The sequence below is a fragment of the Pezoporus wallicus genome, unplaced genomic scaffold, assembly GCF_028554395.1.
Source record: "Pezoporus wallicus isolate ANWC-B61680 ecotype Strahan unplaced genomic scaffold, APGP_CSIRO_Pwel_v1 contig_13766, whole genome shotgun sequence".
In the NCBI taxonomy this organism is placed as follows: Eukaryota; Metazoa; Chordata; class Aves; order Psittaciformes; family Psittacidae; genus Pezoporus; species Pezoporus wallicus.
The window spans coordinates 338,114-603,836 of NW_026635291.1; the positions used below are offsets into that span (position 1 = coordinate 338,114).

The following is a 265,723-nucleotide window of genomic DNA, read 5'->3' on the forward strand; positions in this document are numbered from 1 at the left end:
GCACCTCAGTCCTTCCCATTTTAGTGCAAGCAGCACCCTTTATACCAAACAGATGGAGCAAACGGAAAACTGAACCCATAAAAACAATGGAGTAGAGGCTTGGTAGGGATTTTCAGTAGAAAAGGTGAAAGCCCTTGTTACTGCCGTGGTATCCAAACTGCTTTTTACATGCTCCCATGTTCATTTGTTGAAAAGATACTACAGAAATACACCTTGGCCAATGTGCAAGGAAGGTATAAAGCTTGCAGAAGATGATAGGAACCAGGGAAGCAGTAAAAAGCCAGGAATGTCAGAGCTGATGATGAGATGTGAGTAATGTGGCTCCAAAGGCGCTGTCAGTAGGAAGAGAGCACAAATACAATGAAACACAGCTGTGTGACATATACTCTGGGGGAATTTTTATTAGATGGCTTATGTGCACTTTAAGCACACCTGACTGCAATGCAGATTCCCACACACACTTACTTGGGAGGCGGAAGGTTTCCACAGATCTCTGCACTGGCCTGGTTTAGGTGAACTGTTCTGTCCGGTACCCACAAGTTGTCTGGCTCATCTGCTTCAACTTACTTTTGCATCTGCCGAGTCAGCTCCAATCCAGAACCTTGAGGATTTTATGCTTTTAGGTCCCCAGAGCCTCTTCTGCCTAAGTTGTCCTGGTCCTCCAGCCCCCAGCACTCTCCCCAGATGAGAACTCTCTCATTGCACATACGCGTCAACGGCGGGAGAAAAACCCTGCAACACAAGAGGGAACCTACATGGGCAAAAAGAAACCAAGGTTTTACTGCCTTGAAAGGAGGTCAGATTTGTTCCAAAATCTGCTCATTTCTGTAAATATTATAAAGACTTTATGTTTGAGTTATCACTATGCTTTTGTGAAGAAAATCATAAACCCATAATGTTGAGTTCACAAACCAAGAGCAGGCACATGGGCTGTCAACAGGACTCCATTCCAAACCCAGTAACAGTAGATGCTCTGGAGCTGCAGGAACTCCTTTGCTGGCTGTCAAAAAAATGGCATTAAACCCCTACTTCATGAGGCAAAGGTCTAAAACGAGGTACAATACCAAGCACTAACAAGCTGTTGGCCACACAGCCCACAGACAAAACTGGTTTGATCAGTACAAATAGATTCTGTTTTGTAGCATCCTAAGTGACAATCTCCCTGCTGTTGTCTAAATGGATCTACAGTCGTATTTGCTTATATACCATTCAGGAAGCACCTACTGAACAGCTCCATAAATATACTGGTGGCCTTTGAAATGTCAATTGCCAACCCAGGAAGGGAAAGTGTTGTTTTGCAGCTGGCAACTCTGTTAAACTCTCCTGAACCTCGCTCCTGGATTTCAACAGTGCTTGGCAAAATGAGTACGCAGTTAGACATACAGAACTGAAATTTATCCTTCCAACCCATAAGGCAAGTGCAATGAGAAGCAGATACACTCAGGGAAGCAAAACACCAAACCCCACAGCAATAAGCTGCATTTCCTTGCATATTAAAACCCCCACCCAAAACCTCCTGACCTCAAGAGCCATGAACTCTCAGTACAGCTCAGTACTGGGTCACATGCTTGCGCAGCACGGCTGCGCTGCCAACAGACTCAGCACGTGCACCACTTCTAAACACTAGTTTCGCTAGCACTGCCTCCAGGGAACCCATTAGTGTTATCTTTGCTGTTGCTTTCTCTACAGCCCTTGCCTGTATAAACTGGGATGTGCCGAGCAATGAGATACTCTTGGCTATACCCAGAAAAAAAGTAAAAGAACATGAAAAGATACATTAAGACCATGAGCAGACACAAGAGTCACAAGTGGTGCTACCAGGTTAAAGGCTCTGGGTGCTGCTAAGTTCTGAACTCCTTTTGCACACACAAGTTCCACTGACATTAGTAGGTGCCCAAGAAATTGCCAGTGAGGAGAACGAACCCTCAGCTCCTACCTGCCTTGCCCATGAACTGAGCTTAACTACAAACAGACTCTTCAAGCTCCAGCTCTTGCACTGTGTAAAGCAGGGATCCCATGCTGCTTAATTCAATTTGGCAGATAACATTGGTGAAAGGCATTGATTTCTTCCCTCACTCCCCTCTTCCATCAATTTTCCCAGATAAGAAGCCTGTGGCTCAGACCCTGCTGGTGACGGATGCCTTGTAATTGCTTTGAATGGATTATCACCAGACATCTAGCAGGCATTTACAGGGCTACAGCTGTAATCAGAAACAGTCTCACCCAGTAGAAGGGCTCTGAGGAAGAGACATTTGTCTCTGTTGCCTCTGCCTTGTCTCTCTGTTCTTGCACTAAGCCTAACTTTATGCTTTTAATACAGCAATATCTAGGACATCCAACTGACACCAGTGTCCAGAGAGGCTATGTGCTATTCAAACCCCAGTAACCCATCTCTGCTTCTGACCAGGCTATGAGAGGACTGTTCTTCTGCACTGCTGAAATCCTGCATTTGGCTAAAGAAGTATCCACCTGTTTCAAAGAGGAACATTACCAAAAAATTGGGAAATCAGAAAATACATAGTCTGTTCTGGCAATTACTGGCTAACAGACATTAGATAAGACACTTCTTACCTCAGCTCACTGCTGCTTTTCTCCCTCTGCCTAGGCTAAATTGTCAGTAGTTTGCTTACAGAGATGACAGTGACATTCTAATTTGCTATTTGGAATTCAATTTGTATGGCTGGGGGGGAGAAACAACATGAATAAGGAAGTGTAAGAGACTGACATAGGAACAAAATGAAGCACTTTGATCTACTGTATTTTGTATTAATTGTACAAGCATATGTAGCTGCCCAATATCAAGAGGTTGTAGATCCACATCCATGACTGAACTTAAACTGAAAATTTGATCAACATTAACCAAGTTATTGACCCTGCAAAGTTTCATTAGGGGTAAGATAAGGAATAAGCCTCAAGACATTTATCTGATTGTTCAAAGACTCAAGTCACTTGTGCAGCATCAGCTTGGTCAGCCTACGTAGGCACCTACATGTGCAGTGGTACTCTGATAAGAAAGGCTTTCGTGTTTAGTACAAACAGTACGAGCTTCATGCTTCCAATCTTTAATTCTAACTAAAAATCAATTTTACTTTGAAACAAGTCTCATCTAACACTGTGTTCCAGCAAAAAGCTCCCTCTGCTATCTTTGAAAACAACACAAAACCTTTCCCGGAGCAAACAAAGAGTTGCTGTCAGTGGTGCTTGGATCCTTCCCTGCATGCTCCATACCTACTTGTCTAACAAAACACTGAAGGGGCTCATTTTAAGTGATGCTAATTTCCCAGAGCTCCACTGAATGATAACTTGGAATGCTTCATACTGGCTTATTACATGTGCAGAAATTGACTGATATAAAAAGGGAGCTTTTTAAACATCACACAACACAACCAGTAACACAAGAATTCTTCACAGTCTCTGCACCTTGAAAAGCAGAATAAAGGTGGGAAAGAGGGGCTGGTGGATTTGCCACCACAACGTGTACAAACTGACTATGTAGGGCTTGTGCAGCTGGGAGATAATGTGCTTAGCAGGTCACTGGCTCTTAAGCACTGTGTTATCTCTCTGTAACATACACCTTGTTGTGTCTCACTGCTTAATTACAGCCGATATGCAGGCCATAATATTGCTTATCATTAGTCAGAGGATGACAATTACAATATAAGATTAAACTGTTTTCTTCTTTTCTTCAGCCAAGTCTCTGTATGACACTTCCTTAGCCCAAGAAAAGACTTGCACATGCAGAACAAATCCATATGCTAATTGGTTCTGTGCCCCTCAGAATGACGTATAATTTGGGAAGCTTGCGTTGCATGATGAACTCAACACTGCACAGAGCCTACCCCTGAACCTTCAGGGTCAGCTGGTCAGCTACAAGCCTGAAGAATTTCCGGACAGCAATAAAGACAACGGGATGTTGTGATCCTCTACATGGGACAGGTCTCAGCCTGGTGATTGTCAAGAGCAGTGCCTCGACTTGCAGTAAGCTCAGGCCTTCCCTTCAGTCATCACTTCCAACTCACCTTCTGCTCTGTCAGCTTCACCCGCTCTTCATTCCTCTCTTCCCCGCTTTCTAAAATGGCCTGCTAGTGTTTTAGATGCTTGTGTCAGAGGCAGAGGCGCAGCTGCATGCACCCATCCTCCCCCCACTATCGCATTACGATGCACTGCAGGATTTTGGGGTCGAGTTCAGAACACTGAAGTACATACTTGATTTGAGAACAGCGTCCCATGCATCCCAAAGCCTTTTTGCTTTAGCAGGGCTTTTGTTTCACAAATGGACCCAGTTAACAGAGATCCTGGAGTTGGGAAGTAGCTTGGAATACTAGACTATTAAAGGAGCAGCAAAAAGTGCTGAGTCTGCTCAAGCTGAACTGTCACTGAGTAGCGACACCCTTCTCAAGAAAACCAGATGTGTTATTCTGCACAAACAACCCAAAGACTTAATGATGACTTACAAATATTCTGCACTAAAATCCACAGTGGCCTGAGAGATTTAACTACTCATCACCAACAACAAAGCTTAAAGACTGAGTAACCACTGCATTTCTGTACCTCTGCTAAGCATTTACAAGACTCCCTCAGAGAAAAAGCCTTTAACTCCTGAACACAAATGTGATAACATACAGTTGTGATGACTCCTAATGTCAGAGGTCAATGGCTTAAACCTCGTGTCCTGTAGTTTGTCAACTCCCATTTATGGTGCCCAGCACAACACTGGCCCATAAATCTTGCAAAAATGTGTTCTGATCTTTCACCTGCAGTGGATTAAAAATAGCCCAGAGCAAGAGCTTTTAGCATTTTGTCATAGCAATCTCTCTGTCAAATGTGATAGATAGCCAGCTACACGGAAAAAGAATGAACCAACCCAGAGATCAGATAATGAGAAAGTCTGAATTACACCTCCAAAAAAGTAGGAGTTTTACTCCTGCTGGAAATCCCCACTGAGCTCCCCTACTGGGCTGGTGTGCTACAGCAGAGGACAGGCCATGAGACTCATCCAGTACGGCACTGCTTTCCTCCCTCTGATTCTTCATTCAGACCGCATCGCAGACTCACGAGTTCTGTTTGGGGTTTGCACCCTTCAGGCACGGTGTTGGGCAGAATGCCCATTTCAAGTTTTACTTTAAAAAAATAATCAGTCAAGGACAGGTGCTCATTTTGGCCATCCAGCACCTGGAGAGCTCTTCTGAACACCAGCTGCCTAAAGTGAGTCAAGTTAAAAGCCAGACAGTGAATACTCTAAACAAAACCCCTTCCTCTGCTGAGCTTGCTGAATTACTCTGTCGTTGAGCCTTGCAGCTCTTCCTTCTAGGTATTTTCTGGTGATCTTGCAGCAATGAGATGTCTATCACCAGTATTAAAGCATGCAGCACCTTTTCACTACCAGTACAAAGAGAATCCTGACAGTAAACCGTCCTGATCTATTACACCACTAGTGGGCCACTAGTGGTTTCCTTCCAAAAAGGAGAATAAGATTGCAATTTCTACGGATTCATTTTCACTAACCTAACTTCAGACAGTTTTGACAATGCATTAAATACCAATTTTACTGCAAGTTTCTGTGTTTTCGTACCACCAACACTTTAATGAAACCCTCCTAAGAGGACTTCTAGCCTTATTTCTTACAGGAGCTAAACTAGTATGAAAAAGCCACAAGATGCACTTAACTGTCAGAAGCCTACAACAGAGAAGATTCCTTCTGCATTATGTCCAGTCTTTGGCTAGGTGTAATAGTTGAAGTATTAATAAATAGAAGGAGGAGCTGCTTGAACGCAAATTGATTTTTCTGATGTTATCGGTTGGTTTAATAAAAGGTATTGTCTATTAGAGTAAACTATGCTTTAGCTGTATCTTTAGGTCACCACAGCCACGACTGCAAAAGTGGAATAGAGGTCCAAAGCATCCAGGAAACTAAAGCTTCCAAAGCCACAGCTGCTTCCATATTTATTGAGAATGATGCACACTTTCACAGCAGTTTGGGAAGGCTGGAACATCTGTTTACCAGACACATGTATCACATTCTACCTTTGATTAGTGTGCCAAGTTTTAAAGAGTTACCACGTTAAATCCTGCAGAGGTGCTAAATAAACTGCACTGCAAAAGCTGAACAGAACTGCTCATAACCCTTCTCTCCTTCTTAGGCTCCACTGCATTGTTAGATGAAAGAGAAAATAAAGGAAAACCTGTTTAGCATCATTATACTGAACTATATTTGTGATTTCTATTACTCATATTTTGGTATATTGCAGCTTATATACATGTGCGTAGTCCCTGAAGGATGGAGTATGAGGTTCAGACCCAGTCCCAAACCATTTGTGACATAGACAGATATATCAAACAAAGCAGCTGGAGAAGGAAAGGTGCTGAGAAAGGAAGGCACCAACTCTTCCAGCACCACCCAGCTCAGCACTGGGAATACAACACATCTCCTCCAAGAGCCATCCAGTGCCTTCTAGCACTGAAACTGGTAGTATTTTTTTTAGGCAGTACTGCCCACTTTCTTCCAGCAGCCAGTCATCACAATACCTTCTTATCTGTATCCTCAAGATAAATTCCATAGACATTAGAGACCAAAGGGCTCCGACAAATTCCAGCTAACATACACTGAACAGCACACATGCAAAAGGAGACAACTTCCTGCCTCTGCTCTCAGAGTTACACAGGGTCTCACATCCCTGCTGCATCATGAGAATCCAGTGGATCCCAGTAACAGAGGCCAAGATGTCCTGTCCTCTACTTCTGTCCCCATGCTTAGTCACACATTGTACTAAGTTTCCATTTATAAGCAGTTTATATGGAAGCAATAAACTATTCACAGACATTATAAACATATTACAGGTCAGGGACTACACACACTAGGGTTAACAATCATTTACTAAAGCAGCTATTAATCATTTACAAAAAGTATATGTATCGAAACTCAGCATTTACGATGTATAATGGCTGTTATCCTGGCTGCCACACTGGAGATGGGCCCAAGGATCTCTGCAGTTCAAAAATCAACCACACATCTGAGGGTAGAAAAAGCACAGATTCCCAACAGGAAGCTGTGACAGGCTCACACCTACCACAGAGTGGATTCACAGAACTAGTGAATGGAAAGTTAACAAAAACTTCGAGTAAACCAGAAAGCTGCTTCTTCAAGAACATATCAAATGTCTTGGTCCCAATTTTTCCTTATCTATAGTTCAGGTGACCAAAGCAATCAGATGCTAGCCACTCACTGGTAGAGACAGAACTGGCTGCACTGAAGGAAGGCAGGCAGGGATATTCACGTCCCTTAAATTTTCAGCATCTTGTTGTGATTGGTGCTTTTCTTGCATATCTGGAAGTATTTTCTGCCCACTTTAGAAGGATACAAGTATACAAACAGCTTTATTTTTTTTTGACACTTTCAGTAGGGCGAGTATGAAAGTCGTAAGTGGTACTGGTATTTCCATGCACCTCAAATGCATCTCTATGCCACAAGTGACACCTGTTGCCCCAGGAATTTTTTTCTGGGAAAAAAACCCAAACATATTCTCACCCCTCTTTCCCCAAAGTCCTGGTTTTCTCCCTTGCAAGCAGCTGGGTCTCTGGGGAAGCAAAGCCCTAAGCCATCTGGCAGAAATCACCAAGGCAAGTTTTTGACTCACTGTCACAGGTCATGACCTACAACCACTGCCAGTGTTCCAGGGCTTCTAGCTCTTCGACTCCTCTTCCCCAAAGCAAACACAAATACAAACTGGAAAACTCCTGAAGCAAAGCTCTTCCCTCCTGGGGCTGAACGTCTGTACCTCTGCAAGAACACACTTGGTAACAACTCCACAGTCATTGGTTAGCTGTCAATCCCAGTTACACCAGCAACTACAGCAATCCTGAGCAGTTGAGGCTGGAGGGCAGCAGGACAGGTGACCCAGTATTCCTTCCACTACATTTACTCCTTGATTACTAACTGTTAGCAGAGAGCACTGGTGTCATCGCTGGGTTTCTATTCTATGGATGATTGAAATATGCTATAAGTGCACGTGATTTGAACTCACACTAAGGAAAAAGAATCCACTGGGAAAATCATATTTCAATTATCTGTAAGTCATCTTCTCGCATGAAATCCAAGTTAGAGTTTACAATGCAGTGCATCTGCACAATAGCACTTTCTTCAGCACATTTTCCTCTGCCCATATTTTTCATGTTTCAAAACTTGGTGTACTACTGGGAAACTGGTGCTTCCTTTTCCAGTATTACCACCTGCAATAGGTGCATTGAGCTATGCAACATCAGAACCTATTTCCATCTTGACAACTACATTCTATGTATGCATCCTATAAGATATATACTTATAAGGTAAATCAGCCAACCTCAAGTTCTAATCTGAGGAAACATCTAAGCATATTCTTAACAAAGGAAAAGACTAATCGTATTACCACTGAACTGGACTATACACTTGCTTAAGCATGTGTTTAAACACTTTGCTGAATGGAGCCTGTGTTAGCATATGGGGCAGACTAGTCTTTAATGTAACCCTGGAGATACAAGTGTCCAGGTTGCATTTGTGCACTCTGATAAGTGCTAATCTGATAATGACTTAGCCACACAGGCTCTATGCGTCAGTGAAGACAGTGTGGCAAGTGGATATTACAAGGATACTGCTTATCTAGCTGAGAACAAATGAAAACTCTTTCAAAGAACTTGGTGCTTTAGAGATAAAAGCTGGGCTTGTAGGGGGCCAGGAGAAGATGAGGTTATCACAGCGACAGGCAGGCTTAAAAACCCACCTCTTTATTACAGTGGCAATTAAAGGATAAAATTGCAGACCTCCAAAAGATGTAGAGGTGTCTCATTTCAATTTAAATCATTGGCCAGTGAAAACATGGATTCTCGTGGCATTGACTGTAAAGCATGATCGAATTTATAATGCACTTTTCTAAGAAATTGTCTATTCCACCTTAGCTTTTCATGAGTTGTTAGAACAAATGAATCTGCAAACCTGTAGCTTATAAAGGAAAGAATCATAAGGGAAGCACGCTCCATATTTAATATAGTCCCACACACAGAGAAAACACCTAGAAAGCATATTGTAATCCTCAGTGGGACAGTGCCACTGACATATTTCAGGAGGTTGTCTACCTGTGCTCAGGAGGCCTGCAGGTGCACCAAAATACAAGCTACTCTGGTAAAAGGGTTGTCAGAAAAAAATACCCTGCACAATCTGAGGAAAGGGACACAGCACGGCTGGGCAGCTGCACCATCTCCCTGAATGCTGCTCACATGGACACCTCTACAGGGATGCAGGGAAAGAACACGCTGCCAAGTGGCCAAGGCTGGAGCACAAACCAGTGAAGCAGCTAATCTCACAAGCCTCCAGGCTCAAGAGCAAGTTGCAGATATGTAATTATGCACCATATCGGCATTTATCTGACTTGAACTCATTGTTCCAGGCAAAGTTAGCTTTGGTTACCCAGGAGCTTTAAAAGAAGGAAGAATTCAAAGTTATCTTTGACTTTTGCTAGAACGGGTCTGCGCGTGACTGGGGAAGCTGCAGTGCCGTTCAGAAGCTGCAGGCTCAGCTCTACAGCATTACTTTCCACAGAATGCTGTCCAGAAACATCTTACTTCGATTTCATAAGCCTCATCTCCAGTTTCACACCACCGTGTAACTTAGCGTAGCAGGGCAAAGACACAGAAAAGGCTGGTCCTCCTCTCATTTGTTAAAAATAAGTTGATTTATGAAGTGCCTGTAATGCCATAAAAACACTTTATAAACATTGTCTGGTCACCTAAATTTTGTTCTCCAGATCCTAGTTCAAGCTTTTTTTCTACCCCAAGAGCTCCCTGTTTTCACTGACAGATCTGAAAAGTGCTTTTGCTTCTGTGATGGAATACCAGTTCCAAGCAGGAGTCCAGCATCACAGAAGAACCCTTTGGTTTGGAGCAGGACCACAGTTAAGAAATCTTCATTAACCCATCATCTGATGAACGCTGATGTCTCTTCCCAGCTAACTCCGTGGCAGCTACAGGGACCCAACACCTTCAAAACTAACGCTCAATATCTTTCTAAATTAAGCCACTGGTGATTAGTTCTGAAATTTTAAACAAAATTATTTCCCTTCTCAGACATGTCAGGCCTAAAGGAAATGTAAAATAACCTTCCCTTCCTCCTAGATCTTGAAAACCTCTCTGTGACAAAGGCCAAGCCCTGCAGAAAGCCTGCTTTCTCACCTAGTGAAACAGCACTGCCCAGTTTCATTTCCCCAGCACTGAAATGCTTCAGTTCCCTGCTTTACAGAAGAACTGCAGCTCTGAGCTAGACCCAGGGGTTTAGGTTCTCAGGAGGTTTATTTCCCACAGCTGCTCTTCAGCCAAGCTGTGAAGGAACCTGAAAATTCATTTGAAAACCCTCTATGGTTTGTCATGCTTTCACAATTACATTACAGCTCTTTCCTCAACATTCAGCACCACCCCCTGCAGGGAATTCCCCCGCCACATGGGTAACATTTACCAGGAAGGCTTGTAAACCTTGATGGGCATTTCATCTCCAACAGTGCAAAAACTGGCTTTCAAATAAGTCTAGGAAATTTTCTTTTACAAGCTCTGTGATTTTGTTATGGAAACTTGGCCTGCTGAAGTTCTGCTCTGTGAGCTGGGTTTGGAGGCCACTGAAGCAAGTGGAAGGACTCGCATTCATGGTCATGGGCTCCAAACCTTCAAACTGCTCAGGTCTGTCTCTTTGCCAGTGACTCCACAAGGAAGTACCCTGTGAGCTAAGATTGAGGACAACTATCCTAGGAGGCTGAGTTAGTAGCTGGGGTTCTTGATGTAAAATGTCAGATGAGCCACTCTAAAGTTTCTTCCCTTCCACTAATTAAGACCAGGGTGTGCGGGTCTCAATGCAACAGTGTTGGACTTAACTCATCACCAAGTTTTGTTTACATCAGTCCTCAAGTGATCACTGAGGTCACATCATTTGCACATCAGAGTAACAGTCACCATGGAAACCAGTAAACTGACACCTGCTTGATGTCTTGGTTTAAAGGAGCTGTGAAGCTACTCAGGCAGGAAAGCCTCCTGCAAGCACGCAGCTCCTATCACTGGAGTGGTTATTTCCTTCATGTCTCACACATTCCACTTCCCAGCTTTGCCCTATAACTGGTTCATCATCTCCTCTAACCACACCAGATGCTCTCGTTCACCGGGATCACTCAGGCCCATTTACTACCAATTCTTTGTTATGGGGTTAAGATCCTGCCAGAGACTAACACGGAGTCAACCCTCAAATCCCTACCCCAGAACCCAAAGACAAACATACTCATTTTGAATTCATATTGACAAATCAAGCAGATGTCAAGTTATTCAGAACGCGCAAGCAAAACCTTGATCCTGGTCATCATATTACAATTATATACTGGATATAAAATATCTTATTGTATTAGATGCAAGTCTAGCTATTTATCATCAAGGTAATCAATTGAAAGAACTGTAAAACGCAGAGCCACAGGAACTGTTAGTTTTTGACCAACACATACAAAAAAAGATGCCCACAATCTATATATTGAGCCCACACCTATTTCACTTTTTTACAAGATACAAGTGCCTGAATGTTACATTAGCCACTACCCTGCATTTCATGGACCCTCAAATAAATACAAAGATGAACCTAGGACATTTCTTTCCTAGATTAGCTCTCAAAACTGGAGTCTTTTGAGTTTGGGAACTTCCAACTACATAAGAACATAGCTCTAGAAAAGCACATCTTTGATCTTTCTTTAAAGCCAGAACATCACAAAATAATTCCTACTGTTCAAAAGTTGATTATATATTCACACACACTGCTGCATAAAGTTCATGACTATGAACACCATTTTAAATGACCAGAAGTATTTCTGCCTGATCGAAGGCAATTACTGAACACAGAATTGGCTACCATGACACTTGGAGTGCAAGTTAAAACAAACACATGTAAACAGCCCCCTGAGTTGTGTTCAATGGTATTATCCCATTCTTTCTCCGAAACAGGGTGACTGCATATATACTCCTGACTGGGAATTGCCTCCAACTTCAAACCCTACCTGGGAACACTTCAGAAAAATACCAGCTGGCTGGCCAAAATTCTGCCAAAAAACATTCCAGCACTTCAGTAGCACAGTATCATATTCCACATTTGAGGAACACTCCTGGGAACATTCCCAGGCATCCTTGATTTTACTAGTATGGACTCAGCCTAGGATTTGCACATGCTTACTAGAATAAAGTTTTGCTACTTGGCCACTACCTTCTGAGCAGAGAACCCATCCAAACCAAAAGAATGGCAGAAATTAACATTACAGTTAAGAATCCTTCCTGAAAGGGACTCCAGGGCCAGTTTGGAACAAGCACCATTCAGCACTCGCCAGAAAGCCATGTGCTCATTAGACCTCCATTTTACACCCTCACTTTCCGATTGTCCTGGGATAAACACAACAGCACTTGTAGATTCCACATAGCCACCACTGGAACAAGATCTTAACTTCGGAGTTCAAAAAGGGATCTCAGAGAGCCAATCAATAGCAGCTGTAACAAGAAACACTGAGGAGTGTCACTGCTAGTGAAAGCACAAGCAAAACAATGCTTCCTGCCCACAAGTCTCCAAGGCTTCCCTTTTCCTGCTTTTCATCCTCAGTCCCTTTTGATCCATGCAACAAGGGTGTCATTTTAACAGAGAGAACCCTGTTGTAGCTGTCACACAGCTACATCTTCGGGTTGTAACCAAAAGTTCTATGGAAACAGTGTAACAGAGATGCTTGGGAAGGGAAAGGGATCAGGAGGAATCAGGAGAAAAGGAAAAGGACACAGAGCATCTTTTACCTGACACTGCGTATCTGTTCTAGTGCTGCTTTCATTTAGCCAGCATGGAGAGAAACACTGGGGGGCAGCTGGCACCACAGCCTTCCTCACAGCCTGAGTGGAGGGAGCATCCTGTGCATTGTCTCCTTCCAGTGGGTCTCTATGCAACTCCTGCTGCGCTCACCTCGACCTGCTAGATATCTATGCCCTAACACACAACATCTTAAGGTCACACAACATTTTACATAATTCCAATAGATTTTACCACAGCCTGGGAATGGATACATCACCATCACTCACTTCACAGCACAACATTAAGGTGGTTTTCTTTTGTGTTTTTCTTGTGTGTTTTTTAACATTCCTTAAATAATTTGGTTAACAAATCACACAGTTGAAGCTTGTACAAAAAAGCACTATCAGAGAAATGTATTCACAATAATTAATCAGAGTGTGAAACATTTTGTAGAGAGAAACAGTCTTGAAATGGCTTAAAAACCTTGAGAAGTCTTTGAAACAATAAAACAGAATTTTTGTTTGCTTCCTTTGATTTCTAATTCCTGGTGTACTTGGATAGCATTTTCAAGAGGTTTTTATTCCTCCAACTTCCAAAGCCACAGAAACTCAGCTTTTTAAACATGAAGCTAACAGTCCTGTGACATGACTCTAGAGGGGGGCTTGACAAAAGCTCCCAAGTATCACAATGTTAAAAACCAAAGAGTTGGCAAAATACCTCAGATTTGAGGAGGTGAAGAAATATGAGTGGCACGAGACGGACTTGAACAGCTGTACATACTTCAGCTCAAGATTTTAAATTTTCTGTCAAAATATTGCAGTGAAAAACCAACATTCTCCACAGAAAGCAGCTATTTTTGGTGAAAATGCTATTTTATCAAAACTCTATTTTCCATTAAACACAGTTTTGACAGAAATTTTTCAACTCTCCTTATTCAGTGTTATGCTCTGTAGTTGGAAATGTTAGCAGTTTTTTAGGCTGTCTCTACAACTGCAAAGATTTATAAGGACTTGGCAAAGATGAAGAATGGGAAAAAAAATCTGATGTAAGACTAAGATCTCTGTCCCTTCCTATTACACACAGCCCTAGAAATGATTTTTAGTGAAGTTTAATAGAATACATGACAGTGACAAAGCACAGCAATGCTGCTGCAAGAAACCTGTTAATATGTCTTTTCATGGCTTTTTTTTTTCCATTGGATAGTACTGGCAAAGCATCTTTCTTCTATTAGTAAAGCAATGGAGTCTTTCATTTTGCCTTACTGAACTAGGGGGTAATTTTTCACCTAGTCAAGCCCTGGTACCACTGGTCTGTGTGCTGAATTTGGGAGCCCTGTAGATGGAGTTGCACCTTCCTCAAATCCTAAAGAAAGGGATTCAGTACAGGACTATGCCTACTTGTCTGCTGGAATGACGCAGGACTCCCTTGGCTGTGCTCTGAAGGCAAGCTGCTGCTGCTGCCTGCTTGTATCATGTTACAGCTCAGTCTGAAGTGAAACTGCGGGGAGAAAAAGAATCAGTGTGTGCAAATCAGAGGTATTTTGAAAATCAGAAACCTGCTATTGGGAAAAGGAGAAAGAAGGCTAGAGAACTCCTGAGCACTGTTATTTTCTGTAGCGCTTTTGGTTTTTAGGCTTTCCAAAATGTATTTACAAGGTTTTGGGGCTCTGCAGCCTCCCCATTGTCTGCTGAACCTTGCCTAAACTAAGCAAGCACTTAGGCCAGGTTGGACAGGGCCTTGAGCAACCTGGTCTACTGGGAGGTGTCCCTGCCCATGGCAGGGGGGTTAGACCTGGATGAGCTTTAAGGTCCCTTCCAACCCAAACCATTCTGGGATTCTATGAACACAGCTTATCTCATTAGTAATGAGGCAAAAGAGAAGCTACGGTCATGACCTTCACCCAGCTTAGTCCTGGCCTTTGCCTGAGACTGAGAGAGCCACACAGTCATAGCTGCTATGAATTAGTGCAACATGAGGGTCAGTGGAGCCACACAGCGTCACAGCAACTGAAAATGTGCCCTGGATTTTGCTGCCAATATTAGAATACATATTTCGCATGCACCTCCTTTCTCTTCATCCCCATCTCGGATGAACTTATGCAGTCATGATTAGTAGCAAAAGTACCCAAGCTCCCATTCAGTGACTGTGGGACAAGAGGCAGTCTAAGAGATCTTTTTAACTGGACACACTTCCTCACACAACCAATTTGCAAGATAGGCATATGTCAGCAATAGTAACCCATATACAGAACACTCTGGACCTAAAGAAAACAGAAAACCAAGTCTGATGGCAGATGTGAGGAAAGGAAAGTTTCCATATAACATCTCTCTCTGACTGCACTAACTAAAAAATGATGCAGGGGAACAACAGCCTGCTTCCAAATCAGAGGGATGCATACACATGAGCACACACAGACGCATATAGGATTTTTGCTAGTTGTCTCTATGGAACCCCTAAGTATCCACCAACATTAATATAAATCCTTCCTTCCTGCAAGCCAGCATTCCCCAGCCCGTTCCATCTCTCACTTCCCCCACAAAAATGACAGACTGACTCTAATCTCCCACCTGCATAAATCTCCTACAGACAACCACAAATATTTTAGCTATGCTGATTTATGGAAGCACGAGCAAGACTAAACCAGGAGATCCATCCTCCATGCACAATGACTGATGGCTTGCTGCAAATCTTTCCATTTAAAGCGCTGTCACTTTTGCAGCTCCATAGAGAGAAAAAAAAAAGAGGAATAAAATAACATGCAGTAATGCAGCTTATGGCAGCTCCTGGGAAAAAAGCATTTGTGCAACCTGATTTCTACCAAGTCCTTCTGCACAAAATCTTCCTACTAACTGAAGAAACTTGATTTGAGAATGGATGTAAGAACAGCTGCAGGACCCCGCCAGCTCTCCTCCAGCCATCCCATTTTCTGACTTTAAATGACCATGGCAATCTAGATTTACAGCCAATAGAGAGTTGTCTTTTGTATCTGTGGATTGAAAGAATGAATGAAAATGGGGACTCCTTACTCAGATTCAACTACAGCAGAAAACAAAATCAAGACTGTAGCCCCTGGCTCCAGAATAATTAACAGCAAAAAACTCCCCAAATCCAGTGGACTAAGCTTTGAAGGCCACAAGGCACTGGGAACATCCATTGACCTCAGAGAATACCCATCAGAGACAGGATGATTCTGACAAGAACAAGACCAGGACCACCGAGTTTACTCATGGCAGATAAACAAAAAGGACACAAACTGTGCACAAGAGACCTGTCAACATCTGGTGCAGCCTCTCCACAGAGGCAAGAGCTTACAGAGGAGATTGAACTCATTTAGCTGCTCTGAGCCAAGCTGTTTTAAGGTTTGTGTTTTGCACCAGGACATCAACAGGGGCAGATAATGCTGTTGTGGCAACACATTATTACTATTCTGCCAGTTGCAGTTTCAAAGAGCTGGGCTGAGACCCGAAGTCACAGAGCAAATAAAGGGATTTCTGCATTCTCAGCTTCACCAACACCATTTTCCTGGCACTTCCTCTGCACCTTCTCTGCAGTGGGCTGTCTCTTCCACGCAAGCCTGTTGACAGTCACAGTTTCACCTGTTGTCACAAGCATGTCAGTAGTAATGTCTAACTGAACAGCTGCATGCTTTCTGTTCTACTGCATCTAATTGACTAGTAAGTAAAGCCTTACAGCAGGATTACTGACCATACTCCTTTTGTATGAAATTTAATTGACTTACCAAAAGTTTTGCTGGGTTACAAGTCATTTGTTTTCACATCCTGACTCCAAGATATCAGCTGGAAAAAAAGAAAGAAAGAGGGTTAGCTAGTTAAAAAGAAGAGCAATGGATATTTTATATCTTTGGAATGCATGTCTGAAATGCAATGGTTATTTTAGGGCATGTTACATTGTCTACATGGTCTATTACACGGAATTCTGGACTCAATTTCCTCTCCAGGCTCTGTGAATAATCACTTCCTTTTTCTAGACCTTAATTTCCTCAGTCAGTAAAATGGGGAAAGTTACACATACTGTCCTTGGAAATGCATTTAATGACAAACCTTTATGTAATGGCTAATTGTGCAATATCATGAATAAAGGAGGAGAAGACCAGCTGTCAAGTAGCTTGGGACAAATCCCACCCCTATCAGTGACAAATTTATACAGGTTTGCTTTAGGCTCCTCATTCAAGACTTGCAGGTGAAACTTGAGAATACCTGTTCTAACAGGAAACTTTGCTTTTCCTTGCTATGAATCAAATCCAAAATGACACACTGGTAACACTTTGTACTTGTTCTTACCAGCTTGTAAACCCAACTCAAAGAATATCCTTATTTGAGAAGGAAAACAGAAAATCCCCAGGACTCGGCGACAGACACTCCAATGAGGCCTAAGGCTTAATTACACATGGATCTGCTCTAAAAAGAACTTTATAGACTGCTTGCAGATTTCCTTGGGTCACATGCTTGAAGCAGGAAATAATGCTTTTATTAAGCAGGATCTTAATAAGAAACAGTATAAAAGGAGACTAGAAATAGATAAATGAGGATTTTGAAAAGTCTGGCAGTGGGACAGAACAATCATCAACATGAGGCAAAAGAATGCTCCCTGCTTCCCATCCCAACTATCTTTTTAGCATGGAGAACTTTTCAGTTCGTGTGTCAGGCTGAGAGCCACTGGCTTGGACAATCCTGGCAGCTGTTTGTATTTGCACACCTACAGTACAAAACAGTAATCTCTCAAATCTGTTCGATACGGCAGATGTTGGTGACCAGCACTATTGCAGACCAGGTGCCCACACAAGGGCACAGAAGCATTACAAGGCTTAAATCAACACTCCCAGAGTGGCACATTGCTCTTTATATCTCGGAATCCAAGCTGCCTGTCTCTATGGCTGAACTGTGATAGCTTGGTTGGGCTAACGAACAGATTCATTCTGCTATGGCAAAAAAAACCAGAAGGCAGAGTCTTGGACAAGCACAAATTAGAAATAATGTACTCTCTGTGAAGTAGCTACCACCAGGACAAAATGAACAGAACTTTGGCTTAAATAGCCCAGACATCAAGAACAGTTCCAAAGAGGCCTACATAAAAAACCTGCATGGTGGCAACTCAAAGAAGAAAATAGAAAGGTCTTGGTCAAACCACAGAACATCAAGGAAACAGAAAAGAAAATAAAAAAAAGTCCACTGCTTTTCTGTTTCTGCTAGTTTACTTTTGGACATGTGGGTATGATTTCAAATAGTTGTATGTAATACTACAAAAGCCTTGGGTTACGTGTGAACCCCTGCATGTCAGAACTGCAGAAAACAGTTGTACAAGAAGATGATCACTACGTGAGAAATAAGTGTACAAAGTACAAATAGGTGTTGGGGTCAGGGTTCAGGACTGAGCCTGCCAGATACAAGAGGCAGAGCACCACTGCTAACAGGAGCCTTAGCTCAAATTCTATTTATCATCTGGAAGGAGTCTGAGTAACTTTCAGCAAAAAAGTTCTTGTTTTTCTCCAAACAGAAAGATCAAGATCAGAACTTGGGTGCACACACACATGCACACACAAGGCAAAACAAAGGACCCAACATATATTAACTTAAAATAACAATTACTTCAATTGACAGTGTGATGTCAAGACATGTAGATGAAACATATTTCCATTACAAAATCTATTCTGTCTGCTACTAACATTGTCAAGTGCATTCAGCCTCTTGGTAGCTCAAGATGATTCCATCACCGATCCATCAAAGGCTAAATACAGCTATATGAAACACAGAATATAGGATGTGATCACTTAGCGTGCATGGAAGCGTGAAAGTAAGCAACGTGCTCATGGTAGTCAGGTTAAAGCATTATTTAGCTGGTTAGATCACATTCCCACATGGTTTGTAACTACACATTAACAAGTCAAGACAGACCTCCTAAGTTTGGCACTTTGCAGAAAGCGTTCAGGAGGGATTTTCAGCGACGGCAGGAGCAGCTGCTGGCAGCTCCCTGCAACTCTGACTGCAAGCTCACAGCTGCATGCGCTGGACAATGAGATGGTGACCCAGCCTAGCTGTGGTGCCGTGTTTGTATGAACATCCTGCAATAGTCCCCCTATCTCCAGAAAACCAAAGAAAAGGCACAGAACAGAGTTGAAAAGAATCATTTGTAAACAACTGAATGGAAACCCCTCTTTTACGAGCTTCCTTTTGCAGACTATCCTCATCAAGCCAAGGTTGATGCTTTCTGATTTAGGCCCAGCATGCACTACCTTCGTTTCCTGCACTCAAGCTGCTAGTGCTCACACAGAATGAAGTGGGTGATCTCGCTACTCCATGTTCTGGAAGGTAGAATAGAAAAATGAATGAGGGGTCTACAGTGTCCTCCGAGACTTGACCTACTTCAAAGAAAAACCAGGAAGAGCTGTGGCAGGTTCATGCTGTGAAGAAATTGTTGCTGCTTCCAACCCACCATGCCAGACTGTAGGATGCTGCTGCGAGGTCACCTGAACAGATTCACTACAGAATTCAAAGCCACAATGAAACAAGATGCTTTCAGAGAAGTACCTGGTTGCTGACTGAAGGAAAATCTCTGTGTAGTTAACACAGCCCTGCACAAGTTTGTGTTGAAAACTTCAATCACACAACCATACTCACTTTTAACACATTACTTGCTTACATGAGAGACTTACCCCATAAGAAGAGACAAACCACACAAGGATGAAACTTACCAGGGTCAGTTTCTAATCTCAGACTCCTGTAAATCAAAAGTGACTCCTTAATCAGAACATTTTAAACCAGAAGTTAAACCAGGCATGTATCTATACAATTCAGTAACTGGCGAGTGCCTGTCTGAGGAGTTCTGGAATTTTCAGAGGAGGTTAGGTTCTGAATTAAGAGCCAGAATTTTCAAACCTGAAGCAGCAATTTTTGTGACAATTCTATTCTTTCTGACTAGTAACCCCTCCACAAAGGCAGCACATTTTCATGGTTCACCACCAAAAAATTAAGACACGTTTTCCAAATGAGCTCAACTCCCAGTTTACGTACCTAAATGATGCTGAATTACCAAAACAGTGTGTGACAAGAGCTGGCCTGAACCTGTCTTCTGGTTTCATTTGGTCCATAGAAAAATGGTGTTTTGGCAAAATCAAGAAGTTTCACATCAACAGGAGAGCTCCTCTGCCACAAAACAAGAGACTGCTGCTTTCTGACTCTTTCTGTAACTCCAATTAATTGTTTGTCATTAGAATTTACCACTTGGAAAGCCGGTAGAACTTTAAACATAAACAGACTCTTTCAAATCAGGAGTTGTCAGTGAAGGTATTGTTTCACAATCTACTAAACCTGGAACCTGTTCTGCTGTGGACCTGTCATCTCCTACTCTTGCTCCTTTTGCTGAGCCACAGCAGTCAGCCAGATCATGGAGCTCACATGGCAAGGGAAAAAAAAACATTTGGATTTCAGCCTCCTCCTCTTGGTGACCAACAGCACATTCATGCTGCCTGAAAAAGGGAAGGGGCAAGAGGATATAATTTGGAGGCAAAGCCAACTTAGACCAGCTCGACTGACAAATGAAACTGCACTCTCAAAGAACAAGAAACGTGGCCCCAGGAGAAGAACTGCTTCTCCCTCTGCTCTGACACTCTGTACCAAAGTAAACACAAACTGTCAACTGCTCTGTTCTGACAGTGGAGATCTGAGGAACACAAAACACAGAGCCCACACACCACAGCAATCCCCATCTCACTTCTCTTTGTTTCCACCCAAAGCCTGCATGATCTCACTGCTGAAGCACTTACCTTGGTTCTGTCCACAAGATGGGTGGATACTGGCTGACTTGTTAATACATTTTCCTCATGCTGCTGGGTACACTTCCCTTAGCATCCAATATTTTTGGGTTTGCCTTTAAAAACAGCATGCATAATGGAAAGGCTGGGAATACCTTTTTGGAAAGGCTGGAAATGCTTTCTCGTGCAGCAGAGAGGAAAATGTATTTCAAACTGAGCAAAAAAGCTCCAAACACAAGGAGGAAAGGTCCCTGTAGGAAAACTGCGGACAGTAGTTTGCACATGTAGGAAAATTCTGATAAATGGAGAATCTGTAACTTTGCAACCTGGATTTTGTCCCCTGTATAGGGACCAAGGACACTGCTGGTATGCCCCAGGTGTGGATTCTGCATGACAAGAGAGCCAGATTTGTTAAGTATCAGCTGAGCATGCATCTGCCTGCTCCTCTCACTGCAGGTTGCAGAACTGATATTATAATAGGCAGACTTCAAACTGCAAAGAATGGTCCTTTAAACACAAGGGTCAGATGGTTCTGAGCAAGAGAAAATAAATCAGAAAAGCAAACAAATGCACTCAGTGGGCCAAGTTTCACCATGAAAGGCTAGAGGGTCTTTTTCCTCTGCCTGCTATTGCCATTATTATCCTTAAAGTAATGGTTCTGGGAAGGAGATTTCAACATATGCCATAAAAAAAGCTGTGGCAAACCTACAGAGCACATTAACCAGAAGGAAGGGCAAACTACTCTGGATGTTCTAATGAATGAAATCATTTAATAACACCAGCGAGTAGAGCTCACTTATAAACACTTTCAGAAGCCTTAGCACTCAATTCTACTCATTTGAGAATTCCTGACAGCTGTTAAGATCCTTTCCAGCTATCAAATTACGGCAGAGGAATGGTGCAATTCCAATAATTAATTTCAGAATTTGTCAGAAAGCTAGAGAATATCATCATGATATTTTTTCTTTTTAAAGATCTCTTATCTGACAGAAAATATTTCTCAGCGAGTGGCGCTGAGGAAACCCTTGCACGTGGTGACCAGGCTGCAATCTGGGTAAGAGCAAAACCACCACGGTTCACAGGGTGGTGGAAGTACTTCTCAAGACAGTCACAGACAACCAGGAAGGTCTGTTGCAGGTTTTCTTTTTGGCTTGGTTAAATGTGCTATATTAGATTATCAGATATACTGCAGGGAGATAAAGCACTATAGAACTGAGACAAAATCTGGGCCACTTAATGAAACACCTTCTGTTGAATATTCAGCTACACAAAAGGTCTGTATCCTGCAAACCTTCACAAGGCCAAGCAGAGGGTCTGGCCCGCAAACCGTTGTCTGTATTTATCGATGAGTTCAATTAAGTACAAACTTCTTTCCATCTACAGATAAAAGTGTAAGCAGAGGGACATACTTCACTGAGAGACGGGCAAAACAGCAGCCAGCTCTGTGTTTTACTCACAAAGGCAGTTTATGCCTCAGCTCAAGAAATACTTGACCTCCCGATCTACCAGCCACAGCTACTTGCCTTGCACCAGGCATGTGGCCTCAACCTATAACCCATCAAAAACAGACAGCTTGGGAAAGATGGGACATGCAGAGCCTTGTAGGTAAATTTGGAAGATCTTATGCCGTGCGATCTTCATTTCTACTATTTATTTGGCTTCAAGATATTTTTGCAGTATATAAAGAGCTAACATGGATGAGCAGTTTACACATGGAAAACTCCTGAGCTCAGTTTCTGTCTGTGAGACCACGTTTCTTGCAAAATTTGACAGGCCACCCTAATTTCTGCATATAAAGTAATTTAAATAACAGTTTCAGATGCATTGGAGGGCAAGATGAGCACACAGAGGTGAGCTGAGGTTTGTAAAGTGCTTCAGAATCCTTCAGCCACAGGCACTGAAGAAAATATTCAACATGTTAGAAAGATTCCAGTGCCCAGTAAGCTTTTTTCCATTATAACTGAGAAACTCACACATCTAAAGGATACACCACCTCTTTTCTGGAACCAAATTCATTTCTGTCACTACCGCAGTCACAAAGCCTGATGCAGTGCTTACATCCAAGCCCTTGGCCTGTCTATTGTGGTCACCAGAAAAACCTGCCATTTATTTTTCTACTGCATAATGTTGTAAATCCCAAGAACAGTGAAACAGGGAATATGCTACTTCAGTGTGCAGACAGCTAACACAGAGCTGCTTGCAGCAAGGCAGGGAATCATCAGAGATCACGCCATGATCTTGGTGCCTCCTACACTGATCCTCATCCTCCCTACCAATGCTCATGGAGCCCGAAGACAGCAACAGCTCCTGTGCTTGTCCAGTGGACAAGGAACAACAGGCCCAAACAAAATGGCCACGGATGGAAGTTGCTATGTGCTAAACTCCACCATCTCAGCTTAAGAACAGTCAGCTGTTCTCTTCATGGCCAAGATACTGAATCTCACTCACAGGCAGACAGAGGCATTCTGAAGAACAGTGAAGAGATCTGAAGTGAAGATACAGGTTTTAAAAGGTTGGGCCAAGTGGCATATGCCTGTCCAGCAATTCCTTCTGCCTTCATCTTCTGAACTGTGTAACAGCGTGTGACTAATATCAGTCCTCCCACTTCTCCAGCCTAGTCATTTCAGCTGATATTTTAAAGTGTACCACACTATGTGCTGACATGCCTCCACCCTCTGCTAGCTTTCCTGTTCTAGAGAGACAGAGAGGGAGAGTGACTCATGCATCTCTCCTACTATTCAAGCCTTTTAAGCAAATTCAAAGGAAAGTTTTAAAGGTGCTCTCTTGCTTTGGGGATGCTTGGGTGGGGTTTTCTGTTTTTGCATGTGCTTGTTTTGTCAGGTTCTACGTCATTTTCCAACCTCTGTGATGCTGAGACATTTTAATAATTCATGACTCTTTCTGACACTGTCAAACTGCAATTTGGAAATGTCAGGGGTACCCACTGGTAAAGGCATTTGTGGATGCCTATAGGAAATTAAATGGAAAAGGAGAAGGATGGTAGAATGAGCTTGCTAAATGCCATATCTGTCTTGTACTCCAGCCATAATTAAAAGCTGAGGCAGTAGAAAGAAGAAAGTAAAAACCCTGAAAGAGAATGCATTTTAGACTTGATAGCAACGGACTTCAGAATGTGCCGAAGAAGAACAAATACCACAGATTGTTATTTCAGTTCCAGCATATTTATGTCAGATTTAAACACAAAGTATTTTATCATCAGCTCCGGGCATCTTCCAGAGATAGCCATATGATGGCTACAAACCCCAAGGTAGAACAGCAACCAAAACGAGCAAAGAAACAACAAAACCATCAGGAAACGTGGACTTGAAAGTGCATCTCTGAGTTTCACAAAACTTGAGCTATTCTGAAGCCGTCAAAAGCAGATGAAAATCCTCATCGGGAAACAGATGAGCTGACACTTCACTTCTTTATCACGTAGAAGTGTAATACTAATAAAACCATAAATTATTTACTTTAACTCATGTAAAGAAACCTTGAAAGGAATAGAAAACAGCCCTTACAAGCAGCTACTTAGAATCAAGAAGCTAAAGAGCTCTTTGTAAGAGCCACGTCATTATGTTTTTAACCTAGATCCCCAGAGAACAGGGAGAGGAGAAAGCAAGCCATTAGGGAGATCACCAAGCAAAGAAGTCAGCTCACTGAAGTGTGTTTTCTCATAGACCTTTTTAATGCCAGGTTAAATCTTGACCTCAGACATGATCTAGAGAAAAGCACAGTCCACTGATACGGGCAGCTTGCTCAATGGCATCTAATGTCCCCAGGAAGACTTCCTGAGGAAACAGAGATGTTTTCCTCTTGCAGCAACAAGCTCCTCGGAATTAGATGTGTGCTTTTCTGGAACCCAGCCACTTAGGAAAGACCCATGAGGTTGACAGGACAGTGGCACTGGGGACCGATGTTGGACAGCTTGCTTAAAAAGTGAACCACCACACATTTAATGATGAACTGAAAAGTACGGAATGCTTTGGGAGGTATGTCTGATCTCCAAGTACAAGGGGTGATAGGTTCAAACTGAAACAAGGGAAGTTCAGGTTGGATATAAGGAAGAAGTTCATTACTGTGAGGGTGCTGAGGTGCTGGCGCAGTGTGCCGAGAGACGTGGTAAATGCTCCATCCCTGGCAGTGCTCAAGGCCAGGCTGGACAGAGCCTTGGGTGACTCGTCCATGCTGAGGTGGCCCTGCCCACTGCAGGCGGTTGGAACTGGATGATCTTAGGTCCTTTCCAACCCTAACTATTCCATGATTCTTTGATCTCTTGCTCTAAACCGAGCACAGGCGGACTCTCCCAGTACAGTGCACTTGCAGTCAGCCTCACCTCTTTCACCGTGCCCTGCCCCAGGAGGCAGAGCGGGTCAAGGCGCTGCCCTGCGCCGGGCTCCTCAGCGCGGGGCTGCTCGTGGGGAGCGCACGGGCCCTCAGCCCGGCCGCACACAGCGGGGTTCCTCACCCCTCAACCGACCGAACCTGCGATTCCCCCCTCGGGAACGGCCTCTTCAGGCTCCCATTTAATGTCTCTGCGCACGCGGTCGGTTTCCAAGCACCGCTGTCCCTTTCCTCCACCTTCACGCCCCTCGGCAGCGGCGAGACCAAGCCCTCCACAGGCGGGGCCCCGCAGGGAAGGGGCTGCCCCGCGGCAGCCGACAGCAGGCCCCGGCGAGCACCGGCCGGCGCGGCCCCGCTCCCGGCGCCATGGCGGCCACCCGCGCTCGCGCTGCCTCAGGCTGCGGGCGCCAGGAGCGCGCGGAGGGACGGCTCCTTTAAGAGCCGCGGCGGCGCCCCCTGGCGGGCCGTGTCCGCTCCGCTCCGCCCCCGGCCCGGCGCGGAGGAGCCGCGGCAGCGCCAGACCCCGGGTCGCGGGCGGCGCCGGGGCCGCAGACGGGCGGCGGGGCGGGGCGGGCCGGGCCGGAGTGCGGCTCAGCGCCTCCTGCCGCGCGGGGCCGACCTGCGGGCGGGGGCCGCCGCCTTCCGCCCGGGCCGCAAGAGCGGAGCCGCCGCCGCGCCCGCCTCGATCCCCGCCCGCAGCGGGGGGGGCCGGGTCCAGCCGGGGGCTCCCCTCGTTAAAACTCCGTGCTAAGCGCCTGCCCGCTCCGAGAGCGGATGGGCGCGGATAACGCTGCGCAGCCACAGCTCACCTGGGAGCGCTGAGCGGGAGTCGGGCTCTTCCCGAACAGCCTCCCGGACAACCGCAGCCACCCTCCCCAGAGCCTCTTTGCAGCCGCAGAAAGCGAAAAAGCGGGACGGCATTCCCAACTTTTGTCGCCACAAAGCCTTTTGGGGGAGAATTCATTTCCCTATGTCCTCGCGGCTTGCACTGAGCCACACCGACATATGTCAGTGACTCAGGCCAGAGCTTGCCAAGCCATCAGAGCATGAATACCTCTTTAAAACAAAAAGTAGCAGCTTCTAAAGAATAAAGGGACTCCAAACCCAGCCTTCCCTCCCCACAGGCCAAGCTATTTGACTGAATTGGGCAGCAGTGTTTTACCACTTTGAGATTGCAACTTGGATGGCAAAGTCTTGTCTGATGGCTGGCTGGCTGATTTGTCTCTCAGCTTGCAGAGAAATGATGCAAGTCAATTTGACAGCTGCGAGGCTCCCCAAGGATTCCAGACCCAAAGTGCAGAGAGCAGCGACAGACACAGCGATGCTCAGAATATCAATGAGGCGCTGCCTGAGAATAGTGCTGAGGCAATACAAATCACACGTGTTCAGCTGGAAGGTTATCACTATCATTATAGTTATTAATTATTATTATTATTATTACTTCTATTATTAAGATAGAAAATAAGCCCAAAAGCTCCTCCTGGTCTCATGGAAAACAGATGAGTTCCCAGCTCTGACCCACATGCTGCCCTCTGGTCCATGCAACCATAGCTCTGCCTTAGAAGATGCTGTACCATAAAAAGTTGCAAAGCTTTCCATTAGTTCAAAAAGGAATAGCACCTGCTATTTGTACCCAGCTTTCCTGGGTCCTGTATGGAGTGCTGCAAGTGGAAACGTGCCTGCCTTCTCTCTGGAGAGTGCTGGTAACAGCTCTGTAGGTCTGTAAATCACAGGATCACAGGCTGGTTTGGGCTGGAAGGGACCTTAAAGCTCATCCAGTCCTAACCAAGGGGCAGGGACACCTTTCACTAGACCAGGGTGCTCCAAGCCCCATCCAACCTGGCCTTGGATACGGAGCATCTCATGTGAAAACTGATTTAGAGGCTTTCTTGGAATGTCTGAGGCAGTTGGCTCAAATATCTCCAAAGCTGAGGTCAAATGCAGCATTTGGGGGAGGGCGAAGAGGGAGAAAAAGAGAAAAGGAAAAAAAAAAAACAACCCACAAAGCAAAATGGCTTTTGTGCTCCTATTCAAAACTAGGGGGGTTTGCCATTTGAGAGAAGAGAGGTCAATTAAAGCAATATACAAAACCTGCTTACATAGCAGATTTATTCCTGAAAAAGATTTACAAGGGAAACTAAGCTCAGTGGCAATTCCATCAATTCAGTCAGAAGCAGCCCAATTGTTTGACTAAAACTATGGCAACTGTACAGATACTAACATGCAATCCTGCTTTATTAAACCAAACCTCTAGTGAATCTGTTATCACCATAGTAACACTGTAGTTATTACATGGAAACATGTTGAACTACAGTTTGATATTCGCATCTGGTTAGCATCTGCACAGTTTCTTATTCACTTTAAAATTATAATCCAGGCAGAGAATAACTCCAGTAAAACTCTAGTTTTAAGGCCAAATCCTTGTCTCAGGTGCATTATATTTAACAGACAGGTCCATGATATGTACCCTCTATCTGGATTTATAATCAGGGGCTCAGTGTGGTATTTCGAGGTTAGCTTATGCATCTCCTAGGATGCAAACGCATACAGTGGTGTTCATAATTTCCATGAAAAAAAAAAATGGCAAAACCGTATGATAATTGCAACTGACCTTCCCACAAGTGCTCTCCAAAGCAACCCAGCTTTGCAGAGCCTGCTGCCAGCATGTCAAAGCTCCAAGCAGTTTCTAACAGAGCTTGTTTGATCCTTATTTATTTTAAGCCACCTGCCACAACATTTTTCCTGTCTTCATCTTCCTCCCACATAAAGTGTGGCACTTTGTATCCAGGCCAGTGCCATTTTGTGAATAAAGCGAGGGATTCTGTGATCCAAGTGATGGGTTTAAGGCCCAAAAGATTCACACACAGTCAGCATGAGAAGTGCCCGAGTTTTCTCACTGGAAAGAGATAAGCCTGGGTTTAAAAAAAAGGGGGGGGGAAGGAAAAAATCACAGCTTTTTTTGGCTAATACTACATTGTGATATACTTTCTCCTTTGTCACTGAAGCTCACCTACTTGTACTGCCAGTAATCAAGTTTCTTGGTTACACATAGAAGATGGAAACTACCAAATATTCCTCCAGTTATTAAACCGTAAGTATTTTTTTTCAGGATGTAGCACACTGAAAATACAAAATGGAGCACGATGCACACTATTCAAGTACACCTGTCCTTGCCTGAGCAAAGTTTGCTGTTGTCATGTCAAACACAAAGATGGAACAACTTCATGTACATGACCGTTCTAAGAAAGTAAAACGAAACACTTATTTTCTTAATATGCCTTTTACCAAGTAAAAAACTATCAGAAGTCAGTAGAAAAAAATCATACAAGTAAATTAACTGTACAAATAACAGGACTGAGCATTGTGTGATTTACACCCAAGAGTTAGATTGCCTGTCTGCATTTTCCACGTCTTCCTTCTTATAACTGGATATTGCACCACATGAGAAGGCAGCACAACACGGAAACGAGAGGGGCACAATACATTACAATTTCTAGTAACAATCTGCTGCCTCAAACCCCACTATATAAAGCTAGGCACCTCTTTCACTTGCAGGGTCTAATGAACTTACCCTCTACCCAGCTGATTCAGGTTTAGCTACACTTATTACTAACAACCTGTCTGCTGCTCCTGTTTGATCTCAGCTGTGTAATGTAGACTGTCTTTTAAAGAATACAAACTGTTTGAGGCAGAGTAAAAGAACAAATCAGTGATCACAAGACAGGTTGTATCATTTTCTTTTCTCCTCAATAAACTAAATCTCTTCAGCAAGAAAACATGATTGCATAGCAACTTGGTGATACAGCCAGGTAAAAGATACATCCAACACTTGCTCTCAGAAGAAACACTTTTCAGAGACCATAATCACTAACAACTGGGAGAGGCAGCATTTCACTCCTCTCCCATCACACAGTGAAGTTTTGCTACATGTTAACTTGCAAAGGCAACAACAAGTGTGATCCTTGTATCATGAAGTTATTTCCATATGATCACAAACCCATTTCTTTGGATGCACATAGGAAAGATGCATCAATTGAGCTAGACTAATGACACGGGCTAACATCCTACTGCACTTGAAGGCTTGCAATACAAATGCAGAATAAGTTACAGATAAATAGCTGGATTAAAATATGAGAACAATGCCCACACTATTTTGAGATGAGATTAATATTAGTAGTGTTTTACATACACTTTCTGCAAAATCCACAATGAAAAGCGCCACTTTGGTTCAAAGTACTGACCCAAACTGAAATTCAGTTTAGGCACATGTCAGGTTTATAGAGGCTTTCTCCTTCTTAAATGTATGTTCTGCAATTCCCTCCTACCTCCCCCATAAAGCAATAAGCTAAAGCCAATTAAAGACTCAATCTTTCTCTTCATTGGATGAGAAGCAGCTTTGACACACATAAGAGTTACAGAAAAAGGCAACATAAGAACAGGTCAGACCCAATCCAGGCTTTGCTTCAGAGTTCTTAGGGAACTTAAGCTCAGCACAGATTCTCTGCAAAAAACCCACACCACTTCCACCTTACTAAGAGGTGAAGAAGGTGGGGTCAGTCATCTACTAGGACTGGTCCTGCCTGGCTCACTTCATGGTAAACCTGAAGTGACGGGTGCTCCTCAGGCTTCCTTCAGCCCAGCTCTCATGCCTTGCTTACTCTAGAGCTAACTCTTACTTTCCCCCCTCCCTCTTTTATTTTAAACAGGAATTGCAGCTCAGCAAGGACCCACACCTCTAACAGTAAAGATACCCTTTACATACCTTGCCTCAACAAAAAGCAGCACCATCCCAGGTCCAAGCTGCCCCTGCTTCTTTTCTCTCATCTTCTGCACTCCCTTTCCACCCTATTCAGGAGAAACTGCTGCTTCCAAATGGCAATCTCAAAAGCACCTGTGTGAGAAGTTAATTGGCACTGCTCACACATTGGCTGTCTGGGTCCTGAGGAGCCACAGCTGTTACCTCAGTGGAGAAACAACTTAGGGAGAGCCTTTCTTCTTCCCGGAAGAATGAACTGAGCTGCTCCCTAAGGGAATGTTCTTACAGAGATGGAACCTGACAAATGCAAGTTAAATACAAGCCAGTGAAATCCCTGCAACCAATGGTTTATTGTTACCATCACTGATCACACCTCTAACATGGTCACCAAAACAAAGTGGTCTTGTGCTAGTTTTGATATGATTACAGATTGATTGTTATCAACATAGGTGAGGCAGACACTGCCATTAAGGTTTAAAGCCAAGGGAATAACAAGACAGAAAGCAGCTGTGGATAATTTTGGGTACGGATCTAATTGGGAGTTATTTATCTACATAGAGGAAAAAAAGGAAAGGCAGAGGTGAGAAGTTATAGAGGGAGGAAGGTTTGGTAGAAATGGAAGAAAGGTGTGAGCCCAAAGCAGAAAGAATTCAATGAATGCTGCAGCAAATCCTCTGGTGATGTATAGCTGTGCAGTTCTCATTCTGTGAAATAATGATAACTGAAATTAAATTCTCTTTCAACACTACAGGATATTTCTTTCCTGATGGAGATGAATCCCATAAGAACTGTGAGGAGGCGCATGGGCCATAGTGAAATAGAAATATTACTGTTTTAGCCGAGAGAGAGCAACATCAACTTTGCAGCCCATGTTTGCTTGTGTAGCACAGGTGTATTTTAACCAAGTCTCCCTGGAGATTTGCCTAAGGCCAGACTGTTGCTGTGTAAAAAAGTAGAGAAGAGAAATGCTTGAGTAAAGGCAAAGGTAAATGTGGCTGCTCTGCAGCCTGATGGGAGGAAGAAGGAGTAATACAAGTTTGTAAAAGCAGCTCCCTGAGGGCTGGCTCCTCTTACTTAGGACAACTCCAGAGCACGTGCTTGGGATGATGCAGGCCAGGTATTTGGTTTCAACGCTGCTGAAGTGCAGATAAAGAAGCCAGCCCTCCTGGAAGCACAAATAACCAGATCAGGACAAAACCAAACTGTTTACAGGCTGCACGGTTCCAGCAGCAGCCAAGGCAGAGGCTGTAAGTGGGTGATACCAAGACGCATTAATGCAATCTTTACACTTAGCAACTATGCTCTTAAATCAATTTAGCTCTGACTTCAGTGTCTGCAGGATCAAGCAGAAGATGACCAAAGGAGGAGATAATGATGGTATTCAGTGATGGAAGAAATTGCCACTCTAAGAGCAAAGAACAATGAGGAAGAGGAGAAGAGGCCGATATTAGCAGCTTTCCATAAAAGCCATGGTTTTCCTTTCTGCATAATTCACACAAAGACCTTGAAGATGATAAATTAGGGGAAAGGGATTCAAAGATTATTTGCATAAAATGGAACCAGAAAAATGGAACTATACAGAATACATTATATACTCCTCCAAGGAAATTCACATTCCTGTTTCTATAACCTTGGGAAAGAAGCCAAAGAGGACTGGAAATACACAGAAAGCTTTAGACAATTGATCTCACTGGGAGGTTACACTGGTACCTTTTATCTTCCTGGTATCCAGATGTTTCAGAAAATACCTGGAAGTGAAACACTTGCAGGCTTCTAGGAAAGAAAGTGGAGAACCACTCTCCTCTTCCTCTTCCAGCCTGCTGTCAAGCCATCTCTCTAGCCCCCAGTACACAATGTAAGCTCTCTAGTACTGCAGACAGCCTGCCTCAGCCTTTGTGATCTTCGGTCTTACAAAAGCCATGCAAAGGTGGATGGAGTTAGCATTTGAAAAGCAGCATCCTGAGGAAGAAACTGTGTGTTGCAGCAATTGCTGCAATGATGTTTGAAAGGAACAGTTGGTGTTGAGGTGTGTCGTGCTGCTGGACAGTGCTGTGCTTTTCAGAGAGGTACAGAGGGTATCTGACAATCTGCACTTTAATACCTTGAGTACAGAGAGCTTGGAAGTGGCTGTACTTTGGTCATGGCCGATGTAGTGTCTTTGCAGGTTTAGACCCAGTGCTTCAACAACATCTCTGCTCCAGCTTTGTCCTCAGAGATGCCAGGGCAGTGGCCCAAAGGCTGGATGCAGACCCCAATCTGTACAGCTTTACTAAACCACTGCTCAGAGGCTAGCATGGCTCTACCCTGTTAACTCCAGTCTGATATGCTTTCTTGAGACAGATTTCAATGAAACAAAAATCCTCTGACAACCCCCACCCACTTCCAGCATAAAAACTGGAGCATGCCTCTTTAAAACTAGCCTATTTAGGCCACAGATGCTAAATGAATTCAGCAGACAGACGGAGTAATGGAATGTCAGTGTTCCAGTCTGCTGCCTCGGAGCAATAGGGGTTTTTTATTATTAATTTCTCCTCTCATTGTGCAGCGCTGCCCTGGGCCCAGGCTCTGGATGCACTGCTCTCATCAGCCTCCCTAACCCAACTGGGAGAGAATCAGATTTAAAATATGAAAGGGATTATAAATACTTCCCACCCCTCTTCTTCCACCCCGTTCCCTTTCATGCTGCCCCTCTAAAACTGCTGAATTTTGCTTCAGGACCTAGAATGCGTTACTGCAGAATCTGATTTGTTACTGCAGTTTCCTTTGCAAGGCTGAAGGAGAAAAAGCCCAGAGTTAATTCCAGCAAAAGGTTGCCCAGGAGCTTTATGAGATAAAGAGCTTTTTGCCATCCTGACACCCTGGAACCTGATCTCACTCCCATGTAAATTGATGATAAGACTCTCACATTCTCAGAATGGAAAGATTTTTTAGTCACAGATGAGTCCTCACAATGATACAAGCAAGGATGTAGTTTATCACAGAACCATTGAGGGTGAGCTCATGTCCAACTGCCCTGCTCAAGCAGGGTCAGGTGGAGGAGTTTGCTCAGCACCATGTCCACTCAGATTTTAATACATCCAGGATGGGTAGATAGCAACTACACTGTTAGTCAGCATCCAAACCCCTGTTTTCTTTGTAACATCTGTGAGAAGCATCCAAAGTTCAAACCCAAGTATCTCCCCTTGAGAGCACCACGTAACATCCCCTTATAATTCCCTGTTTCTTGAGAGTAACACAATTTCCCTGTTCACCTTGTGCTAACGGATGAAGCCTGAAGCTTCTGTTTGCTGAATATCTGGACACTTACATAGGCTTATAGATTCTTAAGGCTGAGAAGGACAGTCTCTTCTGTGCCTCAGACACTAGCGTCAGGTATTTTCACCTTTGATATGTCCCACAAGTAGATGTAAAGGTATGTATTTACAAGTCCTGAATGGAAGCTGAATTATTCTGATCGTGTGCCTCCAGCTCTGCCTGTTGGGACCTTTTAACAGAGAGTTCTCCAGGTTTAGAAAGGCAGAGGCACAGTGTGAGTCTCACAATAGATGAAGGTTTCCTAACTCTCAGGCTTGCCCTTTTGTGGGTCCAACATCCTGCTATTATTTTAAAGCTACATCTGGAATAGAGGCTACAAAAGAAAATATGAGACCATGACCAACTCGTCTGTGCCATCTTTGTCCCACATTTCCATCTTGAAAGCATTCTGTTTAGCTTCAGATCTTTCTGGGTCACCAGTGGTTTGTTTCAACAACTGTACTCCAGACCTCACTGAGGCTCCACCAGTCATTTTTGTTTATGGCTTCTATTTCCTGTATATTCTTCTTGTTGATTGCACTTCCCAGTTCACACTGCATCTCAGATGGAAAATAAAATGTGGTGGAAACAAAGGGAATCCAGTGCATCACACACCTCACGTAACACATGAGCTGAGCTTAACCGGAGTGTGAGAATGGCTGCCTAGGAACTTGGACTTACATTTGCTTGGGAAGGAGTCAGGAGAACCCACTCTAACCCAGGGTTGTCTCATGGCAGGGGGTTGGAACTGGGTGATCTTAAGGTCCTTTCCAACCCTAACTATTCTATGATTCTGTGATCTAGATGCAAAACCCTGACACCATTGAGAAACAAACCCAGGACTAGCAAGGTCACTGGACTACCACAGAGACTCTGGGGACGTACGAACGAGGGCAGATTTGTGGGTTTTCACATCCAGAAAATGAAGTTATAAACATGGAAATAGGGAAATTGTAGGGAACACGGACAGGGCTTAGTGACCCAGGTGCTTCAGGTGAGATACCAGTCACTGGGATTTGATAGATATGAAGATGTGTCCATGGTAATTTCAAATGAACCTGAGTTACAGTGAATCACAGCTTGTGGTTTATACTGCAGCAAAACCTATCTGACTTTTCTCTCTCTGTTTTACAATATTGAGGGAAGCAGTTTGATTTGGACACCAGAACTCAGGAGAATACAAGGAAAATCACTTGGTACTATTGGGCAAGTGACATTATTCTGCACTTCTAGAAACACCGGAGAATGGCACGCACCCTCTAGCAACTGGAGATGCCCATCCAGCATTTCTGAAGATGACGCCTCTGTTTACCTTCCATAAAATCACTGTTGCTTGGTGAGAGGCTACGAAGATCCATTCTTTATCTTCTTTGAATTTCTCAGTTCTCATAGAATCAGTGACTGCATCTGAATCACCTGTTACACTGAGTATTTAGGTCAGAGAAAAGCACATAAACTGACAATGTGGTTTGTAAAATAAAAGGCATTCTATCAGTTTCTCTGTGTCACATTTTTCTTCCAGGTACTTCTCATTAGTAAATCTTCCTACAGCATTTATTGTTTATTGAGAATCAGCAGAGTTGGATGTTAAGGAAACAGGTTTTTTATCGGTGTAAATTCTCTGTGGTTTTCAGACTAATTTGGTGGCATGACTTTGGAGAGAAACAAGCCTCAGTTAAAGTGGAAGTGAAGAGAGCAGCAGTGGCAGCACCAAAAGGACAGGAAGACTACACTTGCATTACTGTAGGATTATGCAGTTGTAAAAGCATGAGCTAGTCTGTCTTGAAGTACAGGAACTCCTAGCTCAGAGTCCCTGGTTAGGCCTATGACAGATACCCATTTCTTCTGCACCAGGCAAAGAAGGGATCCATTACACAGTGAGCTACACTTGGGTTGAAGAAAAAAGCCTCTAAAAGATAGCAAGTGATGGCATACGTTTTCATTATGGAGCACGCTATGCAGAGATCTGGGTAGTCAGCTCCCACCAACCATCTGGAGAGAGGAGTCACTCAAATTGAAGTGCTGAACCTGCTGTGGTAGACAATCGGTGCCAGTGAACCACTCACTACTCTCCCCCCTGTCTGTTTTCCTGCCTTTTGCTGCAATAGAGCCTTAAAATAAAATAATCTGGCTACCACTTTCCAAACAGCCGCTTCCAAACAGCCCAGCTCCCATCTGCAGAGTGCACTCCATTCATGGGGCAGAGCGGGCCACTACTGCGGGAAAAGCTGCACCAGGAACATCTGGCCGAGAGGGGGATGCTGGAGAAAGGAAACATCATGTGAAAGAACTGCCTCTTCTTCACTGAGCTCCTCATGGCCCCGTGCTAAACCCTGATTTCTGGTTTGTGTCTCCTCGATTCTTCCCCAGTGCTTAACGTCTCTTTTGACTCCCGGTAAAAGCTTCCTGGGGCTGAGATTTTGGGAACCCAGCAAGCTCACTGGGTTTGCCTTATGAAAAGTGACTTTAAGTGCCAGGGCGGGTTTAGCAGCTTTGAAATAAAAGGAACTTTCAACCACGTTGCCATAAATTGCTTTGTTGCCTGTAGTCAGCAAGAATCAGTTTGAAGACTTCTGGAGCCTGAGGGTATCAATTGCTTTGTTTTTTCCCTCTATCAAATCTATCCTCGGGTGACTTGTGTTACACGGCAGGCTGCGCTGGGATGCTCAGCAGATGCTAAATGAAGCACAAGAGACATATCAAGCCCCTTGGCATGTATATATTTTTAAATTAAATAGGCAGACATGGGCAAAAGAATCCGTGATGGTGAATCAAATGTTCCTAGCTTGCCCTGTTGTATACAGTCATCCTGCCTCCCTGCAGGACTAGACAGTAACTGAGTGACTAAAGTCTAAATAGCTTGGGAGGAAGTGATATGAGCTTACTGATGTATGCACCAGTTCCAGTGGGCTCACTGGGACAGCTTTATTAGAGCAGGTCATTTCATGGATAAAGACCTGTGAAGAATATTTGTGGGTGGGAATAATCTAATGCGAACAGAATATACAGATTATACCAATTACAGAAACAATTTTGTGTACATCAGCTGTGAATGAAAAACCAAGTAGGATATGGAGTGCTGTTTTCACAACAGCAGCTCCTGAAGAGAAGAAGGGATGTTGGGTGATTTAGTACAATTGGGATGCCCCTGCTTTTTCTACTAATCAGTAAGAAAAAAAAAAACCCTTGCCAAATAAAGGGAGCTATTGATAGCGTTTTCTCCTTTGAACTTGTCTGCATGCATCAATTGCACAGAATTAGCCCGCATTAGATAGGGATACTGGTAATACTCTTACCTATCATAACTTTTTCTAAAAAGCAAATAGGAAAAAGGGCAAATGAAGGAAGATGCCTCATGTGAACACTCAGCTGGCTATCTGCATACCCACCTAAAGGCAGAAGAATAAAGCCTGTTGGAAAATAACCATCTGGTATAAATGAAGCTTCTTTGTAAAAAGAAGCTGACATAAACCCATAAATAATTAACAGTATGTACAGATGCCATATTTGCTGTAAATTATCATCTATGGAGAATATTGTATGGACAAACTGAAGCATTCAAATAGCACAACATTTTCAAACAGATTTTTAGGAATCTCTGTGCTGAAGTGAGAGCTGCTTAGCAAAGCACGGGGAAGCTGCTTAGCAAAGCACAGGGAAGGCCAGTGCTATGATAACACCACCAGTGCAGCAGCTGGGAGAGCTGTATTCACCCTTCTTTGTGAACACACATCTTCCATGTGAGCTCTGCCAACTGATTGATTCAGCTTTCCAGGGTGTCAGATTCCCATCTAAAATGCTGAAAGAATAATTCTCTCCTATTTAACAAGGATAAGGAGGAGGTAAATGCATGATAGATTGTGCTTGCTGTGAAAAGTCTGAGAAATCCAGCTTCACACATAAGAAGTTTTCCACAACTGGTTAATACTTTTGGTTCTGGAGCTCCAAAGTCAATAGAGATCACATGTATTTCACTGGTAGAAATAACAGCTGATTCAACTGCAACTGTGAATGAATTCGGGGACAAATCACCAGCTGAGAACTTCACTGAAGTCACAGAACCATGGAATTCCAGACTAGTTCATGTTGAAAGGGACCATAAAGCTCTTCCAGCTCCAAGCCCTGCCACGGGCAGTGACACTTTCCACTAACCCAGCTTGCTCCAAGCCCCGTCCAGCCTGGCCTTGAACACTGCCAGGGATGGGGCAGCCACAGCTTCTCTGGGCACCCTGTGCCAGCGCCTCAGCAGCCTCACAGGGAAGAGCTTCTGCCTAAGAGCTCATCTCAGTCTCCCCTCTGGCAGGTTAAAGCCATTCCCCTTGGCCTTTCCCTACAGGCCCTTGCAAAAAGTCCATCTCCAAAAGTCAGGACACCTTTAGGAAATATCTACCCTAAAAGACCATTTCTTGATAAATAAATTCCTGCTTGGCACAACTTCGTGACTGGTGCTCCTTTTTCACTTCCATCGCGTCGTCCTAGAAGGACATCAGCTTGCCTCAGGTGCTGGTGGTAGGTCACTGCACGCAGTGGTAAGCAGGCAGTGCTGTCTCACCACTGCTGCTGCTGTGACTGGCTGGCTCCAGGGCTCAGGAACATGTGCAGCTCCTATTAATAAAGCAGTGTGCGCTGATGGAACAATGCCAAATTGCTCTCATCTCTGCACTTCCTAATTTCTCTTGTAGCCCTCACCCTCCAAACAGGAACAAAGCTCTCCCCTCTCTGGCGATGCTCTCTGTGGAAAGGGGCACTTTGATGAAGGCAGCACCCTGGGAAGCAAACCAGCCTCTTGCATGACCACTAACCCAGCCCTTCCTTTTCCTCTTCCTCTTCCACCCCAGCAGACAGATGCTGAGCTCATGGGCCCAGGTGCATGCACACAGGAAATCACTGCAGTCAGTGTCTCAGACGGTGGCTGTTGGGAGTGCTCTGTGGGCAAACAAGAACGAGACAAGATGACAGACATAGGTGCTCATTTCCTGTAGCAGTGTCATGCAGTCGCTGTCCTTAGCCCTGAATGCAAGGGCCAGGCGTTTGCCCAGCAACAGGAACTGCAGCTAAATAGTGTTAGTTCTGACATTACTCTTTAGAAGATGGAAAGTTTAAGTGGCAAGGGAAACTCTGAAAAGATTACAGGAATGGGAGCACAGGGATGTTTGGACACCCTAAAACATCCCCAGAGCCCCCAAAACACCCCTGGGATCCCCCAAGCATCTCATGTCCTTGTCCCCTTCCTGCTGTGATGCCATGATCCAAATCAAACCCTAACCCCTAACCCTAAACCCTATCCCTGACCTAAACCAGCGGCAGTTTCAAACAGAGCCAAGACTGCTAGTTGCCTTGTCTTAGAACACCACATGGTTTCCTCCATGCTCATCATCTTCAAAGGGTTGTGCACACTGTCGTGAGAGAGGAGGAAGCGTAGTAGTTTGTGGTAAGCTGCTTATTAATCTTTTCTCACTTATAGAATTAGGGCTTAATGAGCTAAGTGGTCCTCAAGAGTTATGGACCTGAGAACTAGCACAGTAACCAAATCAGTCATGGCAGTTAATCATGTTGCCAACCATGCATGGCAGTTTGCCTCCCACAGGCAGTAGTCAGATGTGATGATTCAATCATAGTAGCCTTCAGAGCCTTGGGGTCCAGCCATGGCAGTTAATGGGGGCTCTGTGAGCAAAACCTGCACAGTACAGCCTGCGTTACAGTCTCATTTCCCCTGCTTGGTTGACAGAAGCATCAAGTGCACTTGTGCTCTGAGGTCTGTGCTGTATAAATATTCTCAGGAAATAAATAAATGCCAGTGCACTTGTGCATTTCCCTCAGATATCCTTCTCCCCAGCTGCTGTGCTGACAGTACTCACTAGGAAGCAGGCATTTCATTCTGCCTCACTGTTCTGCTGCAGGGAGATGGGAACAAGATGCTCCTGAGGCAGAAAAGGGGGGGGGGGGGCAGCAATTTAGTTACCATAATATCGATCTGTTTGTTTATGGATGCACACACAAAACCTGTGTAGAAAACTGGAAACTGATTTGCCCTTACCCTGCAACTGAAGGGGAGGGCTGAAGACTGAAATCTTACTCAGAGGAAGAGCTGTGAGAGAGGAGAGAGAAGAGTTTAGGACTTGATGGCATAGATGGGAACCACGGTTCCTGTTGCAAGCTGACAGCACTGGGTTTTGCTTGGCTTTGTGTCTGCAGGTGGCTCTGAGCCACAAAAAGCCCAGCCTGTGGGACTGTTCTGGCATCACCTGGTTACTGTTGGGCACAAACGACCTTGTAACACGCTTTGTTGCCTGGAACATGCTCACTCCTGCTCTGTCCCTGGAGACCGTCTCTGGGCAGACATAAAGTCACATCCCACCAAGTTCTCACATCAGTTCGGGTATTAAGTGCATGCAGGATGTGTACCCAGTGAGAACGCCTGGCTTTCAGGGATGGTTATCCAAAGGAGGACAGACCTCCTCGATTCATTATTGCCAGCTCATCTGATTAAATCGCTAATAACAACAGACACACACTGTTAATTTCTATGGCAATCTGGATTCTGCTGTTGACATTAAGTCCACTTGCCAGTGTCTATCACTCCCCATAGCCCACAGCCTGGGCTGAATTACCATTTTAGCTGGAACAGATCCAATCAATCACAATGATGGATTGGATATCAATGGATGGAGATCAGTGGACACTGCTCCATAGGATAGACACCCATTCTACTTCATAGCTGGGGTCTGTGGAGCTTTCTGCTCTCTCTTACACATCCTGCCTTGTTGCAAAACTTAGCTAACTGACAAGCCAGTATCAGTTTCACTGGAGAGTTATGCACAGCAAATGACTGCAGAGTTCGGTGAGTTTTCTCTGTTCTGCCCATGAGACACATCCAGTTTTGTCCTGAAATGGTGCACAGGCAGTAGGTTATCCACTGGTCCGAAGTCATTTCGTTTTGGAGGCACCCACGAATTCTGTGGCTTGGTCCTGGCAGTTACCTGTCATGTAATAATACTGTCCAGAACAGGAATCACCACACCTCAGTGTAACAGGTTTCAATAAGCAGAGGTCAAAACAGCAGGAAAGACTCCAAACTGGGATGAAGGCTGAAGATAGCTGGTCAACACATCTTAGGTCAATGGGAAGGCCAGGAAGGGATACAAGTACTGGAAGAGCAGATGATTAGATCTGTGATGTAGACACAGCAGCATCAGTGTACAAGTGTGGGAGTGCAGGTCTGCTGCAGGTCAAGATCTGTGTCTATTAATAAAGTTCCTTGAATTTCAACCAGATTTTAAATGACAATAAGGATATAATTGACCAGAGCTGAAGTGTTTCAGAACTGTAGCTCAAAATGGAGATGGGGGTTTCCACACAATAAGTTAGGACTTGATGGGACCAGACCACATAGCCTGCATCTACTTCTTGCTGTTCCTTCCACTCGTAATCACTCCCAACGCAATCAAATACAAAACTAGGGCCTCTTTTGGTCTCTTTTTGCATGTTGTCCTATATGAACGACAAGCATGGGTATAAAATGCCAGGGAACATCCTCTATGTTGTTACATACATCGATATGATTCCATTGACCTGACATGACCATTTTTGTCATAAGATCCCACTCCAGTGCCTGAACTGCAGCACAAGATTCTCCTTCCTTTTCTTCATTCTCCTTTCACTGTGAACTCAGCCATGTCCTCATTTCAGAACTGACCTTGGCTCAGGGACTGAGAATGAGAACTCCCCTTGGTAGCTGCCCTCTCCCTCCGGCGGAGCCTGTCTTCCCACAGGGCTCTGTGTGTTTTGTCTAGTGGGAAAGAGCCAGCCCGTGCTATCTCCGGTGTCCCTTTTAAACGACATTAACCCCAGGCTGGGGGGGGTGTTTGAGCTGCGCTGGGGAGGAGGCACACACACGGAACCCGCAAAGCTGCTCCGCCGGCTCTGGCTGCTCTGCTGACTGGCACCACCCCAGGGGAGAGTATGCCCATGCATCACAAATCTGCTTTCTGGTTCCCCTTCCACCCACCCCTGTGCGGAGCTCTCTGCCAACTCAGCTTCTGTATAAATCAAAGGGAAATATTCTCCCCCTCCTGCTTTTTTTCTTTTCCTGAACAGATTGGATGTCATTATGTGCAGCTGAGCTTGCTGAGGGGGTGGTGGGGAGGGGTGGAGGGAGGGAACGAAGAGACAGTTATAGAAAAACACTTGCAGTCCATCAGAGGGGGAAAACAGCCTCCAGCTACAAGTAACCAGCACTTCACACACACACTGATTTACTGGGGAAACCCACAGAGCCTTAATATGTAAAAATAAAATAGAGTCGGGAGAAAAGAACGGGAGGGGGAAGGATGATATCCCTGCTCCGGGAGCAAGGAGAGACACATCACGGGGCTCCATGGAGGAGCTGGCTGTCAGAACACCTTCTCCAGCTCTCTGACACATTGGGGGTGCTCAGGTGGGAATTTATAGAGCACATGCCGTCGTGCAGACATCAGTGCACATCCAGACTGCCATGAATAGTCCCAGTGGCTGTGCAGAAAGGCTTCTAGCTCATCTTTTATGAAGTGAAAAGCACCCTTTTACTCCTCCCAGCCAAGTTGTTCACCAGGCAGTGCAGCCTTCCATCGTTACTGAGGGGACCACTAGGCGGGAATGAGGGAAAAAGCATTGGAAAGGAAAAGGGGAGATGGGAAAGAGGGGGAGGGCAGGAGGAAAAACAAGGAAGGGAGAAGGGGGGAAAAGAGGAGTAAGAGGGGGAGAGAGGGAAGAGAGGGGAAAGGGAGGAAGAGATTGAGAGAGACAGACTGAGAGGAAAGCAGGGGCAGGAGCCAAATCCATGGCATTCAAAAGCAGCAGCTTTCAGAAGCTTTGGCTGGGGTGCAGGTTTGCAGAAGCTCTGGACCCAGAATTCCCTGGCACACAAAGCTTGCTTGAAGCATCAGAGTGCCCAACAGGGGCCTAGCGGAATAAACAGCAAATAAAATACCCAACACCCACAAAAAGCCTATGAATTACAAATGAAGGTGAGGGAACAGCTTCCTTGGAACAGTACTTCCAACTGCAGGTGATCTCGTGGTGGGAGCTGTTCTACGGAGAGGCACCAGCACGACCAGTGGCTCCAGAATAATCGGTATGGACAAGAATAAGTGGGAGGAAGAACACATTCCCTCTCTGTACTAAAGCACAGGTAACTGCCTATCTCTCCAGCCAGTCCTATTTTAATACAAAACTAAATTACTCCGAATATTCTTATAAACCTTTATGTTACAGCATCTCCTAAAGCCTCAGCTGACACTGCTATAAAGTACTGCTCTCACTTAAGTTAAGCCAGCCAGAAGGATGGTTATCCACCAGGATTTGCCTAAGATCACAGAGTCTGGGACACTATCACCAAGAGTCCAGATTTCCTCAATCTCAGCCTCATGCCTTAAGCAAACAACTATTTTCTCCCAGGTTTTAGGTGCCTATTGAAATGAGCAGAGACTGAATGCAAGAAACAAAAAAGACCCCAACCTGTAATTCTGTTCACAGTTCTCCAGTTAATTATCCTCAGTGTGATTCCTTGGTCCTGCACAGAGCAGCATCCTGCTATCAGATAATTAAAAACAAGGTGACAGGATTGAATAAATGCTGTTGGCTCCACATTATGGACGGGCAAACCAAGTCACAGGGTGGAGTAATTTTCTTCAGTGCATTTGACAGGCAGCTCTTCCTTCCAGGGTAATCTAGTTACAGATGATTCCTACTGCCCCAAGAGGGTCTAAGGGTGCTGTACCAGGCTCCACACTGCCTGTGCTTTGCCTTTTTACAAGTGGGAGAGTACAGCAGGAACACAACGGGAATGTTTTCCTAACAAGAATAGTACAACAGGAATGTGATAAGCTACAAAGACGACAAAGAGGTCTCAGGAGAGCAGAAAAGCTTGACAGCTAATGTACTTTAGGTGGACTTTCCATCTGCAAGGCTTAAAGGTCTAGACTTCTTCTTCCTGGTCCCTGCGAGAAGTATCATGCATTGAACTGGAGAAGCCAACCCAAAATGTCTGAACTTTCCAAACAAATGACTCTGTAACATTTTACAAACTGCTGACCCCAGCCTAGGAGACAGAATAGGAAATGATACAAGAACTAGCACATCTCTGTATCTGTAGGTAGCACACAGTAGTGAGATGTTCTAGTATTTCTAAGCTTCAATCTTTTTCTGTCATTTAGTGTGAAAGGAAATGATTCTGCAATGAACAACACGGATAAAGTACAGTGCCCCACAGCCTTGCCAGGGGCTGCACTGCCTGCAACTACCTGTGGAGATACTTATGGCAACCAGTGGTGTACAAGAAGCAGACCTATGGCAGTATATTTCCAACAGGTTTTGCCTCCTGGATGTAGGAATGCCTCAAAAAGCACAAACATCTGATAATCACCACCTTCCCAAACACATACTGCGTTATGTCCAACTTTGCAGTGAAATAAAGCAGGTTTTGGGAAAGCACATTCCCTTACTAAAGATGCAGAGCAATAGAGGATCAAAGTGTGTTCAATCTTCAGGGAAAAAAAATTACAACGCATAATAAACCCACATGGGAATATGAAACAAAAGGAGTCATTAAAAACTGCTTCTGAATTGGTCGGGTTTTGTGAGGGAGAGATCATTCCAGAGCTATTTGAAAAACCCAATTCCAACTGCAGTTGTGCAGAGAATGGAAATGGTCGCGCTATAAAAGGGGCTTTGGCTCCTTCACCAGATGACCGTACATGTACACTGGAAAGCAAGCTGCAGTCCTGCCACAGGGCATTAAAAATAGGCAGAGATCACGTACCACCAAGGAGCAGCGATTTGCTGCTACCAAAATAGTTTACAGTATTTAAAAAAATCTGAATCTACAGATAGCTCTCTTGGCAGCAAAAAGCTTCCTCATGCCAAGAGGAAAATAATTTGCATCCCTGGTGTCAATGGTAATACTACCATGCTGCCTTCACGCTCCAGGAGAGGCAGCCAGTTCAGCACTGCTTTCTGAAAGAAAACCTCTGAAAATAACACAGAGAAGAAAAGAAATTCACATTGAAATTGCACCAGAGCTGGATCTGACATCAGCAGGTGATGAATCATTCTTTAGTCAAAGCATTTCTCTAATGAAACACAACGCTGGTGTTTGGGATTGGGCTTTTTCTCTTTGTTTCAGTCTGTTAACAGCCCTCAATGAGTTAAGTTTTCAGGAATATGGTTGCCTTGGTGTTATGCTCTCAGCTGTGAGCAGCAACACGTACCAGAAAAACCCCAGCACTTAAGTGGATTTTTGTGAAGTATTCCCCACTGTACATGTGTAATTAATTAGCCTCCCCCTGCTCACACAGCCAGACCCTCGGGGACCTTCCCCTTTTCCTCCTTCCAGATTCAGCCAGTGACTCAGAACTGCACTATTCATCCAGCTGTAGGTGCAACACATCCCTGGGAATGATGCAAAGTTGCAGCATCCATTCGGGTAACTGGAGGTTGGAGCAGTGTCGCTGCTGTTCAGCACCGCAGAAAGTTCACAGGGAAGAGTGGAGCTGGGAGCGATCTGGGCAGTGGGTTTTGTCTGAGGCCACTCGGTGATTCCACACCCAGGGCACGTTCCTGTGAATCAAGCTGCAGGAATGAGGGAGGAGGGCTGTGGGAATGGCAATAAACACCAGCACCTGCCCCTCATTAAGAAAATACCGCGATTGCAAGCCTGGGTTGAAGCTTTTGTTCCAATGTGTCGCCTTGACTCTGTGCTGTGACAGTCAATTTCATGCGCGCTTGGCTGGAACTACACGGCAAGTGAGTTCCATATTGCCAAGCACAGAAAATCATATTGAGATACCTGTTCAGTGCTCATCATCATTGTACCAGAGACCCTCACGCTAAAAACCATGTACAGCCAAAGAACAAATTATCCATAATTAACAGCACTTTGCAGCACTTCTGATTACATCTCCAAGTGCTTCAGCAGCTTTCATTTTCTGCACATTGCTGTGATACCAGGCAGTGCTGTTACTTCTCTTTTAAAGCTGGTGCTGTGGAGTGTCCAAATCTGCTGAATTTAGGGCAGTTTGTGAAGGTTTCTTCATGCCCGCAGCAGGCAGAGCAGTGGGGAGGTGGCACACTCTGTCCATACCCCTGACCTTTCAAGAACCAAGACGTTCCTCCCTGTTTATGTGTTCTTCAGCTGAGGCTGAATGTTGATTTTCCTCAAGCTAACATCAAAAGTCCTGATCTAAACTGGAGCCTAGTGCCCACCAGGTCACAAACCAGGCGCTGGGTGCTGGATGTACTTGCACACGAAGGGATGTGTCAGTTCACAGCAGCTCAAGTAGTGAATACAAATTCTGAAGACTGATTACATGAAGTAGTGTGTTGCCAGCACTTACAATTTTATTAGCAGTACCATAATATGTGCTATTTCTCTTGAAGATGCAGCTGCTTGAATGTCATCTGAATACCTCAGCCTTTAGGAAAAAGTGATCTATTTTTAAAGTCATAATTATGCCACTCAGGATTCTGAAGTACAGGCTTATGCCTTTATTAGTGTAAGATTGGCAATACTGAACTTAAAAAAAGCCCAGATCCTGAAATACCTGAAGGTATTTTAAGCAAAGGGAAAGCTTGAGAGAAATGGGTGACAGGTTTCTGCCCCTAACTCCTGCACCGAGTCAGGAAGGAAGGCACAGACTCTCAAGTGAGGGCACATGGAAGGGGCACCGAGAAGCAGCAGAAGCCTGCAGCAGTTCTGTGTGATGCTTATTGCTTTGGGCTACTTTAAGTTAGCAATTATTCAAGGCCACCCAAAGAAGTCCTCTGGGTTGTAGAGCACAGGGTGGATCATTCTGGTAGAAAACAAAGTCCACTGAACAAGAATGGATTCCCATCACTGTTCAGAGAGCTGGAGATCTCACAGAGCTAAAACACACCAGCCAGGAGACAATAAAGAAGTGTAACTGATGGTCCATGTGGCGCAGCTGAGTCCCGATTCACATCATCACAGCTGCCTTCAGGATTCCACCCTGCAGTTGGTTCTACCCACACAAACCTCACTGTAGAATCAAGACTTTTATTTCTGTGACTCTTTTTTGATCTAGAGCTGAGCAGCATCATCTTCTTGATTAGAAGCCCCACTTGCTTGGAGCGGAGTTTTCCTGATAGTTTTCTTTCTATGAATTGCTCCATCAAAGGACTGTCATAACAGACTGTTTGCCAATTTGAAACCCAACAGTTTGTCTGCTCTAAGTGTTAAAAATGTTGTCTTGGCAGTTGGAGTTTTTGGGGGATTTTTTTTTTCTTGCATTAAGTGACTTGATTTTTCCTCTGCTCCTACAGCATGTCAAGGAAACAGGAGCACTTCAGTAATTGAACCTACTTTTTTCTTTCACTTCAAATAAAACTCAACACTTACCCTATGAATTCAGAAAGTAATTATATTTTAACTGTATAAACTCTGCAAAACTCAGCAGGTTTTTTGCTGAAACCTATAGCCATTGCTGGTCCAATACAATTAAATTGTTTTAAAGAGGGATTAAAAGCAGAAGCAAGATGGACATATGTTTTATTTACTGAGAAGGAAAGATTTGAGGCTAAGAGTTCCCCTAGACTTTAGGCTGTCAGATAAGGGTCTGTGATGACTCAAATCAGGCTCTTTCAAATGATCCTTCACCCACTTACCTTTTCACTCATTACAATCATTAAACGACTAAAGCTTTACAGTCTACTTAAGATGCAAGAAATACTCATTTTATGCTCCCAGCCTCTAAACCCTCTAAAAATCCACTGAATTTGCTTTACAAACACCTGCTCAGCACCCAGGAGAAGGTGCTTATGTGAGCAGAAAGCCAAAGGATACCTGCAGAGGCTACTGTACTATGAGCAGGAACTCCAGGAAATACTTCAGGGCAAAAAACAAAGTTAAAAAACCCAGACTATCAAGAACCTTAGATTCTTTCATTAAGGATAGATGAAAGAATTACCTTGTAATATCCCAAGGTTTCAAAAGGAGAGAGGCACAGAACCACTGACTTTAGCGATCCACTTTTATCAGGACTCACTGTTTCATCCAGCCCAGAGCATCATCTAAAGCCATTTCTTACAATGACAGTTGCAACTGTGTAAATCACAGAAGTCACAGCAGTGTGAAACTCATGAGAGTGAAGGGAGAACCAGGCTTCCAGAGAACATGCCAAGTAGACAGGAAACACTAACAGAGGAGAGTTCTCTCACCCCCCAGGAGCAGTGTGGGCAGCCCCAGCACTGGAGATGCAGTTTGTGTGCACACGTGTACCTGTGCAAGCTCAGCATCTGTGAAGGGTGTGGGCAGAAACAACCAGAACATGCTCCAGAAGCCCTCAATTCAAGCTGTGAGGATGGTTCTGAAGAAAGGTGCCTGTCTGAACCCCAGGAAGCAGGCGCCTTCCTGCTCCCCAGGAGCCGGGGTGGCTGCACTCGCGCTCGCTGGCAGCGCTCCGAAGGTGCCGCTGTCACTCTTGTACAGGGCTCTGTGTGTGCTGTTTCATTTTAAATGATTCATGACTCCCACTTCTCACTTCATCTGCCTTTGTTTTCCTCTGCAGTGCAATGTGTCTGATACATGGCAAAACGTGCTGCGCTAACGCCAGCACTGTTAATGGTTTCACCTTAATGTCAAGGTAACGACGTCTGCAGATACAGCGCGGTGATGTAAATGGGCTTGAGAGGGTTTGGATTCCACTTCTTTGGCCTTGTAAAATTGTAGAAAACAGGAATACGAACAGCTTCCCCACTGAATCATCGTTATCCAGTGCACACTATTTTATTTTTCTTTTACTAGCCTCCTTCTAAACTCATCTTCAGCAATAGCCCTTCCCAAAATTCACCAAATTCCTACTTCTCGTGACAGTAAACCCCAGATACCAACCAGTGTTTTTCTACACCAGCTTTCACACGTCTTTACAAAGAATCAGCAACCCTCTGAAAGGATGGAAAAACTGAAGCACAGAACCAGAAAATACCTTGGCTAAAACCACTCGGCAGGCTAGTGGAGGAGCTAAGAATAATATGATTTCTTGATGTTTAGTCTGATCCTCTGCGGATCGGGCTGCCTCATACCGAGAAGGTGCTCAGCGATTGACTTTATTTATATATTTACCACTCAAAAATGGCATGCTCACACATCTTTTTATTTTCATGTTAATCATGTTGTGGATCTTCTCCACCCACCCCCCATTTCCTCTGGTACATTTGTTCTATAGCTATTTGTGTAGAAACCAGGCAATTTCTGCTCCACCTGCTCATAAACACAATGAGAGAGAGAACACTATGTTACAGCACAGCCACTGCCTTAGCAACAGATTACAGCATCACTGGGAAAGGAACAGAGACCTTCTGGAGAGGAGGAGTGCCCTTTATCTCCCTGAAAAGCTACAGCAGGCAAGTTCTGCCTTTAATTATGTTTTCTGCAAGCCCCTCTTTGGCTTGAAGCAATCAGTAGTTATAAAGAAAGAAGGTAAAACCTGAACACAGAGTTTGCTCCTCGCACTCAGAAAAGACAAAGTGTGGTTAGTGGAAGGTTGTGAGCAGGCTGCCTTCCCAACAGAAAGTGCAGACATGGATCTGAGCACCCGGTTATGGTGGGGTGTAAATAATTTATTGTGTTTAAACACCGACCCACTGGTATCTCAATGTCTGGCAGGACAACTCTTGTATGGAAGTACGAGAGGGAAGGAAACCACAGCCCTCTGCTGCCACATCACTAGCAGCTCATGCATCTGGAGTCCAAGTCATGAACTCTCCACCCTATGAAGAAATGCATTTCAGTCAGTAGGCACAGTGGGACACACAAAGGCTGATATGGCAGAGCCTATCTGACATGCAGGTCATGGAGCTTGAGACCTCCTGTTTGGAAAATTAATCACATCTTGATGAACTGGTGAGCATAGGGTAAAATACAAAAAAGAAGGTTTTGTGCAATCTGGCCACAACCCTTTTTACGGATGCTAACCTGAAATGCAGCCACAAAGCAGTGGCAAAGCCCAAACCGTTACCTCCCTCACTTTCCAACCCCATCCACTGTGCCACACTGACTGCATGACACATGGGTGCAGCGTGAAGTGTCACTTACAAACCTGCTGTGTAAAATCTGGTCGTTACCAAGCACCTCCATTGTGTGTGTGTGTGCACTCCTGCGCTGCACATGGCGCTGTGCCGGCTCGCAGGGACACCAGGCCTGGCTCCCAAGGAGATGGGTGCCACGTGGGGAAGGATTTGCACGGGCAGCCTACGGAACTCAGCAAGTGCCATCTTTCTGGAGGAAGTCCCTCCTCTGACGCAGTGACACCACCTGTCTCTTTACACTTGATGGCATCTGCTGGCATTTTTTATGTGCCAAAGCATTAATGTGCACAGTGCAGGAAAGGGAGATACCAAGAATGATACCAAGTTCTTGGGTACTTAGAGATGCCAAACACCTTGGCTGTACCGCACCAGGGAACGGGGCTCTCCACTAGCATCACCTGTGGCAGCAAAACACAGGGGACAGCAAGTCATGCATTTGTCCCCACCATCTGAGGTGCCATTTTGAAAAATGCGAGTGACAGGGGATTAAAACCCTTTGCCACGAGAAGAGGGGGGAGGAAGGCAAATTATCTTAAAAATAATAAAGAACCCATGCCAGGATCAGGTACCAGATGGGTGGTAGAGAAATCCTTGACTTGTCCCCAAAAAAAGGTAAAGCAGACAAGCTTTCCTGACATTGCTCAGTCAGCCATGAGGATCCACCAAGAAGAGGCAGATGGTCTTTCATCTCTGAAACTATCTGGTCCTTGGCCTCTGCTGGGAATTTATGTTGAGGTGCCAATTACCAGCACTCTGACTGGTGACTTTCGAGAAGCAGACAGCCATCAATTTAATGCTGCACGAAGGTTCATAGACCTAATTTCACAAAGAATGGCAAAAATGGCAAGAAACCAGCAGGTTTTGGTAAACATTCAAAATAAGTAACTGTAAAACCAGGCAAATGCCTTTAAAAATGAAACCAGGAAAAAAAAGTTGGAACAAAGATAGAGACACACAACCCATAATATCTCATTGAAGCACTTACAGGCCAGCAAAGGACATTGTATTACCCTACATTGCCCTGTAGACATGTCCTTGTGAATGAGACAACTACATTCTCAGTCTCACCAAACATCACAGAGAAGAGCTGATGCCTTTCAGCCAGGGAAACAGGTAAGCTTGGAGTATCCCTTCCCATTTATATTTTATGGATAAATAGCAGAGTGCAGCCTCTAGTGCCATCAATATGGTTCCTTTCAAAAGCGCCTAAAGTTTGCAAAAAATTAATGAAAGAATCTGAAACAGACCTCACATTCTGGTGCCACCTGTCAAGCCTGTCCTTGTGTGAAACTGCTGAATAAGTCAACACTCCCTAGTCTTTACTTTGACAGCAAGGCATATTGCAGTGTGCTGTACTTAGGGCTGCACCTTAAATCTATCTGAGAACTGAAGCTGTCATAGAATGCAGCAGCCTGTTTATTAGCTGGTTCCCAACACACCAGGATCTAGGTTGACATCATATTGATTTCTGTGTGGGGTTTGACAATTTGGGTTTGACCAATAGTATGTAGAAAAACCTCATCTCTGTGTGTGGAAGAGATCCTGTCTTCATACACTGCGGCCACAGATATGGGTGCCCTGGGGGTGGCCACTTCCTGGAAGGATCCATCCTCTTCCAAGGTCCAAAGGGATAGGTATTAATGACCTATAGGTGTGCTGCAATCCGGAGTAGAGTAAGGCTTAACTTGTCATATGGTTAGTTATTAGAAGGTGCACGAAAGTGGGTGAGGAAGAAGTGCTGGTAAGCCCTCACTGATTTTCTATCACAGAATCCCACACCGGTTTGAGCTGAAGGGACCTTAAAGCTCCTCCAGCTCCAACCCCTTGCCACAGGCAGGGACACACACCTTCCACTAGAGCAGCTTGCTCCAAGCCCAGTCCAACCCGGCCTTGAACGCTGCCAGGGATGGGGCAGCCACAGATTCTCTTTGAGGGCTCAGCGGCTGGTGTACAGGAAAGGTGTACTAGCAGATACAACATGACTTAAACATGGGGTGTATTTCAAGTGGTGGACCCAGAGTGGTCATTAGCAGTGTAATGGGGAAATCAAGCTACTTACAGAACAGCATAAATTCATTATGAACAGGACTCTCTAACTTCTGCAAAGACACAGGGAATATATTAATTAATGGCTTTAGTCATAGCACTGCTGTTGGTAGAAGATGCTGAGACAAATGTGTAAACAGAGGAGCCTTGGGAATGTCACAGTAATTTAAAGTACATAAACCTTCAAAGCACTGCCTGTGATAGAGTGATACATTGTCTTATAATTGGGCAATTGCTTTCATTCCATGCTATAATTAGCACACAATTATGGTTATGTGAAAAATCGTTCTATCTCCCTCCCTTCCAGTTTGTGCCTGCTTAATCTAAGTAGAGAATATATCTTTTTTGCTACATTACCAGTAGGTCTATTTATCCTTCCCAATAACAAGGCCTCTTACCTGGCCAATGTAATGATCAAGACAGGAACTGAAATCATGCTATTCGTATAAAATATTTCCTATTATTATTTTTTACACCTCCCCAAAATATACAAACTGCTGCAACAACATGAAGTGAGGTGACTCACAGCACAAGCACCAGCAATCAGCGCAGCCGAACGGCAGCAGGGTTTCTATGCTGTGAGTGCAGTGCACGTGCTCTCTACTCAAGGCTGTGCTACAAAGGCTGGGTTTGGCTACAACACCTTTTTCTGAGAGCTGATGTTCAACCAGCAGTGACTTGCTGTGAAAAAAATTTGGAGCTCTGAATGGTAGAAATCTCACCCGATGCACTGATTTCACTGTTTCTGCTGTCTCAGTGCATGAGTCTTTCAATAACAACCCTTTTATTTCCATCATATCTTCCTTTGACTTTACAGAACAGCATAAATGACATACAAAAGACAGGCTGTATGGCTCCTGCAGACTGATCTGATACCGTTCTAGAGGCAGCCTGTGCCAGAACTGAGGTTGACACTAAGAGCTCCTATGTTCCAGCACAACACTCCACAACATTATCTTTCCTCCAAAATGCAAATGTTTTCATAAGCCTGTGCAAACTGTGTGCTTTTAAACCAAGAGCCTATGCCCAAGTTACAGCACATACGTTATATCTCTGCTTATTTGCACATGGCTAAAGGCATGTTCCATTGTTAATGTTAAGACAAGTTGCTCTGAAAACTCTCACTTGCTTCCCTACCCCAGAACTCGCTCTTGTGTGAGGTGTGTTTGTGTGTCACTGGTGGCAGCAGAGGGTCCGAGCTCTGCTGGCACACCCCACAGCACACAGCACAGATACCACCCTCAGCTTTAATGCAGTTACCATCTATTTCCTGCAGCTTGGAAGGAATCCTCAGAGTCCTTCCCTGGTGGAGCTCACCTCTCCTGCTGCCTCGGAAGGGTTTTATCTTTAGTAGAACTGCCTGGGTTCCCTTTAATCAAATCTTCAAGAAAAATTCCTAGTGTGCCTCTTCACACTATGGAAGAGATTAATGCTGAGACTTCTTGGACTTTGCTGTACAGGAGGGAGGGTCAGGTTATTACCTGATTATAGTGCTGCAGCTATGTGCCTCTATCATGGTACTATTTGATATCTGCTGTCTCCCACTCTGGCTGTGGTACCGTGGCCTAAATTCTAAACATGTAGAACTTGGAACACAATTTTAAAAGTACCGCAGAAATGCTGCAGGAGAAATGCTGCAATTCTGCTTTGGGAGGTTTCCAGTTCTGCACACTGAAAGGGGTAAAATTCTTCACATCACAGTCCAAATGTACAGATGCTGTATCAAACTGAACAAGGGCCTCTTGGAACACTTGTCCTCTCCTGATGGAAAGCACCTCCAACTTACTGGAGATCTAGAAGTACATCTCCACTGATACTTGAAGTCCCCCAGTGACATAAGAAACAAAGCATCATTGCACAGCACAATGTAAACTCACTGAAACCTGTAGGATTGCGTACAGGGTACGGATGTTAACTTCGGTAAGAATCAGACCAGAATCGGTGGGCACATGAATACTTTCACCCACTCCTATTGCTCAGATACAAAGAGAAATCTTTCTGCGCAATGTACTATCCACAGATATTCCCCAAACTATCCCTTCTCTGTGCAAACACATATGTATTGGTCACCAGACACTCCTTTATTTCCTATACCAGTTACTTCCCACACGTATCCATAAGGAGGGAGCAGGCACATACATAAATTTAAGGGGGGGAAATGCATTGCAGATGGAAAAGAACACCCACCACCATCTCTCAGGTTCTCTACAGTTAATCCTGGGGGAGATATTTGTCTGTGGGAAAAGCTTTACAAACTAAGTTAACAGAAAAAGAAATGTATTTTCATAACATTTGGGAGAAAATACTTCTTAATGGAAAATAGGGGAAAATAATAGCGGCTAGTGAGCTGAAGGAACTATATTCTCACTGACATGCAACAACAATAGAAGCTAATGCGAGTCATTTGCAGAAGGAAAAGTGAATAGCTGTGGCATATTTGCAAAGAATATATGGCAGTTTACCAAAGGCAAAGCTCCAAGGAATACCAGCTGGGACATAAAAAGGGAGCTATCAAAAGAGGAGGGAGGTATAACAGCATCATGGAATGGTTGGCACCATTTCTTTAAAGCATTTCATGAAATGAGATGTAGCTGCTCAGAGATGGTAAACCAAGGTGCTGCTGTCACTGCTACAGCTCATGGAGGGGGACAGGGAGTATGCAAAGGCACATACACACGTGTGTGTGTTCCTAGCATGTCACAAGATGGTACCAGTTATTAAACCAAAGCAGAGAATTCATTTTTATTAATAACTACTCTCCTATTTGGATCAGAAAGCACTTACTTCAAATAGTACTTAAGTATCGAATCTTTCTAATTAGAACACATTCCATTTGTGGAAAATTACATCCTACTGACTTTGTACTTTGACCTTATTATCTGGAGACGAGGATGGCCTATTGTTTTGTGCATCAGCTTTGCATCTTAGCAACACAGGGCTAAAGAGCTTAGTAAATAAGGAGGCATCCAAAATGCCATAGTAACATACCACTTATCCTGATGCTTGCAAAAAGTTGATTTCCATGTTTGGATTTGTCTAACCAAGGAAGCTGTCTCTGCAATGAAAAAGAAGTACATCTTAGATTTGGAAAAGAGATTGATAAACTCATTTCTAGCTGAATGCAGATTTTAAGCAACACAGAACAAATTGTGCAATATTTCATTCCCCAAACAGCTTTTAATTTCAGTTCCTCAGGATTTTGTTTTCTTTGTGAGGTAAATACTGCAGTTATTAATAATTTAGAATATGAAAAAGGAGTTGCTTGGATTTGCAAGAGAATCATTTCATTCCTTTATGTGCAAAGTAAAATTGTGAGAAAATACTGAATAACAGCATCCTGGTGATTTCATCTTTGAAATAAACAGTGTGTCCTAATAAAGAGGAGTCTTGAACTCCTGCCTGTATCCTTGGAGTCCAATTTATCCAGATTTCATACACAACCTGTGAAGTGAGAGGGTTTTGTGAGGACAAAGCTGAAGGGCTTGTGCCACCAACTGTTGAAGAGCCCTGTATTACATTTACAGGCAAGACAAACCTTGTGCTGTCTTACCACTTTTGGTCACTTCTTAAAGAATGTTTGGCTACAGCTCCAGGGCTCTCTCTTGTAAAGTGACACTAAGGGGCTCAAAAATTGCAACAAATAGCTTAGAAAAGATAAAAAAGAATCCTGTCACTACTTATTGTAGTTATGGTGAAGTTCAGTGTCCGTGATAATCAGTCTCCTGCAAATCATTCCTCAAGTTCATACTGTGATATAGCATGAAATAAATCTGAGCCAACCACACAGTTCTAATTCCAGCGTGCTGCCATCAACTGGTATGTTAATTCCATTAAAATGAGCTTGATGGTAAGAACAGGATTGCCACTGGTGGGGGGAAAAGGCGGGTGTGCAGTTCCTAAATACAAGGAGAATCCACTTCACATTCACAGCTTCAGCTCTCTAAATTACAGATACAAGATCTTTGTTCAGATTACTGACAAGGTTACCAGCTGGAATTTTACGCTCAATTCAATTATTTTATATTGTACCTTCAGGCTCCATTGCAAGTGACTCTTAAAAGAATAATCAGACTTATTCAATAGGCAATCAAAACAAAATGACTTTTTGTAAGTACAACAAGGTTACAGACTTGGTGCAGTCTCTAAGTTATATGCTAGTAATTTTCAGTGCTTTAAAATTTTTCCTCTGATTATCTGTGATGTTCAGGCATCAGCTACCAGGACAGAATTCCCTCACAATTTCATCTTACCCTCTTCACTGTCTCCACTGTAGCTTGGATAAACAGGTGGAAGCTAACAAAGAAATTACAGAGCAATTGAAAGTGATGCCTTATGTTGTAGCTACCCACGTAAGCAGTCCTGGGTGGACTGCCCTCCTTGTAATAGGCATTATAAAAATCTAACCCATACTTGTAATTCATATAAAAATCCTCAGAGTAATTGTTCTTTGACTTAAACTAAACTTAACTTATCTTTGGTATACTGAATGGCAAGTAGAAATCCCACAATTCTCTCTGCTGTGTGCTCCTTCTCATTTAAAATAGCATCTTTGATATCAAGGAACAAACACAACAACCCACGCTCTTTTCTAAGCTACAGCCCCATCAGACTTTTGAAACGCATACAGCTGATGCCATATATCTTCTCCTATATATAAAAAGTACAGCGCGTAAAATCCCATGATGACAGTCAGACATCGCCTCCATTAGCTGCTGTCTCAGGAATTGTCTTCCTGGTTCCGATGGCTCCGCTTCCAGAAGACACCCAGCTAACCTCAAAAGTGAGCCCCATAATATTGAGAAGTCTGGCACGTACCCCAGTGTTAGCGAAAAGGCATCACCTGGGGTGCTTGAACTGCGGGTACAAGCACCACCCTAGCAGCACAGGATGGGCAAGAGTTCAAACGTGGGAGCTATGTAGAGACTTACTCAGTGGTCCTGAGAGCTCTTGCTCAGCTTTCTTTACAGGAATGTAAACAGTTCTCCTTGCAATGTCTATGTTATGTCTCGGCCTTGTTAGAATTTCCTGAGCAGTGCTGCTGCCAAGAACACAAGGAGTGAGGCCATCAGGAGGAGCCATTCTCTCCCCAGTTCCTCGGGGTGGGGGGAGCCGGGATCACAGATCTTGCAGGACTTGGTGCTGGAGATACAAGCTGGGGTTAGGCCCTTGTTATTTCCTCTGCAATTTCTGTGAAAACTATGTCCTGGGATTCTTAAACACATTCAGGAACAGCTTCAGATGAGACACAGCATCAGTGTGCCTGCACCACTCGCCTTGCATTCCCATCACAGGGCACTCCACACCGTACCGATCTCTCCACAGCATTCCGCTATAGGCTAAAGCTGTGTGGAATGAGAAGATCTGCTTTGTTGGGCTGGCACAACTATGTGGTTGCACAGTATTTTGCCATACACTTTATTTCACTGCTTTCAATTGCACAAAAGGGATAGAAAAAAATGACACAAATGTGAATTCATATTAGAAGTGGTATTTTGCATATGTTTGAGTGAAAAATTGAAATGCCATAAAATAAGTTTTCCTTTTTGTATTAGAGGTCTGAATTTTTGTGAAACTCATAAGTTTAAACACACTGTAAAATTATAACATTTGATTAAATCCATGAAGCCTTACTAAAGCTCTCATGGCACTGACACACAACTAATTCCCTTTGAAGACTCCAGGAAATGTGAACCGAGAGCTTGCTATGCTTGTTATTTCTAACCAAACTACAGTGATGATGAAAAATTATTAAGTGTGTATCATTTTGATATAAAATCATTAATCTGACTTTGACAGGGGCCATAAATAGGCTGAACAGTTTTCAAAGCCATTGCCTGTCCTCCTACACAGTGCTTTCCTTCATGACAGCAGCTGAACAAAACAAACTCATTTTCCTAATACACTTAGTCTTTGGAAATGCATTTTCAATTAAGTAACTCATTCCTCCTGTTGGTCCACTGGTAACTGAGTTTACTGACAGTGAAAGGTCCACCTTTTCATCCAGCTGGGTGCCTGCAAACAGATGGATGACACTGTGTCAGTAAATCTGATTCTTTGCTGTAGGAAAAAAGGAGGATTTTCATGAGGGCTGGTGGGTGCTGATGCTGCCAACAACGTTTTGTTGAGAGAAGACTGTCACAGAGTCTTGCTGGTGAAAGGAAAAAGGCATGATGCAATGGGCAGGTCTCTCTGCCATGGTTCCAGAGGGCAGTTCACAATGCAACTGAGAATGAAAAGGGGAAAAACCACCTTCAACCACTCTAACAGCAACAACCCAGTGCTGTGCAGATTACAGAGCAGAAGAGTGATGGAGGGGAGGCAAAAAAAGGGTTTGAGGAAGCAATGTGTCCTCTGTAATCATGGAAGACAAAGAAAAGAGTTTGTTTTAATGGAAAGAAGAGATGAAAGTACGTCATAATGAATGGAACTGATTGGCTGAAATAAAGCATCCTAAGGTCTTCCTTCTCATCTCCATTTTGCTGTGTCTTCCTTGGCCTCAAAAGGTTTATTCCAGCTTTACATCATTGTTGCTCTGGATCTCCTTTATTCCATTTCATATAAATACCAAATCAGTTCTCTGTCCTCTTGTACCAACTCATTTGGCTGCTGCTTCTGACTGTAATACTTGGATCTATAAAAGAGTTCTCAAAGACCTTGCTTCCCTCTTCTATCAGCATCTCAGAATTCTATCTTTTGCCATTTAGCTACCTCTACAAAACAAGATGTTAATGGCAACAACTTTTAAAATTGTGGATTTTATGATTTTATGTATGCAAGCTGATTTAGCAGGAGAATAGCAACAAATGAGAAATGGCAATTAACACTCCCGGAGTAAAGCCTGTTATTTCTCATGTTCTTCAACCCTTCTCTCACAAAACGCTTTCAGAAAGAAGGCAGCTGATTCTAGCAAACAAGACTACACATTTCATAATTCCACTCCACTGCTTTTCCAAAAACAAAAATATGTAGGAAGAACATTTCAGTATAACTAATTAGCAGGCTCCATGTCCTCATCCTTGGTATTCAAGGGACATCTCTAAAAGATTCCTCTGGGACAGCTTCTGCTGTTAGAATTTTATGCCCCTGCTGGAGTCCATTCAGCCTCCTGGTATCCAAAGGGGGCCTACAAAGATGTGGAGAGGGACTTTTCATCAGGGACTGTGGCGAAAGGACAAGGGGTAATGGGTTTAAAATGAAACAGGGGAGATTCATCTTAGATGTAAGGAAGGAATTCTTCCCTGTGAGGGTGCTGAGGTGCTGGCACAGGGTGCCCAGAGAAGCTGTGGCTGCCCCATCCCTGGCAGTGTTCAAGGCCAGGTTGGACACAGGGGCTTGGAGCAAGCTGCTCTAGTGGAAGGTGTCCCTGCCCATGGCAGGGGGCTGGAACTGGATGAGCTTTAAGGTCCTTTCCAACCCAAACAACTCTGCGATTCTATGATCTACATTGATGTTCTGCAAGGAATAACACCCCTGAGCACAAAGAGTGAATACCCAGGTGTTATCTGAGAAATTGCCCTTGTCTTCATCATGGAATTTAGCATGTACTCTAAATCACAGGCCAAGGTATGGAGAGCTGCAAAGAATTGGAAAGAAATATTCCCATCAGTCCGTTTCCAGCCAACAGTGTCAGTGATGTGGCTTTGTTCTTATAAACCTCAGCTCTTGTGGAATGGCCACAGAGAGGAGCCACTCAGCACCATTATCCCTAATTCTCTCTGCACTTATCCTTGAGTCATCACAAACCAACTCATTGTGCTGAGTGTCATCAACTCAGCTGTGGTTCGTGGAACCCGAGGTATGTGCTCCCCAACCTGGCACAGAGCAGCGGAAGGAAGCACCCCCTCCTTCAGCTGGGATGAGTACCAGCACTGCCAAGGGCCTTCCGATGCTTTCGCAGAAAAGAGGGAAGTAATTTCCCACTTTTGGAGAGAAGGTCCCTTCTGAAAGGCTCCAAGAGCAGGTCTGTCAACGTGCTAGAAGAGAGGGAGGGCTGCCCAGATGCTGACACAGAAACAAACTGCAAAAGCATCTTCACTTTTGATGATGCAGAGCAGTTCCTGACTGAAAAATAAGTAAGAATCATGCACAGTTCACTTTACATACTCCTCACTGTATAAACTTCCCTTGCCATATGGTTTTATTACTTTCAAATGTGGTTTATTCCCTTATGGTAGGAAAGGCTCTTTGGCAGGTGTATTCTACACACTGACTTCAAAATGACTGGTTAAAAACCAACATTAGTTTCCCAAAGAAGGATTTTAAATTAAAAAGTATCAATATTTGCACTCAGTTTCCTTGTATCTTCTTGATAGAAAAGAAAGGTTTTCCCTGACTTCTTGGTAAGGTCACCCTCTGAAAAATCCAGGAGTCACCCAAGTCAACTTCAGGTAATAAAATGACAATGTTTAGAAGTTTGAGTTACAAGTTTTCAGTCACTAAACCAGAACCAACTTAACTCTGGAAAATGAGCACATGCTCCTGGGGAACAGAACTCATAGAAGTGATTTCCTTCTCTTTCCGTGCTTAACTAACCTGGATCCCTTCTGCTCTGACAGCGGGCAAGGGCTCCCTTTGCTGTTTCAGTCATCTTTGGCTGTTCATACAGATCCACACGTACAGAGTTTCAATAAGCTCCAACAAAGCTGCGCTGTTGTGGGATGCCTCCAAAACAATTATTTGCCTATTTCAAACCTTTGGAAACGTGTCCATCGTTAATCTCCACGATAACATGGCACAGGGCAACACCTGCTTCCCACGGCGCACACAAACAGGGGACACAGCTGTGACCGTGTGCCCAAGTAACGTGGTCAGTGCTGCTTTGAGCAGAGCGAGGAACATGTTTGGGGACGGAAAAAGAGCGTAGTTTAAAAACCCCAAGTCTTTGGTAATGCAGAGAAGTTCTGTAAGCTCCAAGTCACCAGAGAGCTCAGGGGCCATCACTGTCTGCTCTCAAGCAAGCCAAATCCTGATGTTTGCATGCAGTACTCCGTGCTATCGTAGGCAGGCCAGCCACCAGATGCTCAGAAATCCTCATTCCTCTGCAAATTAGTTCACCTCATTTCATAGCCAAATCACTCACTTGTCAATTCCCCCTTTGGCCTTTGCAGTTAATGGGATCTGCTCTCAGTCAGTCTGGGGGGATTCCTTACTCCCATTATGAAAACAAAACATTACTCAGAATTCAAACGGAATTCATTTTCCTAAATACAGGAGCACAAGTTGCCACTCTTTTGTCTTAGACTAGTAGATTTGGGAGTGTTTTGAGTTGATTACAAATTACTTCAAAACTCCAAATGAAAACTGCTGGTTTCATTCAAGTACATCTTGAAAAGAAGTTCTTTTTTTCCCCCTCAGTTTCTTTGCTTTTACCTTCCCTTTTTACATCCAGGGTAAAAAAGGGTATTGTGTAGTGTGACAGACAGCTAGCAAGTGAAGATGCAGTCCTACAGCCATTTGTAATAGTAGGCAAAGATCACACCTTGGCAGTGGTGCTGTACATCACACTCCAATTGCTATAGCTGGGTGCTGCAAGCCAAGAGATCTGATCCTAACTCTGGCCCTGGTCAAAAGAGCTTGAGGGAGTTACATCAAAGTACTGAAAGAAGCGCCAATACAGGTTCCTTCTGTTTTCTGTTGCTCAATATAGTGCACTGTCACTGCAGCCTGGCTTTCCAGCTGTGCAAGATGTGACATTTGCCTTGTAAATAGAAGCCTGAAGGGCTTCTCTTGGTCCCACAGCATCTCCTCTGAGAATCTGCTACAACTGATGGCCAAGAGACCCCCCATTTTACACTTTATAGATATGCTTTTGAACTGGTTTATGAATCAGGCCCCATGTTTCATGCCAGGCATCCTGCCATGTGCCTCATGTAGTTTGTATAAACCTCTAGGGCTGCCTTTAATCTGCTTTCCCAGAGTCCCTAGGTTTGAAAACGTGGATACCAGGAAGAAAGAGAGGAGCTGGAAAAAGAGAAAAGAAATCAAAGCACAAAGCGAGCTCACTTGTGTAAATCTTGGTCACCACTGTGAGGAAGGCCTATTCGGTTCTGCAGCCCTCACCCTTTCACCTCAGGTACCGGGATTAATGGGGGACCATTTTCCCCCTTCTGATTGTGTAAATGAGGAAGCTGTTGACTCGCCTGGTACTGGGAAGACATATGTGCTTCATTATCTGGATTCTTTGTATTGTTTCAGCTTGTTGCTGGCTGGGAACGTGCAGCCTTGAGCTGTTCCCATTTTTAAAACGCACTTTTTTCTGCCCCGGATTATTGCCAAGTGGAGATTTAAGTACACTATTACTTTTATGGAGAACTATTAAGAGTTATTAGATCCCATTAGAGCAAACTATGCTCTTTTAAAAAAGAATCCTTTCCTTTATTTTTGAACAATCATTTATATTCATTTAAACCTGACAGAATGTTTGTATCAAGGCAAACACAGTTAATTATATCCTAGATCAGTGAGAACATTTCTTGTTTAGTTTTAAAAAATGGTTTACTAGTCTCCCCTAGAGATGGTGGTTTAGGAATGTGGATTTAAAGCAAGTCTGAGCCATCATGGGTGCACTGGGCGTGCTGGCATGGATGGCATGAGAAGAGTTGAGTAAAGTGATAGGAAAGTGAATCCCAGCACAATGTGGACCTGTTTTGTTACTAGGTTTGGACAAAGTCCTCAACTCATGGGGATTAAAATATCAAGGGGGGCCTTTGTATCAGTAGAAGCAGGATCAGACCCCCCAGTGCAATAGGAATATGACCTAATACTACTGGCAGAAGTCACGACTAGTAAGAGCTGCACACAGCACCCGTGCCTGGGTGGTTGTGATTTTCGTAGAGAGGATGAATGCTTGGAGCTGCTCTGCTCCAAGTTTACTTCATGCCTACTCCTTTCTTTGCAGTTTACACCCAGTTCTCCAAATCTCTGTGCATTACTGCTTTGTCTCCAGTCGATTCCAGATAAAATGAAGGAAATGTGTCTCAGAGGAGTGAAGAGGTGTGTGCTGACACCATCTTTTCTGAGCAATGCCTCAGAGATTAGCTCAGACTTTATCCCTTCCCTAACAGCAGCACTGGTTGTAGGCAACATTCACAGTAGCCCAGACCTATGGGTTTGATCTGCTTAAACTGTAATTTGTACAACCCACTTTGGGAAGAACGGTATGTCTTCCTGGAAAACACTTCATTTCCCTTCCCTTCTCAAAGGCACACTGGTGAGGAGGTGACTAAATGCTGCCACAGGAGGGAGAAAAACAAACAGGAAAGAATTAAAAGGCCTTCGGATAGGGCTGGAAAGCAAAAGGCATAAATTATTCAGCTCTTCCCCTCCCTGAACCCTCTCGCAGCCAGCACATGCACACCACCTCCCTTCTGGACGAGCCTTTGGCATGAGCAGCGGATCGCACTAATGCTCCATCCCATTCCGCAGCGGAGCAGCGCTTGGCAGGAGGAGGCAGGAGACTCCCTCAGGAGAACTTTGTGAGAACATAGCTGCACAGCTGAACTAGGTAGTGGAGAGGAGGGAGGGAGTGGGAGGGGGGAGAAGCATCCTGATTATGTGGGGAACAGTGTTTGAAATGGCTTCTCAGAGCAGAAAGCACGTCTAGGAGTAGAAGTAATTGTTTAAAAATGTATATGCTCCTGGAAAGCTACCTGTGGCGATTTTGTGCAGGAAAGAATGCTGTTCCTATTTGTCCTTTCAAAGAGCAGCTTAACGAAACAGCCAGCCACATGAAAAGGCAAAGAGCAGAATTCTCACATATGTTGCTTGACTCTTTTTTCATTATTATTCTTCAGGCAGGCTCTAATGCAGGCACTTGGAAGCACAGTGGTTAGGTCTGACTCACAGCTGTCCTGCATAACTTGGTCCTGTCCTAACGTGGTCCCTTTGTGCTTGGTGTTCAAAGCCCTTTGGTTTAGTCTAGACTTGGAAAAGGGTGTTTTTCATCAAGAGTTATAGCTCAGTTGAACTTGTTTAGCTAAACAAATGCCAACACCTGAACAACATCAGGACCACGGTTTAGCAGCTCGGTCTCAGTTCAAGCAGCGGAGCAGAGCTACATTAGGTAACCTGAACTACCTTCAACATTTTCTTAATAGGCTTTAAAAGTTTGATGCAAGTGACAGACTGAAAACCTTAGGGAGTTTCTGAACATAGAGCAGGCTGAGCACTGGCAGGTTCCTTCTGGAAGAACAGGAGAAATGAAGCTTGACCTTAGCAGACCATTCAACCTCAATCTACCCAGCCTCCCATCTAGATATTTAGCTTTTAGTGTGCAGCATTTGGACATTGCCCTAATGAAAATCCATAGAGGAAGTGACAGTATTTTTCCAGGTGATTATAAAATATACTGGTAACAGGGCTGAGACCCACCTGACTTCTGGAGTACTGGCTTAGTGGAATTCTGGACTCCTGGGGTCCTGTTCTTCCCATGGGAGGGACAATGCAGTAGGAATAGCCTTTCCTCACTGCTCATTTTCATTTTGAAATCTCCTCTTGGAAATGTACAAAGGAGATAATAAATTCTTCTTATGCCAGGAACTCTCCATTTTGAGCTTTATCTGTTGCTGGCTTTTGGCACCATTAAACTGTTAAGGGTAAATTTAAAAACAATTGAGAAACTGGCTCCCTGGATTGTGGTTTGGGGCTTCCCTGCAGAACAGGAAAGCTTTTGACTCAGAACAGCTCTTTGATTTTTTATGAAGCTCACAAGCATCTGTTCTTGCACACAGATAGCTAACTCTACCTGGTTATGGGTTATTTTTCCTCTGAAGTGCCATCTCTGCATTGCTCAAGTTTTCCAGTAAGACTTGATGCAAGATGACCTGACTGCTTTAATGTGTTTGGTTTTACCCTTTTGCTACTTTAGATCTCTCTTTGGCAGTCACATCTACCTACACAGATAAACGCTCTTATTAAAGAGCTTAGTCATGGTCTGAAGTAAGTGCAACCCACTGTTATCAGTACTTACATGTGTGCTTTGAATTCCATCACAGAAAACTGGGGTGTCTGAGAGTTTTTTGCTGAGTGCCTTTTCATTTAGTACAGACCAGAAGACTTGTTTTCAGACTGGGGCAATCTCCAGTGTTGATAAAGTTCACAGTATCTGCATAACAGGAGTAGGGATGGAATCCCATCCAACACTCCCTGAATCAGAGCTTCTTTTTTGTTCAGTTTAATACTGTGTTAGGGGTTCTGTTCAACACAGTGCAGTGAAGAACATGTAGTCTCAGCTCCAGGCAGCCTGTTGTCTAAACTGGAGTGATTCCAGGGTAGCTCATCATGCACAAATGGAATCAGTGAAATATTTTCTATGGATTAATATGGTTCATTTTGTAAACCCAGATGATTTACATTGATTGTGACTGTTAGAGGAGTAAGGTTTAGGAGACTGTTTTAAGTAGTACGGTAGAGTACTTCCAGAAGGGTTTCTGAAAGGCAGAGAAGAATTAACACAACATGGAAAACAGCTTGAGGAGAAAGGAATGAGCAAGGAGCCTTTAGCATCCTGCTGAAAATCTTCAAACTGGTGTTAGGTAGCAAATGGGCTCTCAAAAGGAGACACTTTCAACCTAGTTGAAAAGCTGTAGGAAAAGAGAGGGAGCAAGGATTTAACACAGAGGTCAAGAATAAGATATGGGAGAGTCACAAGGTCTGGAAAGAATGTTGGGTGAAGTGGAAAGAGATTTAAAAAGTATTTATTTTGTATTCTACTGGATTCTGGGAGTGAACATATCACTGTGTGTGACGGTGTGCATGCATGTGACAAGGAATTTGGGTTTGCCTCAGGAAAGATTAAAAAGCTATCATCTAGGGTCAGACTACAGGAAGACAAAACAAGCTACAGCAGAAATCCAGCAGGAAAATAACATGGCTCTGAGACAGGGCCACCACTGCTTTCATCTGTCCCCAAATTGTACTATATGGATTTGTAAAGGGTTTAAGCTTCAGATTCTCTACCTTCCTCACTGGGATGTGTGAGCTAAAGGAACATCATCTGGACAGGTCAGTTCAGCAGGAGTGCTGGTTTAGAGAGACTGGAACAAATGTTGGAATTGCAGTCCTGCTTTTTTTCCAAGGGAAGCAAGGGAATGGAAAAATGTGAGTGAAAAAAACCCATACAAGGCACAAACTTCAGAGCCGAGGAAGTCTGCAATGGAGAGTGTAGTTGAGACAGCTGTGCTGAGGCTTACCTAACCTAGGGCTGGCCATGCAGCTTCCATGAGGTCATTACATTAGTTTGTTGCTCCAGTCCTTGCTCCTGACACCTATTAAATCTACAGCGTTTGAGTTTGGAGTTGTCAAGGTAGCACTGCATTGGACACTAAGAGAATCCATGCGGAATTCTGGGAATGAGACAGACCCTGCACAGAAGCTCTTTGCTCTCTTCTTGGTTGTCTTTTCAGGATATTTTCTTCTGGGCATATTCTAGGATTGGTTTACAGAACCAATTTACTATCCGCCCTCTGTCTGAAACTAGGAAAGCTCCTTTCTGGGCTTGGGCCCATCATTTTCCTCTGCAGTCTTGCAAGAAATATCCCTATTAATTTCAAAATAGTAGAGAAAAAATATTTATTTCTGTAACAATTATATTATTAAAAGGCCACCCAGAGGATTCATTCATATTCACAACACTCACAAGAACTTGCAAGTATTTAGTGCTTCTCATCCCAAAGGAAACCACAGTTACATGCTCTACATTTGCACTGTAGATAACAGATCTTACACAACATTCCGAATCCCAAGCTACTTGCAAGACATAGCACTTACTGGACACAGATCCCATCTGCTTTTCTTGCAGCGGACGATTGGAAGGTCTCCTTAAGGATCCCAGAATCTTTACAATGACAGATCCAACACTGTCCTGTCTACTTCCAAGACAATGTTCCCAAACAATACAATGATTCAAGAGTCAGTGATGCAACCACCCTTCCAAGTGAATCCAAAATGGCTGTTAAATGCACATTTGGGATTTTTATTTTGATTGTCCTCAGTAAAGTTTTCCCCAGGGGATTCTCTGAATACCTCCCTACCCATCACTCAGTTTCTCCATGTCTCTCATATCTAGTGCTCAGGAGAACAGCTACATGTTCCCTTCTGTTCCTTCCCACAAACCTAAACTAAATGTAGAGCACATATCCCATACAGCCCTTCATCTACCACCAAGCTTAAAGTCCTGGCATCTGCTTCCAGTGGCACATCTGGATAATGCAACCTGGTACTTCAGGTGGCTGGAGAAGTAGAGATGCAGTCTTGCACTATGCATTCTTCTCGACAAAGGTCAATTGCAACGAGTGAGTCTTTTAGTGTAATAAAAACTGACTGGCAACTAAGACTAAGACTGACTAACAAGTTGCTTCTCACTTCCACCAGGAACCTTGAAGTGCAGGACAGAATCCAGGGAAGATTTTCTGGAAAACGAAGAGAGAACCAGTAAGGACTCTAAGCCTGGGCAAGTCAATAAACTGTCGCAGTTGCCCAGAAGGACTTGGCTTGGCTTAGATAAACTTACAAAAGCCCTGAAAAAACAGAACTTTTTTAAATGGCAGAGATTAATTTTCTGACTTCAAAGCAGTATTAATGCAGAGCTTGGCTAAGGTTTCCTGTGCAAGCAGTTTCCCCCTGAGCAATGATTTCAGAATCTGCCTTGTTTCAAGGCTGGCATTTGCTGCAGCTGCAGACCTGGAGTATTTTCGATCCCCTCTGAGTGCTGGAACACTATCCAACAATTAAACCGCAACCCAAAAACAATCAAACATCTGTTTGGAGGCAGGCTGCTCAGTGACTGACATCCTCCTGCCAGCATAAACACTGGAGCTGCTGAGTGATTCCTGTCTTTTGTGTGTGTGTGTGTGTGTGTGCTGCTTGTGGGGGTTTTGTTCCATATTTTTTGCATATGCAAATATGCTGAAGAGCATTTTTATTGCAATGTATGAATGTGCCCATACAGTTTATTTGTGGAAGTCTTTTTGTTGACATGAACACACATGTTTGAGTGTTTGAGCTTGGTTATTTGTGTGCTGGAGGTCGCTCTGCAGAAAGAAGGTGAGAATGTGGAGTGTGCACCTGGATTCAGGTACGTGCTCATGCAGCGTGGTGTGTGTTGGTGTATGTTCATTTGCAGATATGGACTTGGCTTTATTTGGGCAAAATTAGCATTACTAGTTTTATGTAGAGACAAGTATTTTGAAGTGTGTGCATGTGTGTATAGATGCAGAACTGTTTCTGTTAAAGGGCTTGTGCTTTTTGATGGACACCTATTCAGGTTGGACAGGCTTTGAGCAACCTTGCCTAGAGAAAGGTGTCCTGCCCATGGCAGGGGAGTGGAACTAGATGATCTCTAAGGTCCCTTCCAACCCAAACCATTCCATGATTGTATGATACATCTGATCTTCAAGTTCTGCCATTGAACTAAGCAGCTACATAGGCCACAGGAGTTGACGTCCTTTGTTGCTGGCCCAGGTAGAGAGATAACAGACTTCTAGAAGCAGTTCAGAATTGGGTTCAAAAGAAGAGCCAGGTCTGACCTTGATGTGATCTCAGTCTTTCTAAATCTAAACCCACTGATGTCAAGACCTCTCTTGGGATGACAGTAGGGAATCTGAGGATGATTTGACTCAAGGGCTTTGGGAACATGGATGGGCCAAAGAATACTGGTTAGGTCTGCCTTCCTAGAGGTTCAATTACCCTCCTTCCTAAAAGCACTTACAGACTCCATGCAGGTATCTGCTTTTGTCCTGGTTTATTTATAGACTTCCAATAACCAGGGGCTGTTGATGGCCAGGGTAAAGTAGCATGAGAAAGGCATTCATTCCCAACAGGAATTCCCTCCCTGCAAGACTAAGACCAGCCTTCAGAAAATGCCATTGTTCCCACTCCCAGCCAAATGACAGCTTGTGCTGCTCCTGCCAGTTCCGCTGAACCCCCACTGTCTGTCTAGAGACGGCTGCTTGCTGTCTGCAGTGTCTTTATGTACCTGGCCATACATGAGTCAGTGAAGCCTCTTGCTTGAACACATCAGTATCACAAGTGACAGAACCTGGGCCACCCACTGGATGCATTTCTGGAACATTCCTGTCTAGGAGAGAGCAGCTGGAGCCTTTTGCTTTAGCCCAATTCTTAAATATCTCATTGCTGAAGTGAACATGCCATTACAGGAAAGAAAGATCTGGTGATCTTCCCAGCGTGAGCCCACTGCTCTGGAATGGGCAGTGCAATCTTCACCTGTATTTTCCACCACAAGATGCCTCAGTAGGGTATAACACAATGATCATGACAAAAGGCCCTTCGTCAACATTAGCAGCTGCTCAACTTCTAACTCTTGGTTTCCCACAAACTCCAACTCCAGACAAATGAGAAGTGCAACTTAAGGAAGCCCTCAGCTCTCTCCTACTTTGGTCACTTCTAAAACAGATGTGAAACAAATTCTGGTCTCTTTTCTGTCCCTGTGTCTGGATTTTGATTGTGAGACCTTTCAACTTTGAAGTGTTCCCTTACAATTTATTCCCTATTTGCTGCAGGAGTTTTGAGTGACATTTGAAGCTCTTTTACTTTGTGAATTAACATATTTAGCCTTCTACTAATTAGTCCAAACTTCAGAAAGCCCCAAACTTTAACTGCAGGCTCACTATTCAACCAACCAATAAATAATATGAGAGGCGTGAAAACAAACTATAAGATTCAAACTTACTAAGTGTGTAACACCTTAAAAAGAAAGGAGTGGTATTGCTCATTGAATAAAGAGAAAAATTCAGGAGCAAGGGAATGAAACAAAGGAATATAAAATCTCAGTATGACTACCGGGAATAATGCATTTGAGATTAGTAGAATAGTTTCCCATTGGAAAGGACAAAGAAGCAGGCACTTGAACAACTATGGACAAAATAATAAACACTAGAAACTGTATAGCTGTGTGCAGAAGTTACTTCCATAAAACCAGGCTGAAGATGCCAAGTGTGGCTCCTGGAGTCAAGAAAAACAAGCAGAAGTTACATGTGCCCTTTGCCTATCAAAGCTGATGCGTGCATTCATTCTAACACACTGTTTGCATTAGCAGGTCCATGTTATATAAAATTTCTGGTTTTAGTCAATAACCGGAATCAAAAATCTGACATATTCCTTCTGGGAATAACTTGCATAAAATTGGACTATCTCTTTGGGAAAATGGGGGTTATTCAGATCTGGAAAGGTATTTGCCATGCAAAGTCTCATCTAGGCTGACAACAGCAGCTTTCCATCCTCTGTCCTGGGGGGAAAGGGGGTGTCAAATCCTCACATCTGCCATCCTAGTGCACAGCTGTGAGTTGCTGGGGAGAACCTCCCCTGCTTGCCCAGCTGCCCCTCCATTCACTGTCACTCAGCAAGTAACTATTTCACAGTCCTTACTGGAAACAATAGGACCTTTCAGAATGAAATCAGATCTTGACTGGGATAGGAAGGCAGCTGTGAGACACATGAAAGCTTCTGCTTGCTGTCTCTTCCTTGTCTCACAAGGTTCAGATTCAAAGACTCCCAGTGAAAAACCCACTGCCAGTCCCTTCAGAAAGGTCAGTGTTGCAAAGGAGATTCTGCACATTGGGTACCCAACGTACAGACTCTGTACAGCTGCAGAAAGCTGTACAGACACAGACAAACAGCTCACTGCAATTTAGATGGATGCAGCAGGGGATGAGTATACGTGGAAATAAAATATAAAAGGAAAAAACAGACCAAGAAAGAGCACTGAATTTCATGTGGGTTTTTTGATTCCGAAAGAGGACCCCATGATTTATTAACTTGACATTTCTCCCATTACTGATATCTAGATCCTCTGGGGCAGAAGGCAGAAACTTTTAACAGCACTCAGCTATACTATATGCTAGTATGCCCCAAACTCCCCAAGACTTTTTGGGGCACTGACTACTTGATAACTTTGGAGAGAAGAGTTTCATCGTTATCAATATCTGCAGTTTCCCTTGAAGGTTCTTTTTCTCATCAACGAACTGATGAGGTCCAACACGATTTAGCCTTCTAATTATTCTAATTTCAGGACATCAGTGCTGCTGATTAGGAAATACACTGCTCCCAAAACAGCCCCCTGGAGCTGGGTGTACAAGCACAGCATGGAGAAGGCAGGAAAATGAACCCACATGGAATGCTCTGGTAGCGTGGTTCCATGTATTCCAGTACTCAAACTCACTTATTTACAAGCACAGGGTGTTTACACTCCACTGCAGGCTCTAGCCTAAATTATTCTGAGAAAACCAAGCGCAGGGGAAGAGCTGCTGGTCAATAAAAAGGCCACTTCTTTTTTATTTCAAGAGAATTTACAGACTGCTCCTCAGAATGGCACAAAAACAACACATACACTGTTTTCTCTGGGACTGGACAGCCTAGGATCTCTTTTTCTCTTTCAAATACACGGAGTCGTTTCCAAGCACAGGGACAGCTCAGTGCTCATAAAGCAGCACATAACACGTGCTCCACTAGCCTATAGATCAGCCATGTGTCACCCTCCCCTGCTGCTAGTCCTTCGCCTCATCCTTACCCTTGCAGTCCCCCTCACTATTGTCTTTCTCTCCCCTTACATGCTGTCTGCAGTGTGCTGCTCCTCCCTTTACTCACTCCATTCACCTGCTCCACCAGGTAAGCCCCATACCCTTTCTCCGTTCGGAGTATTATCCATTGCTACCAAAGCTTATCCACTGTGATACCAATTCTGAACTCACATTTTCATGTTATCTTCCTGTCTTACACCACAGCAATTCCCAGCACCACCACTCACTCTGAAGTGTTTCTGTTTCCCCCCAGCTTCCTCTGTTGCCCAGTTTGGACTTAAGTAAGAGTTAAGTGCCCGCTCTGAATAGTTAGCTATATGGAAAATAATGCATATTGCATGTTCCTTTGTCTTCTCTCTCTTTCCTTTCTCATCGTCGTATTTCAGTTTTGAACTACTGTTTTGAATAGATTCCTATTTTCTACTCATGAATAAAAAATAAAGCATCTTGTTTGTGTAAATACTCCCTGCTCCAGTTCTGCATGCATCTGTAGCCACCTTACTGTTGCTTTGCTGAGGGGGTAAGATTTTGCTGCTGCTGCGGAAGGTAGGAGTTCTTTAATTCCCGGGTAAGGATTTAGTTTTCAGCTCTGAAGCTCAAGAGCTCAATCCCATTTCTGACCTAAGGGAGGAGCTGTTACACAGGCTCCCATCACTTGAGTTGTAGCATCACTTTTCCATCATGTACTTGAATTGCTACCCATACATCGTAATTCCCCGTAGCAGAGAACTCAGAGTTCCTCACGCCACAGAAATAAATGTCCACTTCTTAAACATTTGTTTGAATTGGGTAAGAAAAATGTACTAGAGTGAAAAATCCGTGTGCTCACTGCTGGGGGTTTCAGACTGCCAAAAACACATCATCAAAAAGGATTCCTGTTTCCAAATGACACCAATCATTTTTCCCTCAAAAGCTATTGTATGTGGCACTGTGGGAGTTCTGAGAAGTGAAAATATATTTATTTAATAAGAAAAAAATAGTGGTGTCAGAATATTATTTGATTGTATCTATTTCAAGAAAAAAAGGCTGAATCAATACCACACATACCTGCTGCTTTAAAGTGGAGAATTTCACTGTGGCAAAACCAATGGTAAGACTCATTTATTCACCTCCTGAAATCATCCAGGCTGTTGTCACTAAATGCAGATTAGCCTTCATGACTGGCAAGGTGAGTGTTGAGGTGGGATTTGGGCAGAGGGGTATTACCAAGAGGTGAAACCAGAAAGACCTAAACATTTATGTAGGAATTGCAATGAAGGGGCAGAAGGCAGACGTGAAATTCTTTCAGTCCTGTATAACAGAAACACAACTCTTCTGAGAACATAGTTTTAGACCATTTTCTTACAGCAAAACTTGGTTTAGAAGCCTTAAGAAAACAAAACCAGCCTCAGAATAACTTTGCAATTCTTTTTAGCCTAATTATCAGAGAGCAGTTGGCCTTCCCAAGACCCCAGCACCCTTTGGGCTGGATCACTGTGCTCAACAAGACACTGCTCAGGTTTAACACACCAGCTTATGAGTGTTTTATTTTGCTTTCAGCTTTCTGAAAGGTTTCCAAAAGTACCAGGCAAGGAAATGAAATCTTCATCTCAAGGAAAAGATCCCTTTCCAAAACTGTTAATCTTTCCTTATGACATGCTTTGGAATACAGACGTATCCAGAGGGGGGTTATTCAGCAATATGCTGCTCTTGTAAGTGATCAAACTGGGGTTTATTACAGTGGTACATATGTTAACAATAATTCAAGCTTTTATTGACCCTGTTTCACCACCACAGCTGCTCTTGGTTTTCCTCATGGCCCCACCCAGTGCCACTTGGAACACCAGCAGACACATGTACATATTGCAGAGAGTGATGCTTTGTGCTGTTATTGAAGAACCAGGCTTCCTCTAGCATGCAACAATCATAAACTCATGACTACACATTTCCTAGCTGTCACTGCATTACGTCCATATATGCTGGAATCAGCAGAACTGGGTTTCTGTGTATCACTTCTGATTAATTTTTGCATTACAGAGCCTCTGGATCCAGCCACATGTAGGTCAGTCTGTCTTAACTTGAACTGAAATATCTACAAATTAGATCTCTGAATTATTATAACAATATGGGCCTTCGCAGCATGAACAAAGTACTCTACTCACTATTAGGCCAACATTGGTACTGACTGAGAATACAGAACATGTTACAAGTCCAGAGGAGGAGAAGCTCCCACAGCTTTCACAGCTCTCTTGCTGGATGAAGCAGACCCGAAGAGGGAGTCACTATGAGCTATAAAATCTGTGACTCTGCATCAGCAACTGGATGGACATGGTGCTGGCAAGCCAGCCCGTGTGCTGTGTGCAGCTGGGTCTGTTGAACATGAATCTGGCAATGGGCATCAATGTGTCAAGCCCCTCTGGGTCTTCTCATCTTTGACACATATATGATATTTTATATATATATACATATATATATATATAAAAATAACAGAATAAGATGATGCCACCCCATGAAGAAAGGGGAGTGTCCATTGGTTTGCATCCCAGCTTGTGGTTCCAAAACCATGTTTCTGTCACAGAGATCCCAAATGACTTTGTGGAAGGTGCTCAGTGAGTTCTGACAGGTACATGACAAAGAAAAAGCCATCTCAGACCTAACTGTGTTCTGATGCAATGGCAGTTAGACTGTACATACAGAGACCCGTGGCATGGAGCAGTAAGTTAGAGAAACAGCCAAACAAGCTTGGAAGTTCTTCCACGAATATTAGGTATTAACAGTAAAGGAAAACGGAAAGGTTTTCAGGGGAAGAAAGCAATTTTTTTGCTTAAGCACTCTCGTTTTGTCATGCCATCAGAGCTCCCCACCAAAATCCATTTAAATAGCTCAGGCTTGCTGGTTTATGGCAAGATGAATTAAAAGCAAAAACGTTAATTCAGATCAACATCTCCTGTTGTAGTCCAGTTAGCCAGACTTTAATCTTGAGTTCACTTGTGGTGAAACCTCCTCTGGTCTGAGATTGAAATTAAAGAAAAAACCCACCCCAAAACAGGGGCTGTGTGCATTAAATATAAAGATTAATCTAGCCTGAGGTCTGTTTAACTCTGAGCAGCTTCACTCTCTGTCATTTGGCCTGCCTTGTAACTGAGATGCTGTTTGACCTTGGTGTAATTGCTGCTGTCTGCTGACAGGGCACTTCTGCCAACCAGATGTTCTGTATTGTGAGGCATGGCTATTTGATAAAGCTGTTCTTAAGTCATAAATAAAGGAGGAAACTGTTGCATGGGCTCTATTTTTCTCATTAGCAGTTTAGCTTACTGGTGATAAAAAAGGGCATGGATTGAATTTGACATTTACATAAAAGAATCAACACAACACCCTATACATCAGTTCAAACTTTTCTGTACCCTGGGGGGTCCTGCAGGTTCCTTAATAAGCACTTACTCCTTGTTAGATGGTGCAATGGACACGTCCCATTGATCAGGCACTTGGTGAAAAAATACTGGTTAGTGTTTGTAAGTACCCAGACTAATGACACCCATATGAACTTCAAAGGCCTTACAGGTTTAAACAGCAAGGAAAATCCTGAGCAATTTTTCTTCTGCCTACACACAACTTTCTTTTTGCTCTGAACCTCTTCAAAATGCTCCTTGACAAACTAATGGGTAAAAAGAATCTTAGACACTGGATGACAACATTTGAGAACCAAATTGCTGATGATCGGGTCTCAGACAAAAAGGCACTTTAAAAGCTTCAACTTTCCAATAGAGCTATGTTCTAGAGAGGAAAGGAAAGGTGCCAGGAAAGACAAAAAACCTTCTTCAAACGCAAACGTGAAAACCCAGACTTCTGAATGTGCATGAAATCTGAACTCCCAAATGAAACTGCTTGCTTCTCTTAAGCGATAAAGAATAGCACTGAGCAGAAAAATATTTGCAGGCCTCAATAACAAACATCAATCTAGCCCTTTTTAAACCATTAGAAACAATAGTTAAGTGAGTATGTTGCTAATGAAAACCAGAGGATGCATCATCACAGGTATGTACAAGGATAACGTGGGGGTATTTTAAACATGATAAAGAGTGGGGGTCTTCCTGAGAAAGAAAGGTTACAGGTATCAGAGAGGTATTGAGCAAGAAAACTCCCCCCTTTCTCCATATCTGAACCCTGACAGCACAAGGACAACGCCGAGGTCAGAGCACATACTTCTTCAGTTTTTCTAAGTGCTTACAAAATACTTAGCAAAGTTGGGATTGTGTTGTGTGTAAAAAACGATGCCAGGAATCAGACATGCTGAGCATGGTTTATACATCCACAGCCATGACAGTCTGAGGAGGGTAATGGCCTTCATTTTAAAGGAGCAAGAAAAAGTCTTCCCATTCATCCTGAAGAAGTCAGGATACTTAGAAAGATATATTACTCCTATATTTCCTGCAAATATTTACTCATTAGTCCAAGAGAATACTACTTCACTGACACCTTGGTTCATGGTGCTCAGTATCTCGTTTGTTCTTTGTATTACACTCATGAAGAAACACAAGAAAACTGTTTCTTATAATGCAATTTTCTAGTGCTCAAAAGAACGGGTCTGGACCTCACTCTGGGTCCAAGGCTGAAATAAAACCAGTTAGACCATAGTGAAAAAGGTGTTTTGCAAGTATGACTGTAACTTCATGATGTCCGTAACTTCATGATGCCAGCAATAGAAGACCTTGTAGGTACACAGAAGGACTCTAGTGTTGCATTGCCAAGTTGCTGCCCAGGCAAATTACACACTCTTGTGTGATGCTGGTGCTAGTGATGGCCAGCACCACAGGAGGTGGGATACACTGGCAGACTTGAAGGCTGAGCAAAATCCCATGTGCAGAAACTCATATATGATGGAAGGAAAATTAACCACCACCACCAACAGTATCATTTCCCATGCATCTGACCAGAGTAAGAACTGTGCAATGAAATGAGATGATCATGGGAAATATTCAGGTATAGTATGAGAATGACCAGCTCCTGATGTGGAAGTCAAATCTTTTAGCCTATGTAAGAAACATGCAGGAAGTATCATGGGCATCAATACACTCACAATACTCTGTCTATGCTGGACAGTCTCACTCAAAAGAGTTGTGGTCAATGGCTCAATGTCCAAGCGGAGAAAATCCCCATCCCTGGCAGTGTTCAAGGGCAGGTTGGACACAGGGGCTTGGAGCAACCTGCTCTAGTGGAAGGTGTCCCTGCCCATGTCAGGGGGTTGGAACTGGGTGAGCTTTAAGGTCCCTTCAACCCAAACCAGTCTGTGACTCTATGAGTCTATATTCACCTACCATACTGATGAATGTGCTTCAGGAAAGTCTTTCAATTCAGATAGAACACCCAAAAATCTATCACCCCACCACGAGTTTTTTCCTTATAAATCAGTCCTATTGCAAAATGCCAAGTGACAAATGACCAGATTTTTAATGAAATCTGATGAAAGGATCTACTCCTCTTGCCCAAATTCCTATTCCTCAAATATCATCCTAATTGATTCTGTACCTAGGCATAAATCTCCAGCCTGTACTTTGCACAAACTCAGACCAGATGATGATAAATATGTCCTGTAGGTACAGATCTATAAATCTGAGTTTCAGAGCCACATTTACTACAGCAAAAGGCAAGGCACTTATTAATGTACAGTGGGTAAACTGTGTCTGCTTGTGATGGACGAGCACTGTGACAGTACAGTAAAAGGAGTACAAACCACCCCTTTCAGGGAGGAAACTGAGTATTGACTGAGGCATGAAGCAAGCTCACTTGAAGTACTTCCAGAATGATCTACATACAGCATGCAGCCTAACAACTTCTGAAGAGCTCCAAAACCAGCCACTATCTGCAACAGCACAGAGACCAGAGTCCCAGTGAGTCTGGACAAAATCATTACAGGGAGAAGAGCAATGTTTGTGCTAGAGGAAACAATGGGATTCATTAGAAGTGCAATGACAGTTCATATTCCTGGCAATGAGTAACCAGTAAAACGGGGGTTTTGTTTGTGCGTTAGTTCACTATAAAGATCTTACAGCAAAATAAACACTGAACATTGAGAAATAGCTTACAGTGATGAACTCTGGTAAATCCAACCTCTTTTACAAGGGAATACCAAAGCAGATTTTAAACATTTGGCAGCTTATCAGAAGCTAGAAGAAGATTAACTATGTGAGTGAAAAATCAGTCCAAGAAACCAGAAACAGCTTTTCACAATGAAGGGAAGCCAAAGAGGAACAGTCTAAAAAGCATTTGGAAAGAAATGTTAAGATCATTTCACTATTAGGAAAAGGATCACTGAAGCAAGAGGAACTTGAATTCCTTTTGGAAGTGTGCAGGTTATTTACTAAGTTATTTGTAAGAGCTAGAGAGAGCCTCAAAGTACCACCAGTGTCAAGACTCTGACAGAGTAGAGTTCCTCAGAATCAGGAACAAGTGTACCAGTACTCCACTGGTACTGTGGGTAGTAAGTAGCATTCATAACCCCTTGTAGGTGAAGGAAAAATGATAGCAATAGATTTTTTCAAGGTACTAGCAATAGGATTTGTTAAATCAAATAAATCTTGATTGTTATCAAGAATCAGTACAGTATGTGGCACTCTGAGAACAACGGAGTAACCACACCTAAGGGAACACCAGCTTCTACTTCACAGAGAAGGCACCAAAAGTGTGTTTAGACTGAACAAGACCCAGTATTATTAAATAGAGGCTGCTCTTCCTCACTGTGGTATGTCATACCCACAGCAACCGAGGTGAGGAAAGGCTTCCTTCTGGGTGCAGCACAGAATAAAATATTCACTGCCACTAATGTTATTAAAGAAGTGACAGCATGAACAGTCTGGGTTTCCAGCTCAGTATTCAACTCCAAATGTGATCAACATCTTCCATTTCCTACATTCCCATGGAAATTCCAAAGTCTATGGACTCTGTTTCAAGCATCTGTATTTGAAGTGAAGTGTTTCCTTTCCCCTTCAGTGCTGGATGATCCCTGCACACCTCTGTGCACTTTCCTGGGGGAGTTGTGAAGCCCAAGTGGAGCTCACAACACACTTCATGTTTTCAGATCTGAACTACTATGTGCACTAACTGTATTACTGTGACTGCATGGTGCAATAGCTTTTAGAGCCCCAAAGATAACCAAAGGTTCCTGCTAAAACCTTGAACTTGCTGTATTCCTTTCAAGGAATTTTAATTTTTTCACTGGAGTAAGCTGAGGCATTACATAGATTTCAGACACACTTCTTCACATGCTAGGGGAAAAAAAGAGAAGGGAAGTGAAGCCAAAACCTCACCGAGTTGTTTCTGGCTGCTCTCAACCATAGGAATTCCCCAATCACGAAAACACTCTGCTCTAGCTGAGGAAGTGATGTTGATTAGGAAAAAAAAGTTCCAGATGTTAACTGACAGCAATATCAAGAGAAAGGGAAAGTGGAAGAGAGAGAAGGCATGTGAGGTGACCCTGCCCTGGGCAGTACCACAGCCAGAGCCTTGTATCCTCTCTTGCTGGGATGCAGCCAAACCCTGGATAGCACTCACACCATTCTGTTCTCCTTCCCCCTCCAGGCAGTAACTAGAGTCTTTCCAGTTTAACCCCATCAATTCTTTATATCCTTTCTGATTTCATTATTAGGTAAACATAGAAATAAATCAGAATTAAAGTTATAGTAGGAAAAAGCAGAACCACCTATTTTTCTTCACAATTCCCATACAATTTCTTCTTTACATCCTTATTGGGACAGTGTCTCTGAGATCCAGAGGTACCTCAGAAGGCATAGATGGGGTTAAAATACAAGTTCTTCAAGAGAAGACACTGCAGTCATAGTGAAGACAGATGTCTTGGTTCTTTGTATAGTTAGGTAATGTGATTTAACTCTTTGCGGGCTCTGGAAAATGGCCAAAGTAAACCAGCTGCTCAGCTCTCTGGGGTGAACTAACAGTGCTCATTTGGAGTTCTTCCATTCATCACATTTGTACTTCACTACTTCTCAGAACAATGCTATTTAAATTAGATATTTAGGGAAAACAAAGGAAAGGCCATAAAAGTCTGCATGTGTTCCTAAGATTAGGACTTGTCTTACTTTCTTCCTACTGGAAAAATATCCATTATGGGAAAAACCTGCTTCCTGCTGCAGACTATTGCACTGATATTAAGCCCAACCAGAAACTAAGTAAGCTCCTGGGGCAAGATCTCGCCTACTTATTTATCAGTTCACAATCTAGATAATTCTGTCCTTTCCCAAGAGGAAAATCTGGGTTTTTCAAAGTTTGTCAAAATTTGGGGCCTTTCTGTTAACGACAAAGTCATAGGAACACTACAGTTGGAAAGAGCCCTTGGAGTTCCAGTCCAGCCTCCCCACTCAGAGCAGGATCAAACTGGGGAGGTTGCTCAGAGCCTTGCCCAGTCATATTGGCAGTATCTCCAAGGGCTGAGACTTCATAAGGAAGCTCTCTGGGCAAACTGTTCCACTGTTCAGTGACATGGTAAAAATACAGGGAATTCTACTCAAACGTAAGAAAAAAGTATGTCAGTTTGTGTCCACTGCCTCCCAAAGCATAAGCTATACTTTTTTCCTTTCTGAAATATTCTGACAGATGAGCCCTACATTCACAGAAGATCCTTAGGAAGGAAATTAGCATACCCTATGGAGGAGGCATTTCTGCCCTACTCCCAGCATATGTGAAAATTAACATATGGCTACAGATTGGAACAAGGGAACTCATGGGGCTGTTTCCTCCAAGTCACAAAACCCAACTCCTCCATGTCTTGCAGAAATCTGCTCCAGTTGAGTCTTCTCACACCGTCTGCTTGTTACTAATACGCAATTGATACACTGGAACCAAGCTCTACAAAATGTTATCAGTTCCTGCTTGAGCACAGTGCCATATATATGTGTAGGGAGACCTGTCAAGTATTGTAAAACCTGCTTTAACAATGCCAAGCTGTTTGAAGCAGAGTCCTTTGCTGGCCTCTTGCTTTCCCTTCGAGGGCATGGGAGGGACTGTGCAATTCTATACTCTACTCTCTGACCAATGCATGGTCAACACAATAAAAAAACACAAATGAGTTGCTTAATGCAAAGAGATACTGGGGAGCATGTGCATAACAGGCACTTATCACTTGGCAGTCTGGGGAACAGCAAAACTCACACAACTCATTAGGAGAGATTACAAAATCTTCCTTTGGCACTTTAGCAGCAGAGTGGAATGAGGAGATGAAATTTTCAACTCCAGTTCAGCTAAGTTATTAAATAATCCTTACAAAGGTTCTCACTGCTGTTCCTTAGCACCATCTGTCCAGGAATGTCAATGTCTCCCATACCTTCACAGAGTCTGACTGAGAAAGGTAACCTGCCTCTCATTTCATCCTGATAGCGTCCGCATATTGCAAGCTGAGGCACAAAGAGATGAAATTACGATCCAATAGTTAGTGTGGCCAGGGTTAACAATAACACAATGGTGCTGAAACCAAATAATTTATCCAACAATGCCAATTGCATTTATTGTTAATAATTTTTGCATCACAGGAGTGATGCAGATGCAATTGGGCCCTGTCATTTAAGACTGAAAACAGACAAGTGGAGGATATTGAGAGTCATAGGAAAGGTTTTGCAGTCCTTTCAGAAGAACTGCCCAGAAGTAAGCTCAACAGCTCACTGGAGAACAAGCTGCAGGGAGTCATTATGAACTGGCAGAAGGGATGGACAGGATGACCTAATAGGTTTATTCTATCTCTGGTTTCTGTGGTTGTGTAATTCCACGCTGATATGAGACCAGGGGAGTTGACAGTTACATCTGCAGTCCCTCCTGAAGTCAGTGACCCTGCCCATGGAGTACATCAAATATTTAAGTGAAAAACATCACATATGCATTAGGAACTGAGGGGGTGTATCCAATTTGGGTTAATACTTCTTAAACACTGTAAATGAGAATGAAGATGCAATGACAGGAAAGACTGGTCTTGGTTTAAAAGCACATTGAAGATGTGACCAGATGATATTAAGCAGAAAGATGCCTTGTTAAGTTTAGCACTGCTGCTAAACTTAATAGCAGCAAATATGACTTAATATTGCTAGAAAGCCACAAATAAAAGTTTTCAAGTCTTGTGTTTTCTTCAGCACATAAAAGAAAATGTCTCATCCGAAGCAGAATTCGTTTCCACCATTTCAGAGCTCTGCTCCTGCAGGTGTCCTTGGGCACCGTATTTTCTAAAGCATTTTTAAAATTAAAAATAGTAAAACTCTAATGGTGCTTTCTTGGCTATGGGAATCAGGACAGTTATGAAAGAGCCATAAAGCAGCCTTTCTCTTTTAGCTGCCAACAGCTCCAGAAACATGTTTGCTGGAACCCTGACCCCTTACATAGAAAACATTAAAATAACTGAAACTTGATACAATTAACTGGTATTAGATTCAAAGGTTGTGAGGCCAACTGGTTTTTATGATCTATTTCTTGGTACTTGCATACTAATGGAAATACTCCAAACTTCTGAAAAATATATTCCAGATAGGCTGACTGGTAACTCAGTTTGTAAAGCAACTGCTTCAGCAACTGCTTGTCCTGTCTGCAAGGAATGAAAACCAGACAGACATCAGATCTCTGCTGCTGCACGCCCAAGGAATGTTTTCTCTCTGCATCCAGCTTTCCCTCAGAATCTATTAACAATGGCAATATTTGAAGTGTTACGGATAAAGCTTTCATTGCGCTTCTCAAAATACTAGTATCACAGCTGTAACATTTCCCAAAGCTTCTCATTCCCTGGCTTAATATTAGAAGTAGTACATAAATCTCCTTCTAAAACAGACAGCCTTCAGCTACAGCCTTTTCTACACCATACACTCTTTCTGCATGACGGAGAAAGGGGATGTGGGCCAGAGTAATAACTGTGGCAGAAGAATGATGGCTCAAGTTTGTGAAGCTCTTAAATTTGTAATGCCTATGAATTCCTTCCACCTGTGTTAGAAAGGGAACTGCCATTGATAGCCACAGAATTAAAGCAGACAGAAGGTTGACTCGGGTCCCACTAGCCAAAGGACTAACAGAACTGTGTGATGGGTATTGCTGTGAATTTTCAGCATGGTGTATCAGATTGAGAAATATCCCTAGAAAATTTCACCCAGCTAGAACGTGAGTGCTGGTGAATGCTTCAGAACCATTAGATCTGTGCTGCTCCAGCCTCAGCAAGGCTTTTCTGATAGAGCTGCTAATTATCTCACCCTTTTTCTTCACCAAAGTCCACAGGGATCACACAAAGCTCCAGTTGCCTTAACTTGCTCCTACAATTCTGGACCATGCTCTGTGATACTAAATGACAGCCAGGCAACAGAGTTACTTCTGAATTAAAGGTGGTGTAATTGAGAAAAGATTGTGTATTTAGGGAATTACTTAAGATCATAAGTACTTACAGACTACAGATGTGGTAGCTACTTCCCTCACAGAAACATACCAACATGGCTGTCTTCATGCCCATGTACTTCACCATATAAATCATCACGTAAACCTTTGTGACCATGATCAAAACCCACTACAAACATGACCAGAGCAGGATCTTCACTTCTGCTTTTGGCCAATGATATGATTACTTCATACACTCGTAACAAACCGTGTACCTTACCTTACCATGGCAATCCCAGACAGAAAGCACTACCTTACAGAACAACACTAACCATTGTCAAATCATGCTTCAGGAACAATTTGTTTCCCGGTTTCCAACCACATAGTCATCATTGATCACTATGGAACATTATTTATTGCTTTTCTCTGTTACACATTTGTCACTTATTTTGATGCTCTTCAAAGAAGCAGAAAAGGAACAGAAGAGAAAGTGTGGTGGTTTCTATTGGGCAGTTTAACCAGTTGAGGAAGCATGTGCATTGACACCAGAATTCCTTATGCCTACCTCAATATTCGGTCAATATAGAATGTACAGATACTTTTTATCACTAAGTATCTGCCCAAAGCGTGCACACTGAAATTACCAATTCTCTTCAAAACCTTTGAAAAGTCTTCTGTAAGGAGTGTTTGTGGGCTAGGATGGGAACAGAGTTACACTGGAGTACACTGAAGAGCACTCTTCACATTAAGAGTCCAGTTTATGTTGGTAAAAACAGTGGAAGAAACAGTAAAACAGTAAAACACTGTAATACTGTAGCATTTAAAGACTCGAAGAATGAAGATCCCATTTTAAATAGCATAATCATCTACAGAAATACAGAATTCTGAGTGGACAACAAGCACAAAAAGGAAAACCAATGAGATGAAAGGTCATTTAAGTTGCCTCTAAAATACACTAGCTCCTTGGGGACTGCATAGTGGAGATTTCACCTATGTCTACACAAACAGAATTACTGACATGAGAAAGACTACTTAGAAAGCAGATGGCTTATATTACCGATTTAAAAAATAAATCTGGGAGGATTTAACAGATTTCATTGACATCAGGCTTTGGCTCAATACCTTCTAATAAACTACAAACGTGCCCTACAGTCCACACAGCAATTGTTGTCTGGAGAATTTGCATCAAACACACTAGACAATGCAATAAACTTTCTTTTAGAAGTATAAAAATGCAGCTAATAGATCTGTGACTTCTGGATCACCACAGCCCATGAGTGTTTTACAAGATCAGAATAAATGATTCTCTCACAGCTGGGGACTGTTGTTTGCCACCACTGGGGCATGTACAGGGAAAGAGGCTTTGGGCTCCATCCCACATTCTGCAATCCTATAAAATCACTATAAAATAGGAAGGACATTCATTTTTAAAGATCACAGACTATTTGCTGTATAACCTCCCAAGCCCCAACTTTGTATTCAATTATGGCAAACTAAAAGAAAGAGGAGGAATAAAAGCAATACTTAGTTTTACATTTTAAAATGTATATTGAAGCTAAAAGACACATTGACTGTTTGCATTATGCTGCTCTAAAGGACATTTGAAAGCTGGAGGTAGCTAGGTCTCCTACATAACTTCACGAGCAACATTGAGTTCTTTCTCCTGTTTCATACTGAGTCACCCCAGTGACTCCATGCTAAGGAGAGACTTGCTCTTTGTAAGTATTGGCCATCTCAAGAAAGTCAGCTGGAAATTCAGAAATTGAAATGTAAAACTTTCCCTTCACACAAGAGTAAGAGCTTGCAATTGCTTCTCACCAGGGACTCTTGGGACATTACCCTAAGCAAACCACCGAAGCTTTATGTTAAAACAAAATCCAAATCTTGGCACTGCAATTGTTAGTAATTTTCAGAAGACCACCAAGTGCACAGTGAACTGGCGAATCCTGGTGTGAAACTGTGGCCATAACTTTAAGGAATAGAAGGTCTGAGATTCTGCCAAATGCTACCGCTATCTGTAACTCCTAATACTATGCAAACAAAATGATTGCACTGTAAGAAAATGTGAAGGAAATAAAGTTCATCATCAATGAAGGCGCAAAGATGATGATGAAATCAGATGCATTCTGAAGGTAAAATAGTCAAGATATTACAAGTTATGGAATGCTGCAGGCATGCCTTGCAATGCCACATCTGCATCTCCAAAGCTGATTTCTACCTTAAGAGGCTCTTGAAGGAGAATGAGTTGGATTTAAGGAGCTTTATCTGCTTTTGCTTTGAATTTTTCTGTTTGCTTCAACAATGGACATTTAAGATAAGGCCTAGTGATTCAGTGATATGAACTGACAAGGGGAAGTGGCAAGAAAACAAATTTAGAATCACAGCAAGTATTAAAACAAAGTATGAAAAAAATACTACCTTTGCTTTATTTGTGGTGTATCACATTGACCAGACAACAGCCTTGTTAGGTAACTGCACACCATGTAGAGCACAGCTCTTAAACTCCCATATATTTGGTATATTCAGACAGATAAACAGAAGTGCAGATTGTTGTGTCTCCAGCATTTTTTAACGATAACATTGTAATTTAACTTTTTAATCTGAATTACCTAATTACAGGGGTGCTGGGGTTTTGTTTGCACATGCGTATGTTCCTTCCTTTGTGGTTATCTTTAAGAGTGTAAAAGCTCCTATAACTGGTAAGCAGACAGACAAAAAGAAACTGGGATCCCTCAGATTAGACAGAAATGTTTTAAACCCTTAAAGAGGTGAAACTGAATGGAATTCATGAATGAATTACTACAGCTCTTTGAGTAATCAATTCCAATTGCTATTAATAATACCACTTTCCCTTCAAAGAATTACTTTCACCTTATAAAGTCAAAGCTTGTAACCTGCTCAATCTTTACTACAGCCTGCAACAATTAGTATTAGGCATAGAGGACCTACAAATTAGAAGCTCTGTGTCATTATCTCTTTTTCCAACAGACTCTTTCAATGATCATAAATAACTCTAAAATTATCATAAAAATTAATAGTACTACAGTTAAAGAAAATTATTATGTAAAGGTTTATGATTTTTGCAGCCATTAATAGACATAAGTTAATGAGCCATAGGCTTTCCAGAATATGATATCAGATATTTTTCCACCAACGAAACTTTCAGAGTTCCAAATCCTTCAGAGGTCACCAACTTCAAAAATAGAAAAGACAGTTACTGTTTAATACTAATGTGAGTAAAAATGAAACAGAAGTATTATAGCAAGTACCATGCATAGCAATTGGAACAGCCCAGTAAAACAAGATAAGGAAATCTACCTTGTCACCCACGTGGAATGGAGGAAGCAAAACCAGAATATTGAAGATGAATAAGATGCATTTTGAACACTCTCTACATATTTTAAATTCACAACTACCTAGAGGCGTAGCTTTAAGCTAGAAGGGAAAGTTAGGATCAGGGCTTATAGACACCAAGTCATAGGGAAATTCATCATACCTCTATGAAACAGGTTCCAGAAAAGGTTGCTGTCAAGAATGTGCATTTTGACAACCACAAATAAAGCTGATTTCCCATTCCATTACTCTTAGGCTGCATGTATAGGATGCTTCAAGCGCTCATCAACAAAAATGTCGAGGAAGCATGACTCCTGCAGTAACCCCAGCCTTTGGCTTTGTCAGTCGTGCTTTAAAGAAACACAAACACCTGAGGTTTTGAAAAGACGAAGAGAACTCCCCACAGCATAGGAAACAAGTATGCATCAGCCATCTTAAGGGAATAAAAGTCTGGGGGTTTTAATCTTTTCCCTCCAGTCTGGAGATGATCATATTTCCTCTTGAACGGAAGTGGCCAATTTTGTGACTTAAACAAACAGGTGCAAACTCCCCAGGATAATTCACTGACGTTATCTGACATGAACTTTTGAGCTGGACCCAGTGGACAGCACATTGCACTGCTTCTCATACTGTGGCCTTAAGAACAAGCATTTATTCACACTTTCTCATGCTATTGCCACTTATTTTCAAAGTAAAATTTAATGAAAGCTTCCTTCCACATGCAGCTTTGCTTTTTGGTGTTGCAACAGCAGAAGACTGAAGGCTCCCACAATCTTATTTATAATCACGGACAAGATAAATATACTGGCTTTAGAGAATATCAGAAATAACAGAATCCTAATTAAAAGTAGCACCCAAAATTGTCAGATATATCACATACTGGACACAATCAAGACACTAAAGATAAATGCCTTGAAAGAAAAAGTTCCAGGAAAATTTTACTGGATTTCTTTACTACTCCTAGAAGTAATCCAACAGTTGACATAGTCTTCATGATCAATACATTCAGTCCTGAAGTTATGCTATAAACCAGCTTCTACAGCTCTTTAGTTAACAAATATGATAATACAGGCAAGGGAAAAAAAAGATCTTTACCTTGTAATGCCTTAGAATTCCTTGAGGTGCTGATCCTTTTGTAGCTTGCATTCTTTGGTTGTCATGCGAGATCTAAAGATCAGAATAAACTTATTGTTACAACTAACAATGATGGTTATTTATATGTTGATGAGAACTTGTTATTAGTTCATAAGACAGATCAAGACTCTTCCTCTTGTAACACATTCTGTACTGGTCACTTTAATGGGATCTACTCAGCCACTTTCAAAACAATATAAAAGCTTCAGATCCTCTAAACTGATTTTCAAAAGCATTGAGAATCCTGAAGTCACATTGTCTTCTTTGCCAAAATAAGGCAAATATTACTGATTGCTGCAGCAATTTAAAAAGATTAAGTTTATCTGTGAGATAAAAAAGCTATAATTTGAAAATTATAAACAAGGAAGTGTTTAACTAAGTGCCAGTCATGTAATACTGTAGACTACAAAGCCACTGATACTAAATAGTGGACATCTTATGTACATTTTGTAGCATACATGTTAATATTTTAGGGTATGAAACTCCTTGCACATAAGAAAGTTTAAAGCATGTTGAAAAAAAAATATAATTTGAATAGTCATCCTTGTATTAAGTAAAAATAAACCCTTCTCATTAGTGAATGAACAATGAAAACGAGAAAGGTTAGCTCTTCTACCCAGTAATCCCTTATTTCCTACTTGAAAATCATTAAGACATACATAACTTAAAGCACACAACAACATGATTATTAGGAAGGTATTTAATTGTGTGCTTATGTCCTATCAAAAAGAGCTTGATAAGTGACACTACATTGTAGGATGCTGGATTTAAAGGAGATTAAGTGCTTAACTTATTTTAGCAGCATTTCAACATCAGCACTGAAAAACGCTTGGCAATTAAAAGATCTTGAGAAAGCCTCAAGACTATTCTATAACACACAATATAATATAGCAATGGCATGTAGGAAAAAAAAAAAAAAAAAATCAATTTGAGATCCACTCCTGAAGGCAGATGATAAGAATCATCCACAAGGAAACAGATAACAGCTGATATGACCTCCTTACCTTGTCAGAATTACAATTACAAAAAATCAGATACTGCAACTTAATCATAGTTACACGTTCCAATTTCACATGTACATTTTAATGGTAAAACACTAAAGACAAAAGATAAAAATGGCTTCACCACTTTAAAAGGGAAAAAAGAACCAAGCCCAACCCCCCGCCCCAAAACCCCACATGTCCCAAGAGTCAAGTTAAAGATTCAGAAGTCAGGGCTAGGAGGGAAGAGGAAGATAAATAATTTAGCACTCAGCACAACTAAAGGCTGTCACTCTGCCAACTCTAAGAGAAATGAAAAGGTTTACACGGATCCTGAGAGTTTTTACAAAACCTCCAGGGAGTTGAAAAAATAAATCCAGAACAAGAGTTCTGAAGTATGCCACATAAATAGCTTCTAAAGACACTGATCACTGTGAGAATAACGGCAGAGAAAGATTCCTTTAGTTCAAAATCAGACTGTTCTCTGGCATTATGTTTGCTCTCCTGTATCATCACCAGCTGCATCAGCAGGAGGGCTGCCTGTCTTTTTACAGAGGCATCACCTTCTCAGAAGCCAGGGAAGATGTTTACGGGAGACCCAAGACATATTGGTATCATTTTAAATGCTATGGCTAAGCCTGTGCTTGGCATTAAATTTACAGGCACTGCACACATTTTCATGCGTAAAGACCAATTCTGATCGCTTGGAGTTGAGTAATTTCTGTGCTTTGTGGTGTCAATATTCATGGCTGATCATAAGACAATTAAGCAAATAAAAATCCCTGTAAGCCTTGGCCACTCTTTGCAGGAGGGAGGAGTGCAGGCAGGAAGAAAGGGGAAGCTTCACATTATTTCCTTTTACCTTAAAATTAATTTTTTGCTCTTATTGTTTGAATTGCAATAAGAATCTGTAACAGGGCCTTTCAATCCCATAAAAGCAAGAGTTAAACTGCAATACCTGCAACTATAAAAAAATTAATTCCATATCATCATCACGTTTTACTTCAAACTAAGATGTAACCTTGTACTTCATTGCTCAGACAATGTTAACTGTAGGAGAATCACAGAAAGGAACTAAGTTCATTTAAGACATAAAGCAATTTTGAATTGAATTGATTACAGTGATCAGTCTATCACTTTAATGCCATCTCTGCTGGCATTTATTAAAAAGACATACATGTGACAACCCATTGATCCTTAACACTGCAGCTGAGATAAAAAGTCTATTTGCAAAGGAAAATTACTTCTTTAATTAGAAATGGAGTATCATTCTCCCTTTCCTTTGTTAGAACTTCAGCAGCCACAGATCAAATACATCATGGGAGGGGCTGCAGAATCTGCCATCTAGTTTCATTTAAAAGTCTTCACAGTTAATCATTCAAAGTTGTACGAATAAGCACTTGAGGTGGGGAAGGAAACGGGTCTATCCCCCATACGAAGGCACTCCAACGTGCTGCTGCTTAGGAGAGGCTTCAGAAGGGAGAGCTTCTTATTACTAATTAGAAAGGATTCGGTCTTAGGCAGAAGCTCTTCCCTGTGAAGGTGCTGAGGCGCTGGCAGAGGGTGCCCAGAGAAGCTGTGGCTGCCCCATCCCTAGCAGTGTTCAAGTCCAGGTTGGACACAGGGGCTTGGAGCAAGCTGCTCTAGTGGAAGGGGTCCCTGCTCATGGTCCCTTCCAACCCAAACCAGGCTGGGATTCTATGATTCTTGGTGGATGCTGCCATAAGACTGATGTTCAGGGGACAGGGTCACTACTGCTTGTTTTATCTTACACTGTACTTGAAAAGCATGGCATTCAACAGATATGGGCTTAATTTCCTTAAATTTTCAGGGTGAAAATCACAAACTATGCAGGTAAATCTACACATTCCTGTGTCTTTTTATAGCATGTGGAACTAATTCTGGATAATTAACTCTTACTCTATTTTCCCCATCAGTTAAAATATGAACAATTCAATGCAGTGCTGATTTCTTAGCTGAATACAAAGTCTATTTAACAACTGTCCAGACTGAATGATTCATTACAACAAAGGAATCAGGATCTTGAATTATTTAGATTCTTTTGTGCAGTATATAACCCTTAGGATTTACTTAAATTGCTGCCTACAAATGAACTACCAGTAACTCATCATCTAGCCATGAAAATAACTCAATTGAACTGTGGGTAGATATTTAATTGCCTTCACAATGTTTGTGCAGTATTTGTCTATAAAGCTTTAGATAATATTGCCTTTATTCATCTGAGTAAACTATCAATTCCCTTACAACAATAGACAAAACCCTGCATTCCTGTTTTAACTTTCCCCAGGGTACAAATTAAAACTTTCAGGTGGCACATCTTTACTTTATTTGACTATAAACTCTCTTTATGGCAATGCAAGTTGTCACAGATGATGGCTACTGGAATACTTAAGTGTTTATCTCCAGCCATTACACAGGGAACTGGAGCTGTGCACAAATTCCCTCTACAAACTCTGAAAACTGAACTCTCAGACATCCAGAAATGTACAATTCATTGGCTGTGATGATTCTTCACAGCAAAGAATGTTCATCTTTAACCAGACTCTACTGGTGTAACACTCAGCTGTTACCAAGCAGTAAAAGCAATTTCAGTGTGACTATGGCTATTTCACACGTGATACAAATACTGCCCAAGTTTCGTAGTTCTGTTTGAAATAGCTCCGGATAACAAATGTAAAATAACAATTTAACTGTTGCAGGGTGAGGAAAGGAATGAGCACATGTGGAATTAAGGGTTTAATCTCTAAAACTGGGCTGGAAGATCTGAGTTGGGATACTAGAATCCTGATTCTTTAGCTGAAACAGAGAATCTGGGCTCCCCAGCTTAGGCTGAGGTTAAGGAGAAGTCCTAGTCCTGGTATGTGTTAATGCTTAAGTGGTACTGTGACACAGAGCTATGCATTCACAAACAAAAAAAAAAAAAGCCTGAATTAGCAGCTTCCATGTAAAGATATCACTTTATGTCTAGAATGTGATGAAATGATGCCCAAATACTTCACAAGTATGAAAAAGTTTCTATTTGGGATAGTGGAATGATTTGAGTGATTTTTATATTACCACTTTACAAATGTAAATGTAGAGGAGCCTGGGACCACACAATATAACAACAGAAACCAGGAGTCTCAGATTGCAGAACTGCTGCTCTAAATACAGGATACACTTGCTGTACTGAAGGAATGACTTACATGAAAAAAATAATGGCTAGAATATCATATCTGCTCCAACTCCAGAACCTAGTGTAGGATGATGCTAATATCAGCTAATAATATCAGGATCAAAGATGAGTGGAATAAAACTTCCAATTTTAGCTGCTCTTTATCTGCAGGTGTGAATGTATAATGAATTCTCGCCACTGGCTCCCTATTATAAATCCAATGATTTTGTACTCTACAACAGCAATTTCTACAATTTTCTTTTGGCACAACCTGCTTGGAATACATGACAAAACAGCAGGGTGCCAAAACGGTTTTCTAAATGATCTACTTTGCAAGACAGCTTCCAAGTGCGACCCTGATGAATCTTATTACTCTCAGAACAGAACAAACACGAAAGAAAGAGCCCCCATATCATTTACTTACGTATTTCTTTGGGTTTTTTACATGCTACTTTACATCCATGCCAAAGTATTCATTCCAACACAGAAAGCATTTTAAACCCAGGTTAAATAAAAAACCATTAGTGGGTAGGATAGAATTGCACTATGCCTATTTTTGAATCGTGCTGTCTCAGGCAAGTGTAATGAATCATTTGATGTCATCTCAATTACCATGTTGCTCTAATCAAGGGAATTGCTCTTCCCATCCACTCCTTGTATGGAACTCTCTAAATTAGATGGCAGAGTTTTTCCCATGGACAAACCCATCCTCTGGCAAACTACAAGGGTCAGGATTTAGCAAGTTTAAGCTACAGAACAAGGCTGGGTGACTCTATACTTCAACTGATTATCAGATCATTTTAATGGTACAGAGGGGTATTTCACTGCAATTTATAGTGATGGTTGAGTGTTTAATCAGGAAAAAGTATTTATGGGCAAAAACTACACCAGAAACGGAAGGGAATCATTACACATCTTCAAAAATAAAGCTCTGAATTAAGGTAGATTCCAGTTGCAAAACAAACTTCCAAAAGCTTTTTTTCTTTTTTTCATCTCGGCATGACTTGCCTTGCTGCAAACACCGAGACATGGCCAATGAGGATTACTAGAATGCATTAAGAAAGGTTGCTGAGGTATAGGTATGCAAGGAAAAGCGAGCATAAAGAGAGTTAACTGTGGTTTGTACCCCCCTTTCTCAGTCAAGGAACCCTTCCATATGCTGTGTTCTATTTATTATTTCTGCATTGCATCAGGAGGGAAATATTCACACTGAGCCACAGGGATTAAAGACTGAAGCTCTAGAGCAGTCAGAACACATCCATCATATCCAGCTGCTTTCAATTCCAACACCTCACACCTGCTTTTATTTATTATTCCTGGGCTAGACAAGACTAGGCTCATTTTTCAATCTTTAAAAGCTTTCTGAAGAAAGACAAATCAATCTATTCCCTTCCCTTTTGCCTCTGCAAGAGCCCACCAAGACAACATTGAAACCAACTGCTCACATGGTGAGGACCTTACCTAGTGGAAGCCACTTAAGCACTGGGGCTGGACCTCTCCCTCATTCCTGCATGGGGACACCATGACCAAATGGAACGACAGCAGTTGGATGTTAGCAGACTCTCAACCCCATTTACTCCCATAGATTTTATTGCCTTGTTTGTAATTTACATTGGAAAAGAACTCAAGAGGTTTGGGTGACAGTGAATTAAACTAATTCATGTAGTACTTTATGCAGTAGGATCTCCACTTCTGTTCTCCTCCTGTCCTATAAATGAGGATACGACTTTGATCTACAGCCAATGAGTCATTTCAAATATTGCTGAGCTAACATGGATGATGATCACTCAACTCCTCTTACTAGTTTTAGGAAGTCATTTCATAGGTGTATACACCTCATTTTTGAGCCTACCAAGCAGGTAGAAAATCTTCCCGCATGAAACGCAAAGTATTATTATTTGTAATAAAATACATTAGGAGATGCTGAATACACTTTCTTTAACAGGCAAATCTGCCCCACTAATCTTCAAAAAATAAAGGCTAATCCATAACAGGAACAACCAAAGACTTCAGAACAAAACCAACTCATTAAAATTTGGCTAGCTTGTAATAAAACGTACCTACAGTTGCCACAATAGTGACATGCTGTAAATGCTATCCAGCTTCTGGAGGAGCAATGTACACTTCCTAGAGAGACATCAAGGCAATTGCCCATGATACAATGTTAAAAAAATAGATTCTACGGTTTGCAGTAGCATCAAGTCTCTATTCAAGTGTAAAAAAATTAATTGACTCCATCTGTATTGGCCTAATGACTGATTAAATGACTAATCACGGAAGTCTTAATTAAAATCATTTTTCTGTACAGAAGAGGATGGAGGGAGGAAGGCAATCATTAATGTGTTATAATGTATGTCAGATTCCATTTGTGCCATTTACTAACAGCCATCAAATGAGTAATTATGCACAAGGTCATTCTGTAAACTTTCTGCATCCATCAGGCTGATTGGATTAGGCTTGGTGCTTGGCTAGGTTCTGCCTGTGGCTGCTTTTTCCCCAATCACAAACCAGGTAATTAATATTGCTCAGAATAAATAATAAAGGAAGCTGACATTTCCTCTTCCATCTTCACCCCAGCCAACCAGTCAAAGACTGATACGCAGCATTCCTACGTTGCTGGGTAAAGTCCCACACCTCCTCTGTTAAACCAAGCTCCATGGACTGACAGGATCTCACAGTGCAATTCTGTGACATGCAAGGAATTTTTCCTGCATGAATCAAGTCAAGGGGGCAATTAAAAGAATCCTTTCCAAGTAAAGCAAGATGTCAGTATAAAATGTATTTTAAGTTTTATTTGCCACCTGACACATAGTGACCTCTGCTATGGAAAGACAACAAGCTGCCTCTACCTAACAGCTGAGACTATTTAAAACAATGTATTAAAATGAGTAATGGAATAAAAAAACTTCTTGAGATGAGATAAACCAAGTTCCACTTGCATTTAACTCATATGTACCCCCAAACTTTTGATGAAATGTTGTACATAAAATGTTCAAGTCCAAGGTATAAATTGTAACACAGAAAACATTGTTTGATCATGGCTGTCCTGAAATTTCCAGGAAATCTTTTCTGCAGCCACAGTCACGAGCCGCAACAACTCCACACATCCCAGATGACAATCATCTATAAACCCGTGTTTTTATACCACTAGAATTCAGTATGCCTTAAGAGAGAACAAAAGAAGTTGATGTAGCCCTGTCACTATTATAAGCTTCTGTCCAACTCTGTAAACGTTCAAAATCTTGAATTCAGCTGTGCAGTACTGATTAAAGTTAGTTACGGAATTGAGTGCCAAGGAAGTTCCAGCTCCTGTAAAATAACCAACGTTTTTCAGTTACCATTGCCTTTTTCCTACACAGAAGTATTCTGACCAGCAATCCTGATTAAAGATATCTCTGCAGTGACACTGAAAATGGACATCCTCCTGTGAAGGTACAGTGTGTTGCTTTAAAGCATATCCAACTCATTAAAAACAGTGCTCAAAATACAGATGGAGAAGCTAAAGGGACACAAAAAGATTAAGAGAATCTTAAGTCATGACTATGTAACATCCAGTTACACTTTTGGCATGATTAAATACTCTCATGTCTAAACCCTTTAAAGTCAAGCAAGACACAGAAAAATATATGTAAACCTACATCAGGCAGCTTCATCCAGATTTCAAGTAAATTCCAATTTCAATTAGTTTGAGTTAATTATAACACAAACGTGACCCTCCCTACCACATAACTGAAGAAAACAAAAATATGTGACAACAAATCTCTGCTTGCAGTAACTGTCAGTGTCACATAGGAAAGCAGCTCATTTTACTAATAAAGGAAATGGGATTGACTGATGGATTTAAAATTAAATTCAGCTATTCTATAAATGTAACTGAGTTTTAAGGTGGCTCTCAGCATTGAGGCTCAAATGTGCCACTCTCTGGGCTTCCAGAGAATCAATGAATCTCAGTTTCATCTTCGCTTGAAGACACAAACAACCACAAAATCCATCACCACCAAACCAGCACACTTAAAAAACAAACAACATACACAGGCACAGTAAATCTTTCAAAACCTAAGGATATTTTTATGGAATAATTCAACGACCCACACTTTTCTGCTAATGCAAATGAAAACTTGCACAAGTACCTAAATTACAGGGTGGTGTGCCACTCTTCATCTGCACAGAAATGTAGGAGTTCCTGTTTCAATCATTCCTATTGTTTGAAATACACCAGATGATAATGGAGTGGCTGCCACTGTAGGCAGTGACTGACTTCTAGGTGCAGGTAATTAATGACTCTGTGTGTGACTTACTGTAGGTTTGGAGGAATTACTAGACTGAGGTTAAGATCAATGCACTAGTCAGCTTCAAGTACAAGAAGTGACCCATCTGAAACCTCAGCACTTTTCTTTACATACATTGATAATACAGGCTATTCCTGCTCTTTGATTGTATAAATTACTGAAGACAAAGTCAAGCATTTCAAGTGCCTCTCAACTACCTGAAAAAGTTAGACCCCCTTCTCAGCACACAAGTACCTACCCTTCACATCATGAGACAAAAGTCCAACTGAGTTTGGCTGAAGACAAGGCTTCACCCTTTCTTATTTCTTCATTTAATAAAACATATGAAGGTATGTTATGGCCAAAGACCACAGAAGAGAGATGGCATCCCATGTGAAGGCAGCTCCAGATAGTCTAGCACCAGAAATCTGGGAATCTGCCACTCTCTGGGCCACTAAATAGGATGAAGCAAGATAGGTTCAGCCTAAGGGGCTGCAATGTAGCCAAGCGAAGCCATTTAAAGAAAAATAACAAAACAAAAATCACTTCAGTCTACACTAAATTCCCTGGTCACACTGCAAAAACAAGGGAGAGAGTTGCTGCATGTGGTAAATGAAGCATTTTTTAAAGTGCTTTAAGTAGCTGGGTACCTCTGATTACTACTGTTAGTGCACACTGTCCTGTCTATTTTAACATAAACATGACTTCTCAGCTGGTTAAAGATGAAAAAACACCTTGTTTCAGAGAAGCTACTGCAAATCAGTGGGACCAACGTGACTAGACATAGGAATTGCTGTGCCAGCTCATGTCAGCAAGTTCCATTATAATTATTTTATGCTTTGCTGTTAGCTGAACTAGTGAAAAAGGTGGAGAATTAGTCATCATGGCAGATTTGCTCAAGTCAGTATTTTAAACAGCTTGTAACCTATTGTACAGTAAATAAAGCAAACACTGGAGAAGTTACCAATAATCAGGTGTAGGAAAAGCCATTTTCATCACAAGCCAAATAACAGGAAAGTCAAACAATATCTTTGACTTCACTGCTGCAACTGCCACCCGTCTGAGAGGATCTCTGCATACTCATTTTGTCAGTTAAGAAATGCAGATTACGTATCCCCTATTCTTCTGTTTGTTTTATACAGTGAGTGCAGTTTCTGCATGAAAGTCCAACTGTATTTTCATCCTCTTTGTGTCACAGAAACCTCATTTACCAGTCATTCTTCTCCATATGAAAAGATCTATAATGAGGAGTCTTTCTGTCATTGCCCTGCTCCTCTGAGTCAGGGATTTTCATTTCCCCCTAATACTTGCTGCTGTAGCTGCAGTTTCATTTACTGTCAACTCATACCACAGCCTTAATGCAAGCACATCTGTGGCTGGATCATGGAAAGATTCAGTATTGCTTTCAGAGCTGCATATTGATTACATGGTTACAAGAAACAAGTTTTTATTTATTTACTATGTTCTCATATGGTACTTTTAAAAGGAAGGTTTCTCACTATACTTGAAATGACAGTTAATTCTTCCAGTTCCTCCCCTAGCACAGATATCTGTATGAGAATACAGAATCATAGAAAGGGGAATAGGAGGTCTACTTACACATACACTCTCACAAAAGAGCAGAAAAGCCTAAAGTTAACCAAAAGCTAAAAATGTTGCTTAGATGTGAATTAAAAATATATATTGAAACCAATTACATTGTTTTGAGGAAATAAAGCTGTTCAAAAGAAAACTTCTTCTATTCTTGTTAACACTTGAAGCCGTTCACACACGCTCAGCCAAGTTTAGCTTTGGTTTGACTCCGGGAATCAGCTGTGTCAGGATAGATCACCTCAGTCTAAGGAAGCAGTAGTCGTCACATTCTCTTTGTTGAAAGCCAGAGTTTCTCTTTACACATTGTCCTGATTAAACCCCCTGCTATAGTCAGTGTGCAAAGTCAGTACACTAATGGGGGTTGAAATAAGAAGCTACCTGAAAGATGCCACAAAGGTTTTTATGAAGTAAATCAAACTTTTCACTGGCCAGTAAGCAGAGGAGTTTTTCTTCTGGATGCAATTTGGTCTCCCTCAGAGAGTGTACAATTATGGACGTTCATTTAAACACATCAGTTTGAAACTAGCAAGGTGAGATGCAATTACCCAGTGTAATCACAGCAGATTGCAAAACTTGGCCAAAAAGAAAAAAAAAATGCAGTAGATCTGATGACAATTTTAAAGGTGCAGTGAACCCCCCCCACACCACCTCCTGCGTTTGAAACAGGGGGGAAAAGCTCTAATAAAACAAGAAAAACACTTTGAAAACCTCCAAACACCCAAAAACCCCAGCATCAAACAGAAGGACTCAGAAACATTGTTCTTGGAAGCACAAGCCCAGGTTATAAGGAAGGAAAAGATGTACTGGCATAAAATGTGAAAGGCAGTATTTATGTTGCAGTGGCCAGCTAAGGAAGAGACAGGGCTATTTGTCCAAGAGCGTAACACCAATTAGAAGTGGTGCATTGCAAAGAGATCAGAACTGCTTTCGGCAGACAGCATTCTCCAGCTGAGCAGCAGGAATACTGATTCACACATACCTGCTGTCTTCCATTTTCTCCTGTGAGACTGTCATCTTCTCAGCTTTCTCAGCAGATATTCTGCCACTTGGCTTTTTGCCTCCTTTCCACAGAGAAAAAAAAAATAAAATGAAGTATTTCTGTAGTGCTTAAGTGCCAAACGCGGTGCAATTTATGATGTGCTCATGTTTTCCTTTGCATTATAAGTTAAGAACAAATGCAAAAATCATCAGCACTTGAACTTGGATTTTGATTTACATATATTAAGGTACTCTCACAATTTGCCATTATTTACTTGTGTGAACAAAACTGGATCCTATTCACTTCCCTACAGAGCCAAAAATAAAACAGATAAAAGCCAGAATGTACAACTCCACAGTCAAAAGAATTTGAAACCAGAAGTTGTATCAGATTCTCTGACCTGCTCTTTCTTTGTTGAACTAAAATCTTACTGGGAGTGAAGTAAATAGTTACCTAGTTTTGTCACAACCAGCAAAGTGAACAATTAGCAATACTGCAATTCCTCGTGATAAATTTATGCCAAGGAACTCATATCTCACTATTAAGTAACTTCTCTTCCCTGCAAAACCTGCAAGGAGGCTGTTTTGGTCATGTTCTTGGTGAGAGGAAACTTGAAGAAGCATTTCATAATACAAACCAGAAGACGGGAGAATTCTTTGTTAGGGAATTTCACATCCTGGTTGGAATACGTTGTGTTGGAAAGTTGTTGTTGAATAATTCAGGACAAAACCTAAAAATAGTAGTATTTGTCTCAAATTCTGTAGGGTGATGTGTGAAAGATAATATTCTGTCGCACTTTATACTACCTACAATACCTTCAAGAAGAAACTTCAAGGTGTGAATGCTGCAGTTATCTCCACAGTGCTGTAACTTTATCATTACACGGTAAGATAAAAAGTTAAGTCTTTGCCTCTGCAAGGACATTAAATAACATCTATCTCTCCCTTAGCTTTCACTGTAGCAGCAGTATTTATTCTCTGGGCAACGAGTACTTACACGCTGCTTACAGAACGGCTCCAGGTTCTTAAGGCACTAAGTGTTTCAGAAAGGTTCCTCTGTCACTAAACCTAACCCTTTTTTATTATTATTAACTGATAGCTCTTGTTCCACACAGCTTTGACACTGTTTAACACCAAAAAGATATTTTAGCAGTGCACTACAGTCACAAGGCTCATTTAACTGTCATCAGGGGCTGGAAATCAAGTTCAAAGAAATAAAGGATCCCGTTCAGCCTTTCTTCTTTAGCAGAACAGTGAAGGAACATCAGTGACCCTTTAGGGAAGAAAGGAGGTGAATATTTCTAGTGTGAACATTTTCTGTTTGACACAAGCCTTCAAGAGGTTTACCCATAACTTATTTGCAGAGTGATAGTCAAGATACAGTAACAAGACTACAGTTGCTATGTGTGTGATCTGAGGAAGCACCAGAAACAAACAAACAAAAAAATCCATGTTAACTTTAATTACAACCATTATGACTATCAGCAAGACAGAGCTCACGTGCCACCTTCAAGGGCTAAGTGCCAGCAGGATGACTACTTTCATACATTCAAGATAGGGCAGCTTGACCTCTCTGGGAGTGAAATATCAATTAATTATCTTTTTACAGCCGATTCAATTAAATCACTCTAATCACTTGGGTAGGACATCAAGCCAGAAGTTAGGGGCAGGGGGTGTCTGGGGAAAGGAAGGAAAAAACACTGGCAGTGAAGCACCCTCAGCAAGGATGACGAGGCAGTAACCCCATGTTTGTTAACACACAAGTAGTTATTAGCTATCTGTAGCAGAACAAATGCTGTAATATCATCCTCATTCAACTGAACTGTTCTAAAACTACAGAGTTATTGGTCCTAGGGGTACCAGCCATTTTGTTCAAAGGTGACCAGACACACTGCATTAGTCTTTAGTGCTGGAATCCATTCACCCAAGAGCTTTGTTCATTAAGGAGAAAAAAAAAAAAAAAAGAAAAAAGAAGAAAGATGATCTGTTCAGCAGAAAGCAAAATATATTTAACTTCTGGTAAGTAAACTGGTGTTAACTCAAGCTACTGAGGACGATCTCACTACTACATGGATCCCAAAGAAAATTATCAACTATGGATAGTAGTTGTTCAGCCTGGAGAAGAGAAAGCACCAAGGAGACCCTAGAGCAGCTCCAGTGCCTAAAGGGGCTACAAGAAGCCTGGACTCCCCCCCTGGACAAGGGGGAATGGCTTTAACCTGCCAGAGGGAAGACTGAGATCTTAGAAAGAAGTTCTTCACTGTGAGGACAGTGAGACCCTGCCACAGGTTGCCCAACGGACAGAACTGAAAGTATAAGAAAATATCTGGATCACACAGTTGTAGAAGTGAAGCACTTCCCAGTAACTGTGATGCTAAAACACTTACAATGTGGCCATAGCATAACTGACAATCTCTTTGTAGCAAACCACTTCAATCTCCCTTGCCAGTATGGTAACAACAGCAGTGAAAGGCTTGTGCATTAGATGAATTACATATATGACATAAATATAAGTTGATATTCATATTTTATATAAACATTCCTTCTAACAAATGTTAAACAATTTCTGTGGTACACCTGGCTGCTAATATACGAGAGGCTGTTGTCATCTGGGTTACAATTTTGTTCAGAACACTGCATTTTATATCAACCTAATATGATGCCACCAGAATAAAATATCATGGCTAAGTTGTCTATTTCTGTCCCTTGAAAGGGCTCTATCAGGTGCAAATTGCGCAGGTAGCATTACATTACAGTATAGTAGGTGGGAATCTGTGCCTTGCCCTGTGATACTGCTTAGTTTTGTTCTTTTCCATCATAAATCCTGTCTAGGAAACCAGTAACATTCCAAAACAGGTATTCTATCAACTCCCCTTTTCTAGACACACACACTGTAAAACAATTACTAGGTGAATTTATTTCTCAGTGCTGCTTTAAAAAGACAGCCTATGTTAGAAAATGGTGTTCAAATTACCTGTAATAAAAATCAACCACACACAGCTAGACCGCCAGCTTCCATAAGGAAAACACATTGTGTTTCCAACAGCAAACCCCAAACTTCCATGATGTAAAACACAGATGACACAGTTAACAAATAGTTCGCTTTTACTGCTGAGTGAAAAACATGAAACCACAAAGGCACCAAGACTGAAATCAACTGTTAACTGAGAAAATCCTGTTCCATGAGTACCTTGCAAAGCTAACTTCAATTAACAAAAACCTGCTAGTATGTCAGAGCAAGTTTTTCGGTTAATTTGACAAAACCCAATGCATTTCATAGCTAAGGATTCTGTTATCCTTAGTTCATGCTGTTGAGCCTGAGTTGTCTTGCCACAGACCTTTTCAGCATACTCCTGCATTGCAATACTTCAAGTAAGAGAAAACGACTGCTACTAGCACTTGTGTAACTGTACTATGAGCAAACAGAATCCCCCAAATCCTGAACCACTAAGGCTGAGTCAAGAAGAATTCCAAGTTTACAGCTCCAGTCAGGGTTCACTCCCCAGAATTAACCTAAGAGACGTGAAATATTACACTCAAGGTAATGGAACCTCCACAGAATCTTTTCTTGCATTTGCAAAATTAATTCGTTTTGCTTCAAAATGAGCCAAATCAACCATTTCGGGGTGAAGCTAAAAGTGTCCACATCCCTAGAACTTTGGTAACTTGGGTGCACACAAACAACTATAAAGGGGCATGAAGAAACAGCAGTGAATCTTGCACTCCAACTGCAAACCCACTGGGGTAAATCACTCTTACCACAGCAGTTATGTAGCTACATCTCCACAGCAAAGCTTTTACAGCAAGCACAAAGCCAAACCAGCCAGCCCATCCCAAATCCTGAATCCTGTCCTGCTGCAAGAGCCACGCTCCCAGGCAGGAACCTGGAACTCCAACTTCCAGAAATGGCTTTTCACCACCACTGGTCACCACCTTTAAACTGTTAGAACACCTTTTTTAATTTAATCTTTGGAAATTAATATTGAATTAAAATGATTTTAATTAGAAAAAAACACATACACACACGCCTTACAGGGAAGGCTACAAAAAGCTCCTATTTTTGACCCTAAATTTACCTTCTTTCTGTGCATAGTAACTTTAGTTAAGCAAAGATTTTTCTCATGAGAATGACTCTCATCCATATTAAAGCACTCCGTGGAAACAAAGACCTCACTCAGAGGGAGGGTTCATCAAACCCACTAAAATTATAATCATTTAATAAAAGTAATGACTACTCTGTATTTAAAATATTTTCCCAGGCAGCACTTTAGAATATTGTGTATTCCAAACAAAGTACTATTGCATAATCATGAACTCTGCACTATGTAGATCTTGTGAAGAATGGAATGAAGATTCTAGTGAAATAAAGAACATTAAGTTTTCCTTAAGGGTAGGAACCACACACACAGATGCACACTAAGATTGTAGGACAGATTTTTGTTGGCTATAACATAGGTTCAAATTAGACTCAATGTTTTGAGATCTTTAAAGGAAAAGCATCATTATTTCATACTGAGAAAAGCAAGGCTAGAAGAAAGTAATCTGATATCACTCAGATGATCACAAACACTCTTTTCCCCTCCCTCTCCCATGTCATACTCACTGGATTATGGATTATTATTACAGCAACGAACCATACTTTCAGAAACTACCAAAGATTCCTATAAATATCCAAACCCAAAGACACTAACTGACATTTTAAACACTCCACAATAGCTGTTGAACCTTATAGTCTGCCACAGTGAAGGCTGCTTTAAAACTGTAAGTATGTAAAACTCTTACAAATGAGAGGAAAACTTCTTCCTAAATTTTTCTTTATTGTAACTCTGATATGAGATTATCTTCAAATATGGGATTTTTTTTTTTTTTTAAGTGTTCTCAAACCCAATTTGAAAGGAATTGTTTGAGACATACATGCTGGAGCCAGACCACAACAGTTGGGCAATTACCGGCACCTGCATTACAATTCAATGGGTTTCAATTGCCAAGGGGCCATGGCAGATACCCTCCTGACAACAATTAGCATCAAAATGTTCTGCAGTTCAAAGCTGTGGGTGGGAATTACAAAAGGTTAACAGACTAAATATAAAAATCTTTTTGAATATAAAATCAATGCACTTTGTTATCGAAATCTGGGTACTGTAATTTAACTAAAATAGGGATTAGAGGATCTGGCAATCTTCCACATGTGTGAGCTTGGCTTTTCTTTGAAACAAAACGTCAAGCAGCCAATCTGAAAGTTTAAAACAAAACAGACCCAAGACCCAAAGAAAGGAAAGCGTTTCAGTTTTTTTTTTATTATTTTCTTAAGCTTTGAACCAAAATGAGCACTCCGCTGATGAGGGCTCAGAATGATCCTGTGCTAGGGTCACAATTCAAAATTTAGGGAAATATTTAGAGAAGTCAAAATCCAGTGTGCTGAAAGCTTCTGGACTCAACTGAACTCCACCAGCACTTTTCTCAAAAGGTCATCACTACATCACCACCAATATAATTTCAGAAGCAGCTTCTACTTCTGTGCAACTACCAGGGGAAGTTCAAAACAGTAGAATAATCTGGTCTTCATACTGCTTTGGAGCAGAGCTTGGTGTGGTTTGGACTGAAGTTACAAGCAGAACAGGTGAAAACAAAGAAAGTTTGCTCATTAGAAGTACTAAATCATGGCACTGAATTTGATAAGACCAGCAAGAAGCATCTTCACTAGAAGTACACACTTGATAAATCTGAAGTTTTATCTAGTTGTCCTGTGTGTCTTTTGTTGACAAGATAAATGGTCACACAGGAAATTCCGATGTAGATAAACTTTTTAAACTGTAGAAAGAACTTTTGCATGAAAGCTTAATTCCTTTCCCACCCAATAATTTATCTTTAAAAAACAGAATTAACAAGTCTCAGAATAAAGTAATTACCTGGGAAAGATATCATAGGCTATAGACTGTAGTAAAGCAGACTTGTACTGTGAGATTCTAACTCTAAATTGATGCCTCATTAAACTGAGTTACCGTGGATGTGCTTGACACACGCTGGGACCCCTTTTATCACAATTAGTGAGCCATCTCCAGCACTCCTCACAAGTCTAATGGAATCAGAGTGCTTAGGACTAGCCCAAGGCTTCTAATTGCAGAATCAGCAAACATGCTAATCATCACCTTGTTGCCCCATTGTTGTGAAATGAGATTACAGAGAGGAATGGAACAAATGTAGCTATTTCAACACAGTACTGGAAGATGCTTTTCATAATTACTTCTTTTTAGATGTATTTCTGTAAGTCTGTGTACTAAAGTGTTTAAAAGGCGAGCCAGGTTGATAAGTTTTACACACGTTCTAGAACGAACAGGATTTATCCCCCCTACCAAAGATTTCCTAATATAGCATACTTTAGTGAATCTTAATAGTAAGACTACAAAATTATAGTAACTCCTCTGCAAATACAACAAATACTGAAAATGAACAGTTATTTCTGTAGGTACCTGTAACAGGGCTTCAGATGACAATTTTTGTTAGATGTTCACTTAAAACCATGGCAATATAACAGAGATCTGGGATGAGCATTAGTAATATTTTATTCCAGCTGCTACAGAGGCAGCTGAGGAACCATTCAACCTCTTTCTTTCAGGTCTACTAAAGCAATCATTATTTCAGTAGTAGATTTAAAATCATGCAGGTATTTAGAAATCATGTTCAGACTTGATCATGCAAAGACAGATGTCAAATGTAAAACTCTTTCTGACTTCAAATATGAGCAGAATCAGGTCCTCAACACGGAATCAAAGATTGTTGTGAGTCTTCAAGTTTAAAAAAAAACAAACCAAAAGAGTAAATCTCAAAAAAGGGAAGGCACCCGAGAGTGGTGGTGCTCCACTGCGAAATACACATTCTGTGTGGTCAGCTCTCCAGAGGATTCCCTAATATGATTACAAGTCAAGTATTCAGGGTTTGGGCTTGGTTTTAAACATACTTGCTGCTGCTTCCTGTAATGGAGATGATCATCTGAGAGCGTAATCTTACTTCTGATATCAAAACCTTCCTTGAATAAGGAAAAAAACCCCAAACATTCTTGCATCCAGGAAAAACCATTTCATGCTCTTCCACTGAAAACACTCCTAACTTGCAAGTGACTGACCTGTTCCATTTTTTTTTAAGGTATTCTCTCTCTTGAAAATACAAGTGGTGAGTCAGTTGTTATGGCAACTGTCGTCGTCGTCCCCCCCCTTTTAACTAACATATGACAGCCTGTGTGTTATTTGATGCTGTTCCTGCATTAAGTTACACATTCACTTTTGTCAAACAGCCTAAAAAGGGCTTTTTGGATAAGAAATAGTGGGGAGAAAACAGAACATTTTTCCCAGGCACCCTGTTTTGGCATTATAAAGCCACTCCAAATCTTTACACTGTAACATGTCCAAGCATATATGAAAAGATGCATGTTTGGCTTAGCCCTCCTGCATGCTCCTGAGATAAATCATCATATTTGCTCTCCCCTTTGGTAAGTTTCAATGTACAAATTCCTGCAAGAGATAAATCTCTCTCATTGCAAACTTTCCTTCTGTTGATGAATCCAAAACTCCAACGAATCAAGTTGAGTGCTGCCAATAAAAGGACAATCCCCAAACATTTATGTTCAAATTATTTCTGTTACAGGTTAATACGTATTCTCCCAAATTATCAAGGCCATAATGAAAACTTTAACACTATTACAAACCAAGCATTTTAAACATGCAGTGGCACAAAATTTTTTCCCCCTCTATGATCTTTCTGCTTAAACGACCAACTAAAATTATCAGTTACTCCTTCACCTGACTGTGTTTTGTTCCTCATTCAAATCCAGTGTTATCAATTGAATACAACGCTAAATAGAAAGATGGGAATCCATTCAGCCATAATGAACCTCCAAAAAAGTATCTTAATTAAATACTCTTTTAGTGGATGTCAGCGGAACTAGTGAGTGAAGAAAAAGTATGTAATAGTGATAAGGTTGAATTAGACAAGAGAACACTTAAGGCTAAGCACTTATAAAAACAGTAAGAGCCAAAACCTGAACTTTTTACACTTCCAATCTCTTGAACAATGAAGCAGCCATACGTTTGAGCTGGCTTCATACAAACGCTCTGTACATTCCTAGCCCTGGTTTCAATTGAAAGCTTGTTACTCAGCCTTGTAAATCCTCCTAAATTTAAGACACGTAGCACAATAACCTTCTTCAATGACAAATATGAAAAATATTTTAGCTGATGCAGCAGAAAAGTGATGATATGAAGCAAATGTAAAACAGCAGAATTACAACAAGCCGGACATTGAGCAACATTAAGTCACTGATATCAGTGCCCAGAAATTTCTATCTTTATTACACTGTGATATCTTGTAATAACAACAAGAATACAGTGAACATCCCTCAATATGCATGCATTGCTTCCATTAGTGTAACAAACAACCAAGGTAACATTGCTACTCTAATTCCATTGAGTAAGGTTTCAAAGCCTACTTTTAAGCAGTCATTATAATATTTTCTAAAAAGTGTCTTGGAAAATAATACTGAAACAAAAAACGTTTTAAAAAGACATCAATAGCACTAAGAAAAAAAAACAAACCCGAAGAGCTGCATTGATACCAAGCTTACTTACTTGCCCAACATCATGAAGCTACTAGAAATTCATTTGTAAGCCTAAGATAGGTGTTAGTAACTAGTGACTGAAGTGGCTTTCCAGTCAAGTGACATCTAATATATCTTTCCTGGTTGTGGATCCCATTACCTATTTGAAATATGGAAAAAATCCGTATTTAAACAATAGCTACATATACATTATTACTAAACAACAAAACCTCTTGGAACTCTTTCACTGACAGTTCATCAATATTGGATAAAAGATGATTCTTCATCATTGCATGATTATATCCATACTACAGGGAGTGATGCAGGAAAGCTTCAAGGATCTCATCATTTACTTATCGGCAGAAGTATTCCGATATCAAAATACCCCAAAGTATTTTGAGAGCCAGCCAACATTTCTCTCCAAAAGTAGAAATGGGAAGAATCAGAAGAGAAATCAGTAAGACAACAGCCTGAGAAAAGAATCTTTCAATAGCTCTTCAAGTGTTCCTCTTTCTAGTCTTTTTTTTTTTTTCCCTTTTCTTTTTTCCCTCCTTCCTTCCTCTAGCCTCTTTGGCATCTTTCCCCACTCTTTCCACCCCATCTGCTTCACTTCATCTAACCTGCCCTCCAGTACCAACTATTGCAGTGTCCCAGATAATCCATTCACTGAAATCAGGCACAATTAGGTAACACTGAAAAGTCACTTGTCTGCCATAGACACTCAGAAACACACACTGTCATATGAAGAAATCACTCTAGGCATGACCTCAATGGAACACTTCAAAATTCAATTTAAGAATTCCTTTTTGTGGAAGAAGGATGCCTGGAAATACTGTGCCAGAACTCTGAACAATCCGATTTATTGTCCCACGAAAGGAAGAACACTACTGTTGCGTGTGACCCTGAGATCTGGTAAGGAAATGCCCTTGCAACAAGCCAACCAAAAGGAGGATGTACTTATTTAATGCTGGTAATTTGGGGATATCTTTAATACTTCAGGTGTCAAAATAAGTGAGACACACTTACTGAGTTAAAAACAACTGAAAAAGGGCAGTAAAAAAAGGACAGAAAACTGAACTAGTAATTTTTTGCAAATTATGCATGCCAGTGTGAACCAAAACAATCAAGGTGGGACAGCTGGAGACAAGGGATGCTGAGGGTGAACGTGTGCAAGGCTCTTCAAGTCACTTTGTTCCATCTTTTTACAGGACAGAAAAGTATTGCAAAATTATGAAAATATAGCAGTCATTTGTACATCCATTATTCCATCCTCCTGAAAGGCACAACGAAAAGGATCAGCAGGACAAGCACACACACACACAAACAGCATAGCCAAGTAGTGACACTGCAGAGAACAATGGCTGCCTGCCTGTAACAACAGGATGCCTTGAATCCCCAAAACTATCAGCTCAGCGATCTATGAGGAAGAATCACTGGGTTTTGTTTCAAAGTCCTAATATTTAAAGCAAAACACATCTTCAACTGTGATGTCACCTTTCCAAAAACACTTAAATGCCTACTCTAAAACCACTCTTCTTTCTATTGCAACATATGGTACCCCATCCAGGGAGTCACAAGATATTTTGTTTCTAATTGATTAAATTGCATGAGTCACAGACAGGATTTGCACATGGATTGCAAAAGCAACTGCTTGTTTTTCCACAATGTAACACATAACTGGGACAGTTACCTTTAGAGCCCCAGCTACCAAGTGGCCAACAGAAAGCCTCCTCAGAAGCAACAAATCTGAAGCTTAAAAATCAAAGTCACCTACTCTTCTGATTTTATTACATGGCCAGAAGTATTTTGTGGGGTTCCTTTTCCTTCTTACACTTTTTTTTTTTGTTGCAATTAGGAACTTAACAGAAAGTGTTGTCTTTTAATGTTATGGATACAGAGTAAGACTGTGTCAATTCTGATGTTTCAATGCTGATGTTTCACATGCCAGTCAAAGTTGTCTCCAGAAGCACCTGAAGTCCTGGCAGTATTTCTCAACATGAGTGAATCTGGACTCCAGGTTCAAATTTCAGGCCTTGTTTGATTCTTGGTAAATGAATTAAGACTGTAGAAACTTACTTGAATGCTTTTGATCTTGCTGCACACCAGTACATTTCACCTGATTAAAATAATGAAAAGAAACCCTAGGTGGGACAGATTTCGCCTGCAAAGTGGAGTCAGTGTCATTTTTTTTTGTTTATTATGAGACATTTAGCACTCTGTGCTGAAAACAATTCATTTGAGAACTGCCTGTTTGTATTACCAAGGCAGTTTTTTATACTCTAGAGTTACTTTACTACTATGCAAAGACACTTCTTAATTTTTCAGTTAACGAAGAAGCTGAGCAGTCAATCCATTACCTTTACTTACCATGCTGACTGCTTGAAGCATTTCCATCTTCATACTGGTATCAGTTCCAGGTTCTGGCCCTATGTGTCTTAGGGACTGGTGAATCAGCCAGTGAAATCCAGAATTGCTAGTGAAAGAAACAGTGGATTTCAGTTCCCAGTTTCCAGATGCACATATGTCAAGACACCTTATACACTCAGATCCAATGAAAGAAAATAGTCTTGACATTTTTGTTTATTTATGCTGATAGGTTTTTAAATCTTAAGTGCAAATACAAGAATAAATTCACCATGACAATCACCAGGTACTCAGTATATAAATTTAAAGTTTGGTATACAGCAGAAGACATACATTAAGAACTACCTCTCCAACAACTTCATTAGATTTTGTCAAACTGGAGATACAGATGACAAATGAGGCTATATAATTCATTTAGGTTACCCCTTCTATTTTCCAAGTTCTGTTGAAATGCTGCACAAACTGAAAGCAGTGACTTCCCTAATAAACAGAGAATCAAGTTTCACAGCTTCAAAGAAAAATTTCACAGTAGATTCAATTTCATCTGTACTGTACTTCAAATAACTACTGTGGAATATTTACAGTTCTGACATCAGCTATTATCCTTGACAGGAAAAAAAAAAAAGAAAATTGTTGCTATAAAAATATGCAGAGAAACAAATTGCTGGGTGAGATTTTGTTAACAAACTTCAATGAGATTTAAAGGTTCTTGGCCTTTTAGAAGTACTGACATTCAGCAGTTTCCAGAGACTCGAGTGGATTTATCAATACTTCAGAAATCAATTATGAAAGAATCACAAATCCGTATTTAGAAGGATGATTTTTATGTTCCCAGATTGAAGACAGAGCATGGTGTATTATTTGCTCAATTAGAGGATCTTACCTTGAATAGTCAGAAGCCACCAGTTAGGGGCAGGGGAGGGCAGCAAACAACTTGCACTCTTCAAAGGCTGAATATTACACTATAGAAGTGTATGTGACAAACATAAAAACACCTTGGCATCTAGAAAAAGTTATCTGCTACTATGTTTAGGTTATAACACTTGTACCTTTGCTGTAATTTATGAAGTTGGCAAACCAACTACCTGGTTTTAGATTACTGAATACATATATTAATCAAGGGAAATACACAATGAAATTGACTCTTCCCCAGACTACATACACAGAAGTTAACTGTTTTCCTCTCAGTTTCTTCAATCAACTCAAAGAGGTTGGTAGCAGAACTTGATGGGGCTTTGTGGTTTCCAGTGCCAGCCCAGATCTCCAAATGACAACTGCTCATAGCTGATCATCAAAAGAACAAGAAGTAAGGAGTTAGTATACCACAATCATGTATTAACTATCTCTTACTGTTACTGTGTCAAAACATTACAAGTCCTGGAAAAGGTTAAGAGTATAAGCCTCTCTGTACTTCTTAAAAAGGCATCAGAACTCTCTACTTTGTCCAGCAGCATCAAATAAAGTAAATGGCTGATAACTACAACAAAGCATATGAGGAATGGCGAAGTTGTGCGAGTCCATAACAGCCCCTCTCTCCTGCTCCTTTCTCCTCACATTTTAACCATGCTCTAGCATCAGCCCTCCACAAGCCACAGCTCCTGTCAGTAGAACCTGTCCCATGGGCTGCAGTTCCTTTAGGAAATATCCACCTGCTCTGGCATGGGGTCCTTCTTCATGGGCTGCAGTGTTAGTATCTGTTCCACTGTGGTCCTCTTCACAGAGACATCTGCTCCACCACAGTTTCCTCCAGAACTTCCACAGGCTGCAAGAGAAATATCTACTTTGAGACTGGGTGAACCTACATCCCCCTCCTCCTTCTCACACCTCAGACTCCATAGGAAGAGCAAAATTTTGCTCATAATTTTATCTTTATGTTGCTTATTAAAGAACAGACTCAGGACAGCAGGTTCTGGCATTAAGTACCTGTAAAATTCTCACTTTGATTTTGGGGAACAGGAGAAGGAGGTTTAGTAGATAAATTTGATGCAAAGTTCCAACAGAAAGCTAGCAAAAACTCTGTAGCTGAAATGCTGCCCAAGACATTCAGGGTCAACAGTCCTTGTAGAGGTGAATGTCTCACAAAGAGCAAACAGTATCATCCGTACTTGGCTTGGACAATCATGATGTTAAAGTGAACCTGTCTGCTAGAAGGAAGGGGATCACTCCTTTTAAGGAAAGCTGTTTTGTCACAGAAGCCAAGCTATCACTCTGCCTGAAATACTTCTCTGGACATTTACTTTAAACTGAAGTCCTGAGAATAACCTTGACTTCCACAAAAATGCATTTTAAAAAGACTGAAAAAACAATTAAGGTTTGGTGATAAACAGGAATATCACTCTTCCCTAATACAGAATGTAAATGATTGCACTGCTGAGAAAAGGGAAAATTAAGTCTTCTAAGTACCCAATGAACAGGAGTGGAACAAATTTTCCCTCTTCAAATATATCCTTATAGTAATCTGAAGAGAATACTTGCATGATTGTGTAGTGTTTTCTTTAAGACCTATTCAATTCCTTATTGTTCAGCTTACAGTGCCAGAAAAAAAGGACTGTTAAAGTTAACATCTGCTAACTAATCACAAAACAGACCATTGCAACATTTTACAGGGTTTGAAAACAGCTATGAATTCTGATTACTATCAACTTTGACTGGATTAAAGCAGCTTTTTACTGTGGGACTTACGAAACCTATAACTTATTCCTTTAGAGGAAGTGCTTCTAAAAAAGAATATTTTCATTCTGGGTTCAGAAAAGATGACCTAGCGTTACAAGTATGCCAAATATTAGAGATGGAAATCAATCAGGTGAATTATATTCTTCTGGGTTTTTTTATTAAATATTTCATTTTTAGAGTCTTATTAACATCTGACAGTAGAGGTTATGACATGCAAATATACTTCGGATGGGCTGTTGCACAGATCTTAGTTCCATTCCATGTGTTTTGCTGCTTGACACCAAGAGTACATGCATATGTACGGCATCTCAAGTTTTTTGGATCACTTTTGTGGCAATACATTCATATCTGATTGAGGCAATACTAAAATCTACTTAGGAGCACCTCTTGATGAACTACACTCCAGTTGGAACTACTATACCCTGTGTAAACAGTACCCTCATGCAGAAATCAATTGGATTAGAAAATATTTCTATTAAGCTATTGAGTCCACATCTTTGCATTATGACAGGATTCATTTCTGCTCTGTGCTTAAGAAATTATAACCTGCTGAGCAATTCTTTACAATTTCCAATGACATAATTTAAACTATTTGGGCTTACTGTCTTACACACATGCATCCCATCATGCACACACACAGTTTGTTTCTTTTGCTACCCTTCCAATTTACTAATTCCAAAATACTTTTACTTTAAAATTAAAAATCCGCATTATTAAACCCAAAAACCTCTCCCTTGTGCAAGAATAAAAATCCATTGCAAGAATATTTGTTACCTCAGTCTACCTTCATGTTTAATTTGAGAGAACAGCTCCCTCCCTGAAGAAAGGTCTCAGTCAAATAGTCATCCCCTTGTCCAGAGAACTACGCATTCCAGGAGAAATGAGTACTCAGAGGATGCGAAACACTATAGTCAGATCATATTAATCAAAAGAGGGGCAACCAAAGCATTATGCCAAAGACTTGTTAATAACTGGAGAGCATAATGAATGTACGTACCAACAGGGGAGCCATTGATCCACAGTCCATCACAGATGTCACCAGAACAATTAACTATAGCTCCCCACTCATTGAATACGTCATTTCTCCACTGCCCCTTTAAACAGGAATACACACGGATTTTAAATTTCGACAACACCACAGCTAAATTATAAAGAAGGGATTATTTCAGCCAATGTTCAATAGCAGAGTGGGTGGTCCTCAGGACTTTTTATAAATACCCTTCCAACACTTGTGTGAAAAGTTGAATAGGAGACCACACAACCATCAAGGATTATGTACTCCTCTAAAGGGGAAAGGGGGGAGAATCAAACATTTCTTGCCCAAGGTTTGTTACTGTGGGATACTATTATGTGAGGTCCTTCAGTTCATATATTACATTGCATTAAATTACATGGCAAGAATGAATAACTGCTTTGTCACATACAGGATCACACATTATTTTGCTTTTTAAAGATGGTGAAAAGTGAAATAGTGTACCAAACTCAATTCCAAAAACCTTTGGTTATTTAAATCTGGACTGCATTTCACCCAAGCCATACCCGTCACACAAAAGTTTAAAAATTCCTGAGGCTGCAAAGCCAAATACCACAGTAGCTTAGGTATGAGCCAATTAAAAGTTTCTAGCAAAGTTAAACTCGCACATGTAAGCACGCAATGGAGTGTTACGTCATGGTGAACGCGCAGTTTTTCTAGTATACCCTTTCAACACAGTATAATCTTGAGATTAGTTCACAGCCACAGTTTCACTAACATTATCCAACAGCACAGTAAACATTCCTTTGTGTGGTCCTATACTAGGGAAGGATAGGAAAATTTGTCAAATATTTCACAGGTATTTGCTGACAGGACAGGGAAGGAGACAATCAGGAATACCAGGTTCAGTGTCAGATGTGAAAAGAACATATAGTATTGTATACTGTAGCATGCATCTTGAAGCACAGAGCTGGCACTGAAAATTAGTCTGAGTTTGTTCCCATATCTTGGGAGGAGTTTGGAGTTGAAACTGATAAGGAAATAATCCGACAATGGTCAAAGTCCAGGCTAAAGTCCAGGCATAGGAAGTAAAACAACTCCGTAACAAATGTCTCTTGTTTTACGTGGTACTAAATCCTGTTTAGCATCAGACAACATTCTTTCAATGTTAAGAATACATAAGGAAGTAGAGATTCAAAATCTAAAGTGATCATTCTTCTATTAAGTTGGATATCTAGCTTTTCATGTAATAACAGCAGAGGGGCCAAATAAAGCACTACTGTAACGCTAAACTGTGTGAACCCAGTTGAAACTCCAGATGGGTAGCAATTACAGATGTAAGCTAGAAGATAAAAGCAAAGACAAAGCAGTTATTTGGGAATATGCTTCTGATCCTACTTGCTTTGGCCTATTCCTTCCATCACTTCAAAGCGCACAACATTATCTCAGCAGTCATCTCAATGACAGCAGCACTGTTAGTAGTACTCAAGATCCAAGCTCCACAAGTATTTTCACAATCTTCTCTGCCCAATGGAAGGGGTAGTCAGTAGTTGTCCTAGCTGTCCTCCTGAATGTATGTAACAACCAGGTCTAGAAAAAACTCACTGTGACTGGAATTGTATCCACATTTTGTACTGAAGTCACAGGGGCCTTCATCCTGCACCACTGCATTTAAATATGCAATAGGATTCGGCTGGGTACTGCTTCCTCTAGGGAAGGAAGAAGGCCAGGGAGTATAAAATATGCAACCTATCTCAGTGGTTCCTTATCACTACCTGTAAAGGCTTTGTACTTGCTTTCAATCAATTCTGATGATTGCCTACTATTAATGTCACTCATTCTCTTCAGTAATTAAGCCACCTCTTTCTTAGATGTGCCTTTGTCTTTCTCTGGCACATTTCCTTGTCTTATTCTCTTTTCCAGATGGCATAAGGATGAGAGATAAGTGTTGCTAAAAGTTGCTTAGCAATGCAACACATGCAAGGTTTGGAAATGCTGACGTCCACATAAGCACTATCTATACATCACACATTTATGCAGAGGAACAAAGGCGTGAACAACCAGAGTGACACAGGGGCCTCCAGAAAAAGAGCTACCAGTTAGTACACAAACAAAGGGGAGCAGGAAGCAGATAAGAAAAAGCTACAAGCTTCCAGTGATGGACTGTATTGTGCTGTGGGGGTTCTCTTGTTTGTGCTTGGTTTTGGTTTTAAACTAGAACACAGAATTCTGCTTTAAACAAAACTAAATCCTTGAGTTTCAGTAAGGCCCTGTGTTTTCTGTGATTCAGAGACCTACAACACACGACACTGCAACCTACCCATAGAGGCCAAAACAGAAATAAAGTTCATGAAGAATAGTAACCAGTGAAGACAAAGATGTTTATCACCAACCAAGTATCAACACAGATATCCTCCTATCCCAGTAATCAGTAATAAGGAATTTATTCCAGTAACTGCATGCTGCAGTGGTAGATTGTTTCTAAACTCTAAAGTAAATGGGCTTATATGGGATTTATTTAAACCACAATTAAATGTTTCAGGTAATAAATAAGAACATTTAGTACTCTAACAGTGGTAATTTCACAAGATCATATTATCATATTAATTCATTTCTGCAACAGCCTGTGTAAACAGGTTATCATGACTCAATGAGTTTAAAAAACCTGAGATGTTAAGAATTTATTCATCATGGGAGATAACTTCACAACAACTAGTTCTAAGAAAATAACTTAAACAGTAGTAAATTCACATGTAGCTCAGTTACATGATGATGTTTCTAGGTTTCAATTTACTGGCTACTACAATTTTTATTGCAATTAATTCTGTTTATTTCAAATTCAAGCTTGCCTGCCTCTAGACTCAACTTATCTACACTCAACAATTTCTACATGCTCTGATTTACGCTTTCAGTCATTTTCATTATTTGGTTTCAACCATTCGTGAAACTTATTTGCATGAGCCTGATCTTAAATATCATGTCAAAATTACTTTACAGATTCAAACAATGACTGAACCATGTTTTCCTTTATTAAAATCTCTGGCATTACAGCATACAGCCTCAGTGGATACTAATTTAGACAAACACTGGTCTAGTGGGATGTGTCTAGAGGGGGCTGGAGCTATACGATCTTAAGGTCCGTTCCAATCCAAGCCATTCTATGGCTCTATGATCTGTATTTAAAAGTTACTCACGTATATCCTGACTACTCATCTGGCTGAATATGTTCAGATAGTTCACACAATATGGCCTGGTTTTAGAACCTGGGAAAATCAATGTTTATCCCAAGAACTACAGTCTCGAAAATAAACCAGTTTATGTAAAAAGACATATGAAGTTTTATTTCTCCCTCAAACTTCAGAGATTCTATACAACATTTCAGAAAGTTATTGACACTCAAATTGTTTTACTGGCTTAATATAAATAAAAGACAATAACTTTTAATTGCTTTTGATCCCTGAATAAGGAAATAATAAGGATAATAGTAAGGAGAAATAATAAGGAGAATAGCATTTTGCTGGATTTTTTAATATTGGAATGTAATCAAGATTCAGGAAGACCTACTGTATCTTCCAATTTCATATTATCCACTAGTACGCAGAATAGCTCTGAGCAATCGAAATTCAAGTAATTGGAATAATTTGCATCAGAACGGAAACTGTGGCACTTCCAAACAGGTAACTCAGATGGATTTGGGGGAACACAGGCCTGCAGGTGAAGAAGCCCATAAGGCTTGCCACCTGTTCTGTGTGGTTAACAGGTGTATCTAACAGCAGGCCTTCCTCTGGGAAAGACGACAAACCAAACACAGCCAAAACACACAAAGAAGCAGCAACAGGGACAGAATGGAGCACAGCATCTGCTTACTGGGACCTAGGCAGCAGCCAGAAACGAGAAATCATAGAAAGGAAACACTTTCATGAAGAAAATGAGCAATTTACTTCATTAGCATCTCATTGTCATCTTTCATTCTCAAATGTGTGCACATACAAATGCACGAAAGCCAGACAGGCCACCGCAGTTACAGTTTCTATTTGGCATCTCTTGAGAACATTTCTACCCATTGTGAAAATAGTTTTATGTTTAAGCAGTAGATAAATCACAGTTGTTGCTCATTATTGGACTCCTCTGCTGATATAGTTACAATTATTGCTTGTTTACTGGACATTCAATCGATCTGAATCTCTGAAGGTTCACAGCCTTCAATATGCTATTAACTGACAACATCCACTTACTAAAAATTTATCACTTGCAAAAGATCGATCTAAAAATCTATCCCTGACATTATTACAGTTAAAACATAAGAGGAAAACCAGACAAATTCAACATTCCTGCCATTACTCAATCTATTCACATAGATCACATAGAAGTAAATCTAGAATACTTTGCAGCTTCAAATATTTGCCCATGTTCTTTCTTCTCTAGCAGATTACTTCAGTATGTCCAAGGTGCTGTTTCATAACTGTATGGTAACAGGTCAAAAAAAAAAAAACCAGCTAAAAAAACTTTAACCTATTTTTTTGCCTGAAGAAAATTACTCTTATGCTTTCATTGTTTTATGTTGTTACATAATTTGAAAGCATCATATGCAGAGTGAACACGTGCACTAAGTGGCTGCCTTTTATATCACGTTTTCTACATGATATAAATAATCAGTCAACAAGACAGTCATCAGTAGCGCCAGGATTTTATCCGGGAGGGGGGGGGGGGCAAAGGCAAGGCAGAGTATCTTGTCGCTTCTGAGCGCATATACAGTGTAAACTTAAATATAGTACTAAATGCTTACAACCCTGCAGAGCAGCCCAGTTACTGAACAAATGTAAGCCTGAGGACCTTACTGAATCAGTCTCAAAACAGATGCTAGAGAGACACCCAGTGGCACAAAACTGTGTGCACACAAAGTGACAAATATAGAAGAAAGTTACCTACAGAAACAGATGTGTCAAACGATCTTGAATTTCTTAATACATTTAACTTTCAACAATAAGTGATATGGTACTTAAAACAAATATAAGAAATTATAAAAGCCTAGAAGTTTATAATTAACAAATACTTTTTTGTTATTACTGCTGTCTTATGAAGACTACAAATGTACAAACATAGTCTTTATTTTGAAGCTAACAAATCATATTCTTTCCGGTCTGTAAAACCAAAAGTGATGCATTAAAAAGATTTTTAGTGTGCCCTATTATGGTTCAGGAATGTACAAAAGTAGTACTTGAATTCTAGTCACCTGAACAGCTTTTTGATGGAAACTAGTGTCAAAAATTGATGATATATGTTTCTTGTTTCTACCACTGACATATTTGATTAGCTTTCTGAAGTGACTGACTGTTAACCCAGCCTAACTTGAGGAGCCAATGGAAAATATGAAAAACAGAACTCTTCAATAAACATCATGGAAGTACAACAACTTGGACTAAATCAGTTTGGCTGCTTGCGATACGTATTTATATTACCAATTTTAAGGAGACGAGGTTTGGGTTTTTTGGTAGTTACAGACTTACCTGTGGATGCCCAGTACTGAAATCCATTCCCCATAATTTCTCCATTGACACGCTTGCCCTCACAGTAACCTCCACCTTTGATGAACACTCTGTCCTGACCTAGAAAATAAAACAATGCTTCCTATTAACAGAGAAATGTCCACCCGTTTCATGCTCAAGGAGAAAGTTGAGACATTCTCATGTTTTTCTCGCTTATATGACTAAATTTATGTCTATGCATTGTTGGCACCTTCACGTTTTAGAGTTCTCTCACTACCTCAGCGTCTAAACACTGACCCCAACTGAAGGGATTTACGAAGTATATACAAGGCAGAAATGCTGAATCCATTAAATCAGGTTTTTCCTTATTGGCTCTAATAGAAGAGGACAGAATCATAGTCACTAAAACTTGAAGTCAAGGATGTGATTTTCAGTTGTGAGCTCCACAGCTGTGTTAGTTTCACAGGTAATGATCACGTACATATAAAAAGGGGATCCTTTTGCCTTCTGGTTCCGTCTTACAGCATACAAAAGGATTAACAACTACCAATGACACCATTTTTCAAAAGAAAAGGTGAAACTAAAAGGATTGTTGCAGACTCAATTGATTTATGCTCCTCGGGTCGGCATAAATCCCTGGGCTCAGCCAAAAGGCCTCAATTCCTCTGACAAGACCCACCTGAGGCTCCTGCACCCACCCTGCCCAGCGCGGTAAGAGAACACAACCCAAATTATTCCAACAGCTCAGAAATACTATACTGAATTCTGAGTAACAAGTAATACTGAAGTTAAAGCGCTAATTCGCCTCGGGGATACCCATTCTACAACTTCAGCGTCAACGACTGTGAAGAGAAATTTAGTTCTTTGTTTGCTATTTAAATTCACTTTACACTGCAATGGGAACCCAGGCTCTTAAATACCTGCAGGTCATTGCAGCGTCACCGACAGATAACACAGAAACAGCCACGAGCTACAGCGTTAGGAGCACAGGAAGAGCGACTGCGTTTACACCAGCCTAAACCGAGCGGCGCGGGCCTCGCGTCTCTTGTGCCGCGGTCACACGGGACCCGCCCCGCCGCTGCAGCGAGGGGCCGGGCTGAGGCGGGGCCGGCGCGGGGCGCGGAGCCCGAGCCCCGCTCTTTACCTCAGCGCCCAGGTCCGCCTCCGCCGGCACCGCCCGCCTCGCGCAAGCACCGCCCATGCAACATCCTCCATGCTCTCATAGGCTGAGCGGGAGCGAGGGGCGGAGCGTTCATCGCGGATGCGCGGACGCTAAAGATGCGTATCAACCGCGCCGGTCCCGCGTTCAGCCCCCGGTAACTGTATCCCGCCCGCCGCGGGGCACGGGTCTCCGCCGGTAACACGGCGGCTGCCCTCCCGCCCGCACTGCTCCCACCGCCCGCGCTCATACACGCCTCCTCCATCCTTTTAAGCGCGGCAACGCCCACTTCCCTCGCCGGGGCCAATAGCGGAGCAATATCTCGCCTTTGGCCCGCCCCTTTACCCCGGAGGCGGAAGGGGATATTTCCCCGCTGTGCCGCCATATTGGCTTCTGAGGAAGCGGGAGGGGGTAGCGGCAGGAGGAGTGCGGCTCGCCCGCCTGTGAGTAGCCGCTGCCCCGCGTTGTGCCCGTGGGCCCAGCCGGGAAGGTGGGACTGGGGCCTCCGGGCTGGCGGGCTGCGGTAGTGCCAGTCTGCGTGAGGGTTCCCCCCGCGAGCGTGGGGGCTTCTTTGGGCTCGGCCGTGCCGCATCTGCGGCCCAGGCGCTCCTCCCAGCTGCGGGCACTGCGGGGCGGCTGCCCGGGGCCTGCCGCTGGCTCCGTTTCGCTCTCGCCGAGGCGCTGCCCGTCCTGTTCCGCTCCCGCGTCCTCCTCGCATCAGCGGGCCCCGCTTCTGCCTCAGGGCCTCCTCTTCTGCTGCCCGTGCCGCAGCAGCGCCAGCCTGCCCGTCCGCTGGCTCTTCCCAAAGTGCCTTGTGTTGGGTTTAACGAGTGCTCAGGGTATGTGGGCCTCAGGGAAGCGCTGTGAGCACGGGTGCTGTGCAGCTGCTGCTGGTTGCACAGTCCTGACAGGCCAGACCTAATTCTGACAGACCACAATTAAATAACGTGGGCTATAGGGTTAAAAGCAGTTGACACAGTCAGTGGGTTGTTTTTCTGTGGTTGTTCATCCCATTGTTAAGAAGTCACTTCAATGTGTTGCTCTTCAGCAATATCTTCTCTATGAGATAAGGAAACTTGCATGAGCAGCAGTGTGGTTTTGCTGGTTACGGGCTTCATTTATATACCAAATTTAAGAAAAATCTGTTTCGGGATCTGAGAGTTGTCTGAAAACTGTGTCTCTCTGTATGTGATGATGCGAGGCAAAAACTGTCTTTACTGCCCCAGGTCCTTCAGTATTTAAGAGCCCAGCGATGCAGTGCTATTTGTAGTGGTATTACCACAGTGGTTGTGCTGAAAGGATTAATTGTTGGAGGTCACACATTCACCTACTTGGTGTTTTCTAGCAGAGAAGAATGTTCTAACGTGGTTTAGTTTTGGTAGCAGTTTGTATTGTGCCGGTAGCCAACCATTCGATTATTTGTTGTATTATTCTTTGTATATCTTTCTGATTGTTTGCTTTACTGGAATGGCTGACCCGTTATTGTAATTCATTATGCTGAATGGTAAAGTCGTACGAAAGAGGGATTTCTACTGGTTAGATTTAAATATTCACTTAAACCAATGAGCCTGTGTTCTTGACTAAACTACCTTCGAAGCAATGCCAAAGACTGCTTTTCTTGGTCATTATCTAACTATAAATATTCTTTCAGTAAAGTTCTATCGTGAGAAGAAATGCTAACTAAAATTGTGAACTATCAGGTGATATAGTTCAGCCTGTGCTACTTAAATGGGGCCAGTGAGAGGTTTCTTTTCAGTAAAACAGGCAGTATTAGCTGGTTGTGTTTCTTGGTCTGCTGTGGAAGAACTCTGTGTATGATAAACAATAGCACGTAGTTGCATGTAATGTAATTTTTACACCAAGCAAAATGCCTGCTCCATTGTAAAGCCATCAGTAGCCTTACATACACGATTCTTCACTTGCTCTGCAGAGGTTAATGGTTACAAGATTGTAATATTTAGTCTGCTTATAGCCCAGATTTGCTATGGATGTATCTGTGAAATTAATGTTGAGGATACGGGAGGTTTTGTGTTTGTGATCTTTAGAGAATTGCTCTCTGCTCAATAGATGGATTATCTTTTTGATATGGCTTATATACTTCAGGACATTTAAAAAAAAAGCGGGGGGGGGGGCTCAAAATCATGCTCAGCTGATAATGCTGAGTAACTTCTGTCTCCTGCAGTGCAGTGAAGGGGAAGAATAAGAATTATTTCCTTTTGCCTGTATTGAAAAAGTCTATCTCTATTGTATGAGTTTGTATTTAATTTTTTTTTCTTTTGGCTTTAATTTGAATTAAAAGGGACTGCAGCTCCTGAAGCCTCATAATGAATCCCTTTATCTTCTGAAGTGTAACAGGACTCCTTTTTTTCTACTTACTAATTATTCCATAGGATGTAGCTTAATAGACATTTACAGAGGAAGTGCACAGCTTCCAGGTTCTGTGCCTCTCCACATTGGCCTTGGCCTGTAATTATTTTTTGCAGCAGTCACTGTATGGCAGAATCTAAGATAATTTACAGTTTTCTGGTTTAGTAAAGTTTGGTAGATCTTTATTATCATTTGAGGCCCTTGAGATATTGACAGAGGGCTGAAAGACCTCCCACTATCCTAGAGTTATGTAGTCCCACCCACAGATGAAGACTCCAGGAAGTAATGTCAGGGATTGCTTTTGGTGATGTGGCAAAAATGTTTCTGCTTAGAATCTGTTTTATTTTGTTTGTTTTCTATCTTGAAGGGAGCTGTAAAACTTGGTTGAGCTTAACTTGAGAAGGAAAATAAAGCTCTGAAATAGGTAGCAGAAGTATGTACTAAAAAAGAATTTCCTTGGTTCATTTTTTATCCCAAGATCAGAATCCTGGCCCTTACACAGCTTTGCTAGTGTGCAGCTTTTCTGTCACTGCTGAGCTCTTAATGTTCGAGAGGGAGAAACTCATTGAATAATTCTAGCAGTGGGCAGGGTTTTGGTATAGGTGCTTGTGGTAGACCTTTTTATCTGTAGCCACTGGTGTACAGAGTCCTGAACTTCTTCACTATCTAGTCAGTATTTAAAGATCCTGAGCAGCTTTTTAAAAAGTATTTATTTTGGTTTTGTTCTTTGCCTTTAGAAACTGAGGAGACAGGAGGGTGGTGCTGCAGTTCATATCTCAGTGCTTACATGTTGTAAGTCGGCTCCTGCCTGCTCAAGGTGAAGATGTCTAACAAGGCTCATTCCTGCAGTTCTGCATGGACTTTTTTCCCCTCCTTCCTAAAATGGACTGGATCCTGTTTTCCCTTTCTAAAATACCCTTTTCTTTGCTCTCTTGCCAGTTTCTTTTGGATATTAGTTTCTTTTGGAAAAAATTACCTCTCTTTAAGAACACTTCCTTAAAAATAATTTGTTTCAGAAAGGGCAATCCAAAAGAATATCACATGTAAATGCTGTTCAGATAATGTACTGTAAAGCTTTGCTGAGCTTAGATTTTTTTGTTTTAAATGTTATCTATGTGTCATGTTTTGTTTCCACAGCAACCATGTCAGAAGGGGACAGTATTGGTGAGTCTGTGCATGGAAAGCCTTCTGTGGTCTATAGATTTTTCTCAAGACTCGGACAGGTTGGTTTTCTGTAGGGCTTTTCTGAATCCATTAGAAGCAGATCTCAATGCAGCTTCTTAAGTAAACATCATTACTTTTTGGATGAGTTGTTCAAACACTAACATCTGTATGAAATACTTATTTTGAAGCCTTTTAAAAATAGATAAATATTATAATACCTAGCTTAATGAAATAATTAATGGACTTAAGTGTGATATTGCACAGCGAAAATACATGTTGTCAAAACTAAAGAGTGATGACTTCAGTTTTCATGTCAGATTAATCTTAGGGAAAGTAAACTTGCATTAAATATTGAAAAAATAAATTGCTGTATGATGCCCCCAGCATGAGTAATTTTTTTTGTGTGTGTAAAAATACAGAACTCTTCCAGTGCTTGTATGTTTGTGTGATTCAGTTTACTTGAAGAGTACAAGTGTTTCATGTTACTCTCCTTCGCAAAATACTCCTCACAATTGCTTACTATTTCTAATTGCTACCCTGTAGTAAACTTTATTCACTGTGCATCAGGTATTTTACAGATGTACACTTTATATTTCTTCCTAGATCTACCAATCCTGGTTAGACAAATCTACTCCATATACTGCAGTGCGATGGATTGTAACTTTGGGTCTGAGTTTTATCTACATGATTAGAGTTTATTTACTGCAGGTAAGAAAACTGGATTTACTGCTGAAATAGATTTAGATATTACTGTTCTATTTTTTATTAAGGGTTTCTGAGGCATGGTATTACTCCAGAATTACATATTGTGTCATTCAGCAAACAGTAGGAGTAAATTAGTCTGAAGAAAAAACACATCTCGTTGGTGTTAAGCTTCCTGCTTCAGAATGGAGAATGTGTGAACGCTTGACGATATGCATCTGATGGCAACAGAAATGGATATTTGTTTGTTTAAATCTTGCTTATTTATATTATGTTAAGTTCAGCTGTCATTTAGGTAGTTTTAAGTGAAAAATGTTACATAAGTTTCTGTCAGTGCAAAACCAAAAGAAATAGATTCATGAAGGTGAGTCGATCTTTTCATAGAGTCAGAATGCTTATTTTGTACAGTGAGAATTTCTAGTATTTTTATTTAAAAGTCCAGAAAAGTTTTTGTGCTAATGTGTGGATGTAGAAAAGCACCTCTCAAGGAAGCAAAAAAACAGATTGTTTAATATTGTTGAAAAATCAGTACCTGAAAATGGTTTTCAGAAAGACACTCTTTTTTCCTCTCTGCTTCAGGGTTGGTACATTGTGACATATGCCTTGGGAATCTACCACCTAAATCTCTTCATAGCTTTCTTGTCGCCAAAGGTAGACCCCTCTTTAATGGAAGATTCAGGTATGATGAATAGTTCAGTTAATTTTGCTGTAATTTTGTACTTAGTCAAACTTCCAGATCCTTTTGCCTGATACAGTAAAGATGTGCATTACACTAGAATCATTACATTGTTTTTTGGACTTGCAAAGTATCTATACAGCTTGACATCAGGAGTTATGATAAAATGTCTTTATTATTTTCAGGACTTGAACATATTCCGTACTGTGTTGGCCTTCTATGTCTTGAAGAAAGGTTTATGTGACTTAAGTTTTCCCTGTAGTAACTCAAGTGACCTGGTGCGCCTTTCTGTTACCTATTTTCTTTGGGGAAACCAGTGTTAAGTTACATTAAAACAGTCACTGTAACTGGAATCTGTGTGTAACAGTGAAAATTTTTCTTTCCTTTTTTTTAAGATGAAAAGTAAAGAAAATCTAGAGTCTGAGGAGTGTGGAAAATGAGTATGAGGGGGTTTTTGTGGTTTGTTTCCGTTCTGTTTTTTTCAGATGATGGTCCTTCTTTACCTACAAGGCAAAATGAAGAATTTCGGCCTTTCATTAGAAGGCTCCCAGAGTTTAAATTCTGGTGAGTGGATCTGTCCATGCTCTGCTTCTAAAAAATAGAAATACCTGCATCAAATCAGTGGTAACTGGGGTTGAAGGATTAATTGTTAATATTATTTTTAAGGCACTCTGCCACTAAAGGAATCCTGGTTGCTATGGCATGTACGTTCTTTGAGGCTTTCAACGTTCCTGTTTTTTGGCCAATCCTTGTGATGTACTTCATTATGCTTTTTTGTATCACTATGAAGAGGCAAATCAAGGTAACTTTCTGAAAACAGAGTAGCGTTTGTCATGTCAGAATTTACAGTATTGTTCCAAACTGTCCATGCAGTTGAGCATGTTAGATGTATAAGTTGTACTATACGTGCTTCTTTTACTAGAGGAACTTACAGTTGAACATTAGTTCAGGTGTTGAATATTTGCAACTTTGAGCAGATATTGACAATGGGAAATAAAAATGCTTTGTAGAAAAAGCCTTCATGCACCACCTCACAAAATCTTATGCTTGCTTTCAGAAGGTTACAGTCATAGAATTCAGTATCTGCTTTTTATGCATGAGGAGTCTTAGTTTCTCGCCCACTTCCTTTCTTCAGTTAGCTGTGGCTGTTTTTAATGAAGAGGTCTTGTAGGATCTCTGATGGGTGAAAAGGGAAGTTCTGACAAGTAGGTGCGAGAGGGTAGGTGAAAAGAAGGGGAAGAAGAATACAGGCAAGTCATTCACACCAGTTTTAACAAATTACTTACGGTTTGTTGGCATTTTAAAAAGAACCAATTTCTTTCCCAGACACTCAGAATTTTGGCTGGGTACTGTTCTTCAAAGTTATGCATTGAAGATTAAAGGCTCATAAAGAGTTAATACCTCTGTGCTTTATCTAGTTTACTCATTAGGGGAATCACAGGAATCTTCACTCGACTGTAAAATTGTTGGGTATACCAAAGTTTGAGGTTTAAAAGACTGGGCTCATGCCCCTGTTTCAATGTAAAGTGATGTACAGTTAGGTATTTCTTTACCTTTACAATGCTGAAGAACTGTCTTTCTAGAGGGCTTTGTAGTTTACAATGTGTAGTATAAAACATTTTTGTAAACATTATGTAAGTTTCTTGCCTAAAAGATTGTTCTTTTCTCTTTACAGCACATGATAAAGTACAGATATATACCCTTCACACATGGCAAGAGGAAATACAAAGGGAAAGATGACGTTGGAAAGACCTTTGCTAGCTAGAAGATGCAATCAACCTGTTGACCAGTTCTACTCCTAACTAAAGGAACGATTTTGAGCCATTGTAACAATGCCTTTTTTCTTCATAAAAAAATATTAACAGAGTGGTGACAAAACAGTTAAATTTTTGTTTTAAAGGATTGTGCTATTTTTACCTGAAATATCAGTTTCTTGAAGAAACTGGCATTCTAACCAAATTGCATTGAGTTTGTTATCTTTTGTAAGCAGTTGGAGAAATCTTGGATAATCCCATAGATTTGGGATAATGTATTCCTTTCAAGATCCATTGCACTGGAGCAATTAATGGCTTAGAGTTGTGTATTTTTACATAGTTCTCCTGCTCAATATCACCCTGAAGTGCTGTGCACGTATCTGGAGGAAAAATGTACGATGGCACACGTGATGCTGTTTTCTGCTTCATGGCCGTGTGCTATTTTCATAGACAAATTCAGCAGACCTAAATAGATGCAGAACTTAAGCCAGTTTCCTAAATGCATGGTATTACAGAGTTATAACCAAACAAATATAGATAGGAATAAGAAATCTACAAAATTACAGAGTTTGCAGTAGGGAAAAGATACTCATAGCTTCTCAAGTAACTCGTTTGTGTTGGGTTTTAATGCCAGTTTCACCATGACATCTCCTCATAGATGCTAAAATTGGGCTCTTTCATAATGACTCAAACTTTGTTCAAAATCACAACTTACTTTGAGGACCTGGAATTATAAGAATATATATTTTAATTGTTACTAGTTGGAGTTTCTTTCATACTTAAGGATTTCTTGATTAATTTAAGCTGACTTCATGCAGCCCCTTCAGAATATACCCAAACTGGCCATAGCAGATAAATGGTGTGGGTTTTAACACAGCTTTTCATTTTCTATGGGAAAAAAAAGAATCCGTGATAAATGACCTGCATGTAAACTTTTTCATGTGATACAGCTGCAGTTTTATTAAGTGAATTTTTAATTCCAAAATTTATTAAAAGACAGTGTCCCCCTTTACTTGTTCTCTATCTTTATATACATATATTGACCTGACAGTATGGCTCCTTCTCAATAATCGTTACCCTTAATTTATCTTCATGAAATGCCTTTTTCAACTCTTCAGGGAGTATTCAGTGGCAGAAAGCAGAAAAAGATTAGCTCTGAAGATTCTGCATGGAGAACAGTGGCAACTTCAACAGACACCAAAGTGGAAAATACATGTAGGAACCCTTTCATCTGATTTTTGTTGAATGTATTTGTTATGGAGCTCTGGAATTCAGTGTTCAGTAATCCTGGGTAGTGACAGGCAGTTTTAGTTCACATTGACCTGTTGCTTTTTCTTTGGTTTTCATGTGTTTATTAGCAGTGTGGAAACCAGTAATGGTAAAACTTGAAATTTTGGAAACACATTACCAGAAAGGGCCTTAAGAAGTCCCCGTCATGGGTGCTTGGAGCTTGTTGCCTAAAAATCTGAAAGCCCCAAGCTGGAGACGCTGTCTAAGGTTTGCTGGAGTTCCTGAATAATATGGCCAAACTGGGGAGAAAAATATGTGTATTATGTTGATCAGTATCAGCAACTGGGATGACTCCTCCTATGTTCAGTCAATGTCATCCATTGCAAATCAGACATTTTTACCTCCATTTGGTTTTGAACGTTAGTGGCCGTTTGAGATAAACACCTGCTCCTTCTCAGGTGGGTGAAGGTGCTCTGCATTCAGTGGGATTTACACATTTCAAATAGGGGTTGTAGGCGGTGCTGGGACAAGGGCATAGTTCCCTGGCTGACTCAGCATGCAAGGGCCCCACAAGCTAGATGGCATTTTGTTAAACTTTGCTCTATTTTTATCACTTGCAAGTGCTAAAAATAAATTACCCTTATGGAATACACAAAAAACTTGGCTTGACAACTTCACAGATGCTTCCCAGTCATCGATTGTTTCCTATGTTGTTTACAGTGCAACTGAATGTGTGTTCTTACTCTTCTCTTAGTAAAGAGATGAGGCAGTGGTTTCCTTATAGTCATGTTTTGATTTGTGATATGGAGCATTTCTCTCCACTGTTGCCTTGATGGTTTTGGTTGGCAAAGGATGCCTGAAAGTTTTCTGGTGTACAAAAGGGATGCTGTTGCAGCTCTGAAGATCACGTTTTTACAGTAATGAAGAAGTGTTTGCATAGATACCAGCAACTTTTTTATTTCATTTATAGTTATGATGAAAAGTTAAAGTAATTTGGGGGTGTTTTTGTGATAACACTTGGAGATTTAATGGTTAAGTAGCTGAGCAAGATATCTGCAGTACAAATAACCATCTTAAAAGAAGTGCTTTTACTGCAGCACACTTCCCCCTGCTACCTTAAGTTCACATTCAGTGCCATTTGTGAAAGATTTACTGAAACTGTAACTCACAATCCACAGCGTGGGTCATCTGGTGTTTTCTCCCCATCTGTATTTAAAGCATACAAATAAATCAATCTTGCACATTATCTGTTGTGCAGGAATGACAGGATGTTAACTAACAATCGTCTTTTTCCCTGCTGCTCAGATACTTGTAAAACTGAATTAACTTATGGGAATAAACCTTGAGGTGGTGCTGCCAAATCCTTCTTCCTTTATACTCTGAAACACTGGCTTAGCTAAATTGCCCTTACTGCCATAAAGAGCAGAGGGTGTCTCGTGGCTGAAATCGGCTTCCTTCCCATGTTAGGCTATAGGAAACACCACACAGCCAAACTTAAGCTGTGTTACAAATTTAACATTTTATAGTTGAGTTTAGTGTACATACTAGGGCTTTTCTGAAACAACACTTGGATCTGTCCAGCTCTTGTCCTTTTCCCTGGAAGCCCACAGCATGGAATCATATTACAGGAGAAAGGGAGTCTTTCTTACAAATCATAGAACTTTACTAATACCTTAGGCATGCTATGAAAGGTTGGAAGACCCATTATCTACACTTTAGAGAATGAGAATCTGATTGAAATTTTTCATTGTCCAAAGTGAAGAAAACTTTTACGTTTGTGGTATGCACTTTTTAGAGAGATGTATTTTTAATACAGTCAAGAACCACGTTAGAAGAAATGCAGAGGTAGAGGCAGAAATACATTTATTCTGTACAGCAGGGATGGAGTGCCGCTTTGCACAGGCAGTTACCAGTTTTAACAAAGTCTTAGACTAACTCAAACCATATGACAACTTTATAAAGGGTATGAGAGCTGAGGCCGTTGTCATCAAACAGCAGATTATTTCCTTTAGAGTTGATAGTGACGTAGGTAGATCAGTTTCTGAGGATGAAACTTCTCTCTGCACAGTGGACATTCTGTCTGCAAGAAGAAAAATTGAGACATTCTGAATTGTTCTGTTTAAAAGTTTAGGGAAAAAAATACGTGTCTTATGTCTTATTCCACAGTGTCTGTAAAATCATTAATGGATGAAAACTGTTGTACTTCATTAATCCAGAGCAAAATCCAAGTTTAAAATACCATGCATAAGAGCTAGCTCAGTTTGGTTGTAACTCAGGCCTTTTTACTGGAAATCAGAATGATCTCCAGGTCTGTAGATGGAGAAATCGCCTCCATGGCTAGCTTCCACAGTAGTTTGATTGTGTTTCAGTGGCTGGGACAGAAAACTGCTCACCTTATTTACCTCTTCTATGTAATGTAGTCATTCTGCTCTAACAAAATCTATAGGCCCTGGCAGACTCATGGGATTTTGGGTGCCTTAGTGAGGCAAAGGGTGTTACTTCAACACCGAGGCTGACGGGCATGTTCAAGGAGAAATTTCATCACGTTTACCCCTTCCAGCCTCCAGTTGTCCCTCGGTACTTACTCTGGTGTTACACCACTCCGTGATGCATTCCCAGCAGAAGAGGTGGCCACAAGGAGTGGCTGTTGTATGTCTCCGTTCTTCCAAACACAGTGTGCAGCGGGAGTGGCGCCCAGGAGTCCTCTCATTGGTCATATTTCTAGTTAACATAGTTATATGTTACTTCTGTTTAGCCTGCTTGTAAGAAATATTTAATAGCACAATCCTAAAGTAAACCCTTTCTTCAAGTATTAACCCTTTTTTGTGACGATCTCAGAAAACATGAAAGCAAAAACAGTGAGGAATTCAAATGTTTTATCAGGTTCTAACCTAGCCAAAGCTGTCACTCCGGTTATGGAGTGACAGTAGCTCCCTGTTCAGGAAAGCTGCTACATTTCCCACCCTTGCATCCACCTCTTCCTTAGTAAGTGAACACCATCATACTTCTGATGAGCTAGGTTGCGGTGTAGTTTCCATTCCTGCCTTGCTCTCTGCTTTTGTTTGAAGCTGTACATCTGAACACCAATTGTTAGAAGAAGATGGAAGAGTGAAATGATTCCAAGAAACTTGTAACTTGATCGAATGCTCTCATCTTCTCCTTGCGTTCCTCCAAAATGCAGCTACATAATTCACAGAAATAGAAATGTTTTGTTACTGCGATTTGATGAAATTATGAACACACACACGGATGCACACCCCATCAATAACCATGATTTGGGATTGTCATGTCCCATGGAGTTACTAATGTGACTTCTCACTTTCTTTGGATTCGTAGGAGACACAATGGGCTGGTGTTCTGAAGTTACACAAGGTGTTAAGTTCTGACTGCACTCACGTTTACTAGCCATAACCTTTTGGCTGCAGGAACTCACAACCCCTCTACATGGTATTAAAAATACCCTCTCACCACTATTGCAATCAACTGCAGCCAAATCCTGTATCATTTTTGCACACACAGCATCCCAGAAGAGACCAAAATACTGCAGTGGATGCTGTCTTCAAACAAGAAATACTTACATATGTAATCCCTGCGATTCTTTTAGACAGGTGATAAAAAGTGCCACTTATGTAGAACACTGCCAGATGCAGTCGATGAAGCAAAGGAATGCTTTGTTTAAGAACATACACGATCTGCAGGACTCTCTTCTTCTGCTGCTCTGTAAGCTCCCCAACTTGTCTTTGTATCCAGCTTCGTATTAAGGACCTACTGGATAAGCCAAGTGCTGGGTTGCTCTGTGAGGTGCTGGACACATCAGCTTCTGTCTGCAGCTCGTGTTCCAGGTGCTGTAATCCCTTTTCTAAGCAGTAAGGTACTACTGTATGAAGAGCAACAAAGACAGCCCGTCGAAGAAAGGCAGGTACCCTTTTCTTGGTTGAGTCAACTTGAACAATGTTAACATACTCTTCACCCAGCGTCTGGTAACCTGAATAGTGTTTGCAACAGAGAACATGCAGGGTAAGATGGCAACTGCAGTGGAGACAGGCTGCTCAGGTCAGAACCATCGGGGTTTGGGGTTTCTGAAGCGCCCAATGAGGTGAGCACTGTGCTTACCTCAGCATCTGCAGCAGCCCTGTCTGCAGTGGGTTTAGGCTTAAAGCAGGGGTGCTTTTTCATAGTGTCCTGCATCCCTTTTTAGAACAGACTTTTGCTTTTAAAGGACATCCTTATTGACAAGAACATCTATCTGGGTTGGTAATTGCTGCATTCGATCTCCAAGTTCCGGCAGCAGCTGTGTGGCGTCCTATTTACTAAAGGCATTTGTACGAAAGCAATCCAAACACCCCCCCCTTTAAGAGAACCCCTGCCGGCAGCGTCGTTCCCGCTGCTGGTCCCAACAGACAGCGCGTTTAGCACTGAGGAGAAACGCTAAACACACGCGTTACCTGACAGCGTGGTGAGCACGAAGTAGGCTACATCAGAGAGCAGCTCCACCTCCTTCCTCCACTGCAGCCACTGCCGGGCACCTACGGGACGGGATCATCGGTTACGTCGCCACAGTTCGTGCCGATCCAAGCTCTCCTCCGGGAACTTCCCGCCCCCCGAGCCGTGAGGAGCAGCTCGGATCCCGCCCGGCGCGGCCCCTGGGTAGGGCTCGGGATGGAGCCCCCGGAGGTTACCCGCGGCCCCGTGCAGCGCGGTGCCGGCCGCGGACCGCAGCCCGCTCCGGTAGAGCTCGTCCTTCTGCGCGCCCCTCACCAGCCGCGCCGGGCCCGCCACCGACCCCGCCATGGCGGGCCGCGCACCCCCGTGACGTCCTTGCGGGCCGCCCGCGGGGAGGAGCCTTGTGAGGGGCGGGAGTCACAGCCCCCCCCCATCGCCACTCGGTGCCGCCCGCTTCAGGGCTGCCGCCTTGGGGCGGGCTCTGCCCCCATGGCTCCGCTCTCCGGCCGCCTCCCCCGGCGCGGCTCTGGGCGCTGCCGCTGAGCGGGCTGGCCCGCGCTCGTCCCTCCGCCCTGAGGGGAGCCGGGCCGCGGCTGGCTGAGGTAAATGGAGGCGGGACTGGGGGAGAGGATGAGTGCAGGGAGGCGTGAAGAGCTTAGCGGTGTTTGTGGGGGTGCTGTGTCCGGTTGTTTAGGCGGGCTCGTCTGGTGACGGTTGATGTAAGGCTTATTGCCCCCTTGGAGATGGCCAGAATCCCGCTGCCTGGCTGTGCCATGTGTGACTAATACTTAACAAAGGGGAAAACCCGAAACCTTTGTGGTATGCTCCCTGCGGCCAAAGGAAGCGCGGAGTGCCCACGCGTGTCCTGAGCTCTGATGCGTTCCTTTTGTCGAAAGCGGGATTGTTTTTCTTAGCAGATTTTAACATGTAGTCACAAATTCAGGTCTGCAACATGTTCGAGTGAGGTGAAATGAAGCAGATCTGCCATGGAGTTGGTTTATGTGGCAGAACTACTTGCAGCTGGGTTAGAATAGGTGTTTTGCAGAGGAGTTTGCAGGCTAATACTGCAGTAACGCACCTGAAGGTAACACGAAAGAGCGGAAGCTCGTCCTTGTTCCTTCTCAATGCTGAGAAGCAGAAGGAAAGGCTTCCTGCTGCCAGCTACCACCACAGCTAACCTGGAGGTTTGTGGTGCTTTACTTGTGTGCAGGCTGTTGTTACTGACACAGCTTGTGACGACAGAGTTCTAATTTAACGGCGCCAGAAGTTGTGAACCCTAAGTAAAGCTGTGGAATCTTACACAGTAATGTGTTCCTGTCCCTGCCTGCTTGCCCCAGGTAAACCTCAGGGGTTATTTGCTAGTGTATGGAAGGGTGTATAGCCGCAATTAAACAGGTGTTCCATCTGCCGCTGTAAAATCAATGCGATTAAGGAACATTAGAACGTTTTATTCAGACAGTAGGTGGAGCACCTGCATAAGACAATGTCCAGTGAGGAGCAGGATATGGAATGTAAACGATGTGGGGGAGTTAGGAGCAAACAGTGATGTCTTGTTAGAGCTGCTAACTTGGCTTAGGGTAATAACTGCTTGGTTGTGAAGAGCTCTTAGAGAAGCTGATTAGGGTTCCAGGTATAATAATTTCTCATTAGTGCTCTGTGTTTTACACATGTGCAGGGTAAATGTGTGTTGCCATTTTACTCAAGTGGATAAATACGGTTTTCTTGTTTTATAGGTCAAGAAACCAAAGAAGAGCTCAAGAGGCCTTTTTTGCAAAGCTTCAATTCTGGCTGATGAGCATGCCATTATTAGACTGGAAACCATTTCTAAAGCTGAAGCTGTATTTATTAAAACAATAACCTGGCACTTTTTCCTAACCGAATATGAGGCAGCTCAATGTATTAAGCTGAAAACCACAGCAGTCATCCCTCGAGGACCTGAGGCTCTAGCACCTTTCAAATGTTGCCTGCTAACCTGATGGAAGTCTCTTGAATACACTGTATCATGAGGATTATTGATTATTGGCCCAGTATGAACTTTTACCGATATGATTGTTCAACTGAAACTGGAGGTGACGTGGTAAAACCCCCCGGGATCGACATGACTAATTGTTCCCTTCATCACATTCAGCCAGATCAGACTGATGTTAGCTGTTACACAGTGATCTGTGGGAAAAATCTGTTTGTTCTATTGTATCCGATTGATATTGGAACTACAGAAAACTGCCATATCTCCAAATTCAGCTGCTGTGCTTTACTTAAGCTTTTGCAGGACAAATTTCTGTACAGACTCATTTCCTTTGCATGGTTCTCTACTTTTCCTCCTAACAGACCCGATTAGGGATTTGCTTCTCTGACTTTAACAAGGAAGTCCAAAATGTAAAGCAAATTCAGAGCACAGTAATGATTAACTTTTCCTCCCACGTGTAGCTTGTCTGTGCATTATTAAATATGGTTTTAGCTCTGCAGACCTGTTAGTATGGAAGAGGTTTGGAGTGCAGCTTTCAAACACAGCAAGAGGCAGATGTTTCAGTTTCCAACCTGAAGAACAGGTTCTGCAGATGTAAAAGGAGCGAAATGCCTGTTGAGGATTGTTACCACCCTCTGATGCCGTTTGCCTCCTCCCACTTTGAACTTGTTGCCCTGGAGCTGAACTGTTTGAATAAGGACTGTAAGAGCTGCTTTGTGATCAGTGAGCTGAGAGCCCTTAACATGTAAAATGCAGGGCGGAGCCTTCGCTCTCAGACTTGGCAGTTCCCTCCCTCCTTTTATTTCTTCCTCGCTTATGCAGGTTCCGATACAGCGTGCAGAGGAGCTCGGACATCTCGTCTGCACTGCCCAGAGAGGTGTGTGGGGTTTGGTTTGCTTTCATTTGCTACTTTTTCAGGAATCATTTTGGTGTACTTTTAACACTTTTGCTTACTCTTAGAAGTTAGTAACAAATTCTATGATACACTACTACAGGAATGAATATCCATATATATAGATATATATCTTTAGGACTGCAATAGTTTGCTGCTTTTGCCTTTAAGGAAGTGAGAGAATGGAAAGAGCATGATGTCTAACACTTGTTTTATTTGGTCATGTTTTCTTTTCTTGATGAGAATGCTCAGGAGTCATGAGGTTCTGTTAGTCCTAAATTTTTAGATTTTCTGAGATTTATAGGGATGAAACCTGAGCCTGGAGCTTTCACAGGTATCCTAAGCCAGAACTAAACCCGACTTGGATAAGAGAAGTTGAATGTAAAATGAACTTTCTGAAGTTAAATGAAATACCAGTTAGGTGATCTAACCTGGCTGGCTCCATGACTGCACTGCTGGGAAGTCTTCACATGACCCTTCAAAAAGGTGTGCATTGTTTGGCTTTTTGTTTCTCCTTTTTCTTTCTTTTTGTTTTGGGCTGTGGAGAAGGAATTTTCTGTTCTTCCCTGGCATAAAAATGTGGTTTATGATTGCGGAGATAGGGCAAATAATAAGGATGTCAAATTGCAAGTGCATTCAAATGCCTTGGGCTCCAGAGTCTAGATGTAGGTCTTGATCACATTCCCAAATACGATGGGTGATAATCCCTAGCATCCTGGTTTGTTTCATGTCAGAGGCAGTTTCGACTGTTTAAAAATAAGATAGAAGTGGAGTAAGATTCACTGCTGACTGTGATAAATTTGAGTCAGGAGATTGAGGCTGTCTTCAGAACCTATCTCAAAGTTAATTTGTTTCTTTATTGTTCAGAAGAAAGTGTTCAAAGTTTTGCCTATCAGGGGTTTCTTTCTGTTCTTCCAGAGGGGAAGTCTTTAGCTGGGAAGAACTCTTTTTCTGCTAGTTAGATTGGGTGTGAAGGAACTGTTCAGTCCAGAAGAAGGACAGAGGTTGTGCGGGAAGGTCAGTGACTACTCGTGAAATGTGCTATCAGTTATCTAACTGTGGGCTAGACTGGATGGTGTCATAGTTATTACATTCAAATGACCTCAGTACCAGTGTGTGAAGAACAGATGAATAAAGGCCAACTTGTCTCTGAGCTCTTCAGTATCTTCAGTAGGCAGACAGCTTGTTTGAGATTGCTTCTGGAGACCCAGGATTTATTATATATAGACTAGAGACCTTGCAATACTGAATCTTGAAATTCTAATGGTTTGATGATTCTTGCATTTAATGACTGTGTTGGGAAGATCAGCTTCTATAATGCATCATAATTTGATCCTTCTCAGCCCAAAGAATCTGTCATTCTGATCCCCTGCCGAAGGTTTGGCTTCCTGCCTAAATCCATGAAAACTTTAATCTGAGCATTTTTTTGTTAGTTTGCCTAATCCTTATGTTAGTCTTAGAAAGTTAATTTTTTCTCTGTCCTTGCAGCTCATGGATGTTCTCATCTTATAAAACCACAAGTTTTTCAGGGCCACAGATAGAGGGATTTTTTGTGAAATCATGCCTTGTCATTGGTAAGTAAAAGTCTTGTCTGTAGGTTTGTGTGAAATGTATTGAATTCATGCCTTAGAGATCACTGTAAAATTTTCAGTCATTCCTTGCTTGTAGTTGGTTTTTGTTCTGGGTTTAGAAAGTTATCATCATTTTTGCAGTTTGTGGCCAAGCTCCTTTTGCATTATCTGAAAAGGCTTTTGTTCTTTTGTGGCATTCATCATTTCTGTAATTTGTGCTGAATTAAACACTGCTCCGTCCTTGCCCGAAGTTGTCTGAGAGCACCTAAGTGATCATTACTGCAGGAAGTCTTTCCTACTGAGAGCTTGTCAGTTGCATTCAGGCTCTAAAAAGCTGCAGAGGTGAAAGACTGAAATTCTTTTGTAAAAGAATCTTCACCCTTGGTTAGGCACTCAGTTCTTAAATATAATTTGAAGGGACCACCTTATTTGTGAATACTACTGGAATTTGTTCTTGTTAGTTGTGTTAATTTGTCCAGAGCTGAGAAAGTAACTGTATAAATAAACCTGAATAGGCAGTAGGATGAAACTGAAGAGATTTTTTTTTTTTGGTAAAGATAGTTACTAAGAATCATCTGAATTTAGTGAAATACATTTATCGTGCATCAAGGTATCTTAGCCTGCATTTGTTACCTATAAAATGACCTGCTACTTCCCATGGTAAACTTAAAATAATCTGATCTTACTATTGACATGCCTTCTCCAGTGTTATATCTGAACTTTCTTTCACTTGCTTCTGCTGTCTTGGCTTTGTTTGAGTTACCTTCTGCTCCTGTTGGTACTGCTGCCTTGGTAAATGACAGCAAACCTTCCTGGATATCATTTATTGTGCATACTTCTTAATGGCATATGTGAAATGAGTAGCTGGCATGCATTCAGGATCAGATAATGGTGAAGAAAAGGCCTGTATAACACAGACCAAGTCCTGTTCCAAAAGGCCAGCTATTTTCCCTCCCTGGCCACTGAACTAATTATGTATATGGCCATTTTGTAGAGCATCTCAGCCCAGTGTTTGCTACAAGTCAGTGTGAAGTTCTGGACCTCCACATTACTGCTTAGAACACAGACTCTAAATCTGTGGGGAATTTCCAAACCTTTTATTCACTGTTTAATCTGCCTTCGTTTTATGGGGGTGGAGTCCTTGCCTTCAGCACATGTAACTGCACAGTAAAGTCATTGGATCGGTACCTGTAAAAGTGCAGGCTGTGACAAATCTTTACACATGCTGGGGCAAAGTTCTGACTTTCCTTCCTGTTGTTTTCTGTACATCACCATGCGGCAGACTGCCTAAACAAGTGGGTCTGATGCTGCAGTGTTTTTAAGACTCTTGGTTTCTGTTGTTCTGCAGGAGGCATCGTGGCTAACAAGGGAGCAGTGGTAGCTGGAGTCTACACTAGAAAACTTGTTTGATTTTTCAAATAGGAATTGAACCAAAATCCTGATGTGTTGACTGAAGAGATGAGAAAAGGGCTCTGGATGGGGAGGTGATGTTTTAGGCTACAGGCTATGTGTCATGAATAACTTCCTCAGGTGCAAAATGGCCACAATAAAATACACTGAGTCAGGTGCATCAGGTTCTGTGGATGAGTATGATGGGAGAATTTTGTAGCTAAGCCTCTGGCAGCTTGAAGAGAGCCTGCAGGCCTCTGGGTCTCATTTGTTAAAGTTGTCTGAGCCACCTGAAGTTGGGAGGTCAAGCAGACATGAGGTAAAAGTTGAAATAAGCACTTGGATAATCTGGAAGTGCAGTTTCCCTGTATGCACGGACCTGAGTGCTTTATCTGAGTGCGGTTTTCAGAACAGTTGATTCAGAAATACAGTGTGCAACTTAGTTTGGGGGGTTTTTATATACCTGGTTCTGATGTGGCCCTTCAGTTTTCACTGTTCTATCTCATCTCCATTTAATTAAGGAACGGCTCCTGGAGCATCTTCTGACATCTTAATAGTTGCCAGGGAGCAACTAAATTGCCTCAGAAATTAAGAGGGAAATCAGGCTGGAAGGTGAAGAAGTTTTACAAATTAACATTCCTGGGAGAGACTGAAAGTGCTGCAAAACCTTTGTAGTTCCCATCCCCTCCAGGTCCTGTTTGCCAAAGGCCGTTATGCAGAAACTTGCAATACCACTTTTTGTGTTGAATGTGATGTGAAGAGGATGTGTCTCCATTGCTCTCCTTGCAGGACTGGTTACTATAAAATAACTTAAAAGAAGCTCCTCCCTGCCTCTTTTCCCCTTCAATGTGACACCCAGCTTGTTATTCCAGATTTCCTAGCTGGAACATATTTTCTGGAAGTTTTCTCTGCCTCTAACTGAAAATGTGTAATTTGTGTTCCATTTATTAAAAAAAAAAAAGAGCAAGAGCAAGGAGCGGCACCTGAGGAGACAAAGGAAGATGTAGGTGCTTCCTCCTGGGAGGAGCCATATAGCCTGCAGAGGAGAAAGTGAAGAACAGAACTTTGTGATGTGTTACGTGCTGGTAATTTTTAGTGGAATCGCTGCAAGAACTAAGTGAAGTTGTGCTTGATCTGTCGTGGCAAGGATGTGAGCACACATAGGATTGTGTAGAGGAAACTGGTGTGAGTGTGGCTGGGGATAGGTTGTCAGATGCCTGAAATTACCAGAAAGACTTTGCATGAGCTTCTTTGAAGTGCGTCTGATTAAAAATAGGGTTTACCAGTTGTTGTAAACTCACTTAGAGCTGGTCTCTGGCATGTGGATTTGGGTTGTGTGTATGTTTTCTTTGTACTTGGAAATCACTTGGTGGATTTGGTGCTATATGACCTGGCTAGTGAGACTGTGGTCTATGATTTTGGTTTTGGATCATCATTGGTCAAATAGATTAGTAGGGTTTTTTGTCTCCTACAGCAAAAAGGGACCTATGCCACTTCTTTCTTCCTGTCCTGTGAGTTTAGACGGATTCCGAATGAGATGAGGTTATTGAAGTAATGTTATTTATTGACTAACAAGGTACCAAAGTCCACAAGGAGGTGGTGAGCGAAGCAGAGCTGTACTTTGACATTTACTGGATTGGGCCCTAAAGACTTGCATCCTTGTAGCAAGTCCATTAGCTTGTGTTTGTGTATGTTACTGCCCTGTGTTTGACAACACGCAAATGGATGGAGTGGTTCCAAGACCCCTTCCTCTAATGGAGAAGGATAATTAGCTCTGCTGTACTGAGTTAAAGCTGCTTGGTTAAAGGTCACAGGCTTAATTCCTAAAATAAATTCTTGCCTCTTTAGATGAGGAAAAAAGACAGCTTCTGGAGAGTGACCAAGACTGCTCCCATCATTGAGAATATTAACAGTGTTAGTCTTGTAGGTGTGTTGATTACAAATGTCATTGGAGCCCACAGTCTGCATCTCCTCTTTAGTGTGACTCACAGATTCCCATGTGCAGGAAAGGCTTAGCTTTTTCAGCAGGAGTCACTTCCTGTCCGTCTTCTAACAAGGAGACCTTCCTCTCCCTATTCCTTCTCTGAGGCTTTTGAGGCTTTGTAGTCTCTAGTATGAAACTTGCATTTTCAATGTACTTTGGAACCATGCTATTGGATGAGATCTAGAGCCTTCCTTAATTAGTTCTCTTTGCTCTTCTAATGAAAGTATCCAGTTCTCCTTTGCTAGTAAGAAATGCAAATGTTCATGAGAGGCAAGAGGCTGCTGTGTGCTGTGTTTCCATTTTCATTTTGGGTAGGTCTGGGAACTGGCTAGCAGCAAGTAAAGATTATGAAACCGAGAAGGGTTTTGACAGTTTAGGATTAGTAGGGAAGGGGATAACAAACACTCTATCTGCTCTATATAGAATTTGTTGCAAATTTCAAGTTTGATTTTTGTAAAGAAAATGCTAAAATCATACAACACAGTCAGTATAAGCCTGAAATAAATTATTTGGGATTAATAAGTCTCCTTACATGCATAAGAAATATTCAGTGACATCACTTGGCAAAAATGCAGAGCTCTCCTGCATGTGCAGCCCTCGTTCAAGCTGTAAGGGGTGGGTGAGGAAAAGTTGACAAATGTAAAGTGTTCCTTTTAAGTGGGATGACTGTGTTCTGGGTGTAAGGTGAGTACCTCAGGCTGCCAGAAAGACATCTAATGTCCTCTTTTTTTGACTCTCTTTTCTCCTTTTCCCCCTTACATGTTTCACTGAATCATGTGCCAGAGGAGACCATCTCATGCCAGTTTATTCTGTGCATGTTCTGTCCCTTTGGAAAAAGAATGCTGTATCACACCCTAAGGTGTGGGCTCACCCCCTTCTTCCATAGTCCTGAAGCACACTTCTTTCATTTTGTACTTGCTTTGGATGTGAAGTAACATGCCTGGGCGTGAAAGTTATCTCAGATGGAATTGCCCGGTGAATGGAGTTGCATTCTTTAAAATGAACAGCATGTCACAGTGAACCGCAGCAGAATTGAAAAGCAAATCCCAAATTCAAATGCTTTAAAGTTGGGTGTTTTTATTTCCCATTTGGTAGCACTTTGATCTTTTTTCTATTGATCTGCTTCCTGATCAAGCTGTTCAGGCTGAAGTGATGATTTAGGTTCTGTATGTTTGATCTGCAGTGTCAGTGTATCTGTTCTGGAAGGATATCAGAGCTTGTGTGAGTTCTGGTGGCTGGCACATGATACCTCCCTGAACACAAAAGCAGGTCTTTGGGGTTAAACTTGAAATACTACAGTGATTGTAAAATGGGTAAAGGGTTGTTAATGGTGTACACAGCTTTTTTTTTTTTTTTGTCTGTAAGTGATATCTATCCTGCCTCCAGGGGTTTAAGTCCTGTTTTTTAAGGGAATACAGAACCTCACACAATAGTACTTACGTAGGGCTCTTAAATCAGCAGTCAGTTTAAATCTTGTTCTTGCAGTCTGAACTGATGCAGTTGCTCTCTTTTGGCCATTTTGTGACTCTTGTCAGTGAGCAGTGCTGCTCTCTGAGGGCAGAGTGATTCCTACCAAACAGAAGAAACACTTTCAAAGAACATAACTGATATAAGTCATCATACACAGTCCTCACAAAAGATTTTCCAGGGAAGCCAACTGAGCTGCTGTCATTGACTTCAATGTCTGGCCCCAGAGTCTTGCTCTGAGATTCCAGTTTGAATCCTGCAGTATTGTTAAGGATTGTGTGGTTTTCTGCTGGCTGCCTAGGGTTTATAGGGACATTCAGCTTGGTGTTTTGGGGAGAGGGGCTGGGCTCTAAAAGGTGGGACTGAGTGAAGAAAGAACATCTTTTGCGTGAAAACAGAAGAGAGATCAGCTGAGTTACAGCATCACTTCCAGATTAGGAAAAAGAACAAAGAACGTGAGTTTGACATGACTCAAGACACTAAAATATTGTGAGCCACATCCTCATCCAAAGTAAAGTACTGCAGCTCATCTGCTTTCACTGAAATGATGTCAGTATATACCAGCAGGAGCATCTGTGCCCAGTCTTCCTCACTCTCATGGATATGTTCTTTGGTGTATAATGAGTCACAGTGATTGAACTTCCTACAAAGGAAATGACCTCTCAAAAAACCCCTAAAGCAAAGAGGTGAGAGGGCCTGGCAAAACACCTACCAACCAGTTCAACTATCTGAATGGGAAATGGGGAGATCTTGTCTCATGTTAAAAAACAATTTCATCTGTCCTTTGAGCTGTGGCTTCCAGGATTAATGTCAGGGTTAAACATTTAATGCCCACGTTCCAGCAATGGCACTTTGTGGCTAAAGGCTATAAAATTGTGGTTAGGAGAAGCAGTGCCCAGCTGACCAAAGCAGAGGATAACTCACCTGCTGTAGGGCCCTGCCTCTCCTCTGATCAAGGACTGGCTAAGGGAAATGCCCTTGAGTGCAGTTTGGTTTTTTTCAGTGGACAGGGTTGACTTAACTCCTGAGAGAGCTTCTAATGTCTAGTCCTGTATTCTTTTAACTAATTCTGTATGTGTTAGACAGTGATGGAGGGATACAGTAATGGAGGGAGATGATAGCATGTGCAAGGATGTATATCCAGATATATCCAGCATCTCTGATAACCTGTCACCTCCCTCCCATTTCAATCCAGCCGGTTTGTGAAATCTGTCCTAAACTTGTAATTTTGGTTTTGGTGACTGTGGATGTGCTTTGTGATAAACATGTTCTTCACCAAATGAATTTCACACTCTCATGTGCCCAAAATTGTTTGAGCCATAGGATACCCTTTGAGATATTTCGGGTTTAAATGTGGAAAGAGGTGATTTTTACCAATACTGAATTTCTACAGGATTAATGTTGCTAAGCACTAGTATCCCATACATGAAGCTGCTGTACATTTGGCTCCATGCACTGGTATTACTTCTTTGACTGATGTGCTCAGAGGAGGTTTTGACAAGATGAGAATGGAGAAGGTGGGGTTTGGTGAAAAGAGAGTTATGAAGAGAAAATGACTTCCCAAAGAAGTTGAATGAGGACTGGGGACAGGAAGAGATGTACAGCTTCAGACTGGCAAATGCTCTAGCAGGGACACTGAAATAGCTCAAGCCCCCTCTATTTCTACTCTCTGTAAAGGAATAGTGATGCCTCATTGCCCTCTCTCTTTTAAAATAATGTCAAACTGGCTCCGTGCTTTCACAACAAAACATGTTAGGGCAATGTTTCAGAGCTCAACTTGTAATTACAAACTTAAGGAGACTCCCAAAGATTCAAACAGTTACCAGCACAAGGTAGGATCCTGGGTTTCTGTCTTGTCTGATTGCTGTTTTGGAGGGAGCCTTTGACCTTTCTCTGAGGAAGGTATCCACCTGAAGGTGTTGGAAAGGTGAGTCTTCAGTATCTAGTGGGCAGGAGATGGGTAAGAAAAGGGAAGGAGAAAGTGTGGAGACAGCTGACAGCATGTAAGAGGAGAAGAGAGCTTTAAAGAGCAAGAGACATGACTGAATCACCAAGCTGATATCACAGCAGATAGTTCTCAAAGCTGTCCTTTGGGAATATAGCTGATACATTCACTTATTATGGAGAATGTTTGATTTAAATGTGTGTGTATATATATATATATAGATATTATACCCAACATGAGTAGTTTGGCTACTGGAGAAGTTGCTGCTTTCAAAAGCATAATTTTCTACGATTATAGAAAATACTGGGATGAAGGAAAGAAGAGTTGGTGCCTTCTACGTGAGGGGCTCTTGGGTATAGGCAACTGCTGAGGTCAGGCCTGTGTATAGCATCTTGCTAAGTTCTAGTAAGTATTGTATAATAAACACTTAAAGCAGCTTCCACTATGTAAAGACAATTGTTGTCTTCAGGTTTGCAACACACAAGAGCCTCTGGGAGATGTGCTGAAGACTTGTGACTGCCTTGCTTCTGGGAAGGGCCATTACATCCCTTCTATCAAGGCCGAGCTCAGCAGTTGTTCTTTCTCCACACTGATACCATAAATTCTATTCTTCAATGCATGGAATATGTGTCAGCAGGATTAAACCAGGAGAGTCTCCTGAATGTGGAATTCTGGAGAAGGCCCTTGCTGTGAGTTCTGAAGTAAGCCAGCCGCATCCTCAAACTGTGGCTTTGTCTCAGACACTCTTATTACTGGACTGAATCTTTCTGCAGATAACCTGTTCTGAAGTACTTTGACTTGGAGCAAGCAGCATAGCTGGGCTGCTCTGAAAGCTTGAGATGGCTCTGACTTCTCCAAAATCTGTAGCAGGGGATTTGGCACATAGAGAAGAACTCATGCTCCACGATGGAAACTGTCTCCATTTCCTGTCTGCAAATGTCATCTCAATAGGTAAGTGAAAGGCTACCATCTTTTTCTCCCAGCTTATTTTTATTGCACTGAGATTTCATATGGGACTTCTAGTTTTCCTTAAGTTTGTTTGAGTGAATTGTGCTTGTATATTCCTGAGTCCTTTTCATCTGTGTAGTTGCCATGATGACTAGAGTTTGGGTGAAGTGTATGATGTAAGGTCTATGTGTTCAAAAAGTAATATATTTCCAGTCTAAGCAGGTTTCCAGGTATAAAACCAAGCAGCTGTACGTAGAAACCGTGCTTCTCCTGCTTTTAGATTTTTCATGTCCAAATGCAGTGGGAACCCAATATTAGACTGTTTGTTTATTCCTGTCTGTTCTTGACCCCAACAGGCAATGGGTATCTGGTTTAGTTTGAAAGTGTGGTTAATAGAAGTTAACACTGTTCTGAAAGAATGCAAGCCTGCATGTTTTAAACTTGACCACTGTGTTTTTAGCTGCCTCACAATGCTGGTTAGCAGAGATGTTTTCCTCTGAGGTGAATTAACTTGAATATTTTCAGTGGATAGCAGTTTGGTGTCTTGCAGCTCCCTTTGCAATTAATATAGACTGGAAACAATACATGTAAAAATTAAGCTGATAAGACATATAAACACAGATGAAAGAGAAAAAGAATAGAAGTCTGAAAGTCTTGGTGTTTTGAGGTGGGCACTGGAATTTAAAAGGAATGTGTCTGAGTAGTCTTTTCAAGACAGGTAGGCAGAAGACGGCCAGAAGTGTAGGTATGAATGTAGGCAGAAATGAGATCTGCCATTTATTAAATTATTCTCAATCTTATCCCAGTTAAGCTTTATTTTTCGGGTTTAATTCAGAAGCTAGGAGAGATCAGGATTGTCTAGCAGGAGGAAAGAGGTACAGATTTTCATATGTCTCATTACAAGTTTTATTTCCATAGATCTCTGAAGCACCTTGTGCTGGTCATTGAACCTAAAATAGGGGAAGTCTTTAGATTGAAATGATGTTCTGAAGTGGATTTGAGAGGAAAGAGGATTATAGGAGAAGGGACAACTTGTAAGAAATACAGCATTTGGTCTGTGCAGCCTTCCTAGAGCAAATGTGTGTGTTTGCTGCATTGCTCTTCGGAAGGAGCGAGGTCTGCTGAATCTTTATGAGACTGACAATTCTTTTTCTTGTCAGAGCAATTCATCCTAATAAGAAAGTGCTGGTGGTAGCTTTGTGTCTCGGCATTCTCTTTTGTGGGTGATTCTGCTGCAGTTGCCCATCAACTGCTCTTTGGCTTTCACCCAGATTCCTTTGTTCAGCAGCACCAAGTGCTCCGAAATACTTTATTGTTTAATCTTGACCAGATATAGTCTAGTGGGAAAGCGAAATGCTGGGAAGACTGGGAGGGATCCTTGCAGTGGTATGGAGCTATGGAGGCCGTATGAGCAGCAGGAAGACCCGACCTCTTTCTCAAAGCAGAACATTTTAGGCCACATATTTTAAAAATTGAAGTTCCTAGGATAGGATGAGATTGTCCTCGATTCTTTCAAGTGCTTCTGGAAAATCTTGTAGTTGATGAGCCCGTGATTTATAGTGCCTCAGGTTGTGGCTCTGTGCCATGGTGTTGTCTGGATGGAGCCGAGGGATCCAGAGCTCACAGAATTACTATTGTTGTCTGTTGCTCTTTTCTGAGTGTTGACAGCTTGTGCAGAGGAGAATGAGCTCTTCTCTCAGGAAGCTCTGGAGATTACAGATGTGATTTTGCACATCAGGTGTTGACGAGAGATTGGGTGGGAGGAAGGGAATTGTGTAACTGATGTCTGTGGCAGATGAATTTGTGCTACAGGAGGGATCTGGGGGAGGAGGAGCTGGTTGGTTACATCTAAAGTAAAATTAAAAAGTTGATTTAGCCCAAGATTGTAATTGGAACTTTATGTATTCAACATAGGACTCATTTGCTTGAGATACGTTCTCCTTTACTGCCTATCGTCATGAAGCAGATAACACTCACAGTTTTGGCTGGGCTCTCATATGAACTAATCTGATCATTTTGGCCAAATCTCCAGGAAATCAGTTTGGCTTTTTTCTGGGTTACAATTTGGGCTGATGTGTGTGTATTTTTTTACTAGCATTAATGGGACTGAATATATTTGTATTGTAGTTGTATTAAAAATGGCTCGTCAGTGAAAGTATAACCCATAGTTATATTTTATGCTTATATTTTATATAATTAATAGAGAAGTATTTACAAGCTATGTCCCTGCTCCTCACCTGCAGAATCAACAATGAGCTCTATTTTTTTTTCCCCAGCTCTTTCTCATAAATTGGCATGCAGGGGTTGACAAAGAAAAGTCCAGGAGTTTAGAGGTGACTTAAGTGTATTACATCATTTGTGTGTGTTCTGGCACTGCAAAAGTAAGATGCTGTGTTCTGGTTAGTGATAGATGATACAAACTGACTTTTAGAGCACTGCTTTTTATTTGCAAGATGAACTGTAATTTGTTGCGTCCTGAGCAAGCATTGTCCATTATATACTCCTGTACATAAAGCTCTGTCAGAGTGTGTGCGTAGGACAAAGTGGTAGGAAATAGCTGGAGGGAGAAGAAGTCTTCATTGTGCCTGTGCAGCACTTCCAGCATTCCAGTGTGAGTGGGCCTGCCCCTAAAAAAAAGCTGGTCTGCAGCTCAGGAATCCCTTTGCAGACTTGTGCACAACACCCACTTGCATTTGTTCTTAACTTCCTCCATTAACTCCTTCCATGACTCAGTGTAAATGCTGTGCAGTGACTGACAGCTCTTTCCTTGTTTTGCCTTTGTATTATAATAAATACTAAGCAACCTGCACAGAAGAGATCACAGTGCTGTTGAGTCTTGTCTTGAGTACCCCTTGCTCTCAAGGATGACACTTCAGCTTTATCAAACCTATGCTGTCAAATGTAACATTCCTGCTGTCTCATTTGGGTGACTATATCTGCAGGAAAATTTAAGACAGGATTGAGCTAGAGAGTGGTATCACTAGTTGGATTAAAACCATGCAGTTAAATAAATCTTCCTTAATTCATTATTTGGTCCCATTGTATCATAGCTACTTACAATCTACTTTTGTACCATACTTACTCATCTTAGCTTGGAACTCTCGGTGCTCTTCTGCAGCTCTCAGATTTGTTTCATCAGTTGAGACACAGTTTTCAGAACTTGCTGGTTTTGGAATAAAACATCTGCTTTTCTGTGTAGGCTCTGTATGGATGAGGAATGTGATTGCTATGTGCAAAGGGAATCTGAGTGGAATGCAGTTAACTTTTACATAATTTTGCTGTATAATGTGATTAAATGTTATTACAGCAGCATTGGGGAAGTCCAAAATCAAGGAAGTATATAGCAAATTTGGTAATTCTCTAGTTTTCAAATAGGTTCTGGCATGTCTAGACTCACTTTTCCCTTGTAATCTGATGAAAGTGTTGTGCACAGACATGCAAAATCCTGTTTGCTTAGATATATCATGCATCAGATTAGCCTGGAGAAGTGCTTAGGATGGCCTTCAGGATGTGGCTCCAGTGTGCTGCCTGGCTGCAGGAGCAGTGATTCTGTCCTGGCAGGGCCATGGAATACCTGATCTTTAAAGGTCCCTTCCAGCCCGACCCAGTCTGTGGTGCAGGTTTAGCTGGAGAGCAGGCACACAAGTGCTGTTATGTGAATTGGTATCAGCTGTCTGAAAGTACTTGAATTCAGGCTGAGTTTGTGTGAAACTGGCCATCATTATCAGTGAAATGTGAACTGGTGGTGTGGTTCTGCTGGTTCTGTGTGTGTCAGCAAATCTGTGCCCTGGATGTAAGATAAGGATTCCTTTGGAAGTAAACTTGTGTGTATCCGAGGGACGGAATTTTTCCTAGAACACATAAATTTAAAGAAGGGGTGTAAACAGGGGGGCTCAGAAGTGGTTCTGTGTGTCCTGTACTGGATGAGTTTTCTATTGAGGCTTCTGAGCAAGTGACAAGTTAACAGGATTCGCCTCATTTGCAGAAGAGGTGAGAACATTCAGATGTTCATTAGTGTTGGAGACCTGTGATGCAACTGGTACATGTATTTGCAGCTGTGAGGTTTAGCATTCTGTTCAGACCTTGGCACATGAGAGTAGGTGTCATAGATTAGACAACATAATAATAATATTAGATTCAAAACAGCAGAGCTAAATAGATTGGGATGTTTTTCCATGTTATTGCTCGAGCCAATTTCAGCCTAGAATTTCTCTGAGTTTAGGCTTTTACTGCTTCCTCCTGCAGATTCAGAATGTGACAGGCAACCTCTAGCCAGACTTCCTGGGATTTAAAACAAGGTTTGCTCTATTTGTCGGTGCATACCTGCAGATAAGCACCCAAACATTTAGGTGGGTGTTTTGCCTGAGAAATCACAAACAGATGTATCTTTTCCTCAGGTGGTGCTGCTCAGGAGTGGATCAGTGAAATGGAGTAACTTTTCAGCTTGTGGAAAGGGCTGTTTTCTGTTGTCCAGGCTCATTTAGCGTTCTTTAGTACTGATAAAGTCTTAGAAGAAAAGCAATAGGGAAGAATTTGGCCTTTGAGCTGGGTTATCTCGCATTAAGACAGGCAAAATTGTAAGAAATTATGCCATTTATGTAGTGTAGTTTATGTTGTAAAGGAGAAAGGATCTTGGATTACTTGGTAAGAGCAACTTCAGTCTTCAGGTCGTTGTGCAATGCAGCAGGTAATAGCTGCTTGTAGCTTGACACTAGAGGGCAGCGGTGTTCTTAATGTCATCTGTAAGTGTGATTAATATATTCCTTTTCTCTGGCTGAGGAATGTATATTTCCTTTCTTAAGGATATTAGTTTGAATCAAACAAGCTTTTCAAGCATTGCCATTTATCCCAAATGGATTCAAGGGGCAGTAAAAACCTGTCAAGTTTTCTAGATTCGTTTCCTTGTTTGGTTGGGTGGGTTTTTGCCTGTTTTATAGTGAAGTCTCTTGCCATGGCATTCTTGGAGGTGCTGTGCCAAGATGCCTGAAGGTGCTTAGTCTCCTAACTCCTGTCTAGGCACCGACATTCCCACTGAAATCTCTTGGCAGTTAGGAGCCTAATACTATGGAATTTGACACCTGCGAGGAAGCGGAGGGGTGTTCGCTTTGTCTCCGCACAACCTTTGACCTTGGACAGTGATTCTGGGTTAGAATCGTGGAATACTAATAACTACCTGTCTTTGTCCTAGTGGAGTTTTATCAGGATAAATGTGAGGAAGGTTGTGAAACTGAGAAATAGCAATGGGAGCCATGAAGGTGCTTAAAGCAGGCATCTATTTGGTCATTCTCTGGTGTCAGTAGGAATATTGTGGTTTGGCCTCACCTTTCTTTGCTGTGCACTACTGAAATCATGTGACTGTAATAAAAAGGGGAGAGTTACTTGGATAGCCAGTTTATGTGCTGGCCCTGCTCTTCCTGCCGCAGTCATCTAGTGTAAACAAGGTAAAAGGTACTGGCTGACCTGTGTCACAGAATCAGTGTTTTATGTGTACCGGGGAATAAAATAAAAGCGGTGTAGTACACCTGTAGGTACAGCCATATGCTAGCTTTACAGTGGAAATCTGCATCTCGGATTTCAATTTCTGTAACTTCAAATCGTCGGGCCTTGACTTTAAAGTTTGAAAAGGAAAGTAACAAATGGCAGATTTGATGGGCTGTCTTTGCAGGGAGCAGAAATTCAACTCATGCTAGTGTTATCTGATCCAAGCTGCTGTTGTGATGTTAATGGATCTTCTTTTGTGTCACTTGCAGAAGAAGTAAAGTTATTTTGCTGAAGTAAAGCCTGAGGCATATGAAGTTTTGTGTGCTGGTGTTAAGAGCTTTTATGGCTGAATGTGGATAAGAAACTAGATCACCTGAATATTACAGTATCACAGTATGTTAGAGATTGGAAGGGACCTCGAAAGATCATCTAGTCCAATCCCCCTGCCGGAGCAGGAACACCTAGATAATGTTACACAGGAATGTGTTACCTTCTGTTTCTTCTTCCACTTCCACCAGAATTTCCCATCTCGCATTTTCTTGCTCTTTCTCTTGTATATGTATTGCTGCCTGTAAAGATTTTGGAAGTATGTAGTGGGAAACGGGACGCTTCAAGCAGAATGAATACTCCTCTATTTGCACGCACGTTCCGGAGTCCAGGATAGGAAGCTTGCTGATTCACCGGTCTGTCTGTATCGCTATTGCCATCTACTGGGGGAATGCACAAATGCTAAACTGGCAGCGAGAGCACAGACCCGACCGAGTGTTGGTTTTACTTGTTTCACTAATTTTTAAGAATCAAACTAATGAAATAAGTAAAACCAACGCGCAGTCAGATGGTCAAAGTGCAGTATGTTTAGATGTAATAAGCTAAGCCCTGGATTGACTGAAGCAGTGCTGGAACAATCAAAAGTAAAGTCTTTACAATGCTGTGAAGGGGAAAAATATGTTTCTTTCATTCATTTAGATGGGTGCTTAGCCTGTGTGTCAAATATGGGAGGGGAGGGATCCAGTGTTCCTCAACAGTTCAAAGATATTAGCATTATCTGTGGGAAGTTCGAAGGTACAGCCATTGGTTGTATCTTGTATTAACTCATTAGTTGAGTCTGTCAATCAAAGCTGCTCAGATGGGTGCTGTAAGCACTCTAAAGGAAAGTTGGGCTCTCCCTCATACATCTTCCCACAATGAAGTGGTTTGTATCTGCTGATAATCCTGGTAAAGTTAATCCCCCTGAAAAGCACCAAAGGCACATATAACCAAGTGGCTTCTCTTAGTCAGTGTCTTACAGCACAGGCTGTTGTCTGGCTTTGAGCTGCATTTGGAATTTGGCAAAAGGCTTTTTTAAAATCCCATCCATCCCTGACTGTGATACTGTGAAGCCTGCCTGGCTTTAGATGCTGCTCACCTCCCAGAACATGTAAATGCCCTTCATCTACAAGCAGTTTTCTTCCTATCTTTGTTCACATCAGAATCTTATCTGCCAGTTTCATCTGAGGTTAAACTTTTTCAGAGAGAGGAATGCTTTGTTTCTTGAGAGAACAAATAACTCAGTTGTCTTCTGATGGGAAGTGTAGTGGTTTTCTACAGTTAATTAACTATGAGGAACTGGTTTATGCATGGTTGCCACTGTCTTATAGGCAAATCCAGGGTTCTTCAGCTGCATCACTGGCTATATAGTTAAAAATGAGAATATTCTATTCCAATGTTAAAATTCTTTGAAGGATGCAAGTGTCTGCAGAGCGTGTCGTTCTCCCAGGAAACCACTACTCTGGTGAAAACCTTTGCAGTCCCAGTTGATGATACTGAGCTGGCCATGGGGTGCTGTTACTAAACTGTTTTGTTATTAGAACAGGTGATTGGGAAAAGAGAAGTGAGATGGTCAGCTGTTCCCTGACTGTAAATTCACAGCAAATGAATGGACATGATTCTGTTCTGCTCCCTTGAAAACACTGGAATGTTTAGGGATGAGGGTGACTCCTACTGGTGCATCCACAGTTACTTTTTCTAGAGGCAGTTAATTGGATTTCTTTGCAAATAGTTTTGTTCTGTTATGTGGATGTTGAGGGCTAGAGGTTTTAATACATTCCCTGAAGAAGCAAGCATTAGTTGGGGGAGATTAAATCACTACTGGAGATCTCTAGCAGTTTTGGAAGCTGTTAGTGACTGGGGATCACAGTAAACTTAGAAAGTTCATAGGATTTGTGATTCTTAATTGCTGTGGCATGACTGAAAAGAGACACCTCACACAGTTGTAAGAAGTCATGGCTGTGGCAGTGACTGACTGTAGTTCCTTGTCAAGCAGTGGAAGAGAAAAGCAGAGGAAATCATGAAAGAAGGAACATGAGCATTAAACAGCTGTCACAAAGAATTCCCTGTTGCCTTAGAGGAACAGACATTTTAGCGTCAACTGACACTGGAGATACCAGGGAGGAGATGTCAGTCAATGAGGAGTTAATTGTTTCAGCAAAAAGTAGTTTAGATAAAATCCTACCTCTTTTCTCTCCCCCGCTTCCTCGGGTGTTGTGTACAGTAAAGGAGCTTGTACCATCAGAACACTGACAGTGATTCCTCAGTGACTGACTGAGCTAATAGATGGGATGAAATTTAAACTGCCTTCACACACGACCAGAGAGAGGGACTTGCAGAAGAGGGAGCAAGACAGAGGGGAAATGCTGAGTGTTTTTTGCATTCTAATGTAGCACTTGTAAAGAGGTACTCTTGTTTCTACAAGACAATGGATGTAGGAAGCCCACCGCAGGAGCACAGTAGGTGGATTTATTTATTTATTTATTTATTTTTACCACATTCCCTAGAATTTCAGCTAGAGGATAAATTGCACTCCTGCTTCTGAGCACAGTGCGGTTTTTAGTACTATGATAGCATCACATCACTCCTTCTTGCCGCTTGTTCACAGATACTTATTTACCTGTTTGACCCTGGTTGTTTAGAAGATAGTATTTTTTCAGACCTTATCAGCACATTGTCATTCCTAAAGCTCTTTAATGTCTAAGCAGGCATGTTTCATTAATTATGGCCACAGTACCTAGAGGAATAAAAAGACTGTTAAGTAAATGAAAATCCATTTTTCTTACTGTGAACGAAATATGTACTGCTTCAGGGAAATGGTCATGCTAAAGATAGAGCAATTCAAGAGTCTCTAGCAAATGTCTTTACTTCAGAGCAGTTTCTTTAGCTACAGGCATTGCATTTAAGTGTACCTTGCAAACTTTACTGATGGAGGAAACGAAAGTTGGCTTTTAAATAAGAGGGACTGTGCCACAACGCACTAAGCATCATTTCTTAGTGTCATTAATTATTGCTATCTAGAATAGAATCATTATGCAAACTACCACACAGGTCAGATGTATCTGCATTCTCTCTGTGATTATACAGTAGTTCTGCTCTTGTAGGTTATGCTGATCAGTTCTCGTTGTGCAGTTGCTCTTACCTTTGTGGTACATAGCTCATTTGAGACATTAACATGTGCATATTCTCCAGTGGTGTGTTTTGTGGTTCTGTATATGCATATGTCAATGCCATGTTTTATGACAAAGCATGTTTTTATAGAGGACAGTGTTACTTGTATCCTCATTCTGTTTGAGGATGAAGCTATTGCACCTTTAATGATGGTCGTAACACTTCAGGTATCCTGTATGATAAGCCATTTTGGGTAGATAATTAGTCAGGTAAATGACTGACAGGTAAATTACAGCTAACACATGGAACACCTGTTAAAAGCACCTGCAGGCACTCGGGTGCTGTGCAAACCAGGTCAGAAAATGTTGAATGGGGAGATTAGTTTATTCTGAGCTCTATTGACCAACCACTTTGCTGTCTTGCAGCCTGCAGTGCTACCTCTTGTGTCTTCCGTGCCCACAGAACAGTGACCTTAGGGATGTTCTTCCAGGGAAACAGTTCCGTTCTTGCATTTTTGTCTGTCTGTGGGTTTTATATAACCTTCCCCACACTCCTCACATGAATTTGCTATTTAGATGCTTGTGATTAATCCTGCTCTGGAAGAGCTTCTTTAATAGTGCAAGTACCAGATTCAAGCTTCTTGTAGACAGGTGAGGTAGGGACGAAGTCTGTATTCTCTGCGTGTTGTGTCATGGCCGTTATGTCCCATAAATGTAGTTTTGTTATTAGAGTGACTTTGCTGGTAACTACCACCAGAGAGTGTGTGCTGGGTCCTTTACTGTCTGATTTAGAACCTGGTTTTCTTCCTTGTTGTGAATTCAGGTGACTTCGTGCAGTTTGCTGTTTACTTCTCAGTAAAAGCTGCCAACTGACCTCAAGTAACATCCACCCTGCAGACTTCCCACTTCAGTCAGAACAAAGTTTGAGGCAATAGCAAGTTAGAACTGTGAGAAAGTTGTGAAGGTCTCGTGCTACTTAGTGTTGTGAAACATGCCGTGTAACCGATAATTTAGGGCAGAGAGATGATGCATTGACAGCTGTTCCGTCCATTTTTATAATGGAGAGGAGGGGATGTAATGGCATTTTGCTGTTGTCAGGTGCTCAGGGGGAAGGTAAATCCTGGATCTTCTCGAAGGTAAGCAGTGGAAAGGCAAGAAGCAAAAGTCATAGGTTGCAGCAGGAGAACCTTGAACCTGGCTGGGTGGGGACAGGGTGGAGAGGGACCTTAGTGAGCTGTTCGGGAGCTGCCTTAGGGAGGTGTGTAATCTCCAGGATGGAGGATTTTTGGGAAGGCAGCAGAACAAGTGCAGAGCAAGCTGATAGAAAGCTGGCCTGTTCACCCTGCTGTGAGCACCGCCTTACCCAAGCTTGCCTTAGTTCAGCATTTCTGAAGAACAGTACTGTAAGGTGATGCTCTTAACTTATAGCCCAAAGTCGACATTACAGTAGAAATTATAGAGTAAGATCTGGAATCCTGTTTTGCAACTTCTATATTGCATCTCTGCTGCACAATGATTCAGGAAACCTATGAGTTTCCTGAATGCCAGTGGAATTTCTCTGTAGTTTTGACAACATAACTCTTGGATGTTACAGCTCTTGTGAAGTTTAACTAAACTGAGTTTGCATCCTACTGCTGCTTTTGTGTTTAGCCTGCAGTGTGCCTGTGTTTGTGACTATTTGTTTTTAAAATAAATCAGGAATAGTGGCCATTAAACAGATTGTCTCTGCTACATCTGCAGTGAGCAATGTGATGTGTATCAACAGATGCAACCTGCAGTGTCCTAACTTTCCTTACTCTTCCATCCAGTGTCTGGGAAACAGCAGCTCCCAGGTGTAGCTCAGGGAATTGCATTATGAAGTTCTATCTATTTCTGTTATGAAGTCTTGCATTACGGGCAATTGGTACGTTGCTGAGGAGCTGGGGCACCAAGACTGGATGTCATAGATTTAATTGCACAACAAAACACAAGCTAGACTGTACCAGACTGCAAACATTTCAGACTAAGGGGTCATCTTGGCAGTGCTGCTGTTCAGATGCCTCCTGAAGCTTTGGCTTGTGCCAGTTACATGGTAATAGTGGAAAGTAGTTTTTCCCTTCTGTTTGAGAACTGGAGGAATGGCAAGTCTTACTTCATTAATCTACAAATATCTGTATACAGTGGCTGAATAAGGTACACAAGCAGGCTTAACATGATTTGGTTTGGTTTTTTTTTTTTGCCATATATTCCAAACACGGCAGGCCTGGGAGTAGGAGGGAAATGTTCATGGTTACCTTGTTTTCTTCTGGAACCAATGCTGGAGATGCCTGGTGGATAAAGCCTTTCATTGTTGATAAACCCTCTCCCTGAAGCTGCAATGGTTCTTTCTGGGTTTGCTTCTGTCTGGATCAATGCTTACAGGTGGTAGGCACTTTCAGAGCCTTCCCATGTCTGTCTTGGAGGGAAACTGATTTGATTTCATCCAAGGATGGAACTCATTCTCTCTCCCTTCCTTCTCTTCGTGGCACTAGGACACTTCCTTCATCCTTTGATCTGTTAAGGAAGTTTTGGTTTGTTTCAAATTCATTCCAACATTGATCTAACAGGCTTTGACTGGATGTTCCAGGAATAAACCTCAGCTGTCTTATGTGGAGATGCAGCCTGATACAGTCTGGTAATTCCCTTTTTCCCCTTTCCAAAGGTATTGTTTTGAAATACAGTTTTGCAGCTGTATTTTAATGCAGATTTTTTGCCTGAAGCAGCAGTAAGAGCTCTGCATAACAGAAACTATGAATTATTTGCACATGTGATCACAGATTTGCCTCATAATGAGCTAAGAATAATGAAGTTTTATGATCTTATGAGGCATAGCTGTGTGGCTGTGGGTTGGTGAGGTGGATACTGTCAAGTGCTGTCTCTTGTCTTTATTCTCATTTCCTATCATTCAAAGCTTATTATAAGCGTAGGAACTCCCTCGAGCAGCTCTTCATCACCTCTTGCTTTATTTGCAGGCTTTGCACTTTCCAATCACACCAGAGCACTCTTTGTCAGTGGGAATTAACTGCCCATGTATTTCTGGTGAAAACTATTACTTCCCTTGTGACCTTCTGTCCCAGTTCAGACTGATACAAGATAGTGAAGAACTTTGATACCCCTGTGCTTCCAGCAAGTGTTTCATTTAGGGTTTCATTCTTTCCCTGCATTTCTGGGCCAGCTTTCATGCCGTGCCCCTGCTGTTTAGCCATTCACGTTCATAAGAGGTTAGTTCCAACCCTTTTAAAAAATAAAGCCCAGTTGAGGACAAACCTGATCATAAAGCTTTGATGCTTGCTGCTGGAGCACACGATTCAAAGTTTAGTTCCCTGCAGTTCTCTCCCCTCAGAGGAGTCTCTTCACTTACTCATACATTATTTAGCTGGTGATTTGAGTAACAGATGTGAATGGGGGGGCATTCATAATTGATTACCAAGAATGAGCAAGCCATAGCCTGTGGAAGCGAGGACAGGCTGAACACACTGGCGTGTTGAGGACGGCGGGTTCCTTAAAGAAAGAGAAAGGCTTTTTCATGCATGGGACATTGGTCACCTTAAGCTGAGCTTTTAGTAACAGGGGCTGATCCTGGGAACTTCAAAGGGCTGTGCCTGGGAGGTGGGAGCAAACAAAGTGGATATGGCATGTCACTCAGAACAGTGAAGCTGCTGTGTGCAGACTGGGTTTGGGTGCTTGGAGTGCCTGCTAAAGTAAATGGAACTCTGCTTTCATTTAATTAGCAGGAAATAGCTAAAAGGGGCTATGGGAGTTAATTTAGCAGTGATATGTACAAATATGTACGTAGAGGCTTAATTTGCAGCAAGCTCCTGTGTCAGGCTATGAATTGCAGCATCTCTGTGACATTTGGGGGCCAGCCTGAATGCATGTGTGTGTGACAAAGCCTAAACATGTGTCTGTGGAACCCTCCTATTAGCTCTGTTGGATCTTGGTTCGGGTATATGCAGATATTTCTGTCTCCCATCAGGAAGTACTTGAAAAGACCATGTTTTAACTTCAGGACTCAAAGCAGCTCCAGAAGAATTTTATAGTAAGCATCTAAATTGGAGATGCTGGAGTAACCTGAATGAAATCACTTACTGGGCTCTATGGAGCTTCCCCAGATGTGAAATGTTTTGTCAAGTTGAATATCTTTTGGGCTGTTTTTCCTGCCAGATTAAAAATGCTCAAAGAAATCTGTTTGTTCAGTTTGAGAGCAAAATGTGCGTATGTTTTGGTTGTTTTGAAACCTCTCATCTCAATTAAGCTTGTGTGTATATATATCTGTAATATATACTAGATACTACTCATGTGCTTTTTAAGTCAGTAACTATTTTGATGAAACAAAACACTTCGATCCAAAGTACATGTATTATTTATTTGGATTATAATTCATGTTAACCTGCCCAATTTCACAATTCTCTGCTCTATCTGCTGTCCACTGGTTTCGGGTATGTGAAAGAAGTGGTGTGAGATGACCTAAGCAAATATAGTTGTTACAAGGCATTGTGAGTTACATCAGAGTGATTCGTGTCAGCAACTCAGGGGTCCTAGTGATCATTGCACTTTGTGTGGAGATGGAATTCCTTGTGATCATTGTGCTACGTGCAAAGGGTATAAGTGTCCCTGCCAATACCACAGTGAGGAGGAAGAAGAAACAAGGGAATAATTCCCCTGGGTCAACCCCAGTATTGTGCAAAGAAATGTTTTGTTCATTGTTTAAATTGCATGAACGTTCTTGGGGGGGGGGGCGTAGGTAACTTAGAGATATGTCCTGTTACAGAACGTTGTGAAATCTGTGCGCTGAACAAATAAACACATAAAGAGTGGAATTTATGGGGGCTAGGATGGCAGTCAGACTTGTGCTAGACATATTTCTTCACCATTAGACAAGACCCCTTCTCCACCCCCCCGGGTGGAGAAGCCTGGGAAAAGACGACAACAGGATTGGCTGAGACCCAAGAAGCCCAGGAAACCAAAAAGTATAAGAGACTATGCCCAGAAATTCCCCTCGTGCATCTGGGGCAGAGCAGAGACTCCCCGGCGCACTCAGTGCTGCTTGCTTATTGTCTCTTGATATTAATTATAATAAAAATCAATTAAAACAGATTGGCGATATTAGGTTTTTATAACAGCATGAACTGAGACTTGTAACCAGAGCAGAATAAATATAATTGCTTTAAAAAAGGGAATTTTGGAACAAAAATGTCCAGGCCCATGTCTTACGTCTGCCTGTGCTGGCATGCATTGTTTCATGGCTGAGCCTTTGGTCCTTTTCAGGAGGTGAACCAGTCTGGCTTTGGCATGCTTACTGGTTCTTGGAAAGGAACCTGAGCTTCATTCCCGAGTCGCTTCCATTTCCAAGTTTTAGCCCATCTGTGAGAAGCAGCATTCAGAGTTAGGAGCTGCAGCACAGGTCTATTTCTACATCTGATATTTTTGCAGAGAGCAAATGGTAGCGGTAGCACAAGTCTGACTTGACAGGCACTGAGGCACAATCAGGTTTTTTTTAGTGCAGGGTTCTATTAATAAATAACAAAGATTAAAATATTGCCACTTTTAATTGTTTGATGAGAGTATGTGTGTTAAAAACAACATGTTGCTGTCTAATTTTACTCTGGAAATAGAATTAGTACAGTAATGTCTATATCTATGCATAGGCTATGTGCTACAGCAGTTAATAGCAGCATCTTTTGTTATCAGGGTTTGCCTTTTAAACACTGAAGGAGGACAAAAGATATTCTCTGAGCAGGGTATTGCCTGGTACCTGAGCACCAGAAAATTACAGCTGAGGGGAGACAACCACCCTGAGCAGGAATTGCCATCCTCACAATGCCTTCCCACCAGCACAGCGGGAGTGACCTGTGGAAGAGAGTGAGCCTGCGAGGTTATAGGCAAGCTTATGTGGAAGATGTCACGAAGCTGCTTATGGCCGACAGGGCAAATGAATGCAATTACTTTCTATAATAAAATGGAGCTGGTATTTTGTGGTGGCAGCCTCTGAGTGACAGCCAGGAGCGGGGGGAAACGGAAGGGGAGCTGTAGCTGTCTGGAACGCAGCAGAGCTGCAGGATGGAACTGTGTTACACAGCTGAAATTCCACATCTCTGCATCTTGCAGAGAAACCTTAATTTTTTAAATCTCCACAGGCTTCCCAGAGACAGAAGATGCTAATTTTAGAAATGTGGCAGCTCATCTCCTTCCCCACCCCCTTCCATTTGCTGCCAGGATGCTTAACAATCCAGTAAACAGGCTCTGGGAACAAGGGGAATAACCTCAAGAGCTGAGGTGCTGTCCTCTTGTCAGTGGCATCTTGGGGATGGGCTTGTCCCCTGCCTCTGGGTCCTGAGCTTAAAACCAATTTAAAATAGAAGAGTAACAACTGAACTGTCAGTGCAAAGGGGTAGGTAAAGGTGTAGTACGGAGGGCTACAGCCTCCTTTCACTGACCTGATTAATTCTGCACCAGTACTCAGGGTAGTCTAAATTAAAGCATTGCATAAGAGCAGCACTTAGAAGTAAAGAAACCAGCCCTAAATTTTCAGCTAGGGTTTGGATATCTCATTTTGGGTCTTGAGCTATATATATGGATATTGCACCCTTCTCCGCATAGTATCTGAGGGAGTTTATTATAGATTACAAAACACAAAGCACATGAGAATAACTTCTGTTTTAAAATGTCTTTTTACAGTGCAAAAAGGTGTGTTATCGCATCTTACTAAACATCCAGAGTCCAGGTCAGTGCAGCTGGAGAACCCTAATTTCCACATTCTCTCCTGGTTTCCTTGTGCAGCTGCATCTTCATCCTCTGCTTCAAACTGGTGTGTGAAGAGAAAGTTTTGAGAGTATTTCTCCAAACCCAGCTACGTTGGAGCTGCAGCTATCTAAATACGAGGCCTTACAATGAAAAGTGTTTGGTTCTCATTTTGGCAGCAGATCTACTGATCTGAGCTAGAATTGTCATGATGAAACTGAATTTATTTAAGACTGTCCAGTGCAAAGTACCCACAGTTCCCTTTGGCTCACAAATGCCCAGCACTTTTGGAAGCTTGCTTTGTTGTAACTGCTCCTATGTGCACTTGAAGCTGTGTGGGCATAAATAAAGCTATAGGAAAACATTTAAAATTAGGCATTAATTGTTACTTCAGTGTTACTAAAGGTTTTCTGTTAGACCTCCACAAGACACATGTGTCTTGCTCTTTTGTAAGCAGGAAATGTGAGGCAGTGCAGTGTTCATTACATTCAGAGCACGTGGATAATAAATCTGCTGAAATTGAACATGCATCATAATTTCAAACACCTTCAAGTGTCTAGAAAGTTTAACAAAGCGTGAATGCTCCAGCTACTTGGTGCTTATGCAGAGCAATGCATCTATCTCTTTCAGTCTGTTTGGAACAGGGGAGCAGAGTGCAACACAGCTGCTTTTTCTATATGCAAACATACACTGTGTTCTATTGCTAATCGAGACTGGCTCACTGTGGTTTGCAGCGCTTCGTGGCTCAGTGCCTGCAAAGTGCAGCTCTGCTCAGAAATCCAGGTCATGGTTGTGACTGGAGGAGTTACAAGTTTTGATGCTGGGGACAGAATTCGCTCAGGACAGGTTTCACTTCCAAGCCCTCACTACGCACATTGCATCATGGATGTCACCTTCTCAGGAATGAAAATGTGAACGGTTTCTTTGCTCCGTTCCTGTCTCTGGGTACATTGTATCTTGTCCCAGCACAATAAAGGTGTAATTTATCACAGAGCCCAATATTACTTGTCTCAGTTCCTGATCTCTCTCTGATGGTGCTGTCATCTTTTTGCTTTGTGTGTTGTATTCCTTATCTGGTTGCCATAGCCAGCCCAGCAGTGGGGGTTCTGAGAAGCTGCAGGAGAGCAAATGCTTACTGTAACAGTATCATTTGCTGGGGAAACTGGTCAATAATCCAGGGTTGTACTAGTGACCCCAACTTAAATGTAAAAGCTGCTTTGTGGCCTGCAGTGAACAACATGGGGTTTAGAACAGTACTTTGACATCAGCTGGTATAATGGAGAAATTACACTTGCAGCAGGAATTGTTGAGAACTGCTTTTTATACAGTCTTAATTGACAAAGGGACAAACTGTGTTCTGAGTTCAGCAGAATGAGGAGCTGATAAATAAATAAACAAGCCCATGCCATCATGAGTCTAGAACAATAGAACCTCTTCAGTAATGAAGGTATTGGAGCTCCAGAGGAAAGACCAAACAGCTTCCAGGGGATGCTTGCGCCTTAGATAAAAAAATGAATGATGAGCAGCTTGCAGATTACCAAACACTGACATAAAGATACTGCAGCCCTAATGGTGGTTTTAGGCATTGTTGCTTCACCTGGAAAGCTGGTGGTACAAATGAAAGTCAGTCTGCTTTGTGTCTGTGCTGGTGGGATTCAAGAAGAGAATTTGCCCTGTTGTACCTGCAGAAGGGGAAAAGTGGTTTTGTTTTCTGTGCTGAAATGGGACTGAGGACATGATAGTTTTGGGGTTGTGATGAAATGGGACTGAGGGGATCCATATTCAACTTCCTGCTCACTCAGTTCTGAATGAATCAGAACTTGTAGCAGAGCCCATTCTCAGAAAATCCTGTTGGATTCTGGGATTTTTGGGCAAGAGGTGTAGTCTCTGTGGGCCTCTAGTATTCCATTTATGAAATCAGATTTGTGATACGTTCCTAACTCTTGGAAGTTTGCAGTGAAGTTTGATGAAGCTTTTACATGTCACATTAGACCTGGGTGTAGCACAGAAGGTGCTAACATGACAGTAAGTGAGGCTGTAGGCACTGGGCGTATGAACAGCAGTAGCTTTGTTCATCTACCTTAAAGCAAAAGGTAAAAAAATCACAGCATCTTAATTTATCGTACGAAAAGTCACAAAAGATGTTAATGCAAAGCATCACGTTATTTGCAGCACATTCAATGCCAGAAAAAAGTGCCTTTTCCCCTCTATTTCAGTTGAAAATGGAAAAGGTATTGCCTTGCAAACTGGGATGGTTCTGATAGGAGCCTTCAAGTAAATTGCTGTTTCTTTTGAACAAACTGTTGGAGTTTGTTTTTACTGGTTTTATCCCTCACAGACAGGTTTATCACAAGAACTCTCCCTGGTACACGGTGTCCTGCCTTCTTTACCTTCTCTCTGCAGAAGGCTCATGTAAAGGCATCGAAGGGATCTGGGGAGTATTTCAAATTAAAACAAAAAGGAGGCAATTGTATTTCTGTCCTAGATGGTGCAGCCCCATGGCATCTTTGGGTGCAAGGCTGGAAAGTCATCATCTCACAGGATGTTGTTTACTGTAGACTGAGCAATAAAGGTGTGGAAGGATCCTGTATTTGCTGATCTGGTGGTGTCAGTCCTGTTAATGGTGTTGTAAACATTTGGTGGTAAAACCTGAATTTGAAGCTTGCCAGCTCCTTGTGCCATGAAGAATGGTGATGTTGTTCTGTGTCTGGCCACCTGCTGCTTTCTCCTGTGGTAAAGAACATCGGTAGCTATGGGAACAAAAACTTAAGAACAGACACCCACGTGTGTTGAAGTTGATTTATAGAAGGTCTTGAAGTGATGCCATGAATTATGAGATACAGAACTATCTGGTGTGGAGTTCGATGGCTGTCAATGAGAGCAAAGTAGCATTGCATTGTGCTTTAGTGCATCCTTGGGAAAGTAGGGACTGAGAGAATTCCCCTTTCAGCCCCTTCTTAGGACTTAAATCTTTGGGATGTGATAGCAGCACACCACAAGTCACTCTTCTGCTCTGGATAACAGGACTGGATTGCTTGGGATGAAGAACGAAGGAATTGGGGCATCCTCTGCTTTGTCCAGTATGGACCTGCCAATGGTGTAGATGTGTTCCATGCTAGCATTGTGCTTGCCAGACTGTTATCTTTTCATTTGCTCTGTGTCTTGGCCAAGGTGTGAGGAATAGATGGTGTTGAATGGGAGGTTTGTCTCGAGGTGATGCACTGAGCCTAGCCTGTGGTGTGACAGCTTCCTGGCCCTGTATTCCCCACAGAAGTTGTCTTGGAGACATTTCCTGGGCTTCAACAGGTGCCCCTCTGCTCCCTTAGGATTCAGGACAGGGATTTGCTGATAACCTGTACTTGTCTACAGCAGATAAGAGCAGTGGCACAGAAATGCCAGCTACTTTTAGGATAAACCTGGAACATTCTGTTAACTGCATTGCATGATACGTTGTTGAGCAGTTGTCACTGTTAAGAGAAGGGCTTGTTGGTCCTCTTGAGTCCAAGATTTATTTCAGGAGAGACAAAAATGCAATCAGAAAAGTAATTTTATAAAGAGACTTTCTGATAACAGTATCGATACCTGATATGGGTATTTGCCCGGATAAGCATATATTAAAAATGCAGTGGATGCAATAGGAATAACCCAAATGTGATGTGGTGTAAACACAGGATGCCCCAGGAGGCTCCTGGAACAAGTGCTCCTGAACTGATTACTCAGGAGCTGGTATCCCAGGGGACACAGGGAGTGTTGGAAAGGAGGAAGCAAACAAGATGATGGTTTGCTGAAAACAGACTTGAGCCAAATCGTAAAATCATTCCTTAGGGGCAGGGACAGTGGGGTTCAGGCCTGAAGGAAAATTGCAGGGGGGTTGTGTCAGGTCTTGCAAAGGTCTCGCTCTGTCTGGAACACTGACTGCTGCCTAAAATGCAGAGATGATGTGGAGTGAAAACAGCAGGACAATCCAGCTGTAACAACTCAAGCTGTGAATGAGAGTCAACATTTCTAACTTGGAAAGTCCATATGGGGTGGGAGAAAAGTAATCGTGAGCATTACCCAGCACCTCACGTCCGTGCTGAGGTTGCAATGAGGCATAAATCAGCAAAGCAATGTCAAACATGTAAATGGATTGACTTCATTTGCTGCAGATGTGGCGGGAGAGGATCAAGAGCAGCAGTGCTTGCTAAATCTGTGAGGGGTGAATGCCTGCGGGGTTCCGTGGCAGATACACCTTCTGTTTGGGGCAGGATACTGTCATCCTCATTATCCTGCCTCCATGCATCAGTTTTCCTTTTCTAAAGGAGAGGCTTTCCATTCGCTTATCAATCCTATTTATTTAGATTTCAAGCTCTCAAAGCACAAATTGCCTTATCCTGTGTATTTCAGTGGCATGTAGACAGGCAGGAACTTCTGACTGGAACTTTCGAGCAGCACCATCATATAAAGATGCTGAAATTCTTCTCCAGAATGTAAGCAGACCTCCAAAGTCTGCATCTGCCTTCCTGTGCATTGTTTTCTGGGACACAGCATACTGTAATGTGCATTGTTGGCTAGCAATTTTCCATTAATATTTCCTTGCAAGTTAAAAAGGAGGGAAATAGATGGTCTTTGCCAAGAAAAGGAATCAGTCAAGAATCCAAAGAGAACAGCTTGTCTATTTTAATCAGTAATCATAAACTCACTTTCTCAACCAAGCAAGTATGCGAGGATGCCTTAACGATATGTAGGATGCTGTATGGACACAGGGGAGGCAGTAAAATAACAAAGAAGTCTTTTTCCTTCCTAAATGAAGTAGCACCCTATTGATATTTGTTGCTCCTGAATGAAATACATCCCAGAGGAGTTAAAAGTGAGTTATCTTTTGTACTTATTTCCTAACACCCACAAGTTTTCCTCCCATTCTTTTTTGAAGGAGTGAAGCAAAAGACATCCATATGTCCTGTCTGAGAGTGGGGAAACAAAGAGTTAAGAAACGATTATCCCAGGTGACTGAACACTTGGGTTGCAGTGAAAGGCTGGTAACATTCATTGAGCTCCTGTGCTGGTCTATACCTGTCAGCAGCTCCTCTTACGCTACAGTACAGAGGGAAAAAATGAGCCTGCTCAGAGCAGAAGCTGCAAGCATCCTCAGGAGCCCTCTGATGTTACGTTAGAGACCTCCGTGCAATGGTATTTTTCTCGTTATTTGAAAGAGTCTTTGGAAATACCAGTGATGTACATACGGTTTTTGCTGCTTCCTCTGGTGTTTTGTTCACTTGATTCTCTCACTGGAATATGGATGATGCAAGCACCATTAAATGCCTCAGCCCAGATAAAGGTAAGGGAAATGTTTATTTTAACCACCTCTTTGAGGGAAATTAGTTTTGCTATAGAGGAAAGTAGAGTTTACAGAGCTTTCTTGGACACTTGTTCTCTGTTATGAAACTTAAATGCTTCAAACACGTATCTAGCAGTTTCTTAAGGCAGCCTTTGCTGTACCCTGCCTTTGCCTCCCGTTAGCGCCAAACCTTAAATAATACATGTGTCTAATGGCTGCGTCTCCCTGCATGAGCAGTGCACAGGAGGAGTGCACCAGTGATATTCTGGTCCCTTTTCTGCCCGCTGAAGAAGCTAACTGTGACCAAAAAGACAGGCTTTCTATTTTTAGCCATAGACCTTCTGCTACCCACATTAGATTGGAGAAAAGAGACTCCAGCACTGTTGTGAGTCAGCTGTATTGTTTTCATTTCTTAAACTAGGTGATTTGCTTCTAATTAGATACTGTTTCTTTATACCCATCAAACAAGAGTGCGCAGCATTCGTTTGGGTTGTGCTTGTCCTGGTGGAGTTCTCCGAGGGATGGATTCCGTCCTGGCTGAGAGCTGCTGCCTCAAGCTGTTAAAACTACGATGCAGTTTCCTGCAGTTTGAACTTGGAGGCTGAGCTGCACTGACAGCTTCTTAAGAAATCATATTCATTCAAACCAATTTCAAACCGCCGGGTTTATTTTTCCGAAGTCTTACCTCTCATTGATTTGTTTGGGAAAAGCACAGAGGGAGAAACCCTTACCTGTGATATATTTTAGTCAAGTAAAACGCCCAGTTGCTTGTCTCTGCATTGTGTGCTTTATGCCTGCTAGGCATCTGGTTTTACCATAGTTACGCAACAGGTAAAGAAGTGTGACTTCTGTGTGTTCAGAGTAGCTGCTCTGGGTGCACACGGTACCGGTCTAACACCTTCATCTCTTTGGGCAGGCAGGCTGATTCCCTGTATTTGCAATTAATAGGATTACTTATTCTCACATTCATGAGTATCTTGCCATAGCTTTTGAAGGATGCGCCTATTAAAGGTCACTTTTCTTTGTAACACTGGTTGTAAAAATCGTATCTAGAATAAAACTTTATCAAAGTGGAAACATGCTTGGATCTAGGTGTTAGAAACAAACCTGGTGTCCATTAACTCTGCCTTTGACTCTTCCTTGTCTTTATTATTAGCATACCAAAATTAAGCTAAATCAATGCTCTTCACTGAGAAAGTGAGAAAAGGTAATGCAGGCAAGTGTGGATACCTGTGTGTCACTGATCACTGCAGCAAATACTGTTCAGTAACTGAGGAAGAATATGGGGGTGAAAATTAGAGCAAATTGACTTGGAAGAGTCTCATCACAGAGCAGAGTTAGATGCAAAAAAGAGGATGTCCATAGAACATCACATAGAAAAATATATTGTAAATGGAAATAGAATGTTGGGATTTTTTTCTGTATTTTATGACCATTTTGGTAATGATATTCTTTCTTAACAAAAATAATATCAAATCCAAGAATATGGATTCTAGTCTATGACAGATTTAAAGATTGTGAGAGCTATGTAAGGAAGTCGAGTAAATAATGAAAGCATCTCAGTCTGCATCAGAAGAATAGGAAAACATTAACCAATGTTTTCCTGTGAGAGTTTTAAGGATGAAGCGGAAATGATGGGATGCATTTAGGCATTGCCAATATTTATTTAAACAGTACAAAACTTGAAACATATTTTAGAACTTGGGGTGAGGGTTAATTGACCTGTGCCATGTTGTGCATAGAGTGTAGAGATTTGGAGGATGCAAGCTTTAATTTAAGAAGATGCTAAATAGAATGGCGAGAAACTGTGTCTTATGTGCAAGAGTTGTTCTGAGGAAGAAAAGGTGATTTTCTTATATCTTCATAAGCTGTAAATCCCCAAGTTTTGGGTTGAGTTGACTGAAATGGTACAGTTTGAAACCTTTTCTTTTAACATACTTTGTTGATTGCATTTTGTAACAGAGGTGTTCCAGGACGGAAACCCAAAATATTCTGGTTTTAAATATGTCATGATGGGACAGCCTGAGTATTCCTCATCTAATCACTGTTCTCTGAATCCTGATGTACCATTGTGGATTTGTTTGTACTTTGGACAGACAAGGTCCTCAAGGAAGGTATGATGGACCAGGAATTCTGTCATCCAAAGTCCTTTTGACTTCTTATTACTAGGTTCAGCCTCCAACTTCTGCAAATTGAGGGGGAGGAGAGGGGGCTCTCATTTGAGGATCTGAATGTAGCAGTTACTGTCCTTGTTCCCAGACAGAAAATGCCCAGGCTGAGATTGAAGGATGCTCACCACCACAGTGTTTCTGCCAGATGGTGTCTTTCTAAGCCAGCTCGTGGAAGCACCTTGAAAACAAATGGGGTAACTTAAAAGATTGGAGCTTCCAGGACCTGAAGCTACAGGCATGGCAGTGGAATGAAGTTTGTTTTTAAAGGGTGACCACCTTCTTGCTGTCACCTGTAGCATCAGACATCAATGTGATCCTCCTCTCAGGTGTAAAACAGTGGTAACACACCAAAGCTGGTAATTCCAGAGTATACGAATGCCTCTAGGAGTCTTCATACGGTGTAATAAAGATCAGTGCTGTTGATGTGAAATTGAGTGAAAATCAAAATGTGAAAGTTCACAAATTCAGTGTGCTGGAAAAAACTGGGCTGCCAGCCATCCTCTTCTCCCGTCAGAAGTTGCTGTTCTGATTCAAAGAATCACCTTTGCCTGTTTTCTGATGGGTTCAGTCCTTGATGTTGAGTATATGAGGTATTATTGATATTACAGATTAAAAGATGAGAAATCCATGAGAAATCAGACACAGTGAAATGCTGCTCACTCAGACCCATCACTCTGTTACAGCAGAATGATTATTTTGAAGGTGATTGAAATGCTACAGTCTGCCATGCCGCGTCCCATTAGTTGAACCGAGGAACGACCTTGCCAAAAATAATGCCTTCAGAAACAGCTTTTCTATTTCTTACCACAAACTAATGATCCCAGCTGCATTTCTCAGTTGAATTTATCAAGCAAAGATCGTTTTTGATTTGTCTATAGCAATACCAGAAATCTTAAGTAGATAAATAAATGACGTTTTTATTTCTGATCAGCAGAACCCCCCAGAACTTTCAGTGTAAATAACTTCATTGGGAATTCTGCACAGGGTTTCTTGAATGTAGGATTAAATTTTCCTCTTCATTTACATTTATCTATATGAGGGAGAAACAAGTGCACAATGGAAATGAGCACTGCACCAGGAATTAAATCTAAAGGAATATTTAATTTGGTCAATGACAAGAGCATCTCAATGGACTGCTGTTGAACACATATTTGTGTTGCAGGAATTGGTTCATTTCACAGGAACTGCTTAGAAGAAAAATTGCATACAATATTCTATGCATAACTATCTTCTTCTTGCTGTGGTTTGTTTGGGTTTTTTAATCCAACTAATTAGAGGCCTTCATCATATAAAAGGAAACCTTCTATAAGGAAGAACATACCACTTCTTTAAAGGTACACCAAGCTGTTGTGAATCCTTGTCTACTTTTGAGATTGTAAATTGATTTCTCAGTTGAGAAATTGCGTTGTCCTTGGTATACACATAAAAGCAGGTTTTATCTTCAGTAAGATGTAGGAGAGTAGAAGTCCTTGTTAGGGCATGATGATGGAGATGAGGTGCTTGGCAAGCATAGGTCTGGAACCTACAGCACAGTGCTGTTTATTTCTTGATGTGCTTCACATAATTTTTACATCTGGCAGTTGTGGCATCTTGCAAGGTCTTCTCAGGTCAAACATCATGGTGAGAGCAACGTAAAGCATAAATCACGATGGATCCTTTCTTTTGACAGGCATGGAAACTGTAGCAAAACAAATTCACTGAAACAGCTATTTTCATGGCCACTACCACCACAGTATGGCTTTATTTTACTTTAACCACTTCTGTATTGTCCCATAGCAACAGCAGCTCCAAACCCCACTGCAGGGTAATGGTGGAAACCATGAAGTAGTGGATCATAAGCATCAGTAATGACATGGCTTTTGTCTCAATTCAGTCAGAGTTGTTGCCCTGTCCTTGTGTTACGCTGGTGTGATGCAGGTGGGAATTAAGTGAGGGAGAAGAGATGATGCATTTGATGCTGCTTTTTATACTCGGCAACTGACAGTTGGTGTTTCCTTCAAATATGTCCCCACCGTTCTTTCTGTCTGAATTCCAGAAGGATTTTAGTTGTGAAATAATTGACACTCTGAGGATCAGCTTGTAAAGGTCCCTGTTCTGGAGTCTGTTGATTGATTATGGTTTTACTTTCCAGTTATAGTTTTTGAGATTTTCTATCAAAATTATTTTCTTTGTCCTGTTGTCACTGTGAGTGTTCTGATGAATTGAAAGCAAATGGCAGAAAACAGGAGCCAGAATTTGCTTTTTAAGTTCCGAATACTAGCATGCCTTATAATTAAACTGCTTTACACAGGTATGATCCACCTTCTTGGGTGCTATTTCTGTTTCATTATGTGCAAGGGTTCTTTAAAAGTCTTCTGCTGAGGAGCTGATATAATCACAGTGATTATTCTTGAAATGTAGGTCACCAAAGAAAAATCCATACACAGGTATTCTGTTTCTGCAGCTTCGTGCCTATTGATGTTGCACACCTTTTTTTGCTGTTCTGCCTTCAGTTACAGGTGGTTAAAGATGCCTCATCTTCAGCTTGAGTGAAAAAGAGAAGACTGCAAAGAAAATTCTGTGTCGATGCTGAGAGCACAACTTAAACCTGACACCTTCCATGTGGAGTCTTTAATTCATATACCTTCTCTCCCTAGATAGAATAATTTGTTTGATGAATGTGACTTTGGTTCAGCTAAAAGGGAAAGCTTTCCCATTTTAGGGAATTACAGAAGGAGGGATCATCAGGATTGGCCTCTGCAGGTCTAAAGGCATTAATGTGGCAGAGAGCAACTAAATTCTATGGTGTGATGTGGCCTGACACAGAAGGAATGTGGACCAGCTCTGTCAGAAGCACTGTTAGATGTGGATCTCTGTACAATATTTTCCAGAGAGCCTGTTTCACAGTGCAGCCAGCAAGCTGAGCCTCTTAGCAGCCCTCAAATCGCTGCTTGTCTTCTGGCTCTAAACCCTGGGGGAAGCGAATCGGTCAGACTTTGTTTCAAACGGAGGTGGATATTGGAGACCCTATCGACATGGAAATAGTTTTCCTCTAGGAACCCAGAAGCAATTACTTTACTTCCTGGGCTTTTACTCCGGCTATATTGCATCCAAGACTTGAAAAAAATGAGGCAATAAGCTGCAGTGACTTGCAGTCATTGACCCTGCTGTGGATTCCATTCAGTAGCCTGCACTCGCCGTGTAACTGGGAAGGCAGACACTGGGTTATTCCTGGAGACGGTGCAGCTCAGGTCCCCTTTTCATGAAGCTGTATGTATTTGGTATATATGTGAAGAAATAAGAAGCCTCTCACATATTTTAAATGGTACATGGCACAAAAGGAAGGTCCAGAAGAGTTCTGAGTCTGTTACAGGTAGGATGTATTAGAATTCACCCCAAATACGGAAGCAGAGTTGTGAGTTAAAATCAATTTGTGGTGATGCATTTAGGAGCAGGAGATGACTCTTCTCAGTGTCTCTCAGTGTCTTGTTTTGCTGCAGATTTTTGAATTTTAGAGGTGTTTTCATAGAAGGCATTCAATCATACTGACGGATTTCTTCCCTCCCAACCTGCCTTAATCTCCCTGTCAGTTTTTATAACCCGTGTCACAGAACAGATGGCAAAGTGCTGAAAGATCTTTAAATATAAAGAGTTTACAGTCTCACTTCAATTAAGTGTGTAGGGACATTTTCTTATGCAAGTCAGAGGTTGGAAACAAGGTGACCTTAGAGCTACATTTAGAGTCTTAAAATCTTTATTTTATGCTGACATTTTCTACAGTCAACAAAATTGCATTACTACAGCTTTGCAAGGAAAAAGGTTCAGATAGCTTGAATTCCTTTTTACTGTAGGTATCTTGGAAATGGGATTTCCTTTGCCAAAACCAGCATCAGAATTCTTAGTAGAGGTCAGGAGCTAGCTACTGTTATTATATTTTAATCACTGAAGGCAGAAACTATAGACACATCTCCAAGATGGTACACGTCTGAAGTGGACAAGGGTTAATAATATTCCTACAGTTTCACTGAGGAAGCTTGACACACAAATCTGATTGTGTTTATTAAAGACACAGTCTTCCTTAATGCAAAACATACTCCAGGCCTCAAAACACAGAGCCAGTTCTCACTTCATTAAAATAATTGCCTCATTTGTTTCCGAGGAGCTCAGGAGAACTCTGCATCGTGGAAGGAGGCAGACTAATTGTTGGAGTTACGTTTGTGCTGTCGCTGCTAATGGATCCCAGTTCCACAAATATTCCTTTGTGGGAATAAAGTAATTTAAGGGATTTCAGGGTCTGCTCATTTTAATAATGCAACTTTCTCAACAGTTTTGGAAAGCCCTGGAAACATTCCTGTGTGTGGTTGCTCAGCTAAAGCAGCTGTCTTGGGGCTTACCTGCTGGGAATTCCAGTATTGAGAGGGTGCACTGGGACATGCAATGTTGGAGTCATTCCTGCTTCTCCCAGTGGAATTAGTGGCCTCGTAGATTGGTGCATACTGAAGACAGATGTGTTTCAGTCAAACTGAATAACTTGAGTATATTCGGAGCCAGTGTAAAAACACTGAGCTCTGGAGCATGGGGGTGCGAAGCAGAAGCCAGTTACTAACCCAGCTTCCACTGCCACAGGCGAGATGCGTGGCTCTAATCTCGAGTGTGGATTACTGTGCTTAGAGTTGCTGTCCAGATGGTCCTGCAGCCTGTGGTAGGCTATAGCCCTGCAGGGTCCGCGCCAAAGGTCAGCAGAGTGCGGTGTGTTAGAATTAAGGGAAAGGCAGCTTACAGGCATTTGGGATAATGCTGCGGCCCAGCCAGTGCTCCGGCCTTTCTGAGCCCGTGAAGTGAGTGCGGGCAATTTGGTCGTAGCTCTCCATGCAGCTGGATTTTTGCCTTCCATGGGAGTTACCAAAACCATCTAAAAGTGATTTATTTTGGGAATTCTTAATATAAGTAATGCAGAAGTTTTTAGTTGTCAGACAGTGATAGAAAATGTAACACTCTTCAGCATATACTGTCCATCTCCCTCTTTTTGGTAAGAGTTTATACCAGAAACAGCTCTTGCATATGGACACACAGCAGTAAAAGAAGAGAGAGCAATGTGAACCCGAAGGCATATGGTTCCAGCAGAGGAGAAACTGAAGCTGAGTTAACTGGTCTTGCTGTGTAGATTAGGCTACTTCAGCTCTTCAGGAAGCAGCATTTCTGGGGGAAAGGGAAGAAGCATAAATCACACGTTTAGAAGCAGTGAATGAGCAGCATGACTTTGGTTCATCAAGTCAAGCTTTGTGTGTTCCTGCTGTTCGTGCTTATGTATGTTGGATTTTGAACCTTTACTGTAATGCAAATGTATTTAGTGATGTGCCTTTCAGTGAGGTTTCTTTGCTTTTGTTATTTTCCTTGGAAAACTCTCAGCATTTAGTACTTCAGAAGACAGTAACAGTCCTGGTAACTCATAGGAAGCTCTATGGGTATCAAGAGTTGTGGCTGTACCTGTAATTTCTGCTGGTTTTCCAGGGCTTTTTGACTGGTGTTTGCAGGTAAATGTGCAATGGGGAGGATAAAAGTAAGTGAGAGAGAGCAAGCGTACCCACAACAGCAGTGTGCCTGATGACATTAGAACCTTTTGTTTCCTTCTTTTATGACCCATGCTGTGGGTTGGCAATCACTTCTTTTTATTCTACAGCCATCAGGAGCAAGATTTCCCTGGGTAGGAAGGCAGATATAGCGATACCTGTATTAAAGTTAATAGATGCCCATGTGCTGCTAAGTGGTTTAGAATCAGCCTTTGTGATGAGGTTAGTTTGTTAATCTGGTAAAGTGGGTCTGCAGTGCGTTCATGTGAGGATACATGGAATTCAGAGCTGTAAAGTTACAAGTGTAATCCTTGTGGGTTTACAGGTCAGTTACAGTATCAGGGCTGGAATATTTGATGTCTGTGGCAATCAAAATATGAACTTTAAACTAAAATCAGTTTATAAAGTACATCTGAGGTATTTTCTGTGCTATCTTCAACTGGCAGTGAGCTGCAGAGTAGCAGCTAGCTGTAGCAGTAGCATGCTGTTACCTGACATGCTCAAGCTTCTTGCAACACTCGAGCCTTTTCTACCTCTGGTGCTGGGTCTTTGCTTTGTCTTCTGCTTGAGTCCTGATGTGCAGAAGACAAATGAGAGGCAGAGTCTGGCCCATATAGTGAAGTTTCCTGCATTGAAATGTTTAGTTTTGTCTTTTCTTGAGTGCTACTGCTGTTTCCCTCTGTATGAAATCATTATTAACACTTTCTCCTTCCCTCAGCAGTAAAGCAGGTGTATTAGAAGGCTGTCATCCCCCTGATGGATTGCATTAATGATAAACCCATTGGTCTCAGTAGGATCTCCCTTTTACAGTTTTTTCTCCCATCTTCCAAACCATGTATATGCTGTGCTCCTGTCTCTTCTGCAAGATGCTCTTTCTCCATATGGTAGACTCTGGCTTTTCCACCGGTCTTGAAGTGAGTTTCTTCCTTCTCCAGACTTGTCATTTTCTAGCATTGTTTGCCAAGTGTTCCAAGTTCTGCTCTTAGCTGAGCCAGGGCCAGCCTGCAGACTCAGACCTTGCTGTTTTCAAAAGCTTTCTGTGGCATGGAAAGCCTTTGTTACACTCAGAACAGTAAGTTTCTGAAGTGCCAGGGAAAGAAAGAAGTGTGTAATCTGCATGTTGTGTCAGGTGAGCAAGGCTTTTCTGAGGATGTCCAGTGAGACAAGAATAGAAACCCATTTCAATAGGCTTATGTCCTAAGTACTCAGCTGAGTAGCTTAAGAGTTGGGAGAGGGATTATGTCACATTTAACCCTTTGTTATTTCCTGTTGCTTTCCCACACTGTTACTTACTATCCAGCACAACCAGGGAATAGAGGGGCTTTTGGAACGATTCTGTTTGTGATCATTTTCTTAAGAGGCCTGGAGGATGGATTGATAGTGCCAAGTAAAAGGACTTAAATTAACCTTCTCTGGGTGGGATTTGGGTTGCAGATCTAACTTTAACTTGAACATTGAATTAGTTCTTCTTTTCTGGTGCTATAAATCACTGACATTTCTCTGTCCTTGAATAAAACTGAATCCACATTCAGAGTCCTCCTTATGCAGAATTCTAGTTCTGAACTGTGAAACTAATACCTTGGGCAGTACTGTAATAAGAGTTAGGTTTCACTCTTTTTCTCCTTCTTCCCTTTATCCCCAGGTTGATAACACATAAATAGTTAATGCAGAATCTAGGATGTCTTCACAGAATCCATTTTTGAATTGTAAAAGGAGTGCCTTTGGTGCCCAGCACACAGAGTGCCAGCTGCTGAGATTTTGGTGCATGTACAACCTGAGAGACTGCGAGTAATTGTCCTGATTAATGTTGCAAGAGGAAACAAAAGGGAGCTAAACCACCGCAATACTTCTGGTTTATTGCAAAACTCTGCCTTAACTCTGTTGCCTTTAAGTTTAGTGGTATCTCCTCCCTTATGAGGTACAACAATGTCATCCTTCCCATTTAAGATGTTCTTTTTATGGCATGGCAGTTAACCACAAAGAAGTTTACTGATGTATCTAAGAAATCCAGAGCATGCAGTAGAGCAGGCAATGAAGCTCACATTTCTCAGGTCTTGTTGTGGCCTGTGCTAGGTCTTCATCAGACAGAAGGATTAGGATTTTCAGAACAACACTCAATGGGTTCTTGCCTTCTGTGGAGCAGTTTTCTGTTGTACGAATATGTGTTTCTTTACAGAAGAAGTTGTTCTTTCTCTGATGACAATTAGTTTGCAGTCTTCTCATTAAATTACTCTTGAAAGATGCCTTAGGACAGGGGAAGGCTATTCCTGAAGTGTTTGAATAAAGAGCAGAATGTGACAAGAGTGCATGCAGCATTATTGCCACCGCTGACCCTTAGCACAGACCCAGTTTGGGTTTGCTTTGGAGAATCGGTTAAATTCTGGGTCCAGCCTAACAGAAGAACTCTGGGCAGAGGTGGTGAAATAAACAACACTGAGAGTGAATCATCTCTAGATTTAACTAGTCAAAAGCTTTTTTAAACTGAAAGGAGGAGTAGGAAGCACTTAATGAATGTGTTTTTAAACGGGCAATTTGTGTTTAGCTCATCAAGCTAGAAGCATATTAGGCTCCTTGTATGGATCACAGATGGCAAGAGCGATTGTATATTGTGCTTGCAACTTGATGTAGATTAAGTGTTGCGATAACATAAAGGACAGATTTCTGTGTTTGGAGTTTAATGGGTGCATTTCAAATGGAATGAGGCAGTGACTTAGAGCTTTTTAAACATTAATCCTTACCTGCTTTTATCTCTGTCATATTTTGAGCACCCTCTGCGTTCCTGGTCTCTCTGTGCAGCATTTGTTCTGTACAGGGTAGCTGCCTGGATGTGTCCTAAAGGAGGCATCTTCTGTGGGGTTGTGTCAGTTTGCAAAGACCTTCCTAAACAGGCTGAGAGATGGAAAGATGCTGCCAACAGAGGTGAAGAAGAAAGCACTTTTTTTAAACCTCCTTTATTTTTTCTTCCCCTACAGCTGTAATGTGTCACCCAAATCCCTTGACTGGATAGGGCAGAACCCCAGCTTTAGGATTAGTGCGTATGATGGATTTAGGATTGGAAGCAAACATGTGTTGCTGTGTTTGTGTCGCATCTAGTTTTTACTGCCTAGGGAGAAAGATTCTGCCTTTTGGCAGGCATGTCCATTAAAATACTGAGGAGAACCTTCTGAGAGAAGGTGAAGACTGACACAGGGAGATTTTGAAGAGCTGTAAGAGAAGAAAATGTGGTTCCTTTTATTCAGACTTGGAAAGAGACTGAAGAGCTTCAGCACCCGGACAGATTCGCAGTGAAAGGCAAGGCTGGCTTAGGAGTGCAGGGGGAGGAATGGATTGTGCTACTAACTTTGCGCTTCCTTACTGCAGTGGATATTGTTGCTTGGTTTTGACGAGCAAGCAGAGCCCTCAGCAAGAGTGGGACTTGCAAATCTGTTGGTAATCATATAGAAGAGGTACCTCTATGTTGGAAGGAGAAAGCACCATGGAAAAGCCAACAACTGTAAATCGGTGTGATGTCTTGGTGTATGCCCAGCAGCTGGTAAAGTAGCAACTGACAAAGGATATCATGGGGCAGCCTTTCTGTCCAGAAATGGATTCGTTTACCTGTCATACTGCCTCATGTGCCGTCATGTGTCTTCTTGAAAATACGGAACTGAAACCCACCCAGTCCTCAAAAATAGACACATAGAGAACAAAAAGGAATTTGTTAGGATTTTAATATCCTAAATCTGGACTAAATCTGGAAGAAGGCCTAAATTTACTGTGAAACATCTCTGTAACAATCTGAAAATACCACTGGATTTTGGAAATCACCGATTATCTTGGATTTTCCTGCTAATATTTTTATGCTATTACATTGAAAATGTGTCCTGAAGAACCTTGATATCTACTAAGGCCATCGGTGCTTGCTTGCGTTCAGTTCTGAAGCTGCTCTTTGTCTCAGATATGGATGCCTCAAACACTCCCTTGCTTCAGAATAAGTTCTCAGTGGCCCGTCTGGCTGAAGAGTTTTTCTGGGTTGGTGGCAGCATTGTAGCTTCTCCAAGATGGAAAATGGGCCATGTTGGTAAGATGCAGGCTGGATACCTGCCACTGCACTGAGCGTGATGCTATCACCTTGAAAGCTGTTGTGTTGAGCCGTTATTTAGTGACAGCTTTGTCCAGCAGTAGTGTGTTGGGGGGGGGGGGAGGGGGTGTGGGGCAGAAAAGAAGGAAGAACTTGAGCCACAGCCCTAGTCCTACATTATGTTGCATGGTTGCTCCTGCAATTCTCTCGGTCTTCAAGAACTTCTCAGTTATAATTCCATTACTGATTTCTTTATATTATTCTGGAAAAGCAAATGCAAAGCTGTACACTTTGACTTGTGCAGATCTTTAGACATGTTCTATTGCAGAGATAGAATCAATCTCCCTCTCCGTGCCATCAGTAGGAAAGCCTTGCTATCTACCAGGATTTGTACGCCTCTTACCTTTTTGATTTTTTCATGCAGGATTTGTAGCTTTCACTCTGAAATGAGTGTTTAGAAGCATCTCTGATGTCTTCTTCCACAATAGGTCACTGGACTCTTGAGAGGTTGTTTTCTAAATAGTGATATAGAATGGCAAAGTTCTAAAGCTTCACCAGCCAGCTGAGCAGGGTCCCTTTTTGCTTTGTAGCAGCCTTGCTTTTAAGCAGGTAATAAGCGCAACAAACCCAGTTGGAGTTTGCTATAGAAATGAGATGTTTCCTCTTCTATTTAACTGCATTTTAATAGCTGGCTTCCTGAGCCACTCATGTCCAGTGAGGAAACCCTCAGTGGCCTTGGCCAGAATTGCCTGCTGCCTTATAAGCACTTTTTTGTCCTATTCACATTATCTTTCGGGTGCAGCAAATGCCATCCCTGCCGTGGCTGGCAGAATTACACAGACATTTTCTTTTTCAAAGAACAAGGAACAAACCCAGGGTGCTGTAGCCAGAAATTAATGTAAAAACTTTGTAATAAGACCCTTACTTGAGCGGATGTCTTCAGGGTCAGAAGTGACACTCTGGGAGCCCTTGTTAAGTGGTCCCATGAGCTGCCGTGGGGATTCCCTGAGCTCACAGGCATCAGCTGAATTTTCAGAATATCTTCTGATTTCAAGACCTCTCATTTGAACAGAATTCTCACAGCTCTACTGGATGGATTGTACAGAGGGAACATGTGTATGCTGTTATTATATATTCATTTTTTTAAAGGATTTGATGCCTCCTCTCTGAACTGAAATTGATTCTTCCAACCCAAACCATTCTATGAGTCTATGATAGTCCATGTACAAACCATTCTATGATTCATAATGTTCCTGGCAGGAATACTTGGAGCCAGTCAGTTCTTTGCTTTACCTATTGATGAGCCACTTATAGCTGCAAAACCATTTCCAGTGAGACTTTTAAAACCCGTAGCAAGTATTATCTCTTCAATGGATTGGCAGTGCTGGGTGCAGGATAAGTGTGGGAGTCCTCGTCTGCATGGGGGAAAGCTGTTGTGCTTTGGTGGTATTTTAAGGGAACAGCTTGCCCTTACAGCGCACGTGTGCTGGAGGGCTTTCAACAAACATGTTGTGTCTTCTGGAGGCCCTGGAGAGAAATAAGCCTCTGAAATCTCTTTCTCTCTCCTCACAGTGTTTGAAGAGGGGTTGTTTTGAAGCGCACAGTCAGGATGCATCTTTGTCAGGGTCTGTTATCAGGCCAGAGCTGAGCCTGACTTCTCCAAAGAGGCTGGGGAGGGTCAGTGTGGTACAACATAACCAGGAGCTGTGCTGAACCTGGGACGTGAAGCTTTTGACAAAGCTGGTCCCCGTATAAAAATACTCTGTGACTCAATCCTTCTAACTTCTTTTCATCCCCACATGCTGAAATACTCCCACTCCTTCACACGCATACATCAAACCCAGAAACTCCTAAAGGACAATAATGCTGCTGAGCCAGGAATCATTAATTAACAGGCACTAGAACATCTTTCTAACAATAAGCAGGAAATTGGGCCCTTATTTTGTATTCCTGTAGCAGGACAAGTTGTAGGGATTTATGATTTGCATAGTTTTGTTATTTATCATTACATTCAGACTTTTAATAGAAACTGTAAATGTTACCATGAGCCATGAAACATCACTTTGAGCCTTTTCTCTGCGTCAGTCCAGTGTCACTTTGTAAGAACACAAGTGCAGAACTGAGTGTTCTTTGCTCCTCTCTCCTGCTCTGCTCTGACACTGCTTTTTGCTGCAGTACAGAGATCCATCTGCTCTCCATGACTCTGTTTTGTCCAGATGCAAATTGAGGCAACTCATTAGATCAGAAGAGAGCTGAACCTCAGCTGAATTCTGCAAAAAGGTTCTATTGAAGTGTAAAATGTTATGTAAGCACAAAGAAAACTCCAGCCTGAAGTTAGCAGCTATTTCTTCAAAAACATGATTCATTGCAAGATTGAGAGGTTTTTGTTTGATGCATAGAAATGAATCCTTAAAGCAGGTACCTGAACAATGGTAGGTAGCAGTCAGACTTGTCTTCCATCAGTGTGCTCCGCTCATTTCCATGCGGTGAAAAACCTCAGAACAAAAAGGTTTGCTTTTTTCTTTGATAGAAGTACCACTGAGTTCTTCCTGCAGGTTTTCCTGCCCCTCTCTAGTGCTCTAAGCCTCCAGTCACACAGACAGGCCAGGGTGCGTGTTTCAGTACACATACATGTGCAGACATGGTGCCCAAATCTGCTTTCCTTTTGCAGGAATACTGCCAGTCAACTAAGGTGTTACCTATCGATTTAGGAATATTGTCTGAATTTCCTTGTGCTTATTCTAGTAACTGATACTTGACAGTAGCTTGATTTAGAGTGTGATCAGAAGGTAGATCTTATTCATTCAGCTAAATCCCCTCAAATAAGTGTGTTGCTAATAGCTTGACTTACTGATATCACTTCATTTCTCTCTGCAGTGGAAAGATGTATGAGTTCCATGCAAACTGGTACCCAAATGATCAAGCTCCGTGGCAGTTCCAAAGGGCTGGTCCGCTTCTATTACCTGGATGAGCACAAGTCGTGTATTCGCTGGAGACCCTCTCGGAAGAATGAGAAAGCCAAAAGTGAGTTTCAGCCCCAGAACTTCTGATTCCTCCTAGGGTCTTGCCCTCCTACAACCAAGCAAGCAGGAATTATTTAGCTCATTGATAGGTGACCAAGAAGATTGTTGTATTTGAATGTAAAGGGTAGTAAATGATCTTATGATTATTACTTTCTGAAGATGAAGTGGTTGTTGTCAGCTCTGCAGGTTGCAATACTGTAGTAGTAGTACTGAGTTGCAGGCCAAACGTGTGAGCTGGGGACCTTGCAGTGTTTGGTTTGGGCCCTTTCTCTGCAGGGTTTCTCTACAGGATAAACACACCCTGTGGCCAAGGGCTGGCACACACTCATTGATGAACTACATGCTTTTGTCATTCTAGTTTCCATCGACTCTATTCAGGAGGTTTGCGAGGGGAAGCAGTCAGAGATCTTTCAGCGCTATGCTGATGGCAGTTTTGATCCCAACTGCTGCTTCAGTATCTACTATGGAGACCATATGGAATCTCTGGACCTGGTATCTTCCAGTGGAGAGGAAGCACGCACCTGGATCACAGGGCTAAAATACCTGATGGCAGGGATCAGTGATGAAGACAGCCTCTCAAAACGCCAAAGGACCAGAGACCAATATCCTTCTTAATGCTATCTGAGAGTAATTCCTGGGGGTGGAGAGTTATCAATAGCATAGGGATTCCTTCAAGTATTTGTTTTGCTGAAAGTAAGCACTAGGCTCAAAGCTTCAAAGTGGTTCCCGTTATATTCCCTGTTTCCAGAGACAGAGGAGTCCTTGAAGAGGATTGTTCTGGGCAAGATTTGGAGGTGAATGACTGGAGTGAACTGAAAACCATACAGGTATATTCTTTCATCCGTTACTCCCTGTGTTAAGGTGTCTGTTTCACTTGGTTCTACAGGACAAAGTGTGATGCAGCTTTGCAGCTCTCTCAGAAGTTAGCTCTTCTGTGCTATATAGTATGGGTCGATAGCATGTGTTGCGTGTTGAGCATAGCAAGTCTGGAAACTGTTACTGAAATAGCATGAGTAGAATTATATATTACTGTAAACTCCCTTTCATCCCCAGTATAATACCCAGTCTTTCCTAACATGGAAAATATCATATATACATAATATCCTTTACTATTATTACATCAGTAATAGCCGTTACTGTTCCATGCTGTTCCTTAACTCCTGTTCAATGTGGTTGAAGCAGACGTTTGATGAGGCAGATAAGAATGGTGATGGCAGTCTGAGTATTAATGAAGTGCTCCAGCTAATGCACAAGCTGAATGTGAACCTACCCCGACAGAAAGTCAAGCAAATGTTTAAGGTAAGAAATAAAAATGTATTGGTTTCTAAAAGAACAAGGTTTCAGTTGCTGGAGATTTCACATTGAACCTAATAGGAGAGATTGTAAATACTTCAGCAGCTGTTTTGTTTCCACTCTGCTGAAAGATACCTCACTAGTCCATTTGGTAAATTGAAAAGAGCTCCAGAAACACATCATAGATAAATGATATTCATAGCAAAAGTCATTACATCAGGTACCTTCTGGTGTTGCATAACATCAAGACACACAGTACAGAGATTGCTTCTTTGCTAAACTTCTTGATCTGAATCTCAGTCACATTTCCTCCTCTGATTACCTTTTCTCTAGTAAATATTATCTAAGTATCTAGAATCCTTCAGTAACTGGCACCTATAAAATACCTAGCATGGAGACTTCTGTATCTGTCATGGGTTTTGCACTGCTATCAGCTGTTTGAATGCCATTGCATTCTGCTGACCTTGACCCAATTTACTGGGCAGCTGAACCACGGAGATGTGTTGTGTGTACTTTTGTAACCCGAAAGTCTGTTGTGTGAAGAACCTAAGCACAAGTTGAATCAACAGTTCTGAGCATAGGGAGCTGCCTTGAGTTTTGCACTATCCTGAGTCAGGGACATCTCAGCACTGCTTCATGTTTTTGCAAAGTCATGCCTGGGAATCACTGGATTCTCAGTAATTCAGTTCTGGGACAGATTCCAGGCTCAAACCCCTTTGGGAATCATGCATGTACAGCCAGAGAAATCTGAGGGGTTCACTCATCACTTCTTTTTATCTTTTTCTTTCATACCAGCAAACACTGAACTTATGAATGCTCAGTAATTCACCGAAGAACTGAATTTAAAAACTCATTAAAATGTGTAGATTAAAGTGACTCTTTCCAGGATGAGCCGTTAGGTTTGATGTGAACTGGATAAAAGAGGCTGGGGAAGTATTTCCTGGGGAAAAAACCCTGCAGTTACTGTATGCTGTGTTCTGGTTTTACTGCTTGTAATCAACAACCATTGTTACACATAGGGGTGCTTTAGAAATGCCATTAACAGAGAAGAATAGGTTTCTTTTTTCCACATGCAATCCATAATTGAAACTGAGCTGACCTCAACTGAAAATACAATTGCTATTTGATAGCTTAGAATATTAAACAGCCTTGAAATTAAAAATCAAATCTCTTGGTTAATGAAATAGCTACACCAAGTATTTAAAGATATAATAGAGTAGATTAGATGTAGGTCTCGAAGAAAGTTTCCTTGACTGTTAATTCAAGTAGGGAGCAAGTCCTGGAACAAGGGAAGAGGAGGCTGTTTGTGTAAGGCTTTAACAATCCCTGGGGGTGCATTACAATACATTACAGAGTTGGGGCAGTACTTTGGTCTTGGGCAAGTAACTGAATGGATGTCAGCTTGCCAGATCAGAAGTGCTTTGTGAAGGCTGTTCTTGCTGCTGTCCATGGTTAAGGGAGTTTTTCCTCAACCGATACAGTGCATGCGCATGACAGTTTGTGAAGGAAATTCAGTGAAAACCATGAAGATTTGGTAAAAGCTTGTCTCATTTATTTATTTTTCAATGTTGTGGCCTTAAATGGGCTTAAATGTGTTCGCAGTGAAGGTGAGCAAAGCAATAAACTGACCACTCTTTTACTCAGAACGAAGTGGGGAGTGCTGGATAAGCTTTTTTACATGAAACAGTGCAGTTTTCCTTTTTCATACTTCCCCCCTGGCAGAGTTTTTCATTCATTTTTTTCATGGTTTTAGGAACAGGTTTTTTGGAAACACAGTAAATTCATAATCTCTTCTCCAGGTAGTTATATCATTGAGTAGAGCTTATCATGATCAGACAATCACAAGATTTCAGGGAAGAAATTCTTTCTCCACTGTGTGCAAACACAGTAGCACTAAGTAACGCTGCTGATACAGCTGAGAGTGGTTCAGGTCACAGGCTGGGACACCTAGCCCAAAAAGTAAAAAACCAAGAAACATACATACTGTAGGGGTAGATATACTAGAGGATATTGTGTCATTGACTGATGATTATTTCTTTACTTGCAAAATTAGTATTCTTGCAGATCTTATTAGCCTCCCAAATCCTGGATATAAAATTAATTTCAAGATGACTTGAGTTGTAATGATCTTTTCAAGAAAACATGGGTGGGTAATTCTGCCAGGCGCATGCACATTCTTTCTATGCTGTCTTACTTTGTTGCCATAGGTAGAAGAAATCTTTCAAGCAGAGTTCCCAGTGGAACAATGAAAGTTATTTCTTGGCTCGTGCACTAATGCATACATTCAAGAGGTTCAAAGGGGAAAGCTGTGCAAAGCATTCACATGGCAAAGCATCAGCCTGGTAAATCACTCTATTCTAGGAGGTCATACAGAAAGTGGCTGGGTCAGGTGCTATTATCCTGCATTTAATTTCCATGTTGCTTTATTCCCGTGCAGGAGTTTGTTTATTTAAGGTTTGTTCTGGCTATTGCTGGGATCTCATTGCCTTATTGCTGTGCAATGCAGGAGGCTGACACAGATGATAACCAGGGCACTCTGGGCTTCGATGAGTTCTGCGCCTTCTATAAGATGATGTCGACGCGCCGTGATCTCTACCTGCTGATGCTCACCTACAGTAACCACAAGGACCACCTAGATGCAGATGACCTGAGACGCTTTCTGGAGACTGAACAGAAGGTAGGGCCAAGCCAGGAGAAGCACTGCAGCCCTCATGCCGTTCTGCTGCCCATGGGGATGCATCACCTTCTAAAGGGTGGGAGCTTTGTTGTCATGCACATGACAAATAGACAGCTGGATGCCTCTTGATTTTCATCTGGCCTGACTATTTCTTGAATCTGCTTGCTCTCACTACCTCTTCTTTTCTGTAAGCTCTTTTGTTGTGCTACTGAATATAGTCTCTACAGTTTCTTTCTTTTTCATGTGTTATTTTAGGACAATCCTATCCATATCTGTCTTTTCCCAGTATTCAGTACTAGTGTTTCTGGCTCTGCTTTTGACTCACTGCACAGTCCATGATAAGACATTGAATTGCTTTGTCACACTACCTCAGTTTGTAAAGTGTAAGATTAATTTTTAAAGAGCTGTTGGGAGGATTATTAATGTCTGGGACAGTTTTCTGGGTATCTGTAGTAGCACATATTCCCTTGTCTCATAGTGCTTTAGCTCCGTTGCTGGAGAGGGTCTTAAATACTGTTTTTGCTGTAAAGTAACTGATATGACCTTATCATTGACCCTGCCTGGGGCAGGATTTTGAGCTGAATGACTTCCTGGGGTCCCTGAATGATCCTAATATCTTTCATCTAGAAACTTGTGGAAGGCTCTGAAGAGAGAAAAAATGATAGGGCAGCAAGATGCAGTCAGTGCAGGAACAAATGCATTGACTCGTCTTTGCCTTTTTCCTCCCGCGACCTCTTTTGTAACTGCATGTCTCTAAGTCATGAATCTCCATCAGTTTCAAACATTGTCCAAAAAATGAATGAATAAAAAGCCACCTCTCTGGCAATTATGGTATTAGATTAGTGGGGTGTGTTTCCATTTCATTGGTCAAGTGATCCTCCAGATGGTGAGAGGAAAACGAACACACCACACTGGGATTAGCTAATCACTGACGTGGACAACTCAGGCCTGTGGGGCTTCTCTCTCTTGTCTAGTGCTGCCCTTACTCATACCATATGTACATGGGAAACAAATGTTCATTCTGTGCTTTGAAGCTCCACGAGAAAAGCTTTCTGTTGCCAGAGCTTTAACTTCTGAACCCAGCAAACCAGTAGCGTATGGGCAAAGACAGGGTTAGGATTTTTTCTTCCTCTTATTTATTTCACTCGTATTTATTAGGTTTTAAATGACCCCCAGAAGAGGCAGTGATCTGGTTGCAGAGATGCTGGTGGTTTCATTCCCCCCTGGGCAAAGATTCTGTGTTTCCAAAACAGTCATTGACTTGGTCACTTTATTGGCAATCCGCTCTGGTGACAAGGGCTGTATTTTCATGTGTCCTGTACAGCATTTAATGGAAAAGATTTGCTGGACCACTGAGGATAGGAATATTAAATAATAGCAGGAATAATAATTATAGGATAAATCTACAGTAAAGAGGAATATTAAATAATAGTGTTAAAACTGAACTATGGAAAACTTGCAAGGCAAAAAATGCTACAGCTTATTATAAATGGCCCTTTCTTAATAAATGACAGCACTTGGAAACATATATTTCCCTTTGTGCTCTGTCATTTTCAGTTGAGAATGCAAAATAACATTGAAGTTAGCAGATTTCCTCATAGAGCTTTCTGATTCTCTGTTACCCTGCCACTAACTGATTTTTCTGTCTGCTGCATAGAGATGAGCCGTTTTCTTGTTTATTTCAAAGTAAAACGCCCTTGATAATGCAAACTAATCCTTTAATCCTACAAGAGAAGAAATCCCATTGGTTTGGGACAAAGCTCATTCTGTTTGGATGCTCTGGGTGCCTAATTACACTCTAACCAGCTTTGACCTACAAAGCAGAACTCTGTATTGGCCGAGATCAGGCAGCTGCCAATAGGGCAGAAACATTCCCCAGAGCAGACTAGTTCTTATCTGACCTGACACTGATTGACAGGAGTGAGAATCACACTGGGTAACTGGAAATCCCTACTACCACTGTGTGTAATCTGGTCAGCTGCTGAACTGTATACAGAGACAAGAGCCCAGCGAAGCTGTGATTACCACTTAACACCATTTTTGCTACTTTTACAGATGACAAATGTGACTAAAGAGCACTGCCTGGAGATCATCAACAAGTTTGAACCGTGCCTGGAGAACAAGAAGGAGGGAGCTCTGGGGATTGATGGTAAGCGGGCAGGCATAGCTTTTGTAGGGAAGAGGCAACTGTTCAATGCCTATGAGAATATTGCATCCATTTGCAGAGTATTTAGTCATAGAATTCTGTTGTATATATAGAATTCAGGTTGTACAGAGTATGCTGTTCAGTACCTTGTTAAGTGCCTATTGTTTGCTGAGGAACCTAAAGGGAAATTGCTACTCTTTGGAAGTCTTGTTTTTAAAGGTACATATTGTGAAGCAGCACAGCAGTCATTAAAGGTGAGCTGGAGCCAGATGTGTCTGTGTTTGTGCTTTTGGAAAATACAGTAGAATTGAGTTACATCATTCCTGCAGGTATTTTTGGAAACCCTTTAAGTTTTAATCAGAGGAGTGATCTGATCCAGAATAAACATGTGAAGTGAGACGATAGATGAAATTTGTCCTGAAGCATGCTTTCATGACCTCTGCTGCTAGAGCCTTCACTCTGAATTCAATGATGCTGTGCCATAATGATGGTAGCTGTTATTCTGAGCACTGATTCTAAATCCTTTCCCCCAAGTAGCAAACTGTCTGCTAGATCTTATCGACTCCAAGGGCAGAGTACATGCCTCAGGAATTAGATACTGTGCAAAAGTTGTCTTATCCATTTCTGTGAGTGTGTGGTCACAGAGAAAGGTGGCAAAATATAAGTTCAGTTTGGTTTACTGCATAAGGAAGTGGATAGTTTCTCTTACATTGTGTAAGAGTGTAAGAAATGTCATGCAGTGAGGGTTGTTTAGGATGGATTCAGGTCTGTTCTACTTTCAGACTAAATTTTCTATTTATTTTAAAGCTTATTCCAATGCCAAGTGAGTGTGACAGTTGACATATTCATGCTTTTATTTTCTGGTGCTCTACACTCAGTGGCAGTCACATAAATAATGAATAGTCAGGTTCATTATCTTGCCTTCCTCATAGCTAGGAAAGCAAGGCTAGGCTTCAAACAGCTGTAGCTTTCCATACTGGAAAGAAAACCTTTTAAAAACTAGCCTGATCTAAGAATGGGTGGTTAAACAATGGAGAGTTTACGAGTTAGGATTAGAGAGCAGCCCGGCTCTCTAATGGGTGACATTCTGCTGGGTGTCAGTTACAGGTCTCTTGGTCAGGAGGAGGTAGGAGATGAGGTTGTTTTGAAAGAGCTGGAAAAAGCTTCCCATTAACAGGCTCTGCTCCTTGTATGGGGGACTTTAACCACTTCAGTGTCTTGCTGGAAGTGCAACAGAGCAGAACATACCTAGTCAAGAGCTCAACTAATGCAGTGTATGATAACAACATCTGAACAGAAGTGACTGGGGAGCTGACTTTAGATCCCTCTGGTATTCTAAATCAAGTGTTACCTGGGGAGGCTGAGATACAGCAGCTATGGAAACTGAAGCTCTGTGTTTATTCCTTACATGGGTAGAGACCAGACAGGAGCATCCTGGCCACACATGGCAGCACTTCACTAGTAGTAAAGTAATAGAACAGTGTTCTTGACCTGTTCATACCCATTCATGTGTCTGTATTGCCTTGCTTCCTCAGCTGTGATGGCTTTTGTCATGGAGCACCTTGGACTGGCCTGTGCCAATTCACTCAACATAGTCCTGCAAAACCCCTCTTACCTTCCTCTGTTGATCAGAACAGACCACTATGTTTGCGTGCTTTTCCTGAGTGGGGGAATACCAGAGATCTACAGTTAACACTGCCAAGAATGTCTTGATTCACTCATGTTTCTTCATCCAAAGGCTGATAGATCCAGTTACTGTGAACTCAAATATCAATTTTGGTATTATAACTTCACAAATGCTTAAAGCAAACACTGGTGTTGTTTCAGGGGCATTAACAGTGCTGTGTGGAGTTAGTCTTGTAGTAGCTGATGGTTTGTAGTGAGATGAAATGACTGATTTGCCAAGAGTGATCAGCCATATGTTTGCTGCTACACACTGTGCCCTGTCCATTTTTCATGGTATCTGCTCTGACTTGGTTACTCTTTTGTTCCTATTCTAGCTATATAACAGGTTTGCTAGTTGATATGTGCCTCCAGAGACTCAAATACCATTAAAAAAGTTTTGGCTGCTCTTTGTATTTATCATCTCTTTTCCTTTAATAAAACTTTCATCACCATGAAATATAAAGCCTATAAGAACCATCATAAAGGACATTTTATCTTAGACTCTATTGAAGCTCAGTTTCCCTTTGCTCTGTAGACCAGACTGATTTTGAGGACTGGCGTTCTTTTGCCTTTAGTGAAACAAAGCACCAGTCTGTCACAGTCACAGAAAGGGCGTTAAGACCTTTAGAAGTTTGGCAGAATTTTTATAAAGGCACTGTGTTATTTATGGAATAATGAGTGAAATGTCAGGAGAATTAGAAGTCTTGAAGCAAAGACCTTTTGAATAAGGCATCATCACTGTCAGTAGCTGTTCCAGCCAGGAGCTGGGTGGAAACCGTAGTCTTTCATTGGTGGCAAGTTAAAAGGATTTTAGGGAGACTTGAAATGGAAGGTACAGTTTTTGATGTTTGTCTTGTGAAGGTGTCTGTGAATACGTGCACAAATGTGTGCTGGTGACCTGAGAGAGCAGCAATTTCATACAAAGATAAAAACCATTACTTGCTAACACTTTCCTTCCGAACAAGGGCAATGATTGCAATACACAAGTGCAGGGGATGTTGTCTGCATCCCACTACTTCAGCAAATAAATTCTTCTGGTCACATCACCCAAGTACTACAGAGAATTGATATTTTGATGTAAGTCTGGAGTGAACCTCAGCCTCACAAAGTGGCAGGGATGCAGCACTGCAGATCTCTCCCATCCATGTACATGTTTGTGCATGTGGTGTCATATCAGCAGTAGAGACTGTTGCTTGCACAAGCCTGTGTGTGTTGACATTCTTCTGGTATTTTCAGGAGAAATAGAGGAGAGGAAAGCATCTCCCTTGCTTCAAACTGTGTTGTGCCACTAGAAACTGTCTCTAGGTAGTGCAACACCATGTATCTTCCAACTCATTTCACTGAGGAGCAATGGCAGGATATGACTGCAGCTCTCTGGAGGCTTTTATATACCATGCGACTTAATATCCCAGCAGAGTCTTTTGACAAAAATTATAAGCCTCAAATGTCAGGTTTGGATTAAGTAGATATATTTATTTCGGAGAAGGCAGAGGAGGAAAAGGTACAAAGCAACTAAAATTTCTTGAAAGCAATAATTGCTGTTGGTTGTTGTGACAGTGGGGATGTTTTATTTATTTATCTTACATGTTCATGACTGTGTCGGTGAATGTAGGATGCATTTTTTGGCTGCTTTCAGGAAGGCCATAGCAACAAAAAGGACAAAACCGTATTATTTATGGTATTGTTTGTTTACAGGTTTCACCAATTACATGCGGAGTCCATCAGGGGACATATTCAACCCAGAACACTACCACGTGAATCAGGACATGAGTTATCCATTGAGTCACTATTTCATTACCTCTTCACATAATACCTACCTCATGGGAGATCAGCTGATGTCCCAGTCTAGGGTGGACATGTATGCATGGGTGCTGCAGTCTGGCTGTCGGTGCGTAGAAGGTAAGCATCAAAAAGGAAGTAGTAGTAGCCTCCATAGTTTTGTCTCTCCTCTGTAAAGGAAGACTCACGACTTCTGCAGAAGATGTGGTAATTGGGTAGAAGAAAAAGCCAAGTAAAGTGGAATAACAGAATGATCTTGCCATATAATTGACAAATTTTCTTGATCGTGGCATATTTTGTAGACTGAGTACTAACGTTCAGGAGACTCTCTTGGTGTCTGTACTTTCTAGCCAAGTGTATGACAACCAAACTGGTAAATACAGCAGAATTCCTGCTACACGAGAGGAGAGCAGATATTTCTGATCAGGAAAGTAAAGAAAGTGTCTGATGGGTGTCATTGTTTCTGTTCTACAGTTGACTGCTGGGACGGGCCAGACGGTGAACCAATTGTCCACCATGGATACACTTTGACTTCCAAAATTCTCTTCAAAGATGTGATTGAAACTATCAACAAATATGCCTTTATCAAGAATGAGTATGTATACAGTGTGCCAACTTGAGAGTCTGAGGACTGTGAACTGGAGTGTTCCCTGGCATCCTCCTAAAGGCAGATGGTGAAAATCTGACCTGTTCCTGCATATGCCAGAATTCTGAGTACTTTATTGTGGGGAGAAAGCCTTCAGAAAGGAGTAACCAAGGCACAACTGTCTGAGTAGGGACATTCTGTACATAGATGTAGGGCTGTCTTTATCCCATTTGTAGACCCGAGGATCAACATGTTTTGACAGTGAATGATGTAGTGAAAGGCTGACAGTTTAACCACATCTCTCTCTTCATGTGCACTCGAGTGATGCCACGGTTACATTAGGTTGCTTCAGGGACAGGGAGTAAGTCAGAGAGCAAAGGGACAGGAGCCCAGCTGTGGAGAAAGCTGACTGTTCAACAGAAATAGGTTATTTTCCCTACCTGTATATTGCTCAAGAAATCAGAGAATTATGCAGTGGGAAGCTTCATGTACCTTGGCAGTACTGTCCTCCTCCTCCTCAGAGTCAAAATAGGGGTGTCAAACCAGTTAGTTCTGTTTTTTTCAAGATAAATGAATTTATGTGTGTAAAAGCTTCCCCAGAGCAGCCCATCTGTCTTCATTAATAAAGCTGAGCTTGCTCTGAAATTTCACCCTGGGTAAATTTCCCGTGAGCCTGAAATCTTTGGAGTTTGCCTGAAGAGATGGCAAATAAAGGGCAGGAAAGCTGGCCAGCAGAATACGTGAACTTCTGGAATTGTTGCAGTTCAGAAAAGCTTTACAGAAAGGTCCAATGGGAAGATGTTGCAACTTAACTATTTGTGGTGGGGATTTTTCCTTATGGGTATTGATGCTCAGTCAGAGTTTAGTACTGAATGAAATATACACGAGACCTGCAGATGTTTGCGTTTCCAGGCTAGGCTGGGAGAGACAGCTTAGGAGCTGTCTTCAGGCAGAGCTAGGAATTCAAGCATAGTCATCAGCTGGGAAGTTGTGTCCTGCAGGCATTGTCTGTCTTGGAAGCCTCTTTCTTCCTGATGAGGAGCTAACGGGAGGCAGATGTCAGGACAGCCATCTTTTATTCATAATCAGTTTTTAGTTAATGAATCCCTTATAATTCAGCCCTACAAAATGCACTGTATGCTGACTTTTGTGCTCATCCTAGAAGTACATCATCTCTAAACAGCAATCCATCTTCAGTGTGCTTTTATATGACACCAACCGCACTGGATGTTCAACAATTCCTGTCTTGATGCCTTTCAAACAACCAGGCATTGTTACTTTTTAGCCTCAGGCTTGGAAAATCAATAATAAATGGCAATGATAAAACTAGACCTAGAAATAATACTTCCTGTCTTTTAGAAGAGGCTTTATTGCAGCCTTGTTTGTATGGCAATGCTCTGTTGCCAGCTAGAGAAGTTTCCGGGCAAGAGCTAACAGAAGGTTTATCACTTGGTTGTTGGAAGTGGGAAGGTAAAGACAAAGCCCCTTTGGGTTCAGTCCTTGGAGCCTTTATTTACTTTTACCTGTGAGAGTACAGAAGGGCTGAAGCATGGATTGTGAAGGAGAGTTGAAGGCACTGGCTGTTCAAGTTTTCCTCATGAATGGCATAATTGGTGGTGATGCCGGTTACAGAAATGGCTCGGAGAGAAATAACCCTTATCATCTTAATGCTATAAAAGCTAAATTTGCAGTTGATGATACTTGCTTATGTCTCTGCCAGGTACCCTGTTATTTTGTCAATTGAGAACCATTGCAGTGTCATTCAGCAGAAGAAGATGGCTCAGTATCTTACAGAAATCCTGGGAGACAAACTGGATCTGTCTTCTGTGCATAATGATGATTCTACCACTCTCCCTTCACCAGCAAGTCTTAAAGGAAAGATACTGGTTAAGGTAAAAACCTGCTTCATTTGTTCCATCCCTCTTTTTCTTTGTGATGATTATGGTTTCTGCTTGCTTTTTGCTTATACCCTAACATAAATCAGTTTACAAAAAGCAGTCTTTAAGGACCTGGTGCTTAAGGTCCTGAACAAATGCTTTCTCAATCAATAAGAGCCTGGTTACATGCTTGCAATACTTTTTCTTTTCTTGTGTGCTAGCAAGAGCTGCACGCTAACCTGCCTGTGTAATCACTATCTTGTAGGGGAAGAAACTTCCATCCAACATCAGTGATGATGCAGAGGAGGGTGAAGTTTCTGATGAGGACAGTGCTGATGAGATTGATGATGACTGTAAACTAATGAATGGAGATGTAAGTTAAGTAACCATTTGAATGTAAATATAAGTCAGGTTTTCCCATCCCAGTGAGAAGAAACCTTGTATGAGCTCTTTAGAATGTGGATGTGGTCTAATCCTTGGGATTCATTGCCAAGTCTTTTAGGTTCTAAACCTTCATGGGGTTCTTCTTCCCCTCAAATGCAAAAAAAAGAAAGGAAAAAGTTCTGCTTACGCCAAATTATGGTCATTGTTGCAGAGCACCCCTTTGGCTTGCTGAATGCTGGGTTTAATTGATTTTCACTGCAAGGAGATGATAAGAAGGAGAACATGTTAAACTCTGCTTGCCTCCATCTGAAATTGCCTTCTTTTTCATCCTTTTAACAGGTTAAATATTTTGTCACTTTAATCTTTTGGCAAGTGACATTGCATCTCACAGAAACAAGATAAAATGCACAGCAAAACCATTTAATAGCATGAACCAGATTGCCTTGAAACAAGATTGCTTTTTCAGTCCTTAGGGCCTTCCCTCATTTTGTGTTATGGATTTTCATCTAAAACTGAAAAAGAAACTTCTTTGTGAATAAGTCTACCAAAGGGGAAAACTAATTTGGGGTTTTTAAAATATTAAATTAGAACTGTATTAATTAGTCTTACTCTCTCATCACTTCAGATAATCTGTTTAGATTTAACACCTGCTTCAGGGTCTCCTATGCTTCCATACCTTACATTAAGTCTAATACCAACCTGCAGGTACCTGCTTCACATTATGCACATGAAGAACCTCTTTTTTTATTCTCTTTTTTTTTTCTTGCATGCAACATTTTAGCTTGCATTAATCCTGGCTGGAATTGCTAAGACTTTCTTCATCACTACTTGATTTCATGATTCTGTTTTGTTTATAGGCATCTACTAACAGGAAAAGAGTGGAGAATATAGCAAAGAAAAAGCTTGACTCACTGATAAAAGAATCCAAAATCCGTGACTGTGAAGATCCAAACAATTTTACAGTTGCCACTCTACCATCAGGAAAGACTGGCCTAAAATCAGACAGTAAGAAGGTGAACATTTTTTATTGTACTTCAGTGGACCTGATTGTTGTTCTGTTTGTCTCTGTAGCTACATCGTGTTATTGTTTCATAACAATAATGCTTGTTCTTTCATAGGTGGATGTCTGCAGTTGGGCTTTAAATCTGTTTTGGGACTCCCTGGTAAAGATAGCTCAGTTTGCCTATCTGCAGCTCTAACTAGAACTAATGAAACTAAAGAATGCTCAGCATTTCCCTGAATGCATGATAGTGTGAGTCCCACAATGATTTTTGTGGAGTCTGTTTGCCATTAGGACCCCTCTAGGTTAACGCGGATAATACAACATGACCAGATGTCCAAAATGTTTTCCAGGGATGTGGGAGACCCAGGTCCGTGTCCCCAGTCAGACTTAGGCAGCCCTGGGATTTTGAAGCTACGTTTTCATTCCTGGATGGCTGCTCTGACCATAGCTTATTTGGCTATTTCAATATGTGAGAAAACACGTTCCCTTCTTTAATATTTTCTGTACTGTTTTGTCCTGACATCTTATTAACGCCTTGTGTTGCTTACAGAAGCTATGAGATAAGGAAGAATACTTTTTACACTTATGTCCACATAGTGGAAGCTTCTTTTTCATTTGCTGATCATGAGATTTTAATTTTATCTGGTTTTATGATTCACACTTGATGCAAAGGGGTACTCTGTTGTTGCAGGTGAATAATGAAATACAGCAGTCGTTCAAGATACAAACTGAAATCCAAACTGCAGTAACTTTCAGCAGTGACTTGAGAGAAAGAGGTGTTTAGCATTTCCATTTGTTGTGTTTTATTAGCTTACTAAATAAATCCTATACTGCTGACTTGGGATTCACAGCTGAATTCATTCTGTTACTGCTGATGCCAGGTGAACATCACTGTCAGATACACAAAGCTTTTTTTCTTGCTCACACAGCATTTGGAGCATGAAATGTGCACATGAAATGACTTCTTAACAGGAAGAAGTTTATTTTCCATTACACAAAGTGCACAGGAAAGTTGGGCTTTCCCCCCTCCGTTCTCTATGTTCTGCGCATCTACATTTGCATTTTAATTTTACACTAATGCTTATTTATAAAAATGTGCTCAGCCCACAGCTCCACTTCAAGAACTTGAGGCTTTGTCTTAGAATTTGTAATAAGCCCCAAAAAGCTTAGGAAGAATGTTGCATGCAAATGAAAACTCTTGGAGATCTGTCAATAATAAGCAGAGGTACTAACTAGGGTTTAAAACTAGATGAGAACTGAAACCAGCCTCCCAAAACTTTCTATGGCATGAGTTCTGTAGCTACTTTCAAGCCTATTGATTCACATGAGGTGGTTATTCTTGTAAGATGCTCTTCAAGAATCCTTTTGTGTAGGTGTTAACCAGAACAGTCTGTGTTGTATTAGTCTAGAAAGCAATGAAACTGCAAGGTCGTATTAAAACTAGAGGCACCAAGGATGTATATACATTTTTAGGGATTACGAGAATATTTCTTCTTTCTTACCATGGAGTATCCTACCGGAACTGTAATTGCCAGCAGTAAGTCCTGTTAAACTATGCTTTCCAAATGTTAAGCTACAAACCAGTTGGGGGTCAGTGGTTGTACGTGGTATGGGGGCATTCAGGCTCTGCCTGGATGAAAATGAAGTTGGGATTAGGTATTTGTGTGATTTCTGTCTGCTCTGGAAGTTCCCATGGATGAAAATGATGGCAGTTATTGCTGGGGTATGAAGTCCTGTACTCAGCTTGTGTTCAAAACTAAAGGCTGCATCAGCCTGGTCCAGTTCTGTTGTTCAGATATGCTGTCTGGCACTCTCTTTGTCCTGCTATGCTATTCTTTCTGTTTGATTGCTTTAGACTAAACTTGAGGATGATGTGGAATCTGGGGAAGATTTCAGCACCAGTAAGAGGCACGGCAGGTCATTGATGGGCAGCTTTTCCAAGCGCAAGGTGAGACGCTTGGTACTTTTGGTCTGCACTAAATGTTATATTCTTGGATAGGTTTTTTCTTTGCACACATGGGTGGAGAACAGCATTGTAATTGCATTGTCTGGCAGAGGTTTGCTATCAGACTGTTCACTTAAATAGAGAGGCTGGATAACTGCCTCTGGTTATAACACTGCATAGCAGATTCTTCAGACAGTTGCGACATGATGGTTTTATTTCCTTGTGGCACAGAAAAAAGGAAGCAAATTGAAAAAGGCAGCAAGTCTGGAAGAGGGGGAAGATGATTCGGATTCTCAAGGAACTGTAGCCAGGAGCTCCGTACATTACAGCAGGTTTGTTAACAAGTGATTTGACAATTTTGTTTCTAAAGAAGGTAACTACATAATTTTACCCACTAAATAGATATTGTGCCTAGAAGCAGATTGCTGAAGGCTGCAGGCACATGACGGGAATCTGGTATAAAGGTGGCTGCCACTAGATCATCAGAATGAACTGCTGTTGCCATTCAGACTAATTAACAAAGTACATTGGACCTTGTTTATGTTTTGAGCTCTTACCATGTCATCCAGCTGACATACATGCCACTTGGCTGGTGGCCCAGTGCATCCATTAAGGCGGATTTGAGGAGTATCTGGTCCCCAGCTGATGTTTTTAGTTGTTTTAGAATTTGCTAAATGAAGTTGCACCAACATTCAGGTGATTGTTTTGGTTTTTCTTTTGAAATTGCCTCTTCAAAACCCTGACATCAAAGATCCTTTGCAGAATGGTTGCTTAAGCTTCAGGCTTCAAAAGTATGAAATTAGATCAAGCAGTACTCTAGGATACTTTGGAGTTTTCTTTGGGAGGTTAGTAGATATGCTGTTAGTGAAAACCTGAAGCAAATGAGGAGCAGAGCATGAGTTTCATATTGTTTCTTTGGGATTTAAAAAGTTTCTTTGTTAGCACTTGACAAGTAAATATATATGTGAATAGCTATTCCACCTTTTGGTCAAAACAACTGAGAGTAATCCCCACCAGATTTGAGTAGTGTCTCCCACCTTCTTGTATATCTTTATCCTGACTGATTTTTAAATAGGAAAGATAAAATTTACTCCTTAATTAATGGGAAATTAATTTGTTTTATCTTTCTAGGGTAAACCGACAGAAGAAAACAATGAAGTTGTCCAGGGCACTCTCTGACCTGGTGAAATACACAAAGTCTGTTGGCATCCACGATGTTGAAACTGAAAGTAGGTTGAGCTGAAAGTCTGCTGAAAATAATTGTTATACAAAGAAAAGGAAAGGTTTCTGTTCCTACCTCTCTTCTTGTATCCCAAAAATCTTGGATCACTTTTTAAAACATTTTAACGAAGATTCAGGTCATTCTCTGTATCCAGCTTCATTCCCAGCCATAACTCCTCCAGTAAGAACTGATTTTGCTGTAATATTAGAAAAGTGTAGTTCTTTCTGGGTGGGTTCTATTCAAATGATGCTTGATACTTTTAAGGAACTGGTGCTTTGTAGGCTTGAATGCTTTATCTAAATAATAAGGAGATTACCTCTAATCTTTTCTTTGTAGTCTCTTCCAGCTGGCAGGTTTCATCTTTCAGTGAAACAAAAGCCCACCAGATACTGCAGCAAAAGCCAGCACAGTATCTGCGTTTCAACCAGCATCAGTTGTCCCGCATCTACCCGTCTTCTTACCGTGTGGACTCTAGCAACTACAATCCCCAGCCATTCTGGAATGCTGGCTGCCAACTTGGTGAGAAGAAAGAAAACCTGTTTATTTCTGATATATTTTGGGAGGGATGTTTTAGTAGGAGCTCTGGAATCACCCCATAGAACACTGAGTTCTCTGCTCATCCAACTTTATTGATAATTGAGTTCTCCTTGTTACCATGTTATTACCTAGACAGATAGCCTCAAACATGTGTCTTACATGCAAGTAGTTGTCTGATAAATGGAAATAAATGAACTTCTGAAATGCAAGAGGACTTCAGAGTTCAGGCTCTTTTGGAGAGCTGCTCTCCCTGAAGCTGTGATATATAGAAGAATTCTTTTTCCTAAAATACTTGAGGTTTTGCAGCCAAGAAGTCAAATGTGGAAGTGTGTCTAGGTGTCCGTCCTTTAACTTGGTTCTACAAAATAGAACGATGTTAATGTACTCAGTAAGTAATATCACCAGGTTTTGTGTTGTTTTTTTTTAACTAGTTGCACTAAACTACCAGTCAGAGGGGAGAATGCTGCAACTGAACCGGGCCAAATTTAGTGCCAATGGGAATTGTGGCTATGTCCTCAAACCAAGCTGCATGTGTCAAGGTAAGAAAAATGAGCAAAATGAGTGGATCACTTATTGCATGAGAAGAGAGGGTGTGGATCCTTACTACAGTTTGTTTAAAAATGCATTTCTGATACTCAAAGCAAGCAGACCATAAGGTATCTACAGCTGAAGATGTGCCCCAGGTTGCACTTCTTTCACATTATGTGACTTCTTCTTACAGGTGTGTTTAATCCAAATTCTGAAGACCCGCTGCCTGGTCAATTGAAGAAACAGCTAGTTCTAAGAATTATCAGTGGTCAACAGCTCCCCAAACCACGTGATTCTATGCTGGGAGACAGAGGAGAGGTATGGCACAGTCTGTGATTGTGCTTGCATGTTGGAGAAGGTTTATTTCCATATTGGCTGGGCTAAAGATGAGGATTTAACTTCCTGCAGTTAGTCTGTCAGGAGACATAGTCTATGACTAAATCAGGTCATTAATATCCTGGATCTTTAGGTGGTTTTCTTCACTTCTAAGTATCACATGATGTGATGCTTTTCCTCCAGTTGTCAATACAGTGCCTCCAGCAGGAGCAAAAAGGGGGCACTAAGCTCATCATAGTGAACTTCTACTCACCATAGTATTCTAAATTTCCTCCTTCCTCCAGAACACCCTTGCCAATACAGCCAGATGTGTCACCCCTTGGAAACTTTTTAGAGGCTTTCTTCTTCATTTCTTGTGCCGTTTGTTGGTGTCACGATGTCACCCACATGACTTTATCGAAGAATAGTCTTTAGTGAATGCTAGGATGAAGTTCTGCCAGAGTTAAAATTCCCTTTTAGCCTTTTGCAATTAGAATCAAACCTCTCAAGCAAGTTCTTACAAGCCCGATTCTTATGTGAATGTTGCAATCATCTTCTTTTTACTCTTTCTGTACAGAAAGAACACAGAAATGATCCATAGAATAGAACAGAAAAATGATCACAAATGCATACAATATGATGATTCCAAATTATGCTTTACATGATTTAGCCACAGATCTCTCATCAGCATAATAATACTTTACAGAAAGGCTCAGGACCAATAATTATTAAGACAATAACGTACAATGCCCACACTGTAAAATCCACGGGCTGGAATTTCAGCTTCGTCACTCTTTCTTTTCAGTATTTGCTACTTTCTGTTTTCCAGATCATTGATCCGTTTGTGGAAGTTGAAGTCATAGGTTTACCTGTCGACTGCTTCAAAGAACAAACTAGAGTAGTTGATGATAATGGTAAGATTATGTGGGGCTTTGTTTTCTTATGGCTGAAACATCCTCTTTCAGGCAAGTTTTGTTCATAGAGATATGAATAGATGAAATTTGGTACCTATTATGACAAAGCACTGAAAAATTGATTTGAGCATTCTTGATGTTCATCAGACTTGGGTCTTGAATTGTTCTACTGAGTTGGTATAATGTTGTGAAGGTCTTGGTGTGAAACACAGCGTTTGTCTGACTTCTCATTGTGTATGAGAAGGGTGTTTAGAGTTTGCTGTGGTCAAAAGCAAGCAGCTTGTCCAAACACCTGCTGAAAGCATGGCCAAATGTAAGTCAGATCCAACTATTTCTTGCAAATTCTTGTGCTGTTGTGTCTCCATCTGAAGTCAGTGGGAGTACTGGATTTTCCAAGAACAATGATCACACTATTAGGAAAACCAGAGTGGCATTGCAGTTTAGGCATTCCTTATGTAGGCAGCCTTGTTTCTTCTTGCAACTTGTGAAAGGAATGTCTAAAAGCTGACTCCTTCATTCCAAGGTTTTAACCCCATGTGGGAGGAAACGCTGGTGTTCACAGTGCACATGCCAGAGATCGCACTGATTCGGTTCCTCGTATGGGATCATGATCCAATTGGGCGTGATTTCATTGGCCAGAGGACAATAGCTTTCAGCAGCATGATGCCAGGTAAGACCGGAGTGCTGAAATCCTCTTCTGTGATAACTGAAGCTGCAAAATGCAGGGTTCATGTGTGCTGTGGGAATTTCTGGTTTGAACAAGAGACTGGGAGTTTGGACCCTGAGTTCTCTCCCTTGCCTCAATCCTGACTTAGGTAATGCTCAAGACTAAATCAGCTCTACAGGACTAGGTTTACAAAAAATGGGTAAGATCGTTATGCAGGATGGCTGAATCTTGTGCATTTGGAAGACTATCATAGAGAATCTTTACCACTGTTGCCTCATACTGCTTTTTGCCTCCATTTTCTGTACACGAGTGTTTTGAGAGTCACTGGAGCTTGATTGGCCTTATTACAATCAGTAATATTTTAACATAGAGCTACTAGTTACCCATTCTAATGATGGGATCCAGGTTATTAAAAGCCATTTTCTGCCAGTTTCCTAGTTCTGTTTTGAATTCAGTCTTCTTTCACATTAAAGCTTCTTCTCTGTATGTTTTCCTTTTCTTTCAAAGTAAAGAACAAAGTTTCTGTTTAAGGTTGAAAACAAGCAGCCAAAAAATCAAACATCTCAAGGAAATGAACTTGGTTGAAATGTTTGCAGTATTAACGATAGACTGTAAGTCCCCAAGGTAGTTTAAGTCACACACTGTAAGTTACGGTCTGACAGCAGCAATAATGGACACTGGAGAAAACAGGACATGGCTTTTTCTAAACTTACAGGGTGACAGACGAGGTGGCAATGAGGTTTGTGAGTGCTCTGGCTCCTGGGTAACTGAGTGTGGCTGGGTGATGCACAAGCCTGGATGCTTATTGCAGGGAGGAACTGGGAATAAAATGGTGCATTTCTTTTACTCTTTACAAAAGCAGAGTCTCTAGATCCTATCATCTGTTTCAGGTTACCGGCATGTGTACCTGGAGGGTATAGAAGAAGCATCCATCTTTGTTCATGTGGCAATTAATGACATCTGTGGTAAGGTGAGTGTCTTCAGTGGGATAGAATATGTACGTAAGTGAGCTGACAGGATTTTGTATCACAGTGGAGAAGCCCAGTCATTGAAGGTCCAAGCTAGTTTGTTCAACCAGAGTAAACTCCATCTCTGTGATTGTCATGGTAGCCTGAGATCTTTCTGAATAACATAGAGATAAAGGCAAATCAAAAAGAGATTTTTGCAGTGCCTTTTGTGGGAGCCAGGGGGGAAAGTTATTTCATTGCAGCAGTCACACGTTTGTGTGATGATTGTATCCAACACAATAAGTGCACCTTGCTGAACAAAGCGTTACACACCTGAACCCTGACTGCTTGTTGCATGTAAAGCTTATTCTATAAAGGCTCTGCCTGCCTGATGCTTTCACACTTCAATTAAATTCTCAAGGATTAAACTATCTGGGTGCTGTATCTAAATTCACACGAATAACTCCAAGCTGAAAGGAAAGCCCTAACTTCAGGCTCTTCCTAGGCCACCCGAGAATGAGCTAGCTTCTTTCCTCGCAGTGCACTAGATTTGTTTTCTTCCGTGTTGCTAATTTCAGTGAAATTCAGGATAACTGCAATATCAGCATCCTGACAGCAGAGGGCAGCATTGAGCAGGCCGGGAATCCCGAGTTCCCTTGCTTGGGTGGCTGTTCAATGAAAGCAATTCTTAGAAAGGAAAGCCGCTTTTTTAACTGCTCGATTTTAATCCAGACTTTTGTGGGATGAAACAGAGATAAATCCCAGGAAAGCCTCGGTTTGTATTTATGGGAGGAAGGGCTGTTTTGGGAAAGAATGTCTCTTTGGACGTTTTACCTCAGTTCCTGCTTTTTTTATTTGATGTCTAATGCCAAACCTTTAGGCAGGTGTAGCTTCATCCTGACAGGATAGGAGTCCTGCCTGGAACTCCTTGTGATGGCACTATGGATCAGTTTGAATTTAGCTCTGTTAAGCACAGAGACATTAGGAGATTTAGGTGAAAGAGAGGTGGTTGGTGTTGGTACAAGCAGGACAATGCAGATGAGCAGTGCTTAATTCTGGGCTGTAGGGCCTGTCACAGGCACCCAGGTCATGGACAATGGTCATTTAGTCCCAGGCTTCAGGGAAAAGTGGTGCAGGCTGAACATTTCAATGCTAAGATCTTTCCTGACTGTATTTTGGGGTTGAAGGGAGCTGTATAGGATGTAAGTTGTGCCTGTTTTGATGGGGTGGGGATGCCATTGTCTCAGAAGCCTTACAGACACTTGCAGACTCAACCAGCTTTATATTTTGTCATGAACTTCTTTGGAGTTCCTGTGAGATAGCTGGGCACGAGGCCAGAGGGATGGAACTGGTCTGAGCAGTGCCTGCATCCCTCACCTATGCTTTAATGAAAGCAGGCATCGATTTGCTGTATGCATCCAGCAGGGAAGGTGACTGCCCTGGCCAGCTCTACTCATCCTTTTGTCAGTTCTTCCTTTCTGTTCTGTTCTTATTCAAAATGATACAGAATAAGCAGATTCTCCTCCTTCTCCCTGTGTTGTGTGCATTCATGATCCTCCAGTTGTTTGCTACTGTCAGGTGATGTCCTCTGCACTGCTCTTGCAGTACTATTGTAAGGATAGCAAATGTTTCAGCATCCTTCATTGGAAGTCCAGTTCTTTAAGTCAGTACCCACTGCAAATGGGATTTTTAAATGAAAGCCAAGCTGAGCCTGCATGCCTTAATCACAGACTAGTAACTTCATCAGCTTCCAAGTCACTGCTCTCTATAGCAGGGTTTCATGAAGAGACAATGTTCGCAGTCTGTGTGAATGTTTTAAGAGTTTTCACCTCGAATCTTCTTTGGCAACATTGCACAGCATTATCTCCCTTTAAATCTTTACTTTACCCAGCCTTTAATAAGCATTTGCTCTTATTGTCTGTTTCATGAGTAACTGCCTGGTGACAGTTATAATTTGCAGTAGTGCAATGTCCATTTAAACTTTGGCAGCTATTTTGAGGACTTCAGATTTTCTTGGTAAGTGTTTTAAACAACTGAAGGACCCCTGTGTGCATCCTTTGTGTCCTTATCCGCTGGCTTCCATCCTGATTTGCTTTTTTGATTGCTTTATTCCCTTTTCATGTCCTATGTCTATCAAACACCCCTTATTTCATCTAATTATCACTGCAGTCTCTTTGGATTTACTGGTGTTAAGATGCTGGTGCTGTGCACTGATGGGATTGAAGTACAAGGAATAGGAAGGAAAGCTCGTATGTGTGTTTGAATTAGTTTATCATTTTTAATAGAAACTACTGAAAATATGGAGCAGCTATTGCACAGCCCTTCCTGGGTTGGTGTCTTGGAATCATGCTCTGCTTTGGTTTCTCAGTTAACAGAGTGCTGTTGAAACGAGGATTATTTCCCTGCTTCACCTCTGTTAATTATGGTCAGAAAAATCACCAGGGTTATCAGCCTGGCTTTACCCTTTATAAATCCAGATATTCTAATCCAAGCATTACCCTTTAGAGGCTTTTTTCTATTTGTAGGTATTGCACCTGCTCTGTAGCTTGATATTACTGAGGCAGAGTCTTAGATTTTTTTTCACCTTAACTTGTATTTAACTGAAATCTCTCTTAGATTGCTCTGTTTCCTGGAGGTGCTTTTCTTTGTCCCTGTCTCTCCTGTAGTTTATTCATGTACTGTAGAATGTGGTTTTCTAGATGTGCATATCTCTGAGATCCTCCCTCACTGTTGTTTTGCCTTTACTCTGTCTGTTTGTGATTGCAGTGAGCTTCTCTATGTCAAAAAGTCTACTTTTAGAAGCAGAGCGTTTTTAGACGCCTTGAAGGTACCCCCTCCTGCCTCAGGGAGGTGCAGTGACCACCACGACACACCTGCATGCCTCTGACTAGCTGCTTCATTAACATCAGTGTTTCCTTAGTAATATTTTGAAGCTCCTCAACTCATGTAATGTGAATGGCGACATTTGACTTGGTCAGTTCTGTGGGGTCATTGATCAGAGAGCCCTCCATGAATGAAGCAGATCCAGGATGCAAGCCCTTCATACCCTCCTTTTCTATCATCTTTGAGGCTCTACCTCTAGTGTCTTTTTTCTGGTGTAATTCAAACCACTTTTTCACATGGAAGAGAACAGTAAGAGGCCAGGTTGGATGGGCCTTTGGGCAACCTGGTTTAGTGGAAGGTGTCTGTTCCACTAAGACCCAAACCAGTCTGTGATTCTATGATTAACAGTGAATTGTTTGCTAAATTGTGGGAAAGCCTCTTGTGCTGTTTTCCAAGTCTGCTTTAAAGAATGCAGTAGTCCTGTCAAAGCTGGACTGGAGCTGAAAGCCCAAGTTCTGGATCTCCGTCAAAATGGCTCTCCTCTTTCTTTTTTTTTTTTCCTCTTTTTCCCTTTTTTTTCCCTTTTTTCCAGCTTTTTTTTTCCCCTGAGTTAATTGAATTTGAGTTTGGGATCTTGAATCACTCCACTGATTCAAGCAGTAGTAGCTAGCTTAACAAAGATGCACCGAGTAAGCTAGACTGATACCTGGAGCCCTGCACTGCTGTCACCCATTCCATCAGTGCTTTCCTTTTGTTGGATATTGCTGGGGGGCAGTGTATGACAATTTCTCTGGGTTTTGCAAATCCTTACGTTGTCTGTTTCTTAGAGCACTAAATCCATGTACTTGCCAACTTGTCTCCGTTGGAGCAGAATGCTTTTTTCCTTTCACTCCTCAACAACTGCACAAACTCAATTTGAAGTGAAATTCAAAATGATCCAGGTAGCCTGTTCATTAGTCTGGCTCTCGCAGAGCTTTATCAATATGTAAATTACATCTTCTTTGCCTTGTATGGGAAAAATCAATCCCTACCGTCTTCATCTTATCCTGTATATACTTTTAAAGGCCAATTTAGGTCTCCTTAATCATCTTCTCCTCATACTGGGTCTTGGCATGCAGTAACTAATCTTCAGTCAGCTATAAAAATTGTGGCATACAAATAAACCTTGATCCCATGGGGAAGATTGCACAGGACACGTAGGAATAAAAGCAGCTTTTAACCCAGGCTTAGTGTACAGCGCAGCCCATATCTATCCATGAAGTGCTACAAAACAAACTCTGAAATGCATGAGCATGCACTTGAATAGTTTGAGGTGAAAGAGAGACCACTGTAATTTAAATGAGACATTTCTGTGCTGTTGGCTGGCACTGCAGGAATGTGACCTCACATGGCACGACTTGAACTGACAGCAAGTGCCAGCAAGCATGGACACTGCTCACATTTTATCATGGGCTTCTTAACATGCATTTCAGTCACAAGCCTGTGTCCTCTGGTTTTATTCATTCTTTGTGCTACAGCTGCTAAAGAGTCTGATTTAACTGGGACATCAAGAAAACAAATAGGAGAAAAATACCGTGTCTCTGCTCTAAGTGATTTATGTGTGGAGGCTCTTTGTACAGAGCACACCCAACACGGTCCTTATCAGGCATCAGCCTGTTGCTTTAAAAGTTGGCAAATACACCCGGAATGTTTACAGGAATGCTGAACCTCTCTGTTTCACTGACATGTAAATCAGCTGTATGATGGTGGGAGATTTATAATGGTGGATATATGTTTGATGCTTAAATAATACTGAAGTTTACAAAGTACTGTATTATCACCATGACTAACTTGGCTTGTTTATAGTGTGTTTCTTCAGTGATGCAAACATACCTGAGTGTCTTTGGATAAGTGTTGTATGGTAGGAACTTATCAAAACATAATCACACAAGTGGAAATTGAAGTATTTGATGATCATTTGTCAGGCAGGTAGTTCAACTGCTGTTCATAGGAGAGGTCAATTCAATTGAAGTGTAGATCTCCTTTATAGGGAAAAAATCTGATACTCTTAGTCCACAGTTTATTTCCCAACAGTTCCTAAAGAATGTAAATCTCCATTTGAACATCCAATTTATTATTACCTGTTTAACTCAAGAATATTCTTTAGCTTAAGAGGTCACTATCAACTAAATTCTATAACCACATCATGCTGCAGGACAAGTAAAATGATTTTAAAGTAACTTTTTAAAATTACCATTATTTCTACAGTAAGAAAATGATGACAGATACAAAGATAAGCCTGATTGGAAAAGTTTATCTTAAAAACATAGTTGAGCAAAGAAAGACACAATGTTTTGCAAAGCTGCTGTTACTGATTTGTTTCATTTTTCATCTCTGTCCTATTTCTGGTTCAGTTTTCATGCTGATGGTAGGAATACGGCAGGAGACTCTATACATAGTGCATATGTGACCTGATAATTTGTGCATGAGTTCCTGTGGCCCAAGGAAGACACTTGATTTTTCAATTAAGGACATGTTGTTTTGTTTTGTTTTAATTTTCCAGGCCAAACAGGCTCTAGGTCTAAAAGGTCTGTTTCTCAGAAATCCAAAGCAGGCCTCTCTGGACAGTCATGCTGCTGGTCAGCTCCATCGCAAACATTCCTTTAGCAGCCACATCCTGAGGAGGACAGCCAGTGCGCCCACCAAGAGCCAGAAGAAGAACAAGAAGGGCTTTCCTGAAATTGCTTTTGACACAAAAGACAACAGCTCTGAAGGGGTCAGTGAAGACCATGAAGTGGACGCTGCCTCACAGCCTCGCTTTGAGCAGGAGGCAGAAAGCGCTCCCCTGACACCAGCTCCCCGAGATGGTGCCAGTGGGGAGGTGCATGGCAAGGGGTTGAAAGGTAAGGCCCATGGTTCCCATAAAGCCGAAAGCCAAAGCTGTGCTCGAGGGGGTGCTGCTTTCAGTGAACCCATCCAGAGGTCTGACAGGGTCCGGCTTCAGGAGCACCAGAGCGAGAAGCAAAGCGTCTTTGCACGCTGTGCCATCAACAGCTCTGGTAGGATTGGAGTGGCCACCAATTGCATGAAATGCATGATTGGCTCCCAGGAAAGCCCAGATCTAGAATGCCAGTGGAGTGACCATCCTACCAGGCCTATTGCTAAAGATATACTTCACCATGACCAGTATAGCAGTATAACTGGAGAAGAGAGGTTAGAGCTAAAAAACTGGGGTGTTAAACCTGTGAAAGCTCAGCCCAGGCGGCAAGCAGCAGATTTGCAGTCTTGCAGCAGCCCTGGAACTGGTGATGATCTAACAAGGAGCACCCAGTCTTTTGTGACCCCAGGGAAGAAAACTGTTGAATCTAAATGTCATGGAATAAAGGCTCATTCCCGGCAGCAGTGGCAGTGCCAATCAGGTGGCAAATATGGAAGCACTGTCAACTTGGTTGCAGCCAGCAATGGCTCTGTATCCTCCAACTCCAGCAGTCTAGAAAGCCTTGGAAGCCCAGAATTCCCCAAGCGCTGTTCTGAAACTTCTCGAAGGCAAGTGGGTACCCTACAGAGGGAAATGAACGCCTTGTTCGTTCAAAAGTTGGAGGAAATTCGAAGTAAATCCCCTATATTCTTTACTGGTAAGACCAGATTTTCTTCACCCTTCTCCACCGTAGATCACATAATTGTCTCAGCTTCTGCATAGCAGCTTTACCTGGCAGCTCCTCTCTGTTGTTTTGTTACCAAAAGCTCTTTTTCTTTATTGTTGGCAATGACTGAAAAAAAGTCTGCATAAATGTTTGTATTTTATTTTATTTTCTTTCCTAGAAGTGTCTGGTCTAGATTAGTCCTTCCCATGCCTAGCTGAGCATCTGCAGTGGTAGAACTGTCAATGGCCCATCAGTGCTTGGGTTGCTTGTTTAGGGTGTTTTGTTTCCTCATGTGTTTTGGGTTTTTAGTGAATGTGGTATGATACTAAGTGAATTTTAAGATCCAAACCAGAGCATTAAGTAGAGATTGGCCATTGGAAATCTGTCTTAACAAACAATATTCATTATCAGTATTTGTGTTTCACTGAGGGATAACCACACCAGAAACGATGCACTCTGCTGGCAGTAGCACTAATTCCTTCCTCAAAGAACTTGCAAACTTACTGCCGTCAGTTCAGGGATTACTGGATGGAATTCTCTTCTCTGGGTTATTCTGGAGATCACATTTAATGAATACAGCAGACCATTCTGGTCCTAAATGTCTAAATCCCCATTTATAGATGTGCTTAGTGTTATGTATGTGATTTGACTGTGACCCGAGGGTATAAAGGAGTGAGGTATCTGATGTGATGTTGCCTGACACCAGCCGAGCTAGGTGGACTGTTGGCATTTCCAGGTTGCAGAGTAAAATGTGTTGGTTTAAAGGACAGCTGCTTAAGCTACAGCATTTCATAGCTGTGCCCAGGCAGAAATATGCACGTGGTCCCTGGGATTGCGCAGCTGTGTCTGTGCTCATGAGCTGGATGTTTGGGGAGATGGAGAACAGGAGCAGAGGTGATCAAGGTTTACATTTTAATAAGGAAGCTGATGCTTTTTTACCCTCCTGGTTTGTCAAAGAGAGGAGGTAGGGAAGAGATTTTGGCAAGATTTTCTGTTTCATACAATTATGAAGAGGAAGTAAAGAAACACGGCTTTTGTCTGTGACTACAAAGCATCTCCTCCAATCCCTTTCCCTTAATTGTCTCAGGAATTTGGACAAGGTTATATTTTTGGGAACATTAGGGGACTTTGGTGCTTCTTGGAATGCAATCCCTTTTTTAGTAACAGATTGTGGCTTCTTTGAGAGCCACATACAGGAATGTAAAATGCCCCATTTGTTTGATCAGTTAAATCTGGTTCAGTGCCTACGATTTTTCTATTTCTCTTTCTTAATTCTACTTTTTATGTATTTTTTCCAATATCTGCTTTGAGGCTTTTAGGAAACTCCCAGGGCAATGGGAGCAGAGGGGAGAAGTTTGCCCATTCCCATGCCTTGAAATGAATCCAAAGTAGCAGAACTCTTTCAATGCCCAGATTATTGGCATTAGGTTTTTCATAAGCTCTGAGTAGTGTGCCGTATGAAACCATTTCCCATTACCAGTGCCAGCTCCCCTGCCAGCCCCCCAAGTCACTAAATAAATACTGTGATATGCTTGAAATTTGATTAAATCCATCTGACTTCCCAAGCATGGACTCAGCAAACCTTTAAAATGGTGAAGCAGCCACTTGGAGTGGCTGCTGCTGATCCAGTAACAAAACACTGTGCTTGCACAGTGTGCTCTCCCCATCCGCCCTCCATTTAATGCCTTGTGCCAAGAAACCAGGGAAACCAGTAACATCAGCCTAATATGGGTGCATTTCATAATTAACAGTCCGTTGGTGGGAAGTGCCACTGGGATAAGACAGGAAACTATAGTCTCTCATTGTCCCCTTAATGGCAGCAGCATTACAGTTCCCAGTATTGGGCTGTGTAATTGTCCCATAATCTGTGCTGACAGGCCAAGGTTTTCCCCATGCTGATGGATGGGGAGCAGAGCTCGTTGGTCTGATCAGCTCCAAACTCTTCCCAATCCTCCTCCAGATCCTGACAAGTTCTGTTGTGTTGTGAATAGTGGGGTTTGCTTATGGACACACGTGCTGCCTTCCCTTTGAACACTCCCAGCTGATCTCACATGGGCCATTGAGCGGCTTTCTCCATCGTTAAGCGTCTTGTCACTGCACTGGGGTGGGAATACTGGTGTTGAAGGGAAAGGCCCAATATTTCCTTGGAATTTTTTGGTAATGCAGGTTATCTTTTCCCTTAGCATTAGGAAAGGGCTTTGGAGAAGAGGAGGCTGAATTCCATTCCCCAGCCCAGCAGAGTGCATTTATTGAACAATAGCAAAAATTGCTCTTTATTTTTCTATCACTAAATAATGGATTTTAAATCCCTCCATTTATGGATCCCACTGAGTGCTCTGGTTGGTCAGAAATTCTTAGGATCCTACAAGAATGCGTGAATATTTCTGTCTGTTTCCCTTCCTTCCCTCAGCACTAATTTATCCTGTTACCTGCACCTGCCTTCCCTACATTAACTGGATTTTTCCTCTGTTCTGTCCTATTATTCCACATGCACACTCTCTCTTTCTAGTTAAGAACTGAAAGGACAAGCAAGCCAAAGGTAACTGTCTCCTGAGTGTCACTGATCAAAGCACCTTGTTGCCTGTAGTCCCAGTTTTTGTTTGTTTCCTGACATATAATTATCTGCTCCTATGTTCTTAAGGTTGTTGTCTGGCTCAGTGGTGCTTTGCTAGTTCTCAAGTGCATGTTTGCATTGTGGTTTGGAGATGTGGGAAATAGTCTGTTGGGCGTGATTGCTTTGGCTCTTGGGATACAGGTTATGAACACTGCAGGCAGAAGGAGAGTTCCCTTCAGGTAGTTGGTGGCCATAGGGATCCTATGGATTGTGCTGTCACCTGGTGCTCGTGAGCCACGTGTCTGTGCAAAAGAAATTATAAACTTCATTAGGAAAACCAAGTTAGCCTGTTTAAAGTTTAGTTTTGGTTTTAAAAGGCACACTGACTACGCTCCATTGTATGTGTATAGCTTGTGCTGTTTGTCATCTGCTCCAGAAATCCAGCGCTGCTTCTCTTCCATGTAATTGATCCCTGGGAACATGTCTGTTGTTTGGGCAGTGGTGCTCTGATTATTGTACATAGTCTGCTGATGCTCTGATGCATTGACGCGTTTGAATGCTGCAAGGAAGGAAAAGAGCAATTCAAGTGGTGCTGGGAGGTGGAGGAAGAAAAGTTATTTTATGAGAAGGGGCACAAAGGACACAAAGAAATGGATGGGTAGTTTGAATGAGATAATCAGAAAGGCAATGTGGTGCTACCATGCATGGACTGAGATTATCTGAAAGCAGTGGGGCTTTTGAGGAGGTAAAACTGAATGGGCAGAAGATTTTGCTGCCTTTAGCCAGATGATTTAAATCATAAGTTACTATAAAAATCATTATTAATATCTGCAGCTACTACCTGAAAACAAAATAACTCAAGAAGAATGAATCTTCAGCTGAAGTGCCATTTGTAATAGGTGTTAACTCATGTCTTTGTTTTTCTTCTTTCTTTCTTTTTCCTGTCTTTTCATGTCTCCCAAGTAGATGTCTGCCATTTCTCCATGCAGAGGTCAGTCACTTCTTTATGCAGCCTAGAAACTATCACTGAAGAGCCTGTTATTGCCAATGAAAACCATCACACCAGCCTTTTCTTCCCTCTGCCCATTGCTCCTTACAGTGATTCTGAAGAAGCATCTGTGTCTGATCATTCCACTGAATCTCTATCAGAAGCAAGCAGCAGATCCAACCAGCCTCAAGAGTCTCTACTCACTAGAGAGCAAAGAACAAATCTGGCTGCAGAAGACCAAGTGCAGGTAGTCACAAGAGCGGCTGACACAAGTTTAGTAGTTCAAGAGGATGAGAGGACAGGCGTGGCAGGATGTCTCAAAGAAGAAAATGGCTGGAAACAGGCATGCAGTAAAGCTGAAGACCAGTGTGGACTGGCAGTGCACCCTCAGAAAGCCTGGCTGGTACTGGCAACAGGTAAGACTGATGGACAACCTGTTGAGAACTGCCAGGACCAAAATGGCCAACCAGGCATGAGAAGCGCCATTGAATCCAAAGGGCAAACACTCGGTGCAGCAGCTGTTGTACGGCAGCAAAACGATGCGATTCACAGCATGCACACAACTTTGCCTCCAGATACTCTTCAGAAAGCCCAGGCTGCACAGGCTCTACCTGTTTCTCAGACAGGCTCTTACATGTTAGTACGAAGGTCAAAGAGTGAAGGCCTGAAGATGGCAGACTCCTCAGCCTTAATAAAAATTCCAAGTAACCTGTCTCCAGCAGCAGAGGTATACTTTGATGCCACTGTTAATGACCGGATCTGGAGCAAGCTAGATTGCAGCAATCATCGTGACAGCATGTCCTCCTCTTCCAGCATGTCCTCCAATGACACTGTGATAGATCTCTCTCTCCCCAATCTAGCTCGCAAAAGCCTCCCAGATCTTGGCATCCATCATGAGAATTTTGAGCCCCTTGCCATAAGGAAGGGTATGCGTCCACGATCAGCCACAGCCTCCAGTAACGAGATGCCAATGGTGAGCAAGAGCAAATCCAACCCTAACCTGAGGTCTGGCCAGCTGCCAGCAGATGAACTGTGCTCCCGTCCTCTTGCCAGGGGTCCTCAAGATGCATTCTCATCCATCCCTAGAAGGCATACCTGGAGCAGGCTCTACATAGAAAGTCTCAGACAGTCTTCTAACAAATCCAAAGCACAGGACATGGTTGGGAATAACCAGGCAAAATCCAAAAGTCTTGGGGACCTTACCTCTGATGATATTGTGTGCACTTTTGAAAGCAAATACCGTAGCATCAGCAGGAGCTTCGTCACTCGGTCAATGCGGGAGCAGCGCCGCTCTTCAGGCCTGAGATCCTCAGTCAGATCCCAGGATGAACTGACGGAGCAGCTGAAGAAGCTGACAGCCTTTCAGCAGGAAAATGATATCACTTCCCCTATCAGCCTTGACCCAAGTGAATCTGAGGAGGAAGGGGAGAGCGTGGGGCTCCTGCGCCGCTCGTCGTCACGCAGCCAGAGCCGGGTGCGGTACATCGCCAACAGGGCTAAACAGGCCCAGGAGAGGCAGCGGCTGCAGAGCCTGGGCCAGCTCGGTGCCAGCCCCATCGAAGAGAGAGGTAATCCCGAGGGAGCCTGCAGCGTTGCAAAAGCAGTTTGTACAGATACAGCTTCTCCTGCCGTGTTTACATCCCAGCCCAAGAACCAGACTGATTATAACACTGACACAGAAGTCTTCTTTATGCTGAAACTGTAGTTCTGGGGAGCACTGAAGAAGGTGATGTTTACATTCCTAGCAAGCAAACCACAGTGACCTGAGAGGCACAAAACACCCTCATCTGGCTCAGCACTTCCTGGCCTTCCCTTCAGTGTAAAGGGCCTTAATATCATGACTCCAAAAGAACAGATGAGTGTTAAATTTGTCAGCTTGTAGAAATAGAACCATCGAGTGAAATCAGGCACTTGTATTTTTACAGTCCTAGTGATCTGACCTCCTTTTTTCTAAATACACTTCCCCAGCCTCAAATTTGGCCTCTCTTGTGTGTCACCACTTCTTGCATTCACATTTTGCTCCATGCAAATCTCACGTTCTTTACAAATTTCAGTAACTGCTTCTTAAAATAGCTAAAGCTGATGTTTAATAGGTAAATGTGATGCTAATGACAGCTAAAGGTTAATTTTGCTCTTACAAATTGTGGATCCACAAAAAGAGGCTGGGTTGCGAGTCATGCTTCCAGTCCTTGCTTATTTTTTGAGGCCTCTGAGGGTGTCTTCTCTGGGAAATATTCCAAATTGCAGTGAAATTGTTTCATGAATTAGTAATGTGGTAGATAAAGTCCATCTTCCATCGTGGACCTGTTTATTGCAGATGGTCTCGACTCTGAAGAAGAGCTCTCGCTCTGTTCCAAAGCAATGCTTTTTTAAACCAAGCTTGTTTATATATATATCTATACATATATACACATCTGTGTGTATGCAAATAGATGTCTGCACCTAGCTGTGCACATGCACACACTTTTAACTGAACTGTGACTGTTCCTTGTCTCAAAGCATCATCTGTGGGAATGAGACAGGAGAGAGAAGGGAATTACTGAAAATAGACTGGAAACATCTTCTGACTTTGATTCAGAAATGGCTCAAAAGCAGGCTGGTCTTTGCTTGGAAACAGACCATCCCTTCCTCCCGGTACTTTAACAATGCTGCTGTACATAGCACTTTTTGGATGAATTTTACTATTTCTGTATTGCACTGCCATGCAAACTTTTCCAGGTATGTTTTAAACAGAGCTATTTAATTTTTTGTAGATGGACACGTTCAGAATTAAAAACCAACCGAAACACGAGAATAATTTTTCCTCCCCAGTTTTTTTACGTTCTGTTTTTAGGGATGTCATCGTTGTCTTCCTGTCCATCCATCCCCGTCCCCCCCCCAGTTATTATGTCATTTATTATAGATGCACATTTTACCAGTGATGGAGAAGAATGTTTACTGAGATGTGTTTTAAAGAGAAGCAGGGATTTAATTTTATTTCAGGCTGCATAGAGGCTGCATTGTTGAGAGGATATTTTGCTTTTTGTTTGTACTGATTCCTTTGTGTATATTGCAAAATCTAAAGATCTGTTTGTAAAACCACCTTACACTACTAAAATAAACATATTTAACCCTCCAGCTGTGACTGTTTACCTGTAACATAACACTCGTTCTATGCTGTCTAGAAGTCTGTACTATACAAACATGGTGAATCCCATCTGCCTTGTTTTATCTTCAGTGGGTAACATTTAATTTTACTCTTCATTCTGTTTCAGATCCAGCTCAAGTTTTCTCAGGTCCACCAAATCACGTGCCAGTACTGGTAGAGACTGGCATTCTGTCATGCTGTGATGCACAGCACATGGGTTGCCTCAAAGCAATGTCTTGCTTGGCACCCAGTGATGCCTGTGTATATCAACATTCTAGGGGAGCTCATGTAACTAGTAGCCAAACAGACACAATCCAAAGACCTAAGCTGTTCTGTTACAGCTCTCCAAGGAACGTAGTCAGCCCTTTTCCATCACTGAAGTTGTTTGAAGTCTGGCTGACAATACTGCAGCAAAACTTTGCTCTTCACCTGTCTCATTCAAAAATCTCTTGTCTTCCAGTCCCCACAGATTGCACAGTAGGAGTGTGTTAGTTCATGCTCACTCCTGGAAGGTCCTCAGCTTACCTGTGGCTTGCAGGGCTAGAAAGAAGTTCTTGGTTCCTAATTTTAGTATCATTTGGCCACAAGCAGTTAACCTCTGAGGTATCAAAATGTAAGGCTACCTATAGGTAATGATATCATCATGACATGGGGATGGGGCTGTGAGGGGTTAAATTTTCCAATTAAACCTTTTTAAATTGTCTTCATTATGTTTGGTCTAAAAATATTCTCTCAGTTTTCCATCCTGGCTCAGATCTTCATTGTTTGACTTCATAATTTGGATGAGAAGCTCTCGAGGTTTGTGTAGCAGAGCCCTGAAGTAACCCTACAAAATCATTTCTGAAGGAAAAAAGGTAAATCTGCCAAGATTAGTCTCACATTGTGTCTTAACACAAAGCAGATGTCATTAGCATTCTCTGGATGAAAAGTCATTCTGTAAAACTTTGGTTTTGGGCTGAAAAGCTGCAGGGAGTTGCTGCTTTTTTATATTTAAAGCAGGAAAGCACCCACAACTTGACAGCTTCAGAAAGTTAATGCTTAAAAGGCCTATTTGTATCTTTTCAAAGACCAAGTTTAACAATCAGATTATCTTTGATTGATACTTGTTAAATTAATGCACGTCACAGAATGCAGTGCCTTGTAGCACTTCCAAGCATTTATCTTTGTTCAAGGTTTTAAAAAGCAGTGTCTGGATTTAACTTAGTGGGTACAGTTGAATTTTGCCTTCCTGCTTCTAAACTAATAGTAGCTACCTTTATAGCTCGTTCTGTTACACTACACATGAGTGTTAATGGTGTGTCTGTTTATTCCTAGAAATGGAATTCATTTCGTGGTACCCACACTGTTGTGCACTCGCCTTCAAACCACCAAAGACAGCACCTGGAGATGAACCTGTGAGCAGGTCAGAGCCTCTGAGAGGAATCCAAGGTAAAGAGTTCTTTCTGGATTCCTTTTCTGTTTTGTCCTATAGGGAGGAGGTAATTGTCATTTGTAACTGATCTTAGCACCTCGGCATAATTTATATTGCAAGAATGATTTACACCATCTGGGGTCTGAAGTGCACTAAAAGTGATCTAAGGACTCCCCTTAATTGCAGTGAGCTATGAGGCAAGCCTTTGAACTCTGTTAGGGGCCAGCTTCCCCAGCTGCAGCCTTTTGAATTGAAGTGTAAGCACTTTTTGGCTACACAGATCAAGCTGTGTTGATATTTAATAATTGATTTCCTCAGTGGCACGTATACAGAATGCTCAGGGAAGAAGGCCAGGACGTGCACGCTCCTGGAGAATTTTCCATCTTCAGTTTTTCATCATCTTAAAGTCAAGCAGGGAGTAAATTGTTGTTTCTTCCTCAAGTGTGGACATGTTCCAAGTCCCCTGCAGGATGAGTTGTAGTAGTTTACTCTGCTGAGTTCCTGTGAAGGCACTTCTTTGTTGTTACAGTGCCTTGATGTGCGTATTTATAACTGACCTGGCGCAGCAGAGCAGCCACTTGGCAGTGTAGTGCTTCAGCTCACTTCTGAAGTGAAGCTAGTAAATGGGAGGATGGAGGGGATAGGGAATTAATTCCTGTGCCTGTGTGTTAAACAGTACTGTACAATCCAGAGAGGAATGTAATGGTTTACCTTGAAAGCTCAGGCCTTCCTTCAACTGTCCAGGCATTATGAGGAAACCCTAGATGTATGTAATGGTTTGGGGGGTTTTTTGGTGTTATTCATGAGTCTCCAGCTGATCTTCTGAGGCAGCCACAGAGTGGAGAAAGTCTGGAGCAGCTCACACTAGCAATAGACAGGAGAGATGGGCACAGCTCGACAGGACACTATTGTAAAGAGAGAGGACTTTCACAGGACCACCCAGCAGGGCAGTAATAGGATTTTCTGAGCCTCAGTGTAGCATTCAGCTGCTGCACCAAACTGGTTCCAACCCTTGTCTTCTTGCTGGGTGTAGTCTCCTCTTTCCCAGCCTCAGGTACCGCGGGGTGTGTGGTGGCCCCCGCATGCTCTACAGAAGCCTCTCAGCCTGGCTCCTCCCTCTCTTCTCTCCTTATAACAGCTTTGGCTGCGAGCGCAGCATCCCAGCAGTTCCCTGGTGCCTGCTCATCGAGTTGCTGCTCCTGCCCCGTCAGGAAACGGACTAGGAGAGGAGAAAGGAACACTGTAAGTGAGCTACTGCCTCCAGTCACTGCTCTTGTTGTAGATGGCAAGGACCAACGTCTGTGTGCAGCAGGCTGTCTCCTTCCTAGGTCATGGCTGTTCACCTTTTCTTCTGCTGGCAGCACTGCAGACAGAAGACTGGCTGAGGAGTAATGATGTCTTCTTTGGTTCACAGACTGAAAACCTTCTGAGGAGTGAGAGCTGATTCTAGCAAAGCAGCTGTTTAAATCCTTAGTTTCTTTTGCTGTAAAGCCAGCATGAGGAAACTTTGTAGTATCTCCTCAGGTGGATGGTGAATGGATGTTGCAATGGTTAATCTAAGCAGTACCTCAGGAACTCTTTGCACACTGGGAGGCACTAAACCCCTCTGCTCTCCCTTTATTCTAAGGGATTCTGTTTGTCCCTAAATGACTCCAGTATAAATCAGAGCCAGGGAAGTGTATCAGCCATTGCTAAAAGTCTGTGGTTTTCATTTGTGCACATATTTACATTGTATTTGTTCTTTCAGACAGCAGCAGCAGTGTGTTACAGCGCTCTCTTTTCAGGGGATGCAAGGAATACATTGCCAGCTCTAATTAGCTTTTTTATGAAGGAGACTGCTTGAAATAAAGCTCATTTTGTAGTTTTTACTGAGCTGTATGGAGAAAGTAGCAGTAATTCACAGGTGAAATCTACCAGGAAACAAGCAGACTGATCCATAACTCAAATGTCAGTCTCCTTCTTTGGTGCTTTTGCAAGGATCAAAACATTCCCATTTGAAGTATTTTTCACAGCAAAGACAGCATTTAAATTAAACCCAGAAAGAATCTTCTGTGTTCATTTTATTCACTCCTCTCATTAGGTGAAAAATGTAGAGAAACTGAGGGAGGGAGGCTCCTGAGATGTAAAGCCAAGAGTTTTCCAGGAGGGCAGGTTTGGGGAAACATTCATGATGGGGTAAGATGAACTGAAGCCGTGTTTCTGAGCAGCAACAGAAGCAGCTAACACTGTATGTAGTGTAGGTTTTTTTTGTCTGCAGTCTCCTAAAAGGTAAGTTTTCATTTTTTAATATGGTTTTTATTGTTTCTGGGATAACGTTGTCCTGGACCTTGGTTGACTCTGTGACAACACGTACAATCCAAAATATCTCTGCAGCTGAAGACTTACTATAACCTGGCCTTGATGGTTTTTCATAGTTCTCGTGCTGTTTTACAATGACAAATGTACAACTGTGGCAAGCCCTGCAGAAATCTCATTGCAGAGTTTGAACTGAAAAAAGTTCACTGGAAATATGCTGGTTTCTGCCCTCCTCTGCCTGTCCCTTTTCCCTTGTTCAGTTGCAGGCAGGAGGCTGAGATGAAAGAGGGCTTCAGAAGCAATTTCTCTTTTCTCTAGATTTCTTTTATTAGTGCCTCTTCATACTCTAAAATTTCTGTGACAGCATCTTCCATTTCCCAGAGCACAAGGGCCTGGCTCTCAGGGGCACTTCAGCTGCTTCCCCCTGGGAGCCCATGGATGTGTATCCCCTCCCTTCCCACATCCATGGGTTTGTGTCCCCTGTCAGGGCACACACCTATGCCTACCCCTCTCCAGAGCCTACATGCTCATGGTGGCAAACCTCTCCCTTGTGGAGAGCTGACCAGCAGAGACACAGCACAACATCTGTGATAAATCCACTCTACAGGTTGGTCACATCCTTTTTGCTGCACTAAGTTGCTCAGCAGACTCTTTCCTTTAATACTTGTATGACTGGGCTCAGCGGTGACTCTGTTTTCACCCAGACACCTTTGCTTGACTTGGGACCCTTCAGAATGAGTTGCAGAAAATCCAGGATGTACTGCTTCTAACTCAGCAGTGAGGATCTCTAAACACAGCTCTAACTGCTTGCCTTTCACCTCCAGCAGGAAGTTTCCTTTAGGCAGAAGATATTTCTGCTACAATGGACAAAGGTCTTTCCTTCCTTCTCTGTGTGATTACAACCATGCTGCTCCTGGGAGAGTCAAGCCGGACAGGTGAGAAAAATGGTCCAAACCTGCTGCCTCCATCCAAATCTGGGTTTGTTGCTCTTTACAGAGTCAATTCTTTCAGTCTTTAACTGCTAGTGCTTTTTTTGCCTGATTTTCTTCTTCTTCAGCAGCTTATTCTGCTGGTTACATCAACATAGGATTTTGCTTTTGAATTGGTTATTAAGATATCACCAGGGCCAAGCTTGTTATTGCAGCTTGTGATTGTGCTCTTTGTGCCTTCACTGCTGTAGCTGTAAATCAGATGACAGAGAGAAGGGCAGGTTAAAAAGCCTAGAAAAAGGGTGTCTAGTGTCCTTGAACACCATCATTGTGGTTAAAGCTGTTTCTTAGGGGAGACAAATGCTGGCATAGGATGCAAAGGCAAGACTCCCAGCCTAGAGAGAGGATGGGGTAGGAAACTGAGGTGAAGTGGCCAGTGCTTAACAGTGCTGCGAGCTTTTCCACAGGAAGCTAAGCAGGCAGCCAGCTCCCTTTGGAAGGCTGGGCATGTCAGAGGAGAAGGGGTAAAGATGAGGCTGACTTTTGCCACTGTAGTTGTTTCCTGCAGCCACCAGCCTGTGGGGAACAAGAGCAGAGGGATGAGCCTCTTCTTTGTCTTCTGTTCTTCATAGAAGCTCCCAGTGAGGAGTTGGCTTCTGAAGCATCACTTCCATGAACTGTGAGCAAGTGCTGCGACTTGGTTACTTATGGTCCTTTCAGGAGTCCTTACAATGGGGCTTTGAACAGCTGCATCCAGTGCCACTGTGGGGGAGCTGAGGCCCTCAGTACAGGCTGTTTTCTTCCAGGAAACCCTAGCAGGTCTTCAAAAAGAAGCCTCAAAAAGCTTTTAGTGGCTTTAATGAGTTTCTAAAGGGAGACAAGAGAACTCCTTTGTGAAGATTTCCAGCTCCCATGGAGAACTGTAGTGGAGAGGGAAAAAACAGGTTTTGTTTCTCCATAATGTAGAGTTCAGCTCAAGGCCAAAAACTGCAAAACCAAAGGATGAATAATACATAATGAATGAATATGCTGTTATATTTAATGAAAAACTCGCAGCTTTTGCTTGAAAGAGTGAATTTTTGGTGTTATCTTGAGGGATTTTTGGCTTTTCCACTGTCAATTCTTTGATTCCCAGGAGCAAAGCTGTGCGTGTTCTAGAAGAAGCATCCTAGGCAATTAGTGAGTCGTACATTGACACAACTGTGGGGTCAGTTCTGCATCTCAGACACTGTAGTTTTGCTCTTTTGCAGCTGGGGTGAAATGGGGGGATTCTCCTCAGGATTAAGGAAAGAGAAGCTGTGGATCAAATAATTTAACAAGACTTGCTGGAAGTCACACAGCAGAGCAGAGAGTAGAACCCAGCGGCAAGGCTGACCCCAGTAGAAGCACTTGGTGTTTTTACCGAAGAGGGGAGTATCATTACCTTGGTTTTACAGATGGGAAACTAAGACATGGGAAAGAGAAGTAATACCCAAAAGGTCAACAGTGGTGTGACATTTGGTCTTCACTCTGTGCGGTTCACAGAGTTGTTCCTGGCTCCCATTATGCTTAAACCCTGTCAGTTTTATGGACTTCCCTTGCTCTCTATTCGTTGATGTGACACAAAGAGCAGGCAACCCCAGAGAGGCTTCCTGGCCCCTTTTGCTGTTGATTCCTGGTTTTGGACGTGGCCCTTTTGGAGGCTTTAGTTTTCAGAGGAATGAAAGGTCAGGGTGCTTGGAAATTGAGGGGGGAACAGAGCAGGACATAGTGGAGAAAGGTTTGTATCCCGGTGGGTGCAGCCCCTCGTGTCTTGGAACTTGATAGTGATGGACTGTTTACAGGGCTTTTCCTTAGGGATATTGATGGGGTTTGCTGGAGTTAGAGGGAAATCTCAGTGTGTGGAGCAGCAGAACTGGCTTTTCGCCTCGCTGGGGAGGACAGTCAGGAAATAAGCCAGCTGATTGTGCAGGATCAATGTGGGAGTGACAGCCCTCATTGCTGAATTACAGTCAGAACCTTTTGTAGTCTAAATCTGGCTGTGGCTGTTCCTGCTCCTGTTTCACACTAGCACTGTGCTGTGCATGAGCAAACTTGAACTGCTTCAGCCATGAGCTGGTGAGGCCAGGACAGTCATCCTGCTGTTGAAGTGCAGTGGGAATGAGGGTGTGAAACGTCACTTTTGAGGAGCTGTAAATAAAAGCCCTGCAGGAAGCTGATGATGTTGTTGTGTTTTTCAGGAACCTCAAGGAATGACGATGCTCTAAGTCAGGTACGTTTGAGTTCCCTGGAGCGAAGCTGCCAGTGAAGGTGCGGGTGCACAAGACCAGAAATAGATGTGGTCACGGTGTGCAATGCTTTTAATCCATGAAGTTATCATTTTGAGTACATTTCCGTGGCTGGTGCTGGCCATGTCTGAGTCTGTGTGTGTCTGGACTGGGGTTTTGCTTTCCTTTAGTCCAGAATTCAGAACTCAGCCATGCCCCAGGGCAGAACCAGCCTCCAGCCGCTGACTGTTGTGTCTGCAACAGGCACTGATCTCTTTGGGAGCCCGTGTGCACTGTGTGCTGCATGACAGCATTTAAAGTGACTTTTACTCAGGCAACGAATCCTGACAACAGGCAGTGAGGGGAAACGGTTGTGATGGCTCAGTTCCTGCTGGGGAACCACAGTGGTGGGGTTGCTGCAGCTCACAGGGGCAGATTTACAGCTGGTTTAGCACAGGAGACCCCCTGACACCACCACCACCCCCCCCCCCCCCCCCAGCTGAGGGCCCTGCCTGGGACTTTGCAACCCCATCATTCCCGCTCCATTTCTCGATCTGCAGGGCATTGACTCGAGGAGACCAGAAGAGGCTCTTCCAACTCTGACCGTCACAACGATCCTGGTGAGGCAGTGGCATGGCTCTGGGGTGGCTGGGGTCACACTTTGCCTTTTCTTCCCACCCATGTATTTGAAAGTGGATTTTTGTGCCAGCGCCTCGGCACCCTCACAGGGAAGAGCTTCTGCCTAAGAGCTCATCTCAGTCTCCCCTCGGGCAGGTTAAAGCCATTCCCCTTGGCCTGTCCCTACAGGCCCTTGTCCCAAGCCCCTCTCCAGGTTTGCTGCAGCCCCTTTAGGCACTGGGAGACTGTTCTAAGGTCCCTGCAGGCTCTGGGAGCCCAGAACTCTGTGTCTTTCCTCCAACATGCAGGAAGATCCCTACGTCATGGTGAGGAGCGCGGAGCTGGAGGGGTACTGCATCGACCTGCTGAAGGCTCTGGCTGCAATGCTCCGGTTCCGCTACAGGGTGAAGGTGGTGGGCGATGGGCAGTACGGAGCTGTCGCTCCCGGAGGCAACTGGACCGGAATGATCGGTGAAGTTCTGAGACGGGTAATCCTCTGTTTGTGCTCTTCCAGAGTGGGCTCCGGGAGGGCAGAGCAGTGCCGGGGTCTGCTCAGGGACCGAGCAGATCGGGGTCATCCTGCCTGGGGCATAGAACTTGTGAGCAGCAAGACTTGTGGTTGGCTTTGGCCTGCGTGTATGGAAAGCAGGGAACACGGAGGTGATGGCCACAGCAGGAGCTTGCTGTTAGAGAGAGGCCCTCCTGGGCTGGTCTCAGAGGCCACCCAGGGTTTCTTTGAGCTCTGAGGAACTGCACAGGCACCTCAGCTCCATGGCGAAACAAAGATAACGGCTGTCAGGAAAACTGGCCTTGGACACCGGAGCCTCAGCCGGTCTGTGATGCTGTGGCAGGAAACCATGAGGCCAGATTCCAGCCCACAGCCGTCAGCACAAAGCTGCCCTGTTTGTCAGAGCTGTCGCGGCACAGGGCAGTGCCCGGCGCTGCAGACCTGCCTCAGCCTGGGGGGCTCTGCTTGCGCAGGCTCTTCAGGCAGGTTGAGGGTCCGTTGGTTTCCTCCCCACCCCGCAGGAAGCAGACATTGCAGTGGCGCCGCTGACGGTGACATCAGCGAGGGAAGAGGTGGTCTCCTTCACCACCCCGTTCCTGCAGACCGGGATCGGAATCTTGCTCCGCAAAGAAACCCTCTCTGAGGAGATGTCGTTCTTCCACTTCCTGGCCCCTTTCAGCAAGGAGACCTGGACCGGCCTCTTGTTTGCCTACGTGCTGACGTGCTTCTGCCTCTTCCTCGTTGCCAGGTACGAATGAATGAATTTGTTTCCCAGGTTTTGGTCAAGTCAGCTCCTTTCCCAGCTATGGAGAGACCTCGGTTCTAAAGGAAGCACCTGGGTGCATTTTGCTTTGAGGAACCTTCTGTACAGGTCCAGAACCAGGGCCAACAAAGCTTCGGTAATGTCAGGTTAAGAGCACAAAGAGCACGAGATCTGTGGATGTGGCCTACCTAGGGCTGCTGAGAGCACCTCAGCTCTTCCTTCTCACCCTTACCAGAGTTTGCTTTGGACTATGACCATGTTCCCATGGGCAGGTCCCTCTCCCGTATTTTTATGCACTGTGTCCTGCATCGACTGATGGAAGATTCTCTCTGCCACCCCTCCACTCTTTCCCAAGAGATTTGGCTTCCCCTGCTTTCTTAGGCTACACTAATGCTTTCTGCAGCTGCAGTCTTGAACAAAAGCCCTGCTCTGGAGCCCTGGACTCCTCAGGTGCAAGAGGAGCTGCCATGCACAGAAGGGGCATTTTCAGTCTAATCTGCACTGCTGCACTCATGCTGCAGGATGGTTTAGATCTTTTGTTCCCCTGAATGTCTTGTTTTATCCTGTCATTTTCCCACAGGCTGAGCCCCTGTGAGTGGAATGAGCCAAAGAACGAAGAGAACCACTTCACCTTCTTAAACAGCCTCTGGTTTGGGGCAGGAGCCCTTGCCCTGCAAGGTGAGCTGGAGAACAGCCATGGAGGGGCTCTGGAGGAGGTACGGGGTTTGTATACCCAGCTCTGGTGTGTCTGTAGCTGCTCTGGGGAATGTGAAGGTAACCACTGCACTGGTGCTTCGTAGAGGGGAGCGTTTTGTTGTTGCTTTTGGCTGCTGACACTGCTCCAGCTCTGCTCTGCAGGTTGGTGCAGGTCAAAGCAGCCATCGCAGCTCTTCTCAGGCTCATGCAGTTAGTAGCTGCAGGGCAAGTTTTGCAGTTTGGCCTTTATGTAGAGGGAAGCCTTGAACTCGGCTCCCGGTCTAAAGCTCTTTGTGTCTCTGTGCATCCCTCCCATATGTTTTCCCGGCCCCGGCCATGCAGGTGTCACCCCTCGGCCCAAGGCTCTCTCTGTGCGGGTTGTTGCTGCTGTCTGGTGGCTCTTCACCATCGCACTGCTGGCTGCCTACATTGCCAACTTCACTGCCCTGCTGAGCTCCGGCAGCGAGCAGCTCCCCATCCAGACCTTTGAGGACCTTGTGAAGCAAAGGAAGCTGGAGTTCGGGACACTGGAGGGCTCCTCTACCTTCTACTTCTTCAAGGTACCTGTTGTTCTGTTCGTCTCTCCCTCCACCTTTTCTCAGGGAGAAAAGCCTGTAGAGGACTGTGTGTTTATAGTGCATTCCTTTACAAGCCAGCACTCTAGCCTGCAGGGGCTGTCCCTGTGTGCCTCGAACAAGTTATTTTGCAACCCCTGCACATACGGGCAGATTTTATGTGATGGTTTTGCACTTCAGTTGACACTTGGATTTTTGGGCCGCAGAACTCCAAGAATCCCATCCATCAGATGATCTACGAGTACATGGACAAGAGACGAGACCACGTTTTAGTCAAGACCTACCAGGAGGCAGTTCAGCGAGTGATGGAGTCCAACTACGCCTTCATCGGGGAATCCATCTCCCAGGACCTCGCTGCCGCCCGGCACTGCAACCTCATCAGGGCCCCCGAAGTTATCGGAGCCAGAGGATTTGGCATCGCCACCACCCAGGGTTAGCCTGTGTCCTGCTCCTGCCCCCCTCTCCACTTGGAACCATGGAATGGTTTGGGTTGGAAGGGACCTTCACAGCTCATCCAGCCCCGTGCAATGAGCAGGGGCATCTTCGACTAGAGCAGGGTGCTCAGAACCACATCCAGCCTGGCCTGGAATGTCTCCAGGGAGGGGGCAGCCACCACCTCTCTGAGCAGCCTGCGCCAGGGTTTTAGCACCCTCAGTGTAAAACATTTCTTCCTCACATCCAGCTTGAATCTCCCCTCTTAGTTTTAAGCCATGCCCCTCGTCCCGTCAGCCTCCTGCTTCAGACCCCAGCGTTTCTTGGTGCATAGCACAGGATTGCTCAGACGTGCTCTGAGCTGTCCCGGGCTCTCCTCACGCTCTCATTCTCCCCCCCCCCAGCATCCCCGTGGACGAAGCAGCTCTCTGTGGCCGTCCTCAAGCTGCGCGAGTCCGGGGACCTCGACTACCTGCGCAACAAGTGGTGGGAGAGCAGCTGCCTGCACAGGAGCCGCGAGCGGTGGAGCCCTCTGCAGCCCCAGGCACTGGGGGGGCTCTTCCTCACCCTGGCCGTCGGCCTGGCCCTGGGCGTGATCGCAGCCGTGGCCGAGCTCTCCAACAAGAGCAGACGCGCTGCTGGGCATGCCAAGGTGCGTGATGGGTTTATCTCCTGCCCTGATTCCCTGTATCCCACCGGACCAGCAGGAACAAGCTCGGTACCAGCCTGATCCTGCTTTTTCTGAGGAAAGCAGTGCAGTGACAGGGGAAGCCACCGTACCCAGTTACTCTTTGAAGAGCTGGGCTTTCATGGCTTAGGCTGGGTGACTGATTCCTAGCCTGGACAGGGCAGCAATAATAAAATAACCTCCCAGCCTGCCAAAACACTAAGTAGAAACGTCTGCTCGGTTCCCTGGCAGCCCAAGTGCATTCCAGTGTGCTCAGGGTGTACAGAGGACAACAGATCACCAGTAACAAGTTTATTCTCAAGTATGGCTTCTCTCAAGTCACTTGACAAGCAGGAAAACACATGTAAATGAAACCGCACTAGAATCTGAGCGTGTCCCTGTTCCCTGCCTGTTCCAGGGGCGGGTTGTGCACCCCTTCCCAGGACACAGAAACACCCATCCCTGTGTTTCCTCCCTTTTGTCTTCCAGAAATCTTGCTGTGCTGTTTTCACAGAGGAAATCTGCACTCGTCTGCACATAAAGAAAAACATGAGACAGAGCCAGGAGACTTCAGGGAGGGCCAATGCTTAACACTTCTGTCCTGAAGGAACAGGCCTCTGTTAGGTTCATACCATGTGTATTTCATAGGAACTACATCGATGTAGACAGATGTTTCTCTGCAGGTCTAGAGTGTTAGTTTTCTAATTACACACACACAGAGCACTTCTGGATTGGTGGAGCTGGATGCTGAAGAAAATTAAGTGACTTGGAAGAATTTAAGTCCATGAGGGATAGAGGGTAACTTAGCAGTAAGGGAGGTTAATGATGTGGGGAGATACAGCTGAGGTGGCTGCAGTGGTGGGTCTGTTATTTAGTTTAGAAGTACCTGAACACCTGTAGGAGTCGGTGACTTGGGACAGTTAATACAGAGCCTCTGCTTACTACTGACAGCCTGAGGTACAGCCTTGGAAACAGAAAGCTCTCTCTTAGCTGCCTGTTCTCATCAAGAGCTGCTGCTGAAACGTGCCAGTTACCAACCGCCCCATTCTGAGCAGATGCTGCTCACTGGGAAGATTGATTCTGATGAGGAATGAGAGAGCTGAGGCGTAACCCCCAACAGTAGGACTTAACTGGATCCCGTGCAGTGCCCTGAGGGAGCCCATGCAACTGAGGAACTACTGGACATAAGAAGTGCCAGATGTGGACTTGTCCTTGCCCAGTTCCCATCAGGGACGGGTTTCACTGCTCAGCCATAGAGGGTTAACAGTTTACCCAGTCAAGAACTACTGAGGAAGACTGAAGGTTGGAATCCAGCAGTACCAGAGTGTGAAGCCTGGTTATGGGCCAGCTGAAGTACAAGTTCCCCAGGGAAGGGTGAGGCTGTGGGGACTGGGCATTAGCCTCTTGCTTGCAAAGCAGAATCTTTGGGTCTTAAAGGGAGCAGCTGGCTCAGTTGTGTATTACAGTTCTCCCACTCAGAGCTGGAATGGCTGATGCAAAGTTCATGGTTAAATTACTCCATTTAGGTACTGCACAGCCCATGGAGGGGGAAAGAAGGCAAATTCAGTTACTTGGGAATGGCTTTAACTGCACTGCAGGAACCAAGAGACTAACTCCTACCCATCCCAGCATTAAATAACTAAGGCAACAGAATCTAATATGCCTGCAACAGGAGGACAGATGGGTGCTCCTTAACAGAGCACTTCATGTTCACTTTGAGGGTAACTTAGTAAGACTAAACGTCATCAAACTATGGCTGAGTAATTTCATGTAGTTGCAGAATTCCCCTCCCAACCCAGCTGGTAACAAGAACAAACAGGGAAAGCAACAGGAGCTACGGGTTCTTCCAAATGGTGGTAAACCAGTGCTGTCCAGTTAGCCCAGATCAGGACAGCTCTGTTTTAAACACAGCTGAAGTGATGCTTCTTAGGTTAGAAGGTGGATCAGTCCTTCAGTCAACTTAACTGCAAAGAGCATCAAACACTTGAGCTAAGTTTAAAAGCCGACATGTCAGACTGACTTAGCTCTTTAGAACCACTTGGGGTGTGCCATGTCCTTGGGGCAGAGTAGGCAGAGATGTATAAAAAAAGTTTTGTTGACATTTAAATATATTTCTATACGAATGTCTCACAGAACAAAAAAATAAAATCTTTCCATCACAAATACTGCAGCATGAAAATAAACACTTACCAAAATAAACAATGAGTGATATACATATATATATATTTGGGGGTGGATACGATAGAGTGAATCATATTGTTGCTTTTTAAGTCACAAAAGCACAATATAAATACGGAATTTCCTATGAACTCTTTTCCCTGTTGTAATAAAAATACATTCTTTACAGTTGAAGTAAAACTAGTGCAAGTCCGTGCTGCTGCCGCCGCGGCGCTGCGGGCCAGCCCCCATCATTGACACGGCACTTCGTACTTAAAGATGACGCTGAAGATCTTCCCCCCCAGGCGGTCAGCGAGCCACGAGTTCTTGATCACAGCCAGCTTGAGGCTCTCGCACTTGAAAGCCGCGTAGTAGTTGGTGTGGATGGCACGGCCCATGCCCTCGATGATGACCAGGTCTGTCTTGCGCTCCCGCACCAGCACAGCCAAGCCTTTGTCCAGTCGGCTGAAGGAGAGCTCTGGTTAGGAACAGACCTTACGCGTGCCGCAAGTGAGAGATGGGTGGTTCTAGGGGCTCTGGACATACAATGGGTGGGATACGGCTTTTCAGCTGGAATTACTGATGCCAATCAACAGGAACTCTTAAAGGCAATGAGACTGAATCGTAGTTTTAGAGCTCCATCCCCAGCACACTTGGGATTTCCCAGGAAACACACAGGGAAGTTCTGTTCCCCCAGAGAACTGAATTGACAATAACCAGGTTAACAACATGGAACACTGCCTGTGCTCGAAGGGATTTCCTGGTCATGCGCCGGATTTAACTGAGCTGCTCCTGACCATGGCCACGTGTCACTGCTCAACACACGATGATAAGGCAGATACCCAACAACGAGGAAGGGCTGATCAGGACCACAAGTCTGTAAATCCAGACTAAGCAACGTTACTGGTTGTCTGGAAGTGATTCCTATCGGAAAGGGTGGCTGAGATCCTCCAGTGCTGAGTCTCGGAACGTTCTGCAGCTGATGGAGACAAAGAACAGATGGGGACTTTGCCAACATACCTGAGATCTAGGCACGGAGAACTCGAACCCGTCTGAACCAAGAGCAGCTTCTCCTCCTTCAGGGCAGATCTTGAAGAAGAAAGACAACGACAAAACCATTAAATGTCATGGAAATCTGGTACTAAACCCATGACAACAACTGCCTGAGGCTGCTCTGCAAAGGCTTTTTCCCTGCTAGGGTTCCAGCAGGGAACACAACGCTTCCTTCAACAAAAGGCTTATTTGGTCGGCTGCGTATCCTCCACAGGGCTACTCTGTATGTGACATCTCTGCATTTGCCTCTGTTCTTTCTAACACAGCTTCATGTTTTAGCAGCTCGAGTGCTCATCAGGGAAGACACAGAAAAGAAATACAATTATGGGTTGTTAATAAAGATCTGATCTGTAAATTGTTCACCTTAATGAAAGTACAAGTCCTGCCCTGGCTTCCAGATTCCAGACACAAATAAACACAGCTAAATATGTAACAAGGAACTTGCTTTTCCCTTCCCTGTACTGTTCAATACACAATGAAGGCTGGGAATGTGCTTACTGAATGATGGGATCCATTGCTGCTATCCGCTCAGTCACGATCAGGGATTCGCTGTAGGTGACATCGTTCAGGGCAGGGCCAGAGTTACAGGCCAGTATAACCTGAGGTAAGGGTCCAGAAGAGTCCACTGGTTAATGCAGTGCATGTGTGGTGGCAGAGCTGCTTGTCTAAGTCATCGAGCCCTGACTTACTGTACAGAAGAGGAAACGCGAAGAGGAAGGCAGGAGGCCCAGAGCTCATTCTCCCTCAGTTAACTGCTATTTTGGGACTTACGACCCTCAGCACCCTCACAGGGAAGAGCTTCTGCCTAAGAGCTCATCTCAGTCTCCCCTCTGGCAGGTTAAAGCCTTCCCCCTTGGCCTGTCCCTACAGGCCCTTGTCCAAAGCTAATCTCCAGCTTTCTTGTAGGCTTTGGAGTTCCAGGGGTAGGGATTAGTCCCAGTTTTGATGCCAGGAGCCAGTCTGGTCAAGAGTACTGCAGGTGGATAGTTGGCAATTACCAAAGCTCTGTTACACGGTGAATTCACAATGAAACCCACTCACCTCTGTCCCTCTAGAAAGGAGCTCTCTGACAAAAGGAAAGACTCCTAAAATTATGTCTATTCCACTGTTATCTGCGAAAATTAAGGCACATTTATGAGGGGGACCCTCCTGAAAGAGAAAACCAACGTATTCAGGGTTGAGTTCACAGCTCATTTCAGTGCACAGTCTGTGTTATTTACAACTACTCACTTTAAGACCCCACATTTTATAGCCTCAAACACTTGGCCATTTTGGTTCTCTAGCAGCAGCACAACTCATCAGAACACCACACCCTCAGTCTCAGGGGAAATTAAGTTCCCTAGTGGTGTCTTTGCACAGTAATTTAAAGCAGCCTTCAGTAACTCTGATTTCTTTGAGAGGCCCTTCAACCTCCATTCATATAACCTGTACTGGAATTAAAGACAGCAGCTCTGAACAGGAGCATCCTTGGAGGCTGGAGGAGGAGCAGCAGCTGCTGGTGTGATGTGGTGGTCATCGGGGTGCACCTACCTCGGTGGCTGTTTTAAGCTACCCTGCTGTAGGGTGACAGGATTCCCCCTGCCAGGAAAGGGCAGGATGTGCTGCTGGGGGCAGTGACATCCTAAAATGCAAAGAGATTCCCTCTCCTCCGTTAACCTTTCCATCAGTTCTCAAGCTGACATTATAAACTCGGCTCCCTCCAGTTCACACCAGCAGCAGCAATTTCATAGTGAACAACACTTCATTCTTAACAAAGCACTGTCAGGACAGTGCCTGGCACTGCTCAGCTGTCACGGGTTCTCACAAGGGAGGAGCTGACAGGTTCTGGTTTAAGATGTAAGGAGTTTGAATAATCTACTCACAGCAAAGCTTTGGCTCCCATTGCCCACAGGGATTTACACAGACACAAAAGCTTTTCAATTAACCCTAACGAAGCTGCAACAGAGATCACAGGGGGCAGAAAGGGTTTTGCTAATTGGCGAGTTAATTGCCTTCAGCAAGCTCCTACATTACTGTTGGTTTTAGGCTGGCTACTCAGCCAGAGTAACAAGCCAAATGTTACCTTTGGGCCCAGTGTTCAAAGTTTTGGGTCTAGATGTATAGAAATAAATGTCTTTATAAAGCAGGGGTACAACGTGGTTCCTGTGGAACAGCTCTGGGAGCAACTGGGTCCCAAACTCTGTAGAACCTGAAGGAATACAGCTAAGAAACTTGGTAAGTGATGAAGCGTCAGACTAATCCGTTTTATTCCTTTCTTTATGGTATGGCTGCTGAGTTCCTGGTACTGGGTTACCAGAATGTATTCTGAGTTGTCTGAAGAGGGTTCTGTTAAAGCCCAAGATTAATAAGGTGGGTTTATGATGAATGTATTTAATTACTCATGGTTAGTAACGATTGTGGGTCATACCTTCAGTCGCTCCAGCCACTGGTTGTAGGAATCTTGTAGCCAGGGACGTTCTGTGTCATAGACAAGATCATGTTAGTGTGGCTTTCAGGCAAAGAGGAATTCTGCATGCTATGAAAAGCAGGAGGTGGCTCTTTCCAGGTGTTTAAACATTAAAGCAGTTGAGCTCAGGCTTCTGAACGTTAAACAAAGAATTTCAGAGCTCTGAATTCAGGGAAGAGCCCAACTGGAGCAGTCTTGAAAGGGGCTTTTCCTAACAAAGCAATGAAGTCAGGCAGGTTGGCTGCGTGAGGATCCATCCCAGATGGACGGTGTTGTGCCTCCCAGGACACTACCTCCCCGAGTGGGTTAGAACAGTTATGAAAACAGCAAAGACATTCTGAATATCTGTGCAGCTCAGGCCTCGGTTCAGGGAGAGCTTTTCAGATTGCAGTTCCTTTGGCACACAGATGGGAACGTTCCACTCAAACTCTGCAGCCTGTGCTCCAGGTCACCCCAGCGAGCACTGAGGTTTCCAGCTACCTGGGCAGCAGAACTGCCACAATAAACCCGGGCACACAACATCCAGTGCCAGCCACCACCACACATCTCCCTTTACCTTGTAGTTTTGACTTGGCTTCTTCAAATCCAAACTGTGGCTCAGATTCCAGAACGCTGCATCAGAGGGGAAATAAAGGGTATGCAGTTAAGCAGCTTCATCTCAAGTATAGCTCAAATGTTTCCTTAGCAGGTAGTCAGCAATCTGACTGGTTAAAACGGGGAGTGTAGACAGGTCCAGTGAGTGAGAAACAGATACTTTGTGCTTGGGTTAAAAACCGAAGGCTCAGATGTATATTACTGAAGCTGGTTTCTTTTGGCATAAGAACTCTAATTTAACACCCAGATGTTTGCAGGCACTAGACTACAGGCACAAAAGACACCTTTTGGTCTGCAGCCCACCATAAAATGGGGTCATGGGCTAAAGTCTCAGTGACACAGTCTCCTCTGAAGGCTGAACTACAAGAGTTTTTGAAGCTGTACCTGTGTGGCACAAAAAGGGATTAAAATAACCAGACCCAGGTTTTCAAAGGTACTGCCAGGAACTGATAGTAAAGTAGCCCCAGACATGTGGGTGGTGAGGAGGACTTCCACAGTGAGGTGACTTGGTTCTAAGATGTCAGTACCAATATTACAGCATGTGGGCACTGCTTGTCAGTTCAGTCTCATGAAGTTCCTTGAATCCAGCACTAAATGACATTTAACTCAGTATCTCTCAGTTCCTTCCTTAAAGACTTAGATTTGTACTATCAGCCCCCCCAAAAGAAAGTTCTAGAAGTGAGATTCCTCACACAATGCTTGTAAAGAAACAGCCAACACCTGATGCAGGTTTAATACAAGCTACAGTTAGATTGGTGCACTTAATTCTCTACAGAAAAAAGAACAATTGGATATTCTGAATCTTAAAGGGTACTTTTAAAACATTTTGAAACATTGAACACCTACTCTGAGACTGCTTTTGCTCCCCAGTCAAAGACATTCCCCGCAAGAAGTCCTTTCACCAGAGCAAACTGCCTCTCCTCCCAGTCTAATGAATCCAAAGACTCTATTACGCTGTGGAAACATTTTAAGGCTATGCCATTTTCTTTCTGCTTTATCTGTAAGAAAGACATGAAACAGTGGATTTATAGACAAGAACTTACTACCCATCACTGGTTGTCTCGGTGGCAAGACCACGCTCAAGCATTCTCCTCTACGTTCTTGGCCTCTAATGGACCAACAAGTTACTGTTATCAGCATGCTTGGTATCAAGAAAAAGGTTTCCTGGGATTCTAACAAAAAGCTTTGTTAGTGCAGCCCAAGAATTACTTTGCTTAAGAAGTTCAGGTGCAACAGATCTTGAGCAGGTTGGGGACTGGAGAGTGGGCACATAGAGGGACTTTTGCAGGGCCATGACCCATCAAACCCAGGTAATTACCACGAGCAGGCTCAGCACTGCCTGGCTCACAAACACTGGAGATCTCTGATTTCTGCATCAAGAGTTTCATCATCCCAGATGTTAAAAAGTTCCTGAATTTTTCCTTCAGTGGGATCAGGGTTACACAGCCAGTTATCTTCCCAGCTTCCCCAGTTCTAAACTGACGGGAACACCTCCTTGGGGAGGAGCTGGTTACACTGGTAGCTGACACAGACACCACACACTCAACACCAATTCTTTTCTCAGAAGTATCAGACAATGGAAGCTGTTAATTTTTATGGTTAGTGTTACCCTCCCCATGCGCATGTTGACAGTCCAGGGTATTATATCCCATTACCATTGCTTCTCCTCAGCGACAACCACCAACTGATTAAAGCTGTTGCAAGGTAGCCAGTTATCAACCCCCCCCCACCCCAAGCCATGACTTACACAAAGCTTCAGAGTATTGAAAAAGTGTCTTGAACTTGGATGTTGTCCGCCCTGTAAAGCGGGAACAACTTACCTTTGAATAGGGATCCGGAAAATTGAACTCATTTAAACAGTGTTCCCTTGTATCCAGAAGGCTTCTAACTGTTAAGGTACCATACGCACTTTAAAAGGGGAGAAGGGGGGGAAAAAAAAAGAGATCAACTACTTGTATAGAAAGAAAACTCTTCTCTTTCCTCCATAAGTCACTGCACATCACACAAGCACTTGAAAGTCTTTACATTCCACACGTGCTAAACACTGCCTCTAAGTGGCAAATCTGCTGTACAGGTCACTTAAATACAGAGTGGGAAGATGTTCAGAGCAAAGCTGGACACTGGCATTAACATGCTGCCATGTTAAATAAGCAGGTAGCAATTTTAAATAATAAATTTTTAAATATAAACCCATCTAATTTTTCCATTACATTCCAATATACGAGACCCAAAAGTTCTGTGCAGAGGACCTGATGTTTGGCACATCACCTTGTTAAAGCCTTCGGCCTACCCAGTCTTCAGCCTGCTCTGCTTTGTAACCTAAGCAGCTTTTAGTTAGTTTTTCGTTAGCTTTTAGTTTGCTCTGCTCGAAACAAACAGCAAGTGATGAAAAGGGAACACAGAGACACTTACAAGGGCTGCTGCCTGAGCGTCTGCAGCTTGTTCCAGTACTTCTGCCGGAACTTTTCGGCTCTCTCCAGAGCATCCATGGAGTCTGGCTGGCTGGCTGCAGCACGCTTTGCCACCTGGCAGGGAAACGAGGCAAGACACAAGTTACCACATGAATTCTTCCTCCATGTAACTGATCTGAAGTTTAGCCTGAGAAATAACCCCTCCATCTGCTCTTCAGTGCCTGCATGTATCTAGTCCCTCCCACACAGCATCTTCCAGCTTTCCTTTATTCCAGCCACCAAAGAATAGTTAATTTTAAATACCTCCTGTCTTCCCAAAGGATTTCAGCTTCATTTTCAAGACTGTACTTTCAGAAATTAAACACAACTTACTTACATGAGGGAGGGAAAAAAATAACATGCACACACACATAAAAGGAGAAACAGGCAGGAATTTAACAGTCTGCATTAACCCACTGTGTCTTTCTCTTTACTGCAGTATGGGTTTTTCCCAGCCCTTTTCCTCCTGACACTCACTCATGAAGTTTCTGATTTGTTTATTAAGCATAAACAGCTCTTAAATACTAGCAGGCACTGACTGAATCGGTTTTACAATGCAGAAGCAATACCTCATGCCTGATTAGGGCCAAGGCCCTAACGCTTGGCCTTTCTGGCCTTTGATGGCCTGACCATCCTGCTTGCCAGCTCTGTATGAAGAGGTGGTAAGTGTCATTAAGAGAGATGTTTTAAAAGCACCACCAGAGAACACAAACCTTTACACAATAGGTTCCACGCAGCAGGTGCATTTTGCAGGGTTAACATGCTGGTCCACAGAAGATTTATATACTAAATATTTGTGTCACTCACACATATGACTGTTTGTGATATTTACCCCATCCAGAGACTCCTCAAAGCAGGTGAGCCAATATTTTCTGGCCATGGCATCATCTGTGAGGTCAACAGTGTCTGGAATATAGGTTGATGGGTCTTTCAACAGTGGCAGGTTCACAAGCGGTCTCTCCAACCTATCCATTTCAAGCATGTCAAACTAGGTGGAAAAATGAAAGAGATTTATTAGGACTTACTCAAAAATAGACTCATAACAGATTTACTTGTACAAGGGCTACAGAAGTCCGTCCATCCACAGCTGAGAGTGACAAGTTTGTAGACAACTTTATGTCACCATAAATAATCCACTCCCCTGCATGGATTATTTATCTGTGCCCATCCTGCAGACGGAGATTATCAAAGCTTCAGGCTGAAAACTTACTATAGGCCCTCTAGTTTATTATTATTTTCCTTCCCTTCCTCCCCAGATCTGCTGGGCTATCAAGTTCAAGGAGCACAAAGAGCTGAGCACAGGATTATTTGTAAAGGAATGCTGCTATGTTGCTTCACAACTTCCCTTTCAGAGTCCTGGTAAGTCCCCAAAACTTTTCCTCATGTCTTGTAAAAACAATGCTTGGGATCAGATTTCTAAGGACACAGATTAATTTAATGTGAAATATGCGTCGTTACACAGCTCTGTACCGAAAGTGTGCCTTATTTCTTGCATCTGAAAAAACCTGAGCACGTTTATCTGTACTTTATACAACTACCTAATCACATCGCATCTGCCAACAGAAACACTCAGCCTAAGTAAAGATTAAAGCCCACAAAGTGACAGGTCTTTGTGCACACACACTAAAGTGGCTGTTACAGAACAAGTGTCTTCAGTATTAATTCAACTGCTGGAAAGTAGACATTAGTGAACTGTGACTGTTGCAAAGAGATCCCACTTTATGTGAACAAAGTGAGTGCCAAGCAATAGAAGAATTCAAAATGGGGCAGCTGTGGACAGCACATTACAGCTGGTTTGACACTCTTATACCATTGCCAGCATGAAAAAATATCATCTCTCACAGAGTAAAGGCTTGACAAACAACAGATCATTACCTCTGCATAAATGCTTTTAAAATCTGTAATACATTTTCTCATTAAGAAGGATGGGGGTGTTATTTTTTGGTCACACTTGCAATCCACAAATTTATTAACCCAATTTCAGTTATGGCAGAGCTGAGAACTCGATGTTTTTACATACAGGCACAACCCACAAAATCCATCATCTGCAGCTCATAGTGGACTTATATGGGAAACCATTCAGTAAGAGCTCTGCACCTCGTCTTCAGGCCTAAAAAAGCTGAGCAACTAACAGAAAACAATGAACCAAAGCCAAGACCTGCTTCTCCCACCCCATTCCCTATAGCAAGGAAACCAATTCCTGAAAACTGGAAAGAGATAAATCATTGGTTGAGGACATTTAAGCAAACTTGACATGAAAAACACTGACATGCAGACTAGTAACACAGTAAAACAATGAGCTCCACTATTCTAGCTCCTTTCAAAAGCACTTCAGTAGATGAAGTATTAGAATAGTTTAAGAACCTGAAGGTATTTTCTGGGTGCTTACTGGATGCCAGTTTCACTGTGCAATCGGAATTACTGTATTGTCAGTGTGTTTAAGAGATGACTGGGCTCATACTCTTCTGTCCAATTATATATATCTCTTCTCATAGGAAGTAAATAAAAGCTGCTTAAAGACAGGGGAACATCGAATTCAAAATTCTGAAGCACAATATTTCAGCTACTTCAGAGAAACAGTAAGAGATGAATGTTCCCCCCACCCCACTTTGGTGAAGGACACCAAGACAAAGTAGCAGCCACCATCTGTTTTTATGAGACATTACAACAAACCATCACACAAGACAACATCACACAATACAAGACACCATATTAATCACTTTTTTGGTAAGAAGGAGCCCCAGTGGCAGGAAGCAACCAGCTTGAGAATAATCATCTGTTTTCAAATAACCATTACTAAGAGAAAGCACTTAGTTCTAGAAAAGACAACCACATACTGTACCACTCCTTGTTCTCTGCATAGGGTAAACATCAGGGGATGTGCTCATAAGACCAGAACTCCCAGCGTAATTCTCTCCCCAGCTATACTGATTTGGATCTAGAAAAGAGAAAGACAGAAACACACATAATCTGAAAATAAAACTGAGAATACTCCCATGAGTGAGTCTAGAGCTAGCATCCCTTCAGAGAAGGTGCCTCACTACCAAAGCCATCTTCCCTTGTCTTTGTAAGTAAACAATTTCCCCTCCAACCCTCTAAAGAAACATTTCAACCACTCAGTGAATTACCTAGCTCTGAAGAGCTTCAATCTGAATGAGACATAAGACAACAGCTGTAAAATCAGTCTTTTTTTAACCCCCTTCCCTTGCCATTAAGGGCTATAACCAGCATGCCTTCAAAGCCCTATTGCTAATCATGATTTCTTGTTTCTAAATCTAGATCCAGTATTAACAAAATGTAATCACTAAAGCACAATGTAAGTTCCACACAAACACTAAAGTTACTTCTAAAAAGTTTTTAGAAATAAGTTTAATCAACTTGAGATGTACAGTATATGCTGCAAAAGCAACGTCTGTAATTCCTCAGTAGCTGGTTCCTTGCCCATATCTACAAAATGGGTATGAAAATTATTCCACATCCATAATTCTAAGGTCTACTTGATACTTACTAAGTACCATTAACAACCTCTCTATGTTCCATTCTAACTAATATACTTACTGGCTTGCTTGTGCATCAGCAAGAAATAAAGAAAAAGACAAATGGCAGAGTTCAACCAAAGCACCCTAAACCCAAAGAATGCTGGACAGAAGTGTCTCATCCTTCATAAATGTGTGAGGCTTTTCTCTCTCAAAGGAACACAGTCTTCTTCAGTGCATTAACTGAATTCAGAAGCTGGCTTCTTAAAGAGGAGGAAAGTTCTCAGAAACAACATTTCCCCAACTTGATTTAGTTATGAGTGCTCTCTGCAGAAATCCTGCTGGCTTCTCAAAGCTGAGCAGGAGAAATGGTGAGAAATTAAGATGTCCCTGCCAGGATATATAAAACCAAAGCCCAGCATCTGTGTTTATTAGTGTCAAAGGTATTTATTTGGGCAAAAACTTACATGCAGCCTCTTAAGAGAAACTTGGACATTACACTGACATTTCAGAACACAGCATATACAGAACAGAGCAGTGCTGTACTTACTGTCTTGTTCAGCTCCTTTTAAAAATGCCCCAATGGCTCCCAGGTAGCCTTCATGTCTCAGGAACAATGCCTGAACCTCTCCCTGCCACAATATGAAACATTGCAATTGGATGGTCCCTGCTGGCTAATATGTACTTCTTTGTCACTAGTTTTACACTTAAATTTAATAGAAACAACTAAAAGATGGTAATATTAATTTGTGCTATATTCTAATACATTCAGTAACTTTAATGGTGCTTCTGAAACACAGCTTCAGGAGGAACTGCTTACAAACATCATTCCACAGTTATTAAACAGCTGGGGAAAAAAATACATGCAGAAGTGGTGTGTATTCTACGCCTGCACAACCACAGAAGCAGAGGGAAGCCAGTGCCTCCACTAGAAAAGACCACTGCATCACGCCATGAATATTCAAATCCTCTTGCTTAAACACGCTGGCAATATCAGGTCATCTGATTTCTAGGTCACCAACCTAAGTGTGTGCCACTGTGCACTGTACACATTTGAGACATTGTTCATTACCTTGGTTTCATTACACTGCTGTTCGACAACATGCGGACACTCTGTATATTATCCATAGACAAGCATTTCCCCCATCAAATTCATTTAATTGTTAATATAATACGTGAATGTTAGGGAGAATAAGAACACCCTCCATCCTAGCAGCAGGGTCCCTTAGCTTTCCTAGGCAGGGCTGGGTGAGACACTGCTTTCTGTACAGGAGAGCCAGCTACATCTGCAGCAGCCGCTGGAACAACAGCTAACACTGAGGTCAGCTACAATTCCTGGAGAGACTGCGATGTGAATCACTAAATAGATGAAGCTATTCTTACAAGAATCTAAAGCTGCAGTTTTGCAATAGTTTTCTCGAAACCCAACAGTTTTACAGAAAGGGACCACAATGGCAAAATAAAGGGGGGGGAAAGCAGCATACAGGAGTCTCTTGCCCAAAGCATTGAGAAGAGAAAAAAAATGGTCCTGCCTATTCTATCAAATTACAAAAGTGCAGAACTAATCTCCCTGTAAGAACCACTAAGTGAGCTTTTGGACTTGACAGTTTTTCTTGTGAAAAATCTTCAGCATTTTCCACATCTTCAAAACCTGTAAAGAACTAGGGCTCATTTGTTCTGGGGGTTTTGGGTATTTTTGAACAACAAAGCCACCACACTAACTATCTCAGCAGAACTATCCCACATTGCATAGCCTAGGGGGTGAAAAGAAATAGATGCAAGTCAGCAAGAGGAATTGAATAACAATGTTAGCTATGAAGAGAATAGTGAAAACTCATTACTTGGCAGCTACAAGACAGACTGTCAATCAAAAACTAATAATAAAGAGGGAGAGGGAGGGAGAGAAAGAGAGGCCAGACAGAACTCCCAGACATTTCACATTGATTTTACCCCTCCCACAACAGATCTTTATAGCCCTACTTGCCTACCTAACCAGCAGACCTCTACGCTTACTTTATGTGTAATTCCACTTATTAAAGTCCCCCAACAACCTAGAAAAATAACTAAAATTGTGACTTTGCTATCAGGAAAATCTCTGCTTCATTACCTTGGAGAAGAAGTTGATACTGTAGGTTATTGTGCGCATAGTAACAGGGTGACCTCGAATAAAGAATCCTCCAAAATATATCTTCTCTAAGTTATGGAGTTTAGCGTAGAGGCAGGCGAGCTGACCAATGTCATTGCTGATCATATGTAGTAAACTTTTTGCCATATCTTCTTTGGAAAATTCTTAAAGGAAAGAAATAGTAAACTAATTGAAACACAGATGAAGAATCCTCAGGTAGACTGTGCTTCTCTAACAGACAGCCTACAGGTGGAGGAAAAAATATCCAGTGCGACCAATCTCTATGGGTATGGAAAGGTGCTCACATCCCCAAAACATCTCTTACTAAAAAGTACTTCAAACAACAAGGAGTTTATATTTGAGTGAAGATATCATGTAAGACTCTAAGCCTCTGTTAAACATTGCTTGAAAGAAACCTGCTTGAAAGGCCAACAGCAATGGCAAGAACTCCATTTCTTCTCTCTAGGAACCACAGATGATGGTTCATCCATCCAGCTTGACCTGAGATGAGCTGCAGCAAATAATAATGCAAATAAAATTGCAAATGACAGTAAATCACTGCCATGGGTCCTCTTCTGGACCAAGAAAGCCACATGTATTTCCCACAGGAATGAATTCCCAGTAGGCTAACTAGAGAACTATTTTTCTTGTTTGCCTGAAATTATGCAATCCCAAACTGAAATGTGATTTAGCAAATAAAATATTGTGCAGGCAAAACACATGTAGGCAAGATGATGGAAAGGAGTGGTGGTTATTTTCCAGCTCTACTTGTTAGATCATTATGAACAGCAGATTCCCAAGGGTCAGAGGAGATGGTGGCATTTCTTCTCCTTATTAGTTTTGAATCATGACTCTAAGTAACTGAGCAACACAAGCAGTGCTCCAAGTCCCCTCTCAGCTGAGCACGGGGAAATGGCTAAGGCAAGGTATGTTTATGCTGATGAAGCTGGCAACTGTTTTTCCATCCATTTAAGTGTTGAACCTAGCACAAGCAGCAAATCCAGGAAATATAAAGTAATTAATCTATACCAAATCTTGAGTAGATCTTTTATACACTGATACCTTTATCAGCTGTAGTAGATTTCCCAAAGCTGCTAGCAATCAGATTTCCACTTAGGCCCAGGGTCTGGTAGGCTCCTCCATATACATCTTTCACCAGCATGTCTACATTTGTGTGCTGTCCCTTGGAAGCAAGTTGCAGCAATTCATCAAATTTCTGAGGATGAAAGGCAGAGTTACTCCAGCTTTCCTGGACAGACAGAGAACCTTGCCCATAAACCCAGAGTTCTGCAGCACCTTTACTGGTTTGGGCTTGTCTTAGAATCAGTCTGGCAGCAAAGGGTGCCTTATTCCTAATAGTAATTAAGTCCATTATCTTATCAGACAGACTGGTCTTAAGCAAAGCTCCTTTAATGATGAAAAGCATAACTCTCCTCTTCTACAAAATCAGGAAGCATTAAGAGCACATATTATCATGTTCTAAGATTAACTTTTAAAAGCACCAAACAAATTATTGCAAGTATGGGTCTTCCCTTTGACATTTTCTTATTTGATGCATATGCAGCTTTAGCTTTCTGTACACTGCTGACATTTAGGAACACCTATTTAAACCACATGGATCTTTGAGACAGGAAAAAGCAGCATGATTTAAGAGCTGAGTTAGGCAGAACAGTACTAAACCAGGCCTTATTCTGGCAGATCACCAAGCTGGGATTGAAGTGATGAACCCCTGAAACCATAGTGTGAAACAGAGAGGTAGAATTCCTCCTCTCTGTTCCCAGATATTTTACAGTAATTGGGTGTTCTCTGCTTTTCTTCTGCAGACCATGTGGAAGGAATTAGGTGGGCATTTCATGTTGAACAAGAGCATAGAAAATTGACAGGCCACTTTGAGGAGGCTATTCTCCGCACTACAAACAGTGCTCATCCTTGCAGACAAGCCCAAGCAGGATAATTATTTTGCCACTAATGATCATCTTACCCTTTTTGGCCCTACATTCTACCAGTATCTTTTTGCATTTAAAGATTCCTTTGAAAATATGAACATAAGTCAAGGACTCAGCCTTGTTATCTAACAGTGTGGGACCACAAGCACCTATGGAGAGTATTGAAATTGTTCTGAGCATTGCAGAGCTGCCTGCTCTGTTTCTGCACCAGGAGAGCAAATCTTCGAATAAAAAGTGAAACACGCCAAGAGACACATAATTTTTTTCATTTTTTTAGTACTCCAATGTTAGACTTCTGGTTTCCCACAGAAACCTATTTTAAAATAATTATTTCTCCCTACTGTCATTCTAACGTTTCCAGCTTCCTCTTAGCATCTCATTTAATCCCACATCCCTTAAAACTGACACTTTGATACCTTTGTTTTTGTAAGCAGTGCTCCAAGACCCCAGAAGGTTCCACCTCCAATTGAGCTCCCTCCAATCCATTCAAATTTGTCTTCTGTTTCTACCTGTTAATAAAACAAGGCATATTTTCTAGAAAGTCCTATTTTAACTACAAACACTTACATATGAGAACACATGGGTTTTTTTGAACAGTGGAATTCGTGTAGGTGGAACTCTTTAACTATGTAACTATCAGGTGAGAAGTGCATGTTCCTCATACCCTAAGCAGTTCCTGAAATGTTTGTATTTAATTCTTGGCCAATAACCCTAAATACAGACATAAAACTTGGTCCCCTCCATAGTGTATCAAACCAAACCAATATTAAAAATCACTTTGATCTGACAGCCTTTGTCCTTATCAGTTAATATAACAACTTCTTTAAACACCAAATTACATGTGATTAAAAAGAAACTATGGGAGTGAGTGAAAAAGCATTCATAACTCTGTAAGAAAGGGAAATTGAGAAATTTTCTTTCTAAGCATTATTAGAAACAACTACTACTCTAAAAAAGCAAGATGCTTCAGATCACCTTTATCAAATTCTACAATAAAACATTTTAGCAACTACTCACCTTCACTATAGAAACCCCAGAGCCAATATTCACCAGTAAATAAGGAAAAATGTTTGGGTCATTCGTCTGAAATCGGAATTCTGTATCTGAATCTTTCTGGTATGCAAACACTTCATGGGGTATGTTCCTTAGCACAAAGTTGCATCCTTTAATTAGACAGGTCATTACATCTTCTTTATCTACTCTGAGGGGAAAGGGAAGAAAAAACCCCTTACGTAAATGTAAGAACAGGAGATAGTAACCCACACTGCATGGCAAGTCCAGCTCTCTTAAAACATGAAACCTACTTCTGCATATGTTCTGATGTTCATCCTCTATGCCAGTACACACGGGCCAAAGTTAGACTGGAGTTACACGGTAACTTTAATCTTACATTAATCGTGCTGTCATTAAAAATAATCCTGCTCCCTTGTTTGCCTGTTTACACCGCCTCTTTAGGGCACTGGTGCTAGCACAAGCATATGTGCACCCCTGCAACAAAGTAGGTCAGGAAACTAATCTGGAAAGTAGCCTAACAAAATTTCCTAACACGGAATACTTTTCTATCACTCTTCCTCTTCCTTCTCAATAGAGGAAAAAACACTTCAGCACTTGTCTGTGACAGACTGAAGTGACTGTGAGGGGCCTACTATTGGGATTGCTAAACACAGAAAAAAAAGACTTCTTACAAGAATAATAGGATTCATAACAGTATATATCCTGAATATGGAGCTTGGGAATATGATACATAATTTCAATAAGGTGAATGATGTAGTTAAGCCAGCTAACACTGACTTCTGTAAACTTCTATATCTTATATATTGTTACTGATTTATGGTAAATTTCTCACATGAAATATCACAAGAGTTGTTGAAAACACAAACCAAGCACAGATATTCACGTCAACTAATACAGAATGTTTGTCAGGATGGAGAAGGTGCTGCTTTTTGGGCCTGTGGACCAATTAAGTATGTCATGATAAAGTAAAAACCAAAGAAACAAAGACCAGGTGCCCCACATGAGAAGTGGGAATTGCCTCCTTGACTTGATTAGCACCAGCCAGTAAGGTACTGATGTAGGCTGGTTTGAAAAAGAGTTAACAGAATCCTGCCTATCAGGACAAGAAAGTAATTTGGAAAAGTAGTATAAAAGAAGATGACCACAGTGCCTTATGGAACTGCAGTGGGAGAGGAGCCTTGGAGTTCTCAGTAGTAACATCAGGTATGTTTAACATTGGTATAAATTATAATGATATTTTTATCTGTACCCACAGTATCTTTTTAGCTTGTGGTGTTTGATAAAGATGTGTGTAACTGTAACTTTATGAGGCTGTGGATTCATGAGACTGCCCTTTAGTCTCCTGCAAGCCTATGCTTCTGCATGAAGTTTATATAGGAGCTATGCAATAAGTTGCTGTATGATATTAATTACTTCTGAGCATGCACAGAAAAATGTTAGAGGCTTTTGGAACGCTTGAGAGCTTAGGCAATTACAGAGATTAGGTATATCAGGAAAAAAAGTGTCTACTAATAATATTTTGGTTTGTAGTAATAGTTGTCAAGTGGATTTCTTCTTAAAATTTAAGTAGAAGGTCTGACACACTTAAACACAGTAATGGATCAAGGATTCCCAGTGAAAATTCTTGTTACTAATGAAATTACCAACTACTTGATTTCCAATATGACTCTGTTTTATATACCACTGACAGTTTTGTGCATTTGGAGCTCTGCTCCATTAGAGTCTAACGGTATGTCCAAAGCATGCTCCTGATAGTCAGGATACTATCACTGAAGTGCTGCTAAAGTTGAGAGGTGAGAACTAAAAACTGCAATCGGAATAGATTAATGTAACTTAAAAATGGATCCTTTCTAGAAAAAAAGCTGTGATAAGACCTTGCTTTCTTGTTTTTGCTTTCTCCTGAACCCTGTGCTCCTGCCTGTTGGCTCTATGCCTGCATCTCTGCTGTGTCAGCTCATGATAGTGCTATCTTGTGGCATGGGTGGCTTCTGAGGGTGGATGGGCAAAGTGGCAAGTTAGCCTTCTAAAAACTCAAAGAAATTATACACTCCTGTAACTAAGTTTAAATAGTTCTACTTACTTCAAACCCAATTTCTTTTCAATAAGATCTTTGAATTTATAGGCACCACCACCTGTAGCTTTGATGACTTTTGTCTCTGTATTGACAAGATGGTCTTTGATGAAATCTAGGCAGGTTTCAATATAAGTGTTTTCAAATTTAATGAAGTGAAGTCGAGCTGTAATTTCCTCCTGAACAGTTATTTCATACAAAGGTTCATTTTCTATGTCCTTTAAGAGAGAAAAGAGTTTATTACAGATCATTCAGAAGCCTTCCTTGAGAAACAAGGTTATGCTGAATTTCTGAACATAAATTTCTGTGCTTCCTTTGTCTTGAAACTGTTAATGCTATTAAAAACGTAACATCCCAAGCTCTTTCAACGATATTAATTCTCCTTAAGCTGAATAACAGACATTACAAAGAGCATACTTAAACGATAAGAAAGTTCCAGATAAAGCTTCATACAGGACAAGTTACTAGATGAGTTTCAGATGAAACTTGTATTCTACTGTGAGAAGCCAGTCCGGTACTTCACTCGCATGATTCAACCCCATGCAACTGATGAATGATAAAATTCTCACCTTTCCAGAATGATCAAAGGATCTCACTCTAGCCACTTTGTGCTGCACAGTTGAATAATAAGCCAATTTGGTTAATGAGCCACCTGTCAATAAGAAGATGACAGATTATGATTAATGTCTCACCTCAGAGCAAACAATATAATTTATGTACGTTTGCTTTATCTAAGGGTTCTTGGTTTTTAAGATCTCATCAGTTAAAGCCAGATATAATTAAGCTAAATGCAAAATGCAGCGAGCCAAAGAACCCTGGTCTAGAAACTGATCTGGCATGGTTAATTCTGAATGCACTTTCTATAGGAAAAAGCTCTGCTTTTTTTCTTTGTTGGAGAGAAGCCCTTAATTTTAACTCTGCATTAAAAATACCCTGGGCTGCAGACCATAACCACCCTTATCTGTACAGAGGGTCAGTTCTAACTTGGCAACCCTGCTCTTGGAACAGGAGCACAAGGCAGTCAGGTGGTCAGTATCTCTTGTTGTTACAGGCCTAATGTGTAGTTGAATTTAAGTCTGTGTGCATTACTTGTCTCTTGCCAAGTCTTTGGCATGTCACCCCTTTCAGCAAGTTTACCACACATCTTGTAGAACATGCTTTGTACAAGACAGGAAGTAATTATGACCAACCACTGGGTTAAAATTGAAGTCCCACAAGTAAATAACTTAACATGATGAGTAAATTCAGTAGCCCAATGCTCTGCCTTATAAACAAACGTCATCGAGAAATGCAGCATGGGCGTGTTAACAATCAGATAGTGCTTATAGCTTTGCCTGCAACAGTACTCTCAGCTCTTGCATGGTGCTCAAATAAACACAAGTTGTTGCCTTCTGGGGGCTTTCTCCAGCAAAATTTAAGTGAGGTCAACTTAGTGATCACTGACAGACACTCAAAGCATCAAAAGCAGCAAAGCTTTCCTGACCTTACATCAGTGTACTAGCCAATGCATTAAAGTTTCTGGTTAACAAAATGTATACTCTATTCTAGCTTGTTGCTTGAAGGTGAGGGTTTTCTTATTTTCTTAGCTTGGTTTTTAAGAAAACTGAATTTAGTAGCTCTGCCCTATGAGGAAAAACTTCCTTCCAAACCTTCTAAAGGAATTCTGGAGCTTGTGCTGGAATGTCTCACTGCACAACACTGAGAATGACGCATGTACATCAGTAATTTATCACCAGGTAAATGGTATGTAAAGCACAGCTTTACACTTCCTCCCCTTCCTCTCCTAGTTTTGAGCATTTAAATACCTTTGCAACACCAGCTGAGAGATGTGACTAGGCTTTGTAACTAATCCCACAACTCTAATTCCACTCTGATCCCCAGAAAAGACCAAATCCAGCTGTTATTTTATCAGGCATGAAACAAGTATCTTCTGAAGGACCTGGTGGACTTGTGATGCAAGACTGTGTATTATGGTGCATATATTCTTCCCACTATACAGTAAGTCTCCACCACCCAGAGCAACATTAATCAGAGGACTAATGGAGGCTGGCAGTAGTACCAGTGTACTGTGGCTGAAAAGCACTTGCCTGGTTTTCTTAGTAAATAGTTCCACTAACCTAGTAAGTATAAAATGGAAGCGAAAGGTGTGAATCTGACCTGGCTTTGCCGCTCTCCACAGAATGAATGCTAATCCCTACTCCTTAACAGGCTTAGCCCAGGGTGCCCAGGCCAGCCGCCACCGCAGCCCAGCTCCCTGCTGCCGTGCTCAGGTGTCACTTGGATGTGCAGTACTCCAGCTGTCCCTTGGTGCAGGCTGTTGTACACCAGGAATACTGTTCTCCGGTTGTGTACAGGACATGGGGTGTTTCAAGGGGGTGACTGAGGGCGCAAGTACAGACAACGGCTGTTGCAGTCCCAACCCGCTCCCCTCCTGCTTTGCCAGCTCCTTCTTCAAGGTGTGTTCCGGGGGCACGGAGGACCGGGTGACGGGCCCTGCTCGCCGCGGCCAGCTACCAGGGGGTCTGCACCGGCCCGCCGGCCTCCAGGCCCCGTTACCCTTCTGACAGGACAGTACGCTGTTCCGCCAGGGCGGCCGGCCCGACCCGCCGGCGCTGCCTCTCCCCAGGGGGGAGCGGGATGTTCCCAAGGGAAGAGCGGATCCAGAGGGGCGGCAGGAGAACACCGGCACCGCCCGTGGACACCCAGCGTCCCGTGCTTGGACAGTGTCGCACCCCACCGGACAGCTCAGGGCCTGCGAGACCCGGTGGGGCCTCCTCATACCCCCGCACAGCGAGGCCCGAGCCGCGCTGACTCCTGCCTGCAGAGCAGCCGTATGTGTCTTCCCGCCAGGCAAACCCGTAGAGTTGAATTCCCCTGCGCCTCAGGGTGTTTGTGACCTGATGCACGCCACAGGAACACGAAATGTAGCACGGCACAACACGAGGGACGTGGAGCCGTTGGAGTGAGGCCAGAGGAGGCCCCAGAGCTGCTGCGAGGGCTGGAGCAGCTCTGCTCTGGAGCCAGGCTGAGAGAGCTGGGCTGGGTCGGCCTGGAGGAGGGAAGACGTAGACCTTAGAGCACCTCCTAGTGCCTAAAGGGGCTACAAGAATCCTGGAGAGGTACTTTTTATATGTCTAGGGACAGGATAAGAGGAATAGCTTTAAACTTAAAGAGGGGAGACTGAGATGAGCTCTTAGGCAGAAGCTCTTCCTTGTGAGTGTGCTGAGGCGCTGGCACAGGGTGCCCAGAGAAGCTGTGGCTGCCCCATCCCTGGCAGTGTTCAAGGCCAGGCTGGACGGGGCTTGGAACAAGCTGCTCCAGTGGAAGGGGTCCCTGCCCGTGGCAGGGGTTGGAGCTGGAGGAGCTTTAAGGTCCCTTCCAGCCCAGACCAGTCTGGGATTCCATGGTTAAGTGCCTCAGCAAACTTTATTAATCAAAACTACTCCCTAGATTTGGGACTCGGCATCAATTCTGAGCTCACCCTCGCGGTGACCCCTGCTGGCAAGTCTCTTGGCTCTGAATTTCTAAATAACTTGTTGCTGAGGCACGCCTCTGGCTTTGTCTCGCACTGGGACAGCGAAGGTTTGCTACGGCTGTGAAAAACAGCATTGCAGGGGTTCTGAATGGGCACGAAACTGGTGAGACAATGAAATACCAACTGTCACTGAAATCTTTGTCTCGTGCCCTTTAGCCCAGGGGCCCCCGGGGACATTAGCTGCGTGAACTACTTAAGAAAGAATAACTTGCTGGATTTGTTACTAGATTTTTATTTATTTTTGTACTGGTAAAAGTTTCTGCAGCTTCTGAAATCCAAGGTAATTCGTGGCACAGGTTATATACACTTGGTGCAGCTCACGCATAACATGTCACAGCATCCTCCAAGGATAGTGATGATTCACATTCTCCCCACAGACTAAATACAATTTGTACACCTGCCTTTCATGAAAGACTTTGATAAATATATCTTGTAAACTCGACAACACAGCCAGAACCTTCTTTCCTACAAGGATATAAAACTGAGCTTTTGCCTTTATAAAAGGCGCACGTATCCTGCATCTCACAAGCAGTACTCTGACTCTGTGAGCAAGACATCCTGAGGAATTTCCTCTACATAGTTTGAGTTATGGTTTAACCATTTCCAGAGCATGCTCAATACAGTCTACAAATATTGTAGAGCCCATTATGGCCCCCGTAGGGAAGCTAGGTTTTCAAAGGTGTCCAGTTAGACCTGCTGCTCTGCTTGAGCCACCTTGGGTCCCCACAGCCAGGCAGTGCAGTAGCCTGGAATACGGGAGTCTCAAGTGAGGTAGGTCAGAGAAAGAGGCTCCTCCTGAATGGACACTTTGAAAAAGCTAGCCTGAACGTCTTAGAAGTTACTGCGTTCCCAACAGATCTACACGTACAACCTCACTAAGGTTAAGAATAGTCAGTGTTCCTCTCTGAACATCTCCTCCGTCATCCTCGCAGGAGGATTACAGCTCACATTCTTTTAGAATAACTTTCTGTCCACATGGTGGGATCATTTCTGTCCTCCTGGAAGAAGGGAAGCAGACATCCGAGCATAGTAACGCTCTGCTAAAGGAAAACGTTCTTCCTACTCATGAGAGGAGTGGGAGGACTTGTACAGTAAGTCATGATCTCTGGCATATGAGCAAGTATCCAGGAAGCACATAAAGGTAGTCTTGGTCTACCAAGGCCTCCCGAGGCTGCAGGAAGGTTTCAGTGCTGCTTGGTTTGCAGGTGGCTAGTGGGTTGAGGCAGGTGCAGAAGCAGCACCAGAATTCTTAGGCACCATTTGTGACCTCTGGAAATAGCAGATGAGCTTCTGCTGGGTTTTGGTGTTTGCTGAATGGAGATTCAGGAATTGCAGAGCTCCTCCTCGTGTAGCAGGCATCCGCTTCACAAATGTTCTGCTGTAGGCTTTTGGCAGATGTTGCAGAAGCTGAAAGGGCAGAGGAGGAGAGAAGTGTTACACAGGGAGACTTAGGCTGGAGTTTTGTCTAAAAGTAAGGGCAGCAAGTGTCATTGCGGGATGTACTTACCTTGGCTGCATTTCTGTCGTTGACAGTCATCTCCAGGTTGTTGGCTTCTCCAGCTTGGAGTTGGGCTAGTATCTCTGGAACTCCTTCCCCAGGAGCAATTTCAGCTGCTTGATGCTGCTGTTATTCTGATCACGACGCAGTTTCTCTGCAATGGGTTTCCTGAGCTGTAACATAAAATGGGAAGAGGACAGTCAGCAGTGAGCCTTTCCCTTCTTATCTCTATATAACCACTGCCATAGGAGTTTGGACCTTCTCAGCTCTTTGCCCTTGTGGTCACAGACAGCAGATACTTACTCTGTTCTTGTCTTTGGGTGTCGGGATTTCTAGGCACTGGGTGCCGTTATCCCAAGTGCTGAGTTCAGCTTGGAGCTTGCTGCTAAGAGAGTGGAGAAGGGAGAGGGAGTTGCTCTATTTATACGCAGCAGATGCATACAAATGTATGGGTCCTAAGCGACTTTGAGTTTCCCACAGTTGATAGCCAATCCATGTGTGCCCCAGGACAATAGGGAAAGCATCTATTACAGCATGGCAAATTGACTGTGAATTGCCTGGGGATAATACCCTGTTCCCAAAGGAGCAGGTGGACTGGGGAGTGTGTGACACAATGGGGCTCAGCACTGCAGCGCTGGGGTAGGGACGTGGGAAAGCGTTCGTCCACATTATAATCAAACTTCTGCCTGGTGTTGGGAACGTCAACATCTCAATGTGCTGCTTTTTCCCAGGCTGTGGTGAAATTAAGCATAGGAGATTGATCCTAGGAAAAGATAATGCTCTCTGCCCATGACCGAAAGAGAGGTTGAAAAGGAAAAAATGTAGACTTAGAGGGACTAAACCCTTTCAATGACATTAAACCATGCTTCGATGAATACAGTACCAGATAATTTTGGGGCAGCTAGAGGCTAAAATCGAGGGAAGAACCCTGAAAGCAATTTGTGCTAAGCAGTTAGCTTGAGATATTTCCCTCTCTGTTTAAATACTGAAAGTCCCTCTATAAGTTATAATCAGAGCTCTTCCTTACTTTTGTTTGGGTAATCTGTGCTTTCCTACAGCATTCCTTGGCATGTAATGTTTATGATGCTTTTCCCAAACACATTCTATTTAATTTCATGCCACTTTGTAAATGCCTTGCTGTTCCCTTGGTCCAGAATCTCCATGTAAAGCACCAAAACATATTTTCCCTTTACAGACAACTGAGATACAGGGGAAGTCAATCTTGCCTTTGCTTGTATTATCCACTTGCCAGAATGTAAATACAGGTCCTAGGATATTCTGTGACTGTTCAATCTTAGGTTTTCTCAGTATATGTGCCATGAACATAGGTAATGAACTGGAAAGGACCAGATAGGATCCAAGATTAAAGCAACCTCTCTGAGATATCCCAAGCTCAATCCAATCCAAAGCTAGTCAAGTTTAAGATCTGTCATTCGGGCACGTGAGGCCTTGTATTGACAGATTCCCAACTGTGCTGTATGGTACGTCTGCTTCAGCTCTAGGTGGAGCTTTACAGGTTTAAGGGGAATCATGCATGGGCATAATTTTATTTTTCTGAAAATCTGTGTCTTTGAGTGCACAGACAGCAATGTGTTCCAGCACACACAGGGTTATTGCATAAAAGAGTGTGATCCTGCAAAGGATGATCCTGTAACTAGTTGTTAAGCTGAAGCGTACAAAGCCCCTTTAAACTTCCAGGATTCTCATGGTGGTGCTTCTCATAGGTCAGCCATTCTTCCCTCCTCCCTTCCCAGCCCAAAGATGTTTTACGTTTAGATGAAGCACATAGGGATCCATCTAAACAATTTTAATTGTAGTAATTTTAATTGTTAAGGGTTGTTAAAAAACCTACAATTGAACAAGGAGTATGAGTCCTACTCGGGATCGGTTTCCTGAGTTACTTTGTCAGCTCGTTATCAGCAGTGTTACTTGTGCTGTTATTAGACCATGAAGCCAAGCACAGGGTTTTGTGGATCTCTCCTTGGGGTCACGTGGGATGGAATGGACAGCAGGTCCTGCCACGCAGCGTATGGGAAGGAGTATGTTAGCAGCAGCAGTGGGCACAGTGAGATGGGAGGGAAGCTTTGACCCAATTTTCAGCCCTGGAAATATGAGTGGTTTTAAATAATGCCATCCTATCCCCAGCACAATGTCCTTGGACTCCGAAGGGCTAAACCAACTCCCACTGATTAAAGCATTATCCCTTCCTTTAAGTGCTGGGCAGATGGTGCAGCAGGCGCCAGCTTTCTTCTCAGGACCCACAGAGGCACACTTCTTTTGTTCACAGTTTAACACTGTGAATGGGGCAATGTGGGAAATCCTCAGAACTGTGGCCTTGCACCATCTGATGTGAATGGTGAACCAGGCAGCCAGCACAAATCCCACAGCCCTCTGCGCTCACCAACTCCCAGCTTCTCTCCCCCTCTGACTGTTAGCAAATCCTCTGGTCCCCCTGTGCCTCCTTCACCTTCCCTCTGTTAGAATGTCAGTGGATAAGAGAAAGAAATATTTCCCCCTCCTTCCCTGTTTGGTTTGATTATTAAGGCCTGAACACTTAACAGCAATTATATTTTCCAGTTGCATCAGGATAATAAATTGTCTAGACTTAGGATGTCCCAAGAGTATATTCCTTATGGAACTGAGTGCAGAGTGCACTTTTTGCAAGGATTTCAGTAAGGAAAAGGTCCTGTGCTGTAGGCAGTTCAGTTGTTCTTTGTTAAAAGTCTGTAACTAGTTTGCTCAATTTGGGCTTTTTTAGAAATTCAGCTATTAGCACAATCATCTGTCCTGCTGAGCCACATTTGTGATCCAAATCCTTGTCATTGTGCATCATCTCCATGGGAGGAATTTGTGCCTCTCTGGCTGTCAGTGCAGAGCTGGAATGAAATGAAAGACTGATTGTTGAGGCTCAGAAGCAAGGGTTTTCCTGGTTAAAAGAAACAAATTCCCAAAACTGCCAAACATGTGGTGTTGACTAAATGATGGGACACAATAATTCCCTTCTTTGGAGGATGGTGGGAAATCTGGCCCCACTCCTGAGAGATGACATCTCTGCTGTGGACAAAGAGGCTTGCTTTCTCAGTGGCCTTGTTTCTTTGTAAATCACATCACTCATGAGCTGCCTCATGAAGATGCAGTCTTCAAAATCACACATGAAAACCGGGATGTGTCTTCTCTCTCACTTGCTGTGGATATTGAAGAGAGGGGAAATAGGAATCTGCAAACAGTTGTCAGAGGCTGTACTTGCAGACTTGCTGTCAGGCAGGAGTCCTGGCTTTTCCTGAGGATTAATTGTCTCCAACTGCAGATGCTCACCATTTGGCCCCATGCTATGGTGTGCAAGCTGTGCACCATAGCTTGCTTTAAGTTGAGAGAAAACCACAAAGGATCCAGCAAAGGTAACAAACCAACCAACCCATGCCAAGACTATCATTACTAGGCTTGTGTTCATTACAGTCCATAAATTGGAACAGCTGGAGGACTGCTGGCATAGGGAATGGGTACTGGACCTTGGAGCTTTCTGCTTCTGGTTTGTAGGTGATGATCTCAGCCCAGGGGCAAGCTTACTACACATACTGTTTTCACAGAAGATGCTACGATTTGTAATACCAATTGACAGCTTCCTTAACCCATCTGATACTTGGCTTTCCATCGAGGGAACCCGGCATGTTGCAATGTAGCAACAGGTCTGGGGGAAGATGGGCTAACAGAAGAGAGTACAGAAACCCACGCTTTCATTGTCTATGTTATGCAGATTGAAAAAGCAGTGCTCCTGTACGTCTATGGCTATAGTTACAGCATACAACATGATGGCTTAAAGCATTTTATATCACTTCTAGAGCATTTTTATATGAGACCAATTCCTACATTCATGTCAGCCTCTCACAAATGCTATTGATGGTGTTTTTAAATAAGTAGTTATGACTTTTATTTTTCTGTGTGTGCCTTCCTTAAATGGTTTAAAATCTTTCTGACAACCCCTCTTGAGACACCTATTTAGTGTCAAAGAGCATAACATTCCCAAGTTTTAAAAGGGCTCTGGCATAATACTGATCGATCAATGTGCTCCTTGGGAAAATAGCTCTCCAGATGGTCTATCGGGACAGGAATTGCTGGTCATCACAATGCAAAGCCAAAGAGCGTCACTAATGTGGGCTGTTGTGAGGCACGCTTCCTTTGTGGTCCCTTTGAATGTCATAAATAGGGAAGAAAGTGTGGGAAACTCTGAGAAACTCGGGCCCACACTCTGAGGTTAATAGGGGCTTTGTCAGGAGAGTATTCCTGGACTGTGGGATCAGCATAATAAACAACATCTTCCCTAAGGGTGGGAATGTGTTGGAGCAGGGGAGAGTCACCCCAGGGGACAGAGGAGCAATAAGAAGCTTTGCGTTCAATTATTATAAGTGATAATAATTAATAAATTGTAAACATAACCTTTGCTGTGCTGGGACTGGGGAAACCAGAGGTCTGGCTTTTAGCATTCAGGTAATTGCTACATTAAAGCCCAGAGGGCAAGTCTTTGGCTGGCAAAAACCAGAAGCAGTGCAATTGCATCAGCTACGCATCCCTGGAGCAAGGGGAGGCTTTCTGGTGGGGTTTGGTTTCTTGCCCTCTCCCTTACACCACTCTGCAAATGGTAGGTCTGAATCGCAGGTGCACTGACAGCTATGTACTGTCTGCTACACCCTGCTACAGCCAGAGCAATATAGTATAGCCTCAGTGTAAATGAGAATTGGAGCTTGTGGTTTGAGTGACAGGAGCCATGTCTCCAGGTTTATGCCAACATAGGTGGCAGGAGTTCTGGGCTTAGAAGCCTCACTGATCTCACATGAGTTTTGCACAGTTATCATTTCTATGGCATGTTCCTGTGTTAGGCTAGAACTAGAGGGACTGGGTTCACCTGCAGCAGTCATCTCCAGTTTGTGCAGCTCTTCTTTGGTTTCCTTTTCTCTTTTCCACTGATGCTGTCAGCTGTAAGCAAACTGCAGGGATGCTGCCAACTGTGACACTCACAACGGGGTTTACTTGGGTGGCAACATGTTAGCTGCAGAGAATGCCCATCCGTGCTTCCCCATGCCATGTGTGATTCCACTCCCAGTTCCTGTGGTGCATGGTCAGGTTGGGGTGTGCTCTGGGGCACGTTGCATTCTGCCTGAGTCTGAACTCCCCCAAACCAAACTTTCTATCTGCAACTGCCTTGATTAGGCCTGATTTAAAAACACAGGTTGAATTCTGCTGGGATTCAGAAGCTTGTACTAACTGGCACAGACAAGTTGAGCACAGCAAGGTGAAGTGACTCTTGCAAGATCACTAAGCAACCACAAAACCTAAAAATATCTTCTCTGAATTATTTAGTAGTTAATTAGGAGGAACAACTTCATCTGCAGCATTAGTATCAGCCGTGATGAATTGCAGAACTGTACCAAAACCCCACCTTGTATTGCACTGGCAAACAGGTGAAAAGCGTTCAGCCAGCATGTGAATTCAAGGTAAAATAATAACCAAAATGATCCATGCAACTGTGACAAGGTAGACCAATATGTTCCTGACCCAGCTAGCTGGCTTTTTAGTTCCCATATGTGTAACGGAGGGTTTAATCACAAATCAAGTGAGGACTGGCCAGGTACCCTGGCAGTGTCAGAATGACATTTGATCTTGCCAGTTTAGCAGAGCTGAGTTTGCTTAGTGCTTAGTTAGGCAGCCATTTGACAAGATCAAATATTTCCAAGGAAAAAAAGCATATGGTAGAAACAAAGGTTTTCCAGGGCACCTTTCCCAGGGAATCTGAGGAGAGTTTAAACAGTTGACCAGTGGTGTTTGACACTTACTGTATCTCTGGAAGAATGAGAGGTTGGTCAGATATCCAAATCAATGTGTTACTGTGATTAGATAATAGTTTTGTGAACTGATTATTTGTGCAGATTTATTTTACTTTGAAGAGAAGGAAACATAAAAGGTAAATAGTACCTGCTTAGCAAGGAATTGGAACTCTTCTAAGGAAAAGTGAGTGAATGTTACTGGGGAAAGTGCTGTCTTTTGGAAAGGCTGTTGGTGGCTTTAAGATCCCCTTCTCACACTTCTCTTCCTCAGCTAGTGCTGTAAATCCCCACCTAAGAGGATATGCTAAATCTGTTTTCTGAGTTGAGGTGCGGTGAAAAAAATCAAGGGAGGATCATTTAAATGGTCATTTAAATATATGGGCATATTTCACATCAGTAAAGAAATTCTGTTCCTGCCTAATAGAATTCATGTTTCAGCAACAGAAGGTGCTAAATTAAAAGGCAACAAAAACTAGTTCACAAAAACTAGTTTCACAGAAACGGGTGAGATTCCCCAGAGTTAGGTGCCAAACTCTTTGGAAGTTATTAAGAGTTTTTCATGTTGCTGCCCTCTAAATGGACAGAAAGCATACGGCTGACCTCAGGTTGGCAGGCAAATGAATGGGGAGTGGGGGGAAATAAAGTGGCTGTGAAATTAGTGATTTGTTGAGGTCTGAATAGGTTGCTATGAAGTATCTGGGTCTACACCTCTCAGTATCCCACTTCAGTTTCACCTCCCTTTTAATTGCTAATAACTTTTCCAGAGGTTGCTTGTTGGCAGGGTCTGAAATCCCGTTCTGCCAAATAAATGTCACAAATATAAGCTATGTAATGGAATGAAGGGCTCAAAAATATGACATGACCTGATAGCTCCCCTACTGCAAGAGGAGTTTACCTGCAACACTCAGCCCAGCCATTTTAATCATTTCAAACCAAAGGATTAATGACTAAAACCGTTTTATTGTATTGTATAGTAAAGACAACAAAGTTGAACATCACACAGGATGAATACATCACAACTTTATAAAAGCTTTTTAAGCTCTTCAGCATGTTCAGTGAATGATTATAAAACGCTTACTGCCTCCCTTCCTCCCCCTTTTCCTCAAGATATATCACAGGTATTTCCTTTACAAAAGGCATCAAGTATTCCTCAGCTGAGAGCAGCACATGCTGACATGAGGAGAATTTTCCCTAGAGCTATCTGTTACCATTATAACTCTCTGAAAGAAGATAGACTAAAAATAGCACAGGAACTGCAGAGGAATCAGCATTTCTTAATAACAGCTTTCACTCAGAAGATAAAGGCTCAATACTTTCTTTATGATACAAAATACATTCTTCAAAGTGCTCCTTCTTTAGGAAGGTCAGTACATCATCTGGAGACAATGGAGCACTTGAACCAGTGACCCAGGGAATTAGCAGAAAGATTTGCACTGACAGCCTTGTCAAGCAAAAGTGTGATGGAAACTGAAGAGCTTTGGCTCTCTAAATCACCTCAGAACGTGGTTCTCTCTTTGGCTAAGACCCGCCAATAAAAGCAGCAAATTTGCTGCAAGATACACACACAGTCCTTCACTATGAAGGGAAACTACCTAGCGACCCTCATTTCTTGTGACAGAAAAACAATAACTGACCCCCTCCCGCCTTTGGAAAGCAATGTTTCCTACTTTAAAGAGGAACTATTCAATCACAGGTCCCTCTAGTTTTTGTAGCAAAACGTAGGAATAAAGCAAAGTTCAGCAAGTCTGCCAGGGTCTCCAGATGGTAGGAGCAGCAGCCACAGTCTTCTGTGCAGGCTGCTTTCTGGCAAACAGGCAGGGTGACAGAGGTGAACTGCGCGGAGCAGGAGAGTACATGACATCTGCACTCATCTGAGCTTTGCAGAAGTGCTTTATCAGCTGCACCTGAGTTTCCTTCTTGGGTTCATAGTAGGACAGAAAGTGCATAGCTTCCTTGAGGCACCGCAGGTATCCACTGCTGAAGTCCTGCTCTACGTTCTTGTGCATGAATGCTAGAAAAGAGAGAAAGAAGCAAATGCAAAGGGTTAAGATTACTACCAAAACATGGGACAGTGGTGATTTTTTACCACAGCCCCTGCTTGCTTTCAGGGCCCAGGGCTATACAGGAGGGGTGTGCAAGATGTGCTCTGCACTCACCACGGTCCTGCAGCTGGCTCTGCTGCTTCAGGTAGCTGACAGCCACTTCCAGGATGTCGGCTTTCTCCAGCTTGGAGTTGGGCTGGTGTCTTTGGAACTCCTTCTCCAGCAGCAGTTTCAGCTGCTCGATGCTGCTGTTAATCCGGTCACGCCGCATTTTCTCCACCACCGGCTTCCTCAGCTGTGACAGAGATGGAGCAGAGAGTTAGGGATTTTCTGAGATCTGACCTATTTCTCCTCCCTTGTGTTCAAAGACACTTTTGGTAGGAGAGCTTTTTTTGCTGCCTGCCTGTTCCCCGCTCAATTTCATTTACAAAAATCTGTGTATTCTCCTCTCTTTAACCTGTTTGCCTTCCGCCAGACCACTTTTTCCCTCTTTATCTCACATTTTCCTATGTAGTATTTACTTGAGAGAGGCAGCTCATTGCATAGAGCACAGGGCAGCCTTTCCAATCCTGTCAGGGGCTCTACTTACTTTATTCTTTTCTTTTGGCAGCAGCTTCTCCTCCATGTGGACCATGACAATGGGAGCCATTCTTAGTGCTCTTGAGTCCTGGGCACAGACCCCCTAGTCAGGCTGCCTTGCTGAGTGTTCAGGCTATGCTTTGGCAGCTATCAACTGCCTCTATTTATACATCGGGGAGCTTCAGCAGATATGTGAGTCTCGGCATCACTGGTGTTTCCCACAGCCATGCAGCCAATCCAGGCACACAGTTGAACAATAGAGGAAGCATCTATTAGTGCATGGTACATTGATTGCAAATGCCCTGGAGAGAATAACCTTCTGCCCACGCTGACTGGTGGAGTGTGCAGCGTGGCTCTTCAGGGCTGCCCCCGGATCTGGGAAAACACTGACCCTCCAGCTGGTTGTCTGGGATCAATGGCATTCCTGAGTCCCTGCATGTGCCAGTCACATTTGCAGCGTGGAGGAGGCACGCTTCTGGGGAAAGGCGGGAAAAGAAGAAGGGAACACTGTTAGGGTTAGTATCAACAGCTCCAAGGACATCTCTGCTCTTTCTGGAGAGGACACCTCACAGCCAGGGTCCCAGGTGCCCTTTGCCGGAATGTGGGTCTATTTGTGTTGGCCCATACAGGTATTACACTTCTAATAGGTGAGCCAAAGTGTTACCAGTGTGAAATGATAGGCTTGTTTCGTAACACTTATAAATGCTGTGGAGAACTGACAGTCAAGATGGCGAGATGTTGGATAGACAGGGTGAGTAAATAAGGAATAGGAAGGAAATGGAAATGATAACCTCTGTTTCTCTCTTCCCCTTAACACAGCAGGGTCTGTGGGCCTGTTGCACCAGTGTTTCCATTGCCTTCACTAAGGAAAGCACACATCTCCTAGCAGAACTGGGCCCATGCCTTGTCACCCCTGTAGCTCTTTTTTTCCCCTTTTCTACTCTCTTTCATACAGACATTTACAAGAACGGTGGTTAAGATGAGCTAAAGAATAGCATCAGATTCAACCCAGAAGCCTTAGGTCTTTGGAAGTCAGAGGTGTGTCATGAATGGGATTTAGTGCCTGAGATTTATGGTGTGCTCTGTTCCCATCTGACCAGGGAGCATCACACTGCAGACACTGTCCCACTGCAGACAGGACCTGCCACAGTTTGAGATCTCAGACAGCAATCATGAGATCTCAGAGACCATAGCTGCCTCCCTGTGTAAACTTATCTGCAAAACGGGGATAGCGCTGCGTGCTTGCATTTACATTAAAATTTCAATGACAATTAAGCAAACATTATTTCTTTTGTGGTAAAGGCAAGAAAAAGAATGACATTTTAGGTGGACATTTTAAGTAAGTTTTTATTTTGTCCTATGAGACAAATCCTGCCTGTATACAGCCCTTGAGGCAGGACCAAAAATAGCCCAGACCCTACCTGAGAAGAGCTGTGCTGCATCCTGCCATCCGAGGGTCTAGCCTGTTGTGCCCGAGGCACACGTGTGCTTATCTTTTCCCAGTGCACTGCTTATGCACGGGAGCGTGGCTGGGAATCTTGGAATGGAAAGGGTGAAGGGAAGTGTGCAGTGAGGTAAGAAAGCCAAAGCCAATTTCTTACTTGGAAATCCTGAAGTGAAGCCTGAGTTTAATGGGCAGTTGACAGGAAGGAGGGAGGTGTCGCTGGACCAGGCAGCATCATGGTTTTCATTGTATGGGCCTGAATGGGCTAAGCTCTTTGTGGAGGGCAGATGTTGTCCTTGGAGCCCTTTTATTCCCTGCGTTGTGGGAAAGCCAGGAGACAAGACATCTCATGAACACTTTGAAGCAGTCAAAGGATTATGATACAAAATAAGATACAGCTCAGAGACCATGCCCTAGCTTTTGCCAGCTATAATAAGGTGTAGCCCTTCCTCCTCTATTCTTTGGCTGGCTTTCCTTCCAGAAGTTGGCATCCTGCATTATCCCTTTCCTTGCAAGGGAGCAATGGTGGCAGAAGCTAGGAGCTGACAGGTAGGCATGTAACAAGGTGGTTGAAGAGACTCTTCAGTGTCAAAATCCATCTTTTTCCCAACTCCTGAGAAGCAGCCCTGACCTTTATTGCTGTATTATAACTGATAGCCAGATGGTCTTTTGGGAGTTGGATTTTTTTCCCTTTAAATTATTCAGGCTCAAGCACCGTCACTAATGTCATGAGTAGTTGCAAGGCACACTTCTATTGTCCCAGCAAGAAATGTTATCAATAGGGGAAAAGTATGGGAAAGGCAGGGAAATTCAAACCCACACAGCCTGGTGCTAATAACTCTTTTGTGGAGCCTGTGCTTCTGTCAAGGCACGATGAACTCACATGGCTGTTGCAGCAAGTGAGGCTGTGCAGTTTCACTGTGCAGGAAGGGGCTTCTCAGAGGTGCAGCAAGGGGGTGCCTGGCAGGAATACCCAGCTCAGCAGCAGCACTGGCTGGCCTGGGGGCTGCTATTTGCTTCATCTTGCCTCAGTTTGCTCTGTTGGGAAATGGGAGCAGTGCTGCTAAACTCTTTCAGAGACCTTTTGGAATCAGGAGCTGAGCCTGTGTCTGTGGTGGGTGTAGGGACAGGGCTGAAGTGGTCCTCATGGTGATACTGCTCAGCACCCATGAGAGCAAAGTGGAGAAGGGACAGCACTGGGCTGCCTTATAAACTCAGAGGGTGGTCTCCTCTTGCTATCCTGCAAAAGATTTTCTTTTCCCTCCATCTGCTGGGAGCCTGGCAGTGATGCTTTTTCGCTTGGACAGCCCTTATCATCACAGCTGCTTGGAGAGCAGGACCAGCAGGTTTGTCCTGCGTGCAGTCTGATCTCCAGTTGGCTTTTGTCTCTTCCTCAGGCCAGCCCATGGATTCCCAGCTCTAGCATTTCTAAAGGGTTACTTACACAGGTAAAATAGAAGGCTTTTTAGGACCAAGCTAGCTCTGGTCTCACTTTCACAGGTGCCACAGGCTAGTGGCAGCATCCCTGAGGAAGATAGTAGCAATGAGAACACCCATCAGGTCCTAAGTGCTGACACATCTGTGTGGAAATAACTATCTTTGACTGCTTGGTGAAGCTGTTGGCTCTGCATCTTGTTCCACACACCATACTGCTGCTGGGTGGGCATGTCCTAGTGTTTTAGATTCCTGAAATATAGCACCACAAATCCCAGCAGTATTACCACATCCCTTCATCCTCATACTCTTATGACTTGCTCTGTGGAGGTTTCTGGGTAAGGTTTGAAAAGGCAGGGTGCTGCCTGAGGTGAACCCCAAAGAGCCTCTGGCGGTTTCAGTTTACAAGCAACTGCTTCCTTTGGTGTCCCAGATGACAGCCCCTTCTCCCAGCCCACACGTGCACCATGTTCTGCTCAGGTGTTTCAGTGCTACTGCATTCTACACAATACGTACTTCAGAAAATTGCTTAGCACGGGAGGAAATACATAAAGAAATTATCCTGCAAAATCTGCTATTCAAGATTAGCTTCTCACGCTCGCACAAGGCAAGTGAAGTAATGGAGTGGAAGTGCAGTGAAATCTCCCTTTTTCAGGGGAAAGGGTTATGTTGTTGTTAGAGTTTTGGATATAATATTCCATTAAATGTCATTAGCGTGGCATTGTTTTGCCTCCTTTGGACACTAGAACCCTGGCAGAAAGGGGTCTTTTATTACTGTAAAGTACATTCTTCACAGGTTGAACCTTTTTTAATTAGTTTTCTTTAGATCCAGAATGCTCCACGTACTCCCATTCCCAGGTGCCCAAGTGAAGGCAAGTGGACTTTGATCATTAAGAAACATATGAGACAATTTGATCTGCATTTGTTAGAGGCCAAAGCAGTTTCTATAGCTGCTTGTGTGGGTGACCCAGGAATAGTCATGCACCACTGACACAGTCTTCCTACAGTGAGTATTACAAATAATTAAAAATTAAGGAGAATTTATTATTTTTCTGCCCAGCTGAAATTCCCACAAGTCACCTCTCAGCATATTCAGCAGTGCACAAGAGGGATTTATTATTTCCTGGTATATTGACTCTGAAAGGTCTGGGGATTACAGCTGCTTTGCACATGAATAGCTGGAGTGTGTTGTACAAAAGGCATGGTCTGTGGGATAATGGGGTTGGATGTGGGAAAGCGCTGACCCTCAGGGAGAGCAGGCTGGTGCCTGATGGCAGGAATCAATTATGTCTCAAAGGAACACATTGCCCTGGGAGCAGGCTTTGCAGGAGCCACCATGTTACGTGTTTACCACCCTCCTCCTTCAAAAACCTATATAAACCAACCACAGAATATATTCTCTCCTGCTTTTAGCAGGGGACTCAGCTACCCCATGCTCTATAATGATGCTTTTTTAACTTTTTGATTATTGAGCATTTGGACTTTGTTCAGGTTGATACCTTTAATTTTCTTTATAGAACCATGAGGCTTGGATGTGAACTCTTAATGAAGGCCATAAGTATTGTGTGTCTCATGATAAAGATCACAAGACCTACCAGCTAGTGCTGCCAAGCATTTTGGCAAGGAGAAGGCATCCCGCAGAGAGAATAGCAGGTTGAGAATTGGGAGTGTGGTTCCCAAGGTCTGGCCCCAAGAGTCACTCGCTGTCATTGACAAGATGGGAATGGGGTGTTTGTGCCAGATAGGAGCGCTGTCACCTCTTCCCTTACAGGAGCAGCAATTGATCCTATCTGCGTGTGTCAGATATTGAATTTCTCAGCTCTAGCTAGGGCAGCAGTGGAGAGGGGAGATAATAGTGACAGACTTGCCTGGCGTCCCCTGAGCCTCATCTGATTGTTCCCTACCTTCGACCAGTATGGCTCCTTCCTCATTTCTGAGTCACTGGTTTTATTCAAGCCAAGAGTCTTGGGCCTGAAATTCCCTCATAAACTCAGAGTTCATGTAATTCAGGGCACACTGCATCCTCCCCTCTTCAGAGCTCCAATCCCAGAATAACCATAACCACTGGGAGGCAGCTGATCAGAATTCGATGGTGCTGACAGACAGATGTGCACAAGGACTAAGGACAGCTGCTAAGCCTGAGGTTTGGGTAGAAACATGAACAAACAAGTTAAAACTCAGTTTACTTTCTGCAGAGATCAAGTTATTTTCTGTTGAGTAGATCATTATGTATTTCCTGACCAAGGATTTGAGTGCATCTTCTTTTTCAGCCATTTCATGGGCTTAAATTGTACTAAATAGCATTTTCAAAACCCACTGCTGAACTTACGTACAAAGAACTTTGGCATCTGCTTATCTAGGTGGTGCCTGGCTGCGAGTGTGGTCCAGGCTGGTAATCCACATTCTGCCACAAGCTGGGGAGTTGGCTCCTTTCAGAGATGCCAAAGCTGTTTAAAAGAAAAGTGGGTGCTGAGCGTCATTGTAAACCAGATGTCTCAAACAGCCACTTGCAATGGGAACACTGCACCCAGTAGGCTATTGGAAATACTGAAATTTGGGGTTTCCCCTGTCTGCCTCATTTTTCTTCCTTTGTAGAACATTGCTAATAATACATTGTTATCTCACAGAGGAGGTTGCTGAGAATTCATTAGCTGGTATTTGTAAAGCACTTTGAAAATGCAAAGCCAGTGCATTATTCTTAGTCTTCTGGATGCTTTCCATGTTATTAAAATCAGGATTTCAGAAAGGCTTATCAGGGGATCAAAACAGCATCCCAAACTTGAAAGGAAGCAAGACTGTTAAACCATCAACTGTCGCCTCCCCCTCCAGCCAGATGTTAAGCCCTAAAGAACTGAAGTGGCACAAGGAATTACTTTCCCAAGTTCCCCCAGCTGGGCTGACAGGCCTTGATCAATGGTTTTCCCCACAGTGAGTGCTATGCAGATGGTCTGCCCAGAGCAAGGTTTCTGTGAAGTACAAAGGGAAGTCAAACACCATTTCTAATTCAGCTTGTAGCATGGCACACTTCCTTTATCCTCTGCCTGAATGCAGTGAATAGGAGAGCAGTGTGGGAAACTGGAAGGAACTCCAAACTCACAGAGTTTGTGGGGCTGTGGGACACTGCTGTCCTCCAGCCACATCTGCCTGTGACAGACAGAGGGAAAAGAGTGGCAGAACGAAAAATCAGATTATAAAAACTGCATGAAGGGAAGATGGACCCCGAATAAAAAGGAAGAAGTGAAGGAAGCTCTGCAGGCAAACAGCAATTGCACCAGGCTCAAACAAGCAGCAGAGCAAGGAAAGAGCTAGGAGGAAATGACAGGGAATGGAACTGCAGCAGCAGAATCCTACTCATCCACCAGTAAGGCCAGAGAAAATTGTCCCAGTGAAGGTGGCAGAGGTGGCTTCAGCCCACGTGAACACTTCTGAGCCACATGCTCTGTTTGCTCCTTTAATTCCCCAGGTTTGTTTAGTCTGTCCTGGGAAACACAGACCCCGGATATTAGTCAAACTGATGTGTGCTTATTCAAACTGTTGCAAACAGATACAGAAGCTTCTCCAATCCTTAATTGCCTGGGTGTGTTAATCTGAATTGCTGTTTGCTGTATGGGGATTAAATACAGGATGATTTCCTCCTTCCAGCTTCAGGTGCTCTGCTGCAGGTGAGGCATTGCCTCAGCTCAGCTTTGCCCAGCAGAATAGCTGGGTTCTTGGTAGAACTCTCCATGAGGTGAGGCACTGACAGACACCAAGAGACTTTGCTCCGAGGTGTCAGAGCACCCGTACCCCATGTTGCTCAGTACCTCTCTCTTGCTGTTCTTTATATCTAAGGCTGACCTGCCCAAATATGATGGCTACCATTGTGGCACATCACCTGTAATGGTACAGGAGGGCATTTATTCCTTAACTTTATATGAGCTGGGCTTGGCTTTAAGAAAATTAGATCAGATTTTATGCCAGGAATGCTCTGGAAAAGCCTTTCTCTTCATTAATACTTCTAAACTGTTCTCTGTTGCTTGGATGAAAGAAATAGGAAACACTAGCCCAGATTCCGGTATTGGTATTTGGCAGGTGAAAATCCAGGCTCAGCTTTTGCTGGTTAGGATTTTGATGAACTCCACCGGAGGCATAGAGGGAATTTGTGTTTACACCAGTTTACAGGGGTCAGGAGGTAGCTCTGGAGGTACAAAAGCTGCAGGCCAAATCCAGCAGCCTGCTCCACTTGTCATGGAGTCCTAAGTTCCTGCTGGTTTCAGTGAGGACCCAAGTAAGGCCTGTAGGGTTGGACCCATTCTGTTTGTCACCTCAGGATGGTCACTAGGACTCAACACTAATTGAGTCTCCTCTTGCCGTCTTTCCCACTCTCTATTCCAAAGCTTTGCTCTGTCCCTGCTCCAAAGCTTTTTAGCTTTCTGCATGACTTACTAACATAAGGCTATGGAAGTTTGTGTACTTCTGAGTTTCCCACACCATTTCTTAATTATAGTCATTCCTGTCACAAAGGAAGTGTGCCTGACTACAAACCACATTAGCAACGGTGCTTGCCTCTGCATTGTGTTCAGTGGGAAACCCTGCTCCCAAAAGGCCATCTGGGCAGCACATATCGGGAGAGAAGCAACAGGAGTAATGAGCATCTCTCAAGACTTGGGAAAGCAGCAGCATCTTTAAGTCTTCCTAAAGAGCTAACATCCTGCAGAGATTCTGGCAGGAGGCTATTTGCTAGTGCCATAGTTCAGATATGTCATCCAGAATCCAGTATCTTGGGATCCTATTAAGTTTTCTGTGCAATATTGTATATATTTGGAACTATAGTAGAAGGTGTATAATTCAGAATTCATTATCCTTAGCATAAAGTCCACTGACTCTGCTAACTTTATAATGGGGAAGAATTTGTTAACAGTTTCCTTTAGGATTTCCAACCAAAGGAGAAGCAGAACATCTATTTTGGGTAATTGAGCATCTAATCTGAGTAACTCTTCCAAGATAGTCAGTAATTGGCTCATTTTTCCCCTCACAGACTATGAAACCAAAGAGAAAATAAAAAGCTATTTTAACTGTGTTTATTTCAGGCTAGTATGACTATTCCAGTGGAGTTAACTCAGGAATCCCCTGGGTGCTGAGTAGAGATATAAGAGGTTTGTGTGTAAAATCCTGGTGCAGAGCTCCCAGGCAGAATGAACGGTGGCAGATGTGTAGGAGGCAATGGGCTCAGCCTGCTCTGCAGCGACTGAGGGGCTGCAGCAGCTGCTACCCTGGGCTCTTACCGCCCTCCTACACATCTGTAGGACCACTGGGCAAACCCCAGAGCCAGCCAGAGCCCACAGCTGTAATAGAAGAAAGCCAGAGGCAGACCAAGTCACTCAAATCATGCATCAGCTCTACTACAGCTTTATCATGGAAAGTTAGTCCTCCCCCCAGATAAAAGTTCTATGATACAGGAATGCAATAATGCTCAGATTCCTGAGAATTAGACTTCTTGTTGTGTGCTGTGGATAATTGCAGGGAAGGTATCTGAGACTTTAAGTAGCTCTGTTGGACTAAACCAGGAGTGCCTGTTGATGTGACTTGTACTGGAAGGGGAAATCATTGCTGTTCTTGTAGCTGATTATTAGTGAGTTAATCTGGGAACCAGAAACTCTCTCGTAAAAGTGCCAGTGGGCCCTGCTGATCACGGGACTGGCATATTTCTTCTTCATGCGCTTGATTAACGAGCTCAAGAAATGAGTTACTACTCAGGAGTTTCTGTTTCAGAGAATCTTCCCAGGAGGGATACACAGAGCGAAAGACTGGTTTCAGAGGTGGCATTACATGGGCTCAAAGATAATGCACAAGCTTTGAGGAGAACATGTGAAATGGTGTCACAAAAGCTTTCCCACAACTTGACATAAAAGACTCCGAGCTCAACAGCTGCTGCTCTGTACGAAAAGAAGGAGCCTATTCAAGAGCAGTACAATAGGGATGGAAAAGCAGATCCTGGAAGAGGTCATTTAAACCTTACCTGGTCTTACGAATAATGAGTTGCAGAGGGAGAGAGAAATGTGTCCGTGGGTATACGTATTCACATTGAAAGACGTGTGACCACACACGCCTGTGTTACTATATACATAAATGCACATATATTAATGTAAATACAAACAGTAATTACTACAGTAAGAGATCCCCAAACACAAGCCCTAACATTACTTGACACTAATTTATTACTACTATTATTACTATTATTATTATTACTCCTGTACTGAATTAGAGAGGGAGATATCAATGCTCACAGACAAAAGCGTTAAACTGCTTAGGTCATGTAGCCCGTTTGGAGTAAATCTGGGACCAGAATGTGTGGTTCTAGACATGGGGTTAGTGCTGCTGCCTGCCC

At 42.6% G+C, this 265,723-nt stretch overlaps 6 protein-coding genes and 2 long non-coding RNA genes across 16 annotated transcripts; 4 read left to right on the forward strand and 4 right to left on the reverse strand.

Moving 5' to 3' along the window:
* Nucleotides 1-1,624: 1,624 nt before the first annotated feature.
* LOC130603759 (uncharacterized) lies at nt 1,625-118,446 on the reverse strand. The gene is made up of 12 exons (XR_008973277.1): nt 118,421-118,446; nt 117,522-117,620; nt 112,039-112,135; nt 111,816-111,946; nt 109,923-110,130; nt 109,531-109,652; nt 108,372-108,477; nt 86,382-86,453; nt 54,088-54,154; nt 16,551-16,608; nt 2,572-2,680; nt 1,625-2,469 (listed from the first exon to the last, which is right to left on the reverse strand). It is a non-coding gene; the product is annotated as an uncharacterized LOC130603759 (long non-coding RNA).
* LOC130603763 (uncharacterized) lies at nt 62,468-70,616 on the forward strand. Its single transcript, XR_008973279.1, has 3 exons — nt 62,468-62,602; nt 70,124-70,236; nt 70,396-70,616. It is a non-coding gene; the product is annotated as an uncharacterized LOC130603763 (long non-coding RNA).
* A 599-nt stretch (nt 118,447-119,045) lies between the features above and the next one.
* Nucleotides 119,046-127,798, forward strand: RER1 (retention in endoplasmic reticulum sorting receptor 1). 2 transcript variants are annotated; one of them, XM_057417805.1, is made up of 7 exons: nt 119,046-119,102; nt 122,164-122,249; nt 122,794-122,898; nt 123,472-123,571; nt 124,054-124,132; nt 124,235-124,370; nt 125,244-127,798. In XM_057417805.1, exons 2-7 carry the CDS (start codon nt 122,169-122,171, stop codon nt 125,331-125,333), a joined length of 591 nt encoding a protein of 196 aa, XP_057273788.1. In that variant the 5' UTR covers nt 119,046-119,102; nt 122,164-122,168; the 3' UTR covers nt 125,334-127,798. The 2 variants fall into 2 exon arrangements, with proteins under 2 accessions (XP_057273788.1, XP_057273778.1); XM_057417795.1 differs by lacking the exon at nt 119,046-119,102 and adding an exon at nt 119,209-119,498.
* A 600-nt stretch (nt 127,799-128,398) lies between these two features.
* Nucleotides 128,399-131,376, reverse strand: PEX10 (peroxisomal biogenesis factor 10). Its single transcript, XM_057417784.1, has 6 exons — nt 131,232-131,376; nt 130,998-131,078; nt 130,131-130,537; nt 129,558-129,733; nt 129,138-129,273; nt 128,399-128,632 (listed from the first exon to the last, which is right to left on the reverse strand). Exons 1-6 carry the CDS (start codon nt 131,341-131,343, stop codon nt 128,561-128,563), a joined length of 984 nt encoding a protein of 327 aa, XP_057273767.1. The 5' UTR covers nt 131,344-131,376; the 3' UTR covers nt 128,399-128,560.
* An 11,312-nt stretch (nt 131,377-142,688) lies between these two features.
* On the forward strand, nt 142,689-212,523 carry PLCH2 (phospholipase C eta 2). 8 transcript variants are annotated; one of them, XM_057417868.1, is made up of 24 exons: nt 142,689-143,160; nt 178,788-178,934; nt 179,292-179,535; nt 180,103-180,232; nt 182,733-182,903; nt 184,959-185,052; nt 188,410-188,613; nt 188,968-189,088; nt 190,800-190,971; nt 191,222-191,329; nt 192,198-192,353; nt 194,199-194,291; nt 194,520-194,620; nt 195,420-195,517; nt 195,847-196,029; nt 196,479-196,586; nt 196,769-196,893; nt 197,720-197,804; nt 198,328-198,474; nt 199,362-199,441; nt 204,784-205,855; nt 208,374-208,403; nt 209,385-209,409; nt 209,518-209,597. In XM_057417868.1, exons 1-22 carry the CDS (start codon nt 143,049-143,051, stop codon nt 208,382-208,384), a joined length of 3,762 nt encoding a protein of 1,253 aa, XP_057273851.1. In that variant the 5' UTR covers nt 142,689-143,048; the 3' UTR covers nt 208,385-208,403; nt 209,385-209,409; nt 209,518-209,597. The 8 variants fall into 8 exon arrangements, with proteins under 8 accessions (XP_057273851.1, XP_057273842.1, XP_057273860.1 ...); XM_057417859.1 differs by lacking the exon at nt 209,518-209,597 and having other exon boundaries at nt 209,385-209,492; XM_057417850.1 differs by lacking the exon at nt 208,374-208,403 and having other exon boundaries at nt 142,692-143,160; nt 204,784-205,123; nt 209,518-212,523.
* A 4,420-nt stretch (nt 212,524-216,943) lies between these two features.
* Nucleotides 216,944-224,551, forward strand: LOC130603829 (probable glutamate receptor). The gene is made up of 10 exons (XM_057417886.1): nt 216,944-217,174; nt 219,388-219,419; nt 219,975-220,034; nt 220,341-220,520; nt 221,062-221,288; nt 221,884-221,981; nt 222,342-222,559; nt 222,781-223,006; nt 223,411-223,658; nt 224,163-224,551. Exons 1-10 carry the CDS (start codon nt 217,102-217,104, stop codon nt 224,262-224,264), a joined length of 1,464 nt encoding a protein of 487 aa, XP_057273869.1. The 5' UTR covers nt 216,944-217,101; the 3' UTR covers nt 224,265-224,551.
* A 1,324-nt stretch (nt 224,552-225,875) lies between these two features.
* Nucleotides 225,876-248,077, reverse strand: PANK4 (pantothenate kinase 4 (inactive)). Its single transcript, XM_057417468.1, has 22 exons — nt 248,048-248,077; nt 246,487-246,624; nt 245,562-245,902; nt 245,246-245,343; nt 243,575-243,657; nt 243,015-243,223; nt 240,938-241,121; nt 240,337-240,429; nt 239,037-239,190; nt 237,957-238,138; nt 236,400-236,481; nt 235,211-235,311; nt 233,206-233,361; nt 232,336-232,448; nt 231,744-231,831; nt 230,770-230,921; nt 229,886-229,941; nt 229,291-229,340; nt 227,925-228,032; nt 227,382-227,482; nt 226,851-226,919; nt 225,876-226,295 (listed from the first exon to the last, which is right to left on the reverse strand). Exons 1-22 carry the CDS (start codon nt 248,075-248,077, stop codon nt 226,082-226,084), a joined length of 2,802 nt encoding a protein of 933 aa, XP_057273451.1. The 3' UTR covers nt 225,876-226,081.
* A 6,746-nt stretch (nt 248,078-254,823) lies between these two features.
* HES5 (hes family bHLH transcription factor 5) lies at nt 254,824-256,575 on the reverse strand. The gene is made up of 3 exons (XM_057417898.1): nt 256,489-256,575; nt 256,014-256,194; nt 254,824-255,868 (listed from the first exon to the last, which is right to left on the reverse strand). The coding sequence occupies exons 1-3, from the start codon at nt 256,546-256,548 to the stop codon at nt 255,594-255,596; spliced, it is 516 nt and encodes a 171-aa protein (XP_057273881.1). The 5' UTR covers nt 256,549-256,575; the 3' UTR covers nt 254,824-255,593.
* Nucleotides 256,576-265,723: the final 9,148 nt, after the last annotated feature.

Coding starts and splice junctions, on each gene's coding strand:
- PLCH2 (XM_057417819.1), top strand. CDS start 143,049: ATGGCTCTGACTTCTCCAAAATCTGTAGCAGGGGATTTGGCACATAGA. Junction 178,935..179,291: donor GAAGAATGAGAAAGCCAAAA/GTGAGTTTCAGC, acceptor TTGTCATTCTAG/TTTCCATCGACTCTATTCAG. Junction 198,475..199,361: donor TTTCAGCAGCATGATGCCAG/GTAAGACCGGAG, acceptor CATCTGTTTCAG/GTTACCGGCATGTGTACCTG.
- HES5 (XM_057417898.1), bottom strand. CDS start 256,548: ATGGCTCCCATTGTCATGGTCCACATGGAGGAGAAGCTGCTGCCAAAA. Junction 256,195..256,488: donor TGCCAAAAGAAAAGAATAAA/GTAAGTAGAGCC, acceptor TCTCTGTCACAG/CTGAGGAAGCCGGTGGTGGA. Junction 255,869..256,013: donor GAGCCAGCTGCAGGACCGTG/GTGAGTGCAGAG, acceptor TCTCTTTTCTAG/CATTCATGCACAAGAACGTA.
- LOC130603829 (XM_057417886.1), top strand. CDS start 217,102: ATGGACAAAGGTCTTTCCTTCCTTCTCTGTGTGATTACAACCATGCTG. Junction 219,420..219,974: donor ATGACGATGCTCTAAGTCAG/GTACGTTTGAGT, acceptor CTCGATCTGCAG/GGCATTGACTCGAGGAGACC. Junction 221,982..222,341: donor AGGAGCCCTTGCCCTGCAAG/GTGAGCTGGAGA, acceptor CCGGCCATGCAG/GTGTCACCCCTCGGCCCAAG.
- PEX10 (XM_057417784.1), bottom strand. CDS start 131,343: ATGGCGGGGTCGGTGGCGGGCCCGGCGCGGCTGGTGAGGGGCGCGCAG. Junction 129,274..129,557: donor CGCAACCTAGCTCATCAGAA/GTATGATGGTGT, acceptor TATGTTAACTAG/AAATATGACCAATGAGAGGA. Junction 128,633..129,137: donor CGGAGTGGTGTAACACCAGA/GTAAGTACCGAG, acceptor TTCTTCTTGCAG/ACAGAATGTCCACTGTGCAG.
- PANK4 (XM_057417468.1), bottom strand. CDS start 248,077: ATGACTGTCAACGACAGAAATGCAGCCAAG. Junction 239,191..240,336: donor CACTGCTTACAAAAACAAAG/GTATCAAAGTGT, acceptor TTTCATCCTCAG/AAATTTGATGAATTGCTGCA. Junction 232,449..233,205: donor TTGAGGAGTCTCTGGATGGG/GTAAATATCACA, acceptor TTTCCCTGCCAG/GTGGCAAAGCGTGCTGCAGC.
- RER1 (XM_057417805.1), top strand. CDS start 122,169: ATGTCAGAAGGGGACAGTATTGGTGAGTCTGTGCATGGAAAGCCTTCT. Junction 122,250..122,793: donor TTTTCTCAAGACTCGGACAG/GTTGGTTTTCTG, acceptor ATTTCTTCCTAG/ATCTACCAATCCTGGTTAGA. Junction 123,572..124,053: donor CTCTTTAATGGAAGATTCAG/GTATGATGAATA, acceptor TGTTTTTTTCAG/ATGATGGTCCTTCTTTACCT.